This window comes from Lemur catta, chromosome 1 (genome assembly GCF_020740605.2).
Source record: "Lemur catta isolate mLemCat1 chromosome 1, mLemCat1.pri, whole genome shotgun sequence".
NCBI classification, from domain to species: Eukaryota; Metazoa; Chordata; class Mammalia; order Primates; family Lemuridae; genus Lemur; species Lemur catta.
This window is the reverse complement of record NC_059128.1, coordinates 180051849-180337358: the sequence shown is the minus strand read 5'-3', so window position 1 is coordinate 180337358 and position 285510 is coordinate 180051849. Positions and strand designations below refer to the sequence as shown.

The following is a 285510-nucleotide window of genomic DNA, read 5'->3' as shown; positions in this document are numbered from 1 at the left end:
AGACTCCTTCCCAAAAAAGAAAAAAAGCATCCCACAGTGTTAATAGCCACAGAAAAATTGAAAGTAAATATGATGATTTTTTTTAATGCTCTGTTTTTATAGGCAGTTTATGTATTTTTCTTTGTATGTGAAGATGATAAGTATTTACCATATTGCTGGATGCAGGAGTAATAATTCTTGATTATCTAGGTATGAATTACAGTCACTTTTTAAAATTTTGTTTGAATAAACTATAAAAGGGGGAAGGAAGTCCATGTTTATTTCATTATAAGCAAATATTCCTTCTTCCTTACAAACTTGGTTTTTTTTTTTTGTTTTGTTTTGTTTTTTTTTTGAGACAGAGTCTCGCTTTGTTGCCCCGGCTAGAGTGAATGCCGTGGCGTCCACCTAGCTCACAGCAACCTCAAACTCCTGGGCTTAAGCGATCCTACTGCCTCAACCTCCCGAGTAGCTGGGACTACAGGCATGCGCCACCATGCCTGGCTAATTTTTTCTATATGTATTTTTAGTTGGCCAGATAATTTCTATTTTTAGTAGAGACGAGGTCTCGCTCTTGCTCAGGCTGGTCTCGAACTCCCAACCTCTAGCCATCCACCGGCCTTGGCCTCCCAGAGTGCTAGGATTACAGGTGTGAGCCACCGCACCCGGCCACAGACTTGTTTTTGTTTTGGTTTTCAGTAAGGAACCAAAAGCTATTGGCCTGAAAAACTCAGGTACTGATTTGTCAGCCCTGCCTAAAAGAGTGCAGAGACACAGTGGCAGACTTAAGAAGAAGAACTGTTTGGAAGAGTAGAAATGGGGGTTTAGTCTTAACTGTGTATCTAGGGCGTTATCCTGAAAGTCTTATCCCCATGGAAGGCCTTCAGAACATCAAACTCTGAACTCTAGGCTCTGTCAATATTTTGCCTCCTAAAAATTGGAGATTTTCAGGTCAGAGTGACATAATGTTGCTTTCTCTTTAGAAAAGAGAAAGCCTAAAAGGGAACAGGCCAGTGGGAGAAAAGTGCACTTGAAAAGGCCACTCATTGTCCCTTACAGGCGTCTGGGACACCTTTTTCCTATAGGTATATGTTCTGTAGTTGTAAAACAACCATATTATCAGATGTTAGCAGACTGTAATCAGAAATAATTTTTAATTATAGTGACAACTTGATTAATGAAGCTCTCATATTTAACCTTACAAGCAAAAGGAAATTTTATATAGTACATGAACTAGTAGCACATATGTCATTTAGGTTTAAAAGCAACATGCCTGCTAAGATTGTATGATTAGAAATACCTCTGTAAGGCTTTTTATTTGTGCACATTTGATGGAAGATAAACAAGGCTAACCGCAGCCAAGACTGAAATAATAGCCTTGTGTCCCCTCAGAGCAACCTGCCTTCCACCTCTTTGTCCTCTGTTCTTACCCCAATCAAAACAAGAAGGCAAGTGCTGGTCTTTTTTTATTTGTATCAACCTCCCAAGCCTCCTTTCTCTGTACTCCATTATTTTTTCTGTAATTTTCTGCCTTCTTCCCCAGTCTCCCTACCTTCTTTTAGAATCAGGGGCTCATCTTTTAGTACAGGCCATCAGTGAACTGCTTCCTTTTCTTGTTCAGACATTCCACATCCTTATGGACTCCCTTGCCTTCTTTGTTTTATATAACGTTTGATATTTTTTGTAGCTTATATGGATATAATTTTTTGCAGATGAAGTCACTTTTCTGCTTTCCAGTATGACCCAGGTTTCTTGACTCTGGGTAATGTGCCTTTACACCTATAACTATCCAAATTTTTATTAAAGCTTTTTGCTGATTTTGCAAGATTGGCTGATGCATGTTTAGGCTTAAATGTCATATCCTTCATGTCTCAAAGCCAGAATAATTAATAATATCTCAGAACAGAGCTGTGAGCACATACCAATATATGTATCACAAAGTCTATAAATACTTCATTCATTGGAAGTCTCCTTAAGTGTATCACAAAACTTCAACAAGCTTGTTTTGTTATTGATGTTTCTAAGATGGGCAAATTTAAAGCAGCAAATTGGAAAGGTGGTGGGGATGCCATAAGAAAATACTATGTCTCTTCTTTGAGAACTGAAAAATGAGAATCTGACAGTAAAGAAAATTTGAAAACCCATTAAGAGTGTGTGTAAAGGATGCACGTGTGAGAGCCCTTAAAATTCATAACAGTATGTGGACTTTTTGGGTGTATAATCTTTTGAGGAGGTTAAGAAGTTAAGTCTTTGGAGTTGGACAAAAGGGTTTGAATTTAGGTTCTGTGGCTTACTATCAATCCTTGGTGAATTCCGAAAGCCTTGTTTTCTTCATCTCTAACATAGGAATTCAGGATCACCTACCACTTTGGCTTGTAAGGACTAAATGAGACCATGTATATAGAATGTTTAGCATAGTACCAGGCTTTAGAAAATAGTTAAGTGTTCACCATTATTGAAATAGCTGTGTAGACTGAGGATCTTATTATTTCATAGCCTTGAATTATATCTAATGTACTCTATTTAAAAAACTGGGAAAAAATGTTAACTGTTTCTGAGTAGTAGGATAATTGCTGTTTCTTTTCCTTTTTAATTTCTGTAATGAGTTTGAAGGACTTTCCTAATATTTAGGAAAAAGACTTTAAAGTCTGAAGGAAGGAGGGAAAAAAATCAGGGAATTTAATAACATTTTAATAGATATTTTTATCCAAAATTTTAATTCTTGGAATGATAAACACATAGATTTCCAGAAAACTCAGCTATTCAAAACTACTCAGTTCCCAAAGGACTCAGGTAAGCAGGCTGAGGGTTTTATGTATAGACTTGCTCTGGAGTCCCTTTTTGCTGTCTTTTTGTCTCAATGTTAGTGAAAGAAGCATGGGAATTATCTAAGTCAGTTCTCTTTTTATAGACAATATTACATCTAAACAAAGAATTATCTGTGTTTTTAATCTCCAAAGGAAAACACGTAGTACTTCTTTGTAGTTTTTCACAGTCTGGAAGTTCTGTCAGCTGCTGAATTAAAGTCCTCCTGCTATAATTTACTCACTCTTCTCTGTATGTATTTGATTAAGTTCCTCCTTAGCTCACTCTTCCAGAGTTTCCATAATCATAGGTTACTCTCATGTCTTTTCCTTTCTTCCACAAATGGTAGAAAAGATTTCAGTGGAAAGGCATAGTACATTGCCTCTAACTTAAATATGTTCACTTTTAAAACCACTATGACTGTTATGTTCAAACTTAAATACTTTCCTTAGAACAAAACAAACGAACCCAACTCCATGGGCTTTAGTGTGGTTAGTTTAGTAAGCTTTACAAACTTTGAATGTCATGTTTTAATTATAAAAGCAAAATAAGCCCATTATTTTTCGGCTTTCACAATATTATACTATACAGATGAGAAAACAGTGATACATTTTATGGCACTAAAATATAAACTTAATGATTTGATCTCTGAATATTAATGGTTCTTTGTTCTATGTTTATAGCCCAGGAACTCAGATGACTTAAGTATGCTCAACAACCATGAGTCCATAAGATTCTACATACCATAATGGGGAAATATGAAGGAAAATAATTTTATTTCTTAATAAGCTTAAAATAAAAGGGAATATCAGTAATAGAAATAACTACATTAATATACTCTAAAACTTGGCTTTCACTGAAGGTGCCATCCAATCAACTTTTTTTTTTTTACTCTTTTTTTTTTTTCTTTTTGAGACAGAGTCTGACTCTGTTGCCCGGACTAGAGTGCCGTGGCATCAGCCGAGCTCACAGCAACTTCAAACTCCTTGGCTCAAGCAATTCTATTGCCTCAGCCTCCTGAGTAGCTGAGACTACAGGCATGCACCACCATGCCTGGCTAATTTTTTCTATATATTTTTAGTTGTCCAGCTAATTTCTTTCTATTTTTAATAGAGACGGGATCTCACTCAGGCTGGTCTCAAATTCCTGAGCTCAAATGATCCACCTGCCTCAGTCTCCCAGAGTGCTAGGATTACAGGCGTGAGCCACCACGCCCGGCCCCAATCAACTTTTTATAAGATTAATTTTTTTATAATTATAGTGTAAATTATGTTTGTTATTATTAGAAATATTACTACTTATATGGCCATCAGAGTGAGAGTCTGTGCTCTTTTATTGTGTTTGAGCCTAAATTGACATTTTTTAGTTGCAAAGACTACACTTTTCATTTTCCTCTCCTGCAGTTATCATATCCTCTCTTGCAGAATAGTTTGCCCAGCAACCAACTAAAAAGCACAGAAAAAAGGATTTTTACCCTTTCTCACCAACCATCTGAGTTATTTTAACTCTTTTATTTTTAATTTTTTTACTCTGCTCTCTTATACTGAGCTATAATCTACCCACTTATGTATGGCATTGTATTAGTGGAAAAAACAAGCAAATTTTGAAAGATTTCTAGGTCTTTTTTTACATGGTACAGATTCAATTTTGTTAAATATTTATTAAATGCTTAGCATGATTCATGTTGTGTGTCGAACAAAGGATAAAGTACTAATCTTCTCAGAGTTTAGAATGCTCTCAGGCCATTTCATCCTCTAAAATAGCTTAATCCATAAGCTCATTAGGCTGCAGAAAGGAATCTCCTGCAGGGGTTATTCTAAAGAAGGGGAGTTCTTCTGGTCTGGTGTCTGCTAGAACAGCTTTACCTTGAAACTCTACCATCTTCTGGAAGGCAGAACTCTCATATGATTCAATGGCTAGAGCCAGAGAAATGTGCAGAGGAAAAGTTAAGTCATTACGGAATACTGAAGAATACTTGGACATGGTTAGGATGACAGAAATTATCCTTACCTTTATTCCATTGAAATGGGGTTCCCTGAGGTAACCAGAGACGTGATGGTAAAAGCAAATCAAGTTCTTTTTTACCTGCATGCCAATGTTGTGATTGTCATAAATCCGATGAGAAGTGGATGCCTGTGGTTTTGAAGGAATGTGCTTAGTTCACAGAACGAAAAGGCTTCTCAGTTAACTCAAAGACTAAAAACACACAGATTAAAATTCAGAGAATGAGGAAAAGAAAATCCAGGGAAGTCTGAGTTTCATTGGGGCAAGTATAGATGTTCAGGATATGATTTCCTGGCATGGTCTGAAAACTGGATGCTTTTATTCCAAATAAATAAAAAATTCTTACAAAGCTCAAGTGAGTTTAAGTGCTACACCATAATAAAATTGCTTGATTTGCAGCTGAGACCATTGCATAGACAATTCGTAGACTAAAAGAAGAGCCTGAGAAAGGCTACAGGCAATTTTTTTTAGTACCTGAAAAAAAATGATCAAGTCACTTTTCAGAAAGGCAAAAATGACTTATCTCATGGTATGAGCAATGTAATTAAAACCTTTTTTTTTTATGTTTAGGCTCTCAAAGATGTAATTATTGGGTATTCTTTTCTATGCTTTTTTCTTCCACTCTTTGTTTTTGCTGAGAGATAAATTCCAAATTCTATGCCTTTCTTAAACCCTTAGAATGATTTCTTTTCATGCCAAACCTCTCATTAAGATTCCTCCCTCCCTTTTTAAAATTTGTTTTTTGTTGAGATATTTTTCACATAACAAAATTTACCCTTTCAAAGTGTACAATAAAGTGGCTTTTAGTATGTTCAGAGTTGTGCAAATATCATCACTGTCTGATTACAAAACATTTTCATCATCCCCAAAAGAAACCTGTAATCATTAGCAGTCACTTTTCATTTTCCTCTCCCCTAGTAACTACTAATCTATTTTCTGTAGATTTGCCTATTCTAGATATTTCATACAAATGGAATTATATGGCCTTTTGTGTCTGGCTGCTTTCACTTAGCATAATGTTTTCAGGATTCATCCATGTTGTAGCATGTAGCAGTATTTCATGCCTTTTTATGACAATAATATGCCATTGTATATAGGCTTCTTTTTACAGTATTTGATCAAGTCTTATTCTTGGTCTTACTATGGAATTAATCTGTTGCATTTTATGTTCATAATAGGACTTCTAACATATTTAGCAATATATTTTCTACAATGATGGTTTTCTACGATTCTTTTCCTAGATACAAGTTAGAAGTCTGAGAGCAATTTCTTCTTAGGCAGTTACTAGAAGAGTTTTTTCCCAATAGACTGAGTGTTTTAATTTTAGCCTTATTTAAAAGTTATACCAGGTAGGGAACTAGTCAGATGAACTATTGAAAGACTTAGCTGAAATTAGCACTAAAAAATTAGATTAGTATTACAGTCAGCCTTCTGTAGCTCAGATTCCACATCCACGGATACAACCAACTGCAGATCAAAAGTATTCAAAAAAAATAAAAATACAACAATAAAAAACAATACAAGTTTTTAAAAATATAACAACTATAATATATAACATTTACATTGTATTAGGTATTATAAGTAATCGAGAGATGATTTAAAATATATGGGAAGATGTGCATAGGTTATATTGCAAACCGCTGATGCTCCTTGGCTTACGATAGGTTTATATTCCAATAAAGTAGGCTATATTCCAATAAACTTATTGTAAATTGAAGATATTATAAGTTGAAAGTGTGTTTTCAACTTGTGGTATTTTCAGCTTACAATGGATTCATCTGGATGTAGCCCCATCATAAGTCAAGAAGCATAATGAATGTGTATGTTACCACCTTAAAGTCAGAAAACCAAGTCGAACCACTGAAAGTTAGGAGCTCTCTGTACTTGAATATCCACAGATTTTGGTATCCTTGGCCCAGAACCAATGCTCAGTGGATAGTGAGGGACAACTGTATATTCTTTTTTAATTTTAACTTAAAAAATTTCCTACTAAAATGAGAGCTATTCTGTGGGCATGATACAGATTTAGAAAAGATAGGAAAGCAACTGAGGATTTATGTCTTCTCATATTCATTTTATATGTTTTTCAAATTAGAAAGGTAAAAACCATTTTTGAAAATTTTAGTTGTCTATAGTAAAGTAGAGATAAAGGTGTTAACTTTGGCTTAAGTTCACTTCTCAGAATATTTCTAGTTTCAAAGTAACCACATTGGAGAATCTCTTAGGACACTGTTCCCCAGATGGTGCAGCTGCTTCAGCCGCAGACTTTGGGGGCTCATAAACTTCTGGAGGAAATGAAAAGATACATCAATGCAGTTAGAGTGTGTCAGCAGATGAAGAGCCACAACAAATAAGGAGCTGTGCATACACAAGAGAGGGAGTGATAAATTTTCACTAGGGTCTTCAGGAAGGTGCTTTATTTTTTCATTCATCATTTTTGCTGTTTTGGCTATTGCAGCCCAATTTACATTTAGGGAATAATCTCTTCCCACTTGGATATAGTTTAGTGGGGCTGTCCGACAAGGGACCATGCTCTCTGCTATCCACACAACGTATAATCTCTCTCCTGGGACTCTAAACCCCAGGACTCAGAGAGAATGGTTGACACAGTTCATTTTAGTGGCAGCCTGGTGAGATGTTTGATAATCTGTTACATAGCCTCATGAAACTACTCCTGTTCTTGTCCTTTAAGGACCAGATCTTAGGGCTGTCCCTTGATTCTACAAGGTACCTAATACATGTCCAGTGAATTCTTCGTTTGCCTAAGTTAGGGCCTAAATAACCCTAAGTGCTATAGAGTGTAACTACAATTAGATTAATTTTGTAAAATTGCCTACCTTATTACATAAAATGGAATTTTTGTAAAGCAGCTCTATAAAATGTCATGTATCTATTAATAGAAGGTAGGCATTTTAGGCTTAGCATATAGGTTAACTGTAACTCAGTTAGAATCTCACGGGGTTTTTAGGGAGACAAGATTCAAAACATACAACCTTAATTAGCATTTGCCTTTTAATGCTCCATTCCCTTTATTTGCTTTCTGTATCTTCTCTATCATATCTGTAAATTCTTATATCCTTAAAACTCAATAATCTGGTGATTTCACTGTAATCCTTTTAGTATATTATAGTCTGCTTACAGAAATAAGATAAATACATAAAACATCAATTATGAAGTGAAACAGTTCCTGGAATAGTATCTGGCACAGAATAGTTAAATTAATGAACAAATGAATGAGTGAATAAGAGTGATGAGAGAATAGCACATACAATATACTCTGTTCATGGGCTGCTGAGCTCTATAGGAGAAAATATACAGAACCACACAGATTATTAAGTTTATACATTCATTCTCATCAATCTCAATTAAGCCCCTAACACTGCCTGGCTATCTTACTGTCTCCCTAGTCAGCTGTCTCCCATTTTCAACAACTATTTCAAAACTTCTCCACACCCCTTAAGCCTCCAATCCACTCTCCACCCCCTCTCATTCTCTGTCTATGACTGCCTCCTTCTTAATAGAACAAAAAGAAGTGATCAGGTAAGAACTCTCTCCACTTCTGGCCACAAAACCTGTGCTCTTCCCTGTTCCATGCACTGATGATCCTCTTTCTCCTATTCCAACAGAAGGGGCGTCTCTCATGTTTCCAGATCCAATTCTTTCCTGACATTTCCACTTATTCATCTTTCTGATTTCTTACCATTAGAAAAATAAACATTTTGAAGTATGTCTTATTCCTTGACTCTCATCCCTCTCCAGTTACCACACACTTGTCTCCATTTCAGTAACTTCTTGAAAAAGTTCACTTCCCTTCCCAAACCATTCCTGGTAACATTTCCAGGATCTTCCCTGTTGCTAAATCCAGTGTAAACTTTTCAGTCTTCATTTTACTAGATCTTTCACCTACATTTGACATAGTTGGATCACTCTTTCTAAATATATACACTTCCTTGCTGGACACAGTGACTCACACCTGTAATCCCAGCTACTTGGGAGGCTGAGGTGGGAAGATCACTTGAGCCTAGGAGTTTGAGACCAGACTGGGCAACATAGCAAGACACTGTCTCATAAATAAGTAAACCCTTCCCGTTCTCTTTCTTTGTCACTCTTCTGTTTTGCATCCTACATCTTTAGTGTTGTGTTCTCATTCTTAGTTGCAGGATTCTCCTCCATGCTTCTCTTAGTTATAAGTGTTCCACAGAGCTTTGTCCTAAGCCATTTCTCTCCACACACTTATACTAGGTAATTTGGTTCATTTCTTAGGCTTTAATTACCATCCATTTGCTGAGGCCTTTCAACTACAGATCTGTAGCCCATATCGCTCACCTGAATTTGAGACACATGAGACACCTACCACATATCTGCACTTGGATGTCTAATGGGTACTTCATACTGAAGAGAAACAAAATTCGTCTCCTACAAGCTTCCTCTTCTTCCAGTGTTCTTTATTCAAGAAATGGCATCCCCATTCACACAGATGTCGAAACCAAAGATATATGTCATTCTTGGCTTCTCTCTTGCTTCCTACTCACCACAGTTAGTCAGTTACCAAGTTCTATCAACTCTACCTTCCTAAATATCTCTCAGATTAGTTCACTTCTCCCCATTGCCCTCATGCTCATTCGTCCACCATTATCTCTTGCCAGGGCTACTGTTTCTGCCTCCAGTCAACTAGTTTCCCCAAGTCCTCTTATTAAGCTCTCCTTTCCCGCTAAGTCCTGCAATGCATTCCCTACACCAAGCTAGAATTATCTTTCAAAGTAATCACATCCTTTGGATGTTCAGAACTCTTGAGTTGATTTGTATCACCTTTGGGATAAAGTCCAAACTTCTAATGTGGCTTATAAAGTATCCTTTATCTCTAGCCTTATTACTCCAGCATTCTCCCCTCCCCTGCTGTATTCTTTTAGTTCTCTCACTTCTATCACGTTGAACTGGATGCTTCCCCTGTATGGACCCTCCTTCATCATCTACCAAGTTAATTCATATGCATTCTTCTGGTTTCAACTTAAACATCATTTCCCCCAGGAGGTTAGGAGTCCTTGCTCTGTGTACATAGTACCCTATGCTGCCCTTACCATAGATTTGTCAGGTTTTAATTACTAGGCTAATTTTCTATTTTTCATGGACTGTAAGAACTTTGTTTTCTTTGTTTTCCTCTGTATCCCTGGTGTTTGTGACTATGGTGAATGGTAAGTCCCTATTAAATGTTGTAGGGGAAAAGGGAAAAAAAGAGAGAAAGGAGTATAATATGGAGTAGAGTACAAAATTTGGATACATTTTGCTTTTCTGCCACACAAGTGTGGTTTGCGTTAACCTCACAAGTTATTTGTCGGCCTTTTTTTTTTTTTAGTGGAAAGACATATTTAGAGCAATTTGTCTGCATATTCCATTGAGTGGACAGAGTCAGACACTTACTTAGACCAGTGAGTCTCAGCCTAAGCTACTCATTGGAATTACGTGAGAATTTTTAAAAATTCTGATTCCTGAGTCCCCTCTTAAAGATTCTGATTTAATTGGCCTGGTATCTGTTAAGCTTTCCACGTAGTTCTGATGTACAGCAAAAGTTAAGAATGTGACAGTTTTACTATAGTCGCTTCTCTGTGACTTGCTTCACTGACTCATATTCAAGCCTATTGAAGAATAAGAAATTCAAACAATCCAGATTCAGCCTTACCCACTAGTGCTTTCAACTATAGCTAAAAATGGCTAGAACAATTGAAAAGAATTCATTGGTACAAATAACTGTAAAGTCTAGAGGTAATGTTGGTTTCAGGCAAACTTGATCCAATGATCTAGCAACAGCCTGGGTGATCCCATGTCTTTCTTTTTCTCTTACCTGTCTTTGTTGGTGTTGGCTTTCTCCTAATTTAGGCCCTCCTTATGGCCAAAGATGGCTGCTTAAGGCACCTGGAAAGTGAGCCCATCTTTGTCTCATTATCATTACTAGAAAGATTTCTCTTAGTGTGGTGGCTCACAACTGTAATCCCAGCACTTTGGGAGACTGAGACAGGAGGATTGCTTCAGGCCAGGAGTTCAAGACCAGCCTGGGCAACATAGCGAGACCCTGTCTCTACAAAAATTTAGAACTTAGCCGGGCATAGTGGCATGCACCTGTAGTCTCAGCTATTTGGGAGGCTTAGGCAGGAAGATTGCTTGAGCCCAAGAGTTCAAGGCAGTGATGAGCTATAATCATGCCACTATACTCCAGCCTAGGCAACAGAGAGGGATACTATCTATAAAAATTTTTTTAAAAAGAAAAATCTCTCAGACTCACTTTTATTGGACTAGTTTAGGTTACAAACCAATGGCCAAGTTCAAGGGGTCAAGATATGTTGGCACAGAAATAGAATCCTCTTCCTAGGAAACATAGTAATCCCCAAATGAAATTCGGTTCTCAACCAGACATGGTGGCATGCACCTATAGTCCTAGCTACTGGGGTGGCTGAGGCAGGAGGATTTCTTAAGCCCAGGAGTCCAAGGTTGCAGTGAGCTATGATTATACCACTTCACTCTAGCCTGGGCGACAGAGCAAGATGCTGTCTCAAAAGAAAAAAAAACAGGAAAGAAAAAAAATGGGGTCTTCTGGAAAAGAGGAAGGGAGAAAAATCAATGCTGAGACCACCAAATGTATGCTTCACCCATACAGTGGTTTGAGCTAGCTGCAGAATTTTGGTCACAAAACTGTAGTAGTACTTTATAGTACTATACTAAAGTAACCTAGATTTCTACGTCAGTTCCCACGGTTAGCAACTAACAAGAAACTAAATATGATTATGTTCATCATAAAACTTTTACTGAGAAAGGGCTCAGAAAATTTGATTTGGATCCTGCAAATGTAAGTTGCCCCATGTATGGCTTTTGTTTAGTGCCTCTAACAATGTTTTCTTGCCTCATTTTGAAAAACAAAAAATCTCAGACCCTCCAGAGAGTCTGATTTGTAAATTCCCACCCTCCCAGCTGAGTCACCAACCAGGAAGATTTTGTTGAGCTTTACTTTTTATAATTTTCATTATGAAAACAAGAGGATGTAAAATTTCTCCCCCAAATATTGTTGAATTATAATATTGGATATGCCTTTTCTAATTATATATGCTAAAAGAAAAAATACCACACACACAAAAATTCCCATAGAAGCCCCCTCCTTCTATCTATCCCCCAGGGGATGGTAACACTCCCTAGTTGAAGACTCCTTGTTCTAGAGCTTGCTGTCACCAAATACCCTTCTGATTATAATTTGGCTTTGCATAAGTTTCCCATAGACAGAAAATGTGCTAACCAGCAAATATGTATTTGGGGCTTGCTTGTAGTTATGTTTCCCATTGCAAGTTAATTAATTGGCATTCATCAGCCCTTAGAGTCCCATTGTGTCTATGTGTGCTAACATTTAAGTTGCTGAGTTTTTGTGTTTTTTGTTTTTTTTTACCGTTTTAAAAGTATCTTTCTTTATTCCAAATATGCTTTAAAATATTTATTGAGAAGAGAAAAAGGAAGGGAGCTAAAAAGACAAAATAGATGTTGAATTAACAGCTTCGCTGAGGACCACATTTCAGAACAAGGCCCCTGCCATAAGTCTTGCTAAGACCAGCAATACTATCCTAACCTGGTAGCCAGCCAGTCATTCTTCAAGCCACCCTCACCAGGCTCCTTTTCATCAAGTTGTACTGGTAAAATCTTGTTGTTGTTTTGTTTTGTTTTTGAAGAGACATAAAATAGCACAGGTAGAATTTCTTTTACCATCTAGAAATGCACTGCCTGAATCCTTTGTACATATACCTAGCAAGATGGCACACATCCCTAGAAATAGTGAAAGAAGAACAAGACCTTCATGCACCATCATCCTAGGGCTGATATGAGAAGTTCCCTTGAAGAGAGTGATTGTGAGGAAGAACTCAGTAGCTCAAATGTGACTTTTGAGTAAATATTGGTCCTAAAAATCTCTGGAATCGTCTATGGAGGAAGAGAAGTTTATTTGCAAGAGGTAGAGACTGAATTCACCTGCACGCCTCTACAAGTTCCATTATTCTGGAAGACCACAGAAAAGAATCTTCCAGTGATGCAAGCATCAAGGGTAAAGCCTTTGCAGAGATGGAGCTGAGCCAAGAAATTTATGCTACCCTAGGAATTAAAGAATAGAGAAAAATAGTATATTTTATATATTTCCCCAGAGTGGTTTACATATGTCAATTTCTTTCTAAATTTTCCATCTGAATTTTCCTGTTTTTAAATTTTAGAAGACTAAATATATCACTCTCATTGAGCTATAAACTGTGAAACAATTTTAGTATTCTCCCAGGCCTCCGCCATTAATAACAATATTAATTCCTTCCACATAACATTAGAACAGGGTTCTTAGCCCTGGCTGCACAACCAGAAGCCTGGCCCCAAAGTGAGGAAACCTGAAGTGGGCTCATCTGAGTTGGGGTTCAGCATTAGAGGAAGAACTGGGGAAAATGTTACAGAGAACATTCCCAGAGGGAGGATTCAACCAAACTTCCATGCAAGGTGAGTAGATGCTAGTTGATGGTTCCATCCCAGAGATTCCCCACAAATGAGCAAATAGCAGAGCCAAACATAAATTGAACCCTGTCAAAGAATCATGAACACCATTTTAGTTTAAAATATACTTTTTAAAGGGGTGTTTGAATTAATTTTCTAATTACTTCCAGTCTGTCTTCTGAGTCTATTAGTATTTTTCCTCCTTGCATTTCATGAAAATCCAGTGCTAGGTGAATAAAGAGAAGGAAGAAGAGAAAAGAGGGTATGCTGAAGCAGGCATTTTTAGAGTGAGTTTTAGGACTATTTTAGAGTTGGCATTAATTCACTGCAGAGGGGCAGAAAAATATTCAAACATAGGTAGCATGATATTAGTATGAAAAATGGTAGGGTCTCTAGTTCTGTTGCTCACCTTCCAGGATTTGGGGCAGGCACATTAGTTGTTCATGTCTGATTGCCTCAATAATATAGTGAGAAAGAGATGGGACTGGATGTTCTCCCAATCTTACAGCTCTGTGTATATGTGAAAGAGAACCATGGCTGAAGGGACCAGGTGTGGCCTAGGAAGGGGAGATTTGTCTTTTAGAGTAGACTAAAACTGGGATTCTTTTTTTTTTTTCTTTTTTTCTTTTTTTTTTTTTTTTTTTTTTTGAGACAGAGTGTCACTTTGTTGCCCTGGCTAGAGTGAGTGCCGTGGCGTCAGCCTAGCTCACAGCAACCTCAAACTCCTGGGCTTAAGCAATCCTACTGCCTCAGCCTCCCGAGTAGCTGGGACTACAGGCATGCGCCACCATGCCTGGCTAATTTTTTCTATATATATTTTAGTTGGCCAGATAATTTCTTTCTATTTTTAGTAGAGACGGGGTCTCGCTCTTGCTCAGGCTGGTCTCGAACTCCTGACCTCGAGTGATCCACCTGCCTCGGCCTCCCAGAGTGCTAGGATTACAAGCGTGAGCCATAAAACTGGGATTCTTAACCTGAGATCTATGGAGGGCTTCAAGATGTCCATGAACCTCCTGAAATTGCATACAAAATTGTGTGCATCTTTTTTTCTGGGGTGATGATCCATGGCTTTCATCATTTTTTTATGGGGTGATGATCCATGGCTTTCTTCAGATTTTCAAGCCATTGGAAAGAATTAAAGGCTGCCTTTTTTCTTTAAAGTGATCTGGGAGTAGGGGTGGAGGGCATAAAAATTATTCAAATTAGGAAATCACATTATCTGAAGCTGGGCATGGGGGGAAAGCCAGGAAAGAGATGGGCAGGAAACCACAGGCTGAAATTCAGATGAGGGAGCAGGTAATTAGTAATTGTTGAAGCTAGGTGATAGGTGCATAGGGATTCATCATATCATCTTCTTTACTTTTGTTTAGGCTTGAAATTTTCCACAATAAAAAGTTTTTAAAAATAAGAGCCCCCAGAGAGTATTCTGGGAAGATTGCAGAGTAGAAATCACAGAAATCTATCTCCCCATCTAGAAAACAATTGTACTAGCAGACTCTGTCTGATGTAACTTTTGGAACTCTGCAGTACATTGAAGGTTTGCAACTTCCAGGGCAAGGCTTAGGCAGTAATTGTAGTTAATTTTGGTCAACTTCAGCTCTTAGCACAGTAGCAGCTACCCATCACCTACCCTCCAGCCGTGTATCAGGCAGCTGTGCATGTGCTCCTAGAGCAACTTGTAACAGCTTGTGGGAGCCAGGGTGACCATAAAGGACACTATCCGCCAAACATCCAGGATTTGTGCTCTGATCTGATCACTGATTCCTGCTTCTGATCACAGAGATGCACACAAAACAGCAGCAGGTATCATTGTTGCACCTCCCCCATTGTTGCAAGCCTCTCCCTTTTTGGCTGAAGTGACTTCCAAAGGATGTAAAGGACAACCACCTTTTCACCCTCTACATTTTTCCTTTTTTCCCCTTTTGGGAGCCAGATATTGAAGATAGGATATTCAAAAGCAACCACATATATGGAGGAAATTAGAAAATTATCACACATGCCAGGGGAAGGTACAAGCTCAGAAGAAACTTGATAAGAGCTTAAGTTTATACTTCAGGCTAATCCACATCACAGAGACAGCCTGCAACAAAAACCAAAAACAATAAAACAGCAAATCCAGGGAAGGAAGAAGATAATTTCCAAATTTACCATATGATTAGCTTCAAATGACCAGTTTTCAATTAAAAAAAAATCACAAGGCATGCAAAGAAACAGGAAAGTATGGCCCACTTAAAAAGGTAAAAATAAACCCCCACTGTCCCTGATAAAGACCTGAAAATGAATCTATTAGACAAAGACTTTAAAACAACTCTCTTAAAGATGCAGAAAGTAGTGAGGGAAGATGTGGTGAAAGTCAAGAAAATGATATATGGGCCGGGCACGATGGCTCACGCCTGTAATACTAATACTCTGGGAGGCTGAGGTGGGCAGATTGCTTGAGCTCAGGAGTTCGAGACCAGCCTGAGCAAGAACGAGACCAAGTGTCTACTAAAAATAGAAATTATATGGACAGCTAAAAATCTATATAGAAAAATTAGCCGGGCATGATGGCACATGCCTGTAGTCCCAGCTACTCTGGAGGCTGAGGCAGAAGGATTGCTTGAGCCCAGGAGTTTGAGGTTGCTGTGAGCTAGGCTGATGCCATGGCACTCTAGCCTGGGCAACAGAGTGAAACTCTGTCTCAAATAAATAAATAAAAAGAAACTGATACACGGACCAAGTGTGGTGGCATGTGCCTATAATCACAGCTACTCAGTAGGCTAAGATGGGAGGATTACTTGAGCCCAGGAGTTCAAGACCATCCTAGACAACATAGTGAAATCTCACCTCAAAAAAAAATATTTGAAGAAAATGGAAATATCAATAAAGAAATAAAAACCTAAAAGAAAGCAAAAAGAAATTCTGGCACTGAAAAGTACAATAACTGAAATGAAAAATTCACTAGAGAGATTCAAAGACAGATTTTAGCAGGCAGAAGAAAGAATCAGCAAACTTGAGAGGACAGTGGAAATTATCAACTCTGAGGAACAGAAAGAAGAAAGATCGGAGAAAACTGAACAGAGTCCACGTGACCTGCAGGATACCATCAAGCCAAGCAACATATGTATTGTGGGAGTTCCAAAAGGAGAATGGAGAGATAAAGGGGGAAAGAAAATATTTGAAGAAATAATGGCCAAAACCCACTAAGTATTTGGAAAATTCAAAAATTTGTGGAAGTTAATCAACACACTCTTAACCAGTAAATCAAAGAAGAAATCACAAGGGAAATTAGAAAATTTAGAGACAAATGAAAATGAAAGCACAAGATGCCAAAACTTATGGAACATAGAAAAAGTAGTGCTAAGGAGAAAATTTATAAGGATAAAAGCTTACATTAAAAAAAAAGAAATATCTCAAATCAACAATCTAACTTCACAACTTAAGGACCAGGAAAAGAATGAACTAAACCCAAAGATGGTAGAAGGAAGAAAATAATAAAGATTAGAGATAAATGAAATAGAGAATGGAAAAATAATAGAGAAAATCAGCATAGAAATAATAGAGAAACCAAAAGTTGGTTCTTAAAAGAAAATCAACAAAATTGACAAACCTTTAGCTAGATAGAAAAGAGAGCAGACTCAAATCATTAAGATCACAAATGAAAATGAGGACATTACTAGCAAATCTATAGAAATAAAAAGCTTATAAGAGTGTACACTAGGCCAAAAAAATTGGATAACCTAGAAGAAATGGACAAATTCCTAAAAACACACAATCTATCAAGACTATTTATTTTAAATAGAAAGTCTGAATAAATCTATAGCTAATAAGAAGATTGAATCAGTAATCAAAAAATCTCCTATGAAAGAAAAGTCCTGGACCTGAACTTCTCCAATAAATTCTACCAAGCATTTAAAGAACTAACATGCATCCTTCTCAAACTTTCACAAAAATTGACAAGGAGGAATACTCCCTAATTCAGCCTATGAAGCCAGCATTACGCTGATACCAAAGACACTATAAGAAAACTTATAGACCAATATCCCTTATGAATATTGATGCAAAAAAAACAATACTAGCATACTGAATGTAGCAGCATATTAAAAATATTATACACTATGACCAAGTGTGATTTATTCCTGGAATACAAGGATGGTTCAACATATGAAAATCAATCAGTGTATCACACAACGTTAATAGAATGAAGGTTTAAAAAGTCACATAATCATCTCAATTGATACAAAAAATCACCTGACAAAATTCAAAACCTTTTCTTGGTAAAAACACTCAACTAACTATGAATAGAAGGAAACAACCTCAACATACTAAAATCTATCTGTGAATAACCCACAGCAAACATCATATTTAATGGTGAAAGACAAAGCTTTTTCTCTAAGATTAGAAACAATACAAAAATGCCCACTTTCACCACATACTACTGGAAGTACTAATCAGAGCAGTTAGGGAAGAAAAAAAATGAAAGGCATCTAAATTAGACAGAAAGAAGTAAAATTATCTCATTTGCAGATGACAACATCTTATATATAGAAAACTCTAAAGATTCCCCAAAAACAGAGCGAATAAACAAATTGAGCAAAGTAGCAGGATACTAAGTCAACACACAAAAATCAATTGCATTTATATATACTAACAATGAACAATCTGAAAAGGAAATTAAGAAAATAATTCCATTTATGATAGTATCAAAAACAATAAAATACTTAAGAATTAAGCTAACCAAGGAGGTAAAAGATCTGTATGCTGAGAACTACAAAATATTTCTTGCAGAAATTAAAGACAACATAAATAAATGGAAAGATATCCCACATTCATGGATTGGAAGACTTAATATTGTTAAGATTCCAGTACTACCCAGAGCAATCTACAGATTTGCAATCCTTATCAAAATCCCAATGAGGTTTTTTGCTAAATAGAAAAACCAATCCTAATATTTATATGGAGTCTTAAGAAACCTTAAGTTGGCTGGGCACGGTGGCCCACGCCTGTAATCCTAGCACTCTGGGAGGCTGAGGCAGGAAGATCACTCAAGGTCAGGAGTTCGAGACCAGCCTGAGCAAGGGCAAGACCCCATCTCCACTAAAAAAAATAGAAAGAAATTAGCTGGACAACTAAAAATATATACAAAAAATTAGCTGGGCATGGTGGCACATGCCTGTAGTCCCAGCTACTTGGGAGGCTGAGGCAGAAGGATTGCTTAAGCCCAGGAGTTTGAGGTTGCTGTGAGCTAGGCTGATGAAACGACACTCCAGCCAGGGCAAAAGAGTGAGACTCTGTCTCCAAAAAAAAAAAAGAAAGAAAGAAACCTTAAGTAGCTGAAATAATGCTGAAAAAGAAGAACAAGCTGGAGGACTCACACTTCATGATTTCAAAACTTATTATACGGCTGAGTGTGATGGCTCATGCCTATAGTCCTAGCACTCTGGGAGGCCAAGGCAGGAAGATCACTTGAGCTCAGGAGTTCGAGACCAGCCTGAGCAAGAGAGCAAGACCCCATCTCTACTAAAAATAGAAAAAATCAGCCAGGCATGGTGGCGCATGCCTATAGTCCCAGCTACTTGGGAGGCTGAGGCAGGAGGATCACTTGAGCCTAGGAGTTTGAGGTTCCTGTGAGCTAGATTAATGCCACAGCACTCTAGCCTGGGCGACACAGTGAGACTCTGTCTCAAAAACAAAAAAAAACTTATTATAAAGTAAAAGTAATTAAGACAGTGTGGTGTGATAAAGGCAGACATATAGGTCATTGTAATAGAATAGAGAATCCAGAAATAAACCCTCAAAAATATTGTCAAATGGGCCAGACGCAGTGGCTCTCACCTGTAATCCTAGCACTCTGGGAGGCTGAGGCAGGAGGATCGCTTGAGGTCGGGAGTTCAAGACCAGCCTGAGCAAGAGCGAGACCCTGTCTCTACTAAAAATAGAAAGAAATTATATGGACAACTAAAAATATATATAGAAAAAATTAGCCTGGCATGGTGGCACATGCCTGTAGTCCCAGCTACTCAGGAGGGTGAGGCAGGAGGATCGCTTGAGCCCAGGAGTTTGAGGTTTCTGTGAGCTAGGCTGACACCACAGTACTCTAGCCAGGGCAAGAGAGCCAGACTCTGTCTCAAAAAATATATATATGTGGTCAAATGATTTTTGGCAAGGGGGCCATCATCATTCAATGGGGAAAAGACAGTCTTTTCAACAAATGGTGCTGGGAAAACAATATATCCATATGCAAAAAAAAAAAAAAAATGAAGTTGCACCCTTACCTAACACCATATACAAAATTTAACTCCCAGAAATTTAAAACTATAAAACTCTAGAAGAAAACAGAGGGCAAAAGCTTCATGACATTGGATTTAGCAATGATTTCTTGTAGTAATACCAAAGGCACAGGCAACAAAAGAAAAAAATAGACAAATTGGACTTCATGAAAATTTTAAAATTTTGTGTATCAAAGACACTATCAACAGAGTGAAAAGGCACAGAATGGAAAAATATACTTGCAAATCATATATCTGATAAGGGATGAATTTCCAGAATATATAGAGAACTAAAACTCAACAAAAATATAAACAAGTCAGTTCAAAAATGAGCAAAGGATTTGAATAGACATCTTTCCCAAAGAAGGTACACAAATGGCCAATAAGCACATGAAAAGATGCTCAATATCACTAATCATTAGGTAAATGCAAATCAAAACTGCAGTGAGATACCACCTGACACCCTTAGAATGGCTACTATAAAAACAATAGAAAATAACAAGTGTTTGCAAGGATATGAAGAAAGTGGATCCCTTGTGCTCTGTTGGCGGGAATGTAAACGGTACGGCCATTATGGAAAACAGTCTGGTGCTTCCTCAAAAAATTAAAAATAGATTTACCATGTGATCCAGTAATGCCATTTCTAGATATATACCCAAAAGAATTGAAAGCAGGGTCTCAAAGATGTAATCTATACACCCATGTTCATAGCAGCATTATTTATAATAGCTAAATAAGGAAGCAACCTAAGTGTCCATTGACAGATAAATGGATAAGCAAAATATGGTATATACTCACAATGGAATATTATTCAGCCTTAAAAAGGAAGAAAATTCTGACACATGCCACAACGTGGATGAACCTTGAGGACATTATGCTGAGTGAAATAGCTCAGTCACAAAAAGACAAATAGCATAGTCAAAATCAGAGACAGAAAGTAGAACAATGATTATCAGGGATGGGGGACGGGGACAATGAGAGGTTGTTGTTTAATGGGCATAGAATTTCAATTTTGCAAGATGAAAAGAGATCTGGAGATGAATGGTGGGGATGTTTGCACAACAATATGAATGTACTGAATACCACTCAACTATACATTTATTAATAAAAATGATTAAGTAGATTTTGCTACATGTATTTTACCATAATAAAAAAATTGGAAAAAAAATAATAAAGGGCCCACATGAGATAGCAGAAGACTCAGAGAACCATTGAGTTTGTTCTGAGACCAGAGGTGAGTGGCCCTCATGAAACCGTGTGTCTGAGTGAATGTTTGGTACTGATCTCCTGCTTCCTACCATATGTTTCCTTTCCTTCCTGAGTTCCCTTTTTCTGATCTGCTTCCCTGATGGAACAATCCCACTTTTTTGAGATATAAATCTCAAGTTTGATGTGATAATTATGGGCAAAAAAGGCATGAGGTTGCTATGAGAAGAGAGGATACTATAAAAGGCCCTTTGATTTTCTATCAGTCACATAGACTTTTTAAAATAATCTCTGGGGCCTGGAAACTTAGTAATGTCAATACAGGTGCACTGAGGTAAAAAAATAAGCAAATTTATGATATGTCTGGGTTGATGGTCCAGTTGTTAAAGGTGTTTCTCCTGAATGGGCAGTTTAGGGATATAATTTGATATAATTCCCCTTATTCACTTGTTTTTTAGAATAAATATAGTCTTGATGATATGACAATTTCTGTTTTTACCAAAATGAGGATAATAATGTTACTTGTTTTACTAATGGTGATATAAAATCTGAGAGGGGAACATGAATAAATACAAGTATTAATTACTTCTAAGTTAGAAAACATCTGAGTACTCACAAGTAACTACAGTCTTGTTTCTAAACCTTCACGTGAGACCTTCCAAACATGAATTTTTATGTCTATATTTCAAAGTGAGAATATTCTCCTTCCCTACCTGAACCCACACCTGATTAGGAAAGTAACGTTTTTCAACATATTTCACATTCACAAATCAGTTGGAATTGTCACCCTTGTCCTTCACCTCTTGGGCACCAGAGGGCAGACATCTTAAGTCTCACTTTTCCTAGGACACAAATCCTTTTGCCCTCCACTGCAGGGTATTCTCTTTGAATTTGCTCCAGCACCTTGAGGAAGCTTAGAGGAACAATTCAGCTTTACTCTTTCTGATGATTAGTGGCTTTCCTGATGGTTTGGTTCAACACACCCACAAGAAACTAATGACTACTCAGGAGGCTGGCCCTTTTTATCAAGCTATATAGTCAAAAGCTTTGTCCTTGTAAATAGTCTTTGTAAACAATCAGTTCATAATCTTTTCTTTTTTTGTTCTTTTAAATTGTCATTGTTTTTAAATCTAAATTCTATTCATTACTTTAGTCTTCAAAGCTTATTAAGTGAGATAATCGAAGTGAAACTGCTTTCAAAGGGGAAAGAAACACCATATAATTGCAAATTAAAGTTATCTCTAGGAGAAATGCTAACAAGACACAAGGCCATTTGCCTAATAAGTAATCAATAAATGATCAACAATTACCAGAGGCACATTTTTCCAAAGAGGAAAGTGAATTTTTTATTCTTGTGAAGTAGTTCTCACATTTTTTTCTTATGATTTCTCTGTTGACCTTTCTTTTTTTTTTTTGAGACAGAGTCTCACTGTGTTACCCTGGCTAGAGTGCTGTGGCGTCAGCCTAGCTCACACGGCAACCTCAAACTCCTGGGCTCAAGCAATCCTTCTGCCTCAGCCTCCCAAGTAGCTGGGACTACAGGCATGCGCCACCATGCCCTGCTAATTTTTTTATATATATTTTTAGTTGTCCAGCTAATTTCTTTCTATTTTTTTTAGTAGAGACGGGGTCTTGCTCTTGCTCAGGCTGGTCTTAAACTCCTGAGCTCAAAGGATCCGCCCGCCTCGGCCTCCCAGAGTGCTGGGATTACAGGAGTGAGCCACCACGCCCAGCCTATGTAGACTTTTCTTTACAAAAATTTTCATTTTCTAAACCTGTTAATTCTTGTGTACTTATCCTAAACTACACAGAGCCACCCAAGTAGCCATCCATCCACTTGTAAAATATTGTAACTATTAGGAAATCTAGAAGTTCAATTTAAAAAAAATAAAATGTAACACTCTTTTTGTTTCTTTGCTGTAAGAAACCAGGTCTCAACAATCAATGAGCAAGAGGAAATGTCAAAGTATAAATGTATAGAGATGTTTTTTCCCTTTGGGCCATCCCTTAATCACTGTATGTTTAGAGTAGTTTTCAAATTTCGTAGGATTGTTTTTATGTGTCTTTTTGTTCCTTTGACAACTATGATTAGATTTAGTTGATGCTATAAATAGGCCACAGAGCTTCAGAATGACAATTTCTGAATTCAACACGAATAGCCTTCACTAGGTAAAGAATTTATGTTCAACATTTTGTTAGTGTTTTTATCGTAAGCAAACTTAGGACCAATTTTCCTAGGAGGAGAATGTTATAAATGTTGGTTAGGTTCCCCAGCTAATCCCCACCCCAAATGAAACAAAACAAAATGAAACATTTTGTCCAGTTAAATATGTTGTAGTCTCCGCTGGGATTTCCACCACTCTTTGTTACTGTTATTTTTGCTATTTTTGTGATTAGTATAAGTAATAGGAAGAGAAATTATTATTTGTAGAGCACTTTATTCCATGTACCAAGTTGTACTTATCTCTCAACTCCTATGTGAGATAAATATATGAAGTGCTGTGATCCCTATTTTATGGGGCAACTGCCTCAGAGAAGTTAAATAAATTGATAGATTAAAAAATTCAAAATATACGTCATTACCAGAGAGAATTGGGGGGGTGTTTACTTATTTTTAGTAGGTGACATAGACACCCTGAGTTTCTAATGGCTTATGTGTGAAAATCTTTTTAAAGTCAAATATTTCCACTTAATTACATTTTTAAATAAATACTGACTACCTGGGAAAATGTATTCTGAACTTCAATTCCTCAAACTCCACCTCCACCTGCAACTGACCCTTTTCCTTTCCTAACCTTTCCTTATCCTTTTCTGTCCACCCACATACCCCACTAACGGAGTATTCAATCACATATAGAGAATACGTGAAATCTAACTGGGAGGCAGTGTGGGTGGAGGGAAAAAATGTAGCCTTAGGCATCAGACACCTCCCTCCCCTACTTACTACAGCATGATCTTGAACAAATGTAGCTTGACTGAGTCTCTGTTTCCACCTTTGCAAATACCTTAATAATAATATACCTCTTGGAGTTATTTTGAGAATTAAATAAGATATCATTTATATTGTTCTGAGGTGTAATTGGTTCCAAAATAATTCCCACCCTCTTTAGTAGTAAATTGAGTAATATTTATCTGTAAATTATTTTGCCATTTCAGTTGTGGTTTAGAGTAGTGAGAAAAGCTGGGCTGTTACTATACCATAAGAATTCACTCTTGGTTTTGCCTCAGACTAACTAATGTTTAATTTTCAAAATTTCTTTTTCATAAGTTTCAATAATATGCAAGTGGGGTATACAATTCTAGTTGTGCAAGTCATACTTGCCTTTCCTTTCTTTTCTTTTTTTTTTTTTTTTTTGAGACAGAGTCTCACTCTGTTGCCCAGGCTAGAGTGCCATGACATTAGCCTAGCTCACAGCAACCTCAAACTCCTGGGCTCAAGTGATCCTCCAGCCTCAGCCTCCCAAGTAGCTGGGACTATAGGCATGTACCACCACGCTGGCTAATTTTTCTATTTTTAGTAGAGAGGGGGTCTTACTCTTGCTCAGGCTGGTCTCGAACTCCTGAGCTCAAGCAGTCCTCCTGCCTCAGCCTCCCAGAGGGCTAGGATTACAGGCATGGCCTTTCCTCTTGATCTAAGTTTTTGTTAGCAATTAAAAGCACCCTGGATAGTCAAAAAGTGGGATTATGTATCACAACACAGAATTGTCCAAGGAGAATTCAGGAACAAAAGGATGTTGGGAAAATCACAAATCAAGGACTAATCACGAAGAGAGCCACAGCTACAGAAACAAATCTGATTCAGAGAAATTATAATTTTTTGCGTATCCTCTCACTCCTTCCTTTTTCCCCCTCTCAAATTTACTAATAATTTTTAAATTTAAAACTATAAAATAAAATTTCTCCAGATTTATCCATGAGCTCATCTTCATGAAAGTGTAGAGTGTACTAATAAGTCTCTCTGGACAAATTACTTAATCATTTTGTGTAATATTCCATGTGATAAGCAGGGTTGCAGGAAAACTTGTTAACTATTGCTATGGTTTTTGGAAACATTGTCCAAAGAAACACAAGTATTGGGCTTAAAGCTATCATTTAGATGTAAAATATTGTTCATTATTGTTAACACATCCTTCTCCCTTCATTTTAGGCATTTATTTCGTATAAAAATGGTCTTCAAATAAGCCCCTAAGAAGAGAAAGGAGAGAGAAATAACCTGCTGATGAGGCAAGTGGAATTAGGACCCAATAACTTCCTACCCCACTTCCTGGCACACACACAGATACTCTCACACATGCTTGCTCAGGGGCACACACTCTAGAAGTTGCTGACACTTGGCAACTCAAAAATAAAACAAAGGTGAATCTACTTGGTTTGTATCACTTGTGACAGATCATGCTAATAGCAGCAGAATTATTTGTTACCATCTTACTACTGATTTCATATACTTTTGAGTATTATATCAAGAGTCTAAATGTTCTTTTTTCCCTTTCTTATTCAAGTATGTGAGGCCCAATGCCTCTGTCTTCCTTCCCCCCTCTCATCTTTCTCCCAAACTGTGCCCATAAATGAATCAATACATAATCAGCTTTGGTGGAATTAATCAGGGAAAGCTTCCTACAACTGGGGAGTAAATCACTTTGGTGCAATAAAGAGAATAGACATTGGCTTTGAACCTGGGTTTATATCCTGGCTGTGCTCTTCACTAGGTATGTGAACTTGGGCAAGTTACTTAACTTCTTTATGCGTTAATTTTTTCCTTTGTTAAAAAGGGATAATCATAATGTTTTGTAAGTGCTTTGCAAACATTAATTCATCTAATCCTCACAATAATCCAATGAGATAGATAGTATAATTAAACCTCTTTTACAGATAAGAAAACCAATGCACAGATGTTAAGTAACCAGTCCTAGGTCCCATGACTGGTAAATGGCAAGCCAGGATTTGATCCCAGGCAGTGTGTCTCATGATCCAGAGTGTTTAACTGCAATGGAACACCCCTGTCTGTCCTAAATGGTCATGCTCTACACTGTCTAGGCCCGAAAGCCCTTTTCCAAGTCTTACTGGACCTGGGTGAACATCTGACCCAAAAGGACGCAATCCTTGTATAGCTTAGCTAAAAAGATGACCTGGATGATCAGATTCTTTCTCTCTGAGGAATTTGTGAGAAACTCAGGAATAAGCTGCCAGTTGGTGGTGTGAACTAGAACTGAAAGGTCCAGCAGGGTTGGGGCCTTGATGGCCACTGGGAGTCATATATGAAGTAAATTAGCAGAGGGATGAAGAGAGGAGAAAACAGGGCAGATGAGCCGTAAAGAAACTGAGTGAAAGAGACTGTGACCTCTCAGGGAGAGACCAGCCTCACTCTATTCCTAATGCTTCCCTGATCTGGTCCACAGAAGGCCCAACTGTCCTTAGTTGTCTGAGTAAGTCCACTGTGTATCCTTCCAAAAAAAGAAACAAAGACACAGCTGTTATCACCACCACAGCAAAAAAAAAAAAAAAAATCCTTTACTTAACCTAGCCTAAATGGTTTTCTATTCCTTGTAAAACAACAGAGCCCTTATTTTTAAATGGGCAAAAAACCTGAACAGACATTTCTTCAAAGAAGACATACAAATAGCCAACAAGTATAAGAAAAGATGTTCAACACCACTAATTATCAGGGAAATGCAAATAAAAACCACAACGAGGCCGGGTGTGGTGGCTCACGCCTGTAATCCTAGTACTCTGAGAGGCCGAGGCAGGTGGATCGTTTGAGCTCAGGAGTTTGAGACCAGCCTGAGCAAGAGCAAGACCCCATCTCTACTAAAAATAGAAAGAAATTATATGGACAACTAAAAATATATATAGAAAAAATTAGCCAGGCATGGTGGCGCATGCCTGTAGTCCCTGCTACCTGGGAGGCTGAGGCAGAAGTATCGCTTGAGCCCATGAGTTTGAGGTTGCTGTGAGCTAGCCTGACGCCACTGTGCTCTAGCACGGGCAACAGAGTGAGACTGTGTCTCAAAAAAAATAAAAAAAAACCACAATGAGATATCACCTCACGCCTGTTAGGATGGCTACTATTAAAAATGAAGATAAGTGTTGGTGAGGTTGTGAAGAAATTGGAAACTTTATACAGTGTTGGTGGGATTGTAAAATGGTGAAGCAGCTGTAGTAAACAGTATGGAGATTCCTCAACAAATTAAAAATAGAACTAGTATGATCCAGCAATCCCATTTCTGGGTATATATTCAGGATTGAAATCAGGATCTCGAAGAGATATCTGTGCTCCCATGTTCACTGCAGCATTATTCACAATAGCCAGCATATAGAACCAACTTAAGTGTCCATCAACAGATGAATGGATAAAAAAATGTGGCATATACTTATAATGGAATTATTTTTCAGCCTTAAAAAGGAAAGAAGCTCTGACACATGCTATTAATACAACATAGGTGAACTTTGAGGACTTGTTAAGTGAAATAAGCCAGTCACAAAAAGACAAATACTATATGATTCCACTTGTATGAGGTACCTAGCTAGAGTTGGCAAATTCATGTAAAGAGAAAGAATGGTGGCTGCTAGGAAATGTTGGGGAAATTGTTATTTAATGGGCACAGAGTTTCAGTTCTGGAACATGAAGCGTTCTGGAGATTGGTTGCACAGCAATGTGAATATACTTACTACTGAACTGTATACTTAAAAATGATTAAGATGGATTCACAATAGCAAAGTGCCTTAACCTCAGTGTCTATCAACAGACAAATGTATAAAGAAAATGTGTTGTGTATGTGTGTGTGTGTGTATATATGTGTGTATATATACACACACACACATACACAATGGAATACTATTCAGTCATAAAAAAGAATGAATCATGTGGTTGGCAACAACGTAGATGAAACTGGAATATATTATTTTAAGTGAAATAAGCCAGGCCCTAGAACACAAATATGGCATGTTCTCACTCATATATGGGTGCTAAAAAAGTTGATCTTGTGGAGGTATAGAGTAGAATGATAGATTCCAGAAGCTGGGACAGGTGTGTGTGTGTGGCAGAGGGTAGGATGAAGAGAGGCTGGTTAATGGATATGAACATACAGTTAGATAGAAGAGAAATAAGTCCTGGCCAGACCCATTGGCTCATGCCAATAATCCCAGCACTTTGTGAGGCTGAGGCAAAAGGATTGCTTGAGGCCAGGAGGAGTTCAAAACCAGCCTGGGCAACATAGCAAGATTTTGTCTCTTCGAAAAATAAAAAGTAAAAGAAAAGCCAAGCATCATGGTGCTTGCCTGTAGTCCCAGCTACTCAGGAGGCTGAGGCAGGAGGATCGCCTGAGCCCAGGGACTTGAGGTGGCAGTGAGCTATGATTATACCTCTGCACTCCAGCCTGGATGACAGAGCGAAACTGTGTCTCTTAAGAAAAAAAGAGGAAAGAAAGAAGAAGAAAAGAAGAGGAGGAGGAGGAAGAAGAGGAGGGAGGAAGAAGTTCTAATATTTGATAGCAGAGTAGGGTAACTATAGTTAATAACAATGTATTGTATACTTCAAAATATTAATAGTTAAAAGAGAAGACTTAAAATGTACCCAACACATAGGAAATGATAAATGCCTGAGGTGATGGATACCCTAAATACTCTGACTTGATTATTACACATTCCATGCATGTAACAAAATATCACATGTACTCCATAAATATGTACACAAATTCTGTTTCAAGTTTTAAAAAAGAAATATGAAAAAGATATTAAAATTCTTAAAGCATAAAAAATAATTACAATGGTAAATGTTATATGTATTTTACCACAATTAAAAAACCAACAAGCAAACAAAACCAGCTGACCAACAAAACAAACAGAAAAGAAATAAGGGGGAAAAAGTCAGCTTTTTTGAGGATAATAGTGATTCTGTATTATTATTATTTTAAGGCAGAATCCTGCTCTGTCACCCTGGCTAGAGTGCTGTGGCGTCAGCCTAGCTCACAGAAACCTCAAACTCCTGGGCTCAAGCAATCCTACTGCCTCAGCCTCCTGAGTAGCTGGGACTACAGGTGCGCACCACCATGCCCAGCTAATTTTTTCTATGTGTTTTTAGTTGTCCAGCTAATTTCTTTCTATTTTTTTAGTAGAGACGAGGTCTTGCTCTTGCTCAGGCTGATCTAGAACTCCTGAGCTCAAACGATCCGCCTGCCTCAGCCTTCCAAGTGCTAGGATTGCAGGCGTGAGCCACCGCGCCCGGCCTTATTCTGTATTATTAAGAGTAACAGAGTTGGAAAAACGATGCCTATTAGGTGCGGAAGACATGAATTCAGTCACTGACACGTCCAGGTATGGGGTTCCTTAGCGCACAAAATAGAAAGTCCAGTCATTGCGTGGGTCTGAGGTTGGTGTATGCCCATAAGGGTGCCAGGAAGACAAAGCAGTAGCCCTTTACTGCAGGATTGATTAGTGGGAGAGGGTGTTGGTTAGGACAAAGGAAACGTGGAGGATAATGACGGTAATTCTAATTTAGGAGAATGATAGTGGTACTGCCATAACCCAAGAAGGGAAAGTTGGAGCCTGAGCAGGCAGTAGAGACAATTGTGAGTTCAGTAATAGACTTGTTAAGTTTGGGGATATACAAAGACAATTCAGTTGGCAGTTGTGCCTGAAAGGGTGATTGGAGCTGAGAACCTACATTGCCTCTAGTCCAGCGTTTCCTCAGGGAGGCTTCGAGTCCTCTGAGAAATGATTCCCTCCCATATTCACAGTACACGTGAGCAAATCAGAGGCCCTGAGAGTGCTTTGGGAAAGGGAATTGCTTAACTTCGTTTAGATTTTTCTAAACTCATTTGGCTACCCTGCCCTTTTTCTTCATGAAATGTTTATTAATTTAATAAGAACTACACTTTGGGGAATTGTTCTCTGGGCTATGCAGATATTTCTTTGTTGACAAAGTAGAACAAAGGAGAAACTAGTGAGACAGTTGATAGGTCTGTGGATATTCAATATGTGCCTATTATTATAAGTCACCAAAACAGACTGAGAAAGCTTCCGGAAACCCAGGCCTGATGTGACAACTGAGGACACCAACCCTTCTGTGTGGGGAGTGGCGGTGAAGGCTGCTGGGGGTTTGATCAAAGACGGCTTGCTGTCTTGGCTTTCTACCTACACTGCATGTGCCAGTAAAGCCCTGGCCAATCCCTCCCCTAGTTCTTTTTTATCCTCTGCATTGGCTTCTTGTCCTTGCTTTTCCATTTGCATAACTAATGCACACAACACAGAGTTCCTGCAATTTTAAAGACAGCTGGCCAGCACATCTTGGATGCTGATGTCAGGAAACATCTGGAAGAGGGCTAAAGTTACTGCAGGCCCCACTGAGAACAATGGAAGCACATTAATATGGAAAATTCAGTGTGGGGGGTGGGGAGTATAAATAAAAATGGCTGCCAGGCCAACTTACAAGAGCCTGTGCAAACCCTTGTTGTAGTTTGAGCATTAATATAATACCACGGAGCAACTGAGTGTTAGGCCAGCTAAACTGAAATATTGCTGCTTTCTTTTGGACCCTTATTATTGAGGCTTTCCTTTTCCTAAAGGATTTCCTAGAAGACCTGCCAGCTAACCAAGATTCTCTTTTCTGAAAAAATCATAAACTAGTATTTTATAATAATATTAAGGTGATTTCCTTTCTTTCCCCTTGTTCTCTCTCAAAATATAAAGATATAATATATAGAGTTCTGGTAAACCTATTTCTGCTCTCTCTAAGAAGTCAATGTAGGCCCAGAGCAGTGGCTCACGCCTGTAATCCTAGCACCATGGGAGGCTGAGGCAGGAGGATCACTCAAGGTCAGGAATTCAAGACCAGCCTGAACAAGAGCGAGACTCCGTCTCTACTACAAATAGAAAGAAATTAGCTGGACAACTAAAAATATATAGAAAAAATCAGCCGGGCATGGTGGTGCATGCCTGTAGTCCCAGCTACTTGGGAGGCTGAGGCAGGAGGACTGCTTGAGCCCAGGAGTTTGAGGTTGCTGTGAACTATGCTAATTCCACAGCACTCTAGACTGGGCAACAGAGTGAGACTGTGTCTCAAAAAAAAAAAAAAAAGAAGAAGAAGAAGTCTGTGTTAGCAGAAATTTTGAGCTTTACAAATAATATAACTGAAATATTTAACTGTGAACATTATTTTTCAAGGCTACATGGCATAGTGGTTGAAAGAACAGGTTTTAGCATCTGAATTCTGGTTCCTCCTCATAAGCGACTATGTGAAACCTTGGGTAAATTACTTAGCATAACTTAACCTATAAAATTGTGGGAATTATTTCTGCCAGTTCAGATTGTCATGAGGAGTACTCAAGCTAATATGTGTTATAAGTGCTTAGAGAGATGCCTGGCCCAGGTTAGCTATTATTAGTGTGGTTTTGTTGATATTCAAGGATTAGGAAGAAATCTCTGCTATAATCTATTTCTCAATCCAACTCCAAAACATTGAGCATTTGCTGTTAGTTTCCCATCCTACAGATGTATGCCTTGAATTAGGATTTCTCTGCCAAGTGTTCCCCTGGAGTTCTACCTACTGTTTCACTTTATTTTATAGAAACTAAAAACGATATCTTGTCTCTTCTATGGATTCATGATTAGCATCTCATATTGTGTTCTGACATTCAGATTCCTGGTCCTGATTCCTGCTTTTATAATACTTGATTCCAGCTATGACATCTTTTTCCCACTGAAAATTTGTTGCATTTTTCTCCTATCTTCAGGGTTCTAAAATTTCACAATGATGTGATTTGTTGTTGGTCTGGTTTTTTTTTTATTTATTTTGTTTTATTTTGTTTTGTTTTTGAGACAAGAGTCTTGTTCTGTAGCCCAGGTTAGAGTGCAGTGGCATGATCATAGCTCACTGTAACCTCAAATTCCTGGTCTCAAGGTATCCTCCTGCTTCAGCTTCCCAAGTAGCTGGGACTACAGGCACATGCCACCACACCTGCCAATTTTTTCTATTTTTATTAGAGACAGGGTCTTGCTCTTGCTCAGGCTGATTTAGAAATCTTGACCTCAAGCGATCCTCCCATCTCAGCCTCCTAGAGCGCTAGGATTGCAGAAATGAGGCACCACACCTGGCCTGGTCTGTTTTTATCCATTGGACTAGGTGTGTTGGGGGTTCCATTAATCGCACAGTTTGTATCCTTTGGTTTTGAAAATCTTCTCAAATTATTGATTTATTGTGTGTTCCTCCCCATCATATTTTCTGTTCTCTCTTTCTGGAACTCCTGTTTATTAGAATATTGGATCTTCTAGACATCCTCTGATTATGTTATCTCTTCTTTTCTATTATCCTTTTCTTTGTCTTTTGGCATAATTTTCTTGGAGAGTTCCTCAACTTTATCATCTAAACCTTCTCTTAAGTTTTTAAATTTTATTATTATATTTTAAATTTCTAACAATTTTTTGTCAGTTTTATAACTTTATTTGATGTATTTGACAATCAGCAGTTAGTTCTCATGCACATTGACTATCTGTAGATTTTTGAAAGTGGTAACAGGTATATAGGTAACCAAAGTATACAGCTTTGTGGTGAATATTCATCCTCATTACCTTTTCTAAACAGCCACAGACAGATACAGTATGGGACATTCCTTCTAACACAGATAACTTTAGCACCTTATTCCTTTGTTAAGCCTGGTATCAATGCACACATCTGGAGTCCCTGTCTCCTTCATGACAAGTTTCCAGATCTCTCCGAGTGCCAATGAGTGCACTTCTTGAAGCCCACTCCATGGACGCACTTGTGAATGTTGATGATGTATTCTCAGGTCACCACAACTCACTGATGGCAGAATGGCCCTTCTCACCACCCTTCTTTGTGGGAGCCATTCTGCCGGGCCCAAGTTGGAAAGGAAGCTCTAATGGTTTTTACAGTATCCTAGTCTTAAAACATCTTTTTTCTTCTCTGACTATATTAAGTTCTCTTTTTGAAGCTTTTATTTCCCTACACATTCTCAAGTCTCTGTTTCCTCTCTACTTGTTTTTTTGTCTTTGTTTGTTTTGTCTCCATCTTCCTTGGTAGAGGCTTTCTTCAGATGTCCTGGCCCTTCACTCGTGTTTTAGAGCCGATGGAAAGCTCTGTGTGCTATGGATGAAGCTGTTGCTTTCAGTCTTTAGAATGATCTGCCTGGGCCATTTGGGAGGGGGTGCAGGGTGGTGGTGGTGGCGATGTCATTGTCTTTAGGTCTTCTTCTTGGTCTGGTCAAGTTTTCTCGGGAGGACATCTCTACTCTCCTTTTTAAAGGAGTTGGTTTTACTGGCTGCCAGTGTTCTGGAGGTTGAATGTGGACTGAGGAGATCAGGACTTGATTATATGCTTTTTTTCAAATCTGTCTGCTTTTTATATAGTATTTCCAGCCTTTATTATGCTGAGTGCCCCTAGTTCTGGCTTAGAGACCCCTTATTGTACCTTCTGCGGGAGAAAACTTCAAGTCTTCTGCTTGAAGAGGCAGTTACTAAGCTGTGTTTGGGAGCAGGGCTTTTAGGGTGGCCTATCCTGGGAATTGGCTTGCTTCTTGGTTTCCCCCTCTGCTGGTTTAGAATTTAGCTTTCTCAGTTTGTTAAGTGAGGTACTAATGTCCTATTTTTCGCATCTTAAAATGTTGTTGCTGTCATTATTTCCGACCCCTTTTAATTCCTTAAAATCCTTTTATTTTTATTTTAATGGAGGTTTGGGGATAAACACATTTGTTCAGTCAGCTATCTTAAATCAGTATTTTTTAAAAGACATTCTTAATGTAATTATTTATTCTGAAAAATTAGATTCTGTGCCAGAATCCCAAACTGAAAAACTCTGATGAGATCAACTCATGTATCTTAGAATAGTTTTATAAATGTATTCATTAATTTCTAACTGGTTTTTAGTATTTTGGCCATGATAACTGTTGCGTGGTAAATGTTTCTATTTGTTGGCAAAACCCTCTTGGGTTGTTCATCACCTTTTATGTCGTTATAGATATAAACAACATGTGTGCTCCAGATGGACTCTGAATCCAGGCTCCCACTTTGTGACACACTGCTTCTCAACACCAGAGGCTTCCAAACATAAGTCCCCATATCGACTCGTTTCAGCTCGCATCCTGGCAACTCTCGAGAGAGAAATCTCAGAGTGAATAAAATCTGTATAATGAGAATACGTCCATTCCACATCTATTTTGGCAGGAGACTTTATATTCTACCTTCTTTCTGTAGAGGGAGGCATGGGTAGATTTGGACTTAGGGTGGGGTGTGGGTGGGGTGGGGAGTAACAAGATGACCAAGGATTTAGGTTTAGTAAATGTTAACACCTTCCACATTTTTAACCCTCATTTCGTGTGCCAAATGAAGCTGAGATTCATACAACTGATACCCTCTTGGCAGAGCTGATTTCAGGAAGGGCAACTCAGGCAGTTATTTGAGTGGGCCTGGACTGGGCGGGCATGCGGCCAGTCTCAAAGCAAAACAGAATCAACAGCCTTGCAGTCTCAGAAATCCCATGGCCAGCCTGGTAAGCAATAGTCAAAACTAAAGTTTCTTCAACAGATTTTTGGGCTCCGTAGTCAAAGGAGGACTGATCTTTCATAGATGGAAGAATCTATTTGCCAATCAGAATGTGTCTGATACTTTTTTGTTTGTTTGTTTCAAGAGCAAAGAGGAGAAAAACAGCTTTTGAAAAATCAAAGAATCACAGTAATTGCTATTTCTCAGTGCCTACTATTTGCCGTATGCTTTATATACATGGTCTCATTTAATCTTCCCAAACAATTCTGTAGTATTATTATTACAAGCATTTTGCATCTGAAAAAAGATGAGGCTCTGAGAGATTGAGTGACTTATCTGAGGTCATAAAGTCGGTAAAGACCAATGCGGAATTTAAAAGCAGGATGTTTAGAATTTTTCTCCAAAGCCCAGGCTCTTTGCATTGGGTCAGCCTACCATTTCAAGACAGACAATGTCCATAACACTTGTGTATTGTTTGTATGGTGTTCATTTTTGAATGTAGGGCACATTTCATGCATGCCAAGAGGAAACACATGCATTTAATCTTGCTGATGTATGGCAAACTTGTCCACTCTATAATACAAATATATGCAATTACGTGACAGAGATCATCAGCCCAGCAAATCACCTTCCATCACAGGTACACAGAGGACAAATATGGAGTACAGAAGGGGTCAGCTGAGGATGCTACTTGTCTGGGCTGTCATTTTGTCTAAAACTATCCCTATGTGGTAGAGATACCACAAAGACTTGGAGGCCTGTGTTCTGGTCCTATTGCTGCTAACCAGCTATATTGGGCTTGTTTCCTATGAAGGAAACTCACCTTTTTGAATGCCTAATATGTGTCAGGCACATTTTTCTTTTTAAGTTTACTTGTTCTTTTATGTATTCTATATATGTCCACGGGTTATGAAGGATACTAAAGTTAGACTCCTCTATCCCTGGATCCTAGCCTTGTGATCCCTTTCCCAGTATTATCTGTTGGTCAGTTTTGCCTAATACTTCCAGAGTACCAGAAACTTTAAATATATTATGTCCAAGCTTCCTGGTTATTAGTTCAATTAATATAATTTAATTTAATTTTTTGTGGTCTTTTCTTAAGATTTGGGGCAGGAAAAGGGGTCAGTATATGTGTTTGGCCTGTATTTTTGTTCCAGTTTTTAACTCTATTTTACAGATTCCAAAACTGAGCTCAGTAGCTACTCAAATAGTGAAGCCAAGGTGAATTCAATCTTTCAGTATTTATTGAGTGACTGTAATGGCCAAGTACCATATTAGGCATCCACAGTGCTATGGTGAGCCCCGCAGGTCTTTCCTCCTAGTCTAATGGAGATGTTTTAAAAAGTAAACAGTTAAGTGACCATGTGCTATGGTTCTTACTGGGATAAGTAGCATCAATCCTACTTGGAGGGCTGAGGAAAGCTGCTAGAAAAAGTAACCTCCACATTGAGACATCAGAAGTGAGTTAAGAGTTATCCATGTGAAGGGGAAGATGTGGGAGGGAGAAGAGAAGAGTAATCTGTTTTTTTTTTTGAGACAGTGTCTCACTCTGTTGCCTGGGCTACAGTGCCATGCTGTCAGCCTAGCTCACAGCAACCTCACACTCCTGGGCTCAGGCAATCCTGCCTCAGCCTCCCAAGTAGCTGAGACTACAGGTATGTGCCACCATACTCAGCTAATTTTTTTCTATATATTTTTAGTTGTCTGGCTAATTTCTTTCTAGTTTTAGTAGAAACGGGGTCTCACTCTTGCTCAGGCTGGTCTCAAACTCCTGAATTCAAGCGATCCTCCCGCCTCGGCCTCCCAGAGTGCTAGGATTACAGGCATGAGCTACCAGGCCTGGCCAAGAAGAGTAATCTTAAATCTGAGATGTTAGGGGCTTTCAGAATGACTGGAACTCTAGTGGGAGTGTCCCCAGAGGTTATCTGGGAGGGGCCACACTGACGCCTGAATAGTACCGACAAAAGACTTAGCAGGGGAGTGATGTGATCACATTGTGGCTGTGAAATGGAGAATGGATTGGGGCTGATTGGGAGATTGCCACAGGGGAGAGATGATGGTGCCCTGAACCAAGGTCAAGGCTGAGATATTGGGAAGTGGAATCAAAAGACTTTCAAGGGTACCCTCTAGAACCACCAGGAATATTTGCTCTGCTGCTTTCTAACAACAGAGCTGTTGGACATTGAACTGCTTGTGACATTGTGCAGAGCATCATAACCTTTCTAAGCATCAGTTTTCTCATTTGCAAAATGGGAGTAAAAATATGATCAAAATGGGAGTAATATTAGCACCTACCTTATAAGGTCATCATAAGAATTAAAAGAGAGAATCCCTGTAAAGGTTTTAGGTAATCCTCACATATATTAAGCATTTAGAAAATGTCAGGACAAAAGGAGAAGCCAAGCATGTCTTCCCAGTTACAAGCTTGGGCATCTGAGTGTTTTGTGGTGCCAGTCTGTGAGTTGCAGAACACAGGAAGAGAGACAGATTTGGAGGAAGGTGATAAATTCAGTCTACATTTGACTGAGTCCAAAACCCACATCTTTCCACTACACTAATCTCCTTAAAGACATTGCTACTTCCTAGCTGTGTGATCTTGAGCAAATTACTCAATCTCCTCATCTGCAAAATGGAAATGATAATAAATAGTACCTTTCTCACAGGATTGTTGTAAGGATTAAGTGAATTAACATGTAAACCTGTCACGTAATTAACACCATTATTAGCTACTGTAATTGGGTATAAAAGTGTGGATATACCCAATGGTACACGTTTTTTTTCTTTTTCACTTTAATGTCACATGTTGACTGTCAGGCATGCCATCTCCTTTCAAATAGATTTAAACTAAAAAAAAAAAAATTTCAAGAAGAAATAAGATTGCTCTGGCTACAGGGTGAAGAAGTGATCAGAGTTGGGGCAGAATTAGCCTGGGAGAGCTTCTCAGAGGAAGTGAGTCTCCAGTCAGTTCTGGAAGGGTATGATGCAACCATCCCGTAGGTAAGCACACAGTACCAGTTGTTGAGGGAGCCTGGGCTCCAAAATTGCAATTTTAGTGGGTAAAAGATAATATGGGTAAGATGATTGCTGCTGGGGGAGCTCACTAAGAGAGAAAAGGCCTGAGGGAGACTGCCAGGAGTAAATCTGGAGCCTGGAGGCAACAGTGCTTTTATTCAGTTCCTGCAGTCTATTGCTCTTTCCCTCATATTCCTGAGGGCTAAAGGTGACTGACCTTAGGGTGAGGTAGCTGGACAATAGACTATGTAGACAAGGCAGACAAAGGTATTATAGAGCTAGACACAACATTTGCAAAGTCACAAAGACGTGCAACAGATGTTCTCGGAATTCCTGTAGTTCAGAAGTGGGGTGGGGAGCAATGAGAGTTGAGGCCACAGAAGAAAGCAGAAGGGGCCAGATTATGCTGCCTTGTAAGCCACGTATGGCAGACTCCATTCATTGCTTGCCTGATATTCATTATAGGCTTCTCCCTTATTCAGGTATCTACACCTCAGGGAATGTGACACTATTTCCAGGTCAGGAGCAAATCCTAAATAGTCTGTATCAATCATAATAATCTCATTTACTTTGTTAGCATTGGTTTAGGTTTGGTCTCCAGTTTAGCACTGGTTTCCAGTTTCCTTCTGCATCCCAGAGCTGTGCACATTAGGTTCACTGGCAAGTCTGCATTGTCTACATTGTGTGAGTGAATGTGGGTATGGATGTGAGTGTGCCCTGTTATAGAGTGGTGTCCTGTCCAGAGCTGGTGCCCACCTTGTTCCCTAAGCTGCCAGGATAGGCTCTGGTCATCCACCACCCTGAACTGGAATAAGTAGGTAAATAATTACCTCATTTTTATTAAGCTTTCTTAATTATATGTCTAGCTCACATTTATTTCAATGTTTAATATTAGGAATGTTTTGGACTTTATTTAGAAGTTTGGTGATGTTTTTGTGACCAGAAATATGCCATAGGAACTTAACTCTTGTTTATATCAATTAGCCTATGGCAAAATAGGTTTCATTCTAGTCATTTTGCTTAAAGTCACAGTTTTCAGAACCTATCGAATACATTAAGTGAGGGCTTGATGTACATATAGGTTAGTACAAAAGTAATTGTGGTTTTAGCATTGTTGACATTTGCCATTTGATATTGGAATACATTCTTAAATAAATGTGGTTATGATATACATCAAAAAAAAAAGTGCTATAGGTTTATGACCCTATTCTGGCCAGTGAGATACAGAGAGAAGTTGTCTGGCAGGTCTTTGGGAAAGGTTTCTTCACTCTTTTTTATTTTTTAATTTAATTTAACTTTTTTAGAGATGGTGGTTTCACTGAGTTACCCAGGCTGGAGTGCATTAACTATTCACAGTTGCGATCATAGTGCACTGCAGCCTTGAAATCCTGGCCTCAAGCAATTCACCTGCCGCAGTCTGTTGAGTAGTGGGGACTACAGACACGGGCCACCATGCCTGACTGGTTTATTTTCAAAGGAGACCTAAGGAATAGACAGTCCCTTTTCTTTCACTGTTGTGTCTAGGATGTAATGCCTGAAAGTGGGGCTGCTACTTTGACCATGAATGGATCTAGCCTGAAGACCAAGCTGATCCTTCAAGAATGGTGCAGCAGAGATACAACAAACTGGAGTCATTTATGTCATTGTGGGGCACTGCATTAGCCAAATTTAAATGTGCCCTACTTGGTGACCTCTTGCTATTTGAGATAATAAATGCTCCCTGTTTTTTACGCCAATTTGAGCCAGAGTTTTCTGTTACTTGTGACTGAAAGCATGGGAATTGAGGCAACATGCAGAGAAGCTTAGCTTTATCGTGTAGGCAACATGGGATCAAAAAACGTCTTTGGGGCCAGGCACAGTGGCTCACACCTGTACTCCTAGCTTTCTGGGAGGCTGAGGTGGAAGGATAGCTGCAGCTCAGGGGTTCGACACCAACCTGAGCACAGTGAGACCCTGTCTCTAAAATAAAATTAAAAAAAATAAAATAATTAAAAAAAATGTCTTTGGCCAGGCACAGTGGCTCATGTCTTGTAATCTCAGCACTTTGGGAGGCTGGGATGAAAGGAGGATTGCTTGAGGCCAGGAGTTTGAGGCCCGCCTGGGCAACATAGCAAGACCCTGTCTCTACAAAAACATTTTAAAAACAAACAAAGTTATTTATTTATTTATTTATTTTTTACAGACAGGGTTTCATTCTGTCGCCAGTCTGAAGAGGCTGAAGGACAGTGGTGCAATCATAGCTCACTGCAGCCATGAACTCCTGGGCTCAAGTGATCCTTTGCTTCAACCTCCCAAGTATTATAGCTGGGACTACAGGTAGGCATCACCACAGCTGGCTAATTTTTATATTTTTTGTAGAGACAAGATCTTGCTATGTTGCTCAGGGTGGTCTTGAACTCCTAACCTCAAGTTGATCCTCCCACCTTGGCCTCCCCAAGTGCTGGACTTGCAAGCATGAGCACCATACCCAGCCAAAAAGTTGATCTTAATTGACAATCTAAAGTTGGAGAGAACGTGGGAAAACTTATACACTGCACATTGGGTCTCTTTGGAGGGTAGCTTATTTATATGTATCCAAATTTCAAATACACATACCCTTTTGACTTAACAATTTGACTTCTGGTGTTGAAAGGCATAGGTACAAGGTGTAGATACAAGGTACAAGGTACATGTTCTTTGTAGCATTGCTTGTATTTAAAAAAAGACTGAAAACAACCAAAATATTTGTAAGTATGGAACTAGTTATACATATTATAGTATAGCCACCAATGTTAATATTTATATATTATTATATAATACATATATTAAAAAGAAAAATAATTGTCAATGTTTATTGAATGATTTTTTTATTTTTAAAATTTATTTATTTTTTCACATGAAAGTTTTTGGTTTATTAATCCTCTTGTGAAAAACTTACTCAGTGGCTGCAGATAATGAATGTCATTGCAGAATCTTTACTCCTTCAGCTTTGCCAGCACCAACATTGGCCTTTGGAATCTCCCTGACTTTCTTCATTCTGTTCTTGTGCTCTCCTTTTGCTGCTTTCTTCTTGGTCTTTTTCTTCTCTTATAGGCCATGTGGGTTTTTTGGTTTTTTTTATAGGCGTGAGCCACCGTGCCTGGCCCAGGCCATGTCTTGTAAACCTATGTTTGGGTTCATTTTTCTTTGCATAATCCAAGGAATTGTAAATCATGCCAAAGCCAACTGTCTTGCCACCACCAAAGTGAATCCTGAATCCAAATACAAAGATAATGTCTGGTGTGGTCTTATACATTTTGGCTAGTTTTTCCTGAATTTCTGTCTTTGGTACTGTTTGTTGCCTTCCCAGGATGAAGGACATCAATGACCATTTGTTTCCTCTGAAATAGTTGGTTGGTCATGAACTTCCTAGTCCAGATACTTATGGTGTCATTCATGATAGGGGTTGATATTCAAGCAGCCAGGGAGGAAAAAAAACTGAATGATTTTTATATGTTAGCCATGTTTAAGTATTTTACATGTATGTTCTTATTTGATATTCCCAACAGCTCTATGTATAACCATATGTCTTGGTTTGACAGAATGGTCTCCATTTATACCGGCCACAGCATAATTATTAGCAGTGCTCCCTTTCACTCTCAAAAATGCCTCTTTTGGACAATAGAGTATGGGGTCACCTTATCTATGAGGTGGTTATAAAATGTACAAGTTCCAGGTTTCAACAAGCAGTTTGGCTGTGATGACACTTCCTAAGAATGCTGGATGAAAGTAGTTTTGGGTGAGGGTGAGATGATGAGTTCAATTTCAGACACACTGAGTTTGAGGTGCCTGTGGGAACCACATGAGGAGATGTTAAGTGGTGTCTAGGGCTGGAAAGTGCACTGTACATATACATTTATAACTTGTCAGCATATCGGAGGTAGTAAAAGCTATGGGAATGGATGAGTTTGACCAAGACACTGTATAGTGAGAAGACAAGAGAGCCAAAGACAGAATCCTGGGATTATCAACTTAATTAATACTATGTCCTAGGGCTGTTTGCATCTACAGTAGTCTCTATCATCAACATATTTTGGGGGAAAGACATTTTTAGCAAATATGAAGTTGCTCCTGTAGTGGAGTATCAGGTTGCCTTGAGACTGTGTTCTCTACATTTAAGAGTTTCCAAGATGATCCCGTTGCTGTGAAGATTGGATGGTAGTAATAGACTTCCGGGTTTAACACCATTTTTCTGGTTGCTCCTTCTCTTTCTGTTTTGTTGACTTCCACTATTGAAAAATGTGCACACTCCCAGACCCATTGCTTTCCCTGCTCTTTACTATCTCCCTTAAAAAGTCTGTGGTGTGTGGCAAAAAGGGCATGTGCAGGGCATGTGCCTTAAAAACAGGCAGACCTGGTTTAGAATCCCAGCTAACTGTGGCCTTGGGCAAATTACTTAATTTGTCTAATCCTCTATTTTCCTCATCGTAAATCTGGGCTAACAATATCTCCCAGACAGTGTTGCTGTGAGGACTGGATACAAACCACCCTGCATAAAACCTGACATACTAAAGCTGTGGTTATTATCATCAGATAGGTCATCTACTCTAATGGATTTTTTTTTTCTTACTTCTTCTTCCTGCAAAAACAAACAAAAACAAATCAAAAAACCCAAACACAAAGAATCTGGTTTGTTAAAGGTTGTGCTCTGATTCAATAAAAATGAGATTGAATTTTCATATTGCTGGAGGGATGAGAGATGATTAGGACTCCCTTTAAAACTAGAGATGCTAAAATCCTTAAGTTATCTGGAAATATTCTTATTATATTTTTCTGATGAAGGATAAATACTGAAGATTTTTTTGTTTCTTTCTCTTTTTGAGGGACCAGAATTCTTGTTCTGGAACATAAATAGATCTTTATCTTAAGAATATGTTGGCAGGGGCATTTCTCTCTTCTTTTACTTTAAGCAGATGATAATTTGTTATTCTTTTCCTCTGATGTTAGATTCCCCTCAGAGGAGTGAGGTGTGGACAGCAGGACATGGTCAATGTTCCACTACACTTTCTTACCAGTAGATACCAGTTATTTGCATTCTCTGCAACTAACTTCCACTTTGACATTTGGGCCCTGATATCACACCTTAGCTCCACTTCCATGTCTCAAATGAGATCCTGGCCATTTCACCTAGAACCACCATTACTCCTCACATTGGACGTTTATAACACTGACAATTTCCTCTAAATACTTTCCTTCTTCTGGCCTTCCAAATCTCTTCAGTGCCATTATTCTCCTGGTGGAGGCTGGGTGGCTAAGAAACATGATCAAAGACCCTGGTTGTTCCTGTCTTTCTGTTCACTCATCTTCAGGCCAGCTTCCCTCTTGGTTAAAAAATAGCTGCGAGAAATCTAGGCATCACCCCAGACATTCATCCCAATGTGCAGATGAAGCAGATGGCATCTCCTCATATATGTCTAGTATGAATAAAGAAATCTTTTCCTAAAGTCCCTAGCAGACTTCTCCTCACATCTCATTGGCTAAAACTGAATCACACACTCATTTTTAAAACAAGCACTGGCAAGGAGTATAGGATTGTCATGATTGGCTTAGACTAATTGGGATATACTCCTGAATCAGGGATGAGGTCATCTTCCCTGAGGTGTGAATGCCCAAATAAAATTGGAGTTCTAACAAGAAAGAAGGGGAACATAAAAAGAAGGAAGATGTGTCATTCTGGTTTCTTCCTACCACCTTAGTCCAAGCCCTTAAAACCTATCTCAAGGACAAACATAATAGTTTTCTTACTGGTCTCCCAACATTCTTTCTCTCGCAGCCCACCGTACACAATTTTGCCAGATTTATCTTCCAGAAACACTGCTTTGCCATATTGCCATTTTATGGCAAAGAAGTTTTGTAAGAGGGTATATGAGCACAGATTTTTTTTTTAAGAGAATCAGTTTCCAGATTTTCCATTTGTTCTCTCTGAAAACTAGCCTTAAGTTTAATACAAATTCTTTATTTCCCCTTCTATTTCAAAATAGCCTATTTTCTCCTTACCTATCCCGAATATTACCTTGGTACCTCCAGAGTATTTTTTTTTTTTTTTTTTTGAGACAAAGTCTCACCCTGTTGCCTGGGCTACAGTGCCATGGTGTCAGCCTAGCTCACAGCAACCTCAGACTCCTGGGCTCAAACAATCCTCCTGGCCTCAGCCTCCTGAGTAGCTGGGACTACAGGCATATGCTACCATACCCAGCTAACTTTTTCTATATATTTTTAGTTGTCCAGTTAATTTCTACTTTTTAGTAGAGATGGAGTCTTGCTCTTGCTCAGGCTGGTCTCGAACTCCTGAGCTCAAAGGATTCACCCACCTCAGCCTCCCAGAGTGCTACTGATTACAGGCGTGAGCTACTGTGCCCGGCCGGTACCTCCAGAGTCTTAAGAACCTCTGGGGAATGGAGGAGAGAGGAAACAAAGGGACCATTTGAAGTATTGATTTTGGAAAAGCCTCCTTTAATGACTAAGCAAAATCACTGGGCAGGTCTTTCCATTAAGGGTGTGGCTTTAGAGCGGGGGTGTTAGGGTCTGTGTTGGTAGGCTGTGGATTCAGATATGTTGTAGAGTGGAGAGGTGAAATGACTCAGCATCTGCCATTCTTAGTTATAGTCAAAGAATGCATAACTCTTGAGGGAGAGACCCATGACAGCAAAGAAAAGAATGCTTCAAACGTTGAAAATGAAGTCTGCCGTTTGTTTTCAGTTTTTCTCAAAACCTAGGAGATGCCATTAGCTGGAAAGGATGATCTCTGGGCAGCAGATGTAGTGCCAGATACTGACGATGATTCAGGACTGAGCGATGCACCTTCACAGGACACACGTCAAATTCTCACATGCCTTCCCAAGTGTAGTTCACCTTCAGTAGAATGTAGCAAGAATGAGCCTGCTAAACTTGTGCAACTTGGAAATAATGTGAAAATTCTTTTCAATTTAACTAGAATTTTTCTGGAATTATTACATTCTCTACTGCATTAGATAAAACTCATGGAAAAAATTCACGATTTTTTTATACAATGTAGATATCATTAAATAAAGTAATTAAATTCTACTTTTATGAAATTACGCCATGGAATGTTTTTCCAGTGGTAGTCAATTCTTATCTTATTTCTTCTTTTAAGACATATTTTACTCCTATTAACACAGAATAAAATTATGTGCTAGCTACCAGACTACTTAGTTTTTAGTTCATACTTTTTTCCTTTAAATAGATAGGAAAAGTTAAAAGTTTTGAAAACATGAATGATTTTTTGATTTTTATATATATGATTTTTGTTGAATTTTCCCCAAAGTCCAATCCCAGAGTCCACACACATGTACATTTACCAAATGAATACCAGAACTTCCATCATTCCTTGCTTCATAAAGAGCTAAAAATTTCAGCCACATTTTATTGTATTATTACAAAGTAAGTAATAAGAAATGGCATTTTAAAAGTGTTGTATAAATTTTTAATGGATACATTAATTACATTAGCTCTACATCCTGATGTATTGCTTTTAGTAATCTATTTTACAAGACATGATGCATAATTTCTCAGTGATTTCATACTGTTCCTCAAATTGCATTTTAACTTATTCATTTGAATTGCTTTGATTAATTAATTCAGGCTTTTCCAATAGACCATGTCTGATTTAGCTGCTCAGTTTGACAATGAGGGCTGCCTTTTCCAATTAGTCTGTATGAAAAATATTTACTATAAATGTTGAATAGTTGAATGAACTGTCAGCAGCTCCATGCTTCTGAGAAAAAATATTATTTAAAATGGGTTAAAATAAAAGCATTTAAAAAATAATGTATTGGCAAAAGTATATTGAAATGATTATTTTTATTTTCCCAACTTTTCTTATGTATCAGAGTAAATAAGGTACCTTTAATTGAAGTAGAATATTGTGTGGGGGGGGTGGGGAACAAAAAAATATATAATTGAAAGAGAAAAGAGATAGTCACATAACTCTTTGATAAATCTTAGTAGAAATTTTTAGTAAATTTCCCAAAATTGTGGAAGTAGAAGAATTTTATAACTGGGTACCAAATCTTTTTGCAAGCCAAGTTGTTTCTAATAGAAAACTTTTCATAAAATTAGAGGACTCTATAATTGAGTTGCTAGCTGATGGAAATTTAAAGCAACTTTTTGGCTGGGTGCAATGGCTTATGCCTGTAACTCCAGCCTGGGAAACAAAGTAAGACCCTGTCTCTAAAAAGGAAAAAAAAAAAAAAATTAACTGGGTGTGATGTTGCCCACCTGTAATCCTAACTATTTTGGAAACTGAGGCAGGAGGATTGCTTGAGCCCAGGAATTCAAGGTTACAGTGAGCTACAATGATGTTACTGTAGTCTGAGTGACAGAGCAAGACCCTATCTCTAAATAAATAAATAACTTTTTGATGATAGATTATGAAATTGTTGTAAAATCATCAGGCATGGTGGCTCAGGCCTATAATCCCAGAGACTTGGGAGGCTGAGTCAGGGGCATCACTTGAGCCTAGGAGTTCGAGGCTGCAGTAAGCTATGATCCTGCCACTGCACTCCAACCTGGATCACAGTGAGACTCCAGCTTTAAAAATAAATACATAAATAAGAAAAAAATGATGAATAATTTTATAACAAATGATTAAATTCAAGTAATTTTGTCAAGATTATCTTTATAAAAAGCTTCTTCCATTCCCATCCCCTTATTTTATATAAAAATTCCTTGGTGATAACATTTTAAAAATGAAAAGTAGGAATGAAATTGATGCCCTAATTTGGGACACATGTACTAACTGAAAAGAAAATAGTCTTATTCATCTTGGTAAGAACCGTACCTCTAATAAAATGTTCTTTTGCATCATTTATCTTAATTTATCACTTATGTAGGTTATTTTGATAAATTTTACACTAATAATAATAATGATAAAAAGTTTTTGACACTTTAGAGGCTTGGCCATAGTGGAAACTATTAACTGCTTCCCAGAATTTGTTCTGTCCTTGTTTGGGCACATAGCCTACTTTTCTCCACTCCCTTGCTGTAAGGTATGGCCATGTAATTGTTCTGGCAACAGAATGTGAGCGTAAGTGGTGTGGTTCTCTTCCAGGCCTGCTCCCATCAAATCTCTTCTATGCATTCTTCCTTGCCTTTTCTCCTTCTAGCATCTAAATACAGTTGAGAATGAGGCTCTAGGAGAGGGGTTGGCAAACTTTGGTAAAGGGCCAGACAGTAGCTATTTTAGGCTTTGCAGGCGCATAAGGCCTCTGTCATACATGCTACTTTTTTTTTTTTAGTAGCCTTTTCAAAATGTAAATCTATTCTTAGCTCCCAGGGCACACAAAAATAAGCCCACAAGTTAAACCCTTGTCCTAAAGGACTATGAAGCCATACATGGAAGGAACTTGGTTCCCCTAATCGCTGTGTGGAGGGGAGCACCTTCCTTATCTGGGCACCTCATCCAAGACTATTCTGTGAGAAAGAAATAAGCTTTGATTGTGTTGAGCCATTACGCACTTGGACCTATTTGTTATTATAGCTCAGCCTAACAAAAATACCAGAAATGAAAAAAAATTGATTTATAAACTTTTTATTTCAGAGAAGTACAGTGTAACAGAATGAATAAGATCTTTAAGCATAATAATATAGTACATTAGGATAACAGTATGTAGAAGTGGAATACAAATATAATCTTAAGGAGAAAATGAAATTGTGAAATTTCTGATTGTTAAAAAAGAGAGCTTGTTTGTATATTTTTAAATAGATGAAGATGGGCATCAAATTGCTTGGATTTGGACTCAATGGGATATTTTAAAGAAAGAATTGCAACAGTTTATTTTTAAATGCCTATATTAATAATATGCTGGAAATGACAACCTTTGCAATTATTTAAACGTAAGATGAATTTTTAATTTTTTAATTTTTAATGTTTAAATTTTCATTTTAACTCCTCTTAATATCATTCCCAAAGGATGGAATATTTTAGATGTCAACTAAAAATTTTGTGAAGGAATACATGGGTTTAAAAAACTTCTTTGAAGGGACATGCCAGCTAAAACCTTTGAAGAGCCTTCAAGGAAGCTTTAAGAACTCAGAACCAAAACACTTGAAATCTTCATAGATTCCCTAGGCTGAAAGAATGAACAGGAGTTTTTCCGGTCCACCTCTGCCTTTTTCATTTTTTTCCTTTTTTAAAATTTTTAAAATTTTATTAAATTTCTTTTTTTCTTTTTTTCTTAAAAAATGCTGACTGAAGACCTCTGCCCTTTTCAAAATCCTGTGTGTAGGTCACTGTAGACAGTGCTCATACCCAGGAATGTCCTTGCGTGTCAGGAGCCCTGCCTGCAGTGTCACGCAGCTAGGTGTAGACTCATTTCTTCTGATCTTAGATTCCCCATTGAATCATGAGGATAAGAGCAACTTGCTTCTTTTCTTTCGAAAGTTTTCCCTTCTTGGTCGTTCTTAGGATTCATGAGTTAAACATTTGTTAACTACTTTGCATATTTGGCTGAAAGTACAGAGTCTCCTTTATTATTGTCAGATGGATGAAAGGTATTATACAAGTACAACAAATTGTTTTCTTCCCAGGGCAGACAGTATTATCATGCTTAATCCCCGGGAAGCTCTTGACTCCCTTCTCTTGCAAGACCTCCTCATTGGCATAACCTGCCACAGAGTAAGCTAAAAGATTCCCGCAAGAGGTTGTACTTTCTGCTTTTCCTTAGAGTTTCTATCTGCCTACGAGTGTGTGATGACTTCTTTTCTCTAGCTGAACTGACAGTCCTTACTTCAGCCTGCTACAGCAGGAGTCCTATGGCTAGAGAGAAGAAGACCCTGGGCAGTGAGCAAATTAAGAAAATTGAGTTCTTGTTTTTGATCTATCCTTGTCTACTCACATGACTCTGGATGAGTCACTTCACCTCTTTCAGCCTCATTTTCCTCACCTAAAATATGAGACAAGGGAATAGGTAATTTTTACAATTCTTTCACACTTTAAATTTCCTCTTAGCATGTCAAAATGCTGAAAAACCGCACTGAAAATTTGAGCACATTGTGTGTTACCACTTGGTAATATGTGGTAGTGACAGTGGTGAAGGCAATGATGGTGATGATGGGTAGTGGTGATTGTGATAGAGGTGATGATGGAGGTTATGGTGATTGTAGTGTTGGCAGGGGTGGTGTAGGTGGTGTCAGTAGTGATGGTCATGGTGGAGATGGAGGTAGTGAGGGTGGTGAGGGAGGTGGTGTAGGTGATGTTGGTGATGGTGGTGCAAACTTCACAGTGACTTTGAATAAAAACATGTATATTAATACATTTATCACAGAATCTGTTCATTTTTATGGTTCCCATAGTGCTTAGTACACTGACCTACCCACAGCAGGTGCTCATTAAATGTTTGATGAAAGAGTATCTGGGCTTGGCATGGTGGTTCATGTTTGTAATCCTAGTACTTTGGGAGTTTGAAGCAGGATGATCACTTGAGGCCAGTAGTTTGAGACCAGCCTGGGCAACATAGTGAGACCCTGTCTCTACAAAAAAAATTAAAAATTAGCTGGGTGTGTTGGTGTGTGCCTGTAGTCCTAGCTACTGGGGAGGCTAAAGTGGGAGCATCACTTGAGCCCAGGAGTTTAAGGCTGCAGTGAGCTATGATTGTGCCACTGTACTCTACTCTGGGCAACAGAATGAGACCCCATATCTAAAAAAATAAAATAAAAATAAATAATTAAAAAAGAAAAAAAAGAGTATCTGGCAGATAATTACAGATGCATCTAATATCTAAGGCAAAAGCTATCATTCTTTTGAAGATCTCAGGTTTAATTTCATGTGATATGACAGGCTTTCTAAGAGGGTTGTGAAAATACTATCATTGAAAGCACTTTAATTGATGTTCATACTTTCTAGGGAAGGATGAAAGCTTGTGTGTATTACACAGGGTTCTTCTATTAAAAGTAGTGTACAAAGGCCACTAAGATAAACCTACTCCAAAAGAGTCAAAATTTCATAGGAAGAACTTTGGGACATTATCTGAAAATTAAAACTAAAAAATATAAAAATAATTTTATCTTAAATGTAACAAAATTTAGGTTCTTATAGAAACAACAGGCTAGTCCTCAATATGTACAATGATTGAATCAAATATTCCTTTTATTTTTTGGAGGGTACATCATTTTTCCAGCAAAATCAATAACACAGAACACTCTTCACTTAATATACAAAAATACTCAAAGAGTTTCAACAATTTTCCCTAATGACTTTATTGATTTTCTTTTTTTTTTTTTTTTTCTGAGACAGAGTCTCACTCTGTTGCCCTGGCTAGAGTGCCATGGCATCAGCCTAGCTCATAGCAACCTCAAACTCCTGAGTTTAAGCAATCCTCCTGCCTCAGCCTCCCGAGTAGCTAGGACTACAGGCATGTGCCACCATGCCTGGCTAATTTTTCTATATGTATTTTTAGTTGTCCAGCGAATTTATTTCTAATTTTTTAGTAGAGATGGGGTCTCACTCTTGCTCAGGTTGGTCTGGAACTCCTGAGCTCAAACGATCCTCCTGCCTTGGCCTCCCAGAGTGCTAGGATTACAGGCATGAGTCACCGCACTCGGCCTTGATTTTCTTAATCTTTGGCTTTTCAGATTAATTCCCCTAACATGTGATTATTCTTATTGATTGTTTTCTCTTTAGGTTGTTAACTGTTTTACCAGATACACAAAATTGGAAATATTCTCTAAAATAGTTGATTTAATGAAATCTTTTATCTTTTGCAAGATTTACTTTTTTTTTTTTTGCACTGTGTGGATGGATATTTACAACTTCCAACAATCAGAGATGCTCTCAGTGTTAAGCCAGGAGAAATGTTTGAGTGCATATTGGGGAATATGTTTATCACTAGCTAACTGGGTTTCCTGTATCACATTGTATAGGATATAGATAGTATATAGATAACAAAGATATCTTGTATTCACCCAGCCAGCATCAATTCAACATTACTGAAAATAACTTGCTGTGGCAGGTTATATTTTCCAAAATGGCTATAATAATATTTCTCATCCCACATGCTCATTTTGCCATGTGACCTCGCCCCTCCTTGACCAAGAGGTGGAGCCTAGAACCCCTCCCCTTGAACCTGGGTGGACCTCTGTGACCTTTCTGCCAACAGAAGGGAAGGGATGCTATGGGATTTCAAAGACTAGATCATAAAGAGGGGTAGGTCGTCTGCCTGTTTGCCTCTCAGGACACTTCTCTCAGAACCCAGCTACCATAGTACAAAGAAACCCAGGCCACACAGGGAGCTGTTCCAATCAGCAGACCCCACTAAGTTTTCAGAGCACAGCCAGAATCAGTCACACATGTGAATAACGAAGCCTTTGAGATGACTCCATTCCCAGACACCATCTGAAACCAACTGCCTAAGAGACCACGACAGAGAACTGCCCAACTGAGCTCAATCAACCCCCAGGACCATGAGAGATAATAAGAACAAATGATTTTTTTATCATTTTATATCACTGAGTTTGGAGTGGCTTATTTTGCAGCAGTAGATATCTGAAACATTTATTTTCATGACTTTTTAAATACTTCTAATGTAATAAGGCTCTCAGATGGTAATCCTGGAACAAGGATTCCATGGGTCCTGTGCCTAGGTATGTTGCTCAACCCTAAATACTCTCAGAGTGGTGAGGAAAAGGCCAAGAAGTGGGTCTTCACTTCCTTGAACATCCAGGCATACCCATGAGGTCTCTAAAAATGATATCGAGGCGACAGAAGCCTGGTTAGTGCTGTGATGATTTCTTGCCATCTAGAGAGACTCTTGAGAGGATGGGGCTGAACAGGCACAACTAGGCTGCTCTGACTCTAAAGGTAGCTGAGGCCCTCAGGTGACTTCTACTGGCTTTTGCTAACACAGGCTGCTATAGAGAAGCTTTCCACCCATTTTCCAACCCTGACCTCTAGATACAGGCCAAGACCGTGACCCATTAGACTTTACTCTGTTCTTGGCTCCACTTTATCCAGGTAGGAGGCCTAGTAAATATGAAGGCTCAGCACTGGAGAGAAGATCTACAGCAGGAAGAAAGGAGCCACAATTAAAATATCAGATAGGATGAATGGTGAAAAAAGTCGACTTGTTAGAAAAAAGAAAACATACAGAGGAGAGGGGAGAATGGCCACCTAGGGTGTAGCATTCTGCCACCTTCCTTCTCTTCCCATTGCTTAGGCATCGATTTCTAGATAGTGGAGGAGTAGAGTGCAAGAATGGCAGAATTAGGGGGCTGAAAGTGGCTGTGTAGCCTATATGCTTGGGGTTTGTTTTATATTAACATATACCTCTTTGAGCTTGCAGGGCTTCACTGGAATCAATTTGTGTCACAGAAAAGCTAAACAGCTTGGAGGGGGCCCAAAGGAGAGGAAACATGTACTTTTATGGCTTTTTCTAGGCTCAAAAAAAGGGATAAAAGAGATAATTCTGTTTTTCTTTGTTTTGTTCTAGATATTAGTCACCAGTTCAGTTTCAAGTAAGAGAAATTGACTCAAATCCGCTCACATAGTAATAGAAATTTATTGGTTCTGTAATTATATAGTTGTGGGCTTTAGGAATGGTTGTATCTAGAAGCTCAAGTAATATCTTTGGAGATTTGTCTCTTGTCTGTCCTTGTGGTCCACTATTTCTGATTGGCTTTATTCTACACTCAGGCTTCTTATATGTGGAGAACATGATTTCTGCCACTATGGCCAGACTTGTACCCTTCTTTCCTAGAGTGTCAATGGAAAGAAGCTTAATTGTTAATCATTCCAGGTAAAAAGACCCAGGCAGGACTCTGGTCAGGCCCACATCACAGTTCTATTTCTAAGGATAGAGGGCTGGGGTGGGGTTCAGTCTCACCCAAACCACTTGGAATGGGTTCCCCATAGGAACAGAAGTGTTCTGTTATCAGAAGGGTGGGAGAAAATGTGCAGGACAGACTAAAACATCAGATGTCCACTAAAGCTGTCCAGCTACTTTTGCTAGTTTTGAAAAGGAACTAAGACTAGGGACAGGTGCTATCCCCAGGAGTAAAGACTGGGCAGTTGGCTAGAACTTTCCATATCCTGCATCATTTAGGAACCAGACTGAAGTGTTCAGGAGGTAGGAGGCTAAGAAACTTGTGGATGTTTCTTTAACTATATTCTGCTATGGATTGTGGAAACTTACCTAGTCTGCCTCTCCATACTCCAAAATGTTTGAATTATCATTCTCTATTCTGAATATTCTGTAGATTCAAGAAAGGGTGACTGAGACAACCCTCAGAATTTGGGAACTACTGATTTACCTTAAGAATATAAATTGTAGGGGGCCGGGCGCGGTGGCTCATGCCTGTAATCCTAGCACTCTGGGAGGCCGAGGCGGGTGGATCGCTCAAGGTCAGGAGTTTGAGACCAGCCTGAGCAGAGCGAGACCTTGTCTCTACTAAAAAATAGAAAGAAATTATCTGGCCAACTAAAATATATATAGCAAAAATTAGCCGGGCATGGTGGCACATGCCTGTAGTCCCAGCTACCCGGGAGGCTGAGGCAGTAGGATCGCTGAAGCCCAGGAGTTTGAGGTTGCTGTGAGCTAGGCTGAAGCCACGGCACTCACTCTAGCCCGGGCAACAAAGCGAGACTCTGTCTCAAAAAAAAAAAAAAAAAAAAAAAAAAAGAATATAAATTGTATTCAGTAAGTTGTATTCAAAAATTCTTCTTTCATATTTAGTGACCTCAATATATACTTTTAAATTTTTGTTGAATTATAATGTACCTACAGGAAATACACATATCATAAGTGTACAATTTGATAAATCTTCACAGGCTGAATATATGCAAGGAACCAATACCCTGTTCAAGAAGCAAAACATTTCCAGTATCCAGAAGCAACCACTCCCTGTGCTCCTTCCTAGTCACTACTCTCCTGCCAAGGGTGACCAAGTCCCTATCTTGACTTCAGACAGCACAGATTTAGTTTTCCTGTTTTTGTAATTTATAAAAATGTAATCATACAGTATATACTCTTGAGTCTTTATCTTATTTTACCCAATATTATATATATATAATTTATCCATATTATGTTTATAGCTATAGTTTGTTCATTCTCATTGCTGTATAGTGTCTCATTTATTTATTCAATCTACAAATTTACTATTTATTTATTTATTTTAGAGACAGAATCTCACTCTATTACCCAGGCTAGAGTGCTGTGGTATACTGATAGCTCACTGCAGCCTCCAACTCATGGGCTCAAGCGAGCCTCACACCTCTGCCTCCTGAGTAGCTGGGACTACAGGCATGAGCCATCTCGCCTGGCTCAATCTACTCTTAAAGGGTGTTTGGGTGGTCCCAATTTAGAGCCTTTACTGCTATGAACTATGAAAGCTCATGATTTTAAATATGTTGGACTATTAAGTAAAATCGTCTTTAAACAAGTCACCTTTGGGCCGGGCGCGGTGGCTCACGCCTGTAATCCTAGCTCTGGGAGGCCGAGGCGGGTGGATTGCTCAAGGTCAGGAGTTCGAGACCAGCCTGAGCAAGAGTGAGACCCCGTCTCTACTAAAGATAGAAAGAAATTATCTGGCCAACTAAAAATATATATACAAAAAATTAGCCGGGCATGGTGGCGCATGCCTGTAGTCCCAGCTACTCGGGAGGCTGAGGCAGTAGGATCGCTTAAGCCCAGGAGTCTGAGGTTGCTGTGAGCCAGGCTGATGCCACGGCACTCACTCTAGCCCGGGCAACAGAGCAAGACTCTGTCTCAAAAAAAAAAAAATAAATAAACAAGTCACCTTTGACATTTAATGAGAGCATTAAAAATATTCCATAGACTTCTTCACATTCTAAGTGTTGTCCATAACCTGAAGGGTGCTGCTTAACATCCACAGTCAGAATAAGGCAATAATGAAGGAACAGGAGGCTGAGAGTGACCACCCAAGTAAAAAGTCACTATCCCTTGCTCAGTTCCTGGGGTTGAGCCAATGATCAGTTCAGGAACCCTTTGAAGAGGTGACCAAGTCCTCAGAAGTAGGGACCCTGGAATACTGTCACCTATGTATTAGCCAGAGTTCTCCTGAGAGACAGAACCAATAAGATATCTATATATAATCTATATATACACACATATACACTCACACATACACACAGATATATGACAGTGGACTTAATTAGGAGAATTGGCTCATGTGATTATGGAGGCTCAGAAGTTCCACAATAAGGTGTCTGCAAACTGGAGACTCTGGGATGCCAATAGCACGCATAGCTCAATCCAAATCTGAAGGCTTCAGAACTAGGGAAGCTGATGATGTAACTCTTAGTCTGAGCCAAAAGCCCAAGAACCTGGTGAGTGCTGGTGTAAGTCCTGGAGTTTAAAGGCTGGAAAGCCCAGAGTTCTGATGTCCAAAGCAGGAGAAGAAGAATATATCCCAGCTCTTGGAGAGAGACCGAATTGCCTTTTCTCAGTTTTTGTTCTAGCCAGGCCCCTAGCTGTTTGGTTAGTGCCTGTTCATATTGAGGGCTGATCTTCCCCCACTTAGTCCATCCAGACTGATGTGCTATTCTCTTCTGGAAACATGCTCACTCTTGGTATTCCTTAATCTACTCAAGCTGACACCTAAAATTAACAATCACAGCAAGTAATGCTGTACGGATTCCCAGTCATTTTCCAAAGGGACCTATGGCTGTTTACTTGAGTGTCTGTACACTGGGGAAAGGAGAATATTCAGACATTTCAAGCATTATTGGATATAGGTTCTGAGCTGATATTGACATTTGGAGACATGAAGTATTGTCATTCCCCTTGTCCACTCTTAGAGTGAGGAATGTGGGGGCCAGTAAATAAATGGAGTTCTGGCTAAAGTCTGACCTACAGTGGATCCCCTGGGTCTATGGACCCATCTAGTGGCCATCACCATAGTATCTGAATATATAATTAAGATTGACACATTTGGCAGTTGTACTAATCCCCATATTGGGCCTTTGGAGTATGAGATAAGAGCTATCACAGTGGGGAAGGCCAGGGAGAAGGCTCTGTAATGGCATCCTGCCGAACTGCCTGCCCCCAGCAAGATTGTAAATCAAAACCAATATTGTATCCTGGGGTTTGGGTGGGAATGGGGGGTGGTAGAGATTAGTACCATCATTAAAGATCTAAAGGATGCAGAGGAGTGGGTGGGCCCTATCATTTCTCTGCATAATTCACCAATCTAGATCCCCTAAAATGTAGATTACTGTAAAATCAGCCAAGTGGTAGTCATGATTGCAACTGCTGTGCCAGCTACGTTATCCTTGCTAGAGCAGATTAATAAGGCCTCAGATACAAGGTATAAGGCTGTTGATTTGGCAAATGAGTTATTTTCCATTCTAATTTAAAAAGATCAGTAACAGTTTGCATTTATATGGAATAGAAAATATTTATTTATAATTTTGCCCCAGAGCTATGTTAACTCTCCTACCCTCTGTTATATATAGTTCAGATATGGATCTGGAACATCTGAACATCCCAGAGCATGCTGATCCATTACATCAATGACATTGTGCTGATCAGGCAGGAAGAGCAAGATGTGGCTAGTATGCTGGAAGCCTTGATAAGAGACATGCACACTAAAGAGTGGGAGCTAAACCCTATGAAGATTCAGGGATCTGCCACTTTAGTGAAATTTTTAAGGCTTTAGTGGTCAGGTATATTCTGGGACAACTTCTCCAAAGTAAAACATCTTCCATCTCCTACCACAAAGAAGAAGGCACATGTCTTCCTTCCAAGATTTGAATGAAGGTTTGAGTTGCACCACCAGATGACCGGGTTGACCATCAACACCTGTAGAGATGATAGCATTGGTTGTAGAAAACCTAGAGTGGATAGTGAAGGAGGAAGAGGTTAAATACCAGTTGTGGCCTCAAGACCAACTGCAACAACAGGGGCTGTGGTTTGTCTCATTAACCTCCCTCTTCTAAGTTAGAGCTGAGCCATCGCTGCCCATCATGGGATATCGCTAATGGTCAGTTGTTGCTGAGATTCCCATCAGCCTGGACTGGCTGGGTCTTTCTCAGAGCTTTACTACAGTCTGAAGCTCTTCTTGCCTAATCTCCCTTCCTTCCCTCCTCTTTCACCAGTGTGAGACGTGCATTGTAATCTGAAGACTTTCCTGACCTACTCTTCTTCCTTCTCCTCACTAACCTTCACGGGCATTTTTCCCGGTATGTCTCTTGCTCATCTAACTCCACCTTGGTGTCTGCTTCCTGGTGGATCTGAACTGACCCACAAACCATGTTTGCTAGTTCTTTTCCAAGTAATAATCTGTTTTTCTCTATTTTTTTTTCTTAATGGACACTGAAACAAACACTTATCTTAAAAATACAGATATTGCTGCTGGCCAATTTACTGTAGTTGAACTTCCCAGAGGAGTTACAGGATGGTTTAGCTTCTTCTAGAACTTATAGGAGGGAAGTAGAGGTCTACCTTTGTCTGTTTTCAGAAGGGCAAGTTTACTCTTAAGGTTTTCCTGTATTATTCTTGTGTTTCCTTCCCTTTCCCCTCCCACTGGACTTTAGAAGTGAAGACCCTGTTTGCCTCCTTTAAACCTGCGGTCCCCAACCCCTGGGCTGCAGACCAGTACCAGCCCATGACCTGTTAGGAACCAGGCCGCACAGCAGGAGGTGAGCAGCAAGCAAGGGCAGCTTCATCTGTATTTACAGCCACTCCTCATCCGCATAAGCAGCATCACCGCATAAGCTCCGCCTCCTGTCAGATTAGGTGGCATTAGATTCTCACAGGAGCACAAACCCCGCTGTAAACTGTACATGTGAGGGATCTAGGTTGTGTGCTCCTTGTGAGAATCTAATGCCTGATGATCGGAGGTGGAGCTGAGGCACTGATGTTAGCACTGGGGAGCAGCTGCAAATACAGATTATCATTAGCAGAGAGGTTGGACTGCATAACAAATGTAATGGGCTCGAATAATCCAGAAAAAATCCGCCCCCCTCCAGTCTGTGGAAAAATTATCTTTCATGAAACTAGTCCCTGGTGACAAGAAGGTTGGGGACCACTACTTTAAACCACAGAACTTCAAGTTCAAGTGAAATGACATTTCCAGGAGAATGGAAATTCGTCATTTAAGTGAGGCCCTTTCAAGTTCAGATGAATATGTGATAACAGAAAGAAAGAGCATTTTTGTTCCCAGCTCAGCTACCTAGTGCTGCCCAAGCTACAGAATAATGGGACTGGTGCAGGAACTTGTTTGGGATTTTCCTTGGCAGGATTATGTGGCCACGAAGGAGGTTCCCTTGCAATGAAAATACCTATATATGGGGTTCTTATTACCTCTCCCACAAAACAAAATCCCTGGCAGTGGTAAAATAGAAACAACTGACTAAAGGTAAAAACTTGGACACTATACAAAGGCCTTTAGTGATTTTGGGTAAAAAGGGCCAGGTCTCTTCCATGCCAACAGCTTGCTTTGAAGGCTGTAAAGTTAATTTAGCAAAGCTACCCAGGAAGTCAAAGGGAGGATTCATTAGCAAGTTTGAAATTTACCACCAGATTATATTTGTGTTTGCAGCCAAAAAGAATGAAACTTCTTGGCAGTCTCTTTGTGGGATGTTCAAACATTAATGCAAAAGTTTTGAAACCCAGGTAATGCTTTTTGGTGAGTGGAGTGTCTGAGGGAGCTTATAACTATTACCCCAGTGTTGTCAGAGAATTTTTCAAAAGGGTTCTCCTCTGTTGGTGACTACTTATTTTTTTCTAAGAATGAGATCCATCACTTCTAATTTTAGACCTTGGGTTGTGATGTGAAGCAAAAAAGTGTCAGATCTTGACAACCTCAATATACCTATTCCTAGGGCAGACAGAAGAGAGAGATTTCATGTCTCAGAATGTATTAAACATTTGAGTCAACATCAGACAAAGTACTTTGTCCTTGCTTGTTGAAAGGTACAAGGTGCCATATTTAATTGGAAAAAGGGAGTCTTTTACACTTAGAAGAGCAGTGGATCACTAAAAATCTAGAGGCTTTTTTCCTTGAAAGCCAGTACCAGTTTTATTTTTATAGATTCAATGCCAGCTAGCCATATTCTACATTATTATCGTCTCTAGTGTTGAACTTCTGACTGTGCAATCTATAGCAGCGATGAGCCTTGGTCGACACTTTCATAGACAGTAGTTACAGAATTTTTAAATAAAGTGGCAGTTAAATCTCAGGGATCTTCTGATTCACTTTTTCTTTTGCATCTTATCAAAATGTTCTAATTCTCTTTTTAAATATCTGCAGATTCTTTTTCCTCTGGTGAAACAGGAATGATGGTACGTAGGAGGAAATATATACTGTGAACTATAAAATTTCTCTTGCCTGAAGTCATTGCCCAAAAATGGGAGATGATGATTAAGTAGAACTACAATGTGCAGCCCCTAGGTTAGTGCCCCTGTAGTCCTGAAATTATTTGGCAGTTAAGAGCATCATGTGATACCTCTAACTCTATAAGGACTCAACTGGAATATCAGGACAAGGATTTGGAACACAGTGGGTTGCTGGGTTTCCTAGCCATCATTAGTAATATTTTTTTTCTATTGCTTTTACTTTTTATTTTTATTTTTATTTTTTTGAGACAGAGACTCTGTTGCCTGGGCTAGAGTGCTGTGGCATCAGCCTAGCTCACAGAAACCTCAAACTCCTGGGCTCCAGCAATCCTTCTACCTCAGCCTCCCGAGTAGCTGGACTACAGGCATGTGCCACCATGCCCAGCTAACTTTTTCTATATATTTTTAGTTGTCTAGTTAATTTCTTTCTATTTTTAGTAGAGACGGGGTCTCGCTCTTGCTCAGGCTGGTCTCGAACTCCTGACCTCGAGGGATCCTCCCGCCTCGGCCTCCCAGAGTGCTAAGATTACAGGCATGAGCCACCACGCCCGGCCCCTAATGGCCTTTCTTGATCATGGGTCTAGATCTGCATTCTGGTCACTGAGCGCAGATAATTGCTTTTATTTTTTAAAGAAAAAGAATTTATGTCTTACAGTTATGAAGGCTGAGAAGTCCAAGGTCGAGGAGTTGCATCTGGTGAGGGCCCCTCTTGCTGGTAGGGACTGTCTTTGGACTCCTCAGGCTGTGTATAGCATCACATGGTGAGGGGGCTGAGTGTGAACGTGCTGGCCAGTATTTTTGTTTTTCTTGGAACCAAACACATTCCGAGTTCCAAATGACTAATTTACAAAATAACTTTAGGAATACAACCCTGAAAAAACCAATTAATATGGACTGACTGTTCCATATTAATTAGGAATCATGATTCACATCACAGACCGATTCTTTAATAACACAAGTATTCCAATGATGAGGGTTTGATTGCATTTTAAGTACCTCCAGCATATTTGAGTTTTCATTTATTTAATGAGAGGGAGGTGACAACTAAACTGCAATTTAAATTTTAGGAGCCTCTGTGTGTTCAATGGCCATTAGATAACAAAGAATTTGTAAAATAATACTGTAAATCAGTGGAGGAAAAATGCCTTTAAAAATAACCTCAGGGCTGGCGGTGGCTCACGCCTGTAATCCTAGCACTCTGGGAGGCCAAAGTGGGCGGATCGTTTGAGCTCAGGAGTTCCAGACCAGCCTGAGCAAGAGTGAGACCCCATCTCTACTAAAAATAGAAAGAAATTAGCTGGACAACTAAAAATATATAGACAAAATTAGCCGAGCATGGTGGCGCATGCCTGTAGTCCCAGCTACTCGGGAGGCTGAGGCAGTAGGATTGCTTGAGCACAGGAGTTTGAGGTTGCTGTGAGCTAGGCTGATGCCACGGCACTCTAGCCTGGGCAACAGAGTGAGACTCTAACTCAAAAACAAACAAACAAACAAACAAACAAAAAAACAAACAAAAAAATAACCTCTTTCAAGCCCTGGGCCATGGCTCACACCTGTAATCCTAGCACTGTGGGAGGAGGAGGCAGGAAGATTAAGCTTGAGCTCAGGAGTTTGAAACCAGCCTGAACAAGAGCAAGACCCCATCTCTACTACAAATAGAAAAATTAGCTGGGAGTGGCGGTGTGCACCTATAGTCCCAGCTACTCGGGAGGCTGAGGCAGGAGGATCACTTGAGCCCAGGAGTTTGAGGTTGCTGTGAGCTAGGCTGATGCCACGGCACTCTAACCAGGGCAGAAGAGCGAGACTCTGTCTTAATAAGTAAATAAATAAATAAATAAAGCCCCCCGCCTTTTTCTTTAAAGAAAAAGACAGAATTGCATACACTCATGGAGGAAGTAACTAAGACTGATTTAGTTAAGAAGTTTTAAGAGAATATGATTTGAAAGCCTGGGAGGCAATGGAGGGTTTGAATCATGGCCCTCCTGTTACAAGTTAACGGCCTTTGGCAAGATACAAATTTTCTAAACTTTGGTTTTCTTATTTGTAAAATAGAAGTTCTAGTAAGGCTTGTCTGCCCATTCTTACTGGGTTACTGTGAGATTCATGTGTGATTGTACGTGTATGGTTGTTTTTTAGTCTGTAAAATATTATATAAATATTATTTATTATTACTGTGATAGTTGAAATACTAACAACTTTTAATTATCCTGATTAGTTTGGAGATGTCTTCGGTCATATTAAGATTTATTGTGTGGCAGACACTATATGAGAAAAAATCCTTCTTATCTAAGATTATGTAGAAATATGTATTTTTAAAGGAAAATTTTATCATTTTTAAGCCTACGTGAGCTGAACTCATACCCATAGGCATCAGCTTTCTTATGAAGCAGAATTTGAGTCTCGGGTCCTCTCTCCACCTTGTTTTGGTTTGGCAGGCCTGTTCTCTTCTCCTTGTCTCCAAACGACAGATTGACCTCTCTTGACAAGGCATGAAAAGTAGTCTAACTTGCGTCTGGACAATGCTGAGACAGAGATAATAGTAGAGCTTGTATATACTTTGCTCCTGTCAACATGAAAAATAAGACAGGGAAGAGCAGTGGCTTGAACAGCTGGTATAACCAGATCTGGGACTTATTTGGGTAGAGGGAGGAGTTAAATGACATTGTCAACCAATGAATGCCCTATCAGGTGGCAAACTCTTCTAAGCTCAGCTCTTCTGGCCTTGTGCACAGTGGACACTCAAAAATATGTACTGTATTTGTTAAATGGATGGATAATACTGAGCACCTTGAGATCCTCCCCCCTAAACACTGCTAATTAGTTCTCTCATCGCCCCCAAAATGATACTAATAATATGGTTTGGGTTTCTGAGAGTAATAATTCAGTTTAACATGTTATGTATTTACACGGATCTGAACACAGAGAGAGAAACATTTGTCTTTTTATTTTTACATAGGTATTTTATTTTTCAGTATTATTTTAGCACCTTACTTTTCATTCATTTTTTTTCCCCTGACAGAGACAGAGTCTTGCTCTGTCACACTGGCTAAAATGCAGTGGCATCATTGTGCTCATTGCAACCTCAAAACTGCTGGGCTCAAGTGATCCTCCTGCCACAGCCTCCTGAGTAGCTGGGACTACAGTTATGTGCCACCAGGCCAGCTAATTTTTTTTTTTTTTTTTGTAGAGACGGGGTCTTGCTCTTGCTCAGGCAATCCTCCTGCCTCAGCCTCTCAAAGCGCGGTTTGAGCCACCATGCTGCACGTGAACAAAGTTTTAATTATGGTGTTCACAGATGTTTGTTTCTGGATTTTTCATTAAAAATTATAAAAAATATCTTTCTCAGTTTGTTACCTTGTCTTCATAAACACTATTTCAAATAATATATTCAAAAAACTTCATTGGCTATATTAAGTTGTTAGATATACTCTGCCATTCTCTTCTTAAATGTTTAGGAAATTTCTAATTTCCCCTATTATAGATTATGCTGCAATTGGCAAATTGCAATATAGCTTTATAGTTACCTTCTAAAGCACTCTGTATGTTGTTGAGCATTCTTAAAAGAGTATTTTTCTTTTCTAGGAAAATATCTATTATTTTTCCCCATTTAAAAATATTTTCCCCAGCCCTCCTGCCCCAAAATGAATAGTGAAAATACTGAAAGATATGTAACTTGCACAAGGTACAAAAGTTAAAAAAAGACTAAATCTCAGGAATTCCTTTTTCCTCTGGCCCAAGTACATTGCTAAAGCAATAGATAACATTAGGCAAAAGACAGTCCCATCCATCACCATCATCATCATCATCAAAATTATCCTCTTCATTAATTATCATGCTAATGATGCATTTATTAAGACACCAAAGTGAAGCATGACCTGTACCTGGAAGAATAAATGCAAAAATGAATGGCCGAATCAATTCATTTAGATTTAAGTATTTGTATATTTGCTATATGCTGGACACTGTACTAGACACCTGGGTAAAAATGGTAACTTATTAATGTGCAAGTGTCTTGTTTGATGTGTCAAGGAGCTGGTCAACTCTTACCCTCAAGTTAAAATAAAGATTAATCTTATTCAACAGTTTTCTAGACTCTTCTTTTATTCAAACTTATCTATTCAAGGTCCTTGTCTGTTTTGCTCCTCTTCAGTTGCTAATGGTGACCCAACCCGGGCTCTGGGAATTTTCTCCAGACTGGTTCAGCAAGTCCAGGCAGGTTCTGCACCAATGGCTTCTGGGACCACAGTCCTCTAACAACTTAACCACCCCACAGAGTTTCTAACCATTCACCTTTGCTGGAATAAGTCCTTCGGACCAAGTCAGCCACCCAGGTGGGTAGGGGTGTGAAAAGCAGCTTGGGGCTTTCCTGAGGCAAAAATGGCAGATGAATAGTTGGGACAATAGCCACTGGGCTAGGCAACCACATGTACTGGACACTGCTGCATGGAGAACACCTTGTTAGGCATGGGGGGAAAAAAGGGAAAGTCCTCTTAGACTTGTTTTCAAAGACCTTGCAAAGCTGTTAAAGAGGTGAGTCCATATGTAATCAAAATTGTAGTCACTGGAGACAGAATACCTTACAAACTGTTAAGAGCACCAATGGGGCCAGGCGCCGGTGGCTCACGCCTGTAATCCTAGCACTCTGGGAGGCCGAGGCGGGAGGATCGCTCGAGGTCAGGAGTTCGAGACCAGCCTGAGCAAGAGCGAGACCCCGTCTCTACTAAAAAATGGAAAGAAATGATCTGGACAACTAAAATTATATAGAAAAAATTAGCCGGGCATGGTGGCACATGCCTGTAGTCCCAGCTACTCAGGAGGCTGAGGCAGAAGGATTGCTTGAGCCCAGGAGTTTGAGGTTGCTGTGAGCTAGGCTGACGCCACGGCACTCTAGCCCCCAGAGCAAAAGAGCGAGACTCTGTCTCAGAAAAAAAAAAAAAAAAAGAGTACACCAATGGGTACTGAAAGAGTAATGGGCAAATCATATAAGGATCATTATGCCCTCAACAAGGAATTGTGGCCTGCTTAGGAGCAATTCCATAAGGAAACTTCTAGATGCCTTCCACAAGATGCTTCTAACCCTGCAGCTATTTACAATCCAGTTGGGGAGGCAAGAGATAAGGAGGTAAATGTTAACATATTATACAGTGTAAGACAGTGTAGTGTTTGATTATATGCAAAGGGAGTGAAAAAGAGAACAAGGAGAATTTAGGAAAAAAAAGGGAGAGATTACTGAAGGCTTCCAAGTAATCGGAGTTTGGAGGGCAGTTTTGAGCAGAGTTCAAAGACACAGGTGTAGTGAAGAATTAGATCAAATATGCTTTGGTCAGAGCCTGGCCAAAGTGGATGAAGGACACTTTATTATGAGGATGGCAATTTGTTGGGAGACTTTTGACGCTAGATTCATAGCTTTAACCTTTATTTTTAGGCGCAGTTGTTAAAAAACTTCTGAGGCAGGGAATGACATCATAAAAGAAGGAGACTAGAGGCCAGAGACTAGAAGCAGAGAAGCCAGTTAGGAGGCTACTGCTAGCATTTTGAAATAAGGTCCTGTTATGGGAGTGGGAAAGGAAGGATGGATTTGAGGGGCACCAAAAGAAAGAATCAAGAGCACTTGCCACTAATTGGATGTGGGCAGAGAGGGAGGAGGGCAGGAGATGACTCAGGAGAAGCTTGGTAGGAAGTGTGTTGAGGGGAGGATTTGGAATCAGGTGATAGACTTCAGTGTTTGCAAATGGAGAGAAAGATTTACATACCTATCAGCAGGAGTGTACTCTCAACTGATTATCTTATAAAAACTGTGGAGTTTCTCTATGAGATAGCCAGAGATAGCCAGGCAGAAGATATTACATGATTTAGAATGGCAACACCAGCGAGCAACTCCTGGCTCACACTGGATGGGAGAGAGGAAAATACACTCTGTGTTACAAACCATTATAAACCCTAGGCTGAATCCCAGGGTTTTTTTTTTTTTCCCCATGATTTCATTGTATCTACTTGGACAAAATACTTTAAAACTTATTGGTTGAGTTACCTTATCTGTAAAATGGGGATATATAATGTATTGTTTTATTTATTCTTCGGGTCTCCATGAAATTTAAATACTAGCCATTATTTGTTGAGTGTTTTAGTATGTAACAGGCTTTGTGTTAAAACTTGATTTGCATTTTCTTATTAAGTCCTTAGAATGCACATTCTGCATTAAAGAATTTTAAAATTTCGTGGCTTAAAACAATATCCATTCTGTTTGCTCACAATTCTGCAATCTGGACTGGGCATGGCTCTGTGGTTCTGCTGGTCTTACAGATGGTCACTGATGTGTTTGCAGTCAGCTGGTGGGGCTGGCTAGGGCTGGGCTCAGCTTAGATACTGGATAGCTGGACTTTTCCCTCTCTCCATGTGTTCTGGGGCCTCTCCTTCTCCATCTGGTTTCTTCAGCTGGTAGTTAGATTTCTACCTAGTGGCTTAGGTCTCCCAAAAGTGCAAAAGTGGAAGCTTCTACATCCTCTTAGAGGTTGAGATGGTGTGGGGGACTGGCACAGCTTCACTGTTACATTTTCCTGGCAAGGAAAATCACTGGCCCAGTTCAGATTTAAGTGGAAGGGACTATCTATCTAAGGGTGTGAATAACAGGAGGCTGGGCCATTGAAGGGCAGGAGTGTAACAGACAATCACAATATTATCTTTAATTTGTAAATGAATAAACTGTGACATAGGGAGACGAAGTTACTTGCCTAAGGTAGAGGATAGAACAAGACACTTCAAAGCTTGTGTTCTAAGTCACAGATTATCAGATAAAATTTGTATAGTGTTTTAACCTAGACTTTTTCTGTGATGTGAGTACTGTTATTGTCCTTAATTTACGAAGGGGTAAACTCAGGAATAGACAGCTTAAATATCTTGCCTGAAGTGACTCAGTTATTTTGCTCCAGACATTGTATACTTACCCACTACACTATGCTGCCTCTTTTGGGCAATACCTGATACACACAATGTTATTTAATCTGGAGCTATTGTTGGAAGGGCTGGGGTGACAACACATCTTCTGAATCATTCACTATCACATCTAATAGGCTGTTTGGGAACTGGGAGTTTTTGAGTTATCCTATGATCAGGGCAATTTTCATTTCAGACATCTACTCCTCTGTCCTCTACTCTCTATTTCTTGAAGCTTGGAATGAAGACTGCATCCTTGACCATTCTTTCCCAACCCTGATTATTATTGCCCATCCAATTCCAACCCCAATTCTCACCTTCCTTCTGGGGTGAGAAGCTTCCTAGAGTAGAGCTGGCCACAAGTTTCCATCCTTTAATCATCAAGTCAGCCTTGTGGCTTCTGAATTAGTACCATTTGCTCCCAGTCACTTCCTCTAGTACCATAATGAATTTCCCCATTGTTGCAATTGTGGTGGCTTCTGAGGATAGCTTGCAAAGATTCTACTTCCCATGGAGTGACCTGTAGTGGCTCCCCCCTTTTCTCTGCCAGTCCTATAGGCAGAGGACTTGCTGCATGGAAAACACCTGGTTCCAAAGGCTCCTAAAAGGAGCCATGCTCTGCTTATCTTTGAAGGTGATCCATATGCCTGAAATTGTCTAAGGCAGCCCTAATTTTTCCAGTCTGTGAGGAATAATAGGGGAGGCAATTTTGGTGGGCTCTGCTCTATTTTGGGCATTAATGTATGTAGCTATTCAGGGAATGGCCCCAAAATTGTACTACCTTTTCCAAGGAGAAACTATGGGGTGACCTTATCTTTCCCTTGAACTTTTCTCCTTCAAGGCAACTCCAGAATTTAACTTTGACTTTATTTCACCCTTATAAAAATGTAAAGGCACAATATCTGAACTTAATACAATTTTATTTTATGACAAACACTTATGTAGCCAGCCTAGTGCTGTGTGAAGTGCTTTACATACATTGCCTCATTTAATTTATTCGATAAACTTCCATTTCAATCAAATGGTGTGGGGTAGGGGCTTCCTGGAATGTGGCTTACCTAGCCACCCTCCCCTCCCCCTGCCCCTCAAAGGACAGGGAACAAGGGAAAAGGAACCGAGCTGCTCTGAAGGGCAAGGCCGCCGCCTCCTACTTCCCGCAGCTGTCTCTCCAGGCTTGACCTCTCCCAGGCTAGAGCCAGGGGTCTCCACCCCTCGCCCAAATCCAGTCGGTGGGAGGGTGGGTGGCTTTTTCCGGGTCATTGGCTCGCCCTCTCTACTCCCAGCCACCTGTTCGGGTTCCATCCCGGCTCCAGGCTCCCTGGAGGGCGGCAGGGACATTCCAATCCTCCCACTCTCCGCGCGGATGTCGCGGGGGAGGTGAGGGGCGCAATTGCTCTCCCCTTCCAGCACCCAGTTCTGACCCGGTTTCTTCTCAATCCCTAGTGGCCTGGGTAATCCCGAAGAGGAAACTAAGGATTGATGAACGGTTTGAAGGTTGTTTACAACCCACCGTTGGCGAAGTCGCATCTCCAGCGACAGAGGCACTTTTTGGGTACCGTCTGCGCTCTAGCAGATAATTGAAAGCCAAGCAATCAAGATGCCTCCTCGCCAGACCAAATATGGTCACAAGCGTTAAGCAGCCTCCCGTGGAAAGGCTGGCTTTGGTGTCTTCCCGCGCCAGGGCGCACTGGGGCCCGCCCTCGGGAAGAATCGCGGGTCACTGCAGCGCTCCGGGCGCTCCACACTTCGGCGCCCGGCTGGAGGCGAGGGCGCCGCACTCAGGGCTGGCCCTTCCCTGGCCTGGGCCCCTCACCCGCGTGCCCTCCGCCACCCCCAGCCTTGGTTTCGGTCCACAACCCTTTGATTAAACAGGCCCTGGCCACTTTCCCTTTGATCCCGCCCCAAGTCCGTGGTAAACTCAAAGGAATGCAGAGCCAGGACTCCGAGGGAGAGGTTCGCGCGGCCGGGAGGAGTGGGTGGGGGGCACCCGTCTCCTCTTACCCTGTAAAGTAGCCATCACGCCCAGGGTTTTCTGCTGCGGGACGGGGAGGGGTGCGGGGGGGAGGAGGAGGAGGAGGAAGAGGAGGGGCGAGCGGGGACAGGCACGCTCAGGACTTGGAGGTCATGCATAATTCAACAGCTCAACTTTCGGACCCGCCTCTTTCCTGGGGGTGGGAGTTTGCTCCAAACTTTGTTTATGGGACAGTCCCAGAGCTGCTGCGGCCGCGCTGTCTGCTTCTCCTGCGCCGGCTTCTCGCCGAGTGCAAGCGCCTGAAACCAGCTCGGGGGATGTGAGAGCCGAAGCCCCTCGGTTGCCAGGCACCGAGTCAGGTCCGGATTTGCCAGCTGGGCCGCGGCTCCAGCTCTGCAAGCTTGGGACGCACCCGAACGACCCAGGCCGGACGGCAAGTTCGGGCGGGACGGCGGCCGCAGCGCGCTCAGGCTTGGCTTCGCTGCGCGGCCAGGTAGTGCTCTCTGGAGCGCTCACCCGGCACCACTCCAGGGCGCCAGGCTCCTCGGGCTTCGTGCAGTTGGCTTGGGCTGAGACTTCTTTGGGAATGGGGGGCGGGCGGCTGCCTGCCCCGGAAAGCTACGACCTGTCCTTTGCCTTCTTGCGGTTCAGCGACGTCCAGAGTGCAGTTACTCGCCACCTCCCCCCATCCCCCGCCCTTCCTTCTCCTCCTCCTGGCAACTTCTTTGCTTCAAGAAAGTTGCATAATTCTCGAGGTCAGGAGGGACCCCCTCCCCCATCCGGCTGGTTTTACTGCTGAGTGTCTGGGATCCTAAGGCGGACACCTCTCTGTCTCTTCTTTTTCTTTTCTCTCTATTTTTAACCCCACCTTCCCACCGTCTTCCTCCAACTTTAAACAAAATGCTGATCTGACCTCCTTTCTCCTTGCAGAAGATGAATCCGGCCTCGGCGCCCCCTCCTCTCCCACCGCCTGGGCAGCAGGTGATCCACGTCACACAGGACCTTGACACGGACCTCGAAGCCCTCTTCAACTCTGTCATGAATCCTAAGCCTAGCTCGTGGCGGAAGAAGATCCTGCCCGAGTCCTTCTTCAAGGAGCCTGATTCCGGCTCGCACTCACGCCAGTCTAGCACCGACTCGTCGGGTGGCCACCCGGGGCCTCGGCTGGCCGGCGGCGCTCAGCACGTCCGCTCGCACTCGTCCCCCGCGTCCCTGCAGCTGGGCACTGGCGCGGGCGCTGCGAGCAGCCCGGCGCAGCAGCACGCACACCTCCGCCAGCAGTCCTACGACGTGACCGACGAGCTGCCATTGCCGCCGGGCTGGGAGATGACCTTCACGGCCACTGGCCAGAGGTACTTCCTCAAGTAAGTCAGCTTGGAGCCATGGGGGGCTCCATCAAAGTCACAATGCCCAGAGCGCTCGCATGTTCGTGTATGTGTGTGTGTGAGAGAGTGTGTGTCCTTCCACGGTTCAAAGATATGGAAAGCTGGAATTGAGCCTCCGGGTGTTGGGTGTTGGAATTGTAAGGGATCGAAAGCAGAGGAGAGTCTGGTGAGGTTCATCCAGGGTCCTGGAAGTCCTGAGATTCAGGACATGGAAACTCCTAGACGTAGGAGAAAAAAAATAAAAGTTTTGGGGGGATTCCCATAAAACACACAAGTATCTTTGCCTGCAGTCTGGAGATTTGAAACAAACTCCTGGGCACAGCTCCTTTTCTGACCACTCTAAGTCAGATAGCCCAGAGCCAGGTCCTTTGGGACGTGACATCAAGGTAAATGAGAGAAAAGTTGTGCGGCGTAGGGAACCGTAGGGAACCGAGGGCCTCTTGGTAGAGTAGGCGGTGCGAAGTCTCTATGTTCTACGGAAAAGCAAACTGCAAAGTGAACAGTGGTTGGTAGGCCTTACTGCTCCCAGCTGGGTGACATAATGACCACATAACACAGTGATGTAATTAGCAACTGTGTGGAGAAGTAGTTGTGGGCTGGACAAATCAATTATATGGAAATTGGGTCAGGAGTGTTATTATGTTGAACTTGGTAACCTAAAATACCATCAGATCAGAAGCTTCCTTTGTGATTCTTCTTCCCTTCACCTTGTTCCAGCTTTTTGATGTCATGAATCTTACATTAGATTCAAATTTTTGAATTAACCCCACAGGAAAATATATTCTGAAATACTAGAGGAGATTGTTTCAGTTGTGGTACCCTAAGAAAATTACATTGCTGAGGAGAAACCAAGCTGGAACTTGAAATGTACCCAATGAGTTCTCAGGGAGTCAGGCTATCAAAGGCCTAGATGGAAGTGGTGCCAGCCAGACCACTCAGTTCAGGATTGCCTGCACTTGGCTGGCATTCACTGCCAACGAGGGAAACTCTTCTTCTAAGAACTTGCTTTAGAGTTCTTTTTTTTTAATTAATTTTTTTTTTTTTTTTTTGCACCTACTCCCATCCCCACCCTGCCTCCTCTGGGGTTCATTTTAAAGCCCGTATTTCTCTGCTAGAGTAGCCTTAGTTCAAAAGTTATGTTAAGACTTTATATGCGATTTAAAAAATATAATCAAATCATTCTTTGGCACTAATATTTGATACTTTGATTGCTATGAGAGGGCCCTAAGAATGAATACACAGTGTTGGATGAGGTTTATTATAACCAACTCTTTGACTCATACCAGGGACCAATTCGTATTCCTTCTTCATCCTAAAGCTGTTGACATCTTGTGCAAGGATGAGTTCCTTTTTTGTTTCTGGTGTTGGTGCAATGCTGAGATCCTGAAACAGACTTGATGGTCATTTATCCTACAGTTGGTCTTCTCTGGGTTACTGAGTGATAGTATGGACACACGCTCTGTGCTTTGACATCTGAGTGGCTGGTGGTAGTCAAGTGTATGTTGTAATGACATGACATTTCTTAAAGGTGGTGATAATGTTCCAAAGGATGACATTGGTTTCTGTGGTACACCCTGGTCCAAAATAGCATCATCTATTAAGTTACTTAGGTAAATGCAGTTTTGAATATTTTACTGTGACTTTTATCGAAACAGACAAATAGAAAACTAATAATTTTATAATAATTTTGGGGGGTCTTTTTGGGTCTCAAATTATTTCTAAACTGTGTTTATGAATATACACACACATATGGTACATGGTCAGTATAAGCGTGATTATTACAAATATGAAATAGGGCTGGGCTTGCCTAATATCAAAGCTAGATGAAAAAGACCCCAAAACAAAAGCAAAACAAAAAAATTCCTTTTATACATGTGTCTTGAATGATTGGAGTATCTCAGAACTGTTTGTGAAGGAGGGCAAAAATGGCAGTTATCTTGGTTTTAGAGGAAGTTGCTGTGATCCATCTCTGCCCATCCCCCCGAACCACAGTCACTCTCCAATTCAAAGCAAAGTGCATCTTCATTTCACTGTGGATAGTCAGTGAAGATACCAGCTCAAAAATAAAAACAAAAACAAAAAACCATGTACTTGGTAGGCTGGCCTGATCTGATGCTATCCCAGGAAATTTTTTGGCCAAATGACTAAGAGAATTTAAGAAATTGAGTCATTGTGACTATTGTCTTTCAGAATAAGCAATCTGCCAAGAGTTCTCTGAATTTCTTTTAGAGCTTTGTTGAAAGTTGAAATAAGGTAAATGTCATATGTTACACTTTGTTACACAGCCTCAAAAAGCAGTATATTTCACTAGTTTAAGTAGAAGTGTGAAAAATGATGGCAGCTGACCTTGAGTTAATTTTCATAAAATCTATCCATTACTTTGCTTGTCATCTATGAAGTGGGGCTAGCAGAAGATTCTTATTCTTCACTCTGTTGGGAGGTGAGAGCTTTATAAATCAGAAATCAAAGGATTTTAGAATTGACTAAGGTTAATTTTTTTTTTTTTTGAGACAGAGTCTTGCTCTGTTGCCCAGGCTAGAGTGCCGTGGCGCCAGCCTAGCTCACAGCAACCTCAAACTCCTGGGCTCCAGCAATCCTTCTACCTCAGCCTCCTGAGTAGCTGGACTACAGGCATGTGTCACCACGCCCGGCTAACTTTTTCTATATATTTTTAGCTGTCCAGTTAATTTCTTTCTATTTTTAGTAGAGATGGGGGTCTCACTCTTGCTCAGGCTGGTCTCGAACTCCTGACCTGGAGTGATCCTCCTGCCTCCACCTCCCAGAGTGCTAGGATTACAAGTGTGAGCCACTGCGCCTGGCCAAGGTTAATTTTTGGTTTTTGATTTTTTTTTGCCCCTTAGAGAACCCTGGCCAGGGAAGGGTGACCATATGACTTTGGAAAAGTCATGTGGTTATTGAATGGTGGACCCTGGATTGGACCTCTAATCTGTTGCTGTCTACTTAGGGAGCATATTTCCTTTTTCCCCACCTCTACCTTTTCCCTAAGTCACTTCCATAGCCGTAGCCGAACAATGAGCTTTATGGGAAACAGCCTGGACATCTAAGAAGCTTTAAAAAGCCTTTTGTCATTTCCCAGGTAAGATTGTTCCAAGATATATGATGTAATCACTTTCTGGTGTCTCCTAAAGGGCACCTTTCTTGAGCATTCACACCTTTCCTGTGGTGTCCAGGTGTTTCTTTAGAGTAACAATGAGCTGGGGGTGGTGCCGCCACCTCTATAGTGTCAGTTACTCAGGAGGCTGAGGCGGGAGGATCTCTTGAACTCTGGAGTTGAGACCAACCTGGGTAAGACCCCTAGCCCCATCTCTAAAAAACAAACAAACAAACAAATTAGAATAACAATGGAGCAGGTCAAATGTTAAAACGCCTGGTCTCTGAAAACTGATGCATTGTTCCTGCTGTCCTCTAAATCTTGTAAACCAGGCCAGGGTGTGCAGGTGTGGGCCTTTTAGCAAACTAGCACTCTGACTTTGAACATTGATCACATTACGTTTTTTTTTTAAAAGTTTCTGGTTATAAATGGAATACATGATTTTTGTGCACAAACTAGAAAATGGGGACTTATAAAGAAGAAAATCATCTAGCTTCAGTAGAATTTTTCTTTACTTTTCTTCAAGCATTCGTGTGGAAAATTTTTATTTGAAGACCATAATTCTATAAGAGAAAAGATTTCATCCTACTCTTTCTTTCTTTCTTTTTTTTTTATTTTATTATTATTTTTTTTTGAGACAGAGTCTCACTCTGTTGCCCAGGCTAGAGTGCCATGGTGTCAGCCTAGCTCACAGCAACCTCAAACTCCTGGGCTCAAGCGATCCTCCTGCCTCAGCCTCCCGAGTAGCTGGGACTATAGGCATGCGCCACCATGCCCAGCTAATTTTTTTTTTCTATATATTTTTAGTTGTCCAGGTAATTTCCTTCTATTTTTAGGAGAGACGGAGTCTCGCTCTTGCTCAGGCTGGTCTTGAACTCCTGAGCTCAAGCGATCCACCCGTCTCAGTCTCCCAGAGTGCTAGGATTACAGGCGTGAGCCACCACGCCCGGCATATCCTACTCTTAAGTACAATTCTGACTATGATGTTTGGCTGCCACTCCTAATTTTTAGTAATAATTTTAGTATTTTGCCTTTTTTGAAATGTGTGATAGAAAATTATTTTTGTCAAAGTGACCTACGCACTTGGTAACAAATCCAATAGTACAGAAGGACTTTTGTTGAAAAATGTTGCTTTCACCTTCTCTAGGCTCACAGAGGGAACTTTTTCATTTTTTTAACTGTTTCTGTGTTTAATTCTTCTATTGTTACCTTCTTAACCCTAAGTAATTTATATGCTTTTACTACCATGTTTTGATTTATCAACTTTTACCTACTGTTATGAAAATGAGAATGTAGCTCCTTAAACTGGTTTTCTTTTTTCTCTCCCAAGTTTGATGTTTATGTTACTTTTAAGATTGTCTGTTAGGTCACTTTTGTTATTTCTTTGTCAACTTTTGATAATATTTCTTGATTTCCTATTTTGTAAGCCAGTGATGTTTGGATTGCTACCAGTTCTATAATTCACTTTTTAACAATGACACCTTAACATTGCCAAAGCCCTGAACCCATAACCATATTTGTGCTTTGCCCCAAAGTTGACTTTCTTATTTATAAATGATTCTTTTTTTTTTTTTTTTTTTTGAGGCCAAGTCTCTCTCTTGCCTGGGCTAGAGTGCTATGGCGCCATCATAGCTCACTGCAACCTCAAACTCTTGGGCTCAAGCGGTCCTCTCGCCTCAGCCTCCTGAGTAGCTGGGACTACAGGTGTGGACCACTATGCTCTGCTATTTTAAAAAAATATTTCGTAGAGATGAGGTCTCACTATGTTGCTCAGGCTGGTCTTGAACTCTTGGCCTCAAATGATCCTCCCATATAGGCCTTCCAAAGTGCTGAGATTATAGGCATGGGCCACTGAACACAGCTTATAAATGATTCTTTTTTCTTTGACCCAGAGTCTTGCTCTGTCTCTCCGGCTAGAGTGCAGTGGTTTCATCATAGCTCCCTGCAACCTCAAACTCCTGGGCTTAAGTGATCCTCCTACCTCAGCCTCCTAAGTAGCTGGGTCTATAGGCACACACCACTGTGCCCAGCTAATTTTTCTATTGTTTGTAGAGATGGGGTCTCGCTCTTGCGTAGGTGCCTCGCCCTTGTAAATGATTCTTTTTTTTTTTGTCACTATTACAAAAACTTATTTAACAAAAAGCTTAATATGAAAAAGTACATGACCTGATTTTGACATCATAGTAAAACAGGCCCTTTGGAGAGGGGACATGGATTTCTCTGCTGAACAGCCATTGTTTATACTCGTTCCAAGGCTTCTAACATGATACTGTTTCCTTGTATTACCGCCATTCCGATATTCTGTTGTCCACTAGTTGCCATCTCAACACATTCATCTATCACAAGATTCATAAAGGGATCAAATCCCTGAAATATTCCTTGGACATGTCTACCACCATTTAATTTCAATGATAACTTCTTGTCCATAAATTTTTTCAACTTGGGAGTGTGAGCTTTGTTCATGGTATGTACTCCATGGATTCAGAGATAACTTGTAAATAATTTTTTTTTTTTTTGAGACAGAGTGTCGCTTTGTTGCCCGGGCTGAGTGAGTGCCGTGGCATCAGCCTAGCTCACAGCAACCTCAAACTCCTGGGCTTAAACGATCCTACTGCCTCAGCCTCCCGAGTAGCTGGGACTACAGGCATGCGCCACCATGCCCAGCTAATTTTTTCTATATATATATTTTAGTTGGCCAGATAATTTCTTTCTATTTTTAGTAGAGATGGGGACTTGCTCTTGCTCAGGCTGTTCTCGAACTCCTGAGCTCAAGCGATCCACCCGCCTCGGCCTCCCAGAGTGCTAGGATTACAGGCGTGAGCCACTGCGCCTGGCTGTAAATAATTTTTAAAGTTGAAAATTCATAAGCAACATTTATGTGGTTACGTTTCTGTAGGGTGATTCCTTGCCGAGTGTGTTATGTTAGGTTTGAATTTTAGACGTGCACTTCCATTCAGAAGAGGATATATCCAGCATGAAAGTCAAGTGGGATTTTTTTTTTCTCACTCTTTATCAATTGTTTAAATTCGTGTTACCTTTTAGTTTCTTTATATTTGGAGAATGAAGACACTTTTATCTGGTATTTCTAATTGCCTTTTTATGTGTTTATGCATTACTTGCCTCTATTTCTTACTGAAAAGTTTTCTAGGTTCTCAATCCCGTGTGTTGTCAAGTCTCCTTTCTCTAAGCTTTGTGCCATGCTGGATCGATTGCCCTCTAGGCCTGCAATGGAGCTGTCATCCTGAGGCTTTTCTCCATGGCCAGAGTGCTGTTGCCTCTTCCCATGTCTTCCTCATTTTTGGTTTATGCCCTCATTTTGCTGCAGTACATGCTTGAGTAACTTCTTAAGAAATGGTTTGTAGGAGGTACATTTTTCAAGTCCTTTTCTGTCTAAACATGTTTACTTTAAAAGTTGTTCTAAATTTATTTTGTTAAAGAACTGACTTTGGTTTGTTTTCTGTTTACCTTTGAATGGCAATCTCTTGTAGCTATTTTCATGAAGGGCCTTTTGTCATTCAAAAAATATTACCCTGGCCTCCGTTTCCCTGTCTGTAAAATGAGGATAGTGATACCTATCTCATGGTGGTTTGAAAGATAGATAACATATTTAAAGCATCTGGCACACAGTAGATGTTTCATACAAGTTAGCTCTTGGCTCACCTTCCCTCTCTCCCAACACACGTACACGTCTACCCAGCCAAATTCAGATGCAGAAACCTCGGCAGTAGGGTAGGGTGATTTTTTTTTTTTTTTTTTTTTTTGAGACAGAGTCTCAACTTTGTTGCCCAGGCTAGAGTGCAGTGGCGTCAGCCTAGCTCCCAGCAACCTCAAACTCCTGGGCTCAAGCAATCCTCCTGCCTCAGCCTCCCGAGTAGCTGGGACTACAGGCATGTGCCACCATGCCCGGCTAATTTTTTCTATATATATATTTTTAGCTGTCCATATAATTTCTTTCTATTTTTAGTAGAGACAGGGTCTCGCTCTTGCTCAGGTTGGTCTCGAACTCCTGAGCTCAAATGATCCACCCACCTCGGCCTCCCAGAGTGCTAGGATTACAGGCGTGAGCCACCAAGCCCTGCCTAGGGTGATTTGTGACTCCTGGTTATAGCTATGGCTCTGAATGACAGCCTGGATCTGGAGTTGAAAGTCAGTTTTAAATTTAACATAAAGACTTAGAGTCAATCTTCCTGTTTAAAAAACCCAAATAGGAATGTCCATTGTGGGTGCCATTTTACTTCAGCGTCTTGGACAGAGGATACCAGCCCCTTTTGAGGAGTGTCTACTTTTTATTTTTTGGAATGTGGCTTATAGCTACGAGTTGGGCCATTTTGTGTGGGGGATGGGGGAGGGGGATGGAGAAGGGAAAAGAGATAAGTGGGGAAGGTAATTGACATTTGTTTTTTCTTTCTCTTTCTTTTCTTCTTCTTTTTTAAACCAACAGTTTATCCTGACAGACATTTGTTAATGAACTGCTCTATGCCAGACAAGCTAGAGAACTGAGACAGTGCTTCCCAGTGAGATAGCACCAGAATAATATATGAATAGAAACTTTTTTCACAACCCTAGGTGCTTTTATATTCTTTCTTTTAACTCTCACAGTGGCCCTGGGAACAGGTTTATTTTACTATGTCATTTGACTGTTGAGGAAGCTGAGGCTCATGAGGTTGAGTAAGTATCCTGGGGTCACATAGCAGGTGAGTGGCAGAGATGGGATTAGAATTGCATGATTCAAAAACCTGTGTTCCTGCCCTTATGCCATGATGTCTCATGCCAGTTGCGTGCTCATAATTAGGCCCTGCAATTAGGTATCCTCGGTGACCAGATAACTCTGGAGTGGTGGATGGACCATTAGAATTTGCTTCTAAGCTGGAGTCTGAGTGATCCCATTTAGAGCTCTCATTGCTGGTGAGGTAGAGATGAAGAAAAAAACAAACAAACGAGAAATGGGTAGTACACCTACAGTGCCTGTTTATGTTTTATTCTCATCAAGATTTCCACCACAAATAAATTGATATCATTTTACGGTGAACATAGATGTGATAGGGAAAGTGGATGACTGAGTCTCCCAGTGTGCCCAATTGATGTCAGGATTGAGTACTTTGCTGAGGACTTGTTGACGGGTTAATTAGATAATGTTAGTAGGTTTAAGAAGAAAACTACAGCTACAGGTTGCTTCCCATTTCCTTTACAATTGTGGAGATTGATTAAAATAGATTGCTGTAGAGGTTTGAGACAGCATTGAGTCTCAGTTTGTTAACAAATTAAGACTTGTAGAAATTACAGGCTTATATCTTATTCCCTTCTACCTCTTCCTTCCTCAAGTATCTAACCACAAGAGGAGATGATGACAAGTAAAGGAATCAACTAAGTTGGGGAACCTTTTTTTTTAAAGGGTAATTTGGAAGACTGAGGACTGAAGTGATTAGCTTATAATTGGAAGGCAAATTCTGAGCTGATGGGCCACCTTCTGCTGCTGGTCTGTAGGGGACTTCATGCATTAAAATATTGGTAGAGCAGTGTTTTCCAAAGCATCTTCTTTGGAACTCTAGATGCTTGGAATTTGGACTATTAGGTTTGGGATGTGTTGCATGCTCTATGCCTCTCTTGGAGAGTCACAATATACATTAAAGATGCTAAACTCCCTTATTTAAAAAAACTAGTTTGTTTTTGTTTAAGCCAATATTTCACGAACTTACTTGGTTTTTGAACATTTTTTCCCAATTATCATCTGTTAGCATCCACTCAGGAATGTTCTATAGTTGAGAGTTTCATGTTTGAAGTAAGTTATAGTTTTTCTTTTCAGTGTGCTTTGTGTATGTGTTGTATTTTCCTTTACATTTCTTGATTTAATAGTCAGTTACCAATGCTTATAATGTGTGAGATACTAGAAATGTAGAGGTAAGAAATGGTCCTAAACATCAGATAGGTGGGATATAGACAAGAAAAACAATTACAGTACAGTGTAATAATATCATAATCCTGATTTTATTTAAAAAAACATGTGTATGTGTGTGTGTATTAGAAGAATTACCAAAATGTTTACAGTGGTTATTTCTGGGATTATGGATGATTTTTATTACTTAGTTTCTATCTTTCTAAATTTAGTAATTTAGTTCTACAATAAACATATTTTTTTAAATTGGTCAGCGGGAGGAGTTATAAAAAAATGCAGGAGAAAGAAAGCAAAGAAGCAAGTGGGATTGAGTGGTGGATTTTGGTACGTGTGGGGAAATCTTTTAGTCGTAGTTCAATATCTAAGGTCTGGAGTTTATATTGCTAAGTGGATGTTCTTTGGGAGCTGTCTGTATTTTTCTTGCTTTGGGTTATTTTCTTTAGAAATGAACTGGGCACAGTAATTGCTAAAATTTTAACCAAGAATTCTCCATATAAGTCGCCTCAGTATAAAATGTAGGCTTGTGGCAAATCTTAGGGTCATATGGATTTCTTTCCCCTTATTCTTTGAGTGCTCTTGTTCCTGGCTTTCTAGCTTTTATTTAATGTTCCTTCTAGACACAGCAGATGATAAATAAGAAAGGAAAAGATGATGTTCACTTGCTCAGCACTGTTAAGAGATGAAGTAAAATGAAGGAATGATTGCAAAGTGGTTAGTGCTGTGCCTGGCACCGTCACCACTGTTGCGAGTTCATTCCTGTTATTCCCAGTTTAGATGGTGATGGGAGCTGCAACCTCCCAGGGCCTTTCCTTAATGCCACCTAAAAGATCTTTAGAGTTTCAGTTAATTTACAACTAAAAACCATTGAACTCCTCTATGTGCTAGCACTGTGAATATGTCCTGAAAGCAGAAATGTGTAGCTGGCTTCCCCACTGTAGGCAGCTGACAGTCTCCCTGGGGAGAGAAGGGGAACGCAGACAAACCAGGCTAAATCGCTGGTTTTGACTTGTAGCACTAGAGCCACAAGCAGCTGCACTCTGCCTTGGTGTGTTGAAGCTCCTGTGAGGTGTGTCCTAAGTCAGTCTTTACAGGTCTGGAGCTTGCAGCCATACTGTATGTCTGCCAGTCTCTCCCATTGGCTGTGCTCCTTCTTGGTCCCAGGAACTTGGCACAAGCTGTTACCTGTGCTTGGAACATTATTTCCCTGCTTTTTGCCTGGTTAACTTCTCTGCTACCTTCAGGCATCAGCTTAGGTGCCATGTTCTGAAGGAGGTTCTCTCTGACTAGCAGCAGCCGCCACTGTGGTTTAGACCCTCCTGCTACTTCTCCCATAGCCCCTTGTGTTCCCCCAGCCATTGCGTCACTCCCGTATTGCTGTTCAATTGTTTACTTTTCTTATTGCACTGTACTCTCCATGAGGGCAAGAATGATGCTTGTCTTCCTTGGCATTGTATAACCTGAGCACAGTGCCTGGCACATAGCAGGTGCACCATAAGGCAGCAATCCTGTAATATTTTCTTTAAGCCATTTTCATTGCAAGCTTGCACATGGGAATTTCTCATAGGAGTCTGCCATGCTCAGGAGGGGCATGTCCCATTGTGTCTGTGCCCCTTGGACTGCAATTTTAGAATCAGAATTCCAGAAACTAAATATGACAGAGAAGAAGATGGATGAAGGGTGGTTGTTCAGAGAAGTCTCTGTAAAGGTGGTTAGACATAAATGGAGCCTTGGAAAATGGGAAGGATATAGGTAGGTGAGCAGAAAAGCCTTCCAGGAAAGAGGGCATAGGAGGAGAGGTACAGAGGCAGAAATGCTGAGGGTGTGTTTTTGAGACCAACAAAAACCTGTCCTGACTTGAATTAAAAGATATTAATAGGGGTTGGTTGGTAGATGATTGTGCATCCTACAGAGGCTTTGAAACCTCAGTCGGGGGGCGGGGGGGCAGGAGGCACACGGACTGTTTGCTAGTAAGTGTCAACTTTCCTACCCCTTAATTTTGATTTACACCAATCCTAGCTCTATCTCACTGTAGCATAAGACCCCGCCATTGTTGTTACCCAGGTTGAGATCGTCCTAGTTGTTTAGGGAACTAAGCATTTTATACTGACTTAAAAGAGTCTGGAAATGATAGAGCCTTTCTATTCATCCATCTGTTCATTCATAGATCCATCCATCTGTCATATATTCAGTTTAGCAAGTGCACTTCCAAAATGGTGGGTGGTCTTTGCTTTCCAAGCTAGTGGGATACCAGGCTACCCTTTACTCAGGACCACCCCTGCTGAATCTGCCATTTCTACTTCTAAATGAATAGCTTTTGGGTCTGGTTGTTCCCGGAATACTCTCTTGTGGTTTTGGATAGTTTCTTAGTTCCTCTGAGGCTGATCAACTGGGCACAGACAAAACTGAAATTCGGGAACCACACTCATCCCCCCAAGGCCCACCTAGGCCTGGTCCTCTGAGGATGCCCTGCCCGAGCAGCTGGTGGCCTCTCTCTCAGGGGTGTCTTTTCCAAACTCACAAGTTTGTGTTTTCAGATGATTTATATTAAAAAAAAAATGTTTTTGAATAGGTAATAAATACATGTAAATGATAAAATATGTAAATAATACAAAAGCATGCACTGTGAGTGTCTTTCTTTCACTCTCCCCCAGACATCCGGACCCCCTCCCAAGAGTACCAGATTTTTTTTGTCTTTCCAGAGAAACTCTGAGTGTAAGCATGCGTATGTATGTACCCACCAGACCATTTTCAATACAATACAATATGGTACTGTACACACTCTTCTGCTCCTTCCTGTTTTCACTTAGTATATCTCAGAGTTCATTCCTCTTCTGTACATAAACATCTGCTTTCTTTCTTTAAGGACTACATAGTATTCCATTATATGGAGGTACTATATATTTTTTAATTGTTCCCTTATTGACACAGTCATTTAAATTGTTTTTAACTTTCTTTTTTTAATTATAAGAATTATATATGCTTAAACACTACTAAAGGGAAGAAAATAGGAAATAAATTCTTCTAATCTTCCCCGGATCCCCTATTTAAAAAGAACTATTGTTAACATTTTATTCAGAAATATTCTTTGCACAAAGAGCAGCTCTCTGCCTCTTATCTAACATACTACCTAACTAGCTTGTCTGTTATCTAATTTATTTGTCATCAACTGTCCTATCTATCAACCAATCAACCTATCCTGCCAACCTATCCTGGCAAATGTATGGACCAGTTAGTGGATTCCTAACTTTGGTCTTGTTGGGAAAAAAAAAAAAGTACTGACCAGTTAGAATGGATGCCCAATCAATCAGAATGGATGGCATACCAGTGTGAAGTGACTGATTATATATCTCTGTGCTACTCAAAGCGTGGTCTGTGGACTGATGCCAGTGTGTAAATGTAACTGGCCCATGACGAGCGAGATACAGAAGTTGAGAGCATGTAGAAACTTTTATAGCAAAATGGCATTGCTGTGATATCTGAACAGGTGATCAGTGGAATTGTCTTGTGGAACAGCGTAGTTTGTGTGTGTCAGATTTGTGTGGTGAGTCACATCTGGTCTGGGCTACATAAGAGCCATCCATGATAGGACTATATACTGGTCTTAATAGCTTTAAAATAAAAATACTGGTCTTTTATCATAGATAATTTGAGAAGCACTTATCTATTTATGGCTCTCATCTATCTATTTATCTATCCATCCATTTATCTACTTCCTACCATTTTACTTTTCTATCCATCATTATAATTATCTTTTATGTATCAATATCAACCAACCAACCAACCAACCAACCAATCATACCTTTCATTAACTTAAGAATAATCAAAGAGGCTGAGTCTCAAAATGGAAATAAATTATATAGCACAAAGGTTGTATATGATCTATTTTCTAATATATTTTATGTCTTTGTGCCTTCTACACTAACAACATTGTTTTAAAAATATGCTTTGGCACACCTCAATTCCAAACAGTGTAGATAAATCCAATTTCTGCTTTTTTGTGACTGGTCTACTTATAAGCATTGCCAGCTACAGACTCAGAAATCAAAACATGGTGACTGGAGAAAAATACACATGCTGGATTGTTTATTTAAAAAAATTCCTTTGTGGGCAGGCGTGGTGGCTCACGCCTGTAATCCTAGCACTCTGGGAGGCTGAGGCGGGCCGATCGTTTGAGCTCAGGAGTTCGAGACCAGCCTGAGCAAGAGCGAGACCCCGTCTCTACTAAAAATAGAAGGAAATTATATGGACAGCTAAAAATATATAGAAAAAATTAGCCGGGCATGGTGGCACATGTCTGTAGTCCCAGCTACTCAGGAGGCTGAAGCAGGAGGATTGCTTGAGCCCAGGAATTTGAGGTTGCTGTGAGCTAGGCTGATGTCACTGCACTCTAGCCCAGGCAACAGAGTGAGACTCTGTCTCAAAAAAAAAAAAAAAAAAAATCCTTTGTAATTGCCTCTCTGCAAATATTAAAATACAGAATATCTTTCTCCCAGTTTTCCCTTGAAATACTTTTTTTGACCTAGGCATTCAAAGATTGAGGCAGCTACTCTGATAACCCATCAGAAAGGAAAAGACACAAGCAAAAGATAAATGTGGCTAAAATGAGCAGACATAACTTTTAGTGACTTGATTTTATTTTTGGATTTCTTAAAAAGTTCAAACAGAATGAAGGATATAAAGTAAAAAGTAGAAGTACTCACCCCACTATACCCACTAGGTTTACTCCTCAGAAGTAACCACTGTTTTCCATTGCTTGCGTTGTCTTCCAGGGATTCATTATGCATACAGGTATACAGGACTTGATTTATAAAAACACCATCAGCTGTTTTGGCATCGTGGGAACCACAGCTCAGGTAGTCTCTGTTTACTGGTTGACCCTCACACAGCCTCAGGACAGAGTAGAATATAAATATGTAGTAAATTCTGGAGAACTGGATGCGATGCCTGATGAGGAGTCTCGGAATGAAAAGCTTTGTCGGGGTAACAGTGGTTCAGGATATTGCTGTCTTTGGGGCTCCAAAACCCATCAGGTTTTTGAGGACTGTCTGGTGTGGGCCAAACTAGGAAGAAACAGGGGTGACATTTTAATTGCAGTTTTATTCTTTTTTTTTTTGAGACAGAGTCTTGCTCTGTTGCCCAGGCTAGAGTTCGTGCCGTGCCATCAGCCTAGCTCACAGCAACCTCAAACTCCTGGGCTTAAGCGATCCTACTGCCTCAGCCTCCCGAGTAGCTGGGACTACAGGCATGTGTCACCATGCCTGGCTAATTTTTTGTATATATGTTTTTAGTTGGCCAGATAATTTCTTTCTATTTTTAGTAGAGATGGGGTCTCTCTCTTGCTCAGGCTGGTCTCGAACTCCTGACCTTGAGCGATCCACCCGCCTCGGCCTCTCAGAGTGCTAGGATTACAGGCGTGAGCCACCTTGCCCAGCTTAATTGCAGTTTTAGAATCACAAACAGTGACTGGAATATTCTGCCACTCTGAAATGAAGATACTTTTAAGAGTGATTTAATCGCTGGCAAGTTGCTTTGGTGATGCTGGGAAAGGGAAGAAGAGAAATCATTTGAGGGATAGTGAGATCATTGAAGGGATATTAGAGGTAAATTTGACAGGTTTTGGTGATGGATTAGATAGGGGCAGTGAGGAAAAGAGGTGGCAAGGAAGATTTGCAGATTGCTGGTTGTATAGTGGCAGGGACAGTGGTGCTTCTAATTATAACAGGCAGTACTGGGAGGATTAGAAGAGGTTGAGAAATTTTTTAACATGTTGAATTTCAGGTGACTTTAAAATATCCAAGGAAGTTAGCTGGAGGACAGGAGTACACACACATACACACACACGTATGTATAATTACTCAATCTAGGTGTGGATGAGATCTCTTAGAGAGAAATTACAGATAGAGTGAGAAGAGAAGAGAAGCCCCGATAAGACCCCATGAAGGAGATGGAGAAGCAACGGCCAGGCAGGTAGGAGGAAATCCACAAAGTGGCACGTGGAAGCTAGGGTAGACAGTGTTTCAAGAAGGAGAAGTGGTTAACTCTGTGGCATGTTTCTCAGGGGTCAAGGAAGATCTGAAAAATGTCCAATGAATAGTTTTTCCACTGAGGACACTTTCTTTCCTGGTGGAGGGCAAGAGGAGGGGCCTGAGGTACTAATACATATGACAATTCAGATAATTTAGTTTTGAGAGAGAGAAAAATGAAGAAACTAAGAATCTCAATTAGATAAGGTGTGGAGAACATGTTTCTTCTCCCACAGTCCCACAAATTCCCATATAATCTACAGTGTCTCTCACTTTGTAGGTCTAATGCTATATAGAAGGATCGTTTATTTAAACATCCTATTAAAATGGGGTCTGAAATCAGGGTGTTATAACTAACTGAGATAAGTTATGAGACTTGGGTGAAAATATTACTCTAATTGATAAGTTAATCACTTTTTGTGAGAAAAATTACAATTTCCAATCCTAGCTGTGGCAAGATTTTTGTAGCACACACACAGGACTGTTATTGCTGGGACACGTCATACTAAATTATAGCCATAAAAATAGCAGGTATGTTTGGGAGAGGATCAATTGAAAATTTGTGGTACAGAATATTATGTAACTGTAGTTTCAGATAAATGTTTATCTTTCCTATCTCTGTTTCTCTGTTTGCTGAAACTGATGTTGATACCTGGCAAAGGGGATTCTGAGATTAATGCAGGTAAATTCCCCAGACCAGTTCACCCTTTCATGATATAAAGTAAATAAAAACCTATTTGATTATATCAAACTGGTTTGAATTTAGATACATTTTGTAGTTAAAGGTTGCATTGTGGTTAGAGGCTATTCTGCTGCATTTTGCTAGTTGGGAAACACTTAGTGGCCTTGTTACAGGTTTAGGATTTGTATAAACATGTGCATTTAGGAGGAGGGATTAGGAATCATAAATGAAGCAATAAACTTCAGTGCTCCTTACAAAATTACTTATGCTTTCTTAAGATGCACTCTCTAGTGCAATTGTCCCTACTTTTATATGTCTTTGTTTTATGTACTGTGAAATACAAGCCTGTGCATATGGAACTTCTGGGAAATATGGATTCTTATTACATAATTATATCATCCAACATATATTTGGCTATTTGTGCATTTTAACTTAAAATCCAGCCATGAATCTGTATTGTAGAAAAATGTGAAGGAAGGAAAGACAGGAATGGAGAAAGGGTCAACTACTTGAAAGTTAAGCTATAACCAAGTGTACTTTTAAAACAATCTCTCTTTTACTTAGGCTTTTAACAAAGTTTAGTTATGTATGGTCTAAGGAAGGTTAAGTTTGAGTTATTGATCTTGCATTTCTGTATTCTAAGTGTGGAGATGGCAGGGGCTGTGCTTTGGGCTTTGGAAAGCTGAGTTCTCCAGCGGAGGTCCAAGGCTGGAATCCGTACAGTGCACAGTGGAGCCATTGTTCTTGGTATTTGTCTGTTGCTTACATTTTAATAACTACTGAGCAGTCAGTGATTATTAACAGATATTTAACAGTAGGAGCAGAGTAGAGTGTAGGGTCATTATGGACAATTTGGAGTGTCAACATTAAAGAAATGATTTTAAGGTTAGATCCGAAATTGTTGAAGCTTTGCTTTGCCTGAAACTTTGGCAGGTGAATAAATAGCATGAGGGATGAACCAGCACAGCCTTTTTTAATTATTAGCCATAGTGAAGTGAGTCAAGTTTTGCCACAGTGCTTTTTGTTTAACCTAATAATTGGCCAGCCCTGGTTAATTGGTTGAAAACCATTAAAGGACTCAGATTTCCCAGTTGCACATGCATTGGAATGTGCAACTTACCTCATGTGTGTGAATAAGGTGCCTATGGTCTGGTTAATTAAAGTGCATTGTCCATACTTACCTTAAAGCAAAGCGTCAGTAACAAGTTCAGTTTTAAGAGTTCTTGGAAGGCCCTTCTGAGGCCTCATAAACATCTGGGTGACTGGTACTTATGTTATGGAACCTAGGTTTGAGAGCTGCTAGAAAAGAGTATTATAAATTTCCAAGTGAGGTGTAAACTGATGCCATGGAGTTGCTTCAGCTGAAGTGAAAGATCATATTTACTGACACTTATTACAGATGGGTTCTAAAACAATGTCTGTTTTGTACAGTGAGAGTAAAATCTGCCAAGAGGAAAACAAAAAAGTTACATTATGGAACAAGATAAAAGAATACTGTATAATAAATAATGTCAAATACCATTAAAATGTGAGGTTTCATTTCTAAAATGTAAATATGAGTTTCTAAATGAATATTTTAAAAATCTGATTTTTTTTTGATTTGCCAGTGACTTGATACATAAAATATTTGTGGCTCTGAATATATACATATTTAGGCTATTAAAATAAATATTACAGCTGGGCGTGGTGGCTCATGCCTGTAATCCTAGCACTCTGGGAGGCCGAGGTGGGAGGATCGCTCAAGGTCAGGAGTTCGAGACCAGCCTGGCAAGAGTGAGACCCCATCTCTACTAAAAAATAGAAAGAAATTAACCGGACAACTAAAAATATATAGAAAAAATTAGCGAGGCATGGTGGCGCATTCCTGTAATCCCAGCTACTCGGGAGGCTGAGGCAGAAAGATTGTTTGAGTCCAGGAGTTTGAGGTTGCTGTGAGCTAGGCTGACACCACGGCAGTCTAGCCCAGGCAACAGAGAGAGACTCTGTCTCAAAAAAAAAAAACAAAAATTACATTTGTATAGCAAGTAAAAAAGAAGTAAGCCACAAATGACATTGTATGTTAGTGATAGCTTAGGAATTGTTTTTTATTATAATAGACCAAAAGTAGTTTATTGGCTATAAGTAAAATGTTTTTATCTGTCAGTTCTAAGACCAGAATGACATGTCTAATTCAAATGGTATTGGTTCTAATGGTTCTAATGTTTATTGACCAACAAAGCATTAGTTTATGAAAACCATCAGGGGGGTAAGCTATAGAAACTTTTAAAAGTCCTTTAAGATGTGACTATGTGGATCTGACAAATAGTTCAAATGGTTTTGCTCTTGCTCTGAATTGGTTTTGAACATGAGGAGAGATTGCCTGGAATTAAAAATTGTTGTTTTTTAAAATTCTTGATGCTAGTGGAGAGGCATTTACCTGGATACAGCGGGGAAGACTAGAAATGTTGCTTAGAGGGATTTTGTAAGAAAAGTAGGCCCAACTCATGTGAAAAGTGGGCTATGTGAGTACGGGCGATCCAAGAAGTCACGTTAGTGCCCCTGTGCAGTTATGTGACTTCTGTGCTTGCTCAAAGGTGAACTTTTGAGGAGGTGATTTTTTTGAGAGGTGCAGAAGATAATGGGTTAAGTTGAATAAGTGTCCAGAAATTTAAGGTTTTATAAGGGACCTTAAGATGTTCGTAGATGTCTTTTGCTATGGAACAAGACCAGGAATGTTGCCCAAGTTGTCTATAGGAAGATAGAAGAGGTAGTTTTGGTCTACTGAGAATAACGAGGAAGAACGATTTATTCATTTAAAGGCATTTTAAAGCTAAGCCTTTGTAAAACTTTTGAAATGGGCTGACTTGAAAGCAGAGAGAATGTAATCATCTGTCTTTAAGTGGCATATCGTGGTGGTTCTTCATGGTAGGGCAATGAGAAAGTATCTGACTTCAGACTTGCTGGGTGTGCGTAGGTACCGAGATCTGTCTTTTGAACTACTGCTGCAGTGCTTTTGCTCTCAAGCATGATAGTAGAGTGGCCAGCTTTGATTTGCTTCCGGCATGAAGCCTGCTTTGGGTGAATTTAAAAACCTGTTTGTTTCGCCGGTCAGATGACCTTACCCATAATTCCTGAACTTTGATTATGGGGGTTATTATAGGACAAGAGCTTCTTTGTAAAAGAGCATGTTTAATACTCCGGGGTCTAGCGTGACTAGCGGATATAAATTGTATGGAAGCAATTAAATGTGAAGGAAATGTCATGTGGGCTGAATTTAAACGTACAGGCTTGTGGCATTGATCTTTTTTTTTTAAAACTTAAACGGAGAAGGATGGAGAGAGAAAAATAAAGGAAGAGAGAAGGGAAATAGGCCAAGAGAGTCAGGGAAGCACACAGAGACAGAGAAAACAAGTCATTTTAAACATTTGGTTAAAAGTCCAGAGCTAGTATTTTGCGAATTATGCTAGTATTATGCCATTGCCCTTCACATGAACTCTTTAAAAATACAAATGTCACGGAATTATACTCTACTTTGTGGCTTGTGTCTCCTTCCAGTCAGTCATCTTCATCTCAAAGCATAGGTGTACATAACGATGGAGTGATTTTTGGGAATATGTTAATAAACAGGCCTGAAGGAAGCTCAATAAATGATTAAGGTCCTTCTTTCTCCAGTTTTCTCTCTATTTTATGCTCATGGCCACTGCATATTTCATACAGAGTGGCTTGACTTCTGATTAAGAGGAGTGCGGCATTTCTCTCACTTGCCTGGAATGTCTTCCATCTCTGTGCTTGGTCTGTTAAGACTTAGCCAATTTCATCTCCTCTCTCAGGCCTTATTGGACCAACCAGCTGGAAAGGGATCTCCTCCTACTCCACATCCCCATAGTAATTTGATCTGTCAGGGTAATCTGGAACTTAATAATTTCTATTGTCCATTAAAATGTTGTGTAAGGCTTGTTGTTAAATGAATGGGTTTATTTCATTTCCCCAACTTGTCAACTATTAGAATATGGAATTGGTGTTGTATAGTCCTTCATGCCTAGTACATATTAGTACTAGGGAATATTTGTTGAGATCAACCCCTGATATAGAACATGCTGTTGAAACAATCAAAATGTTACTGGGTGGTCAGAGGCAGAAATGGAGGCTTTTAGGGTAGATGTAATAGTACAACAAGTTTTATTTGAAATCGAGTTTAGAAATAATAGATAACCTTTGATTATTTGCCCTGATAGAGAGTGCTTATGCTTTATTTTCATTCTTTATACTGTGAACCTCCTTGGGGCAAGAACCAAATCTTACCTGCCTTGTACTTCTCCAGTGCCTGATCCAAAGCCTGGCACGCATAGTAGACATTCAATTAACATTTGCTGAAAGAAATATACATTGATTTTTAAAATTTCTTCATTATTTAGATCTTCTGGTAATTCTTTCCTGTGCAATAAGGCAATAGATATTTCCTGAGCACATACTTTGTGCCACATACTGGTACTGTGCTTAGCATAGTGGGTCCTTATACACTATATTTCACTTTGAAATATATTCTATTCTTTCTATTTCATTCTGAGACTGACTATAAAGTCCAAGAAACCACTTCCTCAAGCAAAACAATGAAGATCTGAGAGAGGAAAAGTTGCTGGGAATAATACAATATATTCATCTATTCCTGGATTATTTCCACATTCCACTTGATGGTGGAAATTTACCACCCGTTTCTTGCCTGTCAAATGATCCTAAGATTGTAACCTTTCCCAGGGAAGCCGGAGAGGTAAAGTAGTCTGTTTAGGTTTCAAAGAATTTTTCAGGATGCAAAGTAAATAGGGGAATTTGAGATATCAACAAAACTGTAATTAAGCAGATTAACTGTGTCAATAGTGAGTACAGAGATGTCAGAGGAACTGGTTAATAGCAAGTATTTAAACACAGCCTCAAGTTCATTCTCAGTGGTATCACCATCATCTACAAACAAACTTGAAGGGAAGTTTAGCCAGATAAACCTGGGAGAAATTATTCTTCAGGGAAAATCACATTCTAAATTACACATTAATTATTAATATCTTCATTTAAAAATTTGGCTTGGGTTCTTTTATTCTGTACATGTCTCTTAAGATCACGCAGACCCAAGATTTAATAAGGTTATCTTCTTTTCAGAGCTCAGAAAAGCAGACAAATGAGCCCCCTTCTGACCAGAATAAAGGAAGAAGAATTTAAAATTATAAACCAGTTTTACTTTACTCATAGGTGGTCATATATTTAAATTCAACATTATCTATTCTTTCATTTTTAAAAATTGCCCAATTTATACATGAATGCATTCTTGCTTTAAGAAATCCAACCAACGTGATGGTCTCTTTTGACCTTCTGTCCCCAATCCTGCTCATCTCCCCAGAGGGTGAAGCCCCCCTCTCAGGTCAGGGTCTATCCTTCAGACATGTGCTGTAGAAACCTATGGTTCACATTTTTAAAAAATATATTGTACCTTAACTTCCTTTTAGTTTTGCTCTTAAAAGTATGTTTTTCCATGACAGTAGCTAGAGATATACTTTAGTATATTATTCCATTGTATAGCTATACCACAGTTTATTTACCCATTTTTTTTTTAGTAATGGGACTATAATGTTGTTAATTTTTAAACCTCATCTGAAAGACCTAGTATAAACTGAATTCTTGCTTCATTTGAGTTTTTCTTTATTCTGAAGGGAGATTTTTTAAATAATTGTCCAAAGACATGAGACTGAACAGGTCCAATTACTAAAAATATATTGCATTTGTATGATAGTTTAAATTTCTTTAAAATACGGGAACCCAGAGCACTGTATCCGTAGCACTCTTGTGAGCTAGCCTGGGGAAGGGGAATGTTCTCCAAACCAGATGAAGACGAGGGTAGAGCAGGGTCCTGTTCTGCTGACTTCGAACTGCCCAGGACTCTTGGGTCAAGACCACAGACTGTGTGCCTCCTTCCCATGCAGGAAAGGTGAGGATCTAGTCTTCTAGCCCGGCTCAGAGCTTTTTGGCCAGCATTGTCAATTCAGGATTTGGCCTCAGAGTCTTTAAGTTGTGAGGGGACAGGCATCGTGAGGACATGCTGTGGCCAGGCCTGGAGGGTGAGCTACTAGGAAGCTGGGCAGGGAAGAAGCCCTGGTTCCTGGGTCTGACGCAGTTCCTGGAAAGGGCAGCTCTAACAGGGTGAATGCCACCTGAGCATGGCCTCGGGGCATGGGCTACCTTGTAAACAGGAGCTCCAGAGGTGCAGGAGGACCTGCAGAATAGCAACCTGTCAGCCCCAGGGTCTTTCACTTGCTTTTTGCATGTCGTTCAGCCATTTCTTGTGCATGGACTTTGGTAAAGAATAGCCATTGTTCTGTTTTCTGGTCTATTTGTCCTTGAAGGCCCATCCTCAAGGCCAGGGGACATGTCTTATTCTTTCCTAGAACCTAGACCCTAAGGATGAATGAATCGGGGAAAAATGAGTGAAAGAGAAGTTTTGATGGGAGATGTTGCTGCTCTTGTCCTCAGAAGCTGAGTCACAGACATCTTAATATGCACTTACATGTATTTACTTAACAAACGCATACAGCACTACTTACACTGTGCCAGGCATTGTTCTCACACTGTCCACATTTAATTATCCCAACAACTGTCTGATAGAAACACTATTTTTATCCCTACTCCACTCAGGAAACTAAGGCACAGAGCATTTAAGTAACTTGACCAAAGTCACACGCTAGTAAGGAATTAAGCTTGGGCAGTCTGGACCCAGGGTCACCCTGGCTGTCCTTTTCCCTCCTTCAGGCCTTGACATGGTTGGTTTTTTGTTGTTTTTCCCCTTTGGGATCTCTCCACTTTCCTTCCTTTCTCTTACTTCCTGCCTGACTACTCAGCTTTTAGGGTCTTCACCTCCCTTGAACCCAGCTTACAGGCTGTTGAATATAACTTCACTGATTCAGGCTTGAAAAAGCCAAAGTGGGTTTAAGCTCTTTGGGGCCTGCCATTATATCTGGCCTAGCACTGAGCTGGGTCCCCAGTGGACATTGAGTAGTGGGATTAGTGAGCAGAGTACCTTAGGACACTGATTTAGACCCCAATATTGGGCTTATTGCTTGGTTTCCTCACTCTTAAATGGGGAACTTGAAGGGAGATAATAGCCAAAGTTCCTTTCAATTTGCTTAACCAATTACACTTGTTTTTCAAAACAGCTTTATTGAGATATAATTTACATACCATATAGTACACCTATTTAAAGTTTTTAATTGAATAATTTTTAGTATATTCACAGATATGTACAACCATCACCACAATTAATTTTGTAGCATTTTCATCACCACAAAGAGAACCCCATACTAACGAGATAGTTATTAACTAGCCCCCACCCACTATCCTCATCTTCACCAGCCTTAGGGAACCACTAATCTGCTTTATGTCTCTATAGCTTTGCTTATTCTGTACATTTTATATAAATGGAATCATATAATATGTGGTCTTTTATGTCTGGCCTTTTTCACTTGGCAGTGTTTTCAGGGCTCATCCATGTCATAGCATGGATCAGAACTTCATTCTTTTTATGGCTGAATAATACTGTATTGCATGGATATAGCATATTTTGTTTATCCATTCATTCATTGCTGGACATTTGGGTTGCTTCCATGTTTTGGCAAATTACATCTATTTTTGAGGGGAAAATGGCCTTCCCTTGAGTGGTTTCTACAGTTGCCAACAGCAGTTTCCCTCTACTTCTCTAAAAGTAGTAATCTGGGCCTAATGGCTATGTTTGCACTGTGTGGATAGACAGGTTGGATACTTGGTCGTAGGTGCCAGAGAGCAGTCATAGGGAGTACTTGTGAGCTTTGACATTCTGGTTTGAATCATGTCTCTGACACTTAATAATCTTACACAACTTCAGCAAGCTCCAATTTCCTCATTTGTAAAATGGAAACCACCTTGCTTGTTTCCTTAGAGTCAGGGCCATGCTAGAAAGGGTGTGGGGCTGGGGGCAGCTCAACTAATGCAGAGGAACCTCATAGCTATAAAAATAAATGAGTATAAAAAAATAGAAGTTATAAAATAAAAGTGCCTAAAATTGCCAATGTTATTAAGGTACAGGGCCTCACGACCTTCCCTACCAAAAAAGGAGCCCAGGATCACCAGGCTAGTTGTAGTAACCAGGGTGGACCTACTTAATCTTGTTGGGACAATTAGTGTCCCCTTTGTGTGTGTTAATGGCCTTTCTTTTTCTTTTTTTTTTTTGAGACAGTGTCTCACTCTGTTGCCTGGACTAGAGTGCCCTGGCATCAGCCTAGCTCACAGCAACCTCAAACTCCTGGGCTCAAGCAATCCTCCTGCCTCAGCCTCCCGAGTAGCTGGGACTACAGGCATGCGCCACCATGCCTGGCTAACTTTTTCTATATATTTTTAGTTGTCCAGCTAATTTGTTTCTATTAGTTGTCCAGCTAATTTGTTTCTATTTTTAGTAGAGACGGGGGTCTCACTCTTGCTCAGGCTGGTCTCGAACTCCTGAGCTCAAACGATGCACCCGCCTCGGCCTCCCAGAGTGCTAGGATTACAGGCGTGAGCCACCGCGCCCGGCCCATAATGGCCTTTCTTGATCATGGGTCTAGATCTGCGCTCTGGTCGCTACACCATCAGGCCACTTGAGAAGAATGACTATAGGGAGGGAGACATTTTTCCCTCTTTGAGAAGATACAGAGGGAGTATATTTCATTCTTCGTTGGGGTAGGCAAGGATGGCTTCTTTTGTAGGCTTTATCTGAAAGTTGTTGTCTCAGATTGTAGCTGGTCACCCTGAGCTTGCTTATGGTTACTAAACATCTATTGGTTCTTATATAGGAGATTTGTACGTGAAGACTGAAAATGCCTTTTTTGGTAACTGAGTGAATGAGAAATGAAATGTTAATTTGATCTAAACTTCACTTGGAAGGCAGTGTTGATAACAATATCACTGATTTCGCTAGTGTTGTTATTAAGAAGCAAGGAACCCCACAATTTTGGATTTTAAACAAGGTCTGCTCCATAGCCAGAATAACAAAATCTTTTTATTGTTTTAAAGTAAGGAGGTTTTAGAAACATAAAACTCTTACATTTATGACAGCAGGTTTTTTGAGAGAATAAAAAGTAATTTTCCTCTTCTAAACTTAGCTTCTGCTCCTATGATATTGATGGGAAATCGAGAAAATCGATTGTGGGGCTATGTGAATCTTCACTCCGCTTCTATTCTGGCCCAGGTGAGTGGGAACAGGTCTTGCCTGGCATTCTTCCCGCTAACTTGACCGGTGCGCAGTAACTGTGTAAAGGTCAACATTTCTAGGCTGACATGCTGACCAGATTTTCTGTGGGAGATCTGGACAAAAGAATGTTTTTGGGAGACTGACACCCCTTTTTGTCCATTAGTCTGTCCTTTACATCTTTAGACTGTGACCCTTGTCAGAATTAAGTAGAGCTTAGCAACAAAAAAGCAATGAGTAAAGGAAGTTTAGTTTGTTGCATCTAGATTCAAACTGTGCAAAAAACAAAAAAAACAAAAATGGATGAGGTGATAATGGACATCATTCCTGGAGTGACTTCAGGTACTCTTGGTCTATACCATGACCCTGGAAAAGGAAGATTTAGTCATCTTGAGTTTTTAGCCATTCTCGTTACCTTAGGCATTCGTGACTCTGCTTCCCATTGATTCTGGGGCTAAGGTGCCCTAATTTACATGCAAACTTCTGTTTGCCACCCCAACAAGGGCACAAGGGTCTGGGCATGTGACTGGGGTCTCACATGAAGGAACAAGCCTTGGCTCTGTATTTCTGGCTCACGGCTGCCGGGAAAATACAGTGAGCTGAGCAGAACCAAGCTGGTCTGCAGGAAGTGCAAGAAATTCTGATCATCCGTCCCCACATGGAGGCATATCCTGTCTATGAGGTGGCTAGAAAGGGGAATGGAAACAGTAAATGATTTCTGAAAATTTTAGATCTTCGTCCCTGACAACTGTTCTGAGGTAAGTTGCTAGGTTTCTTTTGTCCTGGATAGAAAACCTTTTCTCTATCTGTGTTCATTGCTAGAGCTGGAGACCGAAGCAAAATTAAAGACTTTAATTTTACACCAGTTATTTTGGGACTACCACTTATGGTTATGATTCACTTAAATATTAGAATATTACTTACTGCAAAAATAATTTATAATGATAATTGGAAATTTTTTACAAAAGGAAAAAAACCCACTGAAAATATTATTTTAATATCCTTCAAGTTTTTTCCTACGTGTTTGTATATATGGTTTTTATACTATGATATACATTTATAATCAGATATTCCATAATAGATGGATTGGCTGATTTGAAAGAATTTTTTTTTGTTTTGTCTTATTCCTCTAATGTGTGCCATCACCCATTTAAAACATATAGCAGTTTTTGTTTTTTTTTTTGAGACAGAGTCTCTCTCTGTTGCCCGGGTAGAGTGCCGTGGCATCAGCCTAGCTCTCACAGCAACCTCAAACTCCTGGGTTCAAGCAATCCTTCTGCCTCAGCCTCCCGAGTAGCTGGGACTACAGGCATGTGCCACCATGCCTGGCTAATTTTTTTTCTATATATATTTTTAGCTGTCCAGATCATTTCTTTCTATTTTCAGTAGAGACGGGGTCTCGCTCTTGCTCAGGCTGGTCTCGAACTCCTGACCTCCAGAGATCCTCCCACCTTGGCCTCCCAGAGTGCTAGGATTACAGGCGTGAGCCACCGCACCCGGCCATATGGCAGCTTTTAATGAATTATTTAGTGCCACTCTTGTCTAAAACAAAAAATATTTATCAAAGATTATTGTGGTAGAGAAGGATGTCTTCATGGTTTTGTTCCAGTCCTCACCAAGACACCAGATGACAAGTTACAAGTATTTGGAAAACATCAGAGACTATTTTCCTTAGATTCGGAAATGACAAAGTGCAAGAGTGATGTTGGAGAAACCACAGAGTCTGTGGAAAGAGTCTTTGTTGGCCACACTCAAGTGCTGGTTGGGGTTAGCTTGGCTTAGCAGGTTCTCTAACCTAAGAAATACTGAAATAGTTCTTATTGTAGATTATCTCTGAGGCTCTTCTCTTTGAGGATGTAAGTGTCCTAAATAAATAGGCGAGAAGTGTAAATATAAGTACTTTTGTACTTTTTTTCCTTGAGGGGCTCTGCTATAAGATCAAAGACAAATGTTTTAGTTTAATTGAGAAAGGAATGAAACTGGTTTTTTATAAACAACAGTATTTATTTAAATAGGGAGTCTAAGGCCTTTCCAGTAGGAGTTGGGGACTACTTTTTTCTGTTAAGCCTGTGTTGTACAATTAAGGAAAAATATTTTTTCTCTTACTCTTTCCTTAAAACGCTTTGGAGAGATTACTGCAAGAAGACTGAACTGTAAGGCTTGTGTCATTGGATTATAATTTGTTGTGGTGCTAAAGTATGAAATAGCCAGACTTGATCTAGGTAACCATTTCCACAAACCTCCAAAAGCTCACCTTGTCTTTCCTGTTGGCAGGGATAAATGTGTTACATCACATGGCAAAAGATACCCGTGGGGGAAGAATTAACCTATTGTACAAAGTAATGAACAATACCAAGAACCAAATTTGACTTCAGGGGCAGCTATTTCTTAGAACAGTATTTATTTGTTCAGGTTTCTTTAAAAAAAAAAAAAAAAAAAAAAAAAGACCCTCACACCAGGCTACACTATATGAAGAAGGAGACCTACCCTAGAGAGCTTTGTAAATCTTATTAATGGAAGAAAGCCCCTGTGGTTTCATGGGCCATACAGCATGGATGTCTCTGGTTGGTTTAGCACAAATTTTGACTAACTTGATTTTGGGATGCCCTCTGTAGCCAGAGCACACTGTCTTCAGCTATCCCTACCTATTCCTCTATTCCTGATTTCTCTAGCATTTCCAGGGGGTGCAGGGAAGGGCTGATATAAGGCAGCTGGCGTACTTCCTTTCTCTCAAGCCTTCTCACCTCAAGGAGCATAAAGAGTATTTTTCTTCCCATAAAAATTTGGTGTTCCTCTGCTCATTGCATTTCATCGCTCAGCACTGAAATTAAGGGTTGGCTGTCCCACAGGACACCCCACATGGCTGAAAATAGGGGCGGGTGTTTCCCAAAGGAAATTTGGATTGTGGTCAAGAGAGAGGGGATAAAGTAGATAATGGATGGTCAACAATAGATGTTTACACTAAGAGGGGCTGCCAGGTTAAATGCAGATATTCAGTTAAATTTGAATTTCAGGTAAAAATAGGTAAATTTTTAATATAAGTGTATTTCAAATTTTGCATGGGACATATTTCTACTAAATAAATTACTTGTTTATCTGAAATTCAGATTTAACTGGGTATCCTGAATTTTAATTTGCTAAATCTAGCCACCCTAAATCCCCAAGAAACTTCTCATGTCTCATTTCATGGTTTTTGTTAGTCTCTAACTTACCTGGACTAAGATTTCTTTGCTTTGGAGAGGTGCTGGGGAGTGGCACAGTGGGCAGGATATTACACTGGTGTGAATTAAGAGAGGGCAGGGCAGGGCGTAAATAAAGTATTGGCCAAGTAGCTGCTTGGTGGCCTCAGGACAGAGTGGGTGTTCAACTACCTGTTCGCTATGTGTCAAGGTTGGGCAACACCTTGTTTTTGATACTATTCTTGGATGCGCCTGTGTGTTCTATGTATTTCATCACTCTATCAGCCCACACATTCAATAAGGGTGATTTTCCAATTGATGCCCTTTTGTGGTCCTCATGGGCAAACACATCTGTACCTTCCTTTGGAGTTTGGAAAAAGAAGAGTAGAGTTACACCTCTAACCAATGATGCTCAGTCATAAGATTTTAAAGCTACGTATTAAAATAAAGTAAAAATTATTTTTATATACTAAATGTCACATTGGTTCTGGTCATTTTTTTTTAACATACTGCAGACTATGTATATGGTTGTATGTAAACATTCTGTTTAAATTATGGCTCAAAGAAGATGAGTTCTTCTCTGTCTTGTGTTGTGACTGATTTCAACTGGATGGATTTTAGGGGAGGAAAAAACGATAGGAAATATGATCGTGAGACATCAAGGATGCTCAGCTGACGTGGTCTGTCCCTGGATGTTGCCTTACTGACTGTGTACTGGTTTTTTTTCACACTCTTTTCCAAGGCTCTGTTTTTAATTAGTAGGTTTCAGTAATGAATATAGAGAATTGACAGAGTGGGACTATTTACAGTTGTTTCCTACTGAAATCGTCACTTGCACAGTTTCCCCAATTTAAGACCTGTCCCTTGGACCTTGATTTGACTCAGAAGGCCATCTATGATGTTTTTATTTCCTGGGTCCTGCAGGAAAACTCGTTTGTCATGAGTTGCAATTACTTTGCAGTCATTACTATGTGGTTGTAGTACATTCATTACTAAGAATGGTGTATGAGTGTCACCTTGATCCATGAGCTCAGCTGGATGTCAGACATCTAGGAAGGGAGGGACTTGGTAGGTACGTAAATGTGAAACTCAGGGTGCTGAATGGAGGTGTATTAGTGATTAAGGAGGTGGCATTTAGGTTGAGTCAGGACTTTTAGTACAGTGCATAGAACAACTCGTTTCCTTATGAGAAAACACTTGTTTGCATGTGGTCCTAATTTCTACTTCAATTAAAACAAAAACAAAAACCGAGTCACTACAACTGTGTCATAGAAGGTGAAGATAAAAAAAGGGCAGAGTTGTCTATTTCATTAACAACAAACTTTTCCTGAGAAGAGACTTCCTATGAAGATTAAGAACAATTATGATTTGTTTTTCTAATTTTAGTAAGAAGCACAACGAATCAGTTCTTTCCCCTTAGCACAAGCACTGGTATTTTATTACAGAAGGATCCAGCACACCTCCAGGTGTGGTCGACACCTCCAAGATGATAAGCCAACCTGGAGGGCTTGGAGTATACAGATGGGCCTTTTGGCCGTGAATGCAGCACAGAATATAGATTCCTGTCTCTGGCTTGTGTGATGGAGAGAGGACCAGTCGGGGCTGTTTGAGCTGAAGGTGACAGAGGTCCAACTCACACTAGTTGGTTCATGTACCAAGTGAGGCCAAAATTGAGTCCCAATCCAGGGGCTTCATTAGTATCATTTGGACTCCCCAACTGTTTCGTTGGTGTCTCTCTGCCCCTTGGCCACATTCCCTTCTGCAGTTGGCAGGAATGTGGCCGCAGGCAGATGGGCTTCCACATTCGAAGTGAACGACCTCAAAAGGGACTAGAGGGTTTCCCTGGACTTTCAGCTTCAATGTATGCCAGTCTCTGCTCACTTGCTCTTCCCAGAGCTCAGTGGAGCAGGGTGCTGGATTGGCCACCATCCAGGAATCACAGAGAATAGAGAAAGATTAGTTTCTCAATAGAAGTGGTCATGGTGGTAGGATGGGGGATGGGAGGTTCTGTGGCTGGAGGAAGGGAAGAGATGCTGGGCAGACAATAACCACATACTTGCACTACAGAGAGTGGTGCAAGCCATGTGGAGACAAGGACCCTAGTCTTAGCCCCGTAGGCTGGCTGGAGAGATAATAGGCATACATGGGAGAGAGCATGGCATTGCCAAAGTACATAAAGGTAATGAGGAAATTCAGAGTTAAGTGTGATCAGCACGTAACTGGACATTCAGAGAGGACTGTGAGGTTGACATACATGCATTTGCCATTAGTAGTAGCCCTCCAGTTTGCCTGTAAGGATTGCACCTCTTTTCCTATGGTCACATAGTAGATGATCAGTCCTGAAAGCAATTATATAATTTCAACTTAGGGATCTAACATTTACCCATAGAAAATATTTTTCTCCTATTCAGATAAGCATGTCAGAATGCAGGTTCATGGAAGTGATGCTGTTATACAATGGATAATGGCTTTAATTCATCAAAAAGAAAGACAACATACTTTTTAAACTTAAATGATTTGGGATGTCTTTTACAATTAATGGCATCCTAGTATGACTCCTAGTGACCACCCAACATTCTGTTTTATAGCTATACCCTAATTTGTTCATCTAGCTCCATTTCTGAGCATTTAGGCTGTTTCCCATTTTTATACTTTAAATAGCCATATGATAACCATTCTAACAGATTTTTAAGATATGTCCTGATTGCTTCATTAGAATTCATTCTTAGAAGTGGAATTATTAGACACAATGCTATTATTTCTATAGATTTTAATGGGGATAGTGGGAAAAAAATGATCAACTCAGACCCACTTTAGTTGGTTACTGAATTGAGTACATTAATTATTTTCTTTTACTATGTGGGAAAACAGAATTTGGTTGGCAGTACCAGAAGATTGATATCATTGTTATATACTATTCATATTATATATTATTGGCATAAATTTAATGTATGTAATAAATTATACTGACAATGATCATATTTTCATTATTTTTGAAAAACAAGTCCATCATTCAAATAATAGCAACTTGATAAAAAAGATACTATTACCTAGGAAAATAACAACATCCCAGATTTGCTTCAATTAATTGGCTGTAACTAAAGCATCATTATCAGAGACATATTTAATAAGACTGGGCTAAAACAAGCCCCTTACTGTTTTTGAGGTGACCGATTTTATATTCATGAAGAATTAGTTATTACCAGTCATGTCATAAGATGTGAGGGGTGCGTGCAGTGAGCAGAAGTAGACAGGGTTATTATTTTTGCAGGGGGAGAGTGTGAGACATGGATTCATAATTTCTACTAAAATATGTTTTAGATAAAGGTGAATAAATGAGAGTTGAAACAATAATGATAAGGAAAGTTCAATGATTGATTAGGACATTTTCACTCTTTGGGACCCAGAGTAAACGTTCTTATGGTGCCAAAGAGAAACCATGCTGTAATTTTGAAACTGCCAATAACGTGTTGAAACGGTAACAGAAAAATTCAAAGAATTTATTTAATGTAAAGGTACTGGTCTATCTTCCATGTAAAACTTTTTTGGGAACACCTGCAATACATAATGTTAGACAATAAAACATATGTAGTTCTTTAAAAATTGATCTGTAACATAATTGGTTGTAGGACTTAGGACTTCTGTCTTCTACTGAATGAATGTTTTCTTTGGATTTATTCGTCTCCTTGGTTTTTGTTCCTCCTATATTTTTTCTATCATCTTTAGCAAAAGATTGCTAGTGAAAGGAGTTGCACCTGGTTACTTTGGTTAACACATCAAGGGAGCTGGAAAATCTGGCTGCTAGTCTCCAAATAGACCTGGCCACAGGAATATACAACAGGCTACTGTGGTGCAGTGGTCTCTTGCTCTGGGGGCCTTATTTATTACACCACTTGCCACTAGCATTAGTCACTTCTGTTTGGGCACTGTGGTTTTCTGCTTCCTTCCAATAACATTACTTGAGTTAAAAAAAAAATCACAGAAATACAGTTTCACAAAGACTTCTGTGATTAGAATTACCGTCTGGAATTTGAAAAAGTAGACAGCAAAGAAGCAAATTTAAGAAGCTTAAAAAGTTTAAAAACAAGGACTGTTTCTTTATAAGGGATGCCTAAAAGCTGTTGGGTTAGTATTTTTTGCCCTTTAAAATGCCATATTTAGTATATTTCAAAACAATTTAAGCAAAGCAAAAGCTAAGGTAGTAAAAGCATGTTATTCTGTGACATTTTCAGGACCATAAAATAAGAATTGCAGCAAATTTGTTTTCAGGGATCTGTGGTTCATTCAGCAAAATTAATTCCAGTACAGAATTGTTCCTACTGAGAGTGACATGGATTCTTTTATCATGCTCCAGATTTCTGGTAGTTTGTTTGCATTCTCTCCACTTGTGTCATTCTGAGCAAATACAGTACTCTTAAGACACTACAGTCTTAAGATTCTTATGTAAAGGCTGATGTGTGTGGTCTCCTAGCTCTGCAGCCTAGAAATGTGGCTTATTCCTGCATGTGGGGCAGACACAGTGGTAACTCTTTGCTGTGGAAATGCTGTTAGTGGAAAGATCGATGGGATTTGAGCTGGAACTTGAGGTAGGTAGATAGGACCTAGATAAAAATGATCTAGACATTCGTATTGGCTCCTATAAACACATCTTCTGTCATTTTCAGTAGATAAGATACTTATACACTATGTTGTATAAAAAGAAGTTTTTTACAAAAGTAGATGTGGCGGGGGGTGGGGGGGCGCTGCGAGAAGGGTGCAGAAGACCCAGCCTCCCAGAGGGTCTTCCTTAAGGCACTTGTACCTAATTTGAAGACAACTGACCCCAGATTCTCTCCCTCATCCAGACTTGTCAGTCCAGCTGAGCTCTGCGGTCAGATTTACTATCATCTTGGAAGGTGAATTCTGTGGTTGCCTCAGTTTAAGGGCTGACCAAACAGGTTCTAAGAAGATCTAGTTACATCCTTGGATCTCACACCACTGAGGTTAAGATGTCTGCTCATGACCTCTGTTTACCTTTCACATGCCATGCTTCTCTTTGTGGGCACATTATTTAAAAAATAAAGAAACCGAGTTGTCCTAACCCTTCTTTAGGCTGTCTGGTGTAGTGGTTAAGAATACAGGTTCTGGAGTCAGAATGTTTGAGTTTAGTTCTCAACTTTGTGTCTCAGTTTCTTCATCTCTAAACAGAGATGACACAAAACATCTATCCAACAAGGCTGTTTCCAGGGTTAAGAGAGCGAGTCTATACAAGAGTGCCATATGATAGAGCCCAGGACCAGCAAAAATATCAAAGCATGTAGATGTTAAACGGAGCCAAGTCCCTAATCAGGCTCTGAAAAGAAGGTGTAATGACAGATTGCTAGATGCTTCCAAAGGACCACCAGTTTGGAAAGCAAAATTTAAAAATCAATCCCTGAGATCAAATCCCTGACATCCTGAGAGAACCAGACCATTGGTGTAATGTGATCCCAGGTTCAGCCTTTGGGAGGATTAGCCAGCAACCTGAGCCGAGCAGGCACAATTGCTGGGGCCGCTACATTTTGGGGCAATAAAGTTAAAGTATGGCCCTCTCTTCCGCAGTCAGTTCAAACCTCAAGTAGTAGGCTTGAGCAAAAGTATATTTTGTGCTCCAAAAAGAGAGTGTGGAGATTGAAGAAATCATCAACCAGTGCTATGTAACTGATTTCTTTTCTAATAATACTGCTGACAGACACTGCCTCATAAGAACTCCTGTCAAGTGTTGGGAACAGTTTGAGGGGCAGCAGTGCTATTTTGCATCCTTTGAGGAGCTTCTGGGGGCTCACAGGATTGCTTTCAGGAGAGTCTCTGGTCCCTGCCTCCCTCCCTGCACTTTACCAGCTCAGGGGTCTAACTCAGAGGTGTAGCTGATGGTGAATTTCATCTCTTCCTAAAAGGTGCCAGAAAAACATTCAGGGCTATTCCTCTTTGCCATTATTTCTGTCTGTCTTCCAGCAGGATGAGGTCATGAGAGAATGGCAGGTTTATCTTGGATTTCCTTGTTTGGCCAGCAGCCTGAATATCTCTGGGTTGGAGTCTTTGGGTATCTCACAGATGTCAGTGGGTTGGAGGAGATGCTGGCTCTGGGTTGATTCTTTCAGGAGCCCAGGTAGTACTGGGAAGGGGGGAGGTGGAGAGGGGGCAGGTTTGCACTTGTCATGTCGATGTTCTCTCAGTTGGAGCTTACTCTGCCTTTCTAGGCTCCTACAGTTTGGAGAGGCAGCCTAGTGTAGTGCAAAACAAAGACTTAAGGTCTAGGCAGAACTGGGTTCAAATCTCAGCTCTGCCCCATATAAGTTTTTTCTGATACATATTCCCGAAGCCCCCTATGCTTACCTTTCACTGAAATTTCTCACACCTGACATTACATTGCTTTCTTTCTCTTTTTCTCTATTTGTCTGTAAGCTTCAGAAGTGTGGAGACCACGTCTTTCTCATAGCTATTACATTGCTTATGCACACTCTCTGGAGCCTGACTTACCTGGCTTCAAACTCTGCCTGTGTGACCTTGGATGAATTATCTAGCCTCTTGTCTGCCTTGGGTGGTGTGCGGATTAGAGGTCAACACATGTTGGGTTTCTGGCACCAAGACCAGCACAGATGGATGCTCAGATGTTGGTCTCCCCACCTCCAGCTTGGTTCCAGCGCCTCCGTGTCTGCTGACCCCACCAGCACGCCCAGATATATCTGTTGGCTGCAGGGCATTGTAGCCCCAGGCCTGTGGCCAGCTTGGGCAGGCAGCCTGTTGGCTCAAGGAGCCCCTCACGCTGCTGTTCTTCAGTGTCTGAGAGAACATGCCTGCAAAGAGCACAGGCTTTTATCTTTGGAATCTCTTGTTTCAGCCCATCCCTAAGAATTTGATAGTAGCCTTTAAAAAATAAATCTTAAAAGTTATTTCAAAAGTAATCATAATTCTTTGTTAAGTAAAGGGGAAAAAAAATCTCCCATAATCCACCATTTGAATATCCACTGTTTGCTTTGATATAAACCCAGGTTTTCCTATGTGCGTGTACTATAATAACAATTATTTTCTTTTAGCCAATGGTAGAATATTCTACATTTTATTTTTGTATCCATGGGAGGGGTTCAGAGTCCATGAATAATATTGGTATAAGTTATGGAATTTTAAAAGGCTCCAAATCCTTTGTTAGAACAAGGCCAGGTAGAAATAATGGAAAGTGGCTAATCACAGAAACCCATAAGCTTCTAGTTATGAACTTGAAGAAGCACAGTGAAGTGACATGGTGTGGGCATTTGCTCCCCCACATGCGGTGATGTGACCTTGGAGAAAGAGGAGGGGCAGAGAGAAAGAGAAGATGGAGTGCATGATGCTCCAATCTGGCTGCCTGGGAGTGAGTGTGAGATGAGATGAGATGAGAGTTCCTTTTGCCTTCTGCTCATCTTGGTCCCCAGGAGACCCTCAATGTGTGACCACCTTGTCATGGCACAGTGTGGCCCCTAAATGCAAACCAGCTGTCTTCACAGCTACCTATTCCAAAGCTGGAGGGAAAACTGGGTATGCTGATTTTATTAAGAGATAGAATGTCTACAAATGGCACAGCAAACATAATGCGCAGTTAGGAGATTTTCAAAAGCAATTTACCTACATTAGTTTTGACTTCACCTGGTGGCTTTAGAACCTAATCCCCTCATTAGACTTTTGTTCCCTGGCCTGTACAAGTAAAGCAACATTTCCTCCTCCCGCCTTTGTTTTCCTTTCACATTGAGCTTCTAGTCTGTGTTGGGACTGTGGGATGTCATAACGAATCAGTGCATGGCCTTTGTCCAAAATAACTTATGTTCAGTTTTAGAGAGAAATCTGAAAATGGCTTCTGATAATACATGTTAGAATGAGGAAATGTATTGAAAGAGAGGACAGCCATTTTATTAGGAAAAGTACATAGGAAGGAACACTTAGTTCCAGCAAGGGGATTTGATGACATGGGACTGTGGAGGAGGGTGCTTCCTGAGCTGGGTTTTTAAGGAGAGGGTAGAATTTTGATAGGCAGAAAAGAGAGGCAGGAAGCAGGCATTCTCAGTTAAGGGGAAAAATGAGAGACCTCTAAAGCCTTAGGCATTTGAGGGTATCGAGTTTGTGGAGTTGACTTTGAGATGAGCCAGGAAAAGCCTACACAGGCACTAAAACTACCAGTTGCTGAGTATAGAGTAGCTTCCCCTGAACTGTGTGGATGTTTATACTTATTTGAACCCTGTTGGAATATTCCTGGTTTGTTTTATGAAGGGATGTCTCTCACTGAGGATATTGACTCAGGGACGTTTCCTTTTACAGTCAGGATGGCTTCCATCAGACCAATATTGTTCTCGGGCCTTTTTTGTTTTGTTTTGTTATCTTGGATAAACAGAGAGAGTCTGATTCATTTTTCTAGAAAAACAGGATGCACTAAAATACTGCAAGTGACAATGAAACAGACATGCTCACGTACAATAATATTTATAAAGGGACCAAACAATATGTGCAGCAGACACCTCCGTGGTGTGGCCACCCCCCTGCCTCCATCCCGCTCGCCTGGAGTCCTTGGCAAAGTTGCTTGTTTCTTTGGATCCTGGTTTCCTCAGATGTCAGATCAGAACCAGTAACACCTAAGAGCAGGCGTGCCTTAAGGAATTGATAAGCACGAAACACTAGGAACAGTGCTGGGCACATAGTAAGTAGCCACTCCAATAAAGCTTAATTGTCTTTATTTACACTGGTTATGAAAGATTTACTCATAATTGGAGCAATATGTTCACAGCGATTTTTTAAAAAAACTTCTTATCATGGAAATGTTCAAAGATATGTAAAAGTAGAGAAAACAGTATAATAATTTCACACGTACCTATTGTCAACCCACTTAAGCAGTTATCAGTGTTCTGTCATTCTTGTTCATTGATTTCCCTCCCTCATTTAGAGATGTTTTTAAGAGTCTGTTACCCTTTTAAAAATGGTAGAAACTGGCATTTTGGACTCAGTTTTCATAGCTGAGTTTTAGCTATTTCTGCATTAAACCAGAACATGTCTGCAAATCTTTTATTTAAAAGCGGCACTTTGAAAGTACAAAATATTGTTTATTTCATTTAGAGAGTACTTCACATATTGGTCTGCATGTAAAACAGCACTTGGGTGCATATGTGAAGCATTTTTTGTAGTGGAAGATTTCAAACGTACTGAAATACTAGTAGAGTAGTATAATGTAGCTTTCCTGTACCTATCATTCACCTAAGCTGTCACTGTGATGTTTCCTTCTGAAAGAAGTTCATGTTGTTTGTAAAAGACATCTTGGGTCAAAATAGCCTTATTAATTTTGAAAAAAGATGAATTTTTATATTACATTAGATGAAAATAAATTCCTGATTATCAATGCTATTGCCATGGAGAAGTACAGTCATGAGTCACCTAACAACAGAAATAAGTTCTGAGAAATGGGTTGTTAGGTATTTTTGTTGTCGTGTGAACATCATAGAGTGCACTTACACAGACCTACTTTGTACAGCCTATTGCACACCGAGGCTATATGGTAGAGCCTTTTGCTCCCTGGCTACAAAGTGTACAGCATGTTACTGTATTGAATACTGTCAGCAGTTGTAACATAGTTGTAAGTATTTGTGTATCAAAACATATTTAAACATAGAAAAGGGTAATGTGATGGCTGTGATGTCACTAGGCCATGGTTTTTCAGCTCCACTGTAATCTTATGGGACCACGGTCGTATATATGGTCATCCTTGATCAAATGTCATTATGCATCACATGATTATATGTTAGTTAAAGCTCTCAGAAGAGCTGATTTTCCCAGATGGAATAAAAGTAAAATCTGAAAGTTTGAAAGCAGTTCAAGAAAACCCCTCAAAAGACATGTAACCAAGAACAAATTTGGAAGGCAATACTGAAATGTTAGCCATGGGTTCTCTGGGTAGGGAAGTTACGGATTTTCTCTTCTTTCTTCTTTCCACCCATCCATTTTTCTCTCTCATTTTTGTTTATCTGTATTTTACAGTTTTTTCACCATGAGCCTGGATTATTTGATTGTTAAAAAAAAGTAATAAAAGAATGTAAATTTCTAAAATAAAAGAAAGCATGCAGGGAGTGGAGATTGGCTATATTGAAGGGAATATATTAGGAAGAAAAAGGTAATTTTTCTTAACTACCAAACTTTTACCTTTCTTCTTGCTGCTTTTCTTCAACCCTGTACGTGGTCCCTGGCTCTGGCCTCTGATGGTGGGGAGTGACGCTCACCTTCATGACAGCATCTCATTAGGCCATGTGAGAGGATAATTGGCCCCTCAGCTGTGTTTAGGTTTCATACCTGATTCTGTCCTATGCCTGTACCTTTCCTCATCTGCCTTCTGAGACTGCCCAGGCTTTAAGAGATAGTGTTGGGAAAGGCTAGGGTGGGTAGGTGCTGGGAGATAGGAGACTAGCAGAGTGTAGTCCCTCTTCTTCCGATCCTGAGAGTTGTAAAAATGCCTCTTTGCTCCGCCACCAGCCTACCTGCCTCTACTTTGGAAGAAGAGTTATTGCATATTTCAAAATCTTTTTCAGACCTGCATGGGAACCATGGTCTTTTCTGAAGTTAACTGTGGAAATAATTTACTTGTAGAGGACTCCAGGCAGGCTTATGTGAAGCCAGCAGATAAAGGAAGGAAACATTAAAATCACGTAGGAAGGGATGTTTTGACGGATCAGTGGAGGTGGGGTGTGAGTGGAGAGACATAGGGAAGGGGTTGAGAAGAGATTGTGTCCATGGTTAAAAAAACCATATGTAGAGACTTGGTGAGTATGGAAACTCCAAGCTCTGGCATGATAAATGGTGGGAGTAACTCCTATTTTCTGTGCTAATCGCTCATTTACTCATCACGCTGAATAGCCTTCCTGCTGGAGAAATTCAGTGTCACAGCCTCATATCCTCTTGCATAGGAACTACTCAGCGACCCGAGGTTTTAGGATCTCTTTTATGACACTTCCCTGAAAAGAAGACATTATTTAATTGGCAGGCAACTGGGGCTTTTAAGGGACTCATTCAAACAGTGTTTATTGTGTACTCACACGTATAGAGGGATGAGGAAATTAATTACAAATCATGCCTTTATTTTAAGTATCTTAAGTTTCCAGTGCAAAATTAAGATAAGCTAACTGCAAAGGTACACACTGGTAGATGGAATTTTTTTTCTTTCCTTCTGTAATGGATTTAAGTAAATTCATGTGAACATTTACCCAGTGCCCATTGTAACAAAGGGGTATGAATTGGCCAGATCTCATTGAAGTATGGAATGAATTTACCTCAAACTCTTGGTCTTTGGTCTGGATTTTGAGTAGCACCAAGCTTTAGCTAATGCAACTATCACGCCATAGTTCAAATTTGGCAAGGATACGTCAAAAAAAAGTATTCCTGTTTGATTATTTTCTATTTGATTGTCAGAATTTCTGGTCTAGAATGTAGTCCATGTGGCAACTCCTTCATGGAGTCGAGAATCCAGGTTTCTTAGCCAGTCTCTTGGCCCCTGACGCTACATGGGATGTGAGGTGAGTCCCCCAGTGTTCCTCATTTGCCACATGGAAATGATTGAGGATTAAATGCAAATGTAGGCAATAATGTAAATAAAAGTGTTTTAAAATTACAGTATCATTCAAATTTATGCTTGATCATAGTAATCACTCAGTGAACAAACATACTTTTTTGAGCTTCTGGGGTGTATACTTGGCTTTTGTTTGGTTCCAATGGAATTTGCCATCAATGTGAAGGAAGCTAGGGAAAAGGGGAATGACAATGCCAGTAAATCAGCAAACACTCTGGAACTGTGTTATTAACTGTCAAACCGTGCATCTGGGTGAGCGGTGCTAGCCCCTGTGCCGCACTCTCCTTCTCACGTCCTGTCCCCCATTCAGATTCCATCCTTCCGCTGTCCAGATTCCTCTCGTCTGGGTCACTGTGCTCCGTACGATATTCTTTTCCCATTGCTACCTTTTGAAACTCTAAGTTCAGGACTCAGACCAAATGTCAGCTGTTTCATGTAATCTCAGACTGCTCCAGTTGGCTTGATCTCTCTCCGGCCTATGTCAGAGGTCTGCAAACTTTCTGAAAAAGGCCAGACAGTGAATATTTTTGGCTTTGCTGGACACATGGTTTCTGTCGCATCTACTTAACTCTACCCTTGCAGTGCGAAAGCATCCATAGACAATACATAGATGAGTGTATAAAGTTTTATTCCAATAAAACTTTATTTACAGGAACAAGCCACCAGCTGGCCTTGGCCTGCAGGCTGTAGCTAGCTGACCCCTGGCATATATCATTGTCTGCTCTGCAGCTTTATTGGCTCTGTTGCACATTTTACCTAACCTGCGTGTGAGCAGGCTTCTTACAGGCAGAATCCAGGCCTTTTTCTTCTTTGGAATCCCCTGGGTGTTGCATGAATACGGAGAGTGTTCAGTTAATGTTTGACAAATGAATGAATAGTGAATGAATGGTGGCTGCTTTCAGGAGTTGGCAACCCTAGTGTCCTGGAGGACTGAGCTCCTCCAGCCTTCTGGCGTCCTGCCTCCTTTCCCTGCCCTGCCCTGTCCCGCTAGAGAGGGAGGGAGAAGCTTTCTTGTCTGTCTTCCTCAGCCACCCTTCCACTACTTTGAGCAACTACTATTTACAACTCAAAGAATTCTTTATTTATACTGTGTTGGAGACTGTTTACCCATGTTGAACTAACATTAGGTTTCTTTAAATCTGCTATTAAAATGAAGAGTGGCCATTTGTAACTGTAGGAGCAGAACAGCTGGGTTCATGATGTAAGTGAACATAGAAACCGTTAAAGTTATTTCCAAAATCTGCAGGAGTGGGATTTTCCTAGTTTATGTGTTACAAGGCAGTATTTTGTACACTGGTAGAGGAAAATAGTATGAAACAGAATCAAACAAAAACTTCATTACATATAAAATCATTTTGCAGTATGAACAGGTATGAATTCAGTACTTTGTTTTCAATTGGAAAACCAGAAAGCTGAAAATTTAAGTATGGATATTACGATTTTCAATTTTTAGAAGATATACAGTATATAAGGGCATATTTTGCATATTTTGATATTAGAACAGCATCTTCAAGGAAGAGAAAAATGCTTTCAGTTCAGATTATGTTAAACATTCCTTTTTTTTTCTAAGGGTAAACTCATTACCTAGCTACTTTTCTTCTGCCTGAGCCCTTAATTATAAAAGTGAACTATTGGAGTCCTCTGAATTCCTTTGGGGAAAATGACACAGACAAACCCCTGTGAATGAAGAATTGCTTTTAATTTCACTGGAAGTGAGGCAGATGAGGACCTTGGAAAAGGAAGGTTATTATTTCCTCTGTGGAAACGTTTATCTTTGTTTTCTGGGTGACTGGTAAAAACAATAGTTTGCTGTGGAGTTTCAGTAATCAAAGAAGAGGAAATAGCATGTGAGTGACTGCAGCTGGTTGGCAGGGACAAGACTGGCTCTTCAGAAGGTGAAATTTAACAAAGGCACATTAACTATCTCCTAGTGCAAGAGTTGGCAAACATTTTCTGTAAAGGGCCAGATGTAAATATTTTAGACTTTGCGGGCCAGTCAGTCCCTGTTGCAACTTTTCAGCTCTGCTATTGTAGCATGAAAGCGGCCATAGACAGTGTATGAACAAATGAATGTAGCTGTGTTCCAATACAACTATTTTATGGACACAAAAATTCAAATTTTTACACATCACAAAACATTATTCTTTTAATGTAAAAACTTTAGATTGTAAATATAAAATGTAAAAGTTATTAGGTTGCCTGTTGTACAAAAATAGGTGGTGGATGGGATTTGGCTGCAGGCCATAATTTGCTGACCCCATCCTAGCAAATTAGCACAATAATTTTTTGGGGGGATGAGGAGAGTATAGTGGTAAACACATTGCACATTCAGTACCTTTTTACAGGTAATCTGATTGTGATTAATTAATACAAACTTGTGAAGAATATCCCTGGTGGAGTTTGGATGACTCTTGAGGAGTCTAGGGTTCTTGTCCTTGCCCCACTACTAAAAAGTTGAGTGGCACTTTGGACCTTGATTGTCCATCTGGTATATAATGAGGTTGGGCTAGATGACTTCTAAAGTTCTGTGCAGAGCTTAACAGTTTAGAACCTTTATCACTTGTGTTTTAGTTCTTTTTCTGATGATAATTCTTGCAGTTTACCTTCCTAAAAATTATTTAGATATTTGTTGAGTGACTAATGTACTAGCTAAGGCCTGGTGGTGGTGGTTTTTTGTGTGTGTGTTTGTGTGGGTGCGTGAGGGGGATGGTGGGTAGTTAGAATGCAAAAATGTACATTTCAGTATTCCAAATGAAATTTTTTTCTATTTTGTGTAGTCTTTCTTAAAGTTATAAAAACAATATAATGGGAAATTAGCTGTTTAAAATATATTTACTAAAATAATAAAATTACATGAATAACTGAGAATTTAACAAAAATATCATATTTATTTTTGCAGTTACTTTTGTTATTTATTTATTTATTCATTCAAGCAACAAATATTTCTTGAGCACCTACTATGTGCCAGGCACTAGTGTAGGCCTTGAGGACCAAACTATTTGTCCCCATGAAGCTTAGATTCTAATGGGAATCTCCTGTTGAACATGATAGGTAGGTGGCTTTATTTGTATTTTTTAAAAGAGGCCTGCTTACTCACTACTTATTTTTCCTTTTTCTTTTTTTGTTTCAGTTATCTCTCAGCAAATCTCTGAGTAATGTTTTTGAATTACCAGAGGAAATTTTACAGTCACACAGGTCTTTGTCGACTTTTCTCAGTCTTCAAAAGTTGTTGATCATTGAAGATAACTCTGATTCCTCACCACAGAGAATGAAATCACTTGTTTTAATTGTATTTAGCTAATTTGGAAAACACATCAATCAACTTAAAACTTTAGGGACAGGTCAATCAAGTAAGTCATTTAGAAAATGATTATGTCAGTTCTCAAAAGATACTTAGGTTAACCCATGCTATCAGTCTTCTAAACAATAACAGTGGATTTATATTTGCATTATGCTTTTCTACTCATAGAAAAAAGATTTCATGTACGTTTATTCAGTGAATACTAAGAACTAAAAAGTGGGCAAAATAACAGGAACTGAAAATACTTAATACCTGTTAAAACTGTCTCATGGCTTTCCTTGATATCACAAATATTGTTTATTTTTATAAGAGGTTGTTGTTTTTGTACTTTACAAATAGGAAAAAATACCATTATAATAATAGTATTATAACAATGATAGCCAACAATAACCCAACAATAGCGAAAGCTTTCATTTGCTATCACTCCCCTCCAGACTACTCCCTGCTCTGCTCTACCTCTAGTCAGAATGGTTGTCTCTCAGTTGTTTTCTTTTTAAGACCAAGTCTCTCTCTGACCCCTAGGCTAGAGTGCAGTGGCATCATCATAGCTCACTGCAACCTCCAACTGCTGGGACTACAGGCGTGCACCACCACGCCCAGCTAATTTTTTCTATGTTTAGTAGAGACCGGGTCTCGCTTCTGCTCAGGCTGGTCTCCATCTCCTGACCTCAAATGATCCTCCCACCTTGGCCTTCCAGAGTGCTAGGATTACAGGCATGAGCTACCACGCCATGCTCTCAGTTCTTTTTTAATAAAATAAAGTTAAATCTTGCCTCAGATGCTGCTGTTTGGGATTCACTGCACCCCTAACCCTACCATCTAATTAATTCCTGGTAAGTCTTACCTTAAAAGGGTCTTCTCTTCATGGAAGCTTTCCCTGACCTTTCTGGGGACTGAAGTTTCCCGTGTTAGCATCCTGTACTTGTTCAGAGCAACTGTAATCAATTATTTATGTCATTATCTAACAATAAGCTGGGTGAAGGTGGAGTCTGTATTGCTCCATACTCGGCACTTGGTATAAATGAACCAATTAGTTATGTATAATTCTACCTTCTCCTCACAAAGGAGGCTTTTGAGGCACATAGAGGGTAAGTAGCTTGCCCAAGGTTACTTTTCTATACATGGTGGAGCTGAGATATCAGCTCAGGTTGGTGTGACCTCACAGTTTGCCTCTCACCTGGGCATATTAGCTGTAGAATTATCAGTGTGAGCTATAATTCATGTGATTTAGTGATAAATATTGATGTTTCCTCACTTTGTAGTTCTGTGCCTTTTGTGGGCCTCAGTCTTTCATCACCTATGTGTTTTATTGTAAGGTTTCCCAACTAGATTTATTCAGTTATGTTTGAGAAAATGTTGGAATTTCTTAGAAATTTTAATGGTACAAGAATGCATAGGGCCAGAATATTTGGAACCAACACTGTCTTGGAAAAACCAGGGCATGTGCCTGATGCACTTTTGTCCTTAAACAGCTTAAAGTTGGATGAGACAAGAAAATACATATGCATGAAATAATTAGTATGTTTCTTAGTCTGTTCAGGCTGCTGCAACAAAAATACTATGAAGTAGGTGGCTTATGAACAACAAACATTATTTCTTGCAGTCTGGAGGCTGGGAAGTCAAAGATCAAGGCACTGGCAGATTTGGTGTCTGGTGAGGGCCCATTTCTCATAGAAGGTGGCTTCTACCTGAGTTGTCAGATGGCAGAAGGGACTAACAAGCTCCCTCTGGCCTCTTTTATAGGGGCATTAATCCCATTCATGAGGGCCCTATCCTCATAATCTAAGCACCTCCCACAGGCCCCACCTTGGGGGTTTATCTCACTCTCAAACTTGCTCCTCCTCCATTGTTTTGGGTCTCAGTAAATGTCACTCAGGCTGCAACCTCACACATCATTTCTTCCTCACCTATCACATCCAGTCCTTCTACAGGTTCTCTCAGCCTCACCTCATGCATTTCCTCCATAACCTGCTCCCTTCTCCACACTTCTAGCTAGTCTAGGTCACCATCGTCTTTTGCTCAGGCTCCTCCAAGTCTTCTGACTGGTCTCCCTCCTGGTAGCAGGTCTTACTCTCCTCCAATCCATTGCCGTGCTGTGGCCAGAGTGATTTTCTAAAAATACGGATATCTTAGAATCACGCCATAGGCTTTAAAGCTGCTTATTTGGCATTTGAGATAAAGTTCAAATGCCTTAACTGAGCTTCAAGGCCCTCTGACCAATCCTCTACTCCCCAGTCATATAGGTGATCTTACAGTTCCTCGTACATATTGTACTGTCTCCAGCCTTTGGGCCTTCGCGGTGTTACACCCTTTCTCTGAATTACTTGTTTTCTCAGTGACCCTTCCCTCCTCCCGTGCACAGGCTTGAGAACCTGTCTGTGAACCTCACTACCCTGAAATCCAGGGGATAAGGTGACAATGAACCTCAGCTCAAGCCTTCCATTGACATTTTCCTTTCTTTGCTCCACGTCTAAGAATGTAGAGCTTCTGTCTTCATTTCTGTGTGGGCCTTTCTCCTGGTTCTGGCACCTGTCCTGGCACTTGCCCTGTGGCTTGCCAGTGTGTCTGATCTGAGGAGACTGGGGGAGGGTGTGAGGACAGGTCAGCATTGCCTCAGCAGGAAGGGCGGCATGCGGAGGGCCAGGAGCCTTGGGCTTGCCTGACATCTGCCCCCCACACGCCCTACACAGAGACACTGAGCAGCTGGTCAGCATGTGGGCTGGCAGGAATGGGGCTGGGCTAGGGGACTGGGGATTAAGGCAGCCCTTGTAGCAGCAACTGTGACAGAGGGAGCACCTGGCCCTCCTGGAAGTCCCAGGGCTCTTTCTTTGACCTCCTTCCTTTACTTCCTGCATTTTCTGAATTACAGCTCAAAGTTGAGACAGAACCTTAGGAGTAAACCAGACTCTGCCAGCATTTATTTCCTGAGATTAGTTTCTCTTTTATTTAGCCAAGGAACTCCAGAATGATGAGTAGAGATTGAAGCCAACTCAGATGCCCTTCAAGTCCTGGGCTAACCCCTTCCCAGGGTGCGGTGGGGTTTGCACCGTGAGCTGTGCTGAGGGGGCCTATCACAGGGAGTGAGGCCCCAGCCATTGCCTAGCAGTGTGATTTCAGCCAAATTATTTAGTTTCTTCACCTATAAAGTGGAGATGATAATACTTATTTTACAAGGTTGGAGCACAAAATAAATACTGTGAGACTCCAAAGCAAAAATGCTTCGCATGTAATGAAATGTGAAAATATTTTGAGTATACTGTTTATAAAGTTTAAAACATTTCTGTCCTTTAAATATATTTCATGAACTTACCCGTCCATGTGAATGCAACATAAAATCCACGATGGTGGCAAAATACCATCACTGATCTCAGTTGTGGCAGACGTGTTCTGACTGAGATCTGCACAGCTTCACATGCTGTTTTTTTGGATGACATTTGTGTAGCACCAGTAAAGCATTTTACCGTGACAGCATTTTTCTTCATTGACATTATCTCATAATCCAATCATTATTAGGAGAAAATGTCAGTTGATTTTCTGCATTACTAAGGACATGAACAAAGAAAACTGTGTAACACAAAACTTTCTGTGTGGAATACAGAAATTTAATCACTTTCATGATTTCATCAGTGGGGCAGTTCACAGCTTTAGGGCACGCCAGTGAGCTGTACCACTTCAGAGTTAACCAAAGAAAGAAATGCAGTGGGGGATGGGGAATGTAATTAGAGTACACTACAGGGGGAAAAAAAGCCCTTCACAATTAAATCATTATTATTATGAAGGAACTGTCTTTTGAATTGTTTTTAAGCTAAAGAAATCATAAAGCGGTGTTTTCATGTGACTATTTACTTCCCCTTGTGTTTGAGGTTTATATGCCCCAAATTCTTCATAAATCTTCATTAGGGTGTCCAAATTCCTTGCGAAGCCTGTCTTCATTTGCATTCCCTTGTACAGTTATTAACAAAAGACCCTTTATGTATCCGCCCAGCTTGATTTCAGTCATGAACTCCATTTTCCTTTTATTATTTCATAGAATCTGGTTACTTGATTGAACTTAGTAAATCATTTCTTGAGGACTTGGTGGGAAGCCAGAGAGCAGTAGTGAGGGGAGCCATTTGTAAGCCCAGGGTGGGTAGGGACAAAGAGAGGCGGGCTGCGGGTGACCCTGGTTCCTCAAAGTGAGGCCTGGTTATTACCTCGGAGTCTCTTCTCATCAGATTTTAAAAATTCTTGCCCAAAGTAATTTTTTTGAAGTTTGAAAATAGATTTCTATAGTTGAAGCCTGGAATAGAAAAAACCTGGCTATTTATTTAAAATTAGGCTTTTCTCACACATTTTTGGAGCATCAGCCTGGTCATTTAAACCATGATGAAAATACCAGCTATTTGAGGGGTGTAGTGACCATTTAAAAGTTGTGTCGTGGCAATGATCAAGCACTGGAGATTCAAGTTCCTATTGAGATCTTGTGCTTTCCATCTTCCCAGCTGTGAGATCGAGTTGGAACATCCCCAGGCAATTAGGACCCTGTGACTGCTGGGATTTTAGGGTTGCTCAGGGCTCTGAGTGAAATGAATGCTGCTGCCAAAAATGCCTTCTTGTCTTGAGTTGCCTTCATTCACATAGCTTTGCTTATTCTTTAATCCAAATCCTCAACTCACTCCAAAATAGTTGTTAGCAAAACACATGCAAATGCTCATTCAAGAATATAAAAGATTTTAAAATATCCTCTTGCACCGGGACTCTGAAAATTCAAACTGAGCTTTGCCTTTAGTTTTCATGGCATTCCCTCTTTGCCCTAGATGGATACATTGTTCTCCTCTGGGAAAACTTTTATGTCTCCTCATTTTTCTCCCCCAGCTCTATTTGAATGCCTGGAAAATATTGGTAGTTATTCTAGTGAGGCCTGGTTTGTGGTTGTTGGTGGTAAATGTGAAGATTAGATGTGGTCCAGGCTCAAAGGAGTTTAAAATCTGAGAGAAATAAGACCTTCCGAAACCGCTAGTGTAAATCTCTGTGGATAAATGAAACTTCAAGTGTAATGTACCCCATCTCTCACATCTTGCTTACACTGAATTCCTTCTGTTCTGAGGCAGCCACTCCATATGATTGCATGGCTGCCTATTTGCTGTAATGCCTTTGGGATTGTTGGTTGGGTTTATAAACATGCACGTTTCTCAAGGGGACCATAGGGGTGTTAAAAAGTACTCAAGGAACTGGCTCTTATTTTTAAAAATCTAAAAAAAAAAGTTTTTTTTTAAATATCCTAGGTCAGTGCAGCTTTGTTTACAGGACATAATAGGATGAAAAATTGGGGGATATATTGGTTTTCAGTATTTGGGCTGGTTGTTAACTAGAGAAGTATTAATATTAGGTGTTAGCCCTGCAAAAGTTCCCAGGAGGACTGACCTTGCAGTTTCAAGAAAAGGAAAAATGGTCATGCCTGGTCATTTGGAGTTGCTTCTTTTGAAATATGCACCCATTTCTTAAAATTTGTATATTTTTTGTGTTTAGAAATGTTGACTAATTAGAACCTGAGTATAGCCCTGTGTTTTATTAAGATAGTGTGATTAGGGAGGAGGTAGTTAAAATAGTCATTTATTTTTGCTCACAGATCTGCAGTTTAAACAGAGCTTGGCAGGAACAGCTTGTCTCTGTTCCACATAGTATTAGTTGCAGTGTCTTGACTTGGGGCTGGGAGATTCATTTTCAAAGTTGCTCACTCATGTGGTCAGCAAATTGGTGTTGGCTGTTAGCTGGGCATCCGTTTTATTCCATGTGGGTCTCTCTAAAGACTGCTTGAGCTTCCTTATGGCATGGTGGCTGCATTCCAAGGGTGAGCATTCCAAGAGACAGAAAGTAGAAGCTGTGAGTTTCTTAAGAAGCTGGAAACTGGCACAGCATCATGTTTACCGTATTCTATTGGTCAAGCAGTTGATAATGTGAATTTTCAATGGGCAATTTCATGACTTAATGGAAATACTTTATTTGAATTTCATTTAATGTATCAAATGAATACCCCAGGATGGCTCCACTTTTGAAGAAAGTGGCCTCATTTCCACCAATGAGTAAAGGAAGTTGCCTAGCCTATGAGATACAGTTAATGCTTATTATTATAGAGTATGTTTTACGATTCCCATTCAGATGAGTGGAGTGAGCTTCAAGGATAGAGGACTGGGATCCCAGCTTGAGCTTCTCAGAGGGATGAGGAAAGCACACTTGTGTTCGGATTGGGGTGAGGAAGTTGGCAGGCTCCTCTTTTCCCTTTTGGCCCTGTGACTTTATTAGCTTAGCTGATACTTCATAGTGCTTACTATTGATATGCCTAATATGTACCAGGCACTTTACCTATGTTAATTAACTCGCTTATATTAAATATTTCCATGGGAGACTATGGTATAAGTAGAGTCTTAAAGTTACTGCTATTGATTCTTTTTTTCTTTTTTTTTTTGAGACAGAGTCTCACTCTGTTGCCCGGGCTAGAGTGAGTGCTGTGGCGTCAGCCTAGCTCACAGCAACCTCAAAGTCCTGGGCTCAAGCAATCCTACTGCCTCAGCCTCCCGAGTAGCTGGGACTACAGGCATGTGCCACCATGCCTGGCTAATTTTTTTTTTTCTCTATATTTTTAGTTGTCCGGCTAATTTCTTTCTGGTTTTTTTTTTTTTTTTTTTTAGTAAGGATGGGGTCTCGCTCTTGCTCAGGCTGGTCTCAAACTCCTGAGCTCAAATGATCCGCCTGCCTCAGCCTCCCAGAGTGCTAGGATTACAGGCATGAGCCACCACACCCGGCCCGCTATTGATTCTTAATAATGGCATTACTTTTTGAAGAGATTGTTATTGATAACCCACCACCCCATTTTATCACACTGTATGATATACCATTGTCCCTTGGTATCTGGAAGGAATTGGGTCCAGGACCCACCCCTGAAGATACCAAAATTTGAGGATGCTCAAGTTCCTTACGTAAAATGGCACAGTATTTGCATATAGCCTATGCACATCGTCCCATATGCTTTGAATCATCTCTAGATTACTTATAATACCTAATGCAATGGAAATGCTATGTAAGTAGTTGTTATAGTGTTTGTATTATTTTTTATTATATTGTCATTATTTATTTGTTCATTTATTTTGAATATTTTCAATCCATGTTTGGTTGAATCTCCTGATGTGGAACCAGTGGATAGGGAGGACCGACTGTATACTTTGTTGCTATTTAAAGATATTCTGTAACTTGGAATTTTGATTTTTTTGTGCAAATACCTAAATGAATCCTCCTTCTTATTATTGTAGTTTATCTTAACACTAGAGTAGATACTATCTTTGTGTATTTTACTTTTAAGTTTTAAAAAAATCTGATTTGATAATCTTGAGTATTTTAGTTTGGGATATTATCACACTGTCAGAGTTGGCAGGTTTCTCGACTTGATTCAGTCTTATTTCTACTCAACACCATTTGAATAGTTGGAGATTGGTTATAATGAGCATCAGTGCGGGACTGTCCCCTCTTTTCAGCTGAGGTCAGTTGGCAGCCCGTGTACACTGTTTCTTTATTTTGGAAAGGTTTTGCTTGGGCAGAGACTCACTCTTTCAACCAAATCCTGCTTTTCATCTGTTTTTGATGGCAACAGACCCTATTTCCCAGCCATTTGCAAACAGTGCCTGTCTGGCGGGATTTCCTGGACACAGAGCCCTTGACAACCATTACCGGCCAACTTTTTGAACTTCAGCGATTAACCTGGTTATTTGTTCTGTGTTTTCTGCCATGGGAACCAATAAGCTTATCCTTTTGAGACTAGCAAAAGGTCCAAGAATAATCCATTTGCTAATTGGACTCATTGTTTTCCCCAGCCTATTAACTTGGATGAATCAAATCTTCCTTCCAGTATCCAGCCATATCAGTACTATGTAGAGTGATGTTAATTTCTTAACAGGGTTCCTATGGTATACCTTGATCATTGCCATTTTGGAGTCCTTACCTTATAGACTGACATAATCCAAACATGGCAGGGACAGAACATCAGTGGAGTATGATTAAAAATTACTTGACCAATTAAAGAATGCAAATATCATTAAAATTGCTCTGATACACAAATAATAATTTAAAAGTCCATATATAATGACTTATTCTCAGTAATAAGGCTGTAATTTTTTCATTCTAAAAAAATAAGCAAAAGATAAAACATTCATGCTCTTTGACCCAGTAGTGCTGATTCTGGGACTCTAGCCTAAAGAAATAACCCAAAACATTGCGAAAAGCTTATGCTCAAGGATGTTTATTGAAGCATTATTTGTAATGAAAAAGGAAAAATCTAAGTGTCTAACAATAAAGAATTGATTAAGTAAAGTATGATGTTCAAGAAGAGTTTTTGATAGCATGGGAATATTGTTAGTGATGTTAAATGAAAAAAAGTGGAATACAACATTTTACCCAATATGATCACAGCCATGGAAAAATATGCATTAGAAAAGAGACATGGTAAGAGTACTGGAAGGAAATATGGCAAATCTTTAAAAAAAATACTCGATCCTTTGTTGTTTAAATAGTAAAACACAGAAAGTTCCTTACTCCCCAGTTTCAGACTGCAGTTCAGGTGTATTTACATACTCCCACACAGAGTGACCACATTTGCTGTGTTTTCTCTCTCATCTCAGCCACCACTGAGGAACCCAGCTGGTAGACTCAGCTCCACTACTCGTCAACTGTGGATCATGCTAGGCCTCAAAAGAGGAAACAAGATCTGTAATAATGGAAGTCTGGGAAAGGTCCACTGGGCTGGCACTCAGAAAAAAATGATGCTCATGACCAAGTTACAGTCTCTTTTCTTTGTGGGGTGGGTGGAGGTGGTTTATGAGATGCATGTGATCCTAATGCTTCTTGTTGTCAGAATGTGACACAGTAAAGCAAAAGACAAATTAACAGGGAAGTTAGATTAGATGGTCTCTAAGTTTTTTTCCATTTCTTAACATCCCAGATGTGCATGGAATGATGAATGCATTTTTGTCTCCTGGGAACCAGCTCTGTGATCATATTGCAAGTGGAAGAAAAAGGTGCTTCGATTTAAAAAGGTGTATTTGATAACTGCTTTTCCAAAGCACAGCCCTTCTGATGAATGATGAATGTTTACATATTGCTGGACACTATTCATAAGTGGGTGAGCTAGCTCTGAAGATATCTGTAAATGTAACATAAGCAGCTGGAGGAACATACGAGTTCTGTTTTGAAGAGTTAATTACATATCATAGTAGATGCTGTAAGATTTATGTTACTGAAAAGAATAACTAGACCACTGCTAGAGATATATGGGATGTATTCTGGTTGAGCATTAAAGAATCCTGATATTTTAATTATCAGTATAGTACTCAGTTACACAAAATTTGTTGGGAATGGACAGGCTGATCTATATTTTGAACATCTTTGCAAGACTTTTTTTGGAAAATGATAATACTGTGATCTGCATTTGGAAGTAAATTGTTAGCCCTTATAGAAAAGTCTGTTTAACACATTGACTGCCATGCTAGAAAAAAAATTTCTTTTCCCTGGGGCCGCAGTGTTTTGTTAAAACAAAACAATCCTTTCTAATTTGTCATTTTTTATTTTTTTCTGTGCATGAGTTATATGCAACGCAATCCATGTTTTTAGAATTAAATTGTCAATATTAATTGTAACAATAAGAATATCTACTAATAAGATTTTCATGAACCAACTACAGGGTTTTGCTTCATGCCACCCAGGCTAAAAACTAGTGTGAGTTAAATACAACCCACGTGGCATTCAATGTGTTAAATAAGCTTTTTGTCTTAAGGGCTCAAAAGTTAAATATAAAAACCTAAGACTCACAACTTTGATATCCATAAATGTCACTAAAATGTCAACAAATTTATCAAAATTTTATTCATTTTTGTTTACTTTTAAAAATCTAAACAAATAAGCAAACTTCTTGTGTATATTAAACTACAGAGATAATATAGGCCAAAGTGTCATGACATCTCAGCCCTTTCACCCCCCTACTGAGTAGCTGGACCTGCCACTGCAGGTCATAGTGATTAAAAATGCCACCTATATTTATTTTGCTAAAAGAAATTCCTGGGTGATTCTGCTCCTGGTAGCTTTTGCCTTTCAGTTGAATTTTATCTTCTTGAAGAGGTCTGGAAAACCTGACAATTGGGAGGTAAAAGAGAACAAAAATATGGAAAATATAAGTTTTTATGAATGTAGGTTTGAGAAATTCAGGTTTGTAGTACAAAGGCAGTTTTTAAAAGCAAGTGTTACTTTTCTTAAACTGAAGCCCAATTTCAGATGCTGTGATGGCTGTCAGGCTGCCTTTCTTGACCTTGTAGCTCAGCATTTGAATCCCATTCTTTCAGTGAGAGGGGAGTGTCCCTCCGCCCCCATTCTCTCTCTCTCTCAACTTCCCCAGCTGTGAGTGGATCCAGGAATGCTAATCTCCAGGCAGTGAGCTGGCCCAGGTCAGCCAGTAGGAGACCAGAGCCCATGGTCACTCTTGTGGATGGTCAGGGGCAAGCCAAGAGGGAGGAGGCATGCACAGGGATAGGGAAGCCAGCAGCCTGCATTTACTTAGAAAGTGATGTCTTATTCTACACAGAGCCTGAGGAGGAATTCTTGGACTTGACTGGGCTTAATTCTTTAAAATATTTGTTTTCCTTTAATTTTGGATTCAGACTCTTAAGAATCTGAGTGTCTTCTTTTTTCTTCCGTTGGACACTAAAAAGAAGATTAAAGAAAATGTCAGGAGTGCTTGGCTTTGGTGTTAGGCAGACCTGGGTCCAAATTCCGACTCTTCTATTTATGAGCTATGGAGCTTCAGGCAAGTCTTTTAAACTTTTGAGCTTCAGTTTCCTCATTCATAAAATGGGGATAATAATTTCTCTTTGCAGGATTATTGTCAGTATTAAATGAGATAATGATATAAGTAAAATTCTTGAGATTCCATAGGCAACCAACAGCTGGGTGGTAGCTAGTATTAATGTTGTAGCTTCAAGAAGGTGCTCTCAGTTATGTTCTTGACTTTGACATTCTGCTTTGATTTTTGCACTGATTTTTGACCTGCTGCCAGTAGACAATGTGAAGCATCTATCGGGAGAGTTTGCCTTTATGGCTTTTCTGGTCCATTTCAGGTCAAATACCAACTCCTGCAATACCAGGCCCTGTCACAAGTGCAGGAACCATCACTGTCCACTTGATATAGGCCGACAACAGCCACTTGAAGGCATGCACGTGTTTGAATATAGGGATGCTGCTTGTTTTGAGTTAAACAGATACAGAAAAACCTATATCTACAATAACATTTATAAAGGGGAGGAACCTATTTCTTTACAAAATATAATTGCTCACTTTTCAAAAAGATTTATGGCAGAACTAATTTTCAAAGGGAGATCTTTCTGTGCATTTACAATGTGATTGAAACAAACCAAACAACAAAAAAAATTGCAATATAACCTTTCAGTGGCACAGAGTAAAGTGTGCTTGTGTCCAAAGTTGGACTACTTGCTTTTCTTCAAGCATTTTTCCCAGGACAGTCTATAGCTGTTCCTCTCACTTACTAGTTTACCTTTTGCTATTCTTTTCCTCCTTCCCCCCACCCTTCTTCTTCCTCTTCCTCTTTCTTCTTTCTTCCTTCCACCTTCCTTCTCCTCCTCCTCCTCCTCCTCTTCCTCTTCTTTTTCTTCTTCTTTTTTTAAAGACACAGGGTCTTCCTATGTTGCCCAGGCTGGAGTGCAGTGGCTATTTACGGATGTGACCCCACCACTGATCAGCTCAGGAGTTTTGACCTGATCTGTTTCCAACATGGGCCATTTCGCCCCCTCCTTAGGCAACCTGGTGGTCCCCCATTCCTGGGAGGTTACAATATTGATACTAAACTTAAATTTGGACACCGATCAGCATAATGCAATACAGCCCAGAACTCTTGGACTCAAGAAATCCTTCTGCCTCAGCCTCCTGAGTAGCTGGGACTATAGGCATTCGCCGCTGTACTTGGCTATATTTTAAACTTAGCTTCAGGATGCGTATGCTGATGTTCATGAGTACATCTTCCAATGCTTTTAGTTTTCCACTCTTCTTTATAGTGGATCCTTGAGAGAATTTTGGGAAGCAATATGGAATAGAAGAGTCATTGTCAGCATGCAAGAAAGGGAAAGCCACTGAGTCTTTTTGATCCTGTTTTCTGATCAGTCAAATACTAATACTGGCACTGTTTACCTAACAGAATTGTTGTAAAGCCCAATAATAATAGCTAACATTTATTAAACAATTTTGTGTTCCAGGCACTACGCTAAGAGCTTTACATGCCTTAGTAACTTAAATTTCTGGGTGAATTTATGGGGTAGATACATTTGTCCTGATAATAATGGTAGCTAATGTTTTTTGAGGGCTTTCTATCTGCCAGCCTTTTTTTAACGGTCTTTGTATGTCATAGGTATTGGTGGGAAACTGAAGCACCAAGAGATTAAGTAATTTGGCCAAGTTTATATAACTAGTAAGTGTGGGAGCTAGGACTGGAACAGAGTCTCCAGACCTCTCAACCACTATGCAATCTCTTCATTTTACAGTAAGAAACTGAGAAATAGGGAGAGGCTGAGCAGCTTGCCCAAGGTCATACAGCTAGTAAGTAGCAGAGCTGACCTTCAAACAAGATTCCCCACTGCCCATATCATTGCCTATTATGCAATACACCTCAAAGTCTGAGACTATGGCATTAGGTGCTGCTCTGAATTCCTTTTGCCACCTTTGGTAATAACAGCAGAGAAAATGCATATTAAAGACAGGTCCCCCTGGAATCCACATTAGAGCTGTTGCCTTGTGTATTTGAATGTATTTAATACAATTTCTTGCCTTCTGAGGTCAGAGCGTCACAGAGAAGTGAGCTCTCGTTTTCAAAGTTAATCAGTGCACTGACCTGGTAGCAGATTGCAGAGAGCTTTCTCTGGGAAAACTGTGATGCCAGGACTTGCTTGTGCCCAGCAAGGATGTTAGAAGTGCCATGGCTAATTCCCCATTGGAGAATGGTCCAGGGAAAAAAAAAAGAATTTCTTAAGGCTGTTGTGTTATTAGTGGCAAGTCTGAGAGAGCAGGGAAGGAATATGATGGCTTGTCTTTGAAAATATCTCAACAACTTTCAGTTTTAGAACAGACTATAGTACTTCTCTTAGGACACTTACCATCCCTTCCTGTAGTTATTGTTGTAACTGGAAGATTGAGGGAAGTATGCCGTTTGATTTTTACTTACAAAGAATAAGAATTCTGGGTCCACTGAGCTGATGGTGTCTCCCCAGGTGCTACCCATTTGGGAGAACTTTGAACCATAACATGAATGTTTGTTGGGGAAGAATTCTACTCAAATTTGTTTTGAAAACTTGAGACCAAGAAGGTATGGGAAGGATTTTATTGTTAAAGAGAGAAAAAATATCACAAAACTTGTTATCTTTGACATTTTATGTAATCGTATAATGAATGACCCACCATATACCCCTTACCTAGATTTAAGAATTGTTAATATTTGCCATATTTGTTTCATATATTCTTTAATGGAAGTATTCTCAAATAATAGATATGATATTTTACCCTTAAATACTTAAATAGGTATCTCTTAAAAAAAAGATATTTTCCTATGTAACAAAATTACTACTTTCATACCTAATAAAATCAACAATTTATTTTTTCTTTTTATTTTGAACATTTTCATACCTGAAAATCTACGTTCAGCAACTGTTAACATTTTGCCATATTTCTCTCTATGCATGTATTATTTTCTTTCTTTACTAAACCATTTGAAAGCTAATTACAGCCAATGTGAGATTTTACCCTAAATACTTTAGCATGTATCTCCTAAGAATAAGAATATTCTTTTACACAATAACAAATACTATTATTCATCCAAGAAAATTAACCTGAGTGCAATGATATAACCTAGTATGTAGCCCTTATTCAAAGTCCTCCAATTCTTCCAAAAAACGTCTGTGTGTTGTTTCCTCAATGCAGGATCCAATCAGGATTCACATTATGTATCTCCTAATTCAAAAACAGTGTCCCTCTCCCCCTTACCATTTTGTTTTTCATAATAATATTTTTAAAGACTTTAGACCTATCTTACATGGATTCCTTATGATTACATTAGGTTAAATTTTTTTTTAATAAAAGTGCAACATAAATGATTTTGTGAATTTTTTGGTATCATATCAAGATAGAAACAATAATTTCTTAATATTATCTAATACCCAGTACATATTCAAATATTCCTATTCAAATATTCCTAATGGTCTCAGATGTGTTTTTTTTTTTACATTTGTTTACTCAAATCAAATATTGTAAACCATTAAAAAAAAAAGTATTAGCTGAGCATGGTGGCACATACCTGTAGTCCCAGCTACTTGGAAGGCTGAGGCAGGAGGATCGCGTGAGCGTGGTAGTTTGAGGTTGCTGTGAGCTATGATGATGCCACTGCACTCTAGCCTGAGCAATGTCTCAAAAAAAAAAAAAAAAAGTAGAAAAATCAGCTACAATATTAATTTCTATTCCTTTAAATACCTGAGGTTAATTCTTAGGCTAGGCGGAAACTACATCCCTTTGTCTTTTATACGAATTACTAGAAAAAATGGACGTAATTTCTCTTAATTACCTTTAAAAAGGAAGTAGACTTTTTATAGAAAAGTATACAAATCATAAGTATACTGCTTGATGAGTTTTCACAAATTGAATGTAAGCAGCTCCTGGACCAGGAAAGAGGACTGTCCCAGCTCCAGGAAGCACCCCTCCTGCCCTCCTCCAGAGCCCCCAAGGGTGGTCACTCTTATGACATCCAGTGCCATGGGTTCCTTTGCCTGTTGAAAATTTCTCCTGTTACCCTGAAAGAGGAAGCACAAAATAGAGAAGCCATAAATGATATGTATTAAATATTTTAATTATGAATTGTGAGTCCCACCTTCAAAGACATCTTAAATGATACACTGTATATATTTTCACACAAAATAATTCCCACAACAATGTTTTACATAATGGTTTCATTCAGTGGCTCCTCCTGCTTCCCGAGAATTGGGATTTCATCCAAAAACGCTAAAGGTTAAGTTATCAATAGAACTCAAAGGGCATTTTGTTTCCATTTGTATAAGTCGTTTAATGTTTTTTAAGTCCACGCATATGTTAACAATGGAGGCAGTCAATTACAGGGGAGCTTAGCAAGGCATTCCTAGAGTTCTCCTCAGTGGTGAGCAGTGTGGAAGGGAATTCAGGAAAAGAGCAACTCTTTTCACTGAAGGAAATTATTTTAATTAGTAACTCTCAAAGGATAATAAACAGTCAAATATTTCTGAAATCTCCTGGCTTTGGGGCAAGTAATTACAATGAGCATGCAGTTACAAAAAAAGAAAGAAAACTAGGATGAGGGCATGTACAATCAATTAAGTAGAAGTAATTACATTATGAGGGCTTCATGACAATTGTACGGTGCATTAACACTGTGGAAAAGCACTGCATTTTAGTAAGAAAGCCGACAGCGCAGTGCATGTGCAAGTCTTTTGAATCTGAGGTTGGTTTTCATGGTCTTCTAGACTCTAGACTGTTGGGCTTTGCCGCCGCTGGTAGGTAACTTTGTAATTGGGCCAAACTGTGGGCAGAGATGGCGGCATGCAGGTAGCTGTGTGGTGCCTAGTGAAGCCTTCTTCGATCACTGGCATCCCCCACATAAATCAGGTCATGGAGATCCTGTAGTCAGCGTCTGGGTGATGTGGTTGGCACAGGAGTGTAACTTTGCTCTGTGTGCCTACTTTTTTAGGGGGGATGGGAATCTACCTTCACTGGTGTGGTTTTCAATGTGGCATGCCCAAGTGACTTGCTAAAGTTAGAAAGTAAGATTGAACAGCTGGTTGATGGCCTTGTTCTAGGTTCCCAACAGTTGTTTCAAAGGGATGGAGGGGAGCCACCCAGAGTGCTTTGCAGCAGCTGTGACCTCGAACCAAGGGAAGCTTTGTTTCGAAAGCGCACCAAGAATAGATATGCACAGGCATCTGATTTTAAAATAAGGAGGAAGATTAAAAGCTTTCTGGGGGCAAACAGTTCAGGTCACCTTTTAAAAACACAAGTTTAATTACAAGCTATTTGGAAATGCACATGTATATTTTATAAATGTGTGTGTTCAGCCAGACATTAGTCCTAGAAGATAATCCCCACATATGCTAATACATGCCCATCTCTCTCTTTCACTGTCTCTGTCTCTATGTCTGTCTCTCTCATATCTATTAACAGATTAGCTCTGCTTTGGATGAACTTTGTCATTGGGATGCTTTGGAATTGAGTCTTCTTAGCATCATATTTACATTTGCTCAGTGACCCTGGGTAGGAACTGCTTGTAGTTTTTTAGTTCTAGTCAGTTGGGTGTAGAAATATTGCTATAATGTCTGAAGCATAGTGTGTGTTCAGACAATGCTGTTAAATTGAATCGGAAGTCATGCTTGTAATCAATACCATAAACAGTGTATTCTGTAACTTAATTCCTCAAATGTATTCTACAGTATATTTATAAAGTGGAAAAAAAGATTACATCTAATATAAATTAGAGAAATGTTGGGTTAAGGTAATTTAAACCAAGAGCCTTTTAAGTGCATATGTATTGTGTCAATTTTAGGAGGGAAATATAGGAATCAGTATTTTCCATACTTATTTGACAACAGAACTCTGTTGGAGGCAGGCGTGAGGGGGATTATCTTCTAGAACTAATGTCTTATAGAACATACTTGATGTTTTCATGCCCCATATAACTGTATCTCCTCACAGTCTGGCTGAGCCTGAAAGTTTTTGTTTTCTGTGAAGTAGATTTTAGATTGAAATACCAGATGAGGTCCATTGGTGCAGTGATTTGATTGGCAGAATCAGAAGTGTCTTTCCTCCTAGTGACAGACCAGTGACTTAGTATTCACTACACCCCCAACCCCCACCTCAGCACACACTTTCATTTTCATCTTTTTGTCAAAATAATTGTCAGTATTATGGGAATTTTCTAGACTAAAGCTCAATTGCCTGACTTGTCTTAGTCTCTATTTTAGGACCATGTTGACAAAATTTTAACATTCAAGGAGCATTTTGGAGCAAACTAAGAAAACATAGATAGTTCATTCAGCTAGTCATATAAAGTCAAATTTCTATCATTTTCCTCTTGATTACATTTCAATGCAATAACAAGCTTCTACTTTTTTCTTACATTAGGCAACATATGATATAATGAATATTTGTACATTTTCCTGCACTTTTGTATTAACATTTATTATGTGTCTGAATATGCAAACACGAACCTCCTCTCAAAAAGTCATTTAAAATGAGTACAAACCCTAACCCAAAATGAAATATTTTTTCTAATATAAAACTATTTTTATTTCAGAACACATCACAAAAATGTACTTTGTGCATATGTTAAAAGTGTAAAGTGTTATCATGAAAAGTTAATAGGTAGTTGCTTAGAAAAATTGAAATTTATCTCTACTATTTTTTTCCTTAGAAAAGAATTAAGTAGAAAAGATTAATATACATCTTGAATTTTAGTTAAGTATTTACAATTATAGTCAATTATAAAGGCTGGTGATCACCTAGCTTATTATAGAATGAGCACACTTATTTTATCAAACATCAACCCCGTTTGAATATTTTCTTTAGTAATTAAATAATAAAAATGTTAATAAAAACTACAGACAAGTCAGGCTGAAGCTGTTACTTTTGGAGACTGGTTTCTGAAGGAACAGAGATTGGCTTTCCAAGCAACAGGGCCTTTAAAATCACATCCCCAGCTCCAGTTCAGGGGTTGAGCAGTGCTCATGGCATATTCAGTTGCTGTCCTTACATCTCCAAGTCATCTTCAGAGTCCTTTTACCTCTTCCTTTTAAGTCATAGTGGAGAGTTTGGGTTCTGCTTTGTATTTATGTTTTTACAGTAGTATTTGTGTTTCTTCTTTTTCTTTTTCCCTAATATCAACTGCAGGATCACATGGACCTAATTTGTGTTACTGTCACGAGAGTCCCTTTCCTTAACAGGATGGGTCTGATTAAAAGCAGGCTGTTAAAATGTCACCTTTGTAGGTAGGTTGACACACTGCATGACTCACAGGCTTCAGGAGGAACAAGGAGGGATGATGGTGTGTTTTTGAAACAAGAGGAGGACCGAGGCTGCAAGAGATGTTGTTCAGGACAAAAGTCAGGCTGTCAGCAGCACTGACTGTCCATTCCTTCTTTCCCTTCCTTCCTCATGGTCCAGGTTATATACAGCAGCCTTTTTGGCGTCACAGGGCAGTACCCTGTGACGGCAAGAGCCCCATACCTGACTATGAGAATGAGATTTGATTCTGCTCTGCCACAGAGAAATGACAGCTTTGTTAAATCATTCAACTTCTCCCAACTCAGTTTCTGAATCTTAAAAATGGACGTTAGTAAAACTTTGTATGTGATGATCAAGTTAAGATAATTTTTAAAGCCATAAAATGCTATATAAATGTCAACTATTATCATCAGACATTATTCCCATGATTATTATGAATGTTATGACTGATAGTATGGCTAATATGAATCCTTATTATTATGAATATCATTATTATCATGACTGTCATTATTATGAATATTAGTACCAATTCGTTCAGTCATTCATTCAACACACATTTATTGAGTGTTTACTGTATACCAGACGTAGGACACTCTCAGGCTGGTGGTGTGTATAGTACCTGGTAGAGGCTCAAGTGACCAGTTTGCTGAATTGAACAGGAATGAGCTGATAATGATTTAATTTGTTTTAGAGGATGTTGTAGCATTCTCTAGCACTCGTGTTCTTCCTGGGGCAGATAAAGAACAAATTTCCTGGATGAGTTTTATGTGTACTTATAGATAAAAATATATAAGATGTGAATCAGACTCAATTGATACATTGGATATTGAGAAGCAAAATGATTTGTTGATGTAAACCCGTTCAGTATGCTTGACCTATTCATTCCTTTACTCAGTCATTTATTCTATGAGTAGTTTTTGAGTATCTGCTGTTTGTCAGGCTCTCTACACTCAATCCGTAGTTGGAATTACTGAGAAGTTGAAAGCTTACATAAAGTCTCCTTTCGTTTCAACACCATTAAAAAAACCCATGGAAAGGAAAAATCTAATATATCCTGTAAAGAAAATACCATTTCCTCTGGCCTATATCCTGCTTCATTCCTTGCACAGGGTTCCTCTCCAAGTCAATGGGAATTGCGTAAAGGGTCTGAGGCAGGATGTGCCTCATAGTGGGATGAGAAGGAGCCTTGTGGCTGGTCATCAGACTAAATTTAAACCATTATTTGTAGTGAATATATAATTAACATAGGGGTTGAAAATGAAAAATACAGCTGCAGGGGTAGTTTTCTTCCTTTAATAAAAACAGAAAAAAGTTGACAGGGACAAGAAAACACACACACTTCCATGAGGCATGCCTTCTCTTTCATAAGAACAATCAAAGATATTTTATCTTAATCTTTCTTTCTAGATACAATAAATGCTTCTCCCTTCTGGATTAGGCAGATGACAGCAATAACAGTAGCGCAGCTGGGAGTCTCCAGGGCTGACAGGTGCTGGATATAAGATGCCCCAGATTGTCCTGTGAAGTATAGACAGTGTGCAGAATGACAGGCCCCACTTGATCTGCCCAAGGAGAGGGCTGCTCCTGTGTCTGTTGCCGCCTCCTTCAGATTCTCCCACTCACTCAAACAGCTGCCAGAGGCAGCCACAAAATATTGCTTAATTATAGAATTTCCCTTGATCCTCTTTATCCCTTCCTTCTCCTGTGCTTTTTTCCCCTTTTGTGCCTCTCAGAGCACCTTTAGCCTAAGCACTCATGGGAGTATTATGGTGGCGCCTTTTCCATCTCACAGCTAAGGGACTGACAAGATTTCAGCCCTGCACTCCAGCTGTGGAATTATTTTCAGAGGCTGTAATTAGCAGGTATCAGTTCAAATGCGGAATGCAACATTATTTTTTAAGAAGGAAGTGGCTTCATTTTGGGGGGGAGGATAGCTTTCTCATTTTCTTTTTCTTTCTGATCAGAAAAATAATGCTTATTGTACAAAATGAAGAAACTACAAAGAAATCTAACAATATCAATAAAGCCTACTTCCTCCTCATTCATATGTATTCTGTTTACCAAAGTGAGATTATGTTCATTTAGCAATATTGTGGACATCTTTCAATTTTAACAGATATAGATCTATGTCATTTATAATATCTGCTAGTCTTCCACTGTCTGACTGTACCATAATTTGTTTAACCATTCTTTCTTCATACATTGAGATATAAACAGAACTGCAGTAGACATCCTTTTGCATACATTTTGCATACTTGTATTGGTGCCAAACTATGTTTGTAATTTACAAGTATGTGAAATGAGATAGTTTATTTTGCTTACATTAAAGAAATCTGAAGGTAAGGCAGTCAAGGTCTGGTTGGTTAGCTTCGTATGCACCTATCTTTCTGCTGCGTTGTTCTGACTGAGTGACTTCACTCCTCATGATTCAAGCAGGCTGCTGTATCTCTAGCCATTGTGTCCATATTCTGAGCTGGAGGAAAGAGGAAGGGTGGGAAGTGGAAAAGTCTGTGTATCCCTTCTATTTAAAAAACTCCCCCAGAATCCCATACAGCACGTCTGTTTATTGTCTAGAACTTAGTCTCTTGACCATACCTAGCACCTAGAAAGGGAAAGCAGATATTTCAAAGCAACCAGCCATCTCTGCCATACCTATCTATTAATAATCGCTTCCTTGGTGTAAGCTTCATGGAAGTAGACTTGTTGGATCAAAGCTTTTTCAAGGCTTTCGTTACATATCGATAAACTACCCTCCAGAAAGATGGTACCAAATTAAGTCTATAATAGTAATATGTGATAGTGACTCTTAGTAAGCTTGCAGGTTCTTTTGTGGGCATTTTGTGGGTATTTTTAAAGAGATTTTCCTGAAGCTGTTTTTTTTTTTTTTTTTTGTTTGTTTGTTTATTCAACCATACATTCTGTAGAAGGTGAGGTGGAGATTTTTTCCTATTTACGATTTTCCCCACAAAATCTATATCTCTACAAGTACAGCATTCATTCCAAGCATTGGAAGGACATTTGCCTCAATTTAAATGTTATTCACACATATTTCCTTCACTTCTAAGCAAACTTATTTGGAGGCTGCCAGTTTAATTAATAAACTAACCAAAGTAAGGTGGTTCTCTCCTGTTTTGAAAAATCTCCCTGTCAATTAAATGAAAGGCACAGTGAAAAAGCTATTTGGCTCAAGTCGGTGTTTAGACATAAATGTTTGATTTATGTCACACTGTGGCGTGGCCATCAGCAACTCCATAAATAAAGGAATCATCTGTCCATGCTTCCCTCCTTTTGGGTGGGGTCTATTTTCTTCTTCAGTTGAAGGATATTAAGGGTCACCATTATTGCCAAAATTTTATTGCTTTAGTTTAGATGTTATCAACAAACAATGTCACCTGGTCTGAAGGAAAAAACAAACTTTTTTCCTTTTACTCTCATACCCCACTCAACACAATACTTCTGATACTAGATTCTCCAGGACCAACTTCGTGTCCTATAATTCAGTTCTGACACTACTTGGGGATAGCTTCAGATCTCACAGGTTAGGGGCCCAGTCCCACAAGACTGCCTTCCCCTTTACATGCCAGCCACAGGCTCCAGGTTGTGACCTGTGCTGCTGACCAACCCCATTCTGGATTTGATTAATTTGTTAGAATGGCCCACAGAACTGGGGGTGGGGAGGACACTTTGCTTACCTTTCCCTCTTGATTACAAAGGATACAGATGAACAGCCAGAGGGAAGAGATGCACAGGGCAGGGCACAGGGAAAGGATGTGCCACCCGCCAGGCACCTCTGCGTTTTCAGCTATCTGAAAGCTCTGCAAACCCTGTCCTGGGTCTTTTTGGCAGGCTTATGATGTAGGCACAATTGATTACATTACTGATGATCAACTCAATCTTGTGGCCCTCTTCCTCTCCTCAGAGGTTGGGGGTCAGGGGTGGGGCTGAAATTTCCAACCCTCTAATCATATGGTTGGTTGCCCTGACAACCAGCCCCCATCCCAGGGCTATCCAGGAGCCCAAGGGTTGCCTCTTTAGAACAAAAGATGCTCCTATCACCCAGGAAATTCCAAGGGATTAGGAGCTCTGTGTCAGGAACCAGTCAACAACCAAATATTAGAACAAAAGATTTCTCCCGGTGCCTCTGTCTACAAGGGTTGTAGGAGCTTCGTGTCAGTGAGTGGGAGCAGATACCAATATATTTATTTCTTATCATATCACAGTATAACACCTGGTTTCCTGATTTGGTTACTGATACTGGCTTGTCTTAGTCTTTTTTCCATCTTTATTTATTTTATATATGTTATAGAATAAAATTCTCTTCAAGGTTAGAAAAGTGACTGGCCAAGATATTATTATCACTGAGGGGTCATTTAAAAACAGGTGATTATTCTAGTGCTACTTTTCAGTCAGAGCTAACTTAAAAAAATGTGACAGTTGGTGAATCAGTAGATGAAATTACCTTGTATATTGCTGCAACTTTCCTATAAGTTTAAAATTATATCAAAATAAAAGGTTATATACACACAAGTAGATGTTTATTTTATATGAGAATTTATATCTGCAACATTAGTGAAGAAGGGTGGGAATTGGATGGGAAAATAAGTTATAATTGAAATGTGTATGCTTTTGTACTTGTCCAATAAAAAAATTAAAGCAATAGTATATTTTTTATTAACACCCATTTGTGGGTACAAAGTTACTCTATTTAGAGTTTGCATAAACATGCTTTGTTTAAAACTTCAGTACTTTTTAGGCTACATTTGTTTTTCAACTTGTTGAAGTCACAGGACCTTCAAAGCTTCTTGCATTTCTATACCTGGTTTGTTTCCTCATACTTTGGAACTATTATCTCCTTGTAAATGATTTTAAAAATTAAATCAGACTAAAACTTCTTGAGCATTCCTTTGTGAGGAAAAATGGAAAGCTATTAGATATTCTTTTGCTAGTATTCGATCTTACCCTGCTCTTTATTCAAGCTGAAATCCCCTTTCTACTTTAAATGTGAGCCTGAAAATCTTGTGCTGACCTGAGATGCTCATTACCACAGGGATACCACAGGAATCACAGCTTTGGCCTTTTCTCACTAAATTAGAGTTGCTATTAATAGAATACAAAAAAAGGAGGTGAGGGAACCATGTGAAACTTGAGCTAGCCTCTCTGTGTTTTGAAATATTTTTGTCTCTAGATCAATTATTACTTGGCCACTCTGACTATATGAAATCAAGTATATCTGTAGTTTCTGCATTAAATTGACGTCTACCATTGTTTTTTCTCGTTTTCTTGGCTTCATTGTACCATAGGGTATTCATTGATTTTTTTTTTTTTTTTGCATTTGAATTACTAAGATCCCTTTGAAGAGTTTGGATAGATTTTCATAAGGGAAAGGACAGGAATTAATATTTATAGAGCATCATCTATATCTGGCATTGTGCTAGGTGCTTTACTTTTGTTATTTGATGAAATACTCAAAACAGCTTTGTGTAATGGATGTTCTTATGCCAGGGCTTGGAGATGTTACATGAAGTTAACAGTGCCCTCTTAACCAGTTAATGGCAGAAACAAAATTCAAGTCCACTACACCACTCTTCCTCATTTGGGTGATTCTTTCAATCAAAGATGCCAAGAAATACATATAAAGAAACATTGTGGACTGGATTTAAAACATGAGAGATAAGCAATGTTGACCAATGATTATTTTCACGGTCCCCAGTGGCATTCTCCCCTCCCACTGGAGCCTAACTTGGTCCCTTTCGGTGCCTCAGCTTTTGTCTTTGATACTCTGAATCATTTCTTGCAAAATGAGACCCTGACTCTGAAAGCACTTCCAGTGTCTCTACAGACTCTAGGGTTCATGCCAGCTTTTTTTCTAGTTCAAGTTGTGTCATGCTTTTCAAACATGTACGGAAAGAAAGTGGCTCTAACAGCCAGAGCATGGGGTGGCTCATCCTCTTCCCAGAATTAAAGAAAAAACAAAACAAAACCAACAAAAAGGAATTGAATCTCTTCACGTGAATAGAGGAGAAGCTAGACTGACCCCAAAGAATTTCTGGTTTTAAGGAGGATTTGCCCTCTTTTTTGGGCAAGTGACATTTAATTCATTTGGCCCCATTAGAAAGAAGAGAAAGGAGGACAGCCACAGTTTTGGCTTCGAGATGTTTTACATTTGGAGTGGCTTAGGAGCAGCCAAGCAGTGGGTCAATGTCCCATTTAAGAACAACTGGAAAAACAACATGCTAAAAACATGTGTCAGGGACAGAAAGCCTGGAAAAGCAATTTTCAAAGTATTTTAGCATTTAGAGTAGCTTGATGGCTTAGAAACAGATTTCTTTTTAAACCTGATCGTGAGATTAAAGCTGATTCCCAGATGTCAGAGGCAGCCAATGTGGGGAGTGTATCTAACATGCAGCTATCGATACAGAGTATCAGGCTCTGGATCATTTATAATCACAAAACAATAGAGTCTGTGCTCTTAAGCACCACGCCATTTATTGTTTCACTGCCACCCCCCACCCCCACAACTGCCAGCTCCTTGAGGGCCTAGACATTGAAGGCACTTGGCACCATATGCATATTTAAGTGTCGTGAATTCAACATTACTTGCCTAGCAAGTCCCACATATGTGTTTGGGTACAGCATCACTTCATTTGGAGCTTGGCTGTGGAAACAGCTCTGTATTGTAACCCTGGAAGAAACTGACTGCATTGGGCTTCCTGAAAGATAATATAATATATACAAAGCCTAGTACATTTAAAGGATTTTCAGTGGCAATTTCACCACACTCCATATTTGCCAAAGCTGATTTTGGGGAGCCAGGTGTGGAGGCATGCACCTATAGTCCCAGCTACTTGGGAGGCTGAAGTGGGCGGATTGCTTGAACCCAGGTATTCAAGGCCAGCCTGGGCAACAGAGCAAGATCCCGTCTCTTAAAACAAAACAAAACTGATTTTGGAACCAAACCCGTATGGAAGATATAACTCACTGTAAATGCTTGTCCAATGAATAAATAGATGAATGCATTCCACTTCTTATTGATAATTCTAGAATTCACTATTCATAAAGAGTCTCATCTTTTCTTCACTTCTCATTTTCATCCATGTTTTTGTTTGTGAGAAAGGACGAAAGTGGAATAAAGACTCTACCAAGTTCATATTTTATACTTGACATAAACTTACATTGTTTTTCAGTTCCAACACAAGAAACTTAAGGTGATTTATAAATCTTTTAATAGCACCATTGATCCTGACATGAGAAGAGAAAAAAAAAATGCTGGGAATTGGTAATAAAATTGTTTGTGATACAGCCAAAGCTCTTTAGTTGGGCTCTTGGCATAAGTCAAACAAGCAAACAAAAACTCCCAGTCCTTTCCTTTTTCTTCTTGTTTTTTTAGAAAATAGGAAAAATGAGGTTAAGCAAGAATTTGTCTCAGTTTGCAGAAGCAAGGTGAGGTTTGCCAGCGTTGGTGATGCTGGGCAGCTGGGAGACGGGTGTCTCTAACACAATGGCTGGACTGCTCTCCCTCTGCAGTGAGGTTCGTGAGTCACACCATGGGGCTGTGTTGATGAGTCGCCAGCTTCCCCAAGTGGTTTTCTCTGAGAAATGTCATAGTGTCCCCCTTTTTTCCCCACCCCAGGGACAAAACTCTGATAAGTAACCCCCTGCAGGAACCATGGATATTGCAGCCCCCAAGTTGGTTCATGCTGTTCCTCAGGGCTGACAGCAGCTTTGCTTGACTCAGCTTCTGCCCTGACCGAGTAGACTCAGAGAGAATGAGTCTGCAGAAAAGTCAGTGGTGCTCCGTGGAAAGGATTCATGGTAGATAGATTACAACAGCTGGCCAGGGCGGAAGTACCAGTAGACTTTTTACGCTGCTGCGACTACTGCTGCTAATTTAAACAAGTGGAGGCTTCTTGGCAAAGCTGTGAGGGAAGTCGAGGATTAGAGCCTGGTAGTTAAAAATACAATCCCTGCCATTCATTCAGAATTCCAGAGAACTCTGAAATTTTTTGAATTGGCAAATGAATGGTAGAGACCGGAAGCATGCACCAAAATAACGTTTCTGGTCTTGTATCATCTTTTATTAGAGGATCTTAAGAAGTCCCCTATTTATACATGAGTTATTATTCCTGTGTCATAGACTACAGCTATGTTTGATGAGCTGCCTAAGTGAAAATCTGACCGGAAACTTTTAACTATAAATTCCTTGTGGTTTCAAAGAAAGATGAGCTTTCTCATCCAACACAAGAGTCAGTTTTTATAGCTTTGGGATTTAAACTCTGAGTGTTTTGCTAGTGGATGTGTCAGCTATGTACATTTGCAGCCTGACTTTTAACTCTCTGTATCTTTTATTCTAATGCATTAGAATAGCAGGAGATGGTGCTGTTTAGGATTTGGGCAGAAGGAAAGAATTATAACTAATTATAGTGTTACGTATGAAAGCTGCCTTTCGACAAAGAATCATCAGTTGGGGTGATCATAGGAAGAATGACAACTTGGGAGGGAGACTGATCACTTCAGAAATATCCTAAAATTTGGCCGGGCTCGGTGGCTCATGCCTGTAATCCTAGCACTCTGGGAGGCCGAGGCGGGTGGATTGCTCGAGGTCAGGAGTTTGAGACCAGCCTCACCAAGAGCGAGACCTCGTCTCTGCTAAAAATAGAAAGAAATTATCGGGCCAACTAAAACATATATATAGAAAAAAAAAATTAGCCGGGCATGGTGGCACATGCCTGTAGTCCCAGCTACTGGGGAGGCTGAGGCAGTAGGATCGCTTAAGCCCAGGAGTTTGAGGTTGCTGTGAGCTAGGCTGTCTCCACGGCACTCACTCTAGCCAGGGCAACAAAGCAAGACTCTGTCTCAAAAAAAAAAAAAAAGAAATATCCTAAAATTTAAGCTATGTTATTATGTCTATTCAGCCCTGTGAAGAGCTAGTACTTTATTTCCAATTGTCAACATATTGAAGTTTGAAAGCTGACTCCCCATTATCCAAATGAACTGATAGGGTTAAGCAGAGGGGAACAATGTACTTGTTTATGGCTACTAAGCTTAATATCATATAAACGGAATCAGGTTGGATTGCCACTGTAGACGTCGGGCATGAGTTGAGCATCTACTGCACTGGGGCCCCCAGTGGGATGAGCTCCTGCTGTGTTCTGGTTTTAGATGACAACGAGGGACTCCCTGGAGAAAGAGTGTGCTTCTGGATCTGGGAGAATCAGTAAGTGTGCATACCAGTTACCTTTGTTCTTGTGGTTAAGATTCATTTCTGGTCCATTGGCAAAAGGTACCACTCAAAGAAATGCAAGATATGAGTAAGACGTGATATGTCATTTCCTAGGCCTTGAAATTTAAATAAGAACACACTGCTAGAATGTTTAATTTGATTGAAATATAGGCATCATTTATCCCCCAACATACAACAAAAAAGTAAACCAGCTTTTGCATACTGGTACTCTAATTCTAATGGAGGAAATTTTCAAAACTTCGGTGTAAAGTCTTGGGGGCAAGTCTTCTTGCCATCTGGTACAGGATTAAAAATTGGCATAGCATTTGCTGTCAACTGACAATGGGTCACATTTACTTGGCAAACCCTATCTGGGAATTTATCAGCCTTACCCAAATCTGTTTCAATTTCCATTTTTAACAAGAGTGGTTCTAATTGGACTGGTTTACAAAAGGCAAGTTACAAAGCTACTTCATTTACCAGTTTTTAACCTAATTGTCTTTAGTATGTACCATTCGTTATAACATTAAGAGGGTGGTGAATTAGCCTAGTAAATCAAAAAAGTTTTTAAAATCTGATTTTCTAAAATAAGACAATTTACTTATAAACCAAATTGGACTTGTAAATATCATAGCAGTTGCAGGAGAATTATTCATCAAATGCCTACTATGTGCAGAACACTTTGCTATATTCCACAGGGTCATTTTTATTATCAGAAGAGCTTATATTCTACTGTAAGAGAAATATGAGCACCTAAAAAATAAGAGGTAGTAAAGGAAGAGGTTACAAAGGAACTTCATCAAGGGGATAAAGACAGGTAGCACTGAATGTGATTGAGTTTTGAACCAGTCTGTCTTGATTTTATGACCCCAGGCTGCCTTTAAATTCCTATCTCACTGGTATGGTTCTCTGTAACTGCCTAGCTAGGTTGCAGCAAAAAAAGAGGCAGATTGGAGGCTGCTTCTATGTCCTGCCCTAACAGCTCTGTTGAGGGAGGGGAACCCTGATATCTGACACTAATGTGAAACTCTAACATATTAAAGAAGGGGGCAGAGAAGAGGGGCAGTAAAAAAGACAAAACACTTATATTTGAAGAGGAAATCTTTGCCCATAGAAATAAGCAACATGCTAAGAATTTTAAATTCTTTCAAAATGAAATACTTGTAATCATTTCTATTTTTACATCTTTGTATGCTTCCAGCAATACAAAATGTATTACATAGGCCTTCTCTATTTCAGAAAGTCTTTGTTGTGTGGCTTCCTTCCATAAAGTTAGTGTAATAGGTCAAGAACTGGTGGGTAAATTCATCCCAAAACACCAGGCCTTTTCCTGGGCGGTAAGAAGCCAGTGGATTCTGTTTTTACAGATAAGATTTTCTCTTTGCTTTTACCATGCTATATATTTGCAAAATATTTTTCATTTTTATACCTACCCAGTACATCATGCATTGTGCATAATATGTGTATATAATCCATGGTTGTTAAATAAACTTGAACCAAATGTTGGGCTTGAGTCTGGAGCTGCCTTCCATGTACTCACTGCTGAGTAAGTGAGCTTGGGAAGCCTGGTGAACTGGCCACGAAATCTGCAAGTGACTTTGGTGGTCATAAGATTCCCAAAACAGACCTATGTTATCCTCACAACAAGGAACCAGTGGTTTTGTTAGCTTTTTAACCCCTGTCTCACAGATACCGATGGTGAGACTATTAGGATGTCCGATTAGGTCACACGGGGCCAGAGCTGCTATTAAAACCCAGGCACGCAGGTATATGACTTCAAGACTGGTCTTCGCAGAGCCCACAGTAGGGCAGTAGGCTGCTCGGACAGGGAGACGCCTATGTGAGTTGTACTTTTACCTCATGGGCAATGGGGACCCAGGACTCAAGGGTAACTTGGATTCGAGATGTCCTTGGGATGAGTCTGGAGGGGAGATGGGGAAGGGATTTGTCAGGTAGAGAGATGGGGGAAGGGAAAGAGGAAGGGAGGAAAACCAGAAAGACTGGCAGAAGGGAAGCCCAGAGGCCAATGTGCTAATTGCTCCTGGAGGAAAGGTCTTGAAGGAGGTAGCTGTGGCCAGAGGGGAGGAAACTGGCCAAGTTAACACCCCTTCCCCCAGGTTGAGGGAGGGGCTGGTCCTAGAGCAGAGGGTGACTGGGAGGGTGGGAGTGCTGCCCCAGCTGATTTCAATGTCATTTTAACCCCAAGCATAGAATTAACCTAATAAATAAAATGGCTTTCTAAATTTATGTCTTTATTGAAGAAAAAATTAATCCCTGAGGGAAAATTGATTTCACCCACACACAGTTTTCCATAAGCCTCGGTTTCCAGCCAAATATCTTCTCAGAGGAATACTGACCCCTTCTTGCCTTGGCAAAGTCCAGGTCCTGGGAGCTAAAACTCTTTTCCAACCTGGGCAGTTCTCTGAGCAGAGACTCTCGTAAAGTGGTTGAAGGCGAGGAGTTGGTTTGGTCTTTCCAGGACTGTGAAAGAAGGAGGCTGTCGGGGAAGTAGTGGTCCAAGGGTCTCTCAAAGGGGAAAAGACCACTCCCCATTATATTTGTTACAGATGCCTTTGACACTACACACCACCCAGGTCTCTCCATGTAAAGTACTTTCGGGGGATTTTTTTCTTTTTAAGTCAAGGGAAAAACATTTTTTTAGTGTTAAGAAAAGTTTTTCTTCCCGTTAGGAACTGGTATTCTTTTTCTTGATAAAAAATATGGGACCAGGTCATTGATTCCATCTCTCTTCTTATAGGGCCACATGAAAGATATGAGCCATGTGACCTGCATGTCCATGCATCAGTTTTCTTTTTTGTCTTTTTGTACCTTCATGAATATTTTTGTTTTTTTATTGATTGTGAAAACAATACATAGTCACTGCTAAAAACCTGGAAAGTACAAAGGAGTTTAGATAGTTTGGTATCTTTTTTTCCTTTTTTTTTCATTTTTAAATATGAAACTATACAGAGTATGTATCTATAGAATACATACATGTAGGCAGATTGGATATATATATGTGTATGTGTACATATTGATTTCCAAGGGAAATTGTACTTTTAAAACAGCAGAGAGACTTTTTCTTGAAGTAGATTCAGCAAAGGAGTGAAGCCAAGAAGGAGGTGGGAGTAGCAGGGAAGTGGGGATTAATCTGGCTAAATTGTGGGTCCTGGCAAACAGTAAGGTTACACTGAGAAATACGAGAAGGGAAATGACTCAGTAACGTTGAGAGAGGGAGCAGAGATGAGACAGCAGAATGAAAGAGTGAATGGCCTATCCTGGGTTTGGGAAGGGGTATGGGGACCTGGAGCCCCAGGCATTCAGTGATTAGAACAATAGGAGAATTTAGTTTTCAGATCAAATCATCTGGACTGTATTAAGTAAGTGCCTTTAGTGAGCAATAGCTCTCCCTTGCTTTCTGCATGTAGCCTGGGAGCAACTCTTGACTTCTTATTTGCTGAGCCGTAGAGCTAAGCTGATGTCAGGTGGACTGGCCTGCAGAGCCGGGAATTTGAGTGGCTTTCTTCTCAGAGTTGTTTGGAGCAGTGAGAACTGCTCACTTAAGAAAGGCTCCCTCTTGTACTCCAGTCTTTGGGGAATACAGTGAGTGACACTTTTAATTAACAAATCTGCTGGGAACCAAGCTACTTAAAATGTGTTGGCTGGGTGTGGAGTTTGAAGGGTGGGCTGAGGAGGCTCCCACGGCCCTGTGGGAGTGCAGGGACTTCAAGCCACGGGTGGGATGTACATCTTTGGGGTCAGAACCATCGGCATGAGGGCAGGAGTGTCCATCCGGAAGGCCTTGCACTCTGTCCCGGGGGATGGAGGCCGGCAAGCTGGGTGGCCCTCCTTGGGCAAGCTGAGCTCATCTACCACTTGTGATGCAGCGCTTTCTGCGTTGGGTGTTCCTGTTCTCACCACTTTCAGGAGCCACAGCCCAATTGTTCGGGATGGGAGGGCAGAGTTGGGGACCAGCATTTGGGAATGCATCATTCTGATAATACAGGAGCTCCTGTATTATTCCCACAGCTGGTCGCTGAATTTCTGACCACACAGTGTCCCTATGTGTCTTCCACCAAATGATATATATTGCCACATTTCACTGGGGCCTGCAGGATATTAGTTCTCGAATAGCATCAATATCCATGGTATCAGAGAGGCTTAGAAAGGTTCATGAAGGAGAGAAGGATTCTTTTCTGGTACCAAAGTGGAAGGTACTTATGTAGGACATGCTTACTTTGGAAAACATTTTTTAATACGATGAGTTCTGAAGGAATAACCAAAGGTTTTCTTAGCTCTAATTATTTTGCTAAAGGGAGTTTACTTAACTTTGACAACATTATCAATTGGTTCCTCACTCTTAAAGCCTGAGACAAACCTCCTGAGGCTAGCTATGAGTTTTTGCCTGCCCAAAAGTTGACAGAAGGATTTTATGAAAGCTTTAAACAGAATTACAGTTGTTAAACTGAAGGTATAACTAAGTCTATTGTCTTTATTTTTTATTTTTGTTATACTTAGAGAAATGATTTTCATCTCTTTAGTGCAGTTTTCCCCGTCTATTTTTATGTTTTTTTTTTAACAAGATAGTCTTGGTTCTTTAATTTTTATTTCTCCCAGTTTATTTTTGATTTATTTATTTATTTATTTATTTTTGAGACAGAGTCTCACTCTGTAGCCCAGGCTAGAGTGCTGTGGCGTCAGCCTAGCTCACAGCAACCTCAGACTCCTGGGCTCAAGGGATCCTCCTGCCTCTGCCTCCCGAGTGGCTGGGACTACAGGCACACACCACCATGCCTCGCTAATTTTTTCTATTTTTAGTAGAGACGGGGTCTTGCTCTTGCTCAGGCTGGTCTCAACTCCTGAGCTTAAGCGACCCTTCCGCCTCACCCTCCCAGAGTGCTAGGATTACAGGTGTGAGCCACCACCCCCACCCTCCTGCCTGATTTTTTTTTTTTTTTAAGACTGCTGATGGCCACACCTACAGTATTGAAACTCAACAGTTAATCTTAACTCTGCTTTCTTTTCTGAGGCTGACTTCTTCTTCTTTTTTTAAATCACACTCATTTAAAGGTCTTTTTAGGAAAACCTCCAAGTTTTCCCTCAAGGCAATGGGTGAGTTCCCCCTGGCAACATCTTCAATACTTGGATAAAGAAATCTGAATAAGAATTTTATCAGTGGCAGGGTTTAAATGTGAGAAAACAGAAGCAAATGAAAATAAGACAAATAGAACTTCAGTGCGAAGTTTTTAGACCTAAGATCAAGCCTAATGATAGTAATAGTGGTTTCCTACACTAAAGTTCCAAAGGAGGTGATTGTTACTGGAAATTATGAGGGGTTTAACAGAAAGAGCAAATCATGCTCCTTTTCTTGTGTGCCTAAGGAAGGGTCGTCAACAGTGTGGCTTGACGTGGAAGAGGCAAGCCTGGTTGCAAGGCCCAGAATAAAGGGCTAATGTTCAGTTTCTTCTATTAAAGTTTGTTATCATTGATGGATATAAAAGATCTCTGATACAGTTTATAAAACAAAGTAGGGGTACCAGATGAATCTGCTCATCTTTAAAATCTATTTTACGTGCATATAGATACACATATGCATACATATATACACACAAACTCACTAAAGGCAGAACTTGGTGGAGTGGGCCAGGGTCTGTAAGGCAGCAGGAAGGACCTATCTGCCTTTCTTAGGACATATTGGAAACTCTCAGGCAGAAGCTGGTGTTGGGCTAGTTCTCTGAGATTAAGTCATAATAATGAATGTTGAAGGCTGCATAGGATCAAAAGTCTAATCATGTCTTCTCCCTCAGAAACCTTTATGCCTCAATATCTAAATTTCTCCATAAGCTGACACTTGCCTACCTTCGTACACTTATTTCTTGCAACTCTGGCCTCCAGCCACACTGCTGTCACCTAACTTGGCAAAGGTGAGCTGCTAGAGGGTGTTGTGTGTCACCTTTGTGGACCTCACAGTGCCTTCCACTCCTACTGTGAGAGCTCACTAATGTCGTGTTAAGAGGCTGGTTTCATGGGACCGTCTTTAGCTGAGGACAGGTGGAGGGATCCTCATTATGTCAATTCTAAGAGCCGGGAGAGTGTGGGATGCTGGTGGGGAAGGAGAGCAGGCTCCCCGACCTGGCTGCTGGGGAGTATGGGCTCCCTGGGGACAGGGGAGGTTTGGTGGGACTCGCGCTGCACACAGGGGCAGCCTGGACAGCTAAGTCTTGGGCTTGTGTTTGGAGAGCCCCCTGCAGAATCCCCAGTGCGGCCCAACCAGGATGGAGGGATAAATCGGCAAACGTGTCCTTGGATGAAACCAAACACAACTTGTCAGCCACTTAAAGCTGATCCTAAGGGAAGAGCCGGCGGCGCCATTTAACTGTTGTGCTACTATGGGTGATGGTGATGAAGATAATGATGCTGACAATTAAGAAGATAATTAATTGTTTTCCTTCTTTTAGTCACATAGAAAAAATCACCACATGGCAAGACCCTAGGAAGGCGATGAATCAGCCCCTGAATCATATGAACCTCCACCCCGCCGTCACTTCCACACCAGTGCCTCAGAGGGCCATGGCAGCGTCCCAGCCGAATCTCGGTAAGCCCCACGCTTTGACTCTGAGCTGAAGAAACACATGTTCAACCAAGGGGCTCTGGGGCCCAGAAGAGGCTCAGGTTGTCTCCGTGCCTCTTCATGCACCCAGACCGTGTTTTTTCCTCCGTTTTGGCTAACTTACCTTACTACCCTTCTGCTGCCTTTGCTGCCTTTTCTTGGCCTCTTTGCCACCTCTTCATGGTGCTGCTCCCTTAGGTTCACAGTACATTTCAGCATCGCTTCCAGTTGCCTTAATTAGAGTCCTTTGAAAAATCCCTTACACTTCCTGTCTTCATCTAGACTGAGGCCAGTAGGGCACATAGCCCCTTTCTGTGGGTTTGGTTCCTGATTCCTGCCTACAGGTGCAAACTCTGGTCTCAAATCCCTTTACTTCTGTTCCTTTTTTTTTTTTTTTTTTGCATAATTGCTGCAAAATATGTGTCCAATAACAGGCTAGGTGCTTTCATGTCTTATCTCGTTAAATCCTCCAAACAACCCTACAAAAAGTAACAATCCCCAGTTTATAGATGGAGAAATTTTCCCAAAGTCACACGGTTTGCCAATGGCAGAGCTGAATAGCAGAGCAGGTGGGTCTGATTTCTAGATGTAGTTAACCATTACATAATCTTCAGGTGGCTTTTCAAGGATACCATGGCCCACTTTTCACTTCATTTACAGTGATCAAGTGTGATTTTAGACTTGAGAATATTTTCTGCTAAAACTATGCCCACTAGAGACAATCACCAGTAAATTAATGCACTACAGCAACAGAACTAGCCAGCTCTTTTGGTAGTCATTCCCTTCCTTCCTCTTAAGGACTAAAAATATTAATAAAAGAGGGCCAGTTTTAAAGTTTTATAAAAGATGGTGCCATTTTCAGATAACATTTCTATTTAAGATCAGATATCCAGATACTGCTTTATACACAGCACAGTTAATTTTAGGGAGTGAAAAGAATCTCCTGTTGGGTTTTCAGGAATGAACAGGATAAAAATGGAAGCGTTATTCCTGGACACCCTTCCCTCACTGTGGCTTAGCCAAAGTGAGAATGAACTCAAGTAGACCCGAGTCAGCTCCAAGCGTCTGTTCTTCCAGGAAGTCTGACCCTACTGTTGTAACGCTTGCTGACGTACATTCTATGCAAAAAGCAAATGGTGTGGGATAACCTCTGTTGTGTTTCTTATCTAAAGGGCAGATCAAGGAAAATGGCACCAGTCCTTGTACCAGTGGTGGTAAATCAAAGCTCCCATGAGTCATTTGTTCCAAATATATAGGAGCTCCTATAGAAAGCAGATGCCAGTGTAGTAAAAAAAAAAAAACCCTCAAATTAGGTGGCATTAGACTAGTTTCACGGTTTCTTTAACCATTTAATTTACATTAAAAACTGATTATTAAAGTTTTAACTTTAACTTTATAATAAAAAAAAATTGAAACACTTCCAAGAGGCATTCAAAAAATCAGTCATCCTCGAATCCCCATTTCCTCAGTCCCCCAGTTTTTTCCTGGATCCAACCAGTGTTTCCAGTTGTGTCTGTGTGTGTGTTTGAATGTTTCCTCACACTAATGTTTACCCACTGTTCTGCGCCTTGCTTTTTTCACTTCCATATCCATACATACAGAGCTGCCTCATTCTTTTTAAAAATTGCCTAATAGGGCTGGGCGGTGGCTCACGCCTGTAATCCTAGCACTCTGGGAGGCCGAGGCAGGTGGATCGCTCGAGGTCAGGAGTTCGAGACCAGCCTGAGCAAGAGCGAGACCCCGTCTCTACTAAAAAATAGAAAGAAATTATCTGGCCAACTACAATATATATATTAAAAAAAAAAAATTAGCCGGGCATGGTGGCGCATGCCTGTAGTCCCAGCTACTCGGGAGGCTGAGGCAGTAGGATCGCTTAAGCCCAGGAGTGCGGGGTTGCTGTGAGCTAGGCTGACGCCACGGCACTCACTAGCCAGGGCAACAAAGCGACACTGTGTCTCAAAAAAAAAAAAAAAAAATTGCCTAATAGGTTAACATATGGATATGCTATAGTTTATTTAACTAGTTCCCATCTGATATTTAGTTATCAGTTGTTGCTATTAATAGTACACACAATATAGAGTGAATATTCTTAGGCATGCTCTTTGTTGCACTCTCCTTAATTTTTTTTTTTGAGGCAAGGTCTTGCTCTGTCACCTGGGCTAGACTGCTATGGTGTCATCTTAGCTCATTGCAAGCTCAAACTCCTGGGCTTAAGTGATCCTACTGCCTCAGCCTCCTTAGTAGCTGGGACTACAGGCACACGCCACTATACCTGGCTAAGTTTTCTACTTCTTGTAGAGATGGGGGTCTCATTCTTGCTCAGGCTTATGTCAAACTCCTGACCTCAAGTGATCCTCTGCCTCAGCTTCCCAAAGAACTAGGATTACAGGCATGGGCCACTACACCCAGCCTCTCCTTAAATTTAAAAAATTATGCAACAAATAGGAAGTGGACTAATTAAATTAAAAGGACCTTGAATGCTTGAAACTTAATATTGAAGGCACACGTGAGTCCACCTGCATACACACACACAGTCCAACTGCACTAGTAAAGTACATCTGGAGAAGTTATAATCTGAACATTCTGAAACAAATTTATCTGTGGCTGAATAAAATACCTTAGTGTCTAGATTTCTAATAAATCAGCACAGTGAATTTCTCAAGGCACACATTCTGGGTTTTCCCCAACAATTATTTGAGTATTTGCCCATTGCAAAGTGTGTTGCTATCTTATAGAGAATCACAGATGTGTCTGAAGGATGGAAATATAACTGGGAATGCCAAGTTCCAAAGAGCATAACATAATTTGGAGTCACAATACAGTCCTAATAAGAAGTTATTTAATCAGAATATTTCATTTCAAGCCATAACGATAACACTGCGTGTGGTTCATAGTCTTTATTAAATCAATCTTTAATAATAAAAATAACAGATCCTTCTGTTCTTCTTAACTCTAGGACTTTGATACTTTTCAGTGGATACAGTGGACGAATAAGTGAACTTATGTGATATGAACCCTTCAATGGGAGATATTTATGTACATGTGAAAAGGATGTCAAAATACAGTTAATAACATTACTATCAGATGATGGAATTAGTACCATTTATAAGCTAATTTCATATGTTTCTAGAGCTGTGATATAATCAGACATAGTTAAATTCAGAAATAAATCTTTTATTAGGGCTCTATATTTTTCTACAGGTTAGGTACATGGACTTTGTAAAAACAGAGGGTTTTTTCCTGCGGGTTGGCTGATTTGTTTTAGACTCATTGAATTTTCAAACACCTAAGTAAAATGAAATAGGCTCTGAAGGGGAAAACTGCAAAAATGATTTTATTTTATACTTCATATGACCACCTCTAGCTTGGTGTAGTTTTTAACTAAAATTTTAGTTTTCTGTATTTGCCAAATCAGGTTGACTGTAAGGTTTTACCTAATTTGATCCTGTCTGAGCAGATTAGTGACCTTTAAATCTGAATGCCCAGACATAGCCAGTGAATGGAAGAAGAAAAGAAGACCTTGGAGGACTTTAGATAGTAGAGAGGAGAGATTACCCCTTGGTGGAAACCATATCACTGTTGTCACTTGAGGGTCGGACAACTTGTTTAGAATCCTGACTTTTAAGTAGCACAGTGAGGGGGGAGAAATTACTATCCCTGCGAAAGTTATTTTTTTTTCATAACACAAACCGGATGGAATTTTGTATGTTTTAAGTAGATTGTTGGCCTTAATTACTATTAATACTCAGTAAGATTTTTAAAGGAAGAAAAAAAATGAAACAAAAAATAGACTGTCTTTGTAGGCCCTGTTATAAAATATATAGAACAATGGGCCGGGGAGAATGGAGCCTGCCAGGAACTTAGTCCTTTGTTAGGATGGTGGTGAAGTGGGCCTGCAGGTGGGCGGGAGGGTGGGGGCTGTTTTGGATGGTGGTTGATAGGAAGAACTTGAAGTCAGAATCGAGTTTCTCTTGGGTTAGACATTTATTAGTTGGGTTATTTAACCTCTCTGAGTCTCATTTTCCTTCTCTGTAAAAGGGTGATAATGACAGTACCTACCTGATAAGTTGTTTTGAGTATTTAGGTAGTTCATGCATTGGTACTTGGCACATAGTAAGCCCCCCAAAACCTGTATTGTTATAACTATTATTGTTAGCTGGTAGCCTCATTTTTCCTCACTTTTCTGGCCCCTGTGTACCCAGAGGAAGAGCCTTTGATAGCTCTCTTAGAAAGCCATTCTGTTCCTCCTGCAGGAAAATCCAACCGTGATTACTGCAACTTTTATCATCTGGGCACTTTTGCTTACAAATTGTGAAACTAGCTGGTGCTGTAACCAAAAAATAATCTTTAACCTCAGACAGCAATTGTGAGAAGATAAAGAGGAGCAAGACTGTGACCCAGTCCTATCCCCAGCAGGTCATTAACAGAGGGAGTTTGTGAAGAGCAGTCACACTTTTGAGCTCTTAGTGAAGAACATTTTCACCTCTGCAAGAGGTGACAGTGTCAGGTTTTCCCATTTCTTGGCACACAAATACTGAAATCATGCAACAACTTAAAATATCTCCATATTTTAAAATGTTTTTTACGGAAAGAAAGTGACATGCAAGTTTTTTGCCTTTTTGGTGATAATCCCCTGCGATCATAAACCACGGTGTGCTGGGCTCCCATCACACATTAACAGAGCTCTTTGTTGGAATGAGGACCCGACCTGGAGTGCCAGTATCCTTCCAGACAGTACAGGAAAAATAAAGACTGTATAACAACTTCACCAGACTATCAGCTGTAGCCAGTTCAGAAACTTCTGGTAAAGTGCAGCCAGAGTGTATTTTCAATACTATACAAACTTAAAAAAAAAAAAAAAAGAAAAGAAAAATTACACATACACACACTTCCCCCTTTGAAGATGTGCCATCCACCAGCCCAGAGTCTGAGTCCTCCAGGTCTGTCTTGAGCTGTACTTCAAATTATAAACACATGTGTGGGTTTTTTTTTTCTTTTTTCTTTTCTTTGGGGCATACTTTTCAAGACAAGATGGAAAATCTTGTCTGTGCTCAGTTGGCTCATTCTTCCCTCTAGGAAGTGTGCAAAGACACTTAAAAACATTTTATCAAAGGCAAATAAAATAGCTAAGGAATACCGCAGCTAAGGATTGCTTAAAGCATGTAGAAAGGTATCCTGAGAGTTCATGAAAAGTCAGAATTATACTTAGGTATCTCCTGTTTTTCCTTTTTTCAGTGTTTTTTTTCCTAATCGCATTTATGTGGTGAGTTCATAGCAGACACATCTGGCTACTGTGATTTTTCCAGCTCGGATGTTCTCACTGCTTTTTGAACTTTGTGGTTTATGCAGCATAAATTAGCCTGAAGGGTATACGCACACACACACACAAACCCAGAGACAAATGAAACAAACAAAACAAAACAAAACAACCAAAAAACCCCCCTCCAAAACCTATACACCTCATGGGGGGTGGGGTGGGGTGCTGCTAGGATTGCTGTGGTGGGAAGTGTGTATTTGTGGAAGAAAAGGAGCACTGGTGGGCACAGGAAAAGGGGAAAAGCTTCCTGTTTAAAAAGAATTTTTTCCTTGATTTAAAAAAGAAGAAATATTCTTCCAAACACCATAGAAAATCAATTTTCCTTTCTGAGATAGATTTTGAGGAAGCTGTTTATTGTCAAAATTCACTCCAGTTAACCAGCGTTATTGAAGACTGCTCTTAAGGACATTCATTATAGTTCCTTTCTTTCCAGGTTTTTAAGAAATATGTGAAATAGGGGCTGAAAAAAATTTACCAAATCAACTGATTCAATTTCTTCTGTGTAAGAAAGTTGGGCATAATAGTATATGAAGAAATGAACGTTGTGTTTTCATGGCTGTATTATATTTATCTTAATGTGGATGAATCTTTATCTAGACCAGTATTTATTTATCTTGCTGTATTAAGATTAGGTGATGAAGACTTGCAGATTTTATTATGAGAAATTTAGAAATTTAGGTAGAAGATCTCTTATTTGATAAGAAATATTGAGCCATCAAAAATGTCTGATGCCACAATTTTTCTAAAAATATGTTCTCCAAGATAAAATTCCAAAGTAATACGCTAGGTGAACATTTTGGAAAGCTGTGTACACAAAGATGTGTTAATTACAATAGCTAGTAAATAAATAAATGCCTGTAACATGAAAATAAATATATTTATAACCAGTGAAATAATGGTTACAGACTATGTAGACACCTGGAAAACTGTTTATTATAGCATTCTAATATTATATTATACAACAGGGAAAATGATTTATGCTTGATTATAATTTAATTTTTTAAAAATGACTTTGCATAGATTCCCTTTTCCCACAAGACTAAACTTCTTGAGAATAGGGACCTTGCTCTTCATCTGTGTATTTCTAACCCCTAGCAAAGTGCAGTATGCATCACAGGTGTACTATTTTGTAGAGTAAATTTATTGTGTAAATCAATTATGCATTTTAAAATGTTAATAGTGATTATAGTTAGGCTGTTGGATTATGGGTGATTCCCCCTATTTTCTCATAATGTGGTTGTATTACTTTTATAATTGCCAAAAAGAAAGAAAAAAAAAGGAGAACAACTCAGTATCTTGAGCTTTCTAGGGTGGAAGAGGAGGATGTGGTGTTGGAAAGAAGGCTCCAGGCCCTGTGTGTGACACAGACAAAACCAGGAATGCTCAAGCCTCTGTAGGCGACTGAGTATGCCTGTGGCAAACAAATTACTCACTAGTCTCTAAGATCATTTTCTCCTAAGGTGGTCCAGGTCTACCACTGGTTGGGTCCCTTGGTGCATCTGTTAAACATGTATCTTCAGAACCGAGTGGTTTGTTTGCTCCCAAAAGAACCATCCTGGGCTGCTGCAGCTGCTGGGAAGAAGACCACTGGGCCCCACTCCTGGAAGTTCTGTCTGCAGATGTAGGGTGGTGTCTGGAGAGGTGAGGCATTTTCAAGTGCTCTGATCGTCAGCCAGGTGTGGGAGCTGCAACAGAATCCTGTATTTTTTAGCACAGTGATTGGAAAATGCTGTTATAATAAAAATACAAAACCCATTCGAACATCCAGTCTTTAACTTATCTGGAAAGTACTTGGAGTATGCTCGCCAGCTTTTTGACTGAGTTCTTTGTCTGAATTGACATTTATTGTGGCATTGGCTTTTGTCACTTTGGCACTTACTAGTGCACACATGAGCACTGGGCAAGTGAACACCAAACCACTTTCTGGAGAGTTCTGACCCTAAACATACCAAGTAAACTTCAAAAAGAAAAATAAAAGTTACATCTCAGGATCTAGATTCTTGAATTGTATTGTTTGACTTGCTAGGTAAATGTAGAAGCCCACTTTCAACTTTGCTTACTGAGAGTCCGGCCTCTGCCCGCCTAAACCTCTGAAAAATTCCAGAGAAGCTCCTCACACCCTGGAAGAGAGGAAAGCCTCCTGGGAAGGAGGTCAAGGCTAGGTCAATTTTTTTTTAGTCCTTTCTTTATTTGCACCACGTTAATTAATTCATTAATTAATTTTTAGTGGAGTCTAATCTCTTCACCAAGCTTTGGACCTCTGTTGAGAGCTTTAAAAATAATTTTGACAGTTTTAGTGCTATTTGCTGGCTGACTTCCGGTAGTTTGCCCTTAGGAACTTCCTTGCTGTGAAGAATTTTACCCTGTTAAAGTTTGAGACAGTGGGATTCTGGGATGGTTTGTCATTCAGCCAGTTGTTCCAAATTGATAAGTGCTGAGTGACATTTTGACACTTCTCTCTGATCTCCTCTTTGGGGCCACTGGTACTGTCGCCCCCGCCTGTGTGTGATCATCACCTCTTCCACCCAGGTATCAGCTGATTGATTTCTTCTTCCTTTCTGGAAGTCTAAATTTATTCCCTGGGTGTTTTGCAGTTGCTGGTGGTCAGGAACAGCTGTTCTTCCATTCTTTACTCTGAATAATTCTCTGTGATGAAGTCAGCAAAATAATACTGTAAGAGGAGGCAAGAAAACAAAAGCCTTGATAGTCTTTTTCTCCTTCAGTGCTGAAAGGAGGAAGATCGCCCCCCCTCCCTGTTTTATTTTTTTTTTTTTAAGGCAGGAAAAAAAAAAGATCCTAAACATATGTGGGGCAATAAGATTAAAGAACGTTGTTTTATTCCATATTACATAATTGCTATTTGGTCATTGTGGAAAATGCTGATCAGCAAAAAGTGAGAAAATAAAAAGCCACTGTAATCTTAACATTCAGAATCACACTAGCATTTTCTTTTATATTTGTCTTGTCTTTCCTCTACATTATTTTTGTAGCCTGTTCCCCCACCCCACCACCCCCAGAGACGAGGCCTTGCTCTATCTCCCAGGCTGGAGTGCAATGGTGTGATCACAGCTCACTGCAGCCTCAAGCTCCTGGGCTCAAGCAGTCCTCCTGCCTCAGCCTCCTGGGTAGTTGGGACTATAGGCGTGTACCCTCCAGCTAATTTTTTTATTTTTTGGAGAGGTGGGGTCTCGCTGTGTTGCCCAGGCTGGTCTTGAACTCCTGGCCTCAAGTGATCCTCCTGCCTCGGCCTCCCAAAGTGCTGGGATTACAGACATGAGCCACAGTGCCTGGCTGTAGCCTGCTTTTAAAACTTAATGTACCAGGAGCATCTTTCTATTTCAGTAAATATTTTTCTATAATTTTTTGATGAGTTGTTTTTATTATATTAGAAAAGTAACACAAGTGTATGACAAAAATTCAAACAGCTCCAAATGCTATTCATGAAAAGCATGTCTCCTTCTCACCATGACCCCCAGCCCTTCCCTCTTCCCAGGGAAACCACTCCTACCAGCTTCCTGAGTATTCTTTTAGGGGTACTCTCCACACACATGCATGCTTGGGTAGGTACAGTATGTCCTTTTAAAACTTAACATATCTTAGAGAGCTTTCTAAATTAGTACTTACAGATTTATTCATTATTTGTCAGCTATACATAATATTCCATTCTACTGATGTACCATATTTTATTTAACCACATCCCCTATGCTGAATATTTTTTTTTTATGATTGCTCATTATTATTAAACAGTGCTACAGTGTGCATCCTTGTACATAAATCCTTGTGCCATGTATGTACAAGATAATTTTACAGTGGTAGAAATTCCTGGATCAAAGAGTATGTGCATTTAAAATTTTAATAAATCTTGGTTCCATTTCTTTCCAAAAAGGTTACACCAGTTTATACTCCTACCAATAAAGTGCTTTACCCTTGTACCCTCTCCAATAATGTCTATTATTAAATTTTATAGTCTCTGTAATTCTGATAGATACAAACTAGATTCTCATTATTTTCTTTTTTTTAGGTTATGAGTAGACTTGGGCATATTTCTGTTGCTTGTAAACCATCATGTCATGTTGATGGCTGCACCGTATTCCTTGTGTGAATTTATTTAACTAATTGTGCCATAATTTATTTAACCAGTTCTTATTTTGAGAGACGTATAGGTTGATTCTATTTTTTATCATTATAAATGATGTTAAAATACACATTATTGTACATATATTTTTGTGCCTACTTTTAATTTCCTCATTTTCTCCATTTTCTTTGGAATGTTTGAGTAAAGTATAATAAAAATTCCTTTAAAAGTACAACTTTAACATAGTTTGCTTTTATCAAACTAAACAAGGAATTGTCTAAAGATCTTCTGTGTATAGGGTGGGGTTTAGGGTGCTCCTTTCTTTTAAAAACATCTAGGATTGCCACAGAAAGCGTATTTTTAACCAGACACCTAGCTTTCCGGCTAGCTGTTTTCCAGCTTGTATATCCATATGTTTCTGACTGAGCCATAAATGGAAGTTTCATTGGAAGTTATTTTGCTTCCCAGTACATGTCATGCATTTCATTCCATATTATTTTCGTCCTTTTCCTTTTCAATATTATATTTCTCAGACACCAGTAAAGAATGAGTTGTGAGTTTTGAATTTTGCCAAGATTTAAATATTTGCAGAGCTGGAAAGAAAGAAAGTTCTAAAAAAATTAATGTGGCTGATTTAGTCCTGGCTCACAAGGCCTTCATCTAGCTGCTTCAGAGCCAACACTTCAAATATCAAGAAAAATATTCTTTTATTTCCACCCTTATCAACTACTATAATGCCTGAATTAATTAGAACGGAACTATAATTTCTCCCCAAATGGAACTGGATCATCCCACCCTAGCAAAACAAAACAAAACAAAAGCTCAGAGCAGCTCCAAACTGAAGGTTTTCTGGATGCCTCCCTGACATCGTTTGTGCCTGGGGCCCTGCAGACAAGGGACACTCCCTGAGACTTCTGGGATCCCCAGTGTGTCTTGTTTGCGTGTGCTTCGTCGACTCTTTGCTCTAATTTTAAGTGCACACCGTGTGTGTGTGTGTGTGTGTGTGTGTGTGTGTGTATTGCAATTTGAGGGAATCTCAGGGTATTGAAATAGGGTGGCTTTGGTCTAAGACATTCTTTATTCTGTATGTTTCCATTTGCTGGTTTCTTTTCCATCCTCCACTCAGCCCTTCTTAACTTGTTCTTTTTCCTCCAGCGAAGGCCAAAATAGAGCAGTGTCTTCAGCTCTGACCCTGGGAAGTGGGGGCTTTCCCAACAGGGTCTGAAGTTTACAATCAGCTCCCTTGGTGCCCCAGGTTCCTCCTAAGAAAACCTGTAATTTCCTGTTCTGGGTGTCTTGTCCTCGAGGTCCAGAGGTGTTTCTTCTGAAAGACCTTCCCAACCAGTCCTGCAGGGCAGCAGTCCCCAACCTTTTTGGCACCAGGGACCATTTTCATGGAAGATAATTTTTCCATGGACCGGCGGGCTGAGGGATGGCTTCAGGATGATTCAAGTGCATTACATTTATTATGCACTTTATTTCTATTATTATTATTCTTACATTGTAATATACAATGAAATAATTATACAACTCACTATCGGTTGGGGACCCCTGCTGTAGGGTAACATTTTGTCCTCCTTCCTAGGCTCTCTATTTTTTGAAAATGAGAATTATTTGAGTGATAGTTGGTGTCAGGGATAGAGGTGGGGAGGCTGGGAGGAGCTGTGGGCAGCACAAACTACAGCTAGGATTCTGTCACTTCCCAGCTCCAGTCACTTATCAAAGCCACTGTTTAATAAGGGTTTCCTCAAAGATCAACAAGGCCACAGAACAAGGGCCCATAGACAGAACAGTTTCTCTGGGCCTTGTTAGACTGCGAATTCTCAATCTCTAGGGATTTGGGGCTATGTGTAGAGAGGTTTTGTTTTTAAATCTGTCATTTTTTATTTTGAAATAATCTTAAACTTACAGAAGAGGTTCAACAATAGTATAAAAAAGGAATACCCTTCACCTAGATCTGCCTTTGTTAATTGTTTATAATTTGCTTGTAAACAAAGCCACATTTGCTTATCTATCTGTGTGTGTGTGTGTATGTGTGTGTGTGTGTGTGTCTTTTTCCTGAAGCATCTGAGACTAAGTTGGAGACATCATGATTCTTTATCCCAAAATACTTCAGATTATATTTTCTCAAAGGACATATTCTTACATAACCACAGAATAGGTATCAAAATCAGGAAATTTAACATTGATATGATACTATTATTTGAAAAGTCTTCAGTTGTCCAAATAATACCTGTTATGGCAATTTTTGTTTCTGGTCCAAGATCTAATTGAGGATCACCCATTGCATTTAGTTGTCCTGTCTTCTTGATCTCTTTTAGCTTGGAATGATTCCTCAGCCCTCGTGTTTCTGGACCTTGACATTTTTTAAGAGTGTGGGCCGGTTATTTTGTGGACTGTCTTTTAATTTGGATTTGTCCAGTGTTTTCTCATGATTTAGATTTAGGTTGTACATTTTTGGCAGGAATACCACAGGAGTGAGGCTGTGTTCTTCTCACTTCATCCTATCAGGAGCACATGATGTTGATTTGTCCCAGTATCAGTGATGTTAGCTTTCATCCCTTGGCTAAGTGGTGTCTGTGGAAGGTGGGGGTGGGGCACAGTTTGCTTGGGCCAAATGGTTCCTCTAGGGAATATGTTCAGTAAAGCTAAGGAGACATGCATGAGGAAAGGCTTTTTGGTCCACCAGGTCTCTATGAAGTGTGGCCCTAAGTCATGTAAACCCGTTTTCTTGGAATGACTGATGGCCATTCCAACCTGCCCAGTTAAGCTTTACAGAACATTATTTATTTGACACATAATATATCTGTGTAGCTATATACACAGATAGGTAGTTTTAAAAGAAAACTTGATGCTTCCACCCATCTATTTCCTACTCTTCCCTCTTATAAAATGTATCAGTTGAAAGGATAAAAATAAATAATTGAGTCAGGTTGGGATAAAGAGAGACTGTAGCTGAGAAAACAATAAAGCCTGGGAGAAAAATGCATACCATGGGCCCCTCTGTGGTTGCTAGAGGTGCCTGTAGGTTTGGCTCTGAGATTCCTGGGGGCTCTTGCAAAGAGGGCAGTATGTTCGGTTATGGGAGTCAGAGCATTCATAAGGTAACGCTTGCATGGTGAAGGAGAAATGTCGTTTTTCCAGGGCTAGAGACTTAAAAGGGAGTTCTCTTGTAATTCCCAATAAGTAATGTAGACACTGTGATCTAGCAGACAATGTCCTCAAAAAATATCCCAACAATGAACACCAGGAGTTTTAGGGGGAGGTTTTCTATAACCTCCCTAAACGCTGGGCGATGGCATGGTCTCAGAGCACCTGCCAGTGATCGCAGAAGACCACAACAAGTGTATACTATGTACCCAATTGGATTCAAGGATAAAATTTAGACAATGTAAAGCTGCGGGGTTTTTTGTTGTGTGTTTTATTTTATTTTCATTTTTAAGAAATGAAAGACCCCCTTTGACACACCCTCCCAAATAAATTTAGAGCTATATATAGGCTTTTGTTGTTTTGCTTGGGATCAGAATCTCCTTTTATATAATAAGTATTTAAAAGCAGAGCCACTTTGGTTTCTACCTACCCCCATCCCTGCCCCAAACCTCATTCGTTTCTCCCCCAGAGATGACCCTGAACCACTTCACAGGGCTGAGACTGCAACTGGGAGACCCTGGGATGCGGGTCCTGGGAAGTGGCTCTTTCTTTCACACTGTTTGGCTAACTTCTCAGTGTACCTCCAGAACTTCACTATCTTAGGATTTCTTCAGAATTTTTAATTTTACTGTAGGGTATGAAATAACCTGGCATTTTCCCACATGGTTCAAGCTGGAGGCAGGAAGGAGATTTCTATCACTCTGGAATAGAGGCCAGCCACAGCGCTCACCGCAGCCAGCGAGGCCCCCGGCCCCTGCCCTCACCCTCTGCTTTCAGCCACGTGGGCCACCCTGTTTCTGCACAAGTACTCCAGGCTCACAGTTCTACCTTAAGGACCTTTGCCTTTGCTGCCCCTTGGCCTAAAATGTCCCCCACCCTAATTTCCACACTTCGTTTAGATTTTTTTTAGATCACATAGCACCTCTTCACAAAGGCCTGCCTTAACTTCTCTGCCTAAAATAGCTCCACATTTATTTGTTCAAAGCCCTTATCACTAAAATTATACTATAGGTTTGCTGTTACCTGTCTCATCTCTAGACTGCAATTTCCTGAAGGGCAGGGATCTTGTTATTGCTGTCATGCTCATCACTCCATCTCTAGCCACAAGAAACAGTGGGCATGAATAGTAAAGTGAACTGTGGGACTCTGGAAAGAAAAAATCCAAACACTACCACTATTATTAATGTTCTAATACTGTTTCATTTCAAAGATAAGTAACTTTTTTAAGGTCACTAGACATCCTATAAGATCTAGGAGTACTGTCTTCAGCGAAACCCATATATGTACAAATTTCCTAAATTTGGGGTATGATTTTACTACATTTCCTAATCCTGCTACCACTGGTTAAATTCTCATTTTTTGTTTTTTTTTTCCCTGAGTGGTCCTGGACCAATGCAAAACACCTCCATCACATTATTATCTTTGCTAATTTGATTGCTGAAAAATGGCTCTTTAATTTGGATTGCTATGATTCCTTATGAAGCTAATAATTTTCCATACTTGATTACTCATTTCATGTTCTCTTTTATAAATTGTTCAAGTCTTTTGACTATCTCTTGAGTCTTTATAATGTCTGTTGTACAACCTCTTTAAATAATAAAGATGTTTACTAAAATGACATAAAAAGGAAAACAGATTAAGAACTAACGGCTCACATTGGCAACTTTTTCTCCACTCCTTGTGGAACACAGCTGTAAATTCATTTTCTGTCTGTTCGTGTGGGTTGCCATACTTTGCACCTGGAGTAGTTTTAAAATCATTCAGGAAAGCTAACCAATAAAAAGATACAATAAACTCTCTCCTGACTAATGAAAATAAATGCATGAATCAGAGTTTCCATTTCCTGCTGGATGAAAGTATACCTATTGTCTGAAGATAATAAAATAGTTTTGGTTATGCTGCTGTTGCCCAGCCATGGAATTAAATTCAAAATCGCAAGGATAACTTTGTGAAGCAGCGAAGTGAAGTGCCCAATTTCCTCTTTTTTGCAAGCTAGGTTATTGTTTGTCTAGATTCACTAGCTCCATAGATGTGCTTCCTGCCACAGGCCACTGTTGATAAATCCCAGCAATCAGACAGGGTAGCACATTCTAATGCTGCTTCAGGTGGAAGAAAGATGATTTCTTTACAGCAAAAGGATCCAGAAGAGAACAACATGCTAGAAAGATGAAGTTTTTTTTTTTTAGACTTTTCTGGATATATTATAATGATGACAACTAACGTCTAAATCTTTTAAATGCCAGCAAAATACACATTTGGGGTAATGCATTTACTAGGAAAACATAAAAACCAGTGTTACAGGCATTTCAATCTTTACACCTAGGAGAGCAGAATTGCCCAGGTACTTAAACACTGGTTTGTGGACTGGATTACTGTTTGGATGGGCAGACAGGATAGCAAGTAGGAAAATCATTTCCTGGTGCTAAAAATTCAGGGTTTCCTGTGAAATAAATGCAGCTGGGGTTACAAGTCTAAAATTAGAAGGGCCTGGGGCATCTGGAGAATTGAAGGCCCATCTGTCAAGCTTTGGGCACCTGGAAGTGGTTTTAAGGCTTGAAACAGTGAAGCCGGGAAAGTGTGGCTGAATGTACATATACCCTAGAGCTCTGTGCCTTATCAACTGAGCTGGCTGAGAAATTTCCTTACAGTTATTCTCACTCAGAATTGGAATAAAGGGCTCAGTGTGAAGTTGGGATAGTGCAACTTCTCGGTTTAATACTTTACAGATTTTTGGAACCAAATGCACCCTGAAGTGAAAAGCTTTTTTTTTTTTTGCTGACCTTGTTGGACGGCTAATACAGTTTCTGGGAAATAAGAGAAACAAGCGGCTCATTGTTGGCAGGAGCTGAGAGAGACACAAGGAGAGCGAGAGACGTGTCTGCAGTCCTTTTTCCCCCTTCATTGTATCGTGACTGAGTCAAGGCTGGACTGTGGCTGGGTTTTTCTTTCTACCTCTGTAGACATATGTTTCCCATCAGACAGGGCTGCGTGACACCTGATGTTGGCCAGTTCACACGAGTTAAGCCTTGGACGGCCCATAAACAGAGAGGAGAAGACCCACAGCTGCACCCAGACACTCTTGATGCTGAAATATTTTTTAAAGCTTGGTGCGGCTGGGTCTGCACATAAGTCAGAAGCGATTTACACCTGCATATCTTGGCTTCTTCCAGTCGCTTATCGTTACTTCCCAAAAGCTGCGTTGGCCAAAAGGTCTCGTATTGCCTGATGGTAGCACCTCTCCTTTCAGTATAAGTTTTCAAAGTTTATTCGATTTTGTCCTTTTTTTTATTTTTTGGAGGATTGAAGAACGAAGTGCTATGCCATTTTGCCATTTTCTGTACAAGTAGATCACACAAACGGGTGTCATCAAAATATGTGATTCATGTTGATTCCATCATTTTAAAATAAATACGCTAGTTAAATTAGTCTGCACCAGACTTGTTCATAAAATGGGGGAAAGGAAACACCACTTGTCCTTGTCCCGAAATTAAACTTAGCATATTCTTTGATTGCTGAGGCCGGGCAGGACAGGGCAGTGACCGGTGACTGGCACAGCGGACACGAGCTGCAGCAAGCTAGCGTTGCTCTCTGGGCCTCCTGGGTTCGTCGCAGTCTGTGCCTGTGATTTGTGCTGAGTCATTTCACCTTCCAAGATTCTTCATCTCTAAAATAAGTGAATTAATCTAAGTCACTGGTTTTAAAGTGTGTCCTAAGGTCCTGTGCCAGAATCTCAGGGGGACGTGTGCAAGAAGCTAAGCTTAGTGTTCAGTCTCCAAAAGCTGTGCCTTTCAAAACATTTTAAAAATTTGTTTAAAATTTCAACATGACAGTTGAGAAACGCCTGTAGGGAAAGCAGAGTGAAAGCAAGATCAAGAGTTTAGAGAAGACAGGCGAAGGGGCCGGCATTTAAGTGCTCACTTCCCCACTGGCACCAGCACAGGCCTCAGGCCAGCTGTTGAATGAACCCCTGGATGTAAGGGTAGCCTCTACTTCTCATATACTGGGCTCTAGAGAAAGATCTGACCATTAAAAGTACGAGTGCCACTGGTCGAAAGGAACCAAGGCTCCTTTTCAGCCTGAGCTTCCAATGGTGATAATACAAAATATGGTAAATACATGGCCCCCACCTATAAGGAGTGTTGTGGGGAAAATTATGGGTTTGTAAACCATTAATGATAAAACAGGGCAAAAGGAAGTGGGACTAAGCAGGGAATTGTGCTCTGAAAGTAAAAGAGGAAGCAGCAACTAGAATCTAGTACTTATTAAATATTCATTTATAAGACTCTGGGGGTAATGGTTAAAAATGCATCCTCAAGAGAAAAAGTTTGTGTGTGGGGGGGCATTTCCAGTTTTTTTGTGATTTTTTCTTATTTATTATATTTCTCTTTTAAATAAAAAAAAGTCTATGGTGATCATCTTCCTATAAACGAAACTAATATTTTGTTATCAATTTATGATCCATATCTCTGAAGTTCAGGGAGAATGTATTTAGTGCCTTCTCTGTGGATTAGTCAGATTTGAAATGCACTAAAATTATTTTTGTTCTATTTTTATAAGGAAGGAAGATCCATATCATTGTGGTTGATTCCGAGGGGCAGAGGGAGACTTCACTTCTTCCCAGGTCTTGTATATCAGGAGCATAAATCCATCCCTTAGGAAGAGGAGAGTTAGCTCAACTCACAGGGAGAGAATAGTTCAGTGTTTCTTTAAAACAGCTTCACTTCAGGTGTATGACTCAACCAGAAGTCCAACAGGAAAGATTTTTCTGACTTTCACCCTTAATCAAGTGCATGTTTATGGGTGATATAATGCAGTGTCAGAAATAGTGTTTGATTTCCTTAAATAATTACAGAGTAAGTGGATATGTGATATTCCCATTCTGATTATCAAGTAATGTGGATACGGGAAGAGGACAACCACCTACTTGTAATCCAGGAGGACACACTGACAGCTAATCTGGATAGCCTGACCTGGTTCTCTTTTTAAGAGACCGCGTTAGGGTGGAGTTAGGAAATCTGGGTCTTGCTGCCCTGATTTAGCCCTAGGGCTGTGGACAGTCACAGGCCTAGGGTGACAAACCATCCCATTTACCGGGAGTTTCCCAGATTTAGCACTGAAAGCCCTGGGTCTTGGGAACCCCCTCCCCGCAGGCCCCCTCCCATCCCAAACAAGCCAGGACAATTGGTCACCCTCTGTGGCAGACCTCATTTTCAGCAGTTTTGGAGAGAGGACAGAGAATGTGGTGATTGTAAGCTTTCAATTCCAACAGATCATAAATCAGGAGCTCTTATATTCCCCTCCCATGTTGTGTTTAGGTTCCTAGAAGGTGTTTCTGATGTGATTTGTATAAATTTATTGGCCCCAACTAGCCCCTGTTTGGAGGAGGAAGTCTCCCAGATCCCAAATAAGGTATATTACCCAGTGTGTGTATTTGAATGTGCATTTTTACCTATTTTGAGGAAACTGCATTCGGGTTTTCAAAATGATGTCAGCCTCTTCCTGTTCCCACTCTCAAGGGATGGTTTAAAAGGGTTATTTAGAGTAGTTAATTTCATTTTGTTATAGAAGTGAGTAAAAAGAAAAGATTATTTTGCCTACATGGAACTAAAGTTAATTTAGCAAGGTTTAATCACTACTTGTGAAAACTGATACTCAAGTTACCATCTTTGAAATTTTCTTGTTAAATCAACATTTGTTTATGGAGAATTTCAGCAGATATTCTAGCAGTCTTTTATAAGCCTTGCTTTGCCTGTATTTTACTTTGCTTTGTTTTTCTGTTACTCTGTACCTTGAATAGCAGTCCCTCATTCTAGATACATGAAACCACGTGGTTCTACATCCACTGGCTGCTGTTTCCCCTTCTCTGGCCCTTCATCCTAAGCAGCTGCTTAATTAATTTTAAAGAGCTGAGCATGTAGTAGGAGCTTAATAAATATTAATTCATATTTAATTCAACTTATATTTCAATACTGTGCCAAAACATTTGCTAAGTTGCAGTGGACCAGCATTTCCTAGTATTCTTACTTGGGAGAACACCAGTCTTGCAAGTTTGAGAAGCGTTGTGTTTATATCTCCCTCTCAGACAGTCTCGGTACCCCTTAGTATATTCAAGGCTCTAAGAAATTTTCCAATAAAATAAGTTCTTTTAACTTTATTTAGCCCAACATTTCCTCATCTCATTTGACCATGGAACACTTCTGGAAGCAATTTTTTAAAAAATTTTAGCTTAATGTCTATTTACTCTCGTGGAACACATTATAGACCATATTTTTAAAAAATTATATCCATTTTTATGTACCCTATAAGAACTAATTAACATTTACCATTAAAGAGACAGTGCTCAACACAGTTCCTGATATTCATTTGGCATATTATAATGTACTCTTTTTTTTTTTTTTTTTCTTGTGACAGAGTCTCACTCTGTTGCCTGGGCTAGAGTGCTGTGGCATCAGCCTAGCTCACAGCCACCTCAAACTCCTGGGCTCAAGCAATCCCCCTGCCTCAGCCTCCCAAGTAGCTGGGACTACAGGCATGCACTACAGGCACTATGCCCGGCTAATTTTTTCTGTATATTTTTAGTTGTCCAGCTAATTTCTTTCTATTTTTAGTAGAGATGGGGTCTCGCACTTGCTCAGGCTGGTCTCGAACTCCTGAGCTCAAATGATCCTCCCACCTTGGCCTCCCAGAGTGCTAGGATTACAGGCATGAGTCACTGTGCCCGGCCTACTCTGTTTTTTAGAACAGTTTTAGTTTTACAGAAAAATTGAGAAGATAGAGAGTTCCTATATACCTCCTCATCCAGATTCCCCTATTGTTAACATCTTACATAGTATGCTACATTTGTTATAATTGGTGAACCAATATTGATACATTATTGTTAAAATCCATACATTATTCACATTTCTTTAGTTTTTACCTAATGTCTTTTTCTGTTCCAACGTCCCATATAGAATACCACATTATCTGTATTTGTCATGTCTCCATAGGCTCCTTTTGACTGTCACAGTTTCTTAGACTTCCCTTGTTTTTGGTAACCTTGATAGTTTTAAGGCGTGCTCCTTGAATATTTTGTAAGATTCCTTTTTGTTGGAATTTGTCTGATGTTTTTCTCACTATTAGACTAGGGTTATGGGCTTTGGGAGGAAGACCACAGAGGTAAACTGCCATTCTCATCACATCATATCAAGGGTGTGTACTATCAGCATGACTTGTTAATGTTGACCTTGATCACCTGGCCAAGGTAATAGTTTTCAGGTTTCTCCACAATAAAGTTATGCCCCCACCCATTCAATACTGCATTCTATGGAATGAAGTCACAATTTGCACTCATTCCTCTCCCCCCTCCGTCACCCCCTTTGACAATGGTGTATCTACATAAACTATTTGGAATTCTGTATGGGAGATTTGTCTCTTCTTCCTGTATTTATTTATTTATTCAATTATTTTCTTACAAGAGTATGGACTCATGGATATTATATTTTTATTACATTAGTGAACCGTAGTCAACAACGTGCGAAACTCTCCATTATTGATGAAACAGGTACAGTAGGACGTAGGCACTGGGAGTGGAAGAAGTCACGGAGGGCTTGGGGAGGCCCTACCCATCCTCTCAGATGGAATTGTGCCTCTGACACGTTGACAAAACCACACATTTTTCAAAGTTCAACTCAAAGTGCCAGGATTAGAGATACCTCAGCTGAGAAGTTTGTTGTCAAAAGGAGAGAGGAGGCTGAGAATGTAATGAGAAATGCATAACTAGCCACAGGTATTCCTCTTCTCCCTCCCAGACTCACATGTGAACTGGGGAGAAGGATTTGAAGAAAGTAAAGTAATTTCTGTGTCTTTCTAGGGCTTACGTCTGACTGACTTCCAGCCACTGGGCACCGGCTGTCCTTTCTATATTCTACTCAGAGGCAGCCCCGTGCAGCCAGTCTGTGATGGTTTTTGTAGTTGAACCTAACCTTATGGTTTTGTTTTCTTCACTTGGCAGTGTGTGTTTGTGTGTGTGTGTGTGTGTGTGTGTGTGTAACTAAAACCTATTTTAAAAACGAGGGAAGCAAGCCCAGGACACAGAAGGGCAAACCACTGAACCTCTCCTAGACCAAAAAGACGTTTGTTAAACATTCCAGGAGACGCTCTGGGCAGCCTCTGATTCACTGGCCTCCCTCATCGTCTGCAGCTCCTGGCTTGGGGAAGCTGCCAAAGCATTTTCTCTGTGAGCTGTAGCGCTCTGCTCCTGGTGCTGCAAGAGGCAAAAGTTCAGAAGTGAAGCCTTTACCTTTTGCTTGTTTGCTTCTTATACAGCAAATGATGCACTGGCCTAGAACTGGGTCCAAGGACCTTCTTGGCCTTGAGCATACTCTTAGAGCTTTGCACAAGTGACGACGTGTGTTTGCTGGAATGGGTCAGGGGGTGCATACGTGTATATTGTCCTGGGCAGCATTAACCAGATGGTCGTGTCTGACAAGAGTAATTCCTGCCCCCACCCCATTCCCATGTTGACTGTTTGTCTCACCAAGGACAGAGTCATTGAATCAAAAGGGTGTTCATATCTCAGATGCTGTGGAGTTTGTTTTTCTTGGTGGTTTCTTTATATTGACTAATACTAATTAGATGTTTCTGGTCACATCTGCTGAGCATGGTTTTATCAATTTCCAAACACAGAAGAGAAAGCCAATTCCAAAAATAAAAAAAATTTAAAAAAAATTAAAAAAAAGAGAGGGAAAGGAGATGAAAACAATGAAAGAGAAAAAGATAAATGGGGATCTAAATTTAAATTCTGACTCTCTTGGAAGGAAAAACAAAAAAGATGTCCCTGCTTTAGTTTTGATGCATTCCTGCTTCAATGGAGAAATCTTCTGTTTGGGTTATTCCTTTCTGTGGGGACTGGCAAAGGTCTAGAACTGACAAGGTCTTTAGCGTTTTTGAGGCAGTTCATGGCAGTCTGCCCTTAATCCAGTTTGGCCTCAGATACTGCATTTGGAATACTCTGCCCTTTTTTTTTTTTTTTCTTAACGAAACTATTGTTTTCTCCCTAAAATGTTCTGGAATATTATCCCAAGGAGTATTTTGTTTGTCGAAAATTTAAATGTTTTGCCTTCCCATGCTCTCCTGAGGACCATGTTTGTGTTTATCCCTGCCTCGGGCCTCCTGTATCTCCACTGTCAAAAGCAGTGATTTTAAAGACCCTCAACCACCAATGACGTTCGTGAGCTCCAGTTTCAGTGACAGTTCAGGAACTGTTTGAAATTAAACAACTGCAGGGAGCAGAGTGGCGAGCTGAATCGTGGGTACCTGGATTGAGTTAGGTCACCTGCTTCTAGGACAGTGACTAGTTTTATGACCTTGATAAAATTCACTCTTTTTCTGGGTTTAGGTTTCCTCATTTCCATGAGAAGGAGATGCACCAAGTGGACTCTCAGCTTTAATGATCTGGATTATATACTAAGTCGTATTTGGTGTTTTTCATATAATTTCAGGGCTACCTTCTTTCACCCTACCAGGAAAATATTGAGTTTGGTTCCTGCATGGCCATGTTTTTTAATTTTCATTTATGTTTTACATAATTAATAAATGCACATAGAAAAACTTCAAACAGTACAGGAGAGAAAAAGGAAGATCACCTCCCATCCCTTCCACCCAGTTTCCTCTCCAGAGGCACCCACTGTTACCGGTTTCAGGTACATCCTTCTAGAGAGATTGGCGGTATGAGCATAATCTGCCCCACCTTTTCTAACCGCAGATAGTAGCATGCTCATAAATACAGTCTGTCCGTTGGAGTTTTTCCCCTCTAGACAATCTTTCTTAGAGAGTGTTCCATATAAGTACCTGTACAATTCTCTCATTCTTTGGAATCATCATATAGAATTTTTCTAAATGGGTGGAGCGTAATCTCCCACTGGTGGGCATTAAGATCCTTTTTAGTCTTTTGCTGTTACAAACAATACTGTGGTGAATATCCATTGTCCAAGCTGCTCTGCTGGTGTGTGCTTTACTTTGAAAACCAAGCCACCATCTAAGTTCCACTCTTCCAGACTCTACAGTTAATAACCAGAGATGTTTAGTCTGAATGGTCAAATCTAAATTAAGTGAAAGAAACCAACATCTCCACTGTTACTCCCTGTGAACGTCTCTTGTAGGGGTTGGTGTTTTGAAGACTCACAGGGTGTGGTTTGGAAAGAGCGCTCCTCCAAGTCTTAAACTCCTCCAGATAAGGATTCAGATGTTAATAAAATCTGCTGAGCAGCATGTGGTTGCTGTGTGGAATTGGGTAGCAGATTTCATTGCTTGTGAGGAAAGCCAGTGCAGCCTTTTGCACACTGACAAAGGCAGTCTACCCAAGTCACTGATGATCATTCTACTCGAAATTGTCATGTCAGTAACTTACTAGGCTCAAGTCAGTTTTAAAAATTTTTCAAAGTAGCTGAGTTATAAAAATTAACATAGGATTAACACCCTATGCTTTTCAAGCCTTTTTTCCCCCCCTAACCTGGGGATTTCTGATATTGGAAATATTGGGCACCTTTTTTCTATAGTAGTTGTATCAGAAAAATAGGAGCATACTTTTTCAGAATTCAGAAATGGCTGTCCTTTGAAATAATTACCATTCTTCCATCTCTACCTCCCTCCCTTGGCTTGAAATAGGTTTTATGAATTAAACCCTTCTGGATGTCTGGATTTTGTCTTCCTTGCATCTGTATTTAAGAGGGCTTTTCCCCTGAGATGCCACGTGTGCAGTCCTTGACCTCCCACCCCAGACCTTCAAGTAGAGGTTGTAATTATGCTCCAACAAGCTCTAGAAGCGAAATATTCATTTCAGTTATTTTGGCATCAGTCATGACTGTGCTTTTTTTTTTCTGTTCTCAAACTAAGAGTATAAAAAATGCCCACCTGATTTTATTTATTCATCAATTTGTTTGAGCTCTCCCTGTGTGCCAGATAGGGTCCAGGAGGTGAGCCCTTTGTGGTGTGCTTAATTCAGAAAGGGAAACTCAAGCCGTTTAGGCAATGTGCTCTGAGTATTCCTCCCTTGCAGTAGCATGTTCCTTCCCTTCCACCAGCCTGTTGGTTTTTACGAGGGCAGGAGCTATTTATCTAGCTTCAAGCCTGGCACACGGAGGGAATGCAATAAAGATTTGAGTGAGTGTATGTTTAAAAAAATGAACATTTTTACCCCACCCTCACCTCATCCTGGAGAAGTCCCTGCCATGGAATTCTTCTTCAAAGAAACATATTCTTCTATAGGAAATCTTCAGTGTTAGTACTGTCTTTTGAATATATATATGTGTATATATGCACACATGTATATAATCATATACATTTAATATGTAGATGATTGGGCTACTTTGAAATTCATTGAATAAAATTTAGTTATAAAATGTTTCCATAGAAAATGAAAGATAGAAAATAAGTAACTTTTGGACTTTTATTAAAATATGTCAATATTTTTACCCTTTAAGTTAGTGATACCAAATATAACAAAAATAGAGGCTTTTTTTCTCGGAAATGAAATGAGTATATAAAATTATGCTTTGTTGTCTTTGGCTCTGACTTAGGAAGAAATAGACTGAAAAGCATGGTTTTCTTTATTATATCATATTGCCCAGGCAGAAGTTAAGCAAATTTGACTGGTGAATGGTTTTGAGAAAAACTAGCACTTTTAAAATACATTTTTGTTGGAATACCAATTATAGAATTTATTAAAGGATTTTAAAATTGTTTTCAAAAGTAAAGTTCTATGTGCTGAAATTTCAAATGTTGGTAAATGCAAATAAATAGAGAATACTTTAAAAATTTAAAACACTTCTAGCACCTTTATTCAATCACAAACATGTTTAGCACTTTTGTGTAATTTCTTTCTCACTAATTTTCGCTTTGCAAAAACAAACATTCTTTCTGTATCAGGTATTTGTTCCTGAGTTTAAATTGGGCTTCTTTGGGGCACCTTTTTAAACAAAGCATTAATGGGGTACGCTTATGTGTAGGTTCCTGATCTAGGTGCTGTGTTTTACATGTTGCTTATCAATTCACTTATTTGTCCTAAATATTGTCGTATACCCACTGTGTATCAATGATCACATGCCCTCCTTGGCCCTGCCATAAACATACAAATTATCTGAGAAAGTACACATCACACACACACACACACACACACAGACACACACAGATGTCCTGGTGAAATGATCTCATAAGCTGTGATAACCTTTGTGGGATTTTCTTTTGACCACCTCTGTTCTATGGACTCTAGACACAGGAAAGTCATGAAATAAGATTTTTAACAGAGCACAGAAACTGAAACTAGTGAGTCAGGAGTAGGGCCAGCATCTGAGCCTCCATGAACTGAATTAAGGTAATAATTATTTAAACAGTAATAATTAACAAGAAAGTACTCTGGAAGGAATCTCAGGAATCTATACTCCAAAGCACAAAGCATTTTGATGGTCTCTTTTCAATAAAGTATTGCTGGCCCTGGTTATTAATCCTCCTGTATGTTTTTCCCTTCTGTAGTGATGAATCACCAACACCAGCAGCAAATGGCACCCAGTTCCCTGAGCCAGCAGAATCACCCTACTCAGAACCCACCAGCAGGGCTCATGAGCATGCCCAATGCGCTGACCACTCAGCAGCAGCAGCAGCAGAAACTGCGTCTGCAGAGGATCCAGATGGAGAGAGAGAGGATTAGAATGCGCCAAGAGGAGCTCATGAGGCAGGTATGGCCTTCCATGGTGCCTGGTGGAGGCTCCATGGCCTTCGGTGCCAAGCCTGATGGGTAGGTAGCTGCTGGCCTTCCAGGTTAACCTCCTTTCTCTAGAAGCATTAGAGGCTTAAAGCCCTACTCCAAGCTTTGTGATTAGAGTATAGTTTCTTCTCTCAACACTGTGCCTACACTGTCTTCAGAGCCAAACTTATGAGTACAAGCACTAGCTAATATTAGCATGACTGCCTTTGGCTTCCACTGCTAGTTTTTAGGAGGAGAGAAAGTAGAAAGTAGAGAGAAAAAGCATGTTCCAATTACCTATTGCTGTGTAACAAATTTCCCCAAAATTTAGTGGCTTAAAACAATAGCTATCTCATTATATCAAATAATTTTTGTGAGTCAGAATTTGGAAAGGGATCAGCTGGGCTATTCTTCTGCTCTACATGGCATTGACAGAGGTCACTTAGTGATAGTCATCTGGTGGGTGGGCTGGTCTGGAGGGTCCAAGATGGCTTTGCTTATGTGTGAAGCACCATGGTGAGGATTGCTGAAGACTAGGCTTAGCTGGGACTAAAACCTGGAGCATCTACCAGAGGCATCTACGGTGTGACAATCTCAAAGTAGTAGCATTTATTACATAGCAGCTTGAGTTTTCAAGAGAAAATGTTCTGAGAGACAGGAAGTGGAAGCTGCCAATGTCTTAGGGCAGCAGTCCTCAACCTTTTTGGCACCAGGGGCCTGTTTCATGGAAGACAATTTTTCCACCGAGGCGGGACGCAGAGCTCAGGTGGTGATGCATACAATGGGGAGAGGCTGCTCACCTCCTGAGGTGTGGCCCAGTTCCTAAGTTTCATGGAAGACAGTTTTTCCACAGCCAGGGGTGGGGGTGGGGGTGGGGGTGGGGAGACAGTGTTGCTCAACCTGGTTCCTCACAGGCCACGGACCAGTACTAGGCCCAGGGTTTGGGGACTTCAGTCTCAGGGCCTAGCTCTGGAAACTGTCACGGAGTCACTGTTGCCATACTCTTTTGGTCAGAGTAGTCACAGAGCACCCCCCAGATTAAAGCAGAGAGTAGAGAGGATGTTCCATGGAAGAAAAGACAAAGAATCTGCAGCCATCTCTGATCCACCACAGAGCATGGAAAAGAAGGAAAATTGAATGGATAATGAGAAAGGAAAATGGTTTGTATGTGGGCTCTGGTAGGATGCTGCGCAAAAGTGCTTGGACATTAATCAGGCACTTTTGTGCCATACTCCATTCATTCATTTTTTCATTGAGTCAGTCGGCAGAATGTCGTGTGTGTCTTATATGGGTCAGGCTCAGTGCTATACTTCAAAAATGAATAAGAGAGAATCCCTAACGGAGCCCACAGTTTTTTCCCTGCCTCGGTGACCTGGTCTATGGAAGAGCAGAATTCTTTCTTCTGTATTGCTAAAGTAATGTAACCCATTTCTGCTACATTTTGGGGAGAAAAGTTTCAGTTTATTGTTCTAATTCTTCAGACTTTGCTTTATGACTCACATGAAGCAGGATACGTGGGTAGCTTCCTTTTGCTTCTTTAAAGAAATAAATAGTTTTAACTGTTCCAGAGAACTTCCTTGGAGGGGAGGATTGGGGGTGTTAGGGTAAACACTATTTTTTTTTAGTTATATCTGATACTTTTAAAAATATACATTGACTTCCACAAATGAATAATGTATTGCTTATCAAATGAATTCTAAGATATAAGATATCTATACTGTGTAAAGTTTAAAATACATGGTGAATTGAAATAACTTCTTAGATATAGTGTTTGAAAATAGGGAAATGAATATAAATTATGCTTTGTTGTTCAGCTGAACTTTCCTCCAAATTTGAGGAAAACAATTTTATAAGGTAACTACAGTTGTGCCTTCCACCCTGAGATTTTATGTTTGGACTTCCATGGTTCTTTCAGACTAACAGTTGTTTATACTGTTTTTAGAAATGTAGTATCGTGTTTCTTGGCAGGAAATAATTGTATTATTGTTTTCTGTCTTTGAATAATAATTCTATTTAGAATGATTTTTCTATCTTATAGAGTAAATTAAACAGTATTAAACTAGCATTCATATGTTCTCTCAGTTTTATATTTAAATAAGCTTTAATGAGTTTTTGTTTTTACACAAAGCTGTGACTGTTCTGCAAAGAATGACTTGTTTCTCTGTCTGCCTGTGTTTCTCTTTCTCTTGCCCCTCCTCCTTCTTTCCCACAGAAGGTATTTCTGAAAAGGGGTGGGGAAGAGTGCCCCAAATTGTTTCCTTTATTCCAGCTGTAGGTGCCTTTGAACCAGCATGTAATATTTATTGATGGTTCATATTACAGAAATGCCAACCAAGTTCCTTAAATGCTGATCCTTAGAGGCTGTGGAACTTGGAGCATTTTGCTGTATCATGGTGAGCAATTGCACTGTATAGAACAGCGGGGAGAAAGGGCTGTCCCAATCTGCTCACAGAGGCTCGCATAGTTCAGCCTTGACTGTGTGTGTGTCTGTGTGCACGCATGTGTATGGTTAGGAGGAAGAGATGGGATGATGGAATGGATGGTTCTAATGTCTTTCTGTTTTTGTTGTGGAGAACAGGAAAAAAAGGTCTAAATAGACCTTGTTAATCATGACAGATTTTTTTCCCCATCCAGGAGCAGCATGCTCCCCAATGTCAAAGATATTATTTAAGACCATATAATAAATGGCATTGAAGTGTTCTATAATAGTCTTCTGGGGCATTGCCAGGATGCCTGAATATTCAGGTGTGGATTATGTGTATCATCTTGGTGGTTTTTTTGACCTCTTTGTTTTGGTGGTTTTCTGCTTCACTATTTGTACTTAAGCCAGGGCAGGGACAGGGAAATGAGCTAAAAGTAAAAGTGATCCTTGGCTCACCTGTTTAGTTGCCTTCCAGCCTCTGGAAAGAATTTGTAGGGATGGGGGTAATGGTGGTCCTGGTGACATGTAAATACATCTGGAGTGATCCCTTTGTTCAGTCTGTCCCACTCCCATGTCCTGGGTAGTTATCAATTGCCTGAATATCCCTTGCTCAATGGGCAGTTTGTAATTACCCTGACTCTCCTCCGGCTTGCAGGAGGTCAACTCTACAGCTTGTCTTCTCAAGGCTTGTGCCCTGTGGGCGGGTCTGGACCTACCTGCGGTTCTCCCAGGGGAGAGTGTGCAGGAGCAAGGCCCCACGCCATGCTGTCTCTCTATAGTAGGAAGGAAGGTTGGCAAAATGTAGTAAGTAAATGAATCTAGCCCCTAATTATTGAGAAATTATCACTGCTCTGAATATTTTTATCATTCTTGAATGTTATGATGTATATAAAATGTCCCTATAAATTATACACTATATAAGTATTCATTGTTATTTCTCTTCCTCTTCCTTCTGCTATGCCATTATTCCTCTAGACATACAGTTTGATGATATTGCACCATGGAGAAAACAACTCGGTCCTCGTTGCACAATTGACATATACTTCATGATGCCGAGGGGTCACCTGTTAGCTCATTGGCACTGATATCATGCCAGGATATTAACAAAATGGATCTTAGGAAAGCTTGATTACAAATCTAAAGCGGACCTCTGTTATTTCAGGATGGAAGCTCAGATTTTTTTTTCCTTCTTTCCTTTCTATCTTTATCTACTCATTCATTCATTCAATCAATATTTATGTAATAGAAAATAATAGACAGATAAATTGGACATGATTGCCCTCAGATAACTTATATTTTAGCAGAGGAGGCAAAATAATTATTAATAAATGTAATCCAAATTGGTGACCAGAGAATAAATTAAAACCATTCCCTACTTCATGGGGGCCCGGGAGCTACCCTCTTTGACTTTGTTTACAGAAGCTGAGACCAGACACCCCAGAGCTAGTTCTGTGACAGTGAGCATAAGATGCTCCTTTGTTTCTTTTCAGTGATCCCTTAGGCCAACAAGCTGTGGAACAGCTGCAGAATTAGGATCAAAAGAGCCAGGAAGGCTTGGTATCTCCACTGAGTAGGAATCTTCTAAAGTAGGGGAATTTCCTTAAATACAGTCCCTCCAGTTTAGTACTGGCTGCTGCAGCAACAGAGTTGAGCTACTTGTATCTGACAGTTGATGGATTAGCTCAGAATGCGGCAGGTACTCCAAGTGGAGGGGTGCCATGGAGCACCCGGGGCTCCCAGCCAGGTCTGAAGTACACAGCCTTATCAGAAAAGCGGATCTCCCTACTTTCAACAGGCATCTACCACGGATAACATAGCAAGAGAATTTTTGTGAAAGACATTCTCCATTGTCCATGATAGAGTTTTAGTTTTACTAAATTTCCTAAAGGCTGTGAGGCAGCTTCAGGTTCATCAAAGAAATGTTAACCCTAGAAAAAGAAAGCAATTCTTAGTTGAAGATTTGCTTGCTGTCATCTTCAGTTTTTAAAGGAAATTAAATTTTGAGGTTTTTTACGTAGCAAAAAAATTTTAATTATTTAAAATATAATTTACTGAGTTTTTTCTGATTAAGATAAAAGAAAGCATTTTTGCTAAATGAAAGAAGTCAGACCCCTAAGAAACTACATACTGTATGATTCCATTTATGTGACATCCTGGAAAAGCAAAACTACAGGGACAGAGAGGAGATGAGCGATTGCCAGGGTTAGGGGTGGAGGAGGAGTTGACCCCAAAGGGGCAACACTAGGGGATTTGGGAGGTTGATGACCCAGTTCTGTATGTTGGCTGTGGTGGCTGCTACATAACTCTATGCATTTGTCAAAACTCAGAACTGTATGCCACAAAGAGAATTTTACTACATCAAGTGTTTGTAAAAGTAATAATAAAAACATTAATTACCACACAAAAAAGACAAAACACACTTTCATGGTACAAAATGTGTAAAATACTCAAAAAAACAAAAAAGTGAATTATGATCACCCACATACTTAGAGAGTATGGCTATAAAGTTGTTGATGATTTCTTTCCAGTCTTTTCGTATGTTTGTGTGTGTCTACTTTGTCTTTAAAAACAAATTGGTAGCATATTTTGATACTGTTTTGTCACTTCTTTCTTAATATACTGGGAAGTCATTTATTTATTCTGTATCAGCCATGGAAAGTTGTACCGTGACTTTGTACGGACCCATCCTCAGCGCCTGGAATCCTTACTACAACAGGCTGCACACAAATTTCACATACCATGAGCCATACATGCCATCAATGACTACAGAATATTTTAAGTTGTTACAACTTAAAAATTCAATGCAATGTGTGCTTGGGACCCTAAAAGGCATGATTGCAACTTTACCAAAAGAAATGGAAAATTTTAGTCACTGGAAAGACATTGAGAAACAGGCTTCTCAGTGCCTCTTTTACCCATCTTAAAGAACAATTCCTTGACATGAAAACAGGCCTTTGGCTTTATCTAAAGAGAGTATATCTTTTCATGCTGTTATTCATTTGGATATAAAGCTTTGAGGCCTTCTGCCGGGAAGATTAAGCTGGAGGACTTCCTGTTAACCCCAGGGCCTGGAAGACTCTTTGGTGGGGAAGCCTGCTCCCCCTTGCCCCTTCTCTGGGGGCTACCTTGTTGAGAAACCCTTATTATTCGCAAGCACATTCAGCACTGTTTTTACCCCCATCCTTTTCTTAATTGGGGATTGGGGGACAGGAGAATGCAGTCTGTCAAACAAAAATGCTGACTCAGCCCGGCCTCCAGTTGCCCGGGCAACAGGCACAAGGCAAGAGGGAGGCCGCAGAATTCTCTTGGCAGATCTCTCGGGTTTCTGCTGGGCTTGATGGCCACCGCCGGGTGGGCTGGCCAGCTGGCCGGCCCTGCACAGCCATTCCTCACCGAGGGCTCCACAGAGGGGACACGTCCGGCTGTGAGCAGCGCTGGGCTCGGGGAAGGAAGATTCCCAGGTCTGTTTTTTGTCATGTGAAGAATAGCTATTTAGAGACCTTGGAAACTGTCGTATCATAGCAGATCATGAAACACGAAGGGTGTCTATTTCATGGTCTTTGTTTCAGAACACAGGACCATAATTTATCTTTTAGAAACGCGTTTCCTAGAATTAAGTTTCACGTTGACTGGGATGTCAGAGGTCATGTGATCCAACATTTCGGGAAGGTATAAATCCCTGTGTATTAGCTTGGCTGTTTAAGTTCAGTCATTCATGTATTTGTTCAACAAATGTTCTAGGCACCAAATGTGTGGCAGTGAGATGACAGACCTGGCCCCTCCCCCACAGAGCTTCCATTCTAGCTTGTGTCAAGTGTTTTATTTGCCTACAAGTCCCAGAAATAATCCATTGTCTGAAATGTCCTAGTGTTGTTGAGGCATAATACCGATTCAAGTCTTTTAATTTTATTTTTATTTTTTTAAGAGACAGGGTCTCACTCTGTCACCCAGCCTGGAGTACAGTGGCGCTATCATAGCTCACTGTAGCCTCACACTCCCGGGCTCAAGTGATCCTGCATCAGCTTCCGGAGGAGGAGCTAGGACTACAGGCACGTGCCACCACGCTCGGCTAATTTTTTGAAGGTTTTGTAGAGACAGGGTCTCCTATGTTACCTGGGCTGGTCAAGTCTTTTTAAAAGGACCCTTTTTTCAAAACAACATGTTGTACATGATAAATATATACAATTTTTATTTCTCAATTAAAATAAATAAATAAATATAAAATTAAAGAATCCCTTTGAAAAATGTTGCAAATTGAACATAGTTTTAAAATGAAGGTTCACCAAGTTTGCACTAGGGAAAAGCAGCTTCTTATTTCTGGTCTTAATGAAATCACTGAGGTACGAAGAAACATTCCATCTCAAACTCCATTCAGCCTTATTTTTTTAAGTGAAGAGAGAAGAATATCTACATTGTAATGTTTCCCTTAATGTAATTCAAAGGGACAACAGAAACAGATTGTGACACACCACCAGATTGTTATATATGTCCTAAATTAAAAGAGTGACAAATAGTCCATGGATAATAATTCTGGACTCAACAAATGTCTTCCCAAAAGTATCAGAGTTTCGACTCTGTTCTTTTATAGCGACAGTCTGGCAGCTGAGCATGTGTGATGAGATATTTTACAAAGGGAGTTTACCGGAAATGTGACAATGAATTTCTAGAATCCCTTGGCACAGAGTTAAAAAGAGATTTACATCAGGAATTTTTTTTTCGCCTATAAAAAGGTAAATAATCAGCATTCTGCCTCTGAAGTCCCTCAGGATTTTGGCAGAGAGAACAACTTCTCTGCACCAGAATAACTATTTTAATGTTGGGATTTCAAAATATTGTCCTTATTATTTTTTCTTTTCATTTGTTTCTACTCACCCCACCCTTCATAATTAAAACAATGCAATCTTCCCCTTTTTTAGAGTCTCTGGCCCCACACACTTAAATCAAGCAGAGAACCCTCAGAAGAGGTTGTTTCCCTTTGAAGTACCTTCCCGTGAGGGCAGGAGCTGGCTGGCGAGAGGCTCCCTCACCCCAGGACGGGCGGGGGTGCAGAATGCTTTCAGCTGCTGTTTACTTTCTCACCTCCTCTGTTGATTTATTCCACAGGCAAGCTGCAGCCCAATGGGGAGCTGAACGGAGGGGAGGTTTGAGGTTTGCTTCCAGGGACACCTTCAGTTCACAAGTCATCATTTGTCTTTCACATCCTTATCCCTCCAGCTATTTTACCCACTGCCCTGTCCTCCAGCTGCTGGGAGAGGGTGTTTTTGGACCCACATATAATTACTTGTTTCAGAGAGCTAGAGGGATGACCACAAACTCACAGAGAGATTTTCAAGCCCTTATTTTGCCAGTCTTTCCACCCCCAGCTTGAACATAGAGAAAAAATAAAGTGGGTTGGGAGAGGGTTGGGGCAGGGCTACCAGGGACAGCTTTCCAGATCTTTCTGAAACTGGCCCTTAAAATCTGAACTCACAACTTTGCTTGATGTGTTGTAAATTCCCAGGACACTAGCTCCACCCATATACATTAAAAAATATGATAGAATACATCCAGTTTAATCTGTTTCCCAATTCAGGGAAGAAAACTGTGTTCAGGACAGTTAAATAGGCAGTTTCATTTAATTTGCCTCTAAATTGTTTGAGGTAAAGGGGTTGGTCTTTCCATTTTATAGCTGGGAAAACAAGCTCAGAGAAATGAAGACAATTGCCCAAGTCTCATAGCCAGTAGGTGAAAGGGCTGACAATTTGAGGTCTGCTAACCTCAATCCTTGGCTTTCCTCTCTCTGCCACACTGTCTGTGGCGGCTACGAGTGCAGAGTCAGGAGCGAGAATGCCTGGATTTAGTTCCTCCACCAGTTGTTAGTTGTGGGATCCTGGGAAAGTGGCCTAATCTCTCCATGCCTCAGTTTCCTCATCTGTAAAATGGAGATAATCAGGTTGTCGTGAAAATGAGATGGTAATAGTATGCTGAAGTGCTTAGAACAATGTTTCACACATAGCAGGCAATATGCAAGTATTAGCTAATATCTCAGCCTCCCAAACCTTTTAACACTATCAGCAGCTCATTCTATTGAATGCTCACTGTGCCAGGTTCTTTATAAATATGCTTTCTAATCTTTATAGCAGCCCAGCAAGATAGGTCTTATAAACCACCTTTTTTCAGATGAACAAACTATCAAGAAAGGTTAAAAATTTAGTCCAAGATGGCACAACTTTATAGCAACTGAACTGAGATTTGAACTCCAATCTTCTGATTCCAAAGATAGTTTTTCTCCTGTGCCATGCTGCCTTTTCTGTGCCAAGCCCTGGACGTGTCCAATAGCACTGAACCCTCAGCTGCTGCTTGAGAATTCCAGTGGTCAATAGTCCAGAGAAATGAGAAGTAGCCAATTTACCCACTGAACTGACACTAACTGTAAAGTCCTTCATCATATCTGCCTCAAATCCAGGATAGAAGGGATCTTTCCTGGATTTCTGTGTCAGTCCATGAATAGTCTGGGAGCTGTGGTGTGCCCCTCTAGTTTTCTCCTGTGGTTAAACTGTCATCCACTTCTTCACAGAACGTGGTGCCCCAACTCCTCCCTGTCCTGATGTTCTCCTCTGGTCACTCTTTGTAAAGACTTTGGTAAAAGGTCGAACAGAGACCTGGCCGCAGCGTTGTGTGTGAAGGTTGATTGGAGGAAGAGAGGTCAGGTGGGATACCTGGAGAAGCAGGGATGACCTGCTACCTGAGACGGAAAGTAGGTTTCCAGCTTGGAGATACTGGGGAGATGGAATCCATGAGGGCTGGCCCTTGTCCATGATGGTTTGTTATGGCCTCTCTCCAGAATCCTCCGTGAGGACAGGGCACTTTCTACGTTGTCAAGTTGCTATACTCCTGCTGTCAACAACAGTACCTGGTGCCTGGTAGTCTCAGTAGTACTTTTTAAAGAATAAATACAGGCACAAATGAGTAAATTGTTGTGGGGACTGAGGGAGACATAATTCACTTGGATATTGAACTTGGATGGGTGGTGGTGTAAGAAAAAGCCTGAAGGTAGGAGGAGGGGCTGCTTTGGCCCAGTTGAGGAGCCCAGCGTGGGACAGGTGGAGTTTCAGACACCAGCTGGACACATTCATTTAGGCATCCAGGGGCTGGGAACAGGGGAGGCAGTAATTTGCTATGGTTGTGGTGGTTGGGGGGCATCTGGATGAGGTGGTGTAACGGAACCTCTAAGGATGGTTCCAAGGAGAGGGACTCACGGTGCTGAGGAATCTAGGAAACTGAAGGCTTGTTTTGGAGGATGGGGCAGGTGGAGGTGGAGGGGACATCTGTGAATAGACCTGTTTACCTGGAGTGCCGTGGGACATGAGCAACAAGCCAGTTTAGTGTTCTTATTCTGCCCAGGCTAGAGGGAGTGGGGGACTGGGTGCTAGGGTAAGGCAGCGAGAGAGGGAGGCCCGAATCATGCCCTAGACCCGCCGTGGCCAACAGTCCCCCCTCTGTTTCCATGGACATTCACTTTGTCCAGTGCCCATCTTTTGCCTTTGCTTTACCTGTTTTAGTTCCATCAGTTCTGACTGCTGCTTCTTGGGCTAAGTCAGATGTTTGCCTTTCATTTCTGCCTGTGCGAGGGCAGTGGATGTCATTTGGCAGTCAGAATCATCCTGGGTTTGGGCTTTAATTTTATAGCTAAATTTAGTTTAAAACAAAACCCTCCCCTGTTTGGATGTAGACATGTCGGTGAGGCTAGCCCTTTTATTTTCAAACCTTGGGTTTTGCACGTTTTTTTTTTTTTCTTTCAATTCATGAGCAGAAATAGGGAAATATTTTCATTCAAAAAAAAGGCTAGAATTTTTAAAGTTCTAAATAGAGAACTATTACATTATAAGATTTAAGTGAAATGAAACTTCTCACCATTCTCCATTTATATTCAAAACTAATCTTATGTTATACAGAAAGGCTTACCAACCTCTCCTTGTTTTAAAAACAATGTTTTCTTGGCCTTGCTGACCATCTTGATGAATTTCACACTTTGGTTTAATCCCTCCAAGGTGAAAGTTGACCAGGAACAAGTGTCTTACCACTCAAAGTGGATCAGTTCCACAGAATCGTGTGACTTTTAAGATCATTTATTTTTGGTTTTGCTTTTGTTTTTTTGACATTGGAATACAGAACATGAGATAAGAATAATAATTAGTTCACATTTATTGTGAGATCTCAAGTTCTAGTTACTGTTCTAAGCACCTTATATGTGCTACCTCACTTTATCTTCACAGCAGCCCTCGTGGGTGGGTGTTCTTATTATCCCCACTCTACAAATGAGGGACAGAAAGGTAAACTAACTTGCAGGCCAGGGTTCGGACCTAAGCATCTGGCCCCAGAGTTCTTGCTTCTGACTGCTCTGCCTTCCTGCTCATCCTGTGAGGAGCAGGGAAGTGTGCAGTGGGACTATTCCCTGAGGACGGAGCTTGTACCTGCCTAGTTGAAATGTATACAGTAGGCTCTGTTATTTCACTCATATTTGTGGTTGAAAGTGAGAGTGAAAGTTCTTAGTTTTTTCTCTTTTATTACTAATCACAATTTAAAATATTTCCATTTGAATTCCAGTAATATTTCTCATTTATTCATTGAACAAATATTTATTGAGTCCCTATTATATGCCACGCACTGTTAAGGTAGTAGGGATATAGGCATGAACATGATAAATAAGGTCCCTTCCCTCGTGGAGCTTATATCCCAGTAGGAAAGACAGAGAATAAATACCTGGGTTGCTTTGAAGAAAATTCATACAGGTCAAGAGATAGAAAATAACAGATCGAGGCTATTTTAGAACAGGGGTCAGGGAGAAACATCTCTGAAGAGATGACATTTGCAGGAGACAGACAGTGAGGGACTGAGCCTGGGAAGAGCTGAGGAGTGCATTCAAGCAGAGGAAATGTTGGTGCAGATGCTGGGGGTGGGAGGAGCAGCAGAGAGGGAGTGAGGGGAGCAGGTCAGAGACAGGGGAGGGGGGTGAGCAGGGCCCACACAGGGCATGGTGGGCTGCAGTGAGGACCTGCCGCCAGTCGCCATGCAGGTGAGACAGGAAAGGGGTAGGTTTAGAGCAGGGGACCACGTGATCTTCATTTTGGCTGCTGTGTTGGATGACTTGGAACCCAAGGATGATCTTGGGAATGATCTTAGAGAAAATGTTGCACTCATGAGTAATAACTTTCTAACTCAGATTAACCTAATTTATATTTCAAAGTTATTATTCAGGGACATTCAACGCCCTTTCTGTATTCTCTCTCATCTGTTAGTCAGTGGAAGGTGGAAAGTGATACTGTGAGCCCCCTACAGGCAGAATGTAGCATTTGCTCCTATGATGACTAGGTGGCTGGGGAAACAACATCGATGCTGAAGAACAGAACTTCTGTTCCCTTTAATTTGAAATAGAGAGAACAAATGTGTAATGGCACAGTGAAACACCTTCCCCTATATAGCATAGGTTCTTCCAGCTTTGGTTATTATAAATAGTCCTTTTAAATTTTATTTGTATACTTAGCCATGCATGCATTATTTTATGTTTATATCTAATGAAAATATGTTAGGAGCAACCTAAATGAAGAGGAGAGTTTAGAGCTATATATTTTATATCTAGTTTCTGATATTTGTTCTTATAATTTAAATTTTATTGTTACATTGTGTCATTACAGATGACAAATAATTCATATACATTATGTATATGATGTATTTTTTATCCCATAAAGTTCCAGAAATGATTCTTATATAAATTCAGACCTCCTGGAAATTTCAAATTCAACCTGTATCATTAAGACATATGGTGATAAAATTTTGTCAAAATTTTGTCATATAATATAAAGGAATGCAACTTTTATGTTTAAAAGAGTATCTGTTTAGAGGTAAGCCCCCACACTTATTGAGAATGGAATATTGTAGATAAAGTTGACTTTTTGGATAATGAAGATTATTAGTCAAAGGGTCCTTGCATTTACAGTTTAGAAAGAACTAGAAATTATATCATCGATCAGGTGTTTTCAAACTGTGGTTCAGGGTATGTGAGTGTGCGTGAGGAATTGAGGCTCCTTATGCTAGATTCAGTTCCTGATGTTCTTGTATCTGAGGCTTTCAGGAAAGCATTTGTCAGATAATAAGGTTTCTAATGCACACAGCCTGCCGTGTAAACACAACTATTGGTAAATAATTCAGTTTTTCTAGATTTATTCAGAAGGTACTTCCAAGAATTGGATGATAGATGCAAATCACCTTTTAAAATGATCTCCGTTTTTCTGTTTTGCTTTTTGTGGATTACTGAATAAAATTTATTAAGTGTTCTGATTACTTGCAATCTGTATGAACAGAAGTGAACCAGAGGCCCTTTCTAGCTAGAATATTTATTCCAGTATAAGTTAACAATGTATTTTCTTATCAATCAGGTCTCTCACAGTTTGTAAGAGTCATGCTACTATGACTCCCAGTAACAGCACAATGAACTCTAGTAACCTAAAGTTTTTATAGCCGATGACTTCACTGGGACTTGTCTAGACAGCAGTTACTCCCTAAAGTCATAGCATGTTAGGGCTGGAAGAGATCTAACAAAGATACTGTTACTTAGATGGCCTAAATGTTCTGTTTGCCATTGTAGCCATGGTTTTGGGGTTTGAGGGCTGGTGAGACCAACAACTTCAGCATGGAAAGTGGGAAGTGGATAGGCATAAATATGGGAGAGGGCCCAATCTTGGTTTTGGATGCAGGTATAAACAGCTGCAAATCTGAGAGGAATTTGATGTCTGGTCATATTTAGTCAAAATGGAAGAGACTTTTAGAGGTTAGACCCAGAGAAAGCAATTGCAGTCAATAAATTTGTAACCTTTTGGACTGACTCTCCTTGGCAAAATAATGCTAACCTTAAAAAAAAATGCTTGCATTATATTTTTTGCTGATGAAATCCATATGCTTTTAAAGAGTTACTTGTCTATGGGATTTGGATTGTATCTACGTGGTTCAGCGTTGTAGTTAAGTCAACAAAATAGTCAAATAGAAAAACTGATTGTGTTTTTAAAACAAACTTTTAAACTGGTTATTTTACTCTACTGGCTGTTGAGATAAAACTGCCAGATGTAATTTAGTGTAGAGCCTGAACTCTGTAATCCCATAGCTTTCTGGACCAGTAAGTGGCAAAGACCAGGATGTACCTGCTAGTCCAGAGTCTGATTATGATTGATTTAGATTTGGTCTGAGACCCTGGGATAGAAATACAAATAGCCTTGTCTCTGAGAAAGTGTCTCGAGAGATTTTATATGATTTGGGCGTTTAAGCAATTGCATGAGTGGGAAGGTTGCAACGTTAAGTACCCTGAGGTCAAATAATAGCTGGGCATCCCATTAACTTTGTGAATGTGAGAAAGTGACTTATGTCTGTATGCTTTCTCCCGAGAAAGAACACTAATGATTTCCTCATGATTTTAACTTACTGAGAATAAATATAAAGTGCTTTGTATTTGATGAAAAGTTTTCATGTGAAGGACGTATACTTCACTCCCAGCCTTGTGACAATGAGCCAGTGACTCTAGCCTCCCCTTCTGACTGTCTACTTCTGCAGGAAGCTGCCCTCTGTCGACAGCTCCCCATGGAAGCTGAGACTCTGGCCTCGGTTCAAGCAGCTGTCAACCCGCCCGCCATGACCCCAGACATGAGATCCATCACTAATAACAGCTCAGATCCTTTCCTCAATGGGTGAGTTAATATTTGGGGACCACTTATATTTGCTCTCTTTATTGTGTGGTATAGACTAGAATGGGGTCTTTGTTTACATTGGGAAAAGTTGGGGAGATTGAGAGGTGAGGGTGAGAGTAGAAGGAGGAACAGGGAGGAGCTGGCAGAAAAAAGAAAAGCAGAGAAAGTCATCTACCTTTTTAAAAATGCTCAAATTTAAAAACTGGTGAAATGACATGGAGTAAGCCCCTAGTCAATAATCTGAAAATAAGGATCAGTTTATAATCTGAATTCAATGGCATTGTTTAGTAATTATACTTCGAAGAATCTTGGGTTTTCTGTAGCCAACAGGGAAATAAAAGCATGTCATATGGCAAATCGAGAACAAAACAATTAAGAGATGATGTTTATGGTGAAGTGTGAATAAGGTCTATGGTTTAGTTAATAGTTATTCTACAATGTCAATTTCCTGGTTATGATAATTACATTATGGATATGTAAGATATTATCATTGGAAAAGCTGGGTACATAGAACTCTGTACTCTTTAAATCTTCTATGAGTCTAAAATTATTTCACAATTAAAAAATTAATTAAAATAAGATGATATTAAAAAAATAAAACATAAGGAGTAGAAGGGAAAGAGAATTGAGCCAGAAATATCTTCATGAGTCGAAGTAGTCAACCATAATTGTAGCTTTTTAATAAAGGGCAATGCTCTATTTCCTATGTTTTTTCCACCCTTGCAGAGGCTTCAAGTTGTGGATTTTAAGTCTGTATTTGAAGTACAGAAAAGTATAAAGAATAACGTAAGAGTTCCTCATGTAACTCTAGGTGATGACCCAGATTTGGGTGGTGACCCATATCTCCATCTGATCTTATTTTTTTAATAAATAAAATATTATAATTAACATTTGAACGCATCCCTGCCACTACCGAAATCTCCTTTCTTTTCCCTTCTTCTGTCCCCAGTGGTAGCCACTATTGAGAAACTGATGTGTGTCCATGACAGATTTTTATACTTCTTACTTCCTGTTAGTATGTGTATCCATAAGCACTGTTCAACATTGTTTTCTGCCTTTTAAAATGTTACACAAATGGTATCATACTTTATATGTAGAAGTGTCCAAATGGTTGTTTTGAGATAGAAAGGAAATCAGTGTCAATTTACTGTAAATGGTCAGTTTTATTGCTTGTTTATTGACATTAGGATGTATGTTCTAAAATTAAAGGGAGGCACAGAGTCTGCTTCCTTTCATTACCTAGAAAGTTGAGCAGGATGACAGAACTGCATTAGTTCAGAGTTTTGTGACTGTATTTTAATTTTGCAAGCATTTGGTGGGCTCACGTCAAAGTTTCTCCATCTTTTGCTCTACAGAGGACCATATCATTCGAGAGAGCAGAGCACTGACAGTGGCTTGGGGTTAGGGTGCTACAGTGTCCCCACCACTCCAGAGGACTTCCTCAGCAACGTGGATGAGATGGACACAGGTAGGAGCAAAGCCTGCAAGTACGGGCAAGTTTACATTTTTAAATTGTCTCTTCGGTCATCGCAATTTTACAATCCAACCAGAAACAATCTCAACAACAGCATAAAATGACAACTGAAAAGCCACCCACCCCCAGGCACTATAAGTAAACTCCAGCCCATTGCCTGTAGATTATACAAATGTAGTTTTACATCTGGGCACAGGATTTTAAATTCTGTTTTTGTTTTTTACTCATTCTTGCTTCATAGAGCCCTTTCCTCACCATTGCATTAGGATACCACTGTCTGCTTTGCCCTTCTTCCACAGTGGGATATTTGTGCTCTTCTAGTTTTCAGTTGTAATGTGTGGGCCACTTTTTCTCTTGGGAAGTGATGCTGGTTTATACTTTCACCAGCATGCAAATATTTTCATATCATTCACTGCATTTGGGAAGCAGTTGGCAGTGGGCATTTGGAAAGGTGAGGAACTCCGAAGATTCTAAATTGTCAGCTCCAAGTCCCATAATGGTAACGATGTCCTCCCTCACCAATTAAAAAGAGTCAGAGAGACTTTTACCTAGTCTCCAGCCTGGGCATCCTTCAGGCCAGGCCTCAGCATACTTCTCTCATTATTTTTTTCTCCGGCTGTCAAGGAATGAGAACTCCAATTGCAAACATTGAATTTAATATTATTAGCCTTATCTAGACTTAACTATGAGAGTCATAAATTCCCAAAAGATATTCTAGAGCTAAAAATAAATGACAGTTGAGGTGTCCACTGTTTGGAGCTATTCATGTAAGTTTCTCCTCCATCATCATTGACAATAGAAAAGTTACTGTTCTGTGATGAAAATAAAAAATTGCTTTCTGACTGGGCACAGTGGCTCATGCTGGCACTTTGGGAGGCCGAGGCAGGAGGATCACTTGAGGCCAGGAGTTCAAGACCAGCCTGAGCAAGAGCAAGACCCCCATCTCTACCAAAAAATAGAAAAATTAGCCAGGGTTGGTGGTAACGTAGACCCAGCTACTCAGGAGGCTGAGGCAGGAGGATCACCTGGGCCCAGGAGTTAGAGGTTGCAGTGAGCTGTGATGACACCCCTGCACTTTAGCTCAAGCAATAGAGCAAGACCCCATCTCAAAAATAAAAATTAAAAAATGGCTTTCCTCAAAACATTTGTCCATACTGCCCATGGACTCCCTGCTCCTAAATGACTCCTCTTGATGCTGGGAATCTAAATTGTTGGTAGGACCAAGAGTCAAATGTGTAGCTGGGCAGCTTACAAGTGCAGTGTGTTGGAGTGGCTCCTCCGGAGCCTAAAATAAGGCTGTCATCTTTGCATTGAGAGGATTGCACAGACTGTCTTGTGAGGAGTCACACAAGAATAGTTCAAGCAGTTTGTTTTGCTGTTCTTCAATTTATTGCTTCAGTGTTCTCCCCAACCCTCCTCCCCCTTTCATCTTTAGTTTTTGGTGTGAGATTTATTTTGCTCTCTTTGGAACAGCCTTATGAAGTGGCTCCTTCCTATGTTTAACAATTGTTTACTTTCATCTTTTAAACACTGGGAAGCCAGTAAGGATAAGAAGCAAAGTTAAATAAGAAAAAACCTCAGGAGAACTAAATCTAAGCTTGACATTAAAAAAAAAAGGATGGATTTTATTCCACATCTTTTTCAAATGACCTCCAGTGAGTAAATAGGGAGTGTTTTTGGAAGCCATACTGTGGAATTAAGTGGTGTCCTGAAAAAAACATAGTCTTTGCAGACAGACAGCCTAAGTGGAATCCTTGCTTCTCCACTCTTGGCAGTGACTTTGGGCAAGTTATGTAACCTCTGTGGGCCTCACATTTCTCATCCGTAAAGTGGGAGTAATATGCTCACATCATAGAATTGTGGAAGAACACAAAGTTCTCTTCTCCTCCTAAGGAGGCTGATGTTAGGCACAAATTGGATTTGATAAATGTTAGGGTGCCAAGTTAGCCTGGTTAAGTGAGTGTCAGCTCATTGTGTTTGGAGTCATCTCTGTGAAGACTTTATAGGAAGTGGGCATAAACTCTCTCAAGGGGAGAAATGTAATTATACAGTAACAAGACGAGGAGAAGCTGGGAGGTGGACGGAGCTCAAGTGTGGCTAGAAAAGATCTGTGAGGCTTGCTGACCACACGCTGACCACATGCTGAATGGCCGTGAGCCAGCCCAGCACTCCCTTTGCAAAGCACACATGGGAACAGCAGCTGGACTTGCTTCCAGGAGAAAGTAAAGAGAATAGCATGAGCAAAGGCTGGGAAGTCATCCACCCTTCCAGAATATTCTGTAATAATCACACCCTTTGAAGAATTGCCTGGTTTTTGTCTCTCCCACTTTTTAAGTGGATAAAACTGCAAAGACCAGAAAGATTACTCTGAGGTTGCAGAGTTGCTCCAAAGAGATTATTTTAAGATTGTTAACCTTAATGAAGAAGTTTAACTAGTTTCCTCATGCTTTCCACGCCTGAGGAGAAGGGAGAAGAGGAATTCTTTAAAAGAGAGATTTAGTTTGGCTAAAAAATGTATTCTTGAGTATCAGAAAGTTAAAATCATTGAGATGGATGATTCTAACTGAAAATGGAAAAAAAAAGACATCTAGAACTTTAGATCGTGTAGTTTTTAAAACATAATTTTTAAAGCCTCGTTTTCGTCTGTTACACTCTTTTTAATAGGTAGAGAAAAGTTATTTTGGATTTTCTTTTCTATTTTGATGTTTTTCAGTATTGGTGACACGGTATCGAGGTCATGTTGTTGAACTTGGTTTTATTTTTCAAATTATTGCCCTTTGCAATGAAAACTCTGTAAAATATTGTCCAAGTTTTTAATATTTTATGACTTCTAGAAAAGCCATTATGCTTCACCATCACCAAAATGCAAGTTTGATTATGTTTTCTTTATCACTTGTAAAGATGTAATTTTTCTCTTTGGAAAACACAGATGGTTAAAATGAATTTTCTACAATTTTGCTCAGAACAGTGAAACTTCTGTGCATGCTTTTCAGGAGGGCTACTGCACTTGTAAGACACAAAAGCTAATATAACAAGTTTCTTAAAAATGATATTATGGTGGAAGCTGCCTGTAGTTATCAATGCTTCTTAGTCTTTGAGTTAGATTTTATCCCTTCAGAAAATTGTTTGTTTGAGGCTGTTTGAATTAACCAGTTGTTTTGATATTGAGTATTAAAGGTTTTTTTAATTTGTGTGTATTCATGGAGTACAAGTGCAATTTTGCTATATTGATATATTGCACTGTGGTGAAGTCAGGCCTTTAGTGCATCTGTCACTGAAGCAAGGAACATTGTACCCACCAAGCAACCTCCTGTCAGCCACTCCGCACTCAAACCCCCACCCCTCTGAGTCTCCGCTGTCCACTATTCCACACCCTGCTCCCATGTGTGTACGCATTATTTAGCTCCCACTTATAGCTGAGAACATGCTGTATTTGTCTTTCTGTGTTTGAGTTATTTCACTTAAGATAATGGCCTCCAGTTCCATCCATGTTGGTGCAAAAGACATGAGTTCATTCTTTTTAATGGCTGAATAGTATTCCACTGTGTATATAGATCATATTTTTTAATCTAATTCTCTGTTGATGGACACTTAGGTTGAATTTTTCTGTGAACTTTGTAGATAAGTAGATAATTGTGTAATTCATAGTGGTTGAGCCCCTAGGGTTTTTTTTTTAACCTCTCAGCACAATCAACAGACATTTATTATATTTTTATATATGTGGACAATACCTAGAGCCTTGGATGTATTGCAGACACTAATATGGCACTTTACTCCAATTTGTGAAGAAGGTACTATAACCCCAGTTTCCCAGATGGGTAAATGGAAAGTCAGACAAGTGTGTCTAAGGTTACATAGCTAAAAAGCTCAGTTGAATGTCACATAAAAGTCACTAGCGCATTTTCTCCCATACTATTGCACATAAAGAACATATATTCTTTATATCACATCCCAGACATTTAACTTTCCTCTAGTACAGCATTTTATCAACTATGTTCTGCAGAATTCCAGTTCTGTTAGGATACACATTCTGCCAAAATAGGATTAAGTGATTAAATGGCTTAGGAAATAGTGGCTTAAACAAAATAAAACAGATTTCTTTACTGCAAGACTTAAAACCTTAATATGCTCATGTGCATTGTGACTCACATGCTGTGAGAAAGGTAGATAGCTGTGGACTGTACATACTGTGGAAGGCGGGGAGGACCCTCCTTCATTTATGTATTTATTTCTGTTCCAAAGGCATTTAGTTTATTCTCCTAGTCAGTATCACTAGTATTCTTATGGTTCACGATTGCCAACACTGCTCCTCTCCTTACAGTAGTTAATGTGCAATCTCACTTGGGGGCCTGGGAGTGGGGGGAACAGCCGGGCAAGGGGGGTGTGGGGTGGGAGTGGGGGCTGGGGGGGCTCCTGGGGTAAGACACAACCTTACCTTTGGATCTCCTGGTGAGAAGTTTCCTTCCCTGCACCCCCAGCCCGGCCCCTCTCCCCATCCCCAACCCCCTTCCCCCCAGACCCATATACACACACAGTCCCGGGAGCCAGGAGCACCTCCTGGGGTCCCTGAAACAAGTGGGCTCTGCCACCCAAGCCAGTGCCACAGAGGCTCGGAGGAGCTACAGGGGCAAGCCCCGCTCGAGGAAGAGACAGGGAGGGGTGGGTGGGGGTCTCCCTAGGACAAGATGATGGGGAGGGAGAAGACCCCCAGTCCCAGAGATCTGTGGCACTCCCACAAACTAAGGCCTGGAAGGAGGGGAGCTCCCGGGATCTCCTGGTTCCTTTTGGGTGTGTGGCTGGAGGCCCCCCCACTGCCCCGGGCCCACTGCTTGGGATCAACAGTGGGGTGAGGCTGGGGCGGGGCATCAGGCCAGGAGGGCAGGGGACGGAGGGGAGGGGTGACTGAGAGGCTTGTGCTTTAGCTGGGAGGATCCACTTTATAAATGATGCCTAAAGCCATTAATGAAGACAGCTTTTAATAACATGTTTAAAAGAAACTTCTCACTACTATCTTGGAGCGTAAAAAAGGGTGATAGGCGTCAATGAAATGTATAGATTATAGCTCTGTAATTAGGTGTTTATGACAGGCAGGGCCTCTCTTTTGAAAACAGCTCTTCATGCTCCTGTCGTGGGAAGGCGCAGATCTTAGGTCAGGTCCACAGGCCTTTTGCACTGGACCATGTTTATGCAGAAGCAATTGGAGACTCCCCGGGCATCTCTGCACCTCTTCTTAATGAGGGTCAGTAGTGTAGTAGCTGAACGCATGAAGATGAGGGGTATGTTAACAATTGAACTGTCTCTCTTTCAAGAGCTTAAAAGAAGGAATTAAAATGGTTTGTTTTCATTCTGTTGTAGGAGAAAGTGCAGGACAAACACCCATGAACATCAATCCCCAGCAGACCCGTTTCCCTGATTTCCTTGACTGTCTTCCGGGAACAAACGTTGACCTAGGAACTTTGGAATCTGAAGATCTGATACCCCTCTTCAATGATGTAGAGTCTGCTCTGAACAAAAGCGAGCCGTTTCTAACCTGGCTGTAACCATTGCCGTTGTAACGGGGATTCAGCCATGAGCTTACATTTCCTGGGCCTCGTGGAAAAAGCGGTGGAGCAGAGCCAGTCCGCAGGTGCACCCCTTTCTGCCTGCATGACTCGTGCTCCCCCCTTCTCATGTTGGCAGTTTAATCATTGCCTGTTTGGATTGACAGTAACTTAAGTTAAACGTAAATAAATATTCTATTTCCATTTTCTGCAAGCCTGCATTCTTGTGACAGAATATGCAGAATTATGTCTGCAGAATTGATTATGCAGAATACTTTTCTCTTTTTTCTCTGCTGCCCCATGGCCAAGCTTTATGGGTGTTAAGTTGAAATTTACACATCGATGATTATAAACCATAAAAAGTTGACCACAGGCAGTGAATTCTGACAGGTGGCTTGGTCCAGGAAATGTGTACAAAATTAGACCTGATTTACAGTTTCAAAAACTGTATTGATGACAGTAGCACAAAATGCTTTAAGAACTATTTAACTTGAGCTTTAAAAATCATTTTATGGATAGTAAGTTTCTGCTGTATGGAATACGATGTAGTTTTGAATCCATGCTGGCTGTGATGTCTCTTATTACTCTGTATTTACAAAGGCACACACAGTCCTATTGTAGTTTATCTTTCATCATTTTACTGCATAGCATCTAGACAACTTAGTCCTTCCAGCAGGAGGGGAGCAGCAGCATTAGTCACAGTTTTCACACTACAGATCTTGTGAAAGAGACCCGTTTGGTACTAATTATGAGCGTTTTGTTCAAACAAAGCTTTTTAAAAATTGCAACTTGGAGTTTTAAAAATTGCAGCTTGGAATTTGACATTTATTTTATAAAGCACTGTAATTTTGTAACTGATGCCAAAGGGCAGCCAATGTTTTTGATAAATCAGTGGCAACTGTATTTTTGTTTTTTGAAACTATTCTGAAAATATCAGGACAACAGAGATTTCAACCTGATGGCACATGCATAAGCTGTTGCTTTTAAAATTCTGAAGCCTTGTCAGCTTTGCTTTCAAGATTTAAAGTGTTTAAAACAATTCTATCTATGAAACTGTTTGCAGGATGAAGCAGATCTCTGACTGACGTGTAAAAAAAAATGCCCTCTGAGGGCGTAAGGTGGAGACATATGTTTCTGAATTCAGTTAAATTGATTCCTAAGTATGTTATCCTAACCCTGTTTGCCACAGTTGGTATTAAAAGGCATGAAATATGTATTCAATACCTCTTATGTAACCAAAAACATTTTTTATTAGCTTCTGAGGACTGAGAGAGCATCATGTTCACCTGGCAAGCAGTCTGTGTGCGTTGCCAATGAAGTCCTCAACTGTTTAATATCTTGAACTGATATTATTTATAATCTATGAATTTAATCTCTTTTTTGAAAGACATTAATAATTCAGGTCTCTGAGAGGAAACTTTCAATTTCCATGGGGGGCTTCTTGGTTGAGGATCTTAAATAAGATTCCTTTTGATCTATTGGAATACAGGTGCACAGAATACATTCGATCATGTTGGAAAGAAGGCAAGTGAAAAGGTCAGAGATGAAGTAGTAAAGTTATGGAATATAGTGGAAAGAATACTAGTTGTGAAGTGGAAATAGACTAGTATATAGTATCCCAAAAGCAAGACAAGCAGGAGATGTGAGAGGTGCCCCAAAAGAACAAAGCAAAAATTTTCTGCTACAACCTTTATACCAAAAGGCTCTGTTGTAGGAGAAAAGAAGGTTTTGGTGCACTCTATGCAGGAAGGGGAGGGCAGGGCTAGTGCTGCCCCACCCACACTCATGCTGAGCACGTAGGCAGATGAGAACATAAACCTGCTGTTGCCTCCTGACACTATGAAGTGATTTTTTTTTTTCTGTAGGACCCATGGTTTATGTTCCCCTAATTCCTTTCACTCTCCCTATGCACTCTGAGAGAGATGAGGGTAGATGTTTTTATTGCTACTAAATTGAAGGGAGCACTATTTTTCTCTTTTGTTAGCAAAAAATTGCAAAAAGAGTTGTACATTCTTGCTAAGAAAAATAAAAAACAAGGGACCTAACAAAACTCAGCAGTGTTACTGTATTTTTTAAAAATATTTTTATAGACTCATTTTCAGGTTACTACATGTAAAAGAAACAGATACCCCTCTTTTTTTAAGTAGTTAAATCGTTGATGATTTATATTATCAATTTTTAGAAGTAATTTTCTAGTAAGCTTGTGGCATTAGAAAATACTAGAGTAATTTTTTAGCAAAATTAGTTGGAACATTTATTAATAAATATAATAAATATTTTTCCAGAAAAAAATATAGACCCCCGACTATGTGTTTACTAATAGATAAAGCCAGATATAATTTTGTTGTTGTTGTTGTTGTTTTTAAGGCCATAAAATATAACCTTTGTTAAAAAAAACACTAAAGCTAGAAATCTAAAGTTAGAGCGATTTTTTAATGGCTATTTCCTACTATTGTAAGTGTTAAAACCCCTGCAGAATTCATGATAAGGTGCTATTTATACTATATTTCTTATTATAAAACAACTGCCAGGATATCTGGTCTTTTTAGTACTAAATCAATCAATAAATCTCACCATTTCATCCCCAAATTTTTTAAATAGAAAAGGCATTTTAAAAAATGAAATTGAAAAATAATTTCAGAGATCTTTCTTTCAAAGTGTTTTTTTCTCCTGATAAAATACATTTTCTTGAAGTAAATACATTGTCAAAGCGTAATTGTAATTCTATTAAATCTAAGTAATTGTTAGACAGTGTTTCACCACAGTGTTTAGGATGTGAAATGCCATTTCTTCACTGATCATACAGTATGTGGGAAGCAGGTAAAGCAGTAAGGCATTTAGTGTGCGAAGGGTGCTGTTGACCCCAACTCGACAGAAAATCTCTCTGCAGAAGAAGATGATCTGGAGTGAGAAAAGGGTTGCAAGCTGTGTTCTTATGACATAATTAGAAAGTAAATTCTGAAAGTACAACTTTTCTGAAAAAAAAATAAGCTGTTTAAAAAAAAAAGGAAATTGTAGATTAATTTAATTGGGAAAATGGGTGATTGACAGAGACCGTTTCCCTAACACACTACATCATTTATGTGCTAGTACTTTAACTTTTTAAAAAAAAATACTTCTACATTTTGTAATATGAAATGTCTTTATATTTAATTTAGAATGTTATGCGTACAGAAAGTATGCAGCCAAATCAATCAGATCAAACCATTTTACCTAGAGTTTGGTACTGGTTTTTACTTCTCTGATTCTGTGTAAGAAAAATAAATACAATTGAATTTCCACTTTGAGCCTTTGTCTTTTCATTATTTGTCTGTGTTCCTTTCACAGAGGGTTTTGGGTGGTACCGAAAGAGAGGCTTATATAACCCTTCTGGCAGACAATGAAAGAGAGAAAATTCTGTAGGCAAACAATGTTTTGGCTCACATGCCTGGCCTTCAGCATTCTCAATGTCCACAGAATTCTGGTTTCCACTTTATTTGAAGTAGCCCACTGAGATTTTTAAAGGTATGTATTTTTTTTTTTTAGTTTCACACTGTCCTGCCAACCCCCTCAGAGATTTGACATCAGAACTACAGTATTCTCATTCTTGCCTATTATTAAAAATATGATGTGGCATCTTTTGTCATCAAAACTGAAACCGAAACAACAGCTCATCACTCACTGTTGAGTGTCTGTTTGTGATGGTGTATTTCTCTGTCCGTGAGTCCTTTGAAGCTCGCTGTCCTGATACCTGCCTGCCCGGCAGAAGCATTTGGTGAGGGTACTCTGCAGCAGAATCCTTCTGCTAAACAACACAAAGAGATGATGTTGGAAACTTACTAACATTCCAGAGTCTAAATCTCATGCATCTTTTTAAAAACCATATTTCATCATCACTTTTAAGGTAATATGTGCTCATTGTTGAAAATAGTATAAATACATGTGTAAAGTAAAATGTGAAAAGTTCTGTATCCCCCAAACCTCAGACTTTTTTTAAAAAAAGCGCAAGTTAGATTTTTGCCTATAGTATAAGTTGGATCTTTTTAAAACAAAAAAAATTGTACATGCTGTTTTGACACTTTCATTTTAACAATGATATTGCTAATAGTGAGCATTTACTAGGTGCCAGGCACTATGCAAAACACGGGATACATATCATCTAATTGAATCCACACAGCAGACCTATCATTTCAATACTATTACTATCTTCACTTTACAGATGAAGAAATTGAGGTGTAGAGATGCTAAGTAACTTGTGCAAGGTCACACAATAAGCAACAAATATATCCAATGTCCATGGGCATCTCTCCATGCCAGTACATATAGCTGTATATCTCATCATTTTAAACAACAAATAATATTCTTTTCTCTATACATCCCTTATTGGTTGTTTTTAGTTTCTGCCTCTACAAAGAGTGTGGCAGCAGACAGTCTGGTTTTGTGTGAATATGGCTAGAAGATAAATTCCTAGGAAAGGAATAACTGCATCAAAAGATATGTAATTGTAAATTTTGATAGATTCTACTAAATATTTTTTCCAGAAAGGGCTGTACCAATTTATACCCCAACAACAATGTATGTAAAATCTTCTTTCACTGCTGCTAAATTAGAGCTGGATATTGGGCTTAAATCTTTGCAAATGTGTAAGGTGGAAAGTATCTTATTCTTATAGATTGCATTTCTTGAATTAATAGTGAAATTGAATTATTTTTTCATATACTATTGCCTTTAGGGGATGATGTCAGTTCTCCACTCAGATCACCTTAGATTCCTTTTGACTGTTTTTGTGCACCCCACCTCCCACCCTAGTATGTTTTTGCTTCCAACATTTAACACCTGTGGCTCTTAAAAAGTATTGCTAGAGTCACTTTGCCTCCACACAGGCAGAGAAATTGCTGGGAATCTACATCCTCCAATGCAGACCCTTAGCCAATGATGGAGGAGGGGTGTAACTTACCCTCCAGAGTTCCCCTGTGGGGTCAGGGAGAGACCAACTCCTATGGGGTCTGGCCCGAGAGCACACTCTTGGTTTGATTCTTCCCCTTTCTGCTCTTGCTTCTCCCACTCTCTTACCAGTTTCCCCTATGAATATTCACTTCCTTGATAAATCTTTTCTTAAATAAATCACTTGTACATGAGTCCTTGTATCAGGGTCTGCTTCTGGGAACCAGACCTAAAATATCCAGAATATAACAAACTCTTATAAATCAATAAGAAAAATAAACAGCCCAATAGAAATATGGGCCAATTCTATGATTAGAAAATTTATAGAAGATGAAAGTAGGTGGCAACTAATTTGCCAACTTCATTACTTATCAGAAATTTAGATACAATGACATACCATTTCACTTCTGATAAACTTCAAAACTGAAAAGACTAATAACACCAAGTGTTGGCTAGGATGCGGGGAAACGATACAGGCACTATGTAACCTCCATGAGGCTGGTAACTTGGTCCCTGAGGCATGCAAGGGATGTCTCACACATAGTGGATGCCCAGTAAGTATTTGCTGAGTAAATTATTTTGGGGGCCCATCGTATTCTCCAAGGAAGCAAGTAACAGTTTCAGAGAGGACACATAGAAAAGTGGGCTTGCAAAATAGTGGGCAGGAACTTCCTAGACAAGTTAGTTGATTAAACAACTCTATTACCAATCAATAGGTGACAGGCATTGCAGCCAATAACATGTCTACTTGATCAATCTAAGTGATCAAGCAAATCTGTGACAGGAATTGTAGCCAAATCAATTCAGAGCTGGGACTTGTACTTGTGTATTTATAGGGTATTCAAATTTCTTTTTTTAGAATTACAGTGTATTGAAAATTGATGTGTTGGCTTTTCCCATAAAAAAATCATAATCTCTATTTTTTAGATTTTTCATTGGGGCACTAGATTTTTAAAATTATGATTAAATATTGCATGGACATCAAAATTCTTGGATAAATAATTTACTTGCTTTCCTTAGGTTATTAAGTATGAAATGTCCAATTTCCTTAAGTTCTAAGTCTGACAGTTGATATCTGTAACATTTCTTGTTTTATGTTTATTGTAAAGCAATTCTGACACTTTTTGTTTTATGTTTATTGTGAAAGTACATCCTTAGTCTTTCAAACACATGTTTAGGCTTGTGATTATCTTTCAAATTTTTTTAGACCAATATTTGTGTAACCACAGATAAGTCAAAACTTCATGTTATTTTCAAATATTACTTCCGTCATATATCTATATTTATATCTATATCTATATCTCTACGTAGCCCTTTCATTCATTCATTCACCCATCAGTAAGTACTTGCTGAGCTCCTGGTATGTCAAAGGAACTCCATAGGCATGAGAAATACAAGCATAAAGAAAACTCAATTCCATAGTTTAATCAGGGCCATCCATTATGGGACAAAGAGTTATGAGAGCTCAGAAAAGGGAAGAAGAAGAGGTGTGAACAGCCTGAAATAGGTCATGGTATCTGAGCCTTATTCTTCAAGGAGTTTCCCAGGCATTTCAGGTTAAGGAAACTGTATATACAAAAGCTTAGAATTTTGAAAGAGGAGTAACAAGAAGGCTCACGGCCCTGGGGACAATGAAGTAGGAGGTGAGACCAAATAAAGTAAATGGAGAGTAATCCTTGAAGGGGTGTGTATGCTTTGCTACAGAGCTGGAGTTTACCCTACACAATAGAAGCCACAGGAAGATTTTGAATAGTAGAATGACTTATAGAAAACAAGTAAAAAAAGAGAAGATGAACCAAAATGGAGAGAAGTTGTGGCTCTCTCCATGTGCAAGGACCTATTTGATGCTATGAACATAGGAAGAAATTGAAATCATGGCCTCTGCCTCTAAGAAGCTTATATAGTATTACGTATTTAGCACCAAGTGGATGCTAATAAAGTTTAGGAGAGAGAGATCATTTTGGGGCTTGTGGTGAGGTAAGATGAGGGGAGTAGTCAGAGAATTCTGGGAATGGGGAACTGGTAAACAAAGGCACAGAAGCAGAAATAGAAGGGGAACAATATATATTGATGACCTACTGTGTTCTAGAAACTAGGCATCATTAGTGTTTGTATGCGTACATGTGTGTGTGTTTATTGGAATGGTATTACGTTTTTAGAGTCAATTAGGCAGAATTGACAACTTTATAATACTGTCTTTCAACTCAATTCGATCTATTTTCTTAGCATTCTCAAAGAATGACATTTGAAGATGAGTAGACAAACAGACAAAATCCCCAACAACCTCCGTCTTGGAAGTCAGGTACTAGTGCCAGCTGTATCAGAAATAACAGACATAATTCTAATCTCCAGAAATCTAGTTAACATTTTTTAGTTTCATTCCTTATTCTCCTTACCTATAAAATTCTCACTTTCCTATGGCATTAAAATTCTTCCATTTTATTATCTTCCTTAGTGTTTGAACAGATTTTCAACATTTAGGAGATAGATGAATTTGTGTCACATACCCAAACACACACTCCTTTTCTTGTGGCACTTTTGAAAGTTGAACAGCTAGAGCAGACTGGAGGTTGAGAAACTGATATTTTAACTATGATTCTAATCTTAATAAATGATATAATTTCAGCCAGCCAAATTGCAAAGCATGTTCCTTACTACTCAACCAGAGGAACTGACATTTCCACCATTAGGATTAGGAGACTATTTCCAGAAAAAGGCCCTACTTGAATATCTTACCCGGGGAATGATGATGTAACTAATTGGTCTATGAATGGAGAAAATTAATTTATGGAATTAGCAGAAATTAACAGTCATTACCCCTTGCACTCTAAAAAGAGAATCCAGTTATGGGATTAGTATGGAGTGAAATAAGAATCTCAGAGAATCAGAACAAGGGTGGAACGTTAATGGGGGGAAAAGGCCCGGTACATTCCACGCAGCGTATTGAGTCCTGGAGAAGGTAGGGTGTGTGAGTGCTAATAAAAGTCATGTGTGGGCAGTCTCCTTTACGATTTGCCCTGGGCTTCATTCCTACAACCAGTTAAGAAATCCAGCGCTGTGCAGCTATTAATTAACGCCGTGACCTTAGCCAAGTTTCGTACAGTCTTCAGTTTCTTTACATGTAAAATTGGCATAATAAAGCAGGAGGTACCTGTGAGAGTGGTGAAGCATGGAAGAAGTGACTTATGTAAAACACCAGTAATTCATGGGTGGTCAATACATATTCATTCTCTTCTTGTTGTGAGTGTTTCCCTCTCTTCTTCCCAGGCCGTGTTTCTCTCCACAGCACTTGCCACCGTCTAACAATAAGAGATCATTTGCTTCTCCGTTGCTGGAGCGGAGATTTTCGTTTGTTTCGTACCCAGCACCTGAGCAAGGCCTCACACTGAAACCCTTTCTTTGCATAGCACCATCTTTGATTGACCTGTTTGCTCTCACTGCTGTGACTTGCATTTATGGGGTTGTAGGAAAATGTTCCCTTGATGGAAAGACATTGGAGAAAAATTGGATTCTTTAGAAAGATGGCCAGATCTGCCTGCTGAGAAATTATCTGCCTGGTGACCTATTATCTGCTGCCCTCTGATGGCTGAGCCAAGTGGCCAGTAGAGGGCAGCAGGTGGCTTTGTCTTGGTGCAGTGACCAGCGCCCCAGTTCGGGGTAGGGGATGGGGCATCCTGGAAGGGGAAAGAGAAAGACGTGCAGAATATGGACATGTTTGTTTCTTTCTGTGTACTGAGCTATATATTCTTTGGTGGGGAGAGCCTTTGGAGGGGCTTTTGAGTGAGAATACAGTTATTAGGTACAAAGCGGGGGGGAAAAAAGAAAAATACAAAATTCCTGGAGCAGTATTCATAGTCAAGTCAATGGTTCACCTGCCTCAGAATATTCTAAGTTGTTAGTGTAACGTGTGAATTTCTCTGACCCCCTGAATCTGAATGAGGCTGAAGGCTGGGAATATAAATGTATTCAGTGAGCTTCCAGGTGATTCTGGTCCACGCTCAAGATGGAGGACCATGGAGCCCCAATGTACTTATATTTGCTTTTTTTGTTTTTTAATTTATAAATTGTATACATATATGACTGTTCTAATATATTATGTATACTATGAAACATCTACAAAATAGAAATTTTAAAAACGTGAAAAACATAAATTTAAGTTTATATGTGAACTTCCCATTCACATTTTAGATGAGAGAATGAGTATAATTAATGCTGATTAATGTTATTTAACTGATCCTAAGGGTGATTGTGATGGCACATTTGTTTTCCCAAGTTTGTGGCCCCAGCATCAATAGGCATTATGAGGCAGCATGATCATCTGTAGAGGTTTATTTTTGCTTCAGTAGTGTCACTAGGAATCCTCTCTTTTTCTTTCTCTCTCTTGCTGTTTTCTTTACCTCCCCACAATATCCACATTTGATGCTCTGAAAAGTTGTCATGCTTTCCCTCATCGCCAGCATGATGCTCTGAGTAGTGCAACTTCTGGGTGGGAAACCGAGTAAGGACTGGTATGTTGGCATCACAGAGCCTGGCAATGCCCAGGTGCTTAAGCAAACACACACACACACACACACACACACACACACACACCCTTGGGACTACTCCAAGACTGAACCAGTTGCAAAATCACCTGCTATGAAACCCTGTCTGGAAAAAGCTTTAAATGCACAATTAGACTCTAATCTGGCTTTGATTTTTCTGGGGTCATGGATCTCTAAGAATCTAATAAAATCTAAGAATTTTATCTCCAGGGAAGGGAAAAAGTACTCATCTGACCATCTGTACCGTTTCAGAGGGTGTAAAACCTTCTGGAGTTCTCCAAGCGTGGTCTCTGGGCCAGCAGCATTAGCATCATTAGGGAACTTAATAGGAATGCCCCACCCCCAAGCCTACTGAATCAGAAGCTTTGGGGTGGGAACCAGCGCTCTGTGCTTTAGGAAGCCCTCCAGGACTCAAGTTTGAGAACATTCCAGAGCAGTTCTCAAACCTACCTCCTTATTAGAATCACCTGGTGATTTAAAAGAAAAAAAAAAGGACTGATGTCTGTGCTCCAATCTCTAATCTCATTTAATTAAATTAGTATCTCTGGATGTGGGGCCTGGACTGGACATCGGGATTTTTCAAAAGCTCTGCAAAGAGGCTAAGCTCTGTAGACCCAGGTTTTCATAATCCAGGCTACTTCTGACGACTCCAAAACCAGAGCGTGAGAGCACTAGAGAGGAACTTAGCAACAGCCCGACTAACGGCCCTCATTTACTGAGGAGGAAACTGAGGCCCAGAGGGACGGAGAGGCTTTTCCAAGGCTGCACAGTTGCTGAGTGTCACAGTTAGCACCTGGTTCTCTTCCTGCTCTGGGAAGGGTCACACACTGAAATAGCGAAATCAAAGCACTCCTGAAGAAGCCTGGAAAGTTGAGAGATACGAATTTAAAAGTAGCCTGAGATTTTCAGCTGCAGATGATTGAAATCAGCTCCCAGTGGGCTTTCCCTTTTGGCCCAATGTCTGTAGTACTTGCTCCTCATTTTCATCCAGCGCAGTTTGCTGAGCTTTCTTGAGAAGGATCCCAGCCTTTGCCCGACCAGTGGGAAGCAGGAGAGCTGTAGTTCAGCACGGGATGCCTTTGCATTGACACTGGGGGGACAGGACAGGAGAGCCCGGAGGTGGGGAGTCAGCCTCTAGAGCCAGGTGTCCTGGTTTAATGCCAGCTCGGCCACCTCACTGTTCTTGGTTTGTTGCTCAACCTCTTTATGCCTCAGTTTCCTCAGTTCTCAAATAAGGGTGACAATAGCACAGCTACCCCCAGGGGTTGTGATTATTAAATGAGTTTGATGCATGTGAAGAGCCTTGTCTGTGCCAGAGTAAGTGCTCTGCCAACGCCAGCTAGGGACAGGGTCAGCCTGTCACAGAGGGCAGAGGGCTTGGGCGCCTGCCTTTTCTTCTTTTTTTCTCTTTTAATGCTAAGGATTATAGAAATCTGCCTCTGTATTCTGGCCTTTTCCGCACAGAAGGGGTAAAATCATTAAACAGAATTACTTGGGAAATTATAAGCACATGAGTGAGCAGTGTGGGGAGGAGGGACTGTGTGTGGCTCTCTTTATGACAGGTACTTCCAATGATCATATGAGAATACTGATTGTGCTTATATTTTAATTGATAGTTTTCACCCATTCATGTTAGTATGTTAGAGCAACGATGCTCTAGCTCTGCCCCAGGCCGCAGCCCCCCCACCCCCAACCCCTGTCTGTGGGAAAATTATCTTCCATGAAATTTAGGGAGGAGGGGAAGCGCACAGCAGGATGTGAGCGGAGAGCAAAGCTTCATCTGTATTTACAGCCGCTCCCCATGGCTTGCATCACCACTGAGCTCCTCCCCACTCCCCCCACCCACGGAAAAATTGTCTTCCATGAAACTGGCTCCTGGTGCCGAAAAGGTTGGGGACCGATGGTGACATAGGACCACAGTGGGGCCTGCACCCATGCACATTCGCTGGGATTCCCCTGCAGCATCTTGACTCTGGGGCCAGGTCATGTATCTCAGCTCCATGACAAAGGGCTCCGGCTGCTGCAGGACACCCATGCCATCCGGGTCAGAGGCAACAAGAACTGACAGGGTTTCCATCCTCGTGGGCTCCAGCTCATGCTTGTGGGTTATAGCTTGCTCTTCTCTCAGACTTTACATCCAGGTCTGATTGCCTTGCTGATTGCCTGCCCTGTGGACTTCAAGTTCCAGAAGGGGATGTGAAGACAGCAGTCTTAGAGAGACTGCTCAACCAGTTCCAATAGTTATGTGAGGTCAAATCCCTATAGCGTGTGTGTGTGTGTGTGTGTGTGTGTGTGTGTGTATACACATAGATACCTGATCTCTGATTGGACCCTGAGTGATATATTGGGTTAAGGTCAAGGTCAGCCAACTAATGTTTCTAACACGGGACAAAGTAATTTTGTAGAAAGATGGATATTTCCCTCCCTAGGGTCAATCTCGATGGTCCTTTCCCATTAATTGTTCTAAGCTCTAGAACTGTTCTTTTCTCTCTCGTGTGTGTGTGATGTGTGTGTGTGAGCATGTGGGTGTCTGGTCTCACCTTTTAGGTGACTAGCTCCCATAGAGTATGGTGTGCCCCGGAATTCTCTCTCCTGCATTTCGAGGGTTCTATGCCAAGACAGTTATTCTAGGCTTGGTGACTAAACCTGAATGCACTTCATGTCTTCTTTTTCTGAGATCAAGCCAGAGCCTTCAGTCATGTCCTGCTGCCAGCTGGGTGTATATACATGGAAGAATTGTGATGTCTGTCTTGGGATGTTCCATTTGACCGTTTGTTGTTTTGCACCATCTGGAGATCCTCTAGGCCCCGTGTTTTCCATAAGGTTCTCAGAGCAGAGCTGCCCTCAATTCCTGGGCAGACACTGCTAGGATTTGAATAGTGGGATGAAACTGGTGTTGTTTACATTAACTTTGTTCAGCACTTTGTTATGACATCTTCTTGCCAGCAACTGTACATGTGGTTGGTGTGTTTGGGGAAAAAAATCCACAAATTTGTTTCATTTCTTTTCCTCCATCATCACTAATAGCTCAGGTCCCTCAGCATATCACGCATATGGGGATGTATAATACTTTGAAATAATAATTCAGGTTTTATTTTTGCTTACTAGCATTTCTCCTTTTCCTTTCCCCTTTTCAACTGGGCTTTTGGCCCTGTGCTCATGGGCCCAGTAGAATTCTGAGCCAGGGTGGAAAACCCCAAGAATGACCCGAGTTAAAGCCTGGTGCAATGGCATTCAGAGCGAGAAACCAAATGCAGTTATAGAAAATATAATTTAAATTTTTATACTCATGGATCTGTGTACCAAGTGAATCCCTCCAGCCTCAGGTTCAATTTTAAAATAGATACCCACTGCCTACTTGTTTTGCCTACTCATTTTTGAAAGCTTTCTACAGTTTCTTTCAGGACTAAGGACATTACCTCACTCAGCCAAAGGGTACAGAAGAAGGAAAATTAGGGGCTCCATGCATATCTATCCACATAAATTTATTCATTGCCTACTGTGTGCTAGGTCCCATGTTAGACACTAGAGCTGTCGATTTGAATCACATACTGCTCTTGCCTCAAGGAACTTGTAATCTAAAGTGCAGAGAAATAAGTCATGGGCTAAAGTCAGCAACACAAAGTCGGCAACTCCTGTAAGAGCGGGTTCTGGACAGTCTGAAGACCCACCTTGGGGTGTGTGTGTGTGTGTGTGTGTGTGTGTGTGTGTGTGTGTGTGTGTACAGGGGCATCTCCAAAGGGAGAGGCCTGCTCATCTTTACCATTTGTTTCCTGTCTCTTCCTTCTAAGTCCTCTTCTCCATGGTAAGCTATTTCCCCTAATTTTATAGTAGTTGAATTTGAAAAATGGCCTTTTTGTGTGAAAACTTGTCAAAGGCCTATTTTAGTTTTTCATCTATAAAATAATGAGACCAGATCTGATGATGACTATAATTTCCTTTTTTTCTTAAAATTCTAAATCACTGAAAACCCCTAAATAAGGAATTGATGCCTCTTACCCCCATTCAAATTTCCTCATCAAAGAATTCAGATAATCCAATTAATGGTGTCCATGTTTAAAAAAAAAGAACACAGGTAGGGAGGGAATCAGTACTAATGGCCAGATGTCTCTGAACTTCTGGAGCATCGTGACCTCATTACCTGGGGCGCACTTTAGGATTTAGCATGCACTACCTTGTATTACTGTTCCTCAGTAAAGTGTGAGCCCCCGGGGTGAGCAGCAGTAGGGCCTGACCCTCCTTCATTCTGCCAGGCAGTGATCTAAGGCCATGGTTGCTCGAAGTGGGTGGTTTTCAGCATCACCTGGTGAGCTTTAAAAATAAAATAAATGACAAAAAAAAACCCAAAAGACTTCCACACCTCATGCCCAGATTTTCAGATGCAGTAGGTCTAGGCTGTGGCTCAGGAATCTGTAATTTTAGAACATTTCCTAGGTGATTTTGATGATCAGCCATGTTTGGGAACAAATGGTCTAAACTGAATTGAAACACTCCGTGTATGTGTGTGTGTGTGTGTGTGTGTGTGTGTGTATTTATAGCCTTCCCACGAGATCTTTAGTGCCTTTCTGCCTATTTTCAGGTGCCATATATTAATACGATCTCTGATCTCAGAGTTTTCATTGCAGTGAGGGCAAAATCATAGCGTGTGACTCTGTGTATCTTCAGTGCTACCCCCCAGAGGCTGGTACACAGCAGGTGATTGCAAGTTGCTTCCCTGATGACTGTGCTTCTCTGACTTAGTTTTCAGTGTGTCTAACCTACGTAGTGCAGACCGTCAACCTGGCAGGTGAAGAAAGGAGACTTTCTGGCTTGTAATTTTCTCTGAGATCCTTCTTACTGCATGTCAGTCACATCGATAATCCCACAAGCCTTTGTTTCACCCTTGGGTGACTTCAAAATTTCCTGGATGATTGATTACCTTTCAACAGTCCTTTTTACAAATGGGAAAATGGAGACTTAGAAAATACCACTAAGCTGGTATATGGAGGAGTTGGGGTTTGAATCTAAGTCAACAGAATGAATTTGACTTCATATTCATGCCTGACTCATAAAACCAAAGTGATGTCTTCATATAACACACAGAATTAATAATACTTATTACCTTAATCCTGTGCAATAGGCTGACAAAACTGTTACCCAAATCAACTTTTTAAAAACCCTTTTTGTTTGCTCAAAGTGGAAGGAGGCATTTGTGGAGAAGATGAGAAAGTGTTACTCATTCACCATTTTGCCTTTTCCTCTTAAAACACACACATTCTTTGTTATATTACCTCTGAATTCAGATTTTAATTTAATGTACATCAGCAAACCCTAGCAAATGATGACAGTCTCAAAGGACTACTCACAAGTAACTCAAACAAATTAGCAAAAAAGTCATCAAGTAAAAAATAGTTATAATAAATCAGTTATTCTTTTTCCCCATAAATCGTGAAAACAAAAGTTGATCTCAGCTTCTCATTTTAAATGAATTTTCCTGCTTTAAATTATGCTTTATGTAAATAAACACCCTTGTATACAAAGAAGTGATGTGACAATACATGTGACTTTATACATTTTACACTTTTAAGGAAAAAAATCATGACCAATTTGCTTTGAATCTCTTCTTAAATTCTAAAGAGAAGCTAATTTGAAAGATTTATAAATCAAATTTGTTAACTGGCCTACCTATTTTTTATTTGAAAGTGACAAAACTCTAACTCAAGCAAAGCTGGCTGGAAAGAAGGAGTAACTCTGCCTTCCCTATGCTTTGCTAGTTAGGAAACAGGAATTTACAACCCCGAGAAGAATAAGTTTAATGTATCTTCCCTCATGCTGTAGGGTTAGAGCAGCTCATCACGGACGTTTAAACTGGTCCATCTCCCTAGAAGGTAGAGAAAGTGAATCAATTAAGATGTCATTTTTTTTTTAATAGATTCTTTCTCCCTTCCTTCTTCCCCTCCCTCACCTGTCTTCCTCCTGGCCCTTATTGGTTGCCTATTTGAATGTTTTCTATACTTCTCTGACTTTGTTTCAGAGCTTTCATTTGTCACTTACCTGTGTTGAGTTTATAGGAATTGAAACTTCATTTTGTTTTGCATCATTTATTGTTAAAAACTATTTTGGCAAGGGGTGCTGAGAGATCAAGTGCTGTGTGGAAGGCCACAACTCATAAGTAGAAGAGCTGGGATTTGAACCAGGGAGGCTGAACCCAGAGATTGTGTTATTTTCCTTGGAGCTATGCTATCTCACTAATTTTCATACTGTTAGTAAATAACAATCAGCACCATTTACTGAGCTTTCTAAGTGTTGAAATGAATGCATATTTATCCCCCTGTGTTAGGCAGGCATCAGCAACCTTAGCAGGTAGGTATTAATAAGCACGTTTTACAGATAAGGAACAATTGAGGGCAACCGACTTGGCTGAGACTCCACAGCTGACATGTGAACCAGGTCTCCTAGCTAGTATTTTAAGGCACGTTCCCATCTATTTAAGGACTGTGCCAGGCTCAGGAAGCTCTCAATGAGGACTTTCTGCCTGAATAGTGGATGTTGATTGACACACTTTCTCCATAAGTTAGGCAAGGTTGGGGTAACTGAGACTGAGAAGTTAGCCAGCTTGCTCAGGTCACTGGGCTAGTAAGTTGGGGACCGAGGCAGAGAGCCCAAGTCCTTCCCAGTGTCCTGCTGGGGCAGGCACGCTGACCAGCTGAATGAGAAGCAAGCTGCCAGCAAGAAAGAAATCCTCAGCAGGTTGATTTTAAAAAACTGTTGCTCCCTGCATGGAAATATTTAGTAGTGAGATTTAATGACGTTTGAAAATTAACTTTTCAAGGGTTCGGAAAGAGGGTGAGTGAATATTAACAATTTTGTGAACACAGGTAAAAGTATAGGGATGGTCATTGTACTGTACCTTCAACTTTTATGTAGATTTGAAGTTTTCAACATAAAAAACTGGACGAGAGAGGGGGGAAAGAAAGAGAGAGAGGAGAGAGAAAGGATGGATGAAGGGTGGGAGGAAAGAAGGAAAGAAAAAGAGAACTACAGTGGTGTACATTCACCCTCCGCTGGTTCTCGGTGCCTGTGTACTGACAACCACTGAGTCCCCATCCACTGTCTTTTGACTACTGAATGATTCAGTCCCTGAGATCACCAAAGTATGGTGTCAGAATAAACGAAACTCACTGAATTCACTGAAAAGAGTCAACTTACTGGAGCCTGTGAGTATGCTTTTTAAATTGACAGATAATCCTCAGATTTATTAATAGCAAACTATTCTCATCAATTCAAAAAGTAATTGTATTTTCAGTAAATCTTGCCAAAGAAAATTTGTTTATTTTTTATTATTTTTATTTTTAATTTGTTTATTTTTAGTACCAGTAGTAGGCAGTAGGAATTGAAGCTTTGATTTATTATCTAGTCAACATTAACTCATTTGGGGCGAGTTACAAGATTTAAATGTTCGATATTCTCAACTGCTATTGTAAAAATAATTTTGGTGGATTACTAACTGGTAGTTTTCTTTCCCCCAATGATGTTTATTTTTTATTATTTTTATTTTTAATTTATTTATTTTTAGTACCAGTAGTAGGCAGTAGTTTTATTTACTAATTTTTTTTAAAACTTCAGTTTCAAATATGAGAAATCCCTTGGAAGATATTATTTGTTTTGGATCATGTAAGCAGTTCAGGCCAAGGACTGCAGTGAGCGAGCCCAAGCATGGGCAGATCTGAAGCCCTTTCTTCCACCGCATTACCTCAGTGCTTGTGAGATAAGATTATTTAATCAATAATTAAGTTTTAGTGAAGGCAGCATCTGTGGGTCAGCTCTTGTCACTGAAGGGTGATGTCTTGCTTGCCTGGAGGTCACGAAATCCCCATCCCAGAGAGGGTCCTGCACCCAGAAGGAAGGGATGTTGCACAGAGAGGCCAAGAAGAATCTGGACAGCCCTGATTACGCTTAAGGACCAAAACATGTACATACAATACAATAGAACTGAAAATTTATAGAACAAATATTCAATAGGCAGTGAAACTCATTTGTAACATATGCATTTTACTGCTAATTTGAGGAGTTTTTATTTATATTTTTATTTTTTAAAAGTAATATATGATTACTAAAATTTTTTTTTTACTACTGTATGCTAGATGGAGGGGAAAAAGTCAGTCTTCGTAAGCAGAAACAACTATCATTTAACATTTTGGTTGGGTTTGCTTTAGGTTTTTTTCTATTCACAGTGTTTGTTTTTATTATTTATATAATTGGATATTATATATAATTTTGTATTCTTGTCTTTTCATAACATTATGTCATAAGGATTTTCAATATTATTACAGTTTTGGGGGAAACATTCTTTTAAAATAGGGAGAATAAAATAATAAAAAGAGAAACTCTGGGAGGCTATATAAGAAATTATGTGACCTTATATAAGTGAGAAGACTGAAGGGAACTAGGCAGATGGAAGACAAAGGTTGGAGACTTTCCCACTGACTGTATCTTTCTCTGTGTGTACTCACAAGCACATAGTTAATTTTTGAGCTGTATGCATACGATACTTATTAAAAATTTAAATAAAATGATTTGAATCATTCAAATTTTTGCCATAATATTATATTAAGTGGATAGACTTTTATTTACATATATTTACATAATTCCTCCATTAACAAAACTCTCAATTTCTGTTTAATTTTTGTCTTCTACATCAGTCTGTGCTTCTAATAACTGTGTATGAATGATTGCCTGATTTGTTTTGGTCATTAGTTGGAATAATCAGACTGTCTTACTATCCACAGGTTTATTTTTATTATTTATATTTTGTTGTTGGTATTTTACAATACTATTTGGAGACAAAAGCCTGAGTGATTTCCTTTTTGTCTTCTCACATGAGAAAACCATTTCTCTTTTTTAAATATCGGAAACCATATCTAAATCTAGGTTTTGCATTGCTGTGTTCTATTCACTGGAGGAAGTGAGAACACTGCAGGCCAGACTGTGACGTATTCTTACTGACAATAGGCCCATATGACAAATGCTCACTTTCTGTGGATCTTCATATAACCATCATCGTAAACTTTTATATGTAGATGGAGTACTTTGTCTCCAGGACTGTGGTCAGTTGGACGTGAGACTGAACATTGTGGCCAGCTTCAGCCTGGGCATGTTAACATGCACAGAAAGCAGAACTTCTAGGTTCCAGTAATGCAACATCACCGTCTCCATGAGCTGATGGAGTTCCCAGCCTGGCCTGGTTTGCAGCGGGTGGCCACACTCACCACCCTCTCCTCGCATCAGTGCTGGTGGCCTGACTTGGCCTCCCTCATGCTGAGAAGAAACAGCAAAGGTCCTTACTTACCCCACAGCAGCCACAACACTGGCAGTCTCCACAGAGGGTCCCCAGGAGGCCATTGACCACCTGGATGGCACAGAGAACCATCTGGATTCCTCCTATGACCAGCAGGATGGAGAAGAGGGTCAGATTCCAGGGAACCACATCAGCGGGCTCCTGGCATTTGCTCCATAAGTCTTGGTCATTGAGATAATCCCTGTTGGTGACACAGAGGAGAAAGGAGACATTTGTTAAGAAGCATGCAATTCTGTTGTAGACTGGAAAGTTACCGTAACAACTTTTCTTGTGCAATATTTTCCATTCAAAACAAGCTCTATGAAAAAATACCCTGTAATAACAAAACAAAAAAAAAACTCTACCATTTTTTATGGAGTACATCCTACATGACAGACCCGTTCTAATCACTTCACACATATTCACTCATCGTTTCCTCATGCAAACCTATGATCCTTTTTTTCCACTTCACAAATATGGAATCTGAAGCACAGAGAGGTTAAATGACTTGCTCCCAGGTCACACAGCTACTAAGTGGTACAGCAATTTTTTTGTGAGCTGCCCAAGAGGATGGGTAAATTCACTACCTATGATAGGGCCAGAAAAATGATGACACGCCAGGAATAAAATTTCACAAGTGTTCATGGCCTTTGTCCTAGCTATTGTCATTAGAGACCATTTCAACTGTTGACAAATTATCTGTCAAGTCTACCCGAAGCCATGCAAAGTACAATTGTGTCATATAGTTAAAGGGAAGAGCCTGATTTTTTTAAGGCCTAATTTTAACCAAATTGTGAATTTGACTCAACTTTATTTTTGTTAACATGTAGGAATTTCACACCCAAAAAGATGTAATGAATTTTCCTCAAAAGTGAGAAACAATCTGCTGCCTTAATACACATTTTACATAAACTTTGAATCAGGAGAAACTGCAATATATTTATATTTTATTACACATAGAGAGAGTTCATGATATAAAGGGCACTGTGCCTTGAAAAAGAAATGTGAAGTATGGTATCTTTGAAATAAAAATGAGAGTAAAGTGGGTAAAAGCTTGTGGATTATTACGATTCCTTCTCGCATTCTTAAAGCCACAAATTGGTCTCTCCCTTTTCCTTTACTTTTCCTCCATCCTTTCAGAGCTTCAATGAGAAACTCTCCATCTGGCTACTGAATTAATGTTCATCTTATTGCTTTTGGATATTTATAAAGGCCTTTATCATAAACGAAGGAATGAGCATTTTGCTCTTGATTTAAAAATAAAACATTGTTTACAGCATCGATTCACCTTTCCGTGAAAGCACAGGTAGTAGCGGCTCGCTAGCTGTGTGACTCGTGTACTTATCTGTAAAATGGGAGTAACATTATCTACCACAGCATAGGGTTATTGTGAGGATTACGTGACTTAATATGAGTAAAGTGCGTAAATTGGTGCCTAGCATATAGTAAGTACTCAATAAACGTTTGTATTGTCATTATTCTACTTAATCTAAGCAGTCTAGTCTAACGGAAAGAGCCTGGTATTTTGGATTCAGATGAACCTGGGTTTGAATCCAAGTGTTCCTCTTACCAGCTGTGTGTTCCATACAAGTTCCTACCCTTCTTTAGCATCAGTTTCTTCATCTGTAAATAGGGCTCACCTCACAATCGTGAGAATTCACTGAGATAATACACTTTATCTGTAGTTGCATAAGACTTATTTTCAGTACTTTTTTTCTTATTAAACTTTGTTTTAATGGGTCTCAAAATTCTGTGATAGATTTTTGGTTCAGTTGTTCCTATTAAAAACTACTGATTTTAAAACCTGGTAACTTAAAACTGCCCCTATGAAAAAAAATCTGAAATGGTCCACATTCATTCTCCTTTCTTTCTTTTTTTTTTTTTTGAGACAGAGTCTCACTTTGTTGCCCGGGCTAGAGTGAGTGCCGTGGTGTCAGCCTAGCTCACAGCAACCTCAAAGTCCTGGGCTCAAGCAATCCTTCTACCTCAGCCTCCCGGGTAGCTGGGACTACAGGCATGCGCCACCTTGCCCGGCTAATTTTTTCTATATATATTTTAGTTGGCTAGATAATGTCTTTCTATTTTTAGTAGAGATGGGGTCTCGCTCTTGCTCAGGCTGGTCTTGAACTCCTGACCTCGAGCGATCCACCCGCCTCGGCCTCCCAGAGTGCTAGGCATTCCCCTTTCTCTCTGAAGGCTTTATGATGCGTTGTTATCATCAACCGGTTTTTTACTACTAAACTGAAATGGCAAATTGAGACCAACAGCCCTGAGACCGTTCTTCCACTGCTCATTTAGTCTGGGCTGGCAGGCGTCAGGGATAGCATTCACTCAGCCTTCTGAGTTCTCTGGGCAGACTTGGTGGCCTTGCCAGCTCCGGCAGCCTTCTTGTCCACTGTTTTGATGACACTCGCAGTAACTGTCTGTTTCGTGTCACACATAGAAAAATGACCCAGAGGAGGACAGTCCCAGAGCTCTCAGTACACGTGGGCTTGCCAAGAACCATATCAATGTCAGCAGCATCACCACATTTCCAGAATTTAGGGCCACCTTTCAGCTTCTTACCAGAATGGCGATCAGTCTTTTCCTTCAGCTCAGCAAACTTGCCGTGTGACAGTCCAGTGCAGGGGCACAACAAGCACTGATTTGGCCGGGACGGCTCAGGATAGTCACCTGAGTAGTGAGGCCAGCTGCTTCCATTGGCAGGTCATTTTTGCTGCCAACAATAATGTCATGACAAACATTTTTGACAAACACGTTCTTAACATTGAAGCCCATATTGTCCCCAAGAAGAGTTTCACACAAAGCTTCATCGTGCATTTCAACAGACTGTACTTGAGTTGTAACACGGACTGGAGCGAAGGTGACTCCATGTGGGGTTTGAGAATACCAGTCTCCACCCGGCCCACAGGGAGAGCACCAGTACCACCAATGTTGCAGACATCCGGAGGGCAGATGACAGGGCTTGTCGGTTGCACGAGTTGGTGGCAGGAGGCAATCCAGAGCTTCAGCCTTTATGGATCCACTGGCATTGCCGTCTGTATAGGTAACTTTCTATCCCTGAGCCAAGGCTTGTTAGCACTTGGCTCTAGTATGTCACCACCATTCCAACCAGAAACTGGCACAAATGCTAAGGAGTCAGGGCTGTAGCCAATCTCCTTAATGTAGGTGCTACTTCCTTAACGATTTCTTATACCTCTGCTGACCACAGGGTGGTTCAGGGGAATCCATTTTGTTAACGCCAACAATTAGCTGTTGTATTTGTGGTGCGTAAGCCGGAAGGGCATGCTCACGGGTCTGCCCATCCTTTGAGATTCCAGCGTCAAATTCACCAGCACTGACAGCAGCAATCAGGACAGCACAGTCGGTCTGAGAAGTGCCTGTAATCGTGTTTTGATAAAGTCTCAGTGTCCTGGGGCATCACCAGTGGTCATGTAGTACTGTCTGTCCTCAAGCTGCCACAGAGAGATAGCAGTGATACCACGCTCATGCTCAGCTTTCAGTCATCCAAGACCCAGGCACCCTGGAAGGAGCCCGTTCCCTTCTCAGCAGCCTCCTCAAATTTTTCAATAGTTCTTTTGTTGATCCCATCACATTTGTAGATTAGATAGCCAGTGGTAGACTTGCCCCAGTCTACATGTCCAATCACAGTGATGTTGATATGAGCCCTTTCCTTTCCCATTCTGGCTTTGATTTAGGGGTGATTTTCATGATATCTGTGTTCTCGTGGCAAACCTGTTGCCCATTGGGAAAAAGCCTTTTTTTTTTTTTTTAACATCAAACACCATCTTTCTATTCTGCGTTTTTCCATGTAATCCTTTCTATCTTTACAATTTTAAAACTTGGTGATTATAAGAGGTTATAAAAATATAATATTTTCCAGGCACAGTTTATAAAGAAAAGATCCTAAGGGAAGTACTTGTCAATCCGGAGTTCAGACCTCCGCTGGAGAGTTTGTGCAGCAGTGGGGCGACAGCACCACCTGGTGGTGAGACTGGTGAAACGCTTATTGGGGGAGACTTGGAAGTAAGAATTGAATTTGGACGCCCGGGAAAATCCTCTCAGTCCCATTCCTGCTGCAGCCTCACAAACCACCACAGGTAGCCGTGCTGAGGTTCTGACAGTCTCAGAGATCCTGGCAGAGAAAGACCGTTTGCACGTGCAGTTTGATTGTTGTGTTCAACTCTCCAGCCCTGGTGTGAGAGGGGACCTAAATTTTTCATGGACCTGGTAGCTAAACATGTTTTCATATTCTATGAGGCCGGGAGAACGGAGGCAGTTTAAAGCCACTTAACTGATGTTTTAAAGCATCCAATTACTATGAAGGGCATTTCCACCTGAGCTGCAGTAATCCCATCAACAGAGGGGTAGGAAGGCATGCATTCCATGGAACTCCCTTCTCTCCAGCAGTGAAGGCAGCTGAGGAAAGGAACAAGGGGAGCCCGAATGCTTTTGCCTGGCCCATTTTTTTGTGGCTAATTCAGATGCCACCTCCTGTGGGAGAAGCTCCACGATGCTCCTCTTACCCTCGGCCTGGGTTTAATACCCTTCTGTGCTTCCCAGCACTCTGTGTTTCACTCTTGTACAGAGCCTCTAGGACCCTGTGCTGTCATCGTCCGTCCATTGCTTTGTCTTCTCTTCAGGACTATAAACTCACAAAGGCAGAGACCATGTCCCCCCATCTCTGCCCCCAGTTCCAGCACAGGGAGTGTTCCATAAATAGCAGCAGCTAACAGTTACTGGGCCCTGACGGTGGGCCAGGCATGAGCTAGCTGCTTTAGGTCATCTTTTGTAATGCTGCAAAGAGGTGCTACTTTACTTGAACAATGCCTGGCATAGAGTAGCCCTTCAGTAAACATTCGCTGAATGAATGAACATATACCCATTTTACAGATTAAGAAGTTAAGGCTGGCCGGGTGCGGTGGCTCACGCCTGTAATCCTAGCACTCTGGGAGGCCGAGGTGGGCTGATCGTTTGAGCTCAGGAGTTTAAGACCAGCCTGAGCAAGAGCGAGACCCCATCTCTACTAAAAAAAAATAGAAAGAAATTAGCTGGACAACTAAAAATATATAGAAAAAATTAGCCGGACATGGTGGCACATGCCTGTAGTCCCAGCTACTCGGGAGGCTGAGACAGTAGGGTTGCCTGAGCCCAGGAGTTTGAGGTTGCTGTGAGCTAGGCTGCCGCCGTGGCACTCTAGCGTGGGCAACAGAGTGAGATTCTGTCTCAAAAAAAAAAAAAAAGAAGTTAATGCTAATAAATGGAAGTGCCTGGATTTGATCTTAGGTCTGTCTGACTCCAAAGCCAGTGCTCTAACCCGTTATACAAACACCCTCTATGGGAGTAGTTCTATTCCCTTACTATATTTGAAATATGATTTATTTATGAAATTTGATTTACACGTCTACAGTAGTATGTCAATCAAGGTTTACCTATACGATGATAAAGAGAGTATTCTCTTTGAACCTTATTTTTGCCTTGAAAGGATTAAAATTAAGTTGGAAATTATTATTATAAATGCATAACATTTTAAAAAGTTCTAATGCATAATAATGAATTCCATTCACAGCAATGAGTTATAGCCGTAAAATGAAAATAAGGCTGAATTTCATCAAGTGGAACGTGGCAGGAATTGTGCTGAGTGCTGTACGTACGTCATGTTATTTTATTCTCACCTAAACCTGTGAGATAGATGCTGCTGTTATACCCATTTCACAGATGAAGAGCCTGAGAGATGAGTGCATCGCCCAAGACTATACCTCTGCTACGTGACAGAGATGTGACTGGACCCTAAGTTAGCCAAAGGCAAAGCTGGTTCCTAACATTTGTGAAGTGCTTCTGCTTCATAAGAGCTGAGATCAGGTGGTGCAATCCAACCTCATCCTAACCATGTGGCTTTTAGCTCTTGGGAATACGTGCACAAGCCGCTCATGGGGTTCCTAGCTAATAAGCAATCTTTGAAGTGCAAATGCAGATAGTCTTAACTGGAAGTCCAGGCAGAATATTTAATTGTATTCAGTTCAGTGTCTTGGGGTCTGAGCCACTGTTTTGCGAGTGCTCTCCTCGCTGCTCAACTCTTTCCCAGGGAACGGGGAGGGCTGCAGCCCGACCTGCGGGTGCCATGCGTGGCTATGTCCTTCTCCCCCAGCTGAACGTCCTTGGCTCTTCCTCTGGCTTTCCCTCCCATGGCTGTCCCCACGGCCTGTGCCAGCTGCTTCCCTTTCAGCAGCTCAGGGTCAATGTAAGGTGGCCAATTGTCTCAGAAAGGAAGACCTTGGATGGGAGGAGGTCCTACCGCAAAGAAAGCCCAGAGGGTGTATCTCAAAATATCCCAGGTTTCTTTTTCCTTCTAGGATGCTTCTTTAATGTGGTTCTCATGACAGAAAAAGTTAACTGTCTTTGCTTCCTTGATATTATCACCAAAAAACATTTCTGGGGAAAACAGTGCTAAATCCTACAGCCCTGGATTTTGCCTCCCACGTTGGAAATCTCAGAGTCCACCTTGATAACCTTCCCCTTTTCTCCTCACACCTAATCCCCATGATTCTATCTCAAACTGTATCTGAAATTTGTCTCTTTCAGAGAGTTCTAATTCCACTGCCTTGGAGGTGCTCAGTGCTCATGATCTCACCTAGATTATGGCTCCAACCTCCTCTTTTCTCTCTTTACAGTTACCAAGCCCTTTTGTTCACCCTTCCTGTCACTAGCATCACTGTTCTGGAAATCCAAAGTGGCCGTGCCGTGTCCTCTGCTGTGCCCCTGGTGCCCTGGAGGGTCTGTCCTGCCTCTCAGTCACAACCTGTTAGGTGGTCCCTTCTGCTAGTCTCCCTGACACTCACCCTGAACTTCAGGCTGCATGGTGTCCTGACATTCCTTGAGCCCAAAATGTGCTTCCCCTCCCTCTCTGCAAGGCAAGCTTCTGCTCATCCTGCAAACCAGCCCACACTTGCACTCCTTCTCCATTTCATCGCCTTCTGGGTTGTGAGGGCCTGGTCCGTGCTGTCACCGGAGCCCTTGTGCTCACTGGGGCAGGAACTTTGTCCTTTGTGCCACATTTAGCATTGGCTTCAGCAGAGTAGGGTACTGACAAAATATATTTAAAAACATTTTTCCTTCTATAAATTACTAGCTGTGGAGCCCTGGGAAAATTACTCTTTTTGAACTTAATTTTTTTCCTCTAGGCATAAAAATTCTTCTCCAATTTATGAGGAATATTAAGTGAGATAATGCACATAAAAACACTTAACATTTAATCACTGGGAAGAAAAAGGAGAAGGAGGAGGAGGCGGAGGAGGAAGAGGAAGAAAAACAAGAAGGAGAAGCAGCCAAGTAGCTGCCACCACTGCTGCTTTCCTTTAGTGATAAGGGAAAGTGACAACTGTCTTCAGTCTTCCTGTTTGGGCTCATACAAGTGGCTGGTCCTTTCTACTCTCTGTGACTGTGTATATACCAGGCTCACGGCTATGACAACAATGCTATGTGCCTGCATACTGGGAGCTGATGGATGAGAAGAGTCCACAGTAGAATAGGAGACAGAGGCCCACGAGCTTTGCCGGAAGGGAGTCTAGGCAAAAAGCAGATAGTGGCTGGGTGCGGTGGCTCATGCTGGTAATCCCAGCACTCTGGGAGGCCAAGGCAGGAGGATCACTTGAGATCAGGAGTTCAAACCAGCCTGAGCAACAGTGAGACCCCGTCTGTGCTCAAAAAATAGAAAAAATTAGCTAGGCATGGTGGTGCGTGTGTATAGTGCCAGCTACTCAGGAGGCTGAGGCAGGAGGATCGCTAGAGCCCAGGAGTTAGCGGTTGCAGTGAGGCCACGGTGCTGTGTCTCAAAAAAGAAAAAAAAAAAGAAAAAGAAAAGGAAAGAAAATTAGGTAGTATAAATCAATATAAATTGTGTTCTAGAAAAAGCACTGTAACTTAGGGTCAGAAAACTTGGATTTGAGCTTCAGTCATTAAGAAACTGTACTTCTTTGGGCAAGTCACTTGTCCTCTCTGGGCATCGACTCTCTTACTCTGAAGGAGAGTTAAAAGTCTTACAAACTTTTTTTGTAAGAATCGCATGAAACATCGTGGGTGGCGGCACTTTGTTAACTGGAAAACACAAAGCAAAAGAAGGTTCAATTATTGCTGTGAGAAGCTCAAGATGAGCTCCTACAGGCAGAGGGAAGGTTTGGAGCTTGCAGTGGGAGATAAGATCAAAAAGGAATGTGAGTTCCTGTCTCAGAAGACGGGGAAACAGCATGCCAGGAGACAGTGGAAAGCTGCTGAGAGCCTGCCACGTGGCAAAGAGGATGGAGCGAGACACACTCCACCTGGGCCTGTGCCCCCAAATGCCCTTCCCGTAGACGTCGTGGCATATTTCACACCTTGCACAGAGACTGGCCTTACATCTGATGTGGGATTAAATTCTAAAGTTAGAGCATGAGGGGAAAAATCATTGCTGTGGTTTAAATATTTGTCCCCTCCAAAACTCGTGTTGAAACTTAATCCCCAATGTGGCAGTATTGAGAAGTGGAGCGTTTAAGAGCTGGTTGGGTGATGAGGGTTCTGTCCTCATGAATGCATTAATAGGTTAATGGATTAATGGGTTTTCATAGGAGTGGGACAGGTGGCTTTATAAGAAGAGGAAGAGGGACTTAATCAGGCACACTCAGCCCCCACCATGGGATGTGCTGCATTGCCTTGGACTCTGCCGAGAGTTGCCACCAGCAAGAAAGCCCTCACCAGATGCAGCCCCTCGACCTTGGACTTCTCAGCCTCCCTAACGGTAAGAAAGAAATTCCTTTTCTTTATATTAATAAATTGCCTAGCTTCAGTATTCTGTTATAAGCAACAGAAAACAGACCAAGACAAACATGAATAGTCAAAATCATTCTTAAATATTTCATAAATCACCTGGAAACTGTGGTATATATATGATTTTTAATATACTTCTATACAGTAATTTTTGGTCACATTGTAGCTAGAAGCCACTGTGCACATGTCTAGGTACTCCAATCACTGTCCCTTCAGATAATTACCAAAGCTATACAGGGAACAACAGATAGGGAGAGAATTCGGAAAGGTTGCTGCTTGCGTGCAAGGTTTACTCTATTCTGTCTTCATTATAAAATCTTTACAATCTGACACCTGTTAGCGGAGGGGTTAGGTGCTGTTGTGAGTAGCAGATACTATAACGTGTGAAGGCATCTGTCATAGAGCAATGCACAATAAATGGCTGTGACGTGAATAAAAACTTGCTTCTCCAGAAGGACAGACAGAATGCTTTGAGACGTGGTTTCCTGTCCTTCCCCCATGTTGGCACTTCCTGTGGTGGCCCACAGGCCAGTGGTCACTCCTGACCTTGGGCCTCGGCACCGCCGCCTCCCACACGGGGTGTGGCTGTGCCAGGGGAGGGAGCTCAAGTCAGTTTACAGGAGACTTTGTACTGCTTTGGGCTGTTCCTCCGCATCCGCTGGGTTTCCATTCTCTCTCCTTGTTTTAGGCATAGATTTAGTCTAACTGATTTTAAGTTCATTGAGGGTAGTATTATTGACATAACAGAATAAAAAGAAAAATATGTTTACAGCTGCACTGATGCTGTTGATGGGATTAATCAAAGGGTCCTTTTCACAAAACATCATCTGTAGTTTCATGGACACACCTCTAGGTGGAGAGAGTGAGCTACAGGGGAAGAATCTCAAGTGATGGCTTGGCCTTCTGGTGTCTGAATTCTAGGCTCAAGCAAACCACCGCCATGGCAATATAGCCCCGACAGCCCTCTGCAAGATAAGAAGGCTTTCCACAGTAAACTATTAGTAAATAGGTTCGGGAATCGCTGCATGTGCTATGCGGATTTAGAGACTTCATACTGTTTAACTATGGGAATGAGGTGGGGATATCTCATGTGACACCTCTGACCAAACCAAGACCCACAACACAACAGAACTAGGACCCTCTACCTCCCCAATCTGAAGCTGGCTCTTGAGGTTCTTTAGAATCTTATGGTAAATTAGTAATAGGGATTCCAGTTACTATATTGGCGTTCTACATATTTTGAGGAGCATGGACCCATCCTTCCTGGGCAGAAAGGCCCAATAATCATATTTCCTGTCCCCCAAGGATGTGCCAGTCACTGTGCTAGGCAGAGGGGCAGAGACAGGGAACAAAACAGAAATGGTCCAAGCCTTTTTGGAGGTTAAAGTCTAGTGCAGCTCTGTCTAACAGAACTGTCTGCAATGATGGAAATGTCCTATATCTGCACTATGCAATACAGTGTCTATAAGCCGTATGTGGCTACTGAGTACCTGAAATATAGCTAGTGTGACTGAGGCATTGAATTTCTAACTTTATTTTGTTTAAATGAATTTAAGTTTAAATAGTGCATTTGGCTACTGACTACTGGACTGGCAGGGCAGTCCTGGCCAGCACAGGGCAGAAGGATGTGTAATATGAAAGGGAAGACTTGAACTCAGAACACCTGAGTCTGAGCCCTGCCTCTGCCCTCAACTCACTGTGTGACTTTGAGCAAATTAAACTCATTAAGCCTGCCTTGGAGAGAGTAACTACTTCTTGGGGTTGCTAAGGAGATTAAATTAGAAATTTGTGGGAGAAAAAGTTATTTACAATCTACAAAGTACCATGAACATATGACATGTTATTTTAATGAGTTCTATTAACATTAACGTGAAGAACCTGCAATGTTTTCAATGCGATTTTCTGTAAATTTGCACCTTAAAACATTGTTTAATTATAGGCAATTCCGGGCATTAGTCAAAGCCTTTGAGCCCAGTTAGTGAGTAATCGTTCTTGTTTTCTATTGTAGGATTTGTAATGAAGCCACTATTCTGTTTATTAATATTACTAATTGCCTTGCATTGCTGCTAATAAATATTTGGATGCAAGTGGTGACAGCACAAATCTCCTCCTTCCCTCAGGCCAACTGAGGCATCCTCTTTCTGTTATTTCTCCTGGTGTCTGTCAAAAGAGCAACTACAGGTGAGGCCCTGTGCAACCCTGCTGCACTCCACAACTCCAGCGCTGCCTCAGAGGAGCGGCAAGCCTGAGGCTTGTGTAAGGAAGATGACAGGACGCTGGGCAGCCTCTCTCCGCGGCTGTTTTACCTGCCTGCGCCCCTGGTGGTGACACTTGGGCATTGCAGGGTGTAGCCTTACCCGTCGTTGAAGGGGTATCCCCACGTACTATTCTCATTAAGACATTTAGGACCCTTGTTGATCGAGACAGCTGAGATGACAAAGGAATATCCAGCACCCAAGAATCCGATCACAGCAAATATTGTGGAGGTGAACATCTGAAAGAGAAGGAGAGAGACAGCCAAGTTTTTCAGGTGGTCCAGAGGTTACATTCAGCAAACCTAACCACCCTGTTCAATATGGTGACTACAGGGAAGTTACGGGCAGGAGCCAGGCTTTATAGTAGGTGGGGCCTATGGGGTATTCTAGAATGAATTTTGGTGTCTCATGTTCCCTTGTTCACCCCATTTCCTTATCTTTTTCACCTATTCATTGATGACTGAGGTGCTAGTTTCGGTTTGATACCTTTGAAGCAAGCCTTTTAAATCTTGTTAAAGATAAAATCTTCTCCATGGGCTAACATGTAAGGCCAGTCTATAATTGAATCAAAGAATCTTAGGTTTGGCAGTAAACTTGAAAGTTTCTGGTCCAGTTATCCTGCTGAGGCTGTCATTGTGGTGTCTCACATAGCAGGCGGGTTCTGCTAATGAGAAGGAATAGAAGTCTAGAATGTCTCCTCATTAGTCCTAGTCACATTCCTTGAGGCCAAAAAGATTAAGTCCAACCTCTGTTCCATCTGGCACAGCCTTTAAAATATCTGAAGATCATCTTGACACCACTCCACCCTCCCACCCTCTGAGCGTTTTCTCTTCTTTGGGTTAAACAATCCCAGCAATTCCAGTTCTTCTAAATATTTTTATATGACAGAGATTAATTAGTAAAATGATTAGACCAGTTTCTTTTTTCAATTATACATACGAAAAAGAATTATGAAAGGCAGAAGCAATCCTGGAGCCTGTCCAGGCTAACACCCTCTTACAGATGAAAAAACTTAGGCCCAGAGATGTTAAGAACTTTTGCAATGTCTATTCTAAACAGTAATTAGAGAGGAATATGGAAACATTTATAATTTTGGAAGTGGAGGTGGAAAATGATCACCTTTATTACTTTGGTGACAAAGCACAAGGGTTTAAAAGTCAGCAGACCCAGGCTCAAATCTCAGCTTTGCTATTTTTTTCTGTGTAATGACTCTGCATAATGAATATATCCTCAAAGTCTTCATTTTCTCATCTATAAAGTGGGTATGATGGAGCCTACCTTAAAGGTCTATTGTGAAAATTAGATATGATAACCTAAGTTAAATGTCAGCTACTTTTCCTTTCCCCTTTTGTGTATTATTAACAATATTATTGCAGTATATTTTGGGGGTGGAGTGGGGTTAGGGGGTGGAGAGGACCTGATTTGCCTGGGAGATTGGAATATATTTAATAACGGAGTTCCACTTTAGCTGGTATTCATTTTCATATCATATATAAATATATTTTTGATGTAACTTTTCAATACTGAGCTCTAGCTTCACATGCCTTGTGAAGGCTTGTCTGACACCCTTGCAGAATGGACCGTTTTCTCCTTCATATATCCCACCCCCTGTCCTTTGGATTGTATGACTTCTAGCACAGCACAGTGCCTCTAACACATGAATGAAAAGCTTTTTATGGCCGTCTTCTCCAAACAGTGCACAAGCTCCCTGAAGTCATGGGCAATGAGTTATTTGAAGATAGTTGGGACATTGTTCCATCCCTACTACAGTCTGTATGATTTTTCTTCTTCCTACCTTATCAAAGGCACTGGATAACTACCTGTTGGATGTTTTCAACAAATAAGGTTTCATAGTATTCTCTTTTTAGATTTTTCCCTGTTTTTTTTTTTTTTATGTCTTTAGGGTATCTTAAATCCACTCTTACCACCAAGAACACTTATGAATTCAACCTAGGTCAGAAGTACATGAAAATTTTGGTCAATTTCTCATGTTAGAACAGGCAATTTCTTTTCCAAAGAATGTGTAGTTGAATAATTACTGGATTATGTAAATAGGTTTTATTCCTGATGCATTTTAAGAGCACAGCATTTATGATATGCTAATGTGTGAACTTCTAAGAAGGGGATATACTTTGTACACGGGAATATAAGGAATATTATTAGCTCTCAAATTATTCCTCAGAAGTGGGGGAATTGCCTTAGAGTTGAGTTCTTATTTCATCTATCAGAGAATAGAGTATTTCCTCAAATAATTTAATTTTAGTACTGCATTGAGAAGACATTAGTCAGAAACAACCCAATCAATGTTAGATGACAGATTTGTTAAAATTTTTTTCTTAACACAAATTTATCAATTATTCTAAAAAGGTTGACCCCACAATTCCTAGTTCTGGATAGTATAGTTAACAAGCCTTTTAAAGAGCAGTCTAAAATAAGTACACTTAGTGTTTACAATTGTGGGGATCATTAATATAAAGAAACATTGGACTTAATCTGCACTATAGACCAAATGGACCTACGAGATATTTACAAAATGTTTCATCCAATAGCGGCAGTATATACATTCTTCTCCTCATCTCATGGGTCATTCTCAAGGATAGACCACATGTTAGGCCAAAAAACCAAGTCTTAAAAAATTCAAAAAAATTGAGATCACACCAAGTAATTTCTCTGACCACAATAAAATGAAATTAAAAATCAGCAACAAAAGGAACATTGGAAAATACGCAATACATGGAAATGAAACAATATGCTCCTGAATGACCAGTAGGTCAATGAAGAGATTAAGAAGCAAATTAAAAAATTTCTCAAAATTAATGAAAATGAAAACACAGAATATCAAAACCTATAGAATACAGAAAAAACAGTAATAAGAAGAAAGTTTATAGCAATAAGTGCCTACATCAAAAAAATAGAAAAGCTTCAATTAAACAATCAAACAGTGCATTGCAAAGCACTAGGAAAACAAGAGCAAACCAAACCCAAAATTAACAGAAGAAAAGAAATAATAAAGATCAGAGCAGAAATAAATGACATTGAAACAAAACAAAAAAAATATAAAAGATCAATGAAACAAAAAGTTGATTTTTTAAAAAGATAAGCAAAACTGACATACTTTTAGCAGACTTAGAACAAAAGAGAGAAGGCTCAAATAAATAACATCAGAGATGAAAAGGAGACATTACAACTGATACTGCTGAAATCCAAAGGATCACTGGAGACTACTGTGAGCAACTATATGCCAATAAATTGGAAAAGCTGGAAGACATGGATAAATTCCCAGACATGTACAACCTACCAAGATTGAACCAAGAAGAAATCCAAAACGTGAATAGACCAATAACAAGTAATGAAGTAAAAGCAGTAATAAAAAGTCTCACATCAAAAAAATCCCAGGACCTGATGACTTCACTGCTGAATTGTACTAAGCAGTCAAAGAAGAACTAATACCAATCCTACTGAAACTACAATATTCCAAAAAATCACGGAGGAGGAGATATCCAGACTCATTCTACAAGGCCTGTATCAACCTGATACCAAAACCAGAGAGAAAAAATAAAAACAAACAAACAAAAAAACTGCAGGCCAATATCTCTGATGAACATAGATGCAAAAACCATCAATAAAATAGTAGCAAACTGAATTCAACAATACATTAAAAAGTTATTCATTATGATCAAATGGGATTCATCTCAGGGATGTAAGGATAGTTCAACATATGTAAGTCAATTAATGTGATACCTCATATCAACAGAACGAAGGACAAAAACCAACATATGATCATTTCAACTGATGCTGAAAAAGTATTAAATAAAATTCAACATCCATTCATGATTTAAAAAATTGAGTATAGAAGGAACTTACCTCAACATGATAAAAGCTTTATTTGACAGACACACAGCTAGTATCATACTGAATGGGGAAAAACTGAAAGCCTTTTCTCTAAGAGCTGGAACAAGACAAGGATGCCCACTTTTACCACTGTTATTCAACATAGTACTGAAAGTCCAACTAGAGCAATGAGACAAGAGAAAGAAATAAAGGGTATCTACACTGAAAAAGAAGAAGTCAAATTATCCTTGTTTGCAGATAGTATGATCTTATATCTAGAGACAACTAAGGACTCCACTAAAAAACTATTAGAACTGATAAACTAATTCAGTAAAGTTGCAGGATATAAAATCAACAAACAAAAATCAGTAGCATTTCTATATGCCAACAGAAAACAATCTGAAAAAGAAACCAAGAAAGTAATCTCATTTACGATAGCTACAAATAAAATAAAATAACTAGGAATAAACTTAACCAAAGAAGTGAAACACCTCTACAATGCAAACTACAAAGCACTGATGAAAGAAATTGAAGAGGACCCCCCCAAAAATGGAAAAATATTCCATGCTCATGAGTTGAAAGAATCAATACTGTTAAAAGGTCTATACTACCCAAAGCAATCTACAGACTCAATGCAATCCCCATCAAAATACCAATGACATTCTTTATAGAAATAGAAAAAAATAATCCTAAAATTTACATGGAACCAAAAAAGACCCAGAATAACTAAAGCCATCCTAAGGAAAAAGAACAAAACTGGAGGAATCACATTACCTGACTTCAAATTATACTACAGAGCTATAGTAACCAAAACAGCATAGTACTGGCATTAAAACAGACACATAGACCAATGGAACAGTATGGAGAACCAAGAAATAAATCCACATGTCTATAGTGAACTTATCTTCAACAAAGGTGCCAAGAACATATAGTGGGGAAAGGATAGTATCTTCAATAAATGGTGCTGGGAAAACTGGATATCCATATGCAGAAAAATGAAACTAGACCCTTCTCTCTCACCACATACAAAAATAAAATCAAAATGGATTAAAGACATAAATCTAAGACCTGAAACTAAGAAACTACTAAAACAAAACTTTGGGGAAATGCTTCAGGACATTGGTCCAGGCAAGGACTTCTTGAGTAATATCACCAAAGCACAGGCAACCAAAGCAAAATTGGACAAGTGGGATCACATCAAGCTAAAAAGCTTCTGCACAGCAAAGGAAATAATCAACAAAGGGAAGAGACAACCCACAGAATGGGAGAAAATATTTGCAAACTACCCATCTGACAATGTATTAATGACTAGAATATATAGGGAGCTCCAACAACTCAATAGGAAAAATATCAAATAATCTGAGTAAAAAATGGGCAAAGGATCTGAACAGACATTTCTCAAATGTCCAACAGGCACATGAAAAAATTCTCAACATCATTAGTCATCAGAGAAATGCAAATCAAAACTATAATGAAATGTCATCTCACCCCAGTTAAAATGGCTTTTATCAAAAAGACAGGCAATAATGAATGCTGGCTAGGATGTCAAGAAAGGGAACACTTGTATACTGTTGGTGGGAATGTAAATTAGTGCAACCACTATGGAAAACAGTATGGAGGTTCCTCAGAAAACTAAAAATAGAACTACCATATAGTCTAGCAATCCCACTGCTGGGTATATATCTAAAGGATGGGAATTCAGTATATTGAAAAGATATCTGCATTCCCATGTTTATTGCAGTACTATTCACAATAACCAAGCTATGGTATCAACCTAAGTGTCTGTCAGCAGGTGAAAGGATAAAGAAATCATGATACATATACAAGATGGAATATTATATAGCCACAGAAGAATGAAATCCTGCCATTTGAAACAATATGGATGGAACTGGAGAACATTATGTTAAGTGAAATAAGCCAAGTACAGAAAGACAAATCTCTCATGTTCTCACTCATATGTGGGAGCTAAATTAAAAACAATTGATCTCATGGAGACAGAGAGTAGAATGATGGTTACCAGAGGCTGGGAAGGGTAGTGGGGAGGAGGTGATAAAGTGGGAATGGTTAATGGGTGCCAAAATATAGTTAGGTAGAATGAACAATATTTGATAGCACAATGAAGTGTCTTATAATAATCAACAGTAAGTTAGGGTATACTTTACAATAACTAAAAGAGTGAAATTGGAATGTTCCTAATACCAAGAAATCTTAAATTCCTGAGGTATTGGATACCTCAACTACCCTGATTTGATTAATTCACATTGTATGCCTGTATCAAAACATCACATGTGCCCTATAAAGATATACAAGTATTATGTACCCATAATAATTAAAAATAAAAAAATTTTAGAAAGGAAATACGATCCACCTTAAAATCAGCATGGAATTTATCATGGGTTTCATGATAAAAAATTTCTTATCTTAAAATAAAAGTTATTGAGATCAAGTTGAATACGTTAGAGAGTAGACACTCCATAAATGATGCTATTTAAAGTAAATGGGCAAAAGGCCTGGGATATCTCTGGAAAGAGACAGTCATTGGGAATAGTAGGGACCCCTGAGGAGGGGAATTGGCAGACTTTGGAGGCAGAAATGGGAGCCTTCTCCTGTAGTTTTTGCATTATGGGCATGCTCTACCTAGTCTAAGGGAAAAAGCAGCAAAGAGAGATGCTACTGTTGTGGTCGAAGGCATGGTAACAGGCAGATGGATCTCGGTCCGAGTCTGGTTCCTCCCTCATGACCTTGGTAAGCTAATTTTTTTGCCTCCGGTGCATATTCTGTACAATAAGTCTCAATAAAAAGTACCTGCCTCACAGAGCTCACAATATGTAAGATAAAGTAATCAGCAGTAAATAGGGACTCAAGGGTACACAACCCTAGAAAATCAGATAATCCCAGGTGTGGTAGGCTACTAGAGAATGCCAAGGACTTCACTGATAGGACACCCAGAAATATTTTTTGCCTATGCACGCGATTTGCCTAATTTCCCGTGACATTAATAAGCACTTGATAAATGTCATTATTATATTATAATACTTTTGTTATCAAATCCTCACACACTCTTACTTCCCACCAATGCAGCAAGCATAACTCTGGGAGGGGTGGGGAAGTAAACAGGCAAATTCCCTCATGGCTGCTCAGCACACGTTCTGTTCACATTGTCAAAGAAATATGTTTATAGCACATGCTGCAAATGCTTCCCTTGAAAGGGAAGATAGGAAGGCCCTGTAATCAGATACCCTCTAATTCACTATTTGCCAGCTTGAAGACCTCCCTCTCTATCGGGCTCGGCAGGCAGACAGGTGGCATCAGATCCCAGCTCTGTCACCGCCCGTGATGTGTCCTGGGTCACGTAGGTGCTATGCTGGCCAAAGCACGTCTGGGGAGCATGGGCATTCTTCCTTAGCAAACATTCTCAGACACGCACAGAGATTACTTGAAGTCTTTTTTTCTTCTAAAACATTAATATCCTGTATTTTCTGCCTCAGCTAGGCTTGGGAAGTGGGGGAGAGGGTGTGACAGCCAGAAACTTAGCTTACATGAGCCTCTGTTTCCTCATTTATAAAACAATAGGAGTTTCATACTTAACTCAAAGGGTTATTGTGAGGACTGAGCCTGATACAGTATGGAAATCCCCCGAAATCCTTCTTACATGTTCATTTACTTCATTCATCCCACAAGTATTTATTGAGGATCTATGTGTTCTCAATACCGCAGGCACTTAGTTGGTACTTCCCTCCCCTCCCGTCACACGAATGCCTGCAACAGCTTCCCGCAGTCCTTGCAACGTCCTTATGACAGGTAGCAACTGCCACAATCCGTGTGATAGCAGATTTTGAAGCATAGAAAATATTTAGTGGATAAATATAATTCCATACTTTAATTTCTTCTTTCAAGATAATCCATTCTTTCCAAAGAATTGCTTTTCTTTAATCCTGCTTGAACTGGCTGTCACTCTTAGGAATGAAGAGGTAGATTAGGGATGCTTTTGGCTTCTAGGACCATGAAGAGCAGAAGGGAGTCCCCAGAAGTGCTCACTCAGGAGGCACCCCTGGGGGGCACTGGTGAGCCAGGCACGGGAAGAAGTGCGGCTTGTACAGCACACAGATTGGTGTAGGACGGGACCAAGATCTTTCTTCAAAACCGGCAGGTCAGCCACCTGGCCTTGCCTGTGGGTGGGGTGGGCCTTGATCTACCCGATATGCTTTAAGGATGCTGACATGCCTGCCTGCCCCCAAATATCTCATCAATCTAACCTTTTGCCTCATCATTAAAGACACTCCTTTGAGTCAAATCCAAGGTCTCCAAAAGGCTCTTATTAAAGCAGGTACTTAACATGAATGAGTTGATAAGATTAATTAGCTGTCCCCTTGGGCTCTGAGAGATCCATTTTTTGAAAAAGGATTAGAGAGGGCAGGCAGGAAATGCAGACCAGCCACAGAGAGGTGCCAAGAGGTCACGGAGACTCTCCTGCTTAAGAGGAAGGGTTTGTGACCTGAAAACAAATCCACCACGGGTTTTCAAAGCCCACCTTGAAAGTACTCTCACTGTTTTTGCCCCAGGGCTCGCTTTTCCTGGCTCTCTTTTAACCTAATTTATTTGAAAGAGGTCAGATCCCTGAGGCTGAGCTTCAGTCTTGGTCTGCCTCGGAGGAAGGCCTGCCTTCATTTTCTCAGCTTCACCGTGAAACCACGAATCAGGTGATCCTAGATTCTTTCCAGCTCATTGTCTCGCTTTATCTCTGCAGCCACTGCATCCTGCTTCTCCCTCTCTTACTTCCTGGTTTTACTACCAAGGAAAGGGAAGAGAATGGCGCAGTTGGCTTCTGGGGAATGTTCCAGAAAGACATAGCAATGCAGAGAAGAGACGGCGAGAGAAGCCTGGAAACAAATGACAGAATAAGGCTATAGGGAGGGCAGCAGGATTCAGCCCAGCAGCCCCCAGCTCAGTCTTGGTCTTCCTCACAGGCCTTTCTACCACCAGGACTCCTAAGTGATTCTCCAGAGAACCCAGTGCGCCTGAAATACCTTGCTGGGAATGCCATGAGCATTTGGAAAAATAATTCAGCTCTTCAGCATTATAATTCCCACTGAATTATGCTGTAGCCTTTTTCTTCTTGTCTGACAAAATGAAAATAACTCACTTTAAAAAAATGATTATTGCTTGGTGCTCCAAAGCCTCGAACATTAAGGAAACATGAGTCTGAGGCAGGAGGCATGAACTCAATGGCCTTAGGGCGCGGCGGAGACCCTGAGTGAGTAGAGCAGCCAGAGGGGCCCCGCAGAGCTCAGCCAGGCCCAGTGCAGGCTGCTCCTTTGCCAAAATGCAGGCCTAGAGGTGCCAGGTTAATTTTTTATTCTTTGAAAAAGAAGTCAGATATCTAGATACTTTTTGTGCTATCTTTCAATTTTTAAAAGTTGGCCGCAGATTAAAAAACAAGCAAATGAAAACCAAGAAATCTTTCTGCTGGCCACATGGCATGTGGTGGACTCTGGTCCAGGGCAGCCCTGGCTGGGAGCCTCGGTTTACAGTCTGGCACAGCTGGGCCTTTCATGGACGCTGCCTGGTCATTGGGACAGTTGGTTGGTCATTTCGAGGAGTTATCTTCAATTCGCATCAAGGGCAGATCCTACCTGGAGGGTTAGTAATGGAACCCCAACAGACAACTCATATTGGGCAGACCAAATATTGCAGATCCTATCGACTCAACTGTGCTTGTAAAAACATGACTTTTCTTCCTTCATCTTGGACTTCACTTAAGTCTAATTAAAAAAATAAGTTTTGCCTAATACTTTAAATGCTATTTCACATCTCACTGTAATTATATGTAAACCTAAACAGAAAATCAAACAAACAAAAAAATCCCTTTGTTTATACTGCTTAGTCTTTAGCCTTCAACTCAGCACCAGGAATGAAATGTTAGATTTCTAAGTAGTGACTCTTCTTTCTTTTTAACCAAGTTTCTTAATTGCTAATTTTTTCTCAAACTCTCATCTCCAATTTATCCCTCAAAAGTTCACAAGGCATAATAGGGTTATACTTCAAGGTGAAAAATGAGTTATAAATTTCTTCCTTTCTTTTATCATTAATTATATAAAAATATCATATACATAGCATATTATATAATTATATCAAATTATTAAATTGTGGATATTTTCTACATCTCTTTGTAAATGATGATTTTAAATGCTAAAATAACAATTATCAATGCTTATTGGGGACTCATGGTGGTATGTTCTCTTTGAATGATCTTGGGACTCACACAGAAAAATGTAATGTAGGCACAGTGCACTAGCCTCAGCCCTTCATCTGTGCTCGATAGATATTTTTTGATTGTATAAATGAACTAATAATGGTGAGAAAGAAATGTTAAAATGATTCTGTTTCAGGATGGATAGATGCACCTCTCCCTTTAAAGAAGTTAAAGTATGCATGTCTAGTTCATTATGGGGGTTCCTGAGTCTCTTAGACGGACAACTGAGCCCAGGAGGTGAGAGCCGCCTTCCTCATCATCCAGACCAGTAATTCCAGTTCTGCCATGCTTCATTTTTGCCACATCAATATACCTGGACTCTTCACATTTTTCCTTTGTTAACTCTCTATTTTATTATTTCCATCACTATATTATGAATGAATAACTAGAATCATTAGCAGACATAAACACAGGATTTTAGTTAAATAATGTTGCTTGCATTCTTGGAGCCTGAAACTTGTTCTCCCTTTGTTATAAAGGGCGATTACGAAGGGTTAGAAATAGTAAGGACTTATTTCCGTTAAAATAAGATATTTTTCTTGATAGACTCAAAAGGATTGAAGGGGACTGGAGCAGGAGTAACATTCTACGCTGCTGGAAGATATAGCACATCTGTGCACCACCAGAGCTTGCTCTATCCTTGAGAAATTCTTATCTAGTCCAACTTTCTCATTGACAGAAGAGCAAAGTGAGGCAGAGCAGTACGGTGACTTGCCAGTTGCAGGAATGGGACCCAACCCATGTCCCTGCATTCTTTCCATTGCCCCTGGAATGTGGATGCCTAGTCTCTCTGGCTCACCTACTAAAGACAGCCACGTAAAACGAGAGGAAACAGAAGTCCTGAAGCAGAATCTAGGTGAAAGTGGGGAGGTGCTGGGTCTCAGACACAGTGAACGTGAGAGCGGTGTGGGTGAGGAATTTAGGGGACAGTTGGGAAGGGGAAGTTGCTATCTATTATCTTTTATGCTATCTTTTATCCTCATTACAGATGAAGTGATGCAGAATCAGAGAACAGAAATGACAGTGGTAAAGGGAAAGCCACAGCCTGTCTCTGCCTTCTGAGCCTGCTTCCTGTGCGTGGAGCCACTCTGGCTTCCAGCTCTCACATCCCCCCTGTTTGTAAAACCTAAACCAGTATTCTTATCCTGTAAGTATGAGGGCTATGGTATTTTTTAAAATCATGATTATTGTTATTTTGCACTAGCAGGAAGAATCACAGCTTTATCCCTGTACCAGCTGCCCCCAGAGTGCTAGCTGGGGCTGGTCACTCATCCCCACCCTCATGCTGCCCAGCCCAAGCAGACCGTGCACCCTGGAGTAATTCTGGAGCTGCCCCCCATGGAAACTCACCGCGAATCGCTTCCCACAGCTCTCGTTGCCACAGCACCCACAGCAGTCATTGTTCTTCAGGCCCAAGAACACCAGCGCAGGGAAGATCATCTGCCGGCAAGAGAAGCACCTCAGCGTGGGTCTGGGAGGTGAAGGGAGGCCACAGCCTTCCTGGCTGTGTGAGGAGCCCCATCTACCGTGAGGGACTTGGAGGCTCAAAGGGCATGGCAAAAGCAGCAGAGCGTGGCTGGCCGGGTAGAAGCAGTGTTATTGAGTACTTAGGTTCCATTGGCCCGATTAGCTTCAGCTTCCATGAGGCAAGATTTTAAGATCTGGCGCCCTGAGTTTCCATTTAGATAGGGGGTTAGGACAAGGATAAGAAACTTATCCTCAATTGTCATGAAAAGTGAGTCTCTCTCTCTCTCTCTTGTCCTCTCTCCCTCTCTCTTTCTCAAGTGGAGGTTCCAAACTCTTGGAAACAAGAGACAAAGAAATCATTAGTGTGAGAGTAGAAGAGGACTCCACTGACATCTGCTTCTCTTGGTGGCTTTAAGTCAATAATTGGCTAGAAAGCATTATTTTTTGGAACCATCTTGTTGGTATAAAGAAATTATGTTGCCTTCAGTTTGGTTCATGGGACTCAAATGACCCATGAGAATTGCCAGCTCAAGCGTGGGGATTAATTACTTAGTAAATTTAGTTAACATGTCCTTGTCGGATCCTAACGGAGAGAGGAAATAAATTAAGGCACTGACTTCTCATTATGCAACGCTTGGGCTTCTGTTACCAGCTAAATATCTTTCTGTTCAATAAGTACCCAATTTAAAAAGGTTGGAGGGATCTCCTTTAGGGAGATTTTAAGGCTTCCCTACTTACCAAGACCCCGCTTCCTAATATTCCTCCGAAATACCAGATCTCATCAGAAAGGTGGTCGTTGTTGTCTATCACTTTTCCTCCAGGGAAAAATAGCAGGATGTTAGCCAGGAAGCCAAACACGGCAAGGGGAATGAGGGTGCCCCCCAGGCACTTGGCACAGGCCCCTGTACACATGCTGGGGGAGAAGACAGGTCAGCGAACAAAGGCTCCTCACTGCCTCCTTCACAGAGTCTCTTCGAGCTTTGTGGCCAGAGCGTCCTAGTAATTGTCCCCAATTCAATCAGTATTTTGAGGCTGAGAACCAAACTTCTAAGAACTGTGTCCTTGGAGTAGCTTCAGCCTCTCAAATATAGCGGCGATGGACATTTATACATTCTCTCTGACGTGAAGTCTTTTTTTTGCACCCCATAAATGAGATTACGTTCAGAGCAATCGTTCAGTCATTTTGCCATGGAGACCAATAACCTCTGTTAATAATCCACCAGCACGGACAAGACACTCAGATTGTTGCGATCGAAGACAGGGCTGGAACAAACAGCATGTAGATCTGCTGTACTTTTAATCTGACAGTGCCCCTGCCCAATCAAGAAATATTTCCTCCAGGCTCTTTATAAATCACTCGTATAATTGAGCTACATCCTGGTTAATATCATGTCTCCCAAGTGCTTAATGGTGTACAGTGTGTGTCTTTGTCTTTTCTGCTGAAAGCCTGGAACGCACAGTTATCCAAAAGAGCTTCTGTTTTCCTCAATAGGGAAATAATTTGATGGTCTAGTAACGTATCATTGAGCTCAGGCTTACAGGGATTTTTTTTTTTAAAGGATAAAATCAGAATAACTATTCATTTTATTGCCTGATGGCTGTATTTCTCTACTTGTTACTCAAGGAATTAAGTTCTATCTCCTTCCCTACAAGATGTGATAGAATTAGCAAAACCAGTTTTCCTAATCAACTTGTTCAGTTATGTCTTCCATATAGGAATAAAAACCCTCTACCTTCACAAATGCTAAGGGGACATGAAGGTCAGCATTGTGCAGAAAAGGAGAGGAAGGAGCCTGATGAGTCAACTGGGGACAAAGTTGGAAGAGCAGAGAGTGTGGGAGGCAGTTAAATGCACCCCTACTGGAAATGTTGCCAACTGCCAGGGCCATGATTCATTATTAACTTGCTTGGTGTCACCTAAAAAGGTCTCTGCCACGCCTGGCCCAAGCTCTACACTATGCGATGACCCTGCTTGGTACTGGTGTTGCATAACAGCTGAAAGATTAAGGGGTGGAGTGGGGAGTTTTGCCAGTTCTTCATTGAGAGTTAAAATTAAGAACAACAGGTAGAATGTTTTAGGGAGTCCAATCTTAGCTAAATAAAAAGCAGGTAACATTATTACCATGGTGAGACCTGTCCTTCGAAGGAATTGGCCACCAGCTCCCAGGGAGCAGTGGACAGTATTCTGCGGAGGGTCTGGACCCTCAGCTGGGGGGCTGTGGGGAGAGTCCAGAGAATTCAGATCAGGTGGACCCTGAGGTTCCTTCTAAAGATTCTAAGAAATGTGTTTTGTTGCTCTATAAAGACACTTAAAAATCTCAGGGTTGGGGTGAGAAAGAAAGAAGAAAAACAGCAAATGTTTATTGAGCATGCATAATTTGCCAAGTACAAATGAGCACTTTAAATGCTCTCACTCTTCTGTGAAGGTAGTATCCTCCCTCTACAGATGAAGACACTTGGCTCAGACAGGTTAAGTGAATTTTGTAAGGTCATCCCAACATAATAAGAGGAAGAGCTAAGATTTTAAATCAAGACTCTGTGCTGCCCAGACCCAGGCTGTGGTCTCTCTAATAGGTTTTCCCTTTTAGAAACAAACAAATAGAATCATCCTTTCACTGTGTGAAAAGTATAGGTGTGTGAAGTATATGCCTCTTTTCAAACAAAAAATTGTGATTTTTATTTCTCATTACACAATAAATATGTGATTATTTTTTGTAGAAAAATCATATACATGAGGTCTGTCTGGAAAGTATACAGCCATTGTTAATGTAGTGAGAACAGTTACATGACTGGATACTTTCCGGACAGAGCTTCCTACAGACAAGCAGAAGGAAGAAAAGGAAAACCAGCTGTGTTCCCGCCAGCAGCAGATAAGAACAGCCATCATGTTGCTGGCAGTTGTTTTTCAACAGCCCAAACAGGTTCAAATGAACTTTATTTACAATTCCCAGCTTTTGACAGGGAATCTTGGGAATGCTAACACCAAAGAAGACAACAGCTCTAGGGAGGGACAGGTTGGGTTAATCAAATGTAAATGCCACAGTGGAGCTAAGTAGCTCCCCTTTTGGGACTGGGCAGCTTTTTTCTACCTCCATGGACTGTGCCTTGTGCTTCTAGAGGTTATCATCATGGTATTTGACCAACACTGGTCAAGGCTGTCCTAGACTTTTCAGACTAGCAACTGGAGTTGCCTATCTATACTGAGTGAATTAATGAAAGTAAGGCATATTGTGGACCATGCTTTAGTTGTTTTTCAGGATTTTTAAGAGGATGTGGCACATGAGTAACTTTGAGGGAGGGCCTGAGATAATTTATTTCCTGTGTAGAGAAAGGGAAATACTTTCCCTTTCAGGTGCCCCGAAAGACAGGCACCTTTATGGAATCCCCTGACCACTTGAAACTTCAAACGCGTGGATGGTGACTAACTCATTAATTGTTTAGACCTTCAGGCAGGAAGTGGAACACCTAATCTGGAGAGTGGTGCTGGTGGAGGGGGGGCTTGGTGAAATTCACCCTTAGGAAGTGGGGGGTCCCCAACAGACTGCCATAGGTGCTAGAGAATCATCCTTGTGACACCCTGCTTGATGGTTTGTGGCTCGCTCTCTGTTCCTGAGGGTGTTCAGCAGGGCACCTGTTAACCAGAAAGTCCAGAGCCCTCATTTTTAGAGACAGCAAGGATGAGGGGGCTAAGGAGACTGAGCCCCATCCTGCAGTCAGTTCTGTAGGAAGAAGACCTCTATGTGAGAATGGAGGGCAGCTCTGGAAGTGACAGAAAGACAGTAGGGATCCTTGGGGGAAGAAAGGGAGAAAAATGCAATCATGGCCACTGCCTCCATGGACCTCTGGGAGGTTTGACCACAGGGGATTAAGCAGCAGGTACCTTCCAGTGATGCAGGCACTCAATTCCAGAGCCAACAAGCACAGGAGCGGGAGCTGCTTTCCCTGTGATTCTGACTACCTGCTGGGGGCATGCACAGTGCTTAGGTGAAGCTTACTACTGTTTCTCAGCCTGCTACGCTTCTTCACCCTGAAATGGGTGAAGAGTTGTTAATACAGTGCAATGCAATGCAATTGGTAAGTGTGTTTGAGGCACCCACAATACGTCTGCTAATGTGCCAAGTACTGTCCCAGCGAACAAAATAAATCTAAGACTTGCTTTCTGTCCTCCTACTTGTGACAAGAGACAACAGAGGTTAAAAGGGTTAACTGCCCTTTAACAGAAGAACAGGGAATAGCTTCTTCACTTGTCTTAAAGTAGATCACTTATTTATTCATCCAACATATTAGGAAGAAGATGGAGGAGTCTCCACACATTTGCATTTGAATAAAATCAAAGGCCCCATGTTTGCTTGCCTAGATTATTGGAACAGATAGTTAAAAGTGATTTCCCGAAGGAGGAAAAAAATTAAAGAAAATATCAGTGGGCATTGAATAATAAGAGACATTTTATGACACTTTTGTTATATATGTACAGATATTAGGTAATAATGCAACACGTTTTGCTTACTATAGGTGTTCAATAAAAAAAATCAAAAGCCGGAAGTGAGAGTTAGCGATCTTTATAAATGCAACACTGATCTTACATGCTTTTGCTCAAAGCTCTCAGGAGGCTCCCATGGCCCTCAGATCTAAACACAGCCCTCCCTGATTGGCCTCCTGCCAGCTCCAGCCTCCCGTCTTCCTGATTCCCTCTTACACTTCTCCAGGACTCAGCCCCGTGATCATTTCTTCCGAGAAGACTTGTTTTACAAGAAAAGTGTTGTACGGTCAAGATATATTTGAAAAATCTGGATAAAACAAAGCTAAATAGAGTTCTGAATGGCAGAACTTTTTAAGGTTTTAAATTTGGGAATGAACTTGTAATTATCAAAGGAGAGCTGAGAATTATAGTGTCTAGCGTTTTCTAAACTTTGATGCCGGTAGAACACTTCTGTTGTGGCCCAGCTGGCAGGACCAGCATTCCCCACAGCATGCTTCGGGAAACTTGGAGCTTGCTCACTTCCCAAGTGCTTGTGATGAATCAGTGTTGGCAGAGAGAGGATGAGTGGTCATTTGAGGTGAGGGAAGTGTAACAAGAGGGAAGGTGGAAGATGGGATGAAGCACGATTTGGGGAGATTGTGCGGTGCTGGATGAGCATCTAGGGTGGGGAGCTGGGAGCCAACTTGGCCTTCATGGACCAGAAGAATAGGAAATATCTGGCCTGAAGGAAGGCCGTCAACACTCTGGCCCCTCCATGCCTGGGCTGTTTCATCATGAGTGTTCCCAAAAGGGCCACTGTCCTGAGAGAGGCTGACTACAAAAGAATCAAATAGCCTGGAGAACAAGAGGACACAGAGACTCCTCTCAGACTGCTCTATTTCAGAATCTAGAGTTGTCATCCAAGCATAATAGGAGCAGACACTTACATAACACTTGCTATATGCCAGGCACCGGCCTAATGGCTCTATGCTATTAACTCATTTAATCCTCAGCAATCCTTTAAGGCAGGTACTATAATTATTGTCCCTATTTTAGAGATGAGGAAACCAAAACAACTGGTAAATGCTGTTCTGGTTATCTATTGATGTATAATAAACCACCTCAAAACCTTGTGTATAAAACAGTAGCCATTTTATTATATCTCTTGATTTTATGGGTCAGGAATATGGGTAGAGATCAACTGGGTGATTCTTCAGCTCCAGGTAGCATTGACTGGGATTATTTGCTCTTGTTCAGCAGGAAGCCACAGTGGTTTACAGGGGCCCAGATAGTTTCACTCACAAGCCAGATGCCTTGATAGGAATAGCTATTAGCTGGGCCCTTCTCTCCCTGTTAGTCTTGGAGTGTACTCAGACTTTTACATGGTGGCTTAAGGCTCTAAGAGATAAAAAGTGGAAGCTGCCATTATTTTTAAAGCCTGGGACAGGGCCACTTTAGCCATATGCCATTTGTCGATATAATCACAGAGTCATCTCAGATCCATGAGAGGAGGGTTAGAGAATTTGCGCTCATCTTTAATTCTCCACAGGGCTAGAGGTAGATTTGAAGCAAGGAAGTCTGGCTCTAGAGACCATGTTCTTAACCACCACAATATAATGCTTCAAAAACCAAAGCCTTGTACCCACTGTTTTATCAACACAAACAGGGCTGCCTGTATGCATCTAGGTTCACAAATCAAGGGACTTTCTTAGACATAGGCTGAACTATCTGGATAATTCTCTCCATTTTGTATGGGGGGACACAGCCTGAGTTAGGATTTGGGCTTGAGGAACTAGCAGGCACCATCTACAGCCTGAAAGTATCTCTCCAATTGGTTTCAAAATCAGAATAAGCAAATACCAGTCTGGTCTTGCCTCATGACTCAAAGGGGCATTGTATGGCCCTCTCTAATACAGGTCTCAGTACAAAAGGGCACGGAGAGGCATGATCCCTGGGCTGGTAAATCTGTCCCAAGTGACGTGCCAAAATATTGATTCGTTTTAGTGTTGTCTCATGTCTTTATAGGTGAAAAGTTAACTTTCAACAGGAACTCACACCTCACTGACTCACCATAAAGTAAAACATCACTAACTGAGGTTCCTCATCTTCTTTTTAAAATTAAATACACACATGGGTTCTAAAGTAAACTGTTTAGAAATTCATGCTATGGGTTTAAAATGCAGAGAAATTTTTTTAACACTGCATTTGTTTTTATGTCTATAAATCTGACTTTATGTAGCTAGGTATTATCCTTTTGGTCTGTGTCTTTGCACAGGTATTTCCCCAGTCGTTTTTATTAAGTTATTTTTCCCAGTTATTTTTGCTTTAAAAAAATTCTCGAATATATTAGAGAACAATAAAAATGAAGCAAAATTTGGGGAAAAAAGGATATCAAAAACAGCTGGCATAAAGTATCATGTCAATGAACTTTTGTAGGGGTCAATTTTAGCTTTCATACGCTTATTCTTTTAGCATGCTTATTGAGTCTTTCTGTGTCAGACACTAGAGACCTGTAAAATGGGCAGAGCTTACAAGAAAAGGAAGAGAGATATTAATAATATGAATAATAGGAAACATATCTAGTACTTATTAGATACCAAGCAATATATTTTAGTTCTCATAGTAACTGTGTGACGTAGGTCCTATTTCAATCTGAATTTTATTAATAAGGAAAGTGAGGCACAGAGAGGTTAAGTAACTTGTCCAAGATCTCACAATTAGTAGCAGGAGATAGGATTTGATCCCAAGCAGTCTGGTTAAAAAGACAAAAGTCTGTACTCTTAACTTCTATGCTGTGTTTTTTCTTGTAAATCATATTTTCTCAAAAACATAGAATAACAAACTATGACGTGTTCTTGAAAACATATATGGTAACAGGGGGATTCAAGCAAAGTCAGGGAAGGCTCCCCTGAGAAGGCTCCTTTGAAACTTTGTTCATTGCCAAGAATAGAATTTTAATAAAATTATATTATATAGTCAATATTTATTGTAAGCTCGTTACATGCTAGGTATGACTTTAATGCTCATTTTATTCTTACAATATCTCTCTAAGATGGATATGGTTTGCTATATGGAAGGAAACTGAGGCTCAGAGGGGTAAGGAGCTTGCTCAAGACCACACAGCTAGACAGCTTCAGGTCAGCTCTTGAACCCAAGCTCACTCTCTGAAGACTTAGTGCTTGTCTTAACCAAAGGGAAGTGCCAGGGAGATGGAAGGATCATGTGGTCCCACTGCCCAAAGAGGCTCGCGCTGACTTTAAGTACTCATTCCTAATTGCAAAAAGACTGAACAAAGAGAGCACAAATTTTGGGTAAGTCCAAATTCTGAGGTGGTGAACACCTTAAGACAAGTTTTAAAAGGAAGTAACTTGGTATAGTAATTGGTCCGACGTGTGCCTGCTCTGTGGCACACCTGGGCTACACTGCCCCTGACAGCGGCAGAGAGTCCAGAAGCCAAGGCTGAGTGATGAACCTCTCTTGCTTGAAATTGATTGATCAGCTCCAATCCATAGCATTTCAAAGTTAGATAAGACTTTTTCTTTTATAGACTTTTGAGACTGAACTATAATTGCAAAAAATAAAACAAAGCAAAACAAAACAAAACTTCTCCCTGCAATAACTATTGTGATTAAAACTAGAGGGTAGAGAATGCTTCCAGGAAGTCTTTGGTGGTCTCCATAGTAACCAATACAGCATGAGGCACATTGTAGGCCCAGTATTTTTTTTTTTTTATCGGATCTAGCATTGCTGTGATTACCCATATATATACATATACATATATGTATATATCTATCAAAGCTTCTAGCAGAGTTATAGATCAGGGCTTCTCATATTTTAGTGTTCATTTGAATCATTTGCAGTCTTGTTAGAATGCAGATTCTGATTTAGAAGATCTGGGGTGGGGCCTTAGATTTTGCATTTCTAACAAGCTTCCAGATTATTCTTGCAGTCTAAGGATCATACATTGAGGTTGTCCACATTTATTAGCATATTTATCTTGGGGCAAATGGATGCCCTCCCTTTGACTTCCCACTGGGGCTGCTCTTTGTGGGGGGTTTCAGACAGTTGCTACTTTCTCTAGCAAACTTCTGTTCTTGGGACAGTCACTGCCAGCTTGGGGATTTCAGAAGGCTCTGGGATTGGAAGAGACCCTGCACCATGCTAGCTTGCTGTTTTCTGTGTGCTTTTTGGTTGATGGTTATCAAAGCATGAGCCCATTATAAATTCATGCTGACTTTGACTAAATGGGCCCTGCTACTCAGTAGTTCTCCCTCTCCCTCTTACCCTCTCATTCCCTACTGCATTCCTCCACTGTTATTCCAATCTTTTTCCACATTCCTCAAACCCTCCTTCCTTCCCCCCTACTCCTTTGCATGTTATAATCTTTCCTCCCACTTTGCAGAAATGAAGGCCCAAGGGCCTTCATCCATCTTCCTTTCAGCTTTATATTTTCATGTTAATGCCTTCCTGTTTAACCCATGTTTTACCCTTATCTTCAGCCATTTTCATTATCTTTCCCCTCAGAAGGTTAATTCCCTCACTTATGCTTTTGTTTCCATCTCTACACACTTCCTCTAAGACTGTACACCAACTATTGTTATTCTGTCTTATAAATTTAGTATTCTCACTTTACCCATTTCTTCACTCTCTTCTCATATCCTTGGTTCTTACCTTTCTTTTTTAAAATTTTTATTAAAGAAGTTAAAAAATATCTGCCAAGTAGAGACTTGTATGATGAACTCCCATGTACCCATCAACCAACTTCAATATTATCAAAATTTGCCAGTTCTGAATTTTTACTTTCTGAGAAACATCTTCCCTTGGCCCTGTTCCTTCCCTCAACTACCACCAACATCTTGGTTTCCTTTTGTGGCCAAGGCCCTCTCTCTCACTCCCGCCCCGCTCTGGTTTGTTAACCTCTTGCCATCTGGTTCCTGTCCCAGTGCGTCAGCACCATTGTACATAACTGAATCCAGTGGCCATTTCTCAGGCTTCATTCTTCTTTGACTTCCCTGTAGCATTCGACTATTTCTGAGGCTCTTCCCACTGAGCAGCTGGAATCCCACCGGTTATCTGTGGAAAGACTTTGGACGTCAACACTCTGAAGTTTACTCCCCACCACTCCACCTTTCTGGCTCTTTCAGGGCTATATCTATTTTCCAAACTCATCACCATGTCAACACCTCTAATCTTAACTCTGTCCCAGAAATGGAGATGGGACACTCCTTAAGGACAGTAATTATATCTTCTAAAAAGGTAAAGTTCTTAGCTGTACCAAGCATGGTGCTGTCACTTAATCAAGGCACCATAAAATATTAACTGATAATGGTGTTGATGATAAAAATGACTACCACCCACGTACAACTGTAAAACTGGAGTGTGGAAAACACAAGATATTGATAGAATCATTTATTTACTTCTTGGGCCCTTAGTTTTGGTCTCCTTTTGGATTAACTATCTAATTATCTAAACTTCGGAGGCAGAAATTTCCACGCTCTTGTGATTCTTATGTAATTTTGAATGCATTTTTAAATTCAGTTAAACACTTAAGGATATCTCTTCATCACTTATTCACAATTGAATTGAGAGCTACTCACCTGTACAAGTGTAACTGGCAAGATGAGGTGAGTTGAGAGGGAGCTTACAGAGAGAAGTTACTCTACTTGGTTCAAGCATGATATTCCCCCATCACAAAAAATAAACACCTGAAAAATGACATCATATGCAACACTTTCTGATGAACATTCTAGGCAATTATATTTTAGACAGAGATGTGCTGCACAGGAAACTTCAGCCACATTTCTTCTATCACGTGCACACAGTAACTGAGAGGCCCCAAGTGGGCACAATCTCATAGCCACTATCATGCATGGGGCCTCCCCCTGCCCAGACACAGGACTCCGCTAGTATGCATTCATTCACTGTAAATTCAGCTCCCAGTGCCTTGCATAGCCGCCTGTCAGCCTCATGGTTCATTTACCAGCTGTGGAAAGGCAAAGAAGAGGAACAAAAAGATCCCCTGAAGCTCCCTGGCTGAAGGAATTCGTCTTCTGAATTTTCTGCTCTGTTCTTGTGAAGACGCCTGGGCATTATACCAAATAAAGCTACCTCCTCTGAGTAGGTGACCTGTGTGTGCCTCTGAGGCCAGTCTGCCTTCAATTCTTTTGAGAAACCTTGCTGAGATGTATTGGAAAGAATCCCTGAGTATAAGTTCTGGCTCTATTACTTAATAACTGTGGCCCTTGAGAAATTACTTGACCTCTCAAGTCTCAGTCATTTCACCTCTGAAGTGGAATAATTGACTATCAAGAGTTAGTCAATTATTAATCAATTAAGAGCATTGATTACATATGCTACAATTCATAAAACTTTAAATTTATTTCATAAGTTAAAATTCAGGTATTTTACATCATCAAACACTGACTTTTTTTGACTGAAATTTTTTATCAGATTTTTTTTTTTTTTTTGAGACAAGAGTCTCGCTCTGTTGTCCAGGCTAGAGTGCTGTGGCGTCAGCCTAGCTCACAGCAACCTCAAACTCCTGGGCTTAAGGGATCCTACTGCCTCAGCCTCCTGAGTAGCTGGGACTACAGGCATGTGCCACCATGCCCGGCTAATTTTTTTTTTCTATATATATTTTTAGTTGTCTAGATATTTTTTTTTATTTCTATTTTTAGTAGAGACGAGGTCTCGCTCAGGCTGGTCTCGAACTCCTGACCTCGAGCGATCCACCCGCCTCGGCCTCCCAGAGGGCTAGGATTACAGGCGTGAACCACCGCGCCCGGCCCATACCCGGCCTTTTATCAGATATTTTGAGTGGTCCTGGCAAAACCATGGTGTGATCAGTTGAAGTCCTAAGTCACACCCTCATGTCTTCTCGGTGTGTGCCTGCCTGTGACAGTCCTCCATGCATGTTCATGTCACCTAACTCAATTCCTCCAGTGGGTAGGCCAGACAGGTAGGTGTTATTATAGCCTTTTTTTTTTTTACGGATGAGGAAATCGAGGCCAGAGAGGCTGAGAGAGTTGCCAAAGTTCACACAACCAACAAAAGGCAGAACCAGAATTAGACTCCTGGGCCAGGGCTCTAGCTGCTGCCACACAGGGAAAAACAGAACGCCCGTAGCTGAAGGCCTACCAGCGTGTAACCCCAACTGTGTAACCAGCGTGTAACCCTACTGTGGGTGGCCACGCTTCCTGCTCGCTCAGCCTCCTTCCTCTCCTCCACTACCTCCTCAGGTAAAAGTCGACTAAATAAATATATGTAAATGTCTCAAATGGTCATTTTGTTGAGAAAATACTATCTAAGATCAGGATTAGATTCTGTCTTTTCTGTGGTATCAGATAGTGATGGTGTAACAAACTGCCCCAAAACTCAATGACGTAAAGCAACCATGGGGAGGCCAGAAATGACGCCAAAGCCGCAGTCACTCAGCCTTCCGAAAGCTGGGGAGAAAAGCAGGCGGTGGCTGACGGCTGTGTAACTGGACTTCCCTTCAGCTGTGGCTGACGCATTATCTCGTGATTCCCTGGCTCATTCACAGGGATTTCTCCGGTTAGAGCTGCCAAATGGCCACAGAAAACATGAAGAATACTCTGAGAAAAATTGTGTTTTTACTTTTTAGGTTTTCTTTACTATGAAACTGGTCATCATGCCTCTTAAAACCACTTCTGTTTTCTAAAACTGTTGTCCATTTGTAGTCACACCATTAAATGAAATCTCTTTCTGCTTCAATTTCTATATATGAGCAAATGTGACATTGTGGTGTGCCAAATTGAAACATTGGCCTTATTCCCTTTTTATTTTTGCCAGTAAGGAAAAGCAGACGAAACCGTATGATGTCTGGGGATTTGCTTCAAAATAGCCGTTGGTGTGGGTGGGTGCAGAGACACTGCGATGATTGGCAGAGGAAGCTGGTGATGTCTGCAGTGAAGCAGATGAATACATAACATAGTGAAGACTATTTTACACGCTAGAATCAGAGACTGACAGAGCCAGAAAGACATCTGGCCCATACTAAGATAATGGAGCCCTGGTGGGACAGTGCCCAAGGCCACACACATGCGGGTCTTGGACTCAGCCTTCTGGTTTCTAGGCCAGTGTTTCACAGGGGTCACATTATATTGTACTCCTTCATCTTTCCTGACTCACATGTCATAATTTTACAATAATCAAAAGTTTGAAAACTATTTTTAAACAACTATGTTCACTTGATCTCAACAGGAATGCAGACCAAGAGAAAAATGTTTGATTTATTTAGGTCATAATGGAAAAAATATATCCACATTTAAAATATAATTTTGTAAATGAAAAGTGCAAAATATATAACAGATGCTTGTGTTTCATATATAGTATACATATTCAGTACATATTTTAAAAATGTAATTACTTGTAATTTTCTCTGATTAATCCCCTCTGGCACCCCCCTCCGCCCCATCACGTACTAGGTTAAGTATTAACTCTGAATTCTAACAGCGTCCTTTTTTCTCTTTTATCACTGGCACTTATCACTTTCTACTTTATATTTGACTTACTCATATGTCTTATATCCCTCTTTATTCACTCAACAAATATCTTGTTGATTGTCAATTCTGTGCCCACAGTGGTAAATAAAAAGAGACTTGGGGCATACCCTCATGGAGCTTAGTGGGAGAAAAAGAGTAGGCAAATGTAAAGAAAATAAATAAAAATTGATATAAAACCCATAAAGAAATCAAACAGGATATAAAGTTAGAGAATAATGAGGTGAGCGGGGAAGTGCTGAGGGGAAGGCTAACATTGCCAGAATGTTCAGGACTATTTATGATGAAACCTGAAGGGTGAGATGGAGAACGTTATTCCAGGCAGAGGGAACAGCATGTGCAAAGACCCTTAGGTGGGAAAGAGATTTGCTCCATTGTGGCTGAAGGGTAACTAGCTAAGGAAAGGGTGGCATTGTCATTGGAAAGGGGACAAGAGCCAGGTCATGTTGGGTCTTGTAGAGCATGGTCAGAAGCGAGGTTTTAGCTCAAGTTCAGTGGGAGGTTTCTGGAAGGTTTTAAGCAGAGAGCGCCATGATCCTTTTTGATTTTTTCTTTAAGATCACTTTAGTTCCCATGTGGAGAATGGATTATAGCAGGACAAAGACTGAAGTCAGGGAACCAGACAGGAGGCCATGGTAATGGTCCAAGTGATTAATAGTGAGGTTGGTATAGCAGATTTGAAACATGATTTAGATGTATACATGACAAGGTCTGTACCAGGGAACACAGGGAAAGGGAGAAACCAGGAGTATTTCCCAGGTTTTAAGCCAGAGCACCTGCCTCTATGGTAGCACCATTGATGAAAATAATTTCGAAAAGAAAAAATTGGTTTCTGTTTTTTTCCCCCTCAGAAGATGGGAGTATGGGTAGTAGGTGGTCTAGTGGGAAACACCTCCTTACTAAATTACGAGCATCTTATAGGCGCAGGATCAAATCTCACCCATTACTGTACTGTTAGAACATAGCATTGAATAAGATTTACTCACTGTGTGTGCAAACAAGCAGAAGCCTTAGTAGGGAGGAACACCTGGGAGAGTTCCCCAGGATATAAGATTTAAAAAGAATAAAACTTTAAAATAATTATTAGTTATTTAAATTTACATTGTATTTATACATGGAGGACTCATCCTCTTAAAAATGTAGCAAAACATACATAATAAAAAATTTACCATTTTAACCATTTTTAAGTGTACAATTCATGGCATTAAGGACATTTTCATTCTTATGCAACCATCATCATTATCCCTCTCCAGAGCTTTTTCATCTTCCCAAACTAAAATTCCATACCCATTAAATACTCTCTATTCCACCCTCACCTCAGTCCCTGGTAACCACTCTATTACTTTCTGTCTATATGGATTTGACTATTCTAGGTACCTCATGTTTCATTATGCACCAAGACTCTTATAACTGGATTTTAAACCAACTCCAGACTTCAATTATTAAACAGAAGGACTTCATTCCAGTACCTGTCAAGAAGAATTATCTGTCTTCTGTTTTATCAAAAGCTTAGCTATAAGAAATGACTGCAAAAGGATGACATTTGGAGATATCTATTAAACCTGGGTCTTTCTTTGCTGACTCCCATTTCTACCCTCATCACTGTCAACATCATTCTTTACGGCCTCCGATTCTTTCACTTGCCATAAAGAAGAAAGAATCCAAGTTTACCCGGACAGAGTCAATGAGATTATGAATGGAGTTTTTAAACCTACCATCAAAAGCAGACTCATGTAAGTAGACTCATACAATATTTGTCCATTTGCGACTGGTTTATTTCACTTAGCATTATGTTTCAAGGTTCTCCATGTTGTAGCATGTGTCATAATTTTATTCCTTTTAAAGAGGCCTCTGCTCCTTTGCAGTAGCTAAAAAACCAAGCGTGCAAGAATAATTAGTTAAAATTGAAATGCTCTCCTCAGGTGAATGGCATGGGCAGTGGAGGGTACTGGCCCAACCGTCCTGCCACTGTGAAGGACAGTGCTCCCTCTGCAGGGCTGGGCAGTCCCCTGATGCTATTCCACTCTTGCCAAGGTGTCCTCTCTGGTCAGGTGCCTCCAGCCTTGTAATGCCCCTTTCTTTGCTAATCTCCATCACCATCCCCACCGCAACCCCACCTACCCACACCCAAGGCTGCCCATCCTCAAGTATTCAGCCTAGTCCTGCTACTCTGCTCTTCTTTGGTCTCTAGTTTGTTATTGATGAATACACTTCCTGAACTCTCTGGCTCTTGATATTGAAAGTCAAGTTTAAGTCTGATTTTGATGGTAGGTTTAAAAACTCCATTCATAATCTCATTGACTATGTCTGGGTAAACTTGGATTCTTTCTTCTTTATGGCAAGCGAGAGAATCAGAGGCCGTAAAGAATGATGTTGACAGTGATGAGGGTAGAAATGGGGAGTCAGCAAAGAAAGACCCAGGTTTAATAGATATCTCCAAATGTCATCCTTTTGCAGTCATTTCTTATAGCTAAGCTTTTGATAAAATAGAAGACAGGTAATTCTTCTTGACAGGTACTGGAATGAAGTCCTTCTGTTTAATAATTGAAGTCTGGAGTTGGTTTAAAATCCAGTTATGAGAGTCTTGGTGCATAATGAAACATATGCCCAGCATAAGTCATCTCCACATGGGGATGGCCAAACACATAATAAGAGGCAGGGCAAAGATTCTCCCTGCAAGTAATTTGTTGTGTTCTATGCCACCCAACATGATTGCCATCATGTAGCCAAGAAGGATTATTAAATGATCATTATAAGACACCCACCATGGTTTTACAAAACAGCAGCAACATCAAAATTAATTCAATGAAGTATCCATAAATATTTTATTTTGTGCAAATGAATGTCCTAGTGCCAAGTCAGTTTTTCAAAGTGCAGGTTGAGATCCAGTAGGAGGTCATGAATTCAACTTAGAAAATCAGTATCTAGATTTTTAAATAAAATAAGAATAAAATAAAATAGAATAAAATAGAAAATATCAGGGTATATCACAATTAGTAAGGATAACTGTTGTTCTGTAGAATCTTAAGTCTGATAACGTGTGTGTGTGGTGTGTATTATGTGGTGTACTTTATGCTGAATACAACATACTTCTTACTGAGGGTGCCAGTGGAGGGGGTAGTTTGAGAAAACTTCCCTACTTAACTGAATGAATTGATTGCAAAGTAGACCTGCTTACTGCCCTATACCAATAAAATGGATGTCCACCCAAAATGAGCTTGATTTTGGAGTGGTCAACAATAAATAGGTAGTAGGGCTAGTTTTTTTTTTTTTATTTATTTATTTATTTTTTTTTTTTGAGACAGAGTGTCACTTTGTTGCCCGGGCTAGAGTGAGTGCCGTGGCATCAGCCTAGCTCACAGCAACCTCAAACTCCTGGGCTTAAGCGATCCTACTGCCTCAGCCTCCCTAGTAGCTGGGACTACAGGCATGAGCCACCATGCCCGGCTAATTTTTTTGTATATATATTTTTTAGTTGGCCAGATAATTTCTTTCTATTTTTAGTAGAGACGGGGTCTCACTCTTGCTCAGGCTGGTCTCGAACTCCTGACCTCGAGCGATCCACCCGCCTCGGCCTCCCAGAGCTAGGATTACAGGCGTGAGCCACCGCGCCCGGCCTAGTAGGGCTAGTTTTACATTTTTAAACATTCATTGTTTTCATTCATTCAAACACAAATTCATTTTTCTTCTCCAGAAAAAGATCTAAGGAAGCTTATAAACACTTGAATATGATATAATGGAACACACACACACTGATAATGAGTGATAAAAATAATCCAAAATGAAAAGTGGGTTTAGAAGGTCATATAGAACCAGGACTGAGGTAGTGGTGTTCAACGAATTCATACACCCTAGAAAGCAGTGGGACAATGAGAAAGGAACAAAGTAGCCCTCGACATCTAGGACTGATTGGACATTCACAGCTAGACCACAATGTTATTATAAGTTGGTCTGACACTCACAGCCAGGCCATTTTATTCCCCTGTTGGATGTAAACAATCTCACGGAATCTCTATATCAAACAAGGTCACTCTCAGACCATGATAAAGTGAGACAAAACAAGGTTCACTGTGCAACACAAAATACCAAATATTCCCCTCTCTTGATGAATGAGTGACTGTGACTTCTTTACCAATGACAGCTTTAATCTCTCTCTAGTCTGTCTTCCCCGTAGATAAGACCTATTGAGATACCCAGTCACAGAATTGCCTCCACTTTCTGACAACACTCAATCTAGAGTGAGCTCTGCTTCCTTAGACCCTCCCCAAAATTACCTACCAAAGCCTAAGTCTTATACCAGGTTCTTTCTGACAACCACCTACTGAGATGCTCCATGATTGCTCCATGATTTTCCCATGGTGTGTGTTCTCCCTAACTGCAGTACATAAAAAACTCCACCTGTTCAACGTGTTCCTGGTGGTTTTTGTCTGAAGAGTATTGATAACACAAAGCCACTTATCTGTTAGGGCCATGTCTTGCACGGGGCAACAAAAGATCTCATCAGAAATGCACATCATGCTAGGTGTGGTGGCTCATGCCTGTAATCCTAGCACTTGGGGAGGCTGAGGGGAGAAGATCACTTGAGACCAGGAGTTCAAAATCAGCCTGGGCAACATAGCAAGACCCCTGTCTCTACAAAAAAATAAAAAAAATTAGCTGGGCATGGTGGTGTGTGCTTGTAATCCCAGCTACTCAGGAGGCTGAGGCAGGAGGATTGCTTGAGCCCAGGAGTTTGAGGTTGCAGTGAGTTATGATGACATCAGTGCACTTTAGCCTGGTTAACAGAGCAAGAGCATGTTTCAAAAAAGAAAAAATAGTAAGCATATCTTCCTGTTCTTTAGAGATGACGTGGGTATGTTGTTCATTTGTGCAGTATGTGTAGGAGGGTAGTAGTACAGAAGAGCTGGCTTTGTGGAGTTTATGGTGTATCTTTTGGACTGAAAATTAAAAGTATTTAGAGTATTTTTAGGTATAATAATGCATTTTAGTTGTGTTTTTAATATCTTTTGGAGATAGGCAGATTTTAAGCCAAATGGACACTCTAACCGCAACATTCCTCTGAAGGAATGTGGTGCTTTCCTCTGAAGGCACTAGGACATTACTTTGCACAAAACAAAATATTATAGATACTTCATATGGATAGAATAATATGATATCTAACACTTGCTTCAAAAATCACCCAAGGGAGAGGGGAAGTAGATGGGAGTGTGGATGAAATAGGATGGGTCATGAGCTGAAAATAATGAAAGCTGTATCATGGGCATATTAAAGTTTATCATAGTATTTTCTTTACCTTTACAATTTTCCATAATGAAAAGTAAGAATAAAAAGATTCCTGGAGTATAGTTGCTCATTTGTGTTTCCAGTTTGGGGAGCACCGAAGCTAAATGAAGCTATGTCTGAATATACTGAGAATCAGCATATTGGAATTTAGCAGAGGATTCCAGAGTTATGTGTGGGTGTGGAGGTGAGGCAGGACAGGGTTTTCAAAGATGTTATTCAAGGGAAGCAGGGAGTTCAGGCAGATTTTAAGCCAAATGGACATTCCAACTGCAGCATCCATGGGCAGCCAGGTATGAGGCAACTGGGAAGGAATTTGAGATGCAGGAACACAGCCCGGGGGTCTGGAATGGTGAGTGGGAACTGAAACCTATATATTCCTTCAGTAGAGCCTGGCGTGCCTAAGGTCATGTGTGCTGCTGTGGAGGGGATTCTTAAAGAGAACTACTTCGTTTGTACTGTTGATTCACAGAATTAAATAATTTCACTTTTCTTAAACTGGATATCAGGATTTCTAAGGCCCGACACTTAAAAATCAAACACTATGTTTGTGAAAATAAATGTCTAACATTGCTTTCCGTTTTAAGGGGCTTGAGTTTCTTTCAGCATTTGATGGTTCTAGAGAGAAGAAACCATTCATGTATTCATTCAAAGAATATTACTGAGCATCTAGTATGCACCAGGCTCAGACCTTTGTACAGGAGACTAATGGTATCTAACTATATAGAACTTAGAGTCTAGTGAGGAAGATAAAATTAATCCAACAATCTCACAAATGTAAAGTTACAAACTAAGGTTAAGTGCTTTTAAGAAGTACAAGGAGCTATGAAAGCATGTGACTTATTCTAGTTGGAAGAATTACCTGAGTAAGTGGAACTCATTGGAAACTACGATTATTGGAGACAAGGAAGGAAGTAAAGTAGCATTGGGAGATGGGAGCAAGAGGAAGCAGTTGGTCTGATTGTTCAGAAACCTTAGTTTTTACTCTGGAGACCGAACAATGACTTGCTCACATGCAGGATGCGATTGTTGGTAAAAGGAGTCGAAGGGGACAAAGGTATCTTAGCCAAGAGGAAAACACTATGATCAGATGAATTTGTCCTTCACTGGGAATCATTTCAATGGCAGGAACTCAAGAGCCTGAGGCATGTGGTAGATGATGCTTATCTTGCACTTGGATGAAAAACTACTAGCTCAAAAAAGTCATACAAATACCTTATGTTTCTATACACATGGAACTTACATGTCTTATCTAACAGTGGTAACTTGTCTCCAAAGAGTCCACCATCAATCAATTCCTTCCCTATGTGCACATATATACCACTTCCCCATGGAGAGGTGGAGTCTACCCCTGCTTTTCCTTGAATCTGGGCTGGTCTGGAGCTGCTTTGACTGTCAGAATATTGCAGAAGACTCTGGGCCATTTATAGGCTCAGGCTGTAAGATCATTGGCACTTTCTCCTTCCTTTTCTTAGAGTTTTAGGTTACCACACAAGAAGTCTAGACTGCTCTCCTGAAGAAAGATGCCAGGTGGAGGAGCACTGAGGCACTAGAAAAGTAAGTGAAGAAGCTGTCTTGGACACCCATCCCAGACAAACTTCCAGATGACTCAAGTGCTAACTGACTGCCATTGCATGAGAACCAGCCAGCCAGGTCCAGTCAATCACAGAACCATGACAGTCAATGATACGTTGTTATTTTAAGACATTTCGGCAATGGTAACCAGGAGTCATTTCTAATGTCAAATACCTTACAAGGAGCATAGCTTGTGCTTCAAGCTACATATGCTTATTAAACTGAACTTGAATTGAACTACCCTTCTTCATAGAACATGCTGATCTCTCCAAATTTTACTGTGGCTTTTAGTAAGGGGCCAGGAGGAGAATTTAGCAGGATGAGGTAAGCTGTCTTGCACACTCCAATCGGACCTGTGTGAACTGATAGTGGGCAAGGGGAGATCAATATTTATTGACCTGTATTATAAGCCAGGAACAGTACCATCAACTTGACATATGCTATCTAATTTCATTCCCCAAACAGCCACACAAAGGAGGTAATGTAATCTTTCCCTTTTAGAGATGAGAAAACTGAGGTCACAAAGTTACTGAATGTCAGAGCCCAGTTGATGGATTTGTTTGATTTCATTGCTGGTTATCTTTCCTAGAATGTGCCCCTCGTCTAGAGAAAATTCCACAGAATTCTCTTATGGAATTTACTGAAAAGTTCCTATGATGCAATAGCAGGTTCTCAGATTCTTAGCAGTTATCCCTTGGAGCCTGACCTGACTCTCTGAGGTTTATTTTCTTTGTGTGAATGTGGGGAGAGATGTATTTGAAGGTGGAGGGGCTATGATAACGGCTGTATTAGAACTCACTTGTGCTCCCTGAGATAAGACTTAGTACTGTCCCCTCCTTGCCATCCACATAAATGCTTTCTGGCATATCATCCAGGTCAGAACTGCAGGAGGCCCCAGCAACTGTCTGAAAGCCTTGAGCATTCCCAGATTTTGGAGGAGACTCAGAGGAACAGTCATGCAATTTGCAGAAGAGAGAACAGCAGAGAGCTGACCTACCACATTCTTTCAGATCTCCCAGCTGGCAGGAGTCTACATTCCCTGAACACCACTCCCAAACCTCCCTGGTAGAGTGGTCTCCACCCTGGGCCCAGAGGCTTCCCCTGGGGGAGTGAGGTGAAGACACCCCAGGTGGAAAGCTTTGATTCAGATCCATCTCCCCCCTGGCTTGAGATACTTAGAGATCAGCTGTGCAACATAATCGCTTAGACTTCTGAAACATTCTTTAATACAGAATTGGACATATCAACCTAGTTTAGGGCTTGCAGAGGGAATATGTGTTCATTATGCTTAAGACATTCTTAAGATATCTCCTTCCTCCTTGGGCAGTTTTATGGTCTTTGCTTTTATGAAGACTTAGCCTTTTGCTTCCAGCTTTTAGTTGTATTTTCATCTTTCCACAATGAAGTTCAGGAAAGAAAAGTACATTAAGATTGTCCTATCCTGCAGAGGTGGAAAAGCTCCTTAGGAACAATCTCAAAAGGAAGAACTCAATGATTGTTGATCAAATCAAATAACCTTATGTTAACCATCTGGAAAGGGAAGTGAAACTGTCATCAAAAGGACTTAAAACACTGAATATCAGAAAAGCTAGAATTGCACATCTACTATGTCCCAAGTACTATACTAAGCATGTTTGTTTAATTCTCATAAAAATACTGTGAGGTAAATGTTACTTTATTTCCATTTTACAGATTGAAAAACTGAGGATCAAGAAGTTAAACAACTTCTAAGCAGGCTTTGGTAGTTTTTAAATCATCTTTTTAATCTGTTATGTGGTCGCTCTTTACCCTGGTGTTCCATTTTTCCATTTCTGTTATTTACATTTTACTAACAACTGGTTTGTCTCCTACAGATTTTTAGAATTTGCTGACACAGACTTATACCTAGTATCTGATTTGGGATTTATTTGTTTTACCTTTGTAAATAAATTGTATTGAGATATAACATGCATAAAATAAACTATGCCTATATGCTTATTTTAGGTGCATATATTTCGATAAGTTATGACAAAGGTGTACATTCATGAGTCAGCACGATCAAGATATAGAACATTTCCATCACCCCCAGAAGTTTCCTTTGCTCCTTTGTAGTAAACTCCACCTCCAGGTCCTGGATGGCCACTGAACTGCTGTCACTTTAGATAGTATTTTGTCTTTCTAGACTCTCATATAAATGGAATCATACTATATGTTCTCTTTTTTGTTTTGATAAGTTTAATGGTTTTAGATTCATTTATATTGTTGCATGTATCAGAAGTTTGTTTCTTTTTATTGCTGAGTAGCAGTTCATGGTGTGGCTATGCCACAATACACTTAGCATTTTCTTGTTTTCAGTTTTTGACTACTGTGAATATGTATTAGTTACCTACTGCTGTGTAACAAGTTACCATAAAACTTCATGATTTAAAACAATAGACATTTATGATTTCATAGTTTCTATGTGTCGTGAATTTGGGTGCAGCTTAGCTGTGGAGCTGTAATCACAGTGTTGGCTGGGCTGCTCACTTGTATGCTTATGGTAGTTATTAGGATTCGATTTCTTGTGGTCTGTTGGTCCAAGAGCCTTAGTTCCTCCCTAGTGTAGGTGAGAGGCCTCACTTGGCTCCTTGTCATATGGGCCGCTCTGTAGAGAAGCTCACAACATGGCCACTGGTTGCACTAGTGCTAGTGAGTGAGGGAGCAAGAGAGCAAACAACAGGAAACCATAGTCTTTGGTAAACTAATCTCAGAAGTCACATCTCATCACTCTTGTCATATTCTCCTTGTTAGAGGCAAGTCACTAGGTTCTGCCCATACTCAAGAAGAGGGTGTTATACAAATGTATGAATTCTAGGTGGGGAGGGATCATTGGGATCCATCTTCGAAGCTACCTGCCACAGAATATGACTGCTATGAACATTTGGGTACAAGTCTTTGTGTGGACATGTTTTCATTTCTCTTGGGTGGATACCTAGGAATGGAATTGCTAGGTTGTATGACACTTTAAGAAATTTTCCATTGTTTTCCATGGCAGTTATATCATATTATACGCCCACTGTCCATGTATGAGAGTTCTGGTTGCTCTGCAAGCCTGTCAACACCTAGCTTTGTTAGTCTTTTTTATTTCAACCATTCTAAAAGCTGTGAAATAGTATATTGCTGTGTTTTTTTTTTTTTTTTTGAGACAGAGTCTCACTCTGTTGCCCAGGGTAGAGTGCCGTGGCATCAGCCTAGCTCACAGCAACCTCAAACTCCTGGGCTCAAGCAATCCTACTATCTCAGCCTCTTGAGTAGCTGGGACTACAGGCATGCACCATCATGCCCAGCTAACTTTTTCTATATATTTTTAGTTGTCCGGTTAATTTCTTTCTATTTTTTAGTAGAGACGGGGTCTCACTCTTGCTCAGGCTGGTCTCGAACTCCTAACCTCGATCGATCCACCTGCCTTGGCCTCCCAGAGTGCGAGGATTATAGGCGTGAGCCACCGCGCCCAGCCTTGCTGTAGTTTTAATTTTCATTTTCCTGATGATTAATTATTTTGGACATCTTTTCATGTGTTTATTGATCATTTGTATATATCTTCTTTTGTGAACTATCTGTTTAAATCTCTTGCCCATTTTCTATTCAGTTGTTTTCATATTAACAAATTGTAAGAATTCTTTATATATTTAAGGTACAAGTCACATACATAGTGTGTATATATATGTATGCATGTGCGTATATATGGACACACACATATGCATGTATGTATTTGTTTTGGGATATTTTAAAGGATAGAGTCATACCACCAAGGCTGGAGGACTTGTCCAGGCTGTTAACATGAGGTTACAGGGATTTTTCTGTAACTTAGTTTTCTAGCCCCGAGGGCAGCCCCCTGAGCCACTAGAGCATGTAGCAGAAGTAGGTCTCAGTCTAAAGCAAGTGGAAGCTGCCTTCAGGCTGCGAGTCCATCCAGAGGCCAGGTCTTGGAGACCTTTCACCGACTCTGCTACTGACTCATGGGTTTCTATCAGGCAAATTGCTTCTATATCACAGTTTACCCCTCTATAAAATAGCATAAAACTCCTCTATAAAACAGTATCAGGCCTGAGGGGCTGAGGCATGATTAATGTGTCTGAAATCACTGAGTAAGCTAATTCACGTGAAGATTAAAAGACAGCCATGCTTTGTTGGTTTTTATTTCTTGTTTAGTCATCATTAAACCATAGGGCATTTTGTATTTTTAAAAAATGATTTTATGTGTCTTAATCATTCTTCATAAAAACGTCATTAGGTAGAAAATATGGGATGGGAAGGAGGAGGAGGAAGGGGAAAGGGGAAGGAAGTGGGGAGCTATGTGACTTAGGTCAGAACTGAAGGGGAAGTCAGACTGTGACCTGGAAGTTTTAATCTCCTCAGCAGGAATAAATACTACCCTTGTCTTCCTGAAGCCTTGATAACATCATCATACAGTAGCTGATTGAGAAGTTCAGCTCTTCAAGTCAGGTGCTTCCTTGGGATGGGGAGGTAGGGAGGTCTGAAGGCCCTTCCACTTCCTATGTCCCACTCCTGAAGCTCACCTCCAATGGTTGCATGGCTTTAAACAACCATTAAATCAAGTACTAATTTTAGATGCCATAGGCTTTGAAACCTAGATGTCTCTGCTTATTCTACCCTTTAGAATTCTCCCCCACCCACAGGCCTTCTCAAACAGCTTCCCCCTGGGCTCCTGCCTTCCTAGATAGAATCATAATAACACCTGGTTAGTACCTATTAATTAGTATCCATTCTATGGCATTTATAGCCTCCTGCAGCTGGCAGGGTTATTTATGCATTTCAAATAGTTATTTTTGTAGTTGTGGTCACTACGAATCTCTGTCCCTTCAAATAATATTAACCAGGATTTATTTGGTTCTTACTGAGTCTCAGTCATTGTTCTAAGTGGTTGTTATAAATTGTATCACTTAGTTCCCATAACAACCCTATGAGGTAGATAATATTATTATACTCTATATACAGATGGTGAAAATGTAGGCACAGTAAGCTGGCCAAAGCCACACTTTTAGGAAGTGGTGGGTGGGATTGAAGCCCAGGAAGTCTGTTTCCAGAGTCTTTAGCCTACTGTAATATCCTGCCTTCCCAAAACAGAGAGAGCTCCTGTGTCTTTATTACTGAGTTTAATAAATATGTTTGGAATTGAATTAAATGGGAACTTTTGGGAAAGAATATAGGACTTGATAAACACTGTATATTTTCATCTTATTGTGACTGGGCCCTGCTTTCAGGAAAATGTCTGAAAATGAAAGATGCAAGAAAATGACTGACGATGAGAAGAACAAAGCACAGTAGAAAGAACTCTGTGCTTATAATATGAAACTCTGTGTTTATAATATGAAATCTGGTTTAAGTCCCACCCATGGCACTTAGCAGCTTAGAGTCCCCAGATGAGGCTCATTGAGCCTTTATTTTTTCATCTGTCAAAGAGGAGTAACATTACACCTGCTTCAAACAGTTGTTGTGAAGATTAAATGAGGTGAAAAATGTAATGTGTGTTTTATAAACTATAAAGCATTATGTAAATATTTGCTTTAGTTTAAAATAAAATTACAGGCACTATACATTTTTTAAAAATTACTAGAAAAAATGAAATGGAAAAATAAAAACATCTTGTTCTCCTTAGTTGAAAATATAATAGTTCCAAAGACAATGACTTCGTGGCTTTTCAGCAGACTTTGGCAGTTTCTAACTCAGCAATTAGACCCAGAGTTCAGATTTCAAAGGCAGTTTTATTTCAGCAGGAGTTATCTAAAGAGGGTGAGGTCGAGGTAGTTTTTCTGACTCCCTTCTAAGACTCAACATTTTAGTTTTGATTTATTTAATCATACTCATGTTTAAACCAAAGTATGTTCCTGTAGAAAAGTCCGACTTTCTGTTTGCCACATATGTATAATAAGGTCACCTTGAAAATACTTCATTTGGCTATGGGTTTCAAGTAGAAAAGTTTGCCGTCTTAGGCACAAAGAGTAGAAACATTGTACTTTTAAAACAGTGATCTCATCTCCATCCAAAAAAGTTACTATGACCAAATGGCATCCTTTCCGCAAAATTTTTTCTTTTTCCATTTGTTTTCTCTACAAGGAAAGCAATCATTTCAGGAACTGTGAGGTATTAAAGGGAAAGTATATTAGAATTATCCTGAAGTCACAGGAGAAGCCATATGAGCTGTCAGTAGTTGCTGTCTTTGCTACCCTTTCTGATGATGCCAGCTCCCATATGTCAACTTCAACTAGATTGTTTTGAGTCTGAGTTCTTTAATAAAATTGATGGTAGTGTGTGTGTGTGTGTGTGTGTGTGTGTGTGTGTGTGTGTGTGTGTAGGGCTTCTCAAAGTGGGTATCATACTCACCTTATCCCACACACACTGGGACCTAAGTTGGTATCCCTGGGACCAGCCTCAGGAGCATCTAGCCAAGGGCCCACTGGGCCTGCTAGAGTCCAGTGGGATTCCGGTGGATACTCTGGACACTCGCAGGGCTTTCTGTCCCTTTCCCCTGATGTACCTTCCCCACCTGCTATACAAACTCCATCTTTTCTGAAACTTCCTGGAATTAAAGTCTTGGCTTGAATGACTTCTCTTTGGGATTATGGTCTGAGTGATTTCCCCAATCTAGAGCACCATCCATACCATTGCTCTTCTCTACCTGAATATCTAGGTCCCATCTAGCCCTGCCCTCCTTGATCCTACAGGGAGTGTCCCTCCTCAGGAACTAAGGACCAGAAAAGCGGGGGCCATGGCCACATCAGGGATAACCATGAGGGCTGCTCAAGCCTAGGAGTTTCCCCTGATAACAGGGAGATCTACTATGCCTTGGGGAGGGAATATTAGTCACCACCTCTCAGTCATGTTCAGGGGCCTTGCATGGTAATTAAGTGCCCCATATCATACCATGCTTCCTGTGACCTTTGCTCTATTCTTGACATTTATAACAGGCTTTTTTTTTTTCCAACTTAGATAAGGACCTATGACAGGTATATTCATAAGCAAAGTTATTTTTTGAAAAAGATAAGTAATCAATCCACAGGAAACCAATGTAACATTCTCAAAAAAAGGAGTTAAAATGGTACAATGTTTTATACCTGTGTTTATATTTTGGAGTTAGAGATTAATGGCTTTAACTGGAAGCTGAGGATCATTGCCTTCACAGAGCTTGGAGCACAAGTGACTATCTTCTCGTGCTTATGCACTCAGCAGCTGACAAGGCAAGCGAGACTAAAAAGCTGGTCAGTGCTTGTCATTAGCACAGTAAGGTTTGGACTCAGAACCAGAGAAGACAATCAGGGAAACCAACTTCACTGACATCTACAGCTTATATTCTGATCACACAGCCATTTGGAAGGAAAAATACACACACAAACAAATGAACAGACCCCAGTTTCCCCATATTCCCTAAGAACCTCCAACTGCATTGCTGTTCTTTTCCTAGACAAATCTCCACATGGAAAATACTGTAGGTAGCAGTCAGGTGTGTGAATACATGAGCAGCAGCAGTGTAGGAAGAGATGTATGGTCTATTGCTGCTAAAAATAAGTACAGCAAGCTGCACCTCAAGATGTCTAATCAGCTCAATGTTCTCTAATAAAAGCTAGTTACTTCCTTCTCTTTAATTGCTTATTTATTTTTGTAGCCTTCACTTATTACTGAGGGTTGGATGTAAAAATGTCATGGGGGTTGGGTGGTAGAATGTGCTACATGAAATAAGATGGTATGAATGGAACGATCTTTCTATTAAGACCTGAGAGAAAAATGTGTCTGAAACATAGGGAAGCACAACCAGCAGCTTTCAGATCCCAAAGAGTTGCCTATGCATACTTGAGCTTATTATTGAATAATTTGAACACAGTTACAAAAGCTAAAGATTTTATTTTTCTGGGGTGGGGAGTGGTACTACGTTTAATAAAACTCTGAATTATCTTTGATCCTCTTACTACTATCTGAGAAGTTTGAATGCACTTTTCAACATAGTCAAAGTACACGTATTAAAATGTAAAGGCACAACTTTTGTTGTTTTTCTTTTACTCTTTATTTTTCAGTTGCAGAATATTTTTGTCACATTTATACTATGTTGCTTCCAAAGAAACATCCATGGCAAGTCAAAAATGTAGAGAAACCATGGTAATATTCATCAAAACAGGCATAGAGAATTACTACCATATATTTTCAGTATCTTCAGAAAATTTATTGTACACGGTAGATTCCAATTATATGTAGTATAAGGCTACTCCGAGCTAATCATGTATCTGTGTACAAACTAATATTATATCATAATTTCTGCAGCTGAAAATCTGGAGCACCAAAAGCGGAACTTTTGTGTCTACTGTTGCATTTGTTTTTGGAAGGTACCACGGTTTGGTCTGTAATGCTGGGGTTATGTATGACTTGGACGGGAAAGTGGCTAGGGCTCCTACCCAATGTGGATCTCTATTCCATTTGAAAAGTATGTATATGTGAGACTAGGGAAGAACAAAGGGAAAAATTAAATGAGTAGACAACATCTATGAGAAAAGACAAAAGGAGTTGGGATGGTTTATCAGGGATGAGAAGGCTAAATAGGAAGTTCAATTTTACAAAGCCTCTACCATTTTGCTGTCTGTATTGGGGGTGGCCCCTTTATTTTTACAGAACTGTGAGTCTCCTTAAAGCCACGGCTCAGAGAAACCATCTTTCTCTAAGGCAGTAGGGAGGCAGAATGTGATGGCTGAACTACTTTGTGACATGAAGCACCAAGAATGATGGGCCTTAACATGCAAGAGCAGATATAAAGCAACCTACTGGCTTGAATAATGATTTTTGTAGTGACTGTATGGATTTCAATGTCCAAATTTGGTTTGTTTCATGTTCATTATTATCAGTATTACTGGGTGACTGCTAAGTGCATGGCATTTGGGGAATATCACACTGTTATTTAGCTATCCATTTAATGAATATATTGAGGGAATATACAAAGTGCCAACATTTATTGACCATTTTTGTTTCTGTTTTGCACTTTATGTATATTAATCCATTTAATCAATATAATTGCCCTGTGAAGTAGATATTATTATTTTTCTAATTTTACAGATAGGGAAACTGTAAAGGCTAAATAACAAAATAACTAAATTACTAAAAAAAGGCTAAATTACTTTCCTAAAGTTTCATAAGTAGTAAATGGCATAATCTGGATTTAAACCCAGGCATTCTGGCTCCAACACTTGTGCTCTTAACCTCTCAGCTATATATAATTTAATATGTAAATATATGAATAGTCACTTAAAAATTTTGCATACAGAATTCAATAAAATGTAGATGAACTATAGATGACAATTCTGAAAGTTGATATTAATTAATAATTGCTATGAAGATAGAATCCTGTGAATTATCTCTCAACAATTACCTCTTTCCTTCCTTCCTTCTTTCCTTTCTTTCTTTTAGAACATTTGTGATTTTTGTTTTACTTGTGAGACATAGTTGTTATGTTTTGAAATAAAACATCCTACTTTCTTCCCTAGTTATTTTAAAGGGTGATAATAACTATCATTGTAAATGTCATTGAACTTTGAAGTGTCACTGACTTCAACTTGGTGGCTCTGGTTCTAATCATTATGTAAAACTAAAGGAGGCACGTGACTTCCAGGGGTGAGAAGGCCTAGAGATAAGGCCTCAGAAGAACATAGTTACAGATAGAAATTCAAAATAGTTAGGATAAATTGTGAGATCACTCAATACTATCTACTTTTAGAGATCCTTTCAATTTTTCTACTATCATAATCTGTGAACTTTACCCATCCTGACTTCCTTGGGCTATTAAAGCAGTATTAAGAAGAAAAAATTCAAACCATATAAAATGTAAGAAAATAATATGGCTATCTAAGCAGGTATTTAACCAAAAGTTTACATTTTGTCATATATGTCTAAGTTTTTTGTTTGTTTTGGGAATGAAATGAAATTTTATGGTTAAAATTGCAATTGCCTTTTTGCCTTTTCCAAGTCTTAATTCCCTTTGTCCATCTCCAGAGTTCATGCTGGAGTTCGTGTCACAAATCTGGTGTGCATCTTTTAAGTCTATATTTTTACATATCTTTTCTGTTTTTTTATGTAAAAACAAACTATATCTATAGCTGTCCCTCAGTATCCATGGGGTTTGGCTCCAGGACCTACCCCCCTCCCAAAATACCAAAATCCACAGATGCTCAAGTCCCTGATATAAAACGTCATCGTATTTGCATATAATCTACACACATCCTTCTGTATATTTTAAATCATCTCTAGATTACTTATAATACCTAATACAATGTAAATGCTATGTAAATGGTTGTTATACTGTACTGTTTAGGAAATAATGACAAGGAAAGAAAAGTCTATACATGGAACCCACAGATAATGAGGGACAACTGTATATAATATTCTTTTGTGATTTTAAATACTTTTATATAAATATTATATTATATATATCTTACTTCACTTTTTAATTCAATATTATTTTATAAGATCTAATCATGAGATAGATATAGTTCATTCATGTTAACTGCTGTATGTCACTAACACATGAATAAAACACATTTTATTAATGAATTTTCCTAATTATAGACATATAGAATTTTTCTAGTTTCTATATATTTTAAAAATTGTGTTTATAAACATCTTTGCCTTCATTTTTATCCTTATGCACATGTGAGAAAATTTTTCTAGAGTGTTTACATAGAAATGGACATGATGGGTAATAAGAAATGTGCATTTTCAGTCTTACTAGAAATTGGCAAGTTGTTTTCCAAAGTAGCTGATCTAATTTACACTTCCATCATAAGTATATGAAAATTCCTGTTTTTTCACCAATACTCAGATTGTTAAGAGTTAAGATTTTGTCAGTTTGATAGGTGTAAAATGGTATCTGAGAATCTGACTTCATTTTAAAGTGAATATAAATATACTACTGAATTAGCACTATAATAACTACAAAATATTGTGAGGTGAGAAATTAGAAATTCAATTCCCTCTTGCTCTGATTTTCCTATACTTTACATTCCTTGCCAAACTACAAAGAAATATATTAATTTTCTACTGAGAACATCTATAAGTGACTATTCAGCTAGCAGTAGCAAGTAAACAATCTAGCATAAAATTTAAAATTTTTTTCCAATGAAATGAAATAATTCATTTTAGAAACATTGGCAAATGCAGAATACAATACAGGAAAGGTTTGGCTGTTCCCTCACAAAACTGCTGTCATCAGCATGTTCTTTTATAATCTATATTTTCAATTGAACATATATTGTGAGCATTTTCCACTAATATATGCATTTTCCACTAAATACTCTTATAAAATATGGTCTGCATACTTCATCAGCTGAAGGTAACACATGTTATGTAATGAATCTTCTAGTGTTGGACATTTCTGCTTTTCCTTTACGATAAATTCCTAGAAGTGTTATTCCAGGGTTAAAGGACATGAACGATTTAAAAAGAGGAGTCAGGAAACTTTTTCTGTAAAAGGCCAGATAGTAAATACTTTAGGCTTTGTGATAGAGATGGTCCATATCATAGGTATTGTAATGTGAAAGCAGCTATTGTAATATGTAAATGAATGAGTGAGGCTGTGTTCCAACAAAAATTTTTACAGATATTGAATTTGACTTTTGTGTAATTCTCATGCCACAAAAATTATTATCCTTTTGATTTTTTCCAGCCATTTACAAATGTAAAAGTCATTCTTAGTTCATGGGCTGTATAGAAACAGTGATGGCCATGGTTTGTCAGAGATTGCAATTTCGGATTCTAATAGAATATCAGAACTAGATGAAATTTTAGGAATGAATTAGAACAACTCTTCCTTTCAAATATAAAAAGAAATGAGGACTAGAGAGTGAGAACAATTGACTAAGTTTTCTGTACTATTCATGGAGACACAGAACGTCAATAATACTGAGTCAGAAGAAAATAATTTCATCACCTAATGATAAAAAAAAAACAACAACCCAAAACATTTAAAAAGATACGTTGGAACTAGGTGAATGGTATACAGAATTTCTTTGGTATTTCTTACAACTGCATATGACTCTACAATTATCTCATGAAAAATTTCAATTACAAATAAAGATATGTTTAAGCTAACAAAAATCAAATTTTCTAGAAACCACATCCTGCCATAGGAAGAAATCAGGAAACCATCTTTCCTTCTAAATAGCATTTTAAAATGTTTCATTAGCAATCATTTAATTTCTTGATATAGAAACCAATATTATAGCCTGTAAGAGTTAACCCCATAGATGCCAAATTCCAAATATAGCACCAAATTCACATCTCCTTAGGAATGAGTATGCCAGAGAACTTGCAATGATTCAAGTCATTGCCCTTTATAAAGTCCGTTAAGGGAAGTTCTACAGCTAACTCTTATTGTTAAGGATAAAGCTAGGGTATGTGGGCCACTACCAGGACTCCTGGAGCCAACAGGGCAATCTCTGGGCTGTTTTCCCTGTTGGCAATCACGACGGTACTTTGCACTGCAATGAAACACCTTGTGACCATTTTCATTCTCAATGGTAAAGGCAAAGATAGAGAAGACTCTTCAGTCCCTGTGGAAATGCGATCATGTCTACAGTGGGCCACACCCGAATTCAAAACCATCTACAATGGGAATAAAATTCCACATGTGTCTCTGTTATTGGTGAGTCTCTTGTAGAAGACATAGGCTTATATTGGGTCTTCTAATGGTCCCATATATTTTGGAATTTTAAAATAATACACCAGAGTAGCATGTACAAAAGAATTTCTTCATACATTGGTTAGAGACTCTCAATTTCCTGGAATCTAAAAATTGATTTAAGAATTGATTGATTGATTGACTGATTAATGTATTTATCAATTGACTGATAGGTTCATTGATCATTCAACACTCATTAAGCACCAGCCCCAAACCTTGCCCTGGGCTAAGCACTAGATCAAGTTAGAAAACCTCATTTCAGGAAGGCATAGAAGTATCTAAAATTCTGGCTCTAAATGTGGCTAGCACACATCCACCTGTAACAATCAAATTTCCATTAGTTCTATAGTGATAAGATGGCATAAAGCAACCCAAATAGGTCTTGAAGTTCTCTTAAGCCTTCCAAAACTGTGTGCATAGTCTTTTCTGTTAGGATTCCCTGCATAGATAGGAGGATATTTTGTGTCTGTACAGGGGTATAGACTTTCAAATAATCTTTCACAAATACTTCATTTAAACCTCCCAACCCTTTCTTACGTAGTCTTGTAGAGTGGATGTTGTTTAACATATTTGACACTGGAGGAAAATTAGACCTAGAGAAGTTAAGGCACTTGCTGATGCTTACCCATTTAGTGAGGCAAGCAGTCATTTAGGCAAGCAGTGTAGTATAGTAGAAACAAAAGGTGGGTTTTGGCCTCAAAGTGTCCTGAATTTTAATCCCGTGTTTGCATTTATAACAAGGGCAACTTGGACAAATTATTCAGCCTTCTTGAGGCTCAGTTTTCTTACCAGTTAAGTGAGAGTAACACTCATTGCACTGAGTTGTTATGAGGATTAAATGAGATAGTATGTGTTGAATGAATGTTGTTTTGGTTCTCAGCTTTCCCACTACAGGATCAGTGTTACGGGCTGAATTGTGGCCTGCTCAAAATTCATACGTTGGAGTCCTAACCCCTAGTACCTCAGAATGTGGTCTCCTTTAGAAATCAAGTTATTGCAGATGTAATTAGTTAAGAAGAGGTCATTAGAGTGGGCCCTAATCTAATAAGACTTGTGTCTTTATAAAAAGGGGGCAATTTAGACATAGTGGCATGCACACAGAGAGAACGTCATGTGAAAATGAAGGCAAAGATTGCGGTGATGCTTCATAAGCCAAGGAATGCCAAAGATTGCCAGCAAACCACCGGAAGCTAGGCAAGAAGCCTGGAACAGATCCTCTCTCACAGCCCACACAAGGAACCAAACCCTATTTATGCTTTGATCTTGGACTTCTGGCCTCCAGAACTGTGAGACAATATTTTCTGTTATTTAAGCCACCTGGTCGGTGTTCAGCAACCCTAGCAAACTAACACACTCAGGATTCCATTTTCTCCTCTCTGCAGACTTTGTTGCTATTGTCTTCTCCCCTGTTCTCCACATCCTTATGGACTTATGCCTTAAAACAAAACAAAACAAAACAAACCCCCTTTATTGTCATTTAAGTGAAGATTTGAGAGGGGGTGCAACTAACTCTTTGTGCCATCTTCCCTGGGAATCTGGATTTTTAAAATTCTTATTTGCAAACATGAATCCTTCCTTTTCCCCTTAGTATTTCCTTAGAGAAACAAAATGCCATTGTTGAAAAAACAAATTAAAATTTCTCTCAAGGAGCTAAGTGCTTCTGGGAAAAGGAAAGCCAGTCATCTTCAGTGGGGAGATGCTTCCACTGACATCTTTCTTCTGTTTAAAATAGATGAAGAAAATCAAAACTCTAGACGTGTAGGGGTGGCAGGGAAGTGAAAGAGGTTGGAATGTTCATATTTTGGTCTAGAGAAGATGCTCATATCTCCCAGGAAGGAGATTTGGGCCTGTTAATCTGATAAGTGATTGCTGCAATGTCTGTTTAGACAGCAAGCACTCAAAAGTTACAAGTCAGAAAAGAAGCAAGAATGTGACAAGACAGGTATTTAAAAGCCATTTGATGGGCTGGGCGCGGTGGCTCACGCCTGTAATCCTAGCACTCTGGGAGGCCGAGGCGGGTGGATTGCTCGAGGTCAGGAGTTCGAGACCAGCCTGAGCAGGAGCGAGACCTCGTCTCTACTAAAATAGAAACAAATTATCTGGCCAACTAAAATATATATATAGAAAAAAATTAGCCAGGCATGGTGGCACATGCCTGTAGTCCCAGCTACTCGGGAGGCTGAGGCAGTAGGGTCGCTTAAGCCCAGGAGTTTGAGGTTGCTGTGAGCTAGGCTGACGCCACGGCACTCACTCTAGCCTGGGCAACAAAGCGAGACTCTGTCTCAAAAAATAAATAAATAAATAAATAAATAAAAGCCATTTGATGAAGGCATGATTCTAGGTTTAATAGGAAATAAAGGATTGAGTGGCTCAGATTTCACTTTGTGAATTTTCAGCAGTAAGGATTTCCCAGGTTGGAATTAATTGAAGTTCTTATTTTCCATCTTAAAAATAAAAATCCCTAAAGGATCAAAGAGAATTTTCTTCACCATCCCATCATTGTTCCCGTTTCTCATGCAACAAACAGGTTTCTTTTGGTAATTTTATCTAAATAAACACCATTATCCTTTATATAGTCTTCTGAATAATAGTAATAGTAATAATAAAAGATTATACTTATTGAGCATTAACATGTGACATTTCGGTTATCTACTGCTGAAGGACAAACCATCTCAAAGCATAGCTCCTTAAAAACAACAAAAAGTTATTTATTCCTCACAATCTCGAATGTCAGACGGGCAATTATTCTGATATCACCTGGATCTGCTCATGTCGCTGCATTCAGCGGGGCAGCTTGGCTGGGGACCAGGATCAGCTGAGGCTGTGGTCAAGGTGCCTCAGTTGTGGCTAGTTTAGGCTTCCTCGTAGTATGGCAGTGTCATGCATTCTAAGAGGGATCATTTTAAAAGTAAAATGATTTTTTTTGCATATCAGAAATGCATTCTAATTTTTATTTGAAAACAACTTAAATTTTTAGACAAATGATTTTAGTATATAAATTTGATTTTGTTTTTACAGAATATAAAGATTTCTCTCATTAATCTTCCATGTGAAGGGTTACAAGCCTGAAGGAAGATACCTGAAGGAAGATACAGTCCTTTCAACCTCTGGGCTTAGAAGTCACAGAATGACATTTTCAAAACTAAGTCACGCTTAAAATTTCCTCAGTTGACCTCAATACTTGCTGAACATTATGTCTGGAGTTAGATTTTAGTAGAATTGCCACCTATACATTCATATATCTGTGGATGTCTTGTTATTTTTAAAAGGGGCAAAAAAGCATTTTGAGCTCTGTAATCATGAAAATTATTTATAAGTATACTTAATAAGTGTGTCATAGGCACTGCTGAATTAATTTTCACAGCAATAACCAAACGTGCCACTTGCATCTTGTGAAAACATTTTTAAATGCCTTCATGTAAATTTTAGGAACTGAAAAAAAAAAGTCATCAGGCTGCCAAGATTTGAGGGAAGGGGAAACAGACTGTACCACTCGGTGTGAGGTGCAGCGTGTGTGTACAGCACGGGGGGATTATTTGGAGGCCATATTAGAGATTATCACAGATAGGCACTGTGCTTATTGCCTCATATGTATTAACATTTTCTTATTTAACTCTTATAGTGACATTATCAGGTAATTACAGTTGACCCTTGAACAATATGGGTTTGAACGTCATGGGTCCACTTACACGTGGATTGCTCTGTCACCCCTGAGACAGCAAGGCCAAGCCCTCATCCCCCTCCTCCTCCTTAGCCTACTCAACATAAAGATGATGAGGATGAAAACATTAATGATGATTCACTTCCACTTAATGCATAGTAAATATATTTTCTCTTCCTTATGATTTTCTTAATAACATTTTCTTTTCTCTAGCTTACTTTAGTGTAAGAATACAGCATATAATACATACAACATACAAAACATATGTTAATTACAGTTATTGGTAAGGCTTCTGGTCAACAAGTAAGCTATTAGTAGTTAAGTTTTGGGGCAATCAGAAGTTATACATGGAGTTTTGACTGTGTGGGGGTTGGTGCCCCTAACCCCCTCATTGTTCAAGGGTCAACTATTCTTTTTGCCATTTATCAATAGAGACAGACTTGACAGGCCCTAATCACCATTGCTTCCAATTCTTAATGTTCAACCATAGCCAGGGCTTCTCTCTGCTAACTTTGAAAGCAGAAAGAACCCCAGACTTAGAGTTAGAGAGCTGTGGGTTTAACGTTGGCCCCATTACTCTCTGGGAGTGTTTCTTATCTTTCCGTCTAGAGTACCTCATCTGTGAAGTGGGACTGGTAGCATCTTTCTTAAAGGGCTCTGGCAAGGATTAAAGTGTAACATATATACTAATACATAGGGTTGGGAAAGAGGTTCAATGGTTTTAAAAATTAGCATTAAGGAATCGAGTATATTTATACACTATTCACTAACATTTCTGTTAATGATTTCTATCCATTGGAAAACAGTTTATAAAAAAGACAAATGAGAATTGGGGGTGATTTGGAAAGCCTGTTTCAGTTATCTACTGCTATATAAATAAACCACTCTAATTTTCATGACTTAAACCAATGGCTTATTATTTCTCACAGATCTGTGGATTAATAGTGGCAAGAACTTTTTAACGATTTATTGTCGTGGTTATCTATGGCAAAGACAATCTACAACAAAGTCCTGTCCAGAGTTCTCATAATCAATATCTAAAGGTAATAGTTTTTATGACCCCTTTCCCTGTTGAGCCACCTTAGTTATTTTGGCAAATTCCATCACCTGTTATATCTTTGGACAGGGAAACCTTCTGAGAATCAAAAGGGGTCCTGTGTTCCTGTATCATGGTGGTCACTCTCTTTCAGATGGTGACAAACATTCATAGAAAAGATTGACTGATGAACTTCAGCTTCAGAAATCTGCACCTGCTTCCATGTGTGTCCTTAGGAACGTTTCTTAGCTTCCCTGAACTTCGGCTTTCTTTGGAAAACTGAGGTAGAAGAGTTGGACTAGATGGGTCTCTAAAGGGCTTTCCATGCAGATATTCTATGATTTAAGAAAAATCATTTGGCACTACACAAAGGGGAAAGATTTCATAATCTAATTATTACAGAATCCTTAAAGGTTAGGAAAATATACACTGACAGCCATACTCTAACACAGAAACCTGTACACAGTGTAAATTGGTGTCGGGGTTTTTATAGCACCTGAAAAACTTTGCAATTCATACTATCTTAATTTGATAAAAAATATCAGAATAATATTTATTAACAAATAAGATAATTTATAATGGTCCCCTTCTAATTTTAAAAGTTTGATTCCATGTTAAATTTTGACGTACATCTAGAGACTGTTCTAAAGTATTTAAAAATATTAAATTATACTCAGGTTTACAGAGGAGGGTTATTATCGGTTTTGCATTGCAAACCACTATGTAGATAGAAAAATAAAGAGCCAGCGAGAGACATTTTATTAAGAACACTGAGCTTGGGTATGTCTAGGAGAAATGGCCAAAATAATGAAGAGCTTAGAAATTATAGTAAATGAGTGGTTTAAGGAACTGAGATGCTGGCTTGGAGAATTTGGGGGACTATACTAATTGTCATCAAACATTTAAAGGGATGCCATCTGCTGAGAAAGACATTTTGGGTGGCTCTACTTGATAGAACTAGGTAGAAGTTACTCAATTTAATACAAAGTTCAATGTAAGACACTTTCTAACAATTATAACCCTTATTCAGGACTGCTGCCCCGGAAGTAGTAAATTTTCTGTTATTAGACATGTTTAAATAGAAGCCAGATGGCTCCTTGGCAGAGATGTAAAGGCCCAGTACAGACAGTGCACGAAAGAGGAAATACAAATAACTCATAAGATTATGGGAAAGTGTTTGACCATTCTGGTAATAAAAGACACAAATTCAAGCATTGATAAGATACCATTTTTCATTTATTACATTGGTAAGAAAAATAATACTCAATTTTTTTTTTTTTTTTTGAGACAAAGTCTCACTCTGTTGCCTGGGCTAGAGTGCTGTGGCATCAGCCTAGCTCACAGCAACCTCAAGCTCCTGGGCTCAAGCAATCCTCCTGCCTCAGCCTCCCAAGTAGCTTGGACTACAGGCATGTGCCACCATGCCCTGCTAATTTTTTCTATATATATTTTTAGTTGGCTAGATAATTTCTTTCTATTTTTAATAGAGACGAGGTCTCACTCTTGCTCAGGCTGGTCTTGAACTCCTCACCTTGAGCTATCATCCCTGCCTCGGCCTCCCAGAATGCTAGGATTACAGGCGTAAGCCACCGTGCCTGGCCAATACTCAATTTTGATGAAGATTTGGTGAGCCATCAGTCTCAAACATGGTTGGTGAGAGTATAAGTTGGTTCAGACTTTCCAAAAAGTAGTTTAACGATTTGTATCTGGGCCAGGCGTAGTGGCTCACGCCTGTAATCCTAGCACTCTGGGAGGCTGAAGTGGGTGGATCGTTTGAGCTCAGGAGTTTGAGACCAGCCTGAGCAAGAGCGAGACCCCGTCTCTATTAAAAATAGAAAGAAATTAACCAGACAACTAAAAATACATACAGAAAAAATTAGCTGGGCATGGTGGCGCATGCCTGTAGTCCCAGCTACTCAGGAGGCTGAGGCAGGAGGATCACTTGAACCCAAGAGTTTGAGGTTGCTGTGAGCTGGGCTGAGGCCATGGCATTCTAGCCCGGGCAACAGAGAGAGACTCTGCCATAAAAAAAAAAAAAAAAAAATTGTATCTGAAGCTTTAAAAATGTTTACACCACACTACATGGATTTGGCCATATTAGAGAATCATTATTATTATTTGTTATCAGGTGTAATTATGGTATTATAGTTAAAGTAAAAAACAAAAAGCATTTTTGTGTCTTAGAACTGCATACTGAAGTATTACAGATGAAATAATGATGTCTGGAATTTGCTTCAGTTATCCACTGGGGCTTGGATGGACATGCGTGGGGTGTGGACGGAAGGTGATTGGCAGTACTGTATACTGGTCGTTGCTGATGCTGGGAAGGGGCTACATGGGGATTCCTTATACTTCCCTCTCCATTTTTTATGTGCGTAAAAACTTCCATAAAAAGTAAAGACAGCAACAACAAAAACCCATTTCACACCCTCTGACCGAAATAATTTTCCATTTAGGAATATATCCCGATGAAGTGATCTAAGCATCACACACAGCTTTATGTACAAATATAATTTCCTTTTTTTTTCGTGTCAGACAGGTAACGTGCCAACCTCATAACAAGGTTTTGAGGGAGACACATTTCACACGTGCATGTGAAAACCCAATCATCGTGCTCATGAACTACAAAAGGTTCACAAAGGTAATTTCTGAATGTCCCCAGGCTCACTATTCTGCAGTGTCACTCAGTATGCAAACCATTCAGTGGCATCCCATTGCTGTCAGGATTAAAACCAAAAACTCGAGCCCACTTTCAAGGCCCTCTGACCACTGCTCACCTCAACTTGCCGCGTGTCCCAGAGCACTCTGTGACCCGCCATTTCAACCTTCTCTTAGGGAATATCTCTCCAGCCCTTCATCCTCCTCTGGTCAGCTGCTACTCCCACTTCAGAACCCAGGTCAATGCTGCTTCTTTAGGTAGGCATTTCTGCATCCCCTGCTATATGCTCTCACAGTATTGTATATTTCCCTCTTGTACCATTTTTCTCAACTCTATTTAAGTAGCTAAATAGATATTCATATAATTAGTTGCTCAATGACTGCCCACCCCCATCAGTGACCTTCATTCTCTTACTCATAGCTGTATCTTCCAGAATTCCCATATATAGCAGGAATTCAATAAGTATGGGTTGAACTATTTAGCTAATAAAAATAATCTAAAACTAATTTGGCCAAAAAAACTCTGTGATTAACTGAACTCTCTTCCCTGATCATATTTCTGAATGTTAACATGGAATGGCAGATTTTTAACCCTCCAAAGGCAGTGGTAGTGCAAGGCTTTAAAGGAAAGGTGCCTCCTGTTCTTTTCTCCACCTTAGATTTTTGGTGGTAAGTGTATTTTAGAACTAGAGAGTGCCTCCTTTATCTTAGAAGAAAACCACATCTCAAATCTTTCCCAAATGAAAATCACCTTTATTCTATGGCAAGAACCACTTTGCACAGTGGAGCGGACAGAGAAAATAGAGAAAAACTCTTGAGAGGCCAATACCTTTTCAGGTCTGAGAGTGAAGTAAAAAAGGGAGAACTTCAATTGTGCAGTGTGAATCTGGCTTTCCTTTCATTAGCTCAGGATTCTCGTGGTTTCTGACCTAAGGTAATGATGTCAATAAACTTTAATCAAGGAGAGATGTTCCTGTTAATTAGGTAATGAATGGGACTTTGCCATGCTCTACATTAAATTAGTGTAATATCCGGAGCACAAGAGTCTACTTTCTGGCCAGCTCACTTTCAGAATTTAGACAGTGGAAATAGGCAGAAATAGAAAAAAATATCCGTCCTCTTCAAACTTTACTGCAATTCCTGGTGGTTGACATGGAATGCTGGCTCATTTTTTCAAAGAGTCCAACTGCTCAATCGAGGCTTGTCTGATTATTTCTCACAATTAGACTTAGATTAAACATTTGTTGGTGGAAATTCTATATAGATGATGGAAAAGGCATGTGATATCTTTTTGTTCTCCCACCCCTCACCCACTCCACACACACTCAAGCAACTCTGTACGACTGAGCCTGGGGAGTCCCCCACACCCTTCTTTCTCTATTTTCAGCTGAAGATGGTATTTAGGCCTGAATTCTAAGCCACCTCTTTGGGTTACTCATTCCTTGGGTTTCCCTATGTATATATGACATATTCATGTTAATAAACTTCTGTTTTTCTCTTTTGTTAACCTGTATTTTGTTATAAGGGCTCCAGTCAAGAATCTAGAAAGGCAGAAAAGTTTTCCTCCCTTACGAATTCAAATGGCAGCTTTTTAGTCCTTTATATTCCAACCCAGCCAGACACTCAAAGGCTTTGCTCATTTCTGAATAAACAAAAACCTGGCCTCACCATTGACTTGGCTTTTTCAATTAACCCCCCAAAACTGTGGCTAAGGACTCTGGATATTTCTAGTGTAGGTAAGGAGAGAGGATGCAGCCGCATTCCTCCCTGGGGTTCCATTTAGCCTCCCTGGGACCCCATGGGAAACAATCAGTAGAGACTAAAGGAGAGCGATAAGGGGCCGGGCTGAGCATGCCTGGAGAAACTTCAAGTATGTGCGCCCATCATATGCAAAGGGAGCCAGTATGAAAAAAGAAGGATCAGTATGGAGATCATTTATTTGAACTATTATTTTATCTTTGAAGATATCTTATTCAACAAGTGTGCATGCATAAGCTAAACTGGGGCCAGCCCCGAGCCAGGTGCTCAGGTGTATGGCCCTGAGGCATGTGTCCTGCCCTCACGCAACTTCCACCTTAGAAAAGGAGACGGACAATGAGTATGGGGACAACACAAATAAGAGATTAAGAATGTGTTAAACACTGGAACGAAGCAAGGCATTTTGACAGAAAGTGATGGTCAGGGAACTACTTAGAATTGTCAGGGGAGACCTCCAAGATAAGTCCACCAAGGTGAGGCAACAGTTACATTAAAGGATGAGAGTGAGCCAGCATTTGGATGAGAATCACCAGGAACTGAAGCATAGTTTGGAGATGACTTTTGTTTCTTCAGAAAGAGCCAGATTTTGTCTCTTATTTCCATTTCCTAGATTCTGAAAGTGAGCTCCCTAGGGAGTAGTCTCTTTTTGTCTGGAAATTTCTAAAGTTGAGAAGGGGGAGAATAAATATTGTTTTAACCTCCAATTAGCGCCATTTTAATCCATTGAAAGAATTTAAATCACAGCACTAATCAGAAGCTGGGTACTACTTTCTGTACTTTAAGCAACCATGATGTGCCACAGGACATTTAATGTTGGGTTCTTACATAGAACAAGTGCTTCTCCATCCACTAGCAATGCGATGGGGATCCCAGACTTATTTCTTCTCTTCTGTGGGCAGGTGAAAGCAACTCCCTTGTTTTATTTTTACTTTCCCATACCCACCCAACACCTAAGTTCCCTTGGTATCTTCGAATATTTGTAAGTTCTTTGTGCAAGTGCTAACTTGTTTGATCATAAAAATACCTTTGTTTAATGTTTTTGTTAAATGGGTAGCTAATTATAATACTTTATCCTGGTCCCTTATCAGAAAAACTCACTGGGCTGATGATCAGGAAATAATCATTAGGTTCTCATATTATTTTATCATAGTTCCATAAAAGGATGAAAGTTAAGTCTATACAGAATAGAAATTAAGAGGGCTGGTGGTTGTAGAAATTTTCAAAAGATGCTTGGAAAGCAGAATCACATTAAAAGCAGCATATATATACATGAGGAGACACACTCTGCAACGGCATTGCATCAAATGAACCCAAGAATGGCACCGTTTACAGGGTACTTGCCATGTGTTAGGCCTGGACTGAAAACTTAGCATGCATCCTTTCATTTAACTCCCACAAAAGTCTTGCAAGATTGAGCATTCCCATCTTACAGAGGCAGAAACTGAAACTCAGAGACGAAGCATGGCTCATGGATACACGGCCAGTAAGTGGGGAGTGAGGGCTTTCTGACTCCAAAGCCTGTAGCCACTCCTAATCCCTGTGAAATGCTGGTTTCTTTTTTAAAATTTTAATTCATTGAAAGAATTCGACCCTTTACAGAAAAAAGCAGTGCATCTCATCCATTGCCCTCTTCTTAAGCCTGGTTATTCCATGAAGAAATCCACTTTTTATTGGCGTTACTGAAATACATAAAATGATAGTTAAAAATCATTAGCTAAAGTAAAAACTAGGGTAAAGAATGTTGGAGTAAATGTTGAAGCATGATAATGATGCCTGCTGGTACTTAAAACATGTAGTTAACAAAGAAAAACATATACAAATACTTGCAAATATTGTCCTTCATCACTTTACAATATCTATAACATGAGACTTAGAGGTTTGGCTATGTCTAGAAAAAAATTTGTTATTAAAAACATGTGATCAAGATGGCAAGTATTAATGTCTTTGATATTAAAAAATTATTTCAAATTGATAAAAGTAAGATTATGGTAATAGACAAAAGGGCAAAACGCATGAAAATTTTAAAGCAGAAATAATATATAACTAATAAAGCCATGACAATGGCTAACCTTGAAGATAATCAAAGAAATGCAAATTAAAACTACAACTCTACACCCTATTTTCCCTGTCAAATTGGCAATGAGGGAAAAAATCGATAATACCACAGTTTATGAGAGTGTGGTAAAGTGGGACTGACATATTTCTGAGGGGAAAGAAATTGATACAATTTTTCTGGAGAGTTTTCTGAAAATATGTTTCACTAGTCCTAAAAATGTAGCATCTATATAAGCGATCATTAGGTACTAAAACGTTATTTTAAAACATACTTAATGACATGATAAAATGCTATGATATTTAGTGAAAAAATTACGTTACAAAATGATGATCATTTATGTAATAAAAACAGTTTACGTAAAAATGTGGAAACAGACTAGAAGTAGAAACTGAAAATGTTAGAGGAATTGTCCACAGGCGATGGGACGATGAAGAGATGCTGTTTGCTTCCTAGGTCTGGCTTCCTCTCTCTCCCAGGCCCTGGTTTTCTCAGCCCTACTGCACCTTTGACATCCTGATCCATCCAACCCTTGCCTTTCTGGGCTCTTTTCCCTTCATTGGTAAATAGGCACATGTAGCCTCAACTTGAAAAACTCTCCTATAAAGTCCCTCTGGCCATGACTCTATGTCCTTTCTGCTCTTGAACCCCAAACTCCTCCATTTTTCTTCTTAAATAATTTTCTTATTTTAAAGAAGTTTATAATCAATACATGTTTACTTTTTAAAGTTGAAATTATATATTTTTTGAGATACTGAATGTTCTTTTTAGCATCCATAGCTTGTCTGCCCCTCACAAGTTGTCCCTTCTCTAGCCCTGCCTCCACTCAATTAAAACAATATCTCCAAATGCATTATTCAGCCTCTGAGATAAAAAAGAAGCCAGGAAATGAAGTAATTATCCTATTACTCAGAGATGAGGACAGTTAACAAATGTATATCTTTCCAGAATTATTTTGCCATAGCTGAGCTTCTTGGAAAATTGGTCTTCATTCACTGTCTCCTGACAAAGTTTCTTTGCTTGATCAGACTTTAGTTAGGCTTTTGAACCTTCTCCTAGGCCCATCTGTACACTTCTGTGTAAAATCCAGTCTTAGCAAAGAACCCTGCTAAATCAGTTTAGCAAGAATCCCTCACCCTCCACATCTGGTTACCCTTGATATCTGATTGGTTTCCTCCTCCTCCATCATCCCCCAGGTGATGTCTGATCCTCCTGGCCTGTCTTCAGCAAGAATCCTGTTAGGTAAGGTTAGCCAGAGTCCTCCTTGCCCCTGATGTTTCCTCTTAGGAATTTTCCATTCTCTGATCCCCACCCTGCTCCTTGGCTATAACTTCTCACTTGCTCATGCTGTGTTCAGAGTTGAGACCAATCTTTTTCCCCTCTGCAAGACCCCGTTGTACTGGTGCCTGTATCTATCATGACGGTCCTGAATAAAGTCTTCCTTATCATCTTTAACAAGTATCATTGAATAATCTTTTTTTTTTTTTTTTTTAACACTTCACTTCCTCATCTCCTCACTCCTTAATCTGCAGAAACTGAGCTTCTCCACCTACCTTCCTGGGCAAGGTCAAAAATTACACCCCATTGTCTAAGTCAATGGATACTTTATCGTACTGGAACTCTCTGCTGAGTTTAAATTTACTCTTTCTGGTAATTTAGCTTGCTTGGTTTATAAAACACTTGTTATAGTGTTACAGTGTTCAAGAACACTTCCTGGTTCTCCTTGAATTACTCTGACTCTCCCGGCCTTCGAAAAGACCCTCTTTTCAAACAGGGACAAAACTCCACGTTTGACTCTCCTCTCTTTGCAGTTTGCCTTGGGCAATCTGAAACACATTTTCATTTTCAAATCATTTTCTTAAGCTCTGAACTGTAATTTGAGTCAGGTGCTACTACTTAGGAGTACATCCATTTAGCAGGCAGCAGAGCACAGTTGGAAAGAACAAAGGCTTTGGGGTAAGATGTGCCTAGGTTTAAAACCCAGATCTGCCCTTTACTAGCTACGTAATTAGTGGAAAATGATTTAAGGTCTCTACGGCTCAGTTTCTTCACTTGCAAAATGAGTGTAATAATTGTACTCTAATTCCTTCATAAGAATACTATATGTGGCCGGGCGCGGTGGCTCACACCTGTAATCCTAGCCCTCTGGGAGGCCGAGGCAGGAGGATTGCTCGAGGTCAGGAGTTCGAGACCTGCCTGAGCAAGAGCGAGACCCCCGTCTCTACTAAAAATAGAAATAAATTATCTGGCCAACTAAAAATATATATAGAAAAAATTAGCCGGGCATGGTGGTGCATGCCTGTAGTCCCAGCTACCTGGGAGGCTGAGGCAGTAGGGTCGCTTAAGCCCAGGAGTTTGAGGTTGTTGTGAGCTAGGCTGATGCCACGACACTCACTCTAGCCTGGGCAACAAAGTAAGACTCTGTCTCACACAAAAAAAACAAAAAAAACCAAAAAAAAACAATACTGTATGTATTAAACAGTGAGTTTAAAGCACTGGTATAGAGTAAATGCTCAACAGATTTAGTCACCATTATTTTTATGCTACAAAGGTATTTCAAACCCAACATCTCTAAAGCTGAAGTCAGTTAATTATGTTACCTCTATCTAGTCACCAAAGCCAAAGAACTGGCAATCATTCTGCCCACAGTAAGAATGACATACAGATTCCCAGGCCCCACCTTGGACTTACTGTCAATAAATCAGAATCTCCAGGGAAGGCGCTGGGAATTCTGTAGGTCTAACAAGCTCTCCAGGTGGTTCTTGGCAGAGAAGGTTGGGAAACTTCTTTATACTCCTCTCTTTCCTTCTCTACTACATCATCTCAGGCTAATTTTATGTAAAGATTATTTCTTGAATCCACCCCATCCTCTCCATCCCTACCACTACTGTCCTAATTTGGGTTTTCAGCACCTCTAGCCTAGACCTAATCTAGGGTTAACCCTAACTGTAATGGAGGGGTGCAATTGCTAATGGGTGTGATTGGAAGTGGTTATCAAAGAGTTTTTTTGTCTCTCTCTCTCTCTCATTTCTCTCTCTCATGTGCTCCCTCTCTCTCTCTCTCCTTATTTCTTTTTTCACAGCCACTATACTCATAAGTAAGCACTTTTGGGGCCTGGGACAGGTACCTGTACCCAGCTGTTCCCGCTCTCCATCACTGAAATTGGACCCAGCCCCTGAATTCTACAGTTCACCAACAGGGGTCCTGTAAAGTAAGGATGGATGTGCCATTATGAGGCCAATTCCCCACTGGCTTCCAGGTATGTAACTGATCCTAGATTCTGAAGGGCTTGCTCAGAGTTGCCTCCTGTTTGGACAAGTACAGTTCTGGCCCAGACCCCAGGCTGCCTTTCAGACCAGTTTCTGCCACTTTGTGACCTGCCCCTTCCCTACCAATTAGTGGATCCAACTTTCTCCTTCTCACTGGTAAAATGCTTTTGTCCTCTGTCTCCCATCCCTCATCCCCATTCCCAGCTCAGAACCAGATTTTTAATTACTGCCTCAGGAATTTTGGACAAAGACATCCACCTTTTATATCTAACAAAATCCAAGAGGATAAGATTATATACGGTCAGGGTAATAGTCTGCATGGGCTGCCATAATAGAATACCATAGATTGGGCAGTTTACACACAGAAATTTATTTTCTCACAGTTCTGGAGGTTAGAAATCCAAGGTCAAGGTGCCAAGGGAGGTCTGGGAGGGTTGGGAGGGTTTTAGGAGGCCATTTTCCCTGGCTTGTAGATGCCACCTTCTTGCTGTGTCCTCACACAGCCTTTCCTCTGTGTGCATGCTCAAAGAAAGATCTCTGGCATCTCCTCCTCTTCTTAAAGACACTAGTCCTATTGGATTAAGGTTCCCTTATGACCTCATTTAACCTTAATTACCTCTGTAACAGCCCTATCTCCAAATATAGTCACATTTGGGGGTAAGAGTTTCAACACATAAATTTGGTAGGGGGGGCAATTCAGTCCATAAAAGTCAATGCTTCTCTAACTTCAGTGTGAATCAGCTTCACTTGGAGGGCTTGTTAAAACACAGATTGCTGGATTTTAAAAGGGGGAGAGAAGGAATATACATATATGTAGCTCCATATACATGTCTGGATAGGCAGCAAAAATCTGTTAATGTTGGTTACCATTGTGGAATGGCCAGAAATGGCAGGGGTAGGACTTAAGCTTTTCACTATATACCCTTTTGTATTTTAAATATGTACCATGTGAATACATCACTTAAAAAACATAAAATTATATTTTATATATATGTGTGTGTATGTATAAACACTGACTCCAGCCAATTTTGTCACTTAGTCATATATGGTTTTTTCCCCCTTTTTGCAGAAACTGTGATTTTGACAAATAGCAGATTGCAAAACTGTTGAACATGTGTAAAAGATGGGCAGTGCCATGAAAAGGAAGGAGCTCGTGGAGTTTGTAGTCATGAATTGAAAATAATGAATACACATAAGCTTATTGTAAGTAGTTGAGTGTTTGAAGCATGACAGCTTCTGATCCTCCATCATGCAAATTGGTCTCATGGAACATGATAAGGGCACAAACTATTTGAAAACTCCTTCACAGTGAGAAAGACTTGCTAAGGGAAACTGATTCATAACTGTTAGCATCTTCTTGAATGACAAGATTCACTATGAACTCATAATCAGGGACTGAAAAACTCCTTTTTAGTTTCTCATGTTTTTATAGCTTATTGGGGTATAATTGACATATAATAAACTGCATGTGTTTAAAGTGTACAATTAGATTAATGTTGACATATGTATACACCCGTGGAACCACCACCACAACCAAGATAACTAACATTTCCATAGCCTCCAAAACCCTCCTGGTATTCTTTGATAATCCTTCCCTCCCCACCCTCCCCCACATCCCTCTCTAGGCAACCACTGATTTGCTTTCTGTTACCATAGATCAGTTTGTATTTTCTAGAATTTTATAAAAATGATTCACAGAGTATGTACACTTTTTTAGGTCTGGCTTCTTTAACCCAGCATAGTGATCATGGTATTTATCCACGTGGTGTGTATCAGGAATTCATTCCTTTTTGTTGCTGAGTAGTATTCTATCATATAGCAAACCACAATTTGTCTATTCATTCATCTGCTGAGGACATTGGGTTGTTTCTGATGAACTGCCAATATTATTTTATTTCTTTACAACCATCTTATGAGACATTCATTATTTTTCCCCATTTCACAGATGAAGAAACAAAGACTCAGAAAGGCCAAGTAACTTGTCCAAGGCACAAAGATAATACTTGGAGCATAGAATCTTAAATTATTAGAATGTTTGAGCTGAAAGGGACATTAGGACCTCTCTTTCTTTCAACTGCTTGGCATTGACATTTAAATCGTGATCAACAAGAAAGAGGCAATTCTTTTTACTCAGGATAAAGTCAACAGGTCCTTCCTTGTCAGCGAAATGCTGGTACCCTTTTAGTGAAATTCATTCCTAATATGCATCTACCATAGGGAAATATTTTGGAATATTCTATCAACCAAACGTGGCCTCCTTTTTCCGTAAGAGCAGTAGTATGCTGGAGCTGACTTATACAGGCTTCCAAGAGCTGATTGTTAAATTTTTAAAAGTTAAAGACAGTTATTATACAAATAAAATATATATATATTTATAAATAGTATATTTATGTATTTCTGTGTATTTATAAATAGTATAAACTTTCAATTAAATACATGACATTAAAAAAGTTAATAAATACTAAAAATTCATTGCTTCCTAATTATTTTACTACATTTTACTATCATCTAGGCTTTCAAGTTTATTTACATCTTTTATACCTCTATGGTGGAAATACTGTAAGTGGTGTGCTCACTGCATGTTCCTTCCCAATTCTGTGTTTAGTGATATAATGTTGGTAGCTTGAAATCAGCCTTGGTGGGAATATTTGCACCAGAGAAATTAGCAAAAGCTACAAATCAAAGTTTAATTTATTATTTTGTTGATTGTCTAGATTTAAGAACATAATGGAGAAAATGGTAATAATGCAGATTAAATTTTAAAATATGTCGTATCTATAGCCATTACATTGTGACTAGCACAGAAACTGAGAAGATATTCTTTCAGTATTTGAAAACCATCACACAATTTAGCAAAGAAATTGCTCATTGATGAATGAGCTAAGTTCTGACATAATGTTTATTGTTTTGCTTTCATCTGACTCATTAACATAAACAAAAATATCAACCAATGTTGATGGTGAAACTATTTAGAGAGCCAGGTGTTGAACATCTACCACTGCATACAAGTGTTTTGGGCCTCTAAAATTAAAGCCTGTGTGTAAGAAACAAACAAATAAAGAAAAAAACTTGTAAGGATTGTTAGGTCTACAAGACTAGTTTCTGTTCTGGACCTTACAGGAAGCCAAAACCACCAAGGAAAACAAGAAGACAATGAAATTAAAGCTGCTGATGTAAAGTATGGAAAATATCTTTAATATAATTTAAAAAATTGATAATACAATAAAAAAATTCTAAAAGATATACAGTAAAAATCTCCCTTCCACCAGTATGCCTCAGCGATGTAGTTCCTGTTCCCTGTGGCAATGTCTATTACCAGTTGTTGAGTTTTCTTTAAGAGATGGTCTATACATAAACATCTATATAAACATCTATACATAAACATCTATATAAACCATCTATTGTTTGCTCTGTCACACCTTTGATACTCAAGCAATACTATAAAATACTAAAATGCCCTATTTTGCACCTTGCTTTCCCCCCCACTTAATGTAACATATATAGCTCTATCCATATTATAATTTATATTATGCTATTATTAGTGTGTGGATGTAGCATCATTTATTTACCTATTACTTAACTACAATGTAAAGACATGTAATGGTTTTGAATAGAACCTAATTTGACCTATTGCATTTTATCATCCACATATCTGTTTTTGTATTTGTATTGTTGTGGTTTCTTGTCTCTCTCCTCACTAAGTTAGAAAGTGAGTGAATTCCTGCGAGCATCAGCACACATTTACTGAACACCTACAAAGTGAATTGCACTGGGAGGGATACAAAAATAAAATTTTAAAACATGGATTGGTCTTAGTGCTCTTATCACCTAGCTTGGAATTAAGGAAATAAGAATTTAATAATGACTCCGATAGCAACCTAGGAACTATCACAAGACCTCACAATTAGCTTTTGACCTTGGAGTAGTTGTTTAATCCTTCTGAACTTTTGTTTGCTCATCTTTAAAATGAAGATTCCTGCCTCAATCACCTCTTTGGGTGGTTTTGAGGATAGAGCACACTATGTTTATGAAGAGGCCACACATATCTATGGGTACCTTACTTTTCCTGCCTAGTCTTGTCCACATTTTGCCCAGTTATGCTGAATTTCCGTCCGTCAGGACCCTCCACATCTAGGCCTCTGTGTGTGCCTCTCTCTGGGAAGCCTGGCCTCCATCAGCCTCCCTCCCCAGCTACACCAATCCCTACCTTCTTTCTGCTCCCAGCTTTCCTAACCTCCCAAGCCTGAATCAGCTGCCTTCCTACAGGCTCCCTGAGCGTCCCCGTCAGGGCACTGCCATTGCCAGGGCATGGAAGAGGAGACCGTTTATGTCTCACTCACAGTAGTATCCTAAGTCCTCAATGTCTAGGGAATGAGTGAATGAATGAATGAATGATCTCTAAGGAAATAAGGCGGAAAAACAAAATTGATTGTACCAAGTAAGACCTTTACCTACATTCTCTTCTTTGGTTTTCACCACAACCCTATGAGATAAAAATTATTATTCTCATTTTATAAACTTAGGGGGTTAAGTGATGTTGGAACCCAATGCTGGCAGACCCAGAGGACTTTCTCCATACTTTTACTCTGTCCCTCCACAATATCATTCTATTCCCCAGTGCAATGGCAAACAATGATTGTAATTACTATGGCCAGACGCAGGGCTATGTGTATCATTTATTCAGCCCTCCCAAACCACACTAAATAGAGGTGTCACCAGGAAAATAAGAACTTCCAGAGGTGAAGTGATTTGTTAGAAAGTGCTGTAAGTTCCCCCCGAATGAAAGATCGCTGTGGGCTGGGGGGGCCTGAGAAGACTCCATGGCATAAGACAGATCGGAGTTGGTACTTGAAGAAAGGGTAGTATTTAGATAGAAGGAAACTTGTCAGGTGGGCTTCCAACTGGGGAAAGAGAGAGAGGGTGTGTGTGTTTGAGAAACAGTGAGGAGACCAGATGACAAAAGAAAAGTTCAC

General features: G+C 40.0%; 3 protein-coding genes, 1 non-coding gene and 2 pseudogenes across 4 annotated transcripts; 1 reads left to right on the top strand and 5 right to left on the bottom strand.

Annotated features, from left to right (window-relative positions):
* Positions 1-40184: 40184 nt before the first annotated feature.
* On the bottom strand, positions 40185-40660 carry LOC123645144 (annotated as a pseudogene).
* Positions 40661-67640: 26980 nt separating this feature from the next.
* Positions 67641-195477, top strand: WWTR1 (WW domain containing transcription regulator 1). The gene is made up of 7 exons (XM_045539450.1): positions 67641-67971; positions 68409-68842; positions 145629-145765; positions 170830-171032; positions 185043-185176; positions 186532-186644; positions 192006-195477. The coding sequence occupies exons 2-7, from the start codon at positions 68412-68414 to the stop codon at positions 192188-192190; spliced, it is 1203 nt and encodes a 400-aa protein (XP_045395406.1). The 5' UTR covers positions 67641-67971; positions 68409-68411; the 3' UTR covers positions 192191-195477.
* Positions 74107-74473, bottom strand: LOC123630167 (small nuclear ribonucleoprotein G-like). Its single transcript, XM_045539451.1, has one exon. The coding sequence runs from the start codon at positions 74436-74438 to the stop codon at positions 74214-74216; it is 225 nt and encodes a 74-aa protein (XP_045395407.1). The 5' UTR covers positions 74439-74473; the 3' UTR covers positions 74107-74213.
* An 11443-nt stretch (positions 195478-206920) lies between the features above and the next one.
* TM4SF4 (transmembrane 4 L six family member 4) lies at positions 206921-234769 on the bottom strand. The gene is made up of 5 exons (XM_045539449.1): positions 234314-234769; positions 233459-233548; positions 222127-222263; positions 210983-211172; positions 206921-207514 (listed from the first exon to the last, which is right to left on the bottom strand). Exons 1-5 carry the CDS (start codon positions 234485-234487, stop codon positions 207497-207499), a joined length of 609 nt encoding a protein of 202 aa, XP_045395405.1. The 5' UTR covers positions 234488-234769; the 3' UTR covers positions 206921-207496.
* LOC123630164 lies at positions 213298-214652 on the bottom strand (annotated as a pseudogene).
* A 38559-nt stretch (positions 234770-273328) lies between the features above and the next one.
* LOC123630929 lies at positions 273329-273433 on the bottom strand. Its single transcript, XR_006732859.1, has one exon. It is a non-coding gene; the product is annotated as a small nucleolar RNA U13 (small nucleolar RNA).
* Between the last annotated feature and the right edge of the window lie 12077 nt (positions 273434-285510).

Bases quoted from the DNA above. Each gene is read 5' to 3' on its own strand.
- LOC123630167 (XM_045539451.1), bottom strand. From the start codon at position 74,438: ATGAACAAAGCTCACACTCCCAAGTTGAAAAAATTTATGGACAAGAAG.
- WWTR1 (XM_045539450.1), top strand. From the start codon at position 68,412: ATGAATCCGGCCTCGGCGCCCCCTCCTCTCCCACCGCCTGGGCAGCAG. The intron at 145,766-170,829 runs GTAAGCCCCACG...TCCCTTCTGTAG, and splicing joins AGCGTCCCAGCCGAATCTCG to TGATGAATCACCAACACCAG. The intron at 185,177-186,531 runs GTGAGTTAATAT...TTTGCTCTACAG, and splicing joins TCAGATCCTTTCCTCAATGG to AGGACCATATCATTCGAGAG.
- TM4SF4 (XM_045539449.1), bottom strand. From the start codon at position 234,487: ATGTGTACAGGGGCCTGTGCCAAGTGCCTGGGGGGCACCCTCATTCCC. The intron at 233,549-234,313 runs GTAAGTAGGGAA...TCTTGCCGGCAG, and splicing joins TATTAGGAAGCGGGGTCTTG to ATGATCTTCCCTGCGCTGGT. The intron at 211,173-222,126 runs GTAAGGCTACAC...TGTCACCAACAG, and splicing joins GGATACCCCTTCAACGACGG to GGATTATCTCAATGACCAAG.